The sequence below is a fragment of the Dermochelys coriacea genome, chromosome 6 (assembly GCF_009764565.3).
Source record: "Dermochelys coriacea isolate rDerCor1 chromosome 6, rDerCor1.pri.v4, whole genome shotgun sequence".
NCBI classification, from domain to species: domain Eukaryota; kingdom Metazoa; phylum Chordata; order Testudines; family Dermochelyidae; genus Dermochelys; species Dermochelys coriacea.
Genome location: NC_050073.1, coordinates 117,817,501 through 118,038,328, shown reverse-complemented (window position 1 = coordinate 118,038,328; position 220,828 = coordinate 117,817,501). Strand labels below are relative to the sequence as shown.

Genomic DNA, 220,828 nt, shown 5'->3' with positions numbered 1-220,828 from the left:
ATTTCAAATGTTGTGGATGAGCCTCTAACATTCTGTACTATTGCATAGTTGTTCAAAATGAACAACTTAACTGCTTCCACTTCGCCTTTGACTGGTTAATGTATGGTCGGGAAGCTGTGAAAAAGTAGGTAAGGCAGCCATTCAGTGCTTGAATATTAATTAGGAATTTGGGTTTTGCAGACTAAAAAACAGTTAAAAGAAAGAGGGTTTTTCTTCTTTTCCTTCTACTGTTTACCACTGGTTCTATCTCCTGCATGTATTGCTTTTCTAGTCTGCCTCTTAGGAGAGAGGTGTATCATTTGGTTAGACTCCCCAAACACCTGTTTTGGTAGATGTTTAAAGTTTTCTATCTGGATATTTTTTGTCTTTAAGGCTATTAAATGTTCAGTAGGGAACAATCTTGTAACAGCAGGGAGATGGACAAGATGATCTAGTAGGCCTTTCATTTACAGCTTTGAGTACAATTCCTTTTTCCTCCTTCGAAAACAATTCTTAAATATCTTTCATTGCCTTAAATAAATTTGGTGAAGACACAGCAATTATGGCTGGTATTAAAATAACTATTTAAGCAGTTTTGATACAGCTAATAATGATGCTTTACTTTCTGATTGTGCTAGCGGATTTTTTGGCAGGGTTATTCTTCCCTTCTCATCTCTCCCGCTCTCATCCCAAAACTATATACTTCATTTGGAAGGTATGTCAGGAGAGAAGATTTTGTCAAATTCTGCTTTTTTACATCAGTTGAAGCTCCATTTCAGTTGATAGAATTGCATTCCTCTTAACAACAGAATTTGGACCCCTTATGTAGCTGAGCTACCAACAAGAGCCACTGAAGAACAAGTAGGCACATTAGAAAACTGCTGCTGTGTTGCAAGATAGCTCTAGGAACTGAAGATTGAATTGGTGTAAATCTGAAAGATTGAAAATGTTATAGAAATGTGAATTTCCTAACAATTATATGAGGAGTACTAAATTTAAACATATGGTCACTTCTGAATATTGATGTATTGATACGTATGTTAATTTTTGCAAATCTAGCAACACCCAAACTTCCATGAGCCCTTACTTACTAGTCTCAATGTCTCCTTTAATTTAATTTTCCGAGGTTTCCTTGCTTCATACCGTTGGCCTGAAAATATGCTGGCTTTTTATTTTTAACTTTGACACTGGTGTGTTGGTACAATGGAAGATGTATATCAAATGTTGTGTTTTTCTTTGAGTATATGTCCCTGTGCATGCTCAACCGTGAGATGCGTGTGCATCTGCGTACTCTTGATCGGAGATTGTGAAGTAGTGCTTGTGGGCCTGCACCTGTGCAAAACAACACTTCATGCTCTGAATGAGGGGATAGAGGTGGGCCCTCAGTTCCTTCTCAATCACCTCCGGCTCAAGATGGAGTCTTTGCTGTTAAGTATTTCAGCTTTCCACCTTACTTTCACATCGTGAAAGTCTACTCTATTTATTTGTTTCTTGGCTATTTACTTTGTTTTATTTTATTTTGTTTGTGCTCTCTGGAGTGGGGGTTTCCCCCTTCTACTTCTGGAGCTCTGTGCCAGAGCACAATTTCTTATGCCTAAGACCCCAGGGTTTAAGAACTTGGTCTAGACCCTCTCCATTAGATAAGGAATCTAAGAGACTGGAATTACTGGGCAGATTGAGTTATTTGTCAGCTGCTCTTCAATTGTGTATAGTTAATTATCAGGCCTTGATGATGAAATGCAGCTTTACCACATATTCAAAATGTACACACTTTTATTGAACATCTACCACAAAATCAGACAGAGACCAGTCTCAGTCCATCATGGAGGGGCAGGCAGTTGGTTGCAATAACCTTCCACCAAACTGCCCTAAGATGCTGCTGACAGTGCTCCAAATTCATGGCCATGGTGGTGGTAGCGATGAGAAGGGCATTATGGCTCCAGTCCACAGGTCTTCTGAGGAAGTACAGTCCACAGTCAAGGATCTCTGCTTTGAAGGACCGAACCTCTTTAGTGAGCATACAGACTCCACTCTCCACATTCTCCAGGATTCCAGAGCTATGCTGTGGTTACTGAGAATCTACATGCGTCCGATGAAGTGAGCTGTAGCTCACGAAAGCTTATGCTCTAATATATTTGTTAGTCTCTAAGGTGCCACAAGTACTCCTTTTCTTTTTGCAAATACAGACTAACACGGCTGCTACTCTGATACATGCCTGGACCAAAGACTATTTATTTAGTAGGACTTAGTCTGCCCAAAGATCCATGCTATTCCAGTACCACCAGCAGTCCACCTTCCCTAGGCCTAAGGAGAAGGGGCAAGCAACAGAAGCAAGGACCGTCCACCACTTCTCAATCGGGCCCTCCTTCTATAAGGCAATTTTGATACCTTGGCTGAGGGCATCAAGCAACCCAGTTCACTGGATTCCCCATTGTGCAATTTCCCCCTTTGGAGATCGACTGCCCCACTACTTACCTGCCTGGAAACTCCTCACCTCTTACAAATGGATACTGGAAGCCATTAGAATGGGAAACTATCTACTTTCACACTCTCTCTCCATCCCTCTTCAAGGACCCCTCTCTTGAAAAAGTCATAAGGCAAGAGATCCTATCCCTCCCCCTTTTGACAGTAGAGCCGGTTCCAACAGAATTCATTGGGAAAGGATTCTATTCCAACTATTTCCTAATTCCCAAAAGAGACAGGGTGGAGACCAATCCTCGACCTCAGGAACTTAAAACTACTATGTTCTAGCACAACACTGCAGAATGGTGACATTAGCTACCCTTCTCTCATCCTTGGATCCAGAATACTGGTTTGTTGCCCTCTATGTATAAACTGACTACTTTCATGTAGCCATCCACCCATTGCACAAGTGCTTCCTGTGCTTTGTAATAGGAACAAACCCCTAGTGATGGAGAGTTCTTCCCTTTTGGGCTCTCCACGGCTCTGAGAGTGTTTTACAAAGCTACTTTCGTCAGTGGGGTGGAGGTGTCTCAGTATTCCCATATTTGGATGACTGGTTGATCAGGGATTTATCACAACAAGAGGTTCAGTCAGCTACAACCATGGCGTTAGCATTGTTCCAATCACTAGGACTTTGCATCAATCACAACAAATTTATAATAACTCCAGTACAAAGGACAAACTTCATAGGAACCATTTTGGACTTCACATCAGCAAGAGCCTACCTATCCTTGAGCAATGGTCTCAAGTTGCAGTGGGGGAAGTTTAGGTTGGATATTAGGAAAAACTATTTCAGTAGGAGGGTGGTGAAGCACTGGAATGGGTTACCTAGGGAGGTGGTGGAATCTCCATCCTTAGAGGTTTTTAAGGCCCGGCTTGACAAAGCCCTGGCTGGGATGAGTTAGTTGGTGGTGGTCCTGCTTTGAGCAGGGGGTTGGACTAGACCTCCTGAGGTCTCTTTCAACCCTAATCTTCTATGATTCTATCAAGGGAGAGATTTTCCACCCTCTCTGGCCTAATCTCTGCACTGTACTTAAACCCACAAACAACCAGGAGGGCTTTTCTTCAGCTTTTGGGTCACATGTCTGCCTCCACAATTGTGACTTCCTATGCTAGATTACTCCTTGGATGTCTCCAGATGGGGTATATACTGTTCTTAACCACAACAGACACAAACCCTCCAAATGGGTCATGGTGCCTCAAAGGTATTGAGTGCACTTATGTTGTGGAAGAACCCACAAAGGGTCGGTATAGCAACCCCATTCTTGCATCCCACATCATCACAGAGCCTCATAACAGACACGTCTTTGTTAGGATGGGGAGCTCACTTGCAGGGAAATACAGTTCAGGGCAAAAGGTCTGCAAGAATCACTGCTTCACATCAATATTCTGGAGCTGAAAACAGTTTGGTACGCTTGCCAATACATCCTCCATGCCATTCAAGCCACTCAGTCAGAGGAATGCTAGAGAACAGGACAGCAGTGCATTACGTTAACTGCCAAGGTGGAAGCAAGATCCCAGTCCTTAAGTGCAGAGTCACTAAGGCTCTGGAACTGGTGTTTTTCCCATTCAATAAACATATTCGCTGTCCTACCAGACTCAGATACAAGTGCAGGACTCCCCGAGCAGACACTTCTGGCAAGACCATGAATGGGAGCTCAAAGACTCTTTTGCAACATCTGCCAGACCTGCAGTCTACCACAAGTATATTTCTTTGCCACTCCAAACAACTAGAAAGGTCCCGTTTTGCTCCAGTGGAAGTTACGGTCTCAGTTTGCTGGGACATGTGCCGATAGCTCCAGGGCCTTGTGCCCTGCTTTATGTGTATCCATCGATTCCATTAATCCTCAAGACTCTTCTCAAGCTACGCAAAGAGGGGCAAAAGCTATTCTTGTAGCACCAGCCAGGCCAAGATGGGTGTGCTATTCAAATTTCATCCACTTCTCAGAGGTGGCACCCCTCCAACTTTCTACCACAGAGGACCTATTGACACAGAACTCGGGGTCCCTCATCCACCCCAACTCTTCCTCTGTGAACCTCAGGGTATGGCTCCTGAATGGCTCTAAACCATGGAATTAACTTGTTTAAATTGCAGTAAAATCAGTGTCTTTTGTCCAGTAGAAAGCCCAGGAACTGCCAGACTTACCTACGTGATCATTTTCATTCTTGCTGCTCTCTTCCATCTTCCCAAGCCTTAGACGTTCTGCCTTCCAAGATACTGGACTACCAAGTGGAATTAAAAGTGAGAGATATATCAATGACCTATTAGGGTACAGTTGTCTGATATCTCAGCTTTCCACTTACCCATTCATTGGCTCTTCCTTTTTTCCCACCCTGTCACAGACTGATTCCTCAAAGGTCTATACAATTTGTATTTTCCTGTCTGAAACCCAGCTCCCCAGTGGAACCTCACCCTGGTTCTTGATGCTCTGTGAGCCCTCTTCGAACTGATGGCCACCTGCTCTCTCCTCCACCTCTTCTTCAAAACTTCAGTCCTGGTCACCATTACTTCAAGAACAATGGGAGAGGTGGGGGCCCTCATGGCCAACCCACTACATATCACCTTTTATAGGGACAAAGTTTGTACTATGCCCTCATCTCCATTTTCTCCCTAAAGTCTCACTGGCGTATCACATTAACCAAAAGATTCACCTGCCTGCATTCTACCCAAATCAAGCCTTTGTTCAGTGGATGTTAGACACCCCATCAGCTCTGTTCACAGAATCCCACTGTGACAGACTCCTGAAGGAGACTTGCGGAATCTTAGGGAGCTGAGCCGTGACACTCAGCAGTGCTATCAAACAGTTGGGCTTATTAGTTGACCAGAACACAGCATACGATTATCACAGAGAAGTGAAAGGTTAAAGCATAGTCTATTTCGGGTAGCCAGAGCCCAGCCAGGCTGTAGTGAGTCCCATTGTTCAAACTCTGTCTCCCTCTCTGTCTGATCTCCTTTTGTCAGACTCCCAGCATGCCATTGACTGCTTCCCATAGCCAATGCTTAACTTACACCCCACCTCTTGCCCCCAGTCCTTTGTTCCTGAGCTAGGGAGATGCAGTTCAGTCGCCTTGATGAGAGGTAGGGAAGTCCATGTCTCTCTGGGTCGTTGGTTGCTAGGTGTCCATGTCTGTGTCCAGGCAATTGGATTTGCTATAGTCTTCTGAAGAGCTCCATTGATATGGGACCCAAGCCCCCAGACGGCTAGGCACTATTTATACTTATCTTAACCTACTCTGACAGCAAACTCCCTTTTCACCCGTAGTTAACAATGGAGCATATAGGGATAACTGAGGTACAGACAGGCTTCATAAAAATATTACAAAAAATTCCACTTTGTCACACCAATCCAGTACCATCAATTTCTATGCTGTTTTAAACTACTTTATTTCTAATCCCCAAGATGGGTACAGCCTGACCTAATTTGCTGTGATCCTACCAACTATGCCAGTTTATGGAACAAGGATAAAATGTTGTGGAATTTATATTTAATACCTTGTTACATCATAGAAGATTTTTTTTTCCTTAGAACAAACTTAGAGCTCTCTTTAAAAATACTAAATTTATAAAATCTCTCGGGATGTATTTGAAAAGAGCAAGACATATTTAAGTTAGAGATGGAAAAGATATTACCAATTATCTAATTCCTTTCTGCCAGGGCCATATTAATCACTGTCATAAGTGTAGGTAGATCTACACCATCCCAGTGAATGTTTCTGAATTTCCTGGGCGTAACTTTAGTTACAGGTCTAGTAGGTTTTAAAAGAAAAACAACCTAAGCTTTTGGTTTCCACGCTGTTCTCTCCCTTGCTAATGGCATTTGCTGTTACTGTGATCATATGGTATGTAAGTGTCTATCCAAGGGGAATACTGCAGGTTTGAATGAGCCGTATGTGTCACTTTACAGTAGCTCTGTTGCCTTTTACAGTCCAATTTTAAATGTGGCTTCTACCACTTACTGTGGAAAGTGTTCGGTTGCTTTTAAATTTGCTATTTTCTACATCTTTTTTGTTGTCTTTCGCCATTTTATTTTACTTCTCTCTGGATAGCTGATCACTACATTCTCAGTTTCTGCTCTCTATCTTCCCAAGCTGTTAATATATTTTGCAAGCATATAGTGCCTTCTGCTGAATGATTTGAAATGCCTTAATATCTATGGAAATAGAGGGTAATTTCCATTGTATAGGGAAGGAAGAACAAGGCCCAATTACAAGGTCTTGCAAAGTTTGTACCAGTACTAGGTTTAGAGCCCAGATTCCCTGACTACATGCTCATGTTATTTCCTTAAACTCGTCTTGTAATGCACCAAATGCTGTCAGTTTTTAAAGAACAGTATTTCCCTGCTGCTTCAATTAATTTAACTGTGGGAACTTAAGAGCTGTCCTAAACCAAATTACATATGTAACTGTGTTCTTCATCCTCACGCCCAAATACAAAAAGGATGCTAGGTTGTTCCCCGGGCAGTTTGCAGTCGTGGATGGGATGTGAGGGCTCAATTTTACTGCAGCATTCTGCAAACTCTGGGGGAGGAGTGGCAAATATAAATGGCAATATTACCTTCCCTACATTTTATTCCCAATAATATGCTATTCTCTAATGTAATGTTTATTAAATTATGAGAGAGGTATGGGAAGGTTAAGTAATCTGATTATTGGACCTTTTATGCAAAAGTAATTAATGGGTACAGGTGGGTCGGAAACAAAGAAAATAGGTTTCAGAGTAGCAGCCGTGTTAGTCTGTATTCGCAAAAAGAAAAGGAGTACTTGTGGCACTTAGAGAATAACCAAATTTACTGGAGCATAAGCTTTCGTGAGCTACAGCTCACTTCATCGGATGCATGTGTCGGATGCATACGATGAAGTGCGCTGTAGCTCATGAAAGCTTATGCTCATGCTCAAATAAATTGGTTAGTCTAAGGCTGCCCAAGTCCTCCTTTTCTTTTTGCGACATCCAGCCTACCACGGCTGCTACTCTGAAACCTGGCCTCGATAAAAATTAATGGCTGTATGAGGTTTTTCCTCCCTCATCAACTGCCTACCGCACTCGGGTAAGAGCAGTAAGGGGGGGCTGCGAAAAGATCTGGGCTCTCCTGAAGTGTGATCCGCTCTCTGGTCTCAGCGTAGCAGCCGGGGTAGTCTGTATTCGCAAAAAGAAAAGGCGGACTTGTGGCAACCTTAGAGACGAACACATTTATTAGAGCATAAGCTTCTCTACTCTGGTACTGCCTCTGGTACTGTCTCAATGTCTGGCCTTTAGCACCTCCCCTCTCTGTACTCCAGCCCCCCCTCGGTTGTAAGAGGGAGATGAGACTGACCAGCAACAGTCCCCCCGGCGGAGGGAGTCGGAGAAGGAAGTGGGGGCTCTTCCTAGAGCACGGGGCAGCTGTAAAAGGCGAACCGGGCACAGTTTCAGGCAGATTAACCCTGCCCCTGTGAGCTGCCGCAGCCACAGCGGTGCCGAGAAGGGGGACGCCGCCGACGCCGCCCACCAAGCCCCTCCGCCCTGCCCGCAGCCCAGCCCCCGGCCGGGGACAGAGGGGCCCGAGGAGACACGTCCCTTCCCGCTGTGTGGCGCTGGCAACAAAATTGGAGGCAAAGCCTCGAGCAAGCGGCTGCTCGGAGCCGTCTCCCTGCTGGGGAGCCCGGGGCTCCCGGGCACAGGCCAAGCCCCAGAAACCAGCCAAGGCCCGGGGGGGGGGAGTCGCCCGCCCTGGGGCTCGCAGGCACTGACCCGCCCCCCCCCAAAAAAACCCCAAAACAGCGGGGGGCAGGGGGAGAGTCTCCCCGGGCCTGAGTAGCCGGGGGCGGGGGGCTCTAGCCGAGTCCCGCTTCTCGGGGCTCCAGAGCGGGCCGGGGCCGCCCCCTTCTGCTCCTGCTGGCTGGGGCCTGCGGCCTCGCCCTGCGGAGAAACGCCCCCCCCTCCAGCACCCCTCCCCCCCCCGGGGGAGCTGCAAGCCCCGCCCCTGCGATGCAAGCCCCCCCCCAGCCCCTGCGGGCTCCCCCCTGGGGGGGCGCCGCGGGCCTCCCCCGCTCCCCAAGTGTGTGTGCGTTGGAGACCCTCCCCCTAGCAATGCCAGGCCTTGGTCCCACAGGGGGCGTGGGCAGGGAGGGAGCAGGGGGAACTGGGCTGAAGTGACCCCCCCCCCCCAGTCAAGTCTAAGGCCTGAGCCCCTTTGGCCTACAGCCCTTGGACCTTCCCTTTCCAACCCCCCCCCGCCCCCTTGAAAAAAAACAATTCCTGCCCCACATAAATCCCACTCCATCACCCCAGGTGGGATTTTCAAAGCTGCTTTAAATCACTTCTCAGCGGTGTCCTGTTTTCGTAAGTGCCCAGCAGCAGCACAGCTAGGGACAGGTAGCCGGACTCCTGTAGCGCGGACGCTTGCGACAGCAACTGACCGGCGGGGGGACCCCCGGCGCTGGAGTTAACCCACCTCACCGAGAGGCTAACGGAAGAATTCTCCTGTTGACCGAGTGGCAGCTACACTGGAGGTTAGGTTGACCTAGCTGCAAACGTTTTTCACAGCCCTGAGCGCCGTAGCTAAGTCGCTCTAATTTTTAAGTGTAGACCAGGCCTCAGGCACTTCGGAGCGTGAGCTCCACTGACTTCCAAAGGAGACTAGGCAATGTCTACACTGCCACTTCAGTGCTAAAACGGAAGTCGTTCAGGGGTGTGAAAAAACACCCCCCCTGAGCGACAAAAGTTTTAACCCTGTAAAGCGCCAGTATAGACAGTGCTTTATCTCCCAGCGATAAAGCTACCACCCCTCGTTTGGGGTGGGTTTTTTTTAATCGCCGGAAGAGCTCTCCGGCATCGATAAAGCGTGTCTATACTGCCCCCGTCACAGCGCTGCCGCACTGTAATGTGAGCAGTGTAGACATACCCTTAGTGCACCTAAGTGTGTAATAATTCACTTGAGAATGGGCCCTAGACTTCTAAAACACTTAAAGCCAAATTTCTAAAGGTATTCAGGTGCCTAAAGATGAAAATCCCACTAGAGGACTATCTACAATGCTGCTTATGCACCAAGGGAGTTAGGCACCTAGGTGGTTTGGAAAATCCCACAAGGCACCTAAATACCTTTACAAATCTTGGCCATAGGGTAACATTTTTAAAAGTGGCAAAGTGACTTAGGAGCAGAAGGCCATGGTTTTTTGAAAATATCACTCCAGATGCTTACTTGTTCTAAATTCTGTCTTGATCAAGAATTTCTGCAGAGTGTTTGTAGTCAAACATATGAGCTCATCAACAACATAAAACTGAAATGTAGCTTGGCTTTCTTCTGATCATGATTTGGTTTTTTAATTTGAAATATTTTGGTGTACTTAATAAAGTATCAACAAATATCTATATGGCAAATTCAACTCCCTGAGCATCTCTCATTTTAGAGAAGAGGTGACATGTTATAGAAAATGTAACAGGTCAGTTCAAGAAGAGTTTAAAATATTATAAATAAAAAAATTAGGTACAATTTACCTTTGTAGGTTTCTCTCATATCTCTGGTTCAGAGTAGCAGCCGTGTTAGTCTGTATTCGCAAAAAGAAAAGCAGTACTTGTGGCACCTTAGAGACTAACAAATTTATTAGAGCATAAGCTTTCGACGGCATCGATGAAGTGAGCTGTAGCTCACGAAAGCTTATGCTCTAATAAATTTGTTAGTCTCTAAGGTGCCACAAGTACTGCTTTTCTTTTTTCTCATATCTCTATCTTCCAATTATATCTGTTTTCATGTTAGAGTATCAGCACATTTTGGATGAGATAACACTAAAATGGAAAAAAAAACTTTGGAGAAGCAGACTTGACAATCTTTTTGGAGTTCTGAACTATTAAGCTTAGATGTTAAATGCACTATGTTACATTTACAGAAAGAAGAAAAGAACATGAAAAAGCTAAAGAGCATGATGCTGAGGTAAATCTTCAGTTTAAAAATCACTTAAACTTAGTAGAAAGAATACTAACTTAAAATTGAATGTCTTTTTGGTTGTACTGATCTGAACCAAAGCACAAAGGGGAATTAGGAACCCAACTCATTTGTGCCCTTGAAAATCTCCCCCTACACTGTGGAGAGGATTTATGGTCAAGTGTAGTACCTGAAATTAGTTTTTAACAAAAAGAAAAGGAGTACTTGTGGCACCTTAGAGACTAACAAATTTATTAGAGCATAAGCTTTCGTGAGCTACAGCTCACTTCATCGGATGCATTTGGTGGAAAAAACAGAGGAGAGATTTATATACACACACACAGAGAACATGAAACAATGGTTTATCATACACACTGTAAGGAGAGTGATCACTTAAGATAAGCCATCACCAACAGCAGGGGGGGAAGGAGGAAAACCTTTCATGGTGACAAGCAGGTAGGCTATTCCAGCAGTTAACAAGAATATCAGAGGAACAGTGGGGGGTGGGGTGGGGTGGGGTGGGTGGGGGGAGAAATACCATGGGGAAATAGTTTTACTTTGTGTAATGACTCATCCATTCCAGTCTCTATTCAAGCCAAACGAGAGCTGAGGAAGCGTTGTTCTAAGTCAGCCATAAAAATGTTGGCATACTGTGATGGCTTGTAGTCCATCTTTGTGTGGAATGTTGGTGTAGAGGGCTTCTACATCCATAGTGGCTAGGATGGTGTTTTTAGGAAGATCACCAATGGACTGTAGTTTCCTCAGGAAATCGGTGGTGTCTCGAAGATAGCTGGGAGTGCTGGTAACGAAGGGCCTGAGGAGGGAGTCTACATAGCCAGACAATCCTGCTGTCAGGGTGCCAATGCCCAACATTCCACACAAAGATGGACTACAAGCCGTCAGGAACAGTATCCCCGATACTGTCACGGCTAACCTGGTGGCAGAACTTTGTGACTTTGTCCTGACCCATAACTATTTCACATTTGGTGACAATGTATACCTTCAAATCAGCAGCACTGCGATGGGTACCCGCATGGCCCCACAGTATGCCAACATTTTTGTGGCTGACTTATAACAACGCTTCCTCAGCTCTCGTCCCCTCATGCCCCTCCTCACTGCGGTACATTGATGACATCTTCATCATCTGGACCCATGGAAAAGAAGCTCTTGAGGAATTCCACCATGATTTCAACAATTTCCATCCCACCATCAACCTCAGCCTGGACCAGTCCACACAAGAGAATCCACTTCCTGGACACTACGGTGCTAATAAGCGATGGTCACATAAACACCAACCCTATATCGGAAACCTACTGACCGCTATTTCCTACCTACATGCCTCTAGCTTTCATCCAGATCCTACCACTCGATCCATTGTCTACAGCCAAGTGCTACGATATAACCGCATTTGCTCCAACCCCTCAGACAGAGACAAACACCTACAAGATCTCTATCATGCATTCCTACAACTACAATACCCACCTGCTGAAGTGAAGAAACAGATTGACAGAGCCAGAAGAGTACCCAGAAGTCACCTACTACAGGACAGGCCCAAGAAAGAAAACAACAGAACGCCACTAGCCATCACCTTCAGCCCCCAACTAAAACCTCTCCAACGCATCATCAAGGATCTACAACCTATCCTGAAGGACGAGCCATCACTCTCTCAGATCTTGGGAGACAGACCAGTCCTTGCTTACAGACAGCCCCCCAATCTGAAGCAAATACTCACTAGTAACCACACACCACACAACAGAACCACTAACCCAGGAACCTATCCTTGCAACAAAGCCCGTTGCCAACTCTGTCCACATATCTATTCAGGGGATACCATCATAGGGCCTAATCACATCAGCCACACTATCAGAGGCTCGTTCACCTGCGCATCTACCAATGTGATATATGCCATCATGTGCCAGCAATGCCCCTCTGCCATGTACATTGGCCAAACTGGACAGTCTCTACGTAAAAGAATGAATGGACACAAATCAGACGTCAAGAATTATAACATTCAAAAACCAGTTGGAGAACACTTCAATCTCTCTGGTCACTCGATCACAGACCTAAGAGTGGCTATACTTCAACAAAAAAACTTCAAAACCAGACTCCAACGAGAGACTGCTGAATTGGAATTAATTTGCAAACTGGATACAATTAACTTAGGCTTGAATAGAGACTGGGAATGGATGAGTCATTACACAAGTAAAACTATTTCCCCATGGTATTTCTCCCTCCCACCCCACCCCCCACTGTTCCTCTGATTTTCTTGTTAACTGCTGGAATTAGCCTACCTTGTTTGTCACCATGAAAGGTTTTCCTCCTTCCCCCCCCTGCTGCTGGTGATGACTTATCTTAAGTGATCACTCTCCTTACAGTGTGTATGATAAACCCATTTTTTCATGTTCTCTGTGTGTGTGTGTATATAAATCTCTCCTCTGTTTTTTCCACCAAATGCATCCGATGAAGTGAGCTGTAGCTCACGAAAACTTATGCTCTAATAAATTTGTTAGTCTTTAAGGTGCCACAAGTACTCCTTTTCTTTTTGCGAATACAGACTAACATGGCTGCTACTCTGAAACCTGTAGTTTTTAACAATAACTGTTTCAAGATGACTGTGTCCTTTTAACTCTAAGACATATTTGAAACTAAAGTTGTTTTTGATTTAGTAAATTTGTAGCACACCTGCAGCTCACTTTTACATTCATAAAGTTCTGGCTAATCTTAATTTGTTAGAGAAAGTAGATATAGGCGAAGGGTACAATTATCCACCATTAGTAATTCCTCTCCTGCCTCACATCCCAAGGTGGGGGGATGTGAGGAGAGACTCATCTACCATGTATTTGTGGGCATTCCCATCCTTCACTACAGCCACATCCTCAGTCACTATTGATCTATTTTATCTTTATCATGAAGACAAAGCAATGTATTCACAAAAAAAAAAAAAAAGGAGTACTTTTGGCACCTTAGAGACTAACAAATTTATTTGAGCATAAACTTTCGTGAGCTACAGCTCACTTCATCGGATGCATGTAACTCACGAAAGCTTATGCTCAAATAAATTTGTTAGTCTCTAAGGTGCCAAAAGTACTCCTTTTCTTTTTGCGAATACAGACTAACACGGCTGTTACTCTGAAACAAAGCAATGTATGTATTCCAGAATTCAGTGCAGGGCGCAACCTTGGCTTGCAGAGCTATAATCTCCCTAAAGAGCAGCCACCGCCCTTCACCAACACCCATTTTTTACTAGCAGGCAGCACTGAAATCATTTTCACTAATATAGCAAGTTAAGATAATTCCCTATCCCAGACTACAGAACCCTGTCGTCAAACCTCCGAAGGGGTTTTTTTTGTTGTTTGGTATTTTTAAACAATATTGTTTTGGTCAACAGTCTGGGAAAAGCAAAATGACCCAGGGAGCGGAGGAGGGAAATCAAAGATATGTCAAGAAAAACAGTGACCTCCATAGGTTTGACAAATATAAGTCTAAATGGCAATTTACAAAACAGCACTGCAAATTAATCTTTTGAGAAATCTTTTTCATTACTACCAGTTTTCACAGTAACTACCGAGATGTCTTAGTTGCACTGATGCCTCTTATTTCTAAGCTAAAAATATTTTATAACATCTTTAGTTATGCGAGATGAAAAATATTGGAAGGGTACAGGAATTCTTTCTGCAAGAGGTGCAGCTGGGAGAACACTGGTTATCTAGAGGTAAGGGCATAAGCATGGGCTCTTGTCAACAGCTGCGCAGGATGTGTATTGCAGTTGGTTTTTTTTCACGTAAATTGCCTTGAAATGCTCAGCTGAAGTCGAGGTGCAGTATCATTTTAGCACAGACAAACTAAATTGTTTTGTCAGACCTCAAGCACATTGCATATGCAGAAGTCTGGCACTGTTTGCTCCACCTTATTTCAAGATGGTGGATAGCACGAGGCTTGATGCTGATACTGCTAGGAATTCCTACACTTGAAAGGGGGCGGGGAAGGAGGCAAAGGAAAGTGAAATTTCAATTAGTTTTGGAGAATTAAAAATTGGTACTGGATTACAAAGGATTAAAAGGTTTTTAAAGCAATGTCGTGAGTGGTTATAGAAGGCCTGAAAGTGAGCAACTAAAGAAGATTTCTAATACATCGCAACCATCTTCTCCTTCACCTTTCTCGCACTGCACCCTCCACCCCAAAGAGCTTTCCCTAAAAGATACAAACCCTGGCACTAGCCCAATCACTTAAAATTACTCCTCCTTTGTTCTGCCGAATTCAGGTGACCCCTCCATCAAGCAGTTATGGAAACTTGGGTTTCTGAATAAATGAATGCTTTTGCAGAAGGGGATCTACTTTCCTCAAATATTTGTCTTTTCATTGGAAAAAAACACAAAGGGTGGGGGAGCGGACAGTTTCTTTTTTGGGGTGGGAGAATGGTTTGAAAAGTAACATTTGCGGGGGGGGGGAGGGAATGTTTTCCAATCAACTCTAAAATTTAGTTAAAAATATGAATTTGCTTCAGGAGACCATAAGAAGAGCGTGGAGCACCTCACTAATGCTATTTCAGTGTGTGCACAGCCACATCAGCTACTGCAGGTCTTGCACAATACACTACCACCACAAGTCTTTGAGATGCTTATGCGGAGAGTACCGTATGCAAAACAAGTACGTATACTTTAAAAAAGTTAAAGAAGAAACTATTGGTGTTACATGTGCTGGACGCTATCTAGTCAGCAATATACATTGAAATAGATTGGGAGCTTGCAGTTTGTTTTGTAGAGAACCATTGTTTGTACAGTAAACGGTTGCACAACTGTATCTCAATTTTTAGAAATTGTCATTGATTTTCTGCACTTTGGAACTCTGGTTCCTGTGGCTGCTGAGGTAAATTGTTTAAGCCATAAATTGTCAGGAAAGGGTAATATTTAATAAGAAAGGAACCAATACAGAAGGCTAAAGCTGGAATGATTATGAAAAAAAGACTGAGCAGCATCTCTCTGCCTTTACGCTTCTAAAGAGTATTGGATTGAATACCAATAATTACTGGAATTTCAACTCAGTTCTTTAAGAGGACATGCCTGAAACTAAAGTTTGCACCAAATGGAATTTAGCAGCCAGATTGCTTAGTACAGTGGTTCTCAACCAGGGGTACACAAAAGCCTTCCAGGGGGCATATGAACTCATTTAGATTTTTACCTAATTTTACAACAGGCTGCATAAAAAGCACTAGCGGAGTTAGTACAAACTAAAATTTCATATACAATGATTTGTTTATATTGCTCTGTAAACAATACACTGAAATGTTAATACAATATTTATATTGCAATAGATTTTTTTCATAATTATATGGTAAAATGAGAAAGCAATTTTTAAATAGTGTGCTGTGACACTTTTGTATTTTTATGTCTGATTTTGTTAATTTTTAAGTGAGGTGAAACTTGAGGGTACACAAGACAAATCAGACTCTTGAAAGAGGTACAGTAGTTACTCCTGGTGGAATTCTGTGCCAAAAAAATTAAAAATTCTGCACACAGTATTTTAAAATTCTGCGTATTTTATTTGTAAAAATAATACAATACAATCACACCAGTTTCAATTATTTTTGGTCATTTATTTCAAAATACCTCTCAGCAAGTATGTCTAACAATACAACAAAAAAAATTCAGGAAATGTTTTTTGACAAGTAGATTCCTTACAAGGCATATTCATATAGAACTCTTCAGTAATAATTCATTTAAACCACAATACAGAACCATATTTCCCGCACCCCTTAGAAGCAGTGCAAAGGCTTGGGGGAGTCAGGGGTAATGGAGGAGCTGAGGGAGAGAGAAGTAAAGTACTGGTAAGGAGCCTGGGTGTGAACTTGAAGGGTTGTTGGGTAGGGGTGGGAAAAGTATGGAACAGGTTTTTGCGGGGTGGAAAGGGATTGTTAGGAAGCTTCCCCCATGCAGATCCTGGCTGACTCCTAGTTTCTCCTATTCGGTCAGTCACATCTGCCCATGTCCTATGTGTGTCTGTACCCTCACCCAGCCACTCCCCTGTCCTGTCTCTCTATACCTCTTCCCCCATCCCATGCGTCTCTGTACACCCACCTAACCACCCTGTGTCCCTGTACCTCCTCCCCGTCCCCTTATCTCTGTGACCCCACCCAGCCACTCTCCTGTCCCTATGTATTTCTGCACCTCCCTTCCCCCTGTGGCCATGCCTCCACTCCCATTCAGCCCCTGCCCCAGTCTGACCCCCTCAGAATTCCACACTGTCTGTCTCCCCATAGCTCCTGTCTCCTGACCTGGCATGACAAGCACTGCGAAGAAGGCAGCTCTTTCTCTTCCCCCTCTGGCAGGGAGCAGCAGCTTTGTTCTATTGCCACAGTGCCCTCTGGTGGGCAAAAGGCAGAACTACAGCAACATTTTGGCAGAAACTTTTTTCTGCACAAAAAATTAGAAATTGGAGGGGCTCATTAATTATGCATGCAGCATTGCAGAATTCCTCCAGGAGTAAGTAGTCTGAAAAGGGTGAGAGCCACTGGCTTAGTAGATACCTTTTTATTTATCAGTTAAAGTGAAAATAAAATGGAGACTGCCAGATCTTATTCACAGTAATACATCACAGTGGTTGTGTATAACTGAACAAAGCACAGAACATGTCTGTTTTCTACTCTGTTCAGAACAAGGCTATTTGATAATGAAATACCAATAAACTGTCATACTACTGCATTAACAATCAGATTCAAGAATTATATTCACTAATAAAATGATGTCAAAGAAACATTGTTTCCACCACCTTGAAAACACCAACATTTAATTTTCATAAATGCTCATGTTTTATCTCAGTGCTTATCAGCAGAAGATGTCATCTTGTGAGCACCTTATATATTCTACTGGCATTCCCTCAAAGGAGAAGTATGCTGGGTAGCCTAGTAGTATTGAAATAATAAGTCATGTATCATGTAATAAACATGAGATCAGGAGTAACCTTTGGATTACTTCTTTCCTGTGGGGGAAGTATGCAGTAGTAGTTCTGGGAGTGAATGCTGCTAATTAACATGCTCCTGTGCCACTCATGTAGGGGGGAAAAAAAAGTAGGCCAAAATCAACATTGGGATAAACTGGTAGAACTTTGAAATCAATGGAATTGTGCCAACTTGCATGTGTTTTTTTTTTTTTTTATAGCAGCTGTCTACCCTCATACCATAAAAGGCAAGTGCTACAGACTCTAGAACTATGGGGTCAAGAAGTCACTAAGTCCAGCCCCCTCTGCTGAGGGAGGCCCAAGTAAACCTAGACTATCAATGACAGGTGTTTATCCTACTTGTTTTTAAAAACTTTTAATGATGGGAATTCAACCACCTCTCTTGGAAGCCTATTCCAGAACTTAACTACCCTAATAGTTAGAAAGTTTTTTAATATCTAACCTAAATCTCCCTTGCTACAGATTAAGCCAATTATTTCTTGTCCTACCCTTCAGTAGACATGGAGAACAATCCATCACCATTCTCTTTATAACAGCCCTTAACGTATTTGAAGACTTATCAGGTCCCTGCTCAGTCTTCTTTTTTGAAAGACTAAACATGCCCAGTTTTTTTAATCTTTCGTCAGAAGTCAGGTATTCTAAACCTTGTATTATTTTTGTTACTCTCCTTTGGACTCTCTCCAATTTGTCCACATCTTCCCTGAAGTGTGATACCCAGAATTGGACACAGTACTCCAACTGAGGCCTCACCAGTGCAGAGTAGAGCAGGACAGTTACCTTCTGTATCTTACATAGAATCATAGAATATCAGGGTTGGAAGGGACCTCAGGAGATCATCTAGTCCAACCCCCTGCTCAAAGCAGGACCAATCCCCAATTTTTGCCCCAAATGGCCCCCTCAGGGATTGAACTCACAACCCTGGGTTTAGCAAGCTAATGCTCAAACCACACATACGACAGGCCTGTTAATAAAGCGAGCACGTTAGCCTTTTTTTGCAACTGTATCACAATATTAACTAATTCAGTTTTTTATCCAGTATAACTATGACAGCGAATCATTGACAACTACTCGTTGAGTATAGTCTTTCAACCAGTTGTGTAACCACGTTATAGTAAAATTTCATGTAGACAATGTTTTCCTAGTTTGCTTATGAGAATGGGATATGGAACTTTATCAAGAGCCTTATCTACTGCTCCCCACCATCTATTAGGCCAGTAATCTTATCAAAAAAGGAAATTAGGTTGGTTTGGCATGATTTGTACTTGACAAATCCATGCTGACTATTCCTTACAACTGTATTATCCTATGACAGCCATTTGCCCTGGGGAGCATAGGGGAAGACTGCTGGTTAGGGAAGGCGCTTGCTCTAGCCATTCTCAAATGGGCGAGAAGATGAGACAAGGAGATGATAAAGGCTTTCTCAGAATAAAAAGAAATAACTATTCACATGTCCCTAGCCGATGAGGTAATTAGTCACTAACTCTTATCTGTTTGTCAGCGACTTCAAGCAGCACTGAATGAGCAGGACTGTGCGGAAGATGAGAAGGAATGAGAGATGGCAACAATGTTAAGGCAGGACTCTAGCCATCTAGCCTATAAACCCTTGTTTGGAAAGAAAATGCATACAAAACTGAACAGTTTCCATTTATTGTACTTTGATTAAATAAAAAGATTTTGAAGACATTTTTGTATATATTTCTGTACAGCACTTTTTGCATTAAAATTAACAGTCGTAGTGGAAGAAACAAAAAAATGGTCCTCTCCCTCCCCTGCCCCTAATGTAGTGACCAGCATAACCAGTCTGCAGGCCTCTAGAAATGGTTGTATCAACATTATTCCATTGCACAGTAAAAAAGGACCTCAGAAATAGACTCTGTTCGCCAGCTGGCCATTACCAACTCTTGGTAGAGCCCATAATTGTTTCCCCAATGGTTTCCACGTGCCAAACGGTCTCTGAAACTCTGTTGTGAGCTGGTGGACACACCCACAACCTCCATTTGTAATCCAGCAAATGTTGGCACTGCATTAAAGCAAGGTTGGAATAGAATTATCTTTTGTTTAACGAGGTTGCCCAAGAAGTCCTGCTTTGGCAGCTAGAGCTTCATTCTGCTGAATATGATACTCCTGAAATCTCATGGATATCCTCTGCGTCATTTTTAAATATTTCTGTAGGCAGTGTTCTGAGCACGTCATCTACAGGAAAAAGGAGACACAGAAGGACCACAACAATGATTAAAGGAAAAACTGACTGAAGACAGTTTATGGTGGCATATGACTAGGTGAATACACTCGTGTCCTATGCTTATGATGCCTTTAGCCCCATGATCACTGCCCAGCCGGTTCCTGATGGGAAAAAAACGTCAAGTTTAGTTTTCAAGGAAAATATGAAAAGCTGAGTTTTCTTTTGACATTCATCCAATGGAAAACTACCCTAGAGAATCTTTTAAAAATTAAAGAAGTCATTATGTCTCCCTTATCCCTACGATCCTCTGAAATAAAATCTATAGTCTCCTACCTTATGGCAAAGGCCAATATTACATCAGTTGCTATTTCTTTAAAAATTCTGTTTGACCCACCTTCTGCCCATGGCAGCCAAACATGGCCTACTATATCCCCTGTTTATCCTAGGCTTCTATTGGGATCCCTCCAACTAAATGTATCTACCACTTATGGTGTGTACTCAGAGAACTTTTCCTAGGGTTGCTGAAATTATTCTTGTGATTCTGTGGCTCAGTTGGCTGGGATGGTAGTAAAAGTACTATGCCCATTCCATGTTCTGCACTGCATCACTTTTGCAAAATTGGTTTTACCAATCTACAGCACGTAGATTTCCAAAGCTACTCCTGGGGCAGTGTTGCAATGTTAGACAGCTAGCACGTCCCTACAGCCCACTGCTTCCCGCAGCTCCCATTGGCCGGGAACGACGAATCGCGGCCATTGGGAGCTGCGGGGGGGAGGGGGGACGCCGTGCCTGTGGACGGTCAACGTAAACAAAATGTCTCGCGGTCCACCTTTGGATTACCCTGATGGACAACATGCCGAAGGTTGCTGACCCCTGCATTATATGATGCTCCCAAACTAGCTGTCATTATCAAAAATGAACTGATAGTTACAGTGAAAGCATACCAAACTTAGAAACAAAGGGAACAGGACCAGTTTGCATCATTACCGATAAACTAGGAGTTGTTTTGATCATGTTTAGAATTTAGAAATGGGGAAAGAAGGTCTAAACTGTTGTTGTCATCTGGACATCAGCCACCTGGTAAAACCTGTTGAGCAGGAGTGAACTCTAGCTAAATAACTACAATGAGGGAGCCTGTAACAGTTCCAAACCATTGCTCCCAGAGGGTGTAGTATTCAGGGGATGGTACCTTGGGAAGGCTAGACTTGCACAAGGGGTTGCTGTGTGGAAAAGTGATCAAAGATGAATTTTAAAAAAATTGTGGCATTGCTCACAGGAGATTCCTGGAAGCTTTTGATTTTTACTTAATATGAAACTAAAACTTGAATAGGAATGTATGAATTGCCATACCAGATCAGACCAGTGGTTCATCTAATACAGTATCCTGTTTCCAATAGTGGCCAGTGCCAGATGCTTCACAAGAAGGTGCAAGAAACCCTGTAATGGACAATAACGTAATAAACTGTCCATAAAGAAAGTTTCTCCCTAATCCCCATCTGTTAATGATTAGCTCATGTCCTGCAGCATGGGGGTTCCTTTACAGAGTACAGAAGAAAAATGGCTAGCTACAGGTTGCTGTTTATATCCAAAAATCTTAAAAGACTCTACAGACACGATCCATCAGGATTCTCATCAGCAGAACTCCCATTAAGAAGTTTTATCCCTGAGTGGTAGCAGGATAAGGTACAAGTCTGACCTTCCCAAGGCACTGGATATCACACCACCCCTGCAGGCTATAAATGTTACCTCCAAAACATTTCAGTTAGTTCCTTTAATTGCACAGGAGGTGAACCACCCATACGGCTAAAACAATTCAAAAATGATTCATGCTTTAAAAGTGCCTCCAAAAATACACAAAAAAGATGGGAAGATGGGAAACACCCTCCAAAGAGGATGATACCAAACTCTGAGGGAAAGTGAGTGAGCATTCCAGGAGATTCTCTCTTCAGAGAAGTAGATTACAGGTGGGTAATTTTCCCTTCTCTAAAGAATTCTCATTCTTATAGAAAGAAAAGGAGTACTTGTGGCACCTTAGAGACTAACAAATTTATTAGAGCATAAGCTTTCGTGAGCTATAGCTCACTTCATCGAATGCATTTGGTGGAAAAAACATCCGATGAAGTGAGCTGTAGCTCACGAAAGCTTATGCTCTAATAAATTTGTTAGTCTCTAAGGTGCCACAAGTACTCCTTTTCTTTCTATAAGAATGAGAATTCTTTAGAGAAGGGAAAATTACCCTTTTCTTTTTGCGAATACAGAATAACACGGCTGCTACTCATTTTTATAGAGTAAGAGGCTCTAGGAATGCCCCAGAACAAAATATGTTGTTGCTGCTTGTTGCAGCATTACAAGGCCAATGCCAACACCGAAAACAGGGAGGCTATCTGCATATATGTGAAGAAAATAAGGAGGAAGATACTGCCCTCGAAGGTCTGATGTGCAATGTCCTGTAAAGTGCCTGGCATGCACTTAGTCCTGCAGCTACTAGCCTCAGGGGTCAACATTTTTCAAAAGCTGTGATGTGGGAGATCTATTGTTTGCATGCAAGGGAGCTAAGATGAAAGAGGGAGAATCCAATCAGAATGACATCTGCACAGAAACAGAACCACAAATATATCATTGTCTCTTCAGTTAACATTTCTCACCTGCAAGCTGCATACATATTGAAGAGCTATAAACTCTTGTAGGTTAGTTTTAACTAATTTTTGATCAGATCAAAACTTGCAAAGCTGCTTATCAAATTCAAACATCATCATACAGCATTTCCACAAAAGAGAAACCCAACACACACAATAAGGGCATACCTCTTCTGATTTAACCTCCCTGCTAGTGAAATCTTTCACACAATCCAGGAAACAGGTTTCTGTAAGTTTATTGTATGTCCCAAGAAACTCCTTGAACTGTAACAAATTGAACAGACATTCAATATTAAAAGAAAAGAAGACATTTTCAAACTTTTCCCATGTACAGTTTGCAATAGCTGCATGTACCATTCAGTGACATTAACAGAACAGACTACTCATTTAAAGTGACAAGTCACCAGAGGTAATTTAGTATCAATTCAATAACATCATTTGATGCTGACAGCTATTGTTCACCTAGATCAGATACTATTCCATGTCTGTTGATTTGCTGATGATTAAAATAATAAAATCTTTGCTACCTTAATACTGTTCCCAATTAATAAAAGAAGTTAAGATACAACTCAGGCAACATTTTACTTGGTAACTAACTGGGGGGGGAAAAGCTACATTTCATATATGCATGCTAATAACTTCCCTACCTTTGAAAATAAAATGCTTAAACCTCTTGAAACCTCATAAAACTCCATTGCTAAGCTTCAGTGTGTTAAGGTAATGCAAGCTTCTCAAAACCGTCATTTATTAATACAGTACAGCATCTTACCTGTTTGATCTGATCAGATTCTGATATTTGCCCAGCCATATTCTATTGGTCTGCAATCAGCCACCTAATTTTAAGATAACATTTGTGTCATAATTCACACCAAAACACATATACAAGAAATATAACATTTGAAGGCTGAATAAAACTCTGGCCCTTCTGTAAGCGTAGCCAGACATAACTGTGGTTGCAAAGAAACAAGAATAAGTGGCTACTGTGTCTTAAGTTCCCAGCATGATCTACATCTAACAAAATACTACAAGGACAGGCTTACATGTGATTTAAAGGAACAACTTCTGGTTAAATTTGGCTCAAATTTTACATCTTATAAAAATAAAGTTTTATAAAATCGAAAACCAATAGAAATGATGCTATGATTTGTAAAGTTCCAATAGAAATAGTTTGTTGGTTTTGGGTTTTTTTAGCAGCCTCCTGCAATGGCTATAACAGAAGAGTCTTGTTTTAATAATCTAATTTCTTACCTATTACAAATAACCCCTTAATGAGTGACATGATTCTCACTGACTGTATCCATTTAAATGGAAGCTATCAAGTTGAAATGTAGTCAGTTAAAAAAAATGTCCAACATAGGGTCAGATACCACACCTTTTCAAGTCCCCCTGCCAGTTTTTGTAATTACATTTTTCTATTTCAAATAGTAGAGAAGAGCAATATTAAAGAAAAATCCAAACAGGTGAAACACATTATAGGGAAAACAGCAAAACTAGCTACAAGAGCTGTCAGATACACAAAGTAAAACGGGGGGAGGGGCGGGGGGGGAGGAAGAGACCTCTAGTTACCTTTCAGTTATAGCAACACTTGGATAAAAGAAACAGCGCTCTATAGTATTCTAGATTGATTAAATTAATTCCACCCCCACCACTTCTTAGAAACCAGCTCATGTTTTTAAAACATTTATTGTTTTAGTCATTAGAAAAACAGTAAAACTACAAATGCTTGTGCCAGTGAATCTAGTGAGTTAAATATAAGGGATTATGAAGAAGAAATAAAAATAGCATTAAAAAAGAAATGAACAACAGGTGAGGAAAAGTGAAAGTATGAACACTAATGGAGTCTACGAAGAAAGAATTTAAGAAGGGACCTTCAAAGACAAAGAAATTCCTTATACAGTGTGGTAAACAAGTTAAGACTTGAGACTTTCTAGGAGAGAATAGTTTTGGTGTCTGCAATTCAAGAAGAATGTTGGTAAATTGGAGAGGGTTCACAGAAGAGCCACAAGAATCATTAAAGGATTAATAATGATTAATACATGCCTTGAAGTGGACTCAAGGAGCTCAACCTATTTAATTTAAAGAGAAAATTAAGAGGTGACTTGATCAGTCTCTAATACCTACATGGGGGACAAATATTTGACAATGGACTCTTCAATCCTGCAGAGAAAGGTATAACATGATCCACTGGCTGCAAGTTGAAGCTAGACAAATTGAGATTGGAAAACACAGTGCAGATTTTCAACAGTGAGGGTAATTAACCATTCAAACAGTTTACCAAGGGACATGGTAGATTCTCCATCACTGGCAACTTTTAAATCAAGATTGGATGTTTTTCTGAATATGCTCTTGGAATTATTTTAGGGAAGTTCTATGGCTGTGATCATCTAGTCTGGCTTCCTGTATAACACAATGGTCCTTTCTGGCCTTGGAATCGATGAATCTATATATACTGAAAGCTGTTGCCTTCCTTCCCCCAATTCATACATTGCCTGAGGCTCACTGCTATCCCTCGGTGAAATTAACATTAAAAATTGAAAAATCAAATGCAGTAACACTATAAGCAAATCACACACACGAAGTTCTCACTAAATCCTCTCCACTCACACCTCTTCTGACAGGGCTCAAGTAAACAGATGAACTTTGCAGCATGTCCTAAGATTAACAGACTCTGAGGTGGTCTATGCTTAAAAGTTTTGCCAACATAACTATGTTGGAAGGGATGGAATTTTTTTGCCACATAGTTGTGCCAGTAAAAGCCCTAGTGGAGATGCAGCTATACTAGGTGTTTTTTTACTGGTATAGCTTATTTTTGTTCCTGCTACAGTTGCATCTACACTAGAGGGGTTTTGCCCCTTTAAATTAGTGAAAGTGGCAAAACTTTAACTGCAGATGAGGCCTCTGGATCAGGCATATCAAGGCTGGTGTGGTGGTGGGAAGAAAGAAAAGGAAAGTGAATTACAGAGTCAAAGGCTCTCCACCGAGAACATCCTACCCCAGGCCTCCAACGTACAAATCTGAGAACTGTTAGCTCAAATGTCTGAGTAGATCTCAGCTGTCAATGTTGAGCATGGGAGAAGAAGCGCTCTCAGATACCAAGAAACCAAATCAAATGGCTCTATAGATTAGAACCTTGACTTGCACCTGAAAACAAATTAGAAGCTAGTACGAATGTAATATGTTCTCTATGTAAAACTTCACTAAGAAAGTGGACTGTGTTCTACATTAGCTTAAATCTGATCATTAGGTAAAGGTGTTTAAAAAAAATAATCTAAACTGGAGATGGCACACACAGATAGATGGCGACATCTGCATCAGATAGGAATGAGTGCAACTGCCTAGCCGAGCACAAGTTTAAAGAATGAAATATCTAAAAATCTATCATGGCATACCACCTAAAAGCTGGCTGCTTAACAATGAGCAATGCCAAACTGAGCTTTATTAAAAGCACATGCCTGGGGTGGAGGGTACAAGGTATATATTTGGAGCCACCTTCAGCCTAGTAAAGTCAGAACCAAGGTAGCTCATTATCAGGGAGTGTTAAAACCCCCCCGAGAAACAGAAAACTCCTGTGTCCCCACCAGGGCGCAAAAAGCTAATGGCCTCAACTCCTAGCACTGCCTCTTCCCCACATTTTGTATTCCGTTTATCTTTTTTATTTAATCAGACTTGATGGCCTGCCATTTTGTCACTTACTTAATGAGATTAGAACTGATGATTTAGTAAACTGAAGTTCCAGAAAACCTTTGCAGCTGTACTTGAGAAATAATTTTCCTTTAGAAGTTAACACAACAGCACTGTCTGACCGTAAATGTCTCTGAAGCACAAATCTGTTGCCCTTACTTTTATGCCTTCCATACCGTGGGCAGTACATTAATATGGCTCTACTGCATGTCTTCAGTGGCTATCACTGCTAGTTGGCCTTATACCTCCAAAATATACCGTCTGGTATATTAAGGTATGTTTACATTATCTGGTTCTAGTTCTTCACATCTGGTCTTTGAGACTAAAGGAAGAATAATAAAATAAGCCATTTCTGCCTGAATTTTAGAATCTGTCTGAAGTGTTAAATCACAGCAGTAATGGCTAAACTTCTTACGTGGCAGCTCAAAGCACTCAGAACATGTCAGGTACAACTCTTGTACTAGCCCAGCCTCAAGATGGTAGAGGACTGCTTTGGGCTAAACATGACTGAAAAACTAGGTGCTGTGTTTTTTTTAACATGAGTAACCTCAGGGGAAGGCAGATAGCCAATATATAAACAACTACACACAAGGCTGCATATGGTTAGACTACACAGCTGCATGCCCCAAGTGCCCTGGACAACCAGGGATGTGCAAATACCTAGGAAAATATCACTTGTTAAAATGCTACAGAGTTGCTATTAACATTTTCAATATATCAAAAGCCATTTTCAGTGTTTTTTTAAAGTAAGAACAAAAATAGTTGAGAGTTAAAAGTTTGTTACTGTTAAGTGTAAAAGCTTTCCTTCCCCTATGATCCCCTTTCCAAAGGTAACAGACCTTGAGCCTGTTAGATCCTAATGCCTGTACACATGGCATTCCCAGCCTCTCCAGCTTTGCTTTAGAAACTGAAAAAATGCTCTGAAGTTCCCTTCTGTGGGCTGCCACTCCCATTGCCATGGAAACAGCTGATCTCCAGGTAATCATAGCTTTAAGAAACCTGCTTTCTTTTTATAAAAACAGTGATTGGGTTAAAGCTTCCCAGCCAGAGCTGAGCCAATCACTTCTCTGTTTCCATGGCATGGGAGCAGCAGCAAGCACCACAGTTGTCAGAACTTCTCTAAAATTTCACAAGCGTGGGAATCCAATTTTCCCAGCTGAATATAGGGCCTTTAAGAGGCAATAGGCTCCTGAGCACAACTGTTCTGAGTAGTTTACTTTGCTGGAACATTTGATTCTCCTTACTGTCAGACTGAGACTGTGTGGCTAAAATCCCGGCAGTGCTGATCGATGTGAGCTATTATATGTGAAATGTGCAGAAATTTACAGTGTCATGAGGAGGCTAATTGTTCACCAAGATAATCAGCATCAGTGGCCATTACCTAATCTAGAGGTTTGAAATCACTGGGAGCTGGATGGACCCCCTAGTCTATTCTTCTGTATGAAGCCAAATAACAGTTTTATTGACAGACTATATAATCATGGCTTGTTATGAAGGTCCAGCATTTGAGCAAGCTCCAACTGTTACCTGAATTTATGTTACTCCTGGAACTACCACATAGGTCCAACAGTAACACTTCTGTAACGGGCCCACTGCAGGAGTGGAGAGGGTTCATTGTAAATGTATATATTTTTCATGGAGGGGAAGACTGGGGAGAAGAAGACTGTCAAATCACAGAAGTGTGTTAAAATTGGATAGTCTGGTAAGTAAGGATCATGCAGTTAAGAGTTGTCATGCTGGAGCTGAATTTAAGAACTTGTTTTTAATCGGTTGAGGTAGAGCTTCAGAAATGCTTTTATTGAACCTAATCAAAGTACAACTACACAGAAAACCACTAGGACAGAGAGTAATTCACACTAAAATTAAACCAAGGCTGTGATAACACAAGACCCAAGAAATTCTGTGTTAAATGTTGGTGTACTTTAGGACTTCCAACAGTAGGCCCAACTAACACATCAAAGAAACGGCTTTGGAGCTCCCTCTTGTGCTTGAGTCATGTCACATGTCATCTGTATCTTTGAATTACTTTGTATTGTTTTATTTCAAACTTTTGTCATGCTCTTAATGTAGTTACCATGCATAAAATATTTTTATTCTACATAATTCACAAATTATACTCAGACACTGCATGGATCATTAATTACAATCCAGTGCACAAGGTCAATGGGCCAGATTCAGCCCTGAAGTAAAGTCCATTAAGGAGCTGTGTGTGATTTCTTCCACTAAGTTCAACAAGTTCAGAGCTGAATTTGGCTTAGTGAGGCTGAATGTTAGAGATCTATTAGAAACATCTTGAACAAATTCTAAGCATATGCAATGTCGTTTAAAAAAATGAAACAGCTCCTCGACTTTTTCCCTTGGGTGGTCTCCAATGAAAGTACTGACCAGGCCTGACCCCACTTATCTGGTGATCTGATGAGGTCACAGCCCAAGGTGGAAAAGCTTCAGGTAAGGGAGATTTATCTTAATCCCTTCTTCCTGATATTTTACTGTGTCCTTCAGGTCTCACCTTCAACAATACATTCATTTCTTTGTGTTCACCGAGCCAAATTCCAGCCTGATACAAGTGGATAAAATGCCAATGAAACCCATTGTTTCATGTTCTCTGTGTGTGTGTGTGTGTGTGTGTATATAAATCTCTCCTCTGTTTTTTCCACCAAATGCATCCGATGAAGTGAGCTGTAGCTCACGAAAGCTTATGCTCTAATAAATTTGTTAGTCTCTAAGGTGCCACAAGTACTCCTTTTCTTTTTGCGAATACAGACTAACACGGCTGCTACTCTGAAATGAAGTCTGTGCAGACAGGTGAAAGGAGTCTGAATTTGGCCCATTTTTCCATCCCATTCCCAATTAGTTATTCCATACATTTATTATCTTTTGTGTGAAGTAGTTGTTCTGCCTGGAATTCCCTATTTGTCCTAGCTTTGAAATTGCATCCTTTCGTTTCTGAATCTCTTACCAGGGTAATATCAAATATATCAATCCCTTTTATGAATTTTGAAAGCCTGTCTCAGGTCGCCTTGAAGTCTCTTCTCTTGAATCAAGAATAAGTCCAACAGACTAACTTTTCCTCACAATTTACATTCTTCAGACAGACTATTTTTTGGTCCTGCTGAACCCTGCATCTCCTTCAAATGCAATAATATGCTTCCTGTTGCGGAGTAAAAAGTATCGATCAATGCAGACATCTTACACATTACTTTTTTGCTTCCGACCTTGAGCTGATTATATTAGTAATGTCTTTTTTATGCTCTCAGCTACCATAGAGCTAATACACTAGATGTCCAGATTTCTCCAGAAGGGATAAACAGATAGTGTGGTGTAGCCATAAAAACTATTCTGATATATGGCTGTATTGTGGAAAAAGCTGCTACATGGATGCATCTCCTCCATGTTTGTTGTAAATGAGTCTCATGAAAGTATGTTATGAACTGGTTACAAAAACAGTTGTAATTGTGGAGTGCCGAAACGAGAACTGTAAATAAGGCTTGTGAAGATGCAAAGAGGACTGATAACACAAATTATGAAAATCCATTCTTAAAGTATTGTATTGAGAACCATCATGGCCTAGTGGATAAAGCACAGGACTTGGGACTCAGAAGACCTGGGTTCTATTTTCAGCTCTGCCACGACATTGCTGGGTAGTCTTGGGCAAATCATTTTACATCCCTGTTTCCCTCAGTTTCCCTGTCTGTAAAACAGGGACAAAAATACTCTGACCTTTGTACTTTGAGATCTATGAATGAAAATCACAATGCAAGAGCTAGATATTAGTGAGAACAGCAGTATGAAGCCATAGCAGGGCCTGGTCAAGTAGAGATTTAATATCTGAGAAAGTCTATTGCTAGAGATATTTAAGGGCTGACATATTCTTCCTAAAATAGCCAATCTGTGAGCTCTTTGAATTACAATCTGAATGTTTTAGTTAGTGGAAGGAGACAGCAAATTTCTCAAATGGAAGAGAAAACATTTTCCTTCATTTTTATTACTTAGGTTGTTTTTACCCAATTCCCTAAAATTAAACACACGTTATCATAGATACAGACTCATAGACTTTAAGGTCATAAGGGATCATCATGATTATCTTCTAGTCTGATCTCCTTCACGTTGCAGGCCACAGACCCTCACCCACTCACTCCTGACATATAGAATGCTAAATGGAATTTTTTAGGAAATTATTAAAATGTACCATAAAAGTAAATAACCATGAGATAACTAGTGTATTTTGGAGAAGTTCTCTGGGCTGTAGTCATAAAGGAGGTCAGACTAGATGATCACAGTGGCCCCTTTTGGTCTTAGAGTACATGACCTTGATAGTAAATTATTACAAAGCTCTTACGCTTGTAAACCTATCTTGGGATATCACATTTATTTCCATGCTACTGGGAGAGCCTCAAAGCCCTGGTGCACCAAGGACCCTCCTATCCTTAGCCTCTGGAAAATAATAGTCTAGTCTCCACTGGGCTCTAATACTTTGGTCTAATGTTGAGTGTAGTGTGCGGGTGTTGTTGGCCTATGATATATAGCAGGTCAGGCTAAATGATGGAGTGGTGCCTTCTGGCCTTAAACTCTATGACCGTGACTACATTTACACCAATTCTTCAAAACGCTAAATCTATTTGAGGGTTTTAGATCACCCCTGTAGCACCTGCCACATAAAACTGCTACCCACAGCAAAGTTTCTCGTGGTCCCTATGGAGTCTTTGTTGCTTCTCCCTTTTCAGGCTGAAAATCTAATCTTCTCTGAAGGTTTCTGCCAGAGCCCGATCCCCTGGGCAGCCAGTCTGTTCCCTCGGTGACATGAGCCGTACACCCGGGCCGCAGCCACATTAGGGGAAGGAAGGTCACTGCTGGGAGTCCCAGCGGAGAGCCCGAGCCACCACCTGGTGCCAAGGACACGCGAGGAGGGGGCGATGGAGAGCGAGCCCGGCAGCGCCCTGAGCCTCCCCCAGGACCGACCTCCCTGCCCTGACATTGGCCCCCGGCAAGGGGGCAGCCCCACCGCCCCGGGGAAACTGAGGCACGGGCTCCCACCCCAGTCACACAGTCAGGGCCAAGGATGGAACCCAGGAGTCCTGACAGCCAGGCCCGCTCCCCTACTCACCCGCTCTGCGCCCAGCGCCTCTCAACACGTGGGAGAACCGGCAGCCTCAGCTCCTCCTTCCGCCCCGCAAATTCGCTACGTTTCCCGCCCGCCGCGTGGAGACGAATCGGCGCATAGGGATCCGCTGATAGATTTACCTTCGCCCGCGGAACAGGGTGGTGTAGCATTGTAAAGTGTCCCCCATGTCCCGGAAGTGCCTGGGGGCCCACACAGTGCGGCGGGGACCGCCATACCGGAACACGATGCTCCCGGAGTACAGAGCTGAACCACAGGCAGCTATTACAGCATTATAGCGGGGAACGGTTGGTTGTATCGCGTGCTTGTTCCACCCGGACAGTAAAGAACGGGGACCGCGCAGCAGGAGTGAATGACCTTCCCGTGGGAGGCAGCTTTACGCATGCGCCCTGGATATGCGGCGTCTCGCGCGCAAGACCGAATCTCTTCATCTTGATTCTGAGCTCCCGGGAGCCTGTCGGAGCCAGCGCATGCGCGGTGCTACCCGGGAAAGGATTGGGCAAGCTAGCGCCGCTGGGTTGGAAGCGGCGGGAGTCGGGGGGTGGGTAAGCTGGTGTTGTTACCATGGTAACTAGCAGTTCCGGTGGCTGCTGGGAAGGGGTTGAATGAGGGTGTGCTGTAGCTTCCAGGGAAAACGGGGCGAGGGCACCCTGCACCCCAAGGTGGGGGATCCCTGTACTCCTAGGGGTGCGGGGGAAGGAACCGTGCACCCTGTGCCCTGCCGGGCGGGCAGTGGGGGGTGGGGAGGGAGCCTCTGCCCTGCCCTGCGGGGCTGGGGGGCTGGGGGAGGGAGCCTGCGGTGGGGGAAGGGGGTGCTGCATCCCAATTCTTGACGTGTATGCTGCTCCCTATCCTCGCTATAGCACTGTTGCTGGCTAGGTGGGCGCTGCTTGGAACTGAAATACTGTGACGTTAGGCCCATGAGAACTATTCAGGGTAGATCGTCCCTGCCCCTCCTATGGTAAAACGATGAGGGCTGAGGGAGGAGGTGACTGATTGATTGTATATGTTGGTTTAGATCCTGGGATAATTTGCTGGCATCTGACTACCTTGTAAACCCCACTCCCTCCCTCCCCCGCCCCCGTGCTCTTAGTTCTTTAATCCTAGGTTATTATGATGTGGGTGCCCCTGTCCATAATCAGTTCATAAGCATTAATAAACTGCCCGCTTTTAGTTTGTTAATAATGTTATTAAACCCCATTAATAGGTTGGTTGTGAGTGTTGAAAACTGCATTGTGAGCTCTTCATGGAGGTGGAAAGTAATTCTAGTGTTAGCCAGGACTCTACGGCTAGCTTCACTGCCAGTGACGTGCTTATCCGCTCCACCAGCCTCCACGCAAAAGAAAAACCCACTGGCACTTGGACAGCACCTGCTGACTGCAGTAGAAAAAAAGTTAAAATTTCGGTAAAGAAGCTTCGTGAAGTGGCTTTTCCCTACCAGGCAGATGATGCAGCTTTGATTAAAGACAAAACAGCCTATATTCCTCCAGCATTGTCAGCAAACAAACCTCTGCCAAATAGATCAACTGTCGCTACCTCCAGCAGCGGTATGTGATCAAACCCCATTTCTTTGGGGTAATTTGTCTAGTCAGATCCTTTTTCTAGCATGTCATTTATGGATGTATTTATATTAGGAAAGTTGTCTGTAACGATTGATATGAATTGGTTATACTTTTTTTTGTTTCCTAATTGACCAGATGTCATTTAGCCAGTTTTGTGAAATACTACTTTGTTTTAACATGTTTTGTATAAAATATTTTAGAATGGTTTTCTAACTCTGTACAAAATGTCCCCAAACTTCACACACTTCTTAAATATTGCTCCAAATTCTGTGTAGTACATTTATTATGCTGATAAATTTGCCATTGGCTATTCATAATGATGAATTAGAAGGAAGGATATTCTGTGTCTTGTACCTTTTGGTCATTTTAGCCCTCTTTGTACCTACATGGGGATTGCAGGTCCTACTGTAGCACTGTACTGGAGGAAAGATCACAGGCTTTTTCATGCACTTGCAGCTTTCTCTATCTTTAAAATGACAGATTAATTTGCTCTGAGGGCTGGAACTGATAGATTTCCCAATGTACGATGACCATAACCTACTGAGATTAGGAAGAAATATGTATTGGCAGTTTAGAATAGAGAATACAGTCATGAAAAGATGTTAAATATTAAATGCTTTGTATGGATATTTCAAAAAAGGTAATTCCAGTGACCCCTCTGTTTTGGTTACATAATGATTGCATGTTTAGAGGGACACATTTAACTTGAAAGGTAGTCAGGTTTTTTTTTAAAACTGTGTTTAAAAAGAGTTTCAGATACAACAGCTGCCCCGACTCTTCTTGGTAATTACTGTGATTACAATATTAAAATGAGATTTTTACAGTTTAGCTTTTTTCTCTGGTGTTGCTTTGTGAAAGACCCACACAAACAGCTGAACCCACTTAACTACTTATACAGATGAAACAGTGAAACTGACAAATATACAAGTAAACTGAAAAAAACATAATATATTATTTCCTCTAATCTTTAAGTTCTAGTAATTTTTGGTGCATACTACAATAGTAAGTAAAGCATTTTCAGGTTCGAAATTGAATTTTTTTTTTAAGTTGATGACATCCGTTTAACAGTGTTTCTCCCTACATTTCAAGTATATCTTAAATGTCTGGCAGCTAAAGCTATATCTTATTCCCTATCATCTAGAAACTACAGTAATGGGTTCATTTAAAATAGTTAAAATTGACATATACTGTGCCATGAATTTATTGGGCTAGAATGTGCCTCTTGTCTCTTTAGAAAATAAAGTTTTCATTGTTGATCAAAGGATCACACAACTTTACAAGATGTTATCTTTGTAAAAGGGCATTAGAATGCATTACCCCATTAATTTATGTTGATTTCATACTGAATTTGATCCAGAGTTGTCACTGCATCATTTGCGATTCTCACTTTCAGCAAGTTCCTCTTGTGTGTTAAACAGGTTTATGTTGCATCTCGGACATTGTTCATTAATATGCCAGTTCCAGGTTGACACTCTGAGCTCATTTGTGCAATGAAGGTCATTTTGTTTAGTTTAGATTTTTAAAGGTACAGATATAGAAATGACTAAGATGTGGAACAGACTCGTTATACCTGTCACAAATGTGTAAACTACATATGCATAACTACAGGAAAGTCTCTTTTATTTTAGCGGTTCGAAGTATGTTGGCTGAAAGAAGTTCAGAACATCTGTTTTCAGTAGAAAATGATTTAGAACCCATGCTATTATCACAGAAGGTAAGAAGACTTACTGTTCTATTCCTGATCCTACAATCCTGAAGTGTATGCCAAACATCCATCTCAAAAGATTATATATACGATCCAAATTTTAGTAGAACAGCAAACTTCTTCTCTCTGAGAGGCTTATCTGACTTCAGCCCTATTCCTCCGAAGACTTCTGCATGTGCTGAACTTTTATGCACTGGAAGTATTGAAGTCAATGCACATGCATAAGTCTTTGCAAAATCAGAGCTTTTATGTTCTCTTATCTTATCTAGTATATAGTGATTATGCATGCATTGTTTTCTTATGTTCCCCCTATAGCAACTGTTTTTTCAAATTATAGTGTAATTATTCCTATGAAATTTCTGCTCCTTGAATAGCACAAATCAATATGATTTCCTGAAGACCTTTAATATTATGATTATAGTTTCTTTTGCTTCCTGTCATTGTTCATTTAAATAGACATTAGTTCATATCAGTCTATTAACATTTCTTTAATATTTCAGTGTGACCCTTTCTAGCTCAATTAGTTTCTCCTTTTATATTTGCTATATTTTCTGTAGTCTGTACTTGCTGAGATCTGTTTTTAGTGAATCCATTGTACATGGCCATGCATAAGGATAAAATTCTCCTGTCTTCTGTGCTGTGAAGGGACTGCAGATGGGTTTCTGTATGGCTCAGAGTAGATCCAGTGACAGATGAGTAGTGGCAAATAGGACCTGTAGCTATTAGCCTTACTCATAGGCTGAAGTAGTGACTGTAGAGCAGTGGTTTTCAACCTGTGGTCTGCAGACCCCTGGGGGTCTGCAGACTATGTCTAAGGAGTCTGTGAGAGGTGACTGTGAAAAGAAAGTTTCAGATCCCAGAAAAGGCATTACTTTTGATTGATCAGAAAAACTGATGTGAGTAGTCCCACCTACAGGTCAAAACCCAGAAGTATTGTCATTACCATAGAAGCCCACATTTAGTGCCCTTTCTCACTTTGTGTCAAATGCCGTGCCATGCACATGCAACGTTTATAGTTGAATTCTGTTCAGTCAGTTTTCAGTCTAAGACTTTAAGAGTACAGCAGTTTGAATTTCTAAAGGGGTCCATGCTTCCATATGAAAGTTTTTCGGGATCCGCAAATGAATAAAGGTTGAAAACCACTACTGTAGAGTACAGTTCTGCAAACCCACATCAAAGTTTAGGGTAATGTGGTGGATTTTTATCTCTCCATCCCAGCAGTAGAGCATGATTATTCAAGGTTTATCTCGGTGAAATAAATTCCATTATATGATCCAAGTCCTGGAATCACTTGCGTATATGCTTAACTTTATGTGCATGAGTAGTTATGATGAATTCATTGGGACTGCTTGCACATGTTAAAATAAGCACATATGTAATTTTTATCGCTATTAATGAGTTATTTGTTTAAAATCCTTTGGCTACCAATGTGCAAAATAAACACCTTAATATTGAGATTACTTCTTATTTTTAGTCTAAATGCATTACTGTCCAGAAAAATATCACAATCAATATTATTCTAGGTTAGCGGGTACAGAGAGTAGGGTCTCTGAATAGCAGCTTGTATTACTCCAATGTGGAGGTCTTTATGCCCACATGTTCAGCATTCATGTCTGTTTCTGAAACTTTTGGGTGCTGATACAAAATAAGACATACTTTACTGATTTATAATTGCATACTATATTTCTAATCACATCAGCCACACTATCAGAGGCTCGTTCACCTGCGCATCTACCAATGTGATGTATGCCATCATGTGCCAGCAATGCCCCTCTGCCATGTACATTGGTCAAACTGGACAGTCTCTACGTAAAAGAATAAATGGACACAAATCAGACGTCAAGAATTATAACATTCAAAAACCAGTTGGAGAACACTTCAATCTCTCCGGTCACTCGATTACAGACCTGAGGGTGGCTATCCTTCAACAAAAAAACTTCAAAACCAGACTCCAACGAGAGACTGCTGAATTGGAATTAATTTGCAAACTGGATACAATTAATTTAGGCTTGAATAGAGACTGGGAATGGATGAGTCATTACACAAAGTAAAACTATTTCCCCATGTTATTTCTCCCCCCCAACCCACCCCCCACTGTTCCTCTGATATTCTTGTTAACTGCTGGAAATAGCCTACCTTGCTTGTCACCATGAAAGGTTTTCCTCCTTTTCCCCCCCCTGCTGCTGGTGATGGCTCATCTGAAGTGATCGCTCTCCTTACAGTGTGTATGATAAAACCCATTGTTTCATGTTCTCTGTGTGTGTATATAAATCTCCCCTCTGTATTTTCCACCAAATGCATCCGATGAAGTGAGCTGTAGCTCACGAAAGCTTATGCTCAAATAGATTTGTTATTCTCTAAGGTGCCACAAGTACTCCTTTTCTTTTTGCGAATACAGACTAACACGGCTGCTACTCTGAAATCTATATTTCTTTTGTATTTTGATCTGTGTGTGTGTGTGTGTGTGTGTGTGTGTGTATGTATATAAAAATAATTTAAACATAAATTCTTCTTGATACATGTTGTTAATGTTTGTTTTTCCCCTCACACCTATCCCTAAAGGATTATTCTAAGGAAACTGCAGTAAAAGGAGTTTCTTTGCAAGTAATGGAAGATGGAAATAGACGAGAAGGTAAGACAAAATATCAGACTTCTATAACCATTGTTAAGAAAAAAGCTATTTTGGAAAATAGCTATAAAATGTTTGTTTCATATCTTTTCCTTCAGTATAAAAATTGTTAGTCAAGATGTTGCAGTTCATGAGTTTCATTAGTAAAATGAGGTTATCTTAAATCCTTCTTTTTTAACAGTGGGAGTTCTATTCTATTTCATTCTGTCCTTTACCATACGAGGTCATATACTGTGCTCATCCCTGTAGGATCTGAGCACCTTCCAATAGTGTATTAAACTGCATTGCCAGAAATCTTGGCAGCCTCCTAGTACTGAAGTGGTGCATGCCTTTTAATAGAATATTCAAGAGCTCGCGATTTTTGGTTTGAAGAGCTTGTTTGGTGACATTAGCATGAGGTCAGTTACTGCTGCAGTGAGAAAAGGAGTACTTGTGGCACCTTAGAGACTAACAAATTTATTAGAGCATAAGCTTTCGTGAGCTACAGCTCACTTCATCGGATGCAGTGAGTGTACATATTTTTGCAAGCAACCAATTTCTAGGAAAAGCTATATTTTTAAAAATGAGATTTGTTTGGAATCAGCTTTTTGAAAATGGGATTTGTATTTTAATTAAACTGGTCAGATTTGGCCCCTAAATTATGGGGTTTTTTAATTAATATTTATAAGACTTTAACAGCATTGGTAGCATTGCAGTTTCATCTTTTTTGATGATATTTCAAGTTTGGTTGATAAGGGTAATAGTGTGGATGTAATAGACTTCTGAAAGGCATTTGACTTGGTATTAAACAACATATTGATTAAGGAATTAGAACAATACAAAATCAACATATCCCATTAAATGGTTTAAAAACTGGCTAACTGATAGGGTCAAAACGTAATTGTAAACAGGGACTCATCATAGAGCAGATGTATTTCTAGTGAGGTCCTGCACATATTGGGTCTTGGCCAGTGTTTTCTCTAATTTTTTATGTCCACGTGCAGAATTAATTTTGTTATGTGCACCAATATGGAGGTGATGTGTGGCGGGGGCGAGGGGTTCAGAGTGTGCGAGGGGGTTGGGGCACTGGGTTAGGCTGTGTGGGGGGGATAAGGGCTCCGGCTGGGAGTGTGGGCTCTGGGGTGGGGCTGTGGATGAGGGGATTAGGGTGCGGGAGGGGGCTCAGGACGAGGGCAGAGGGTTGGGGTGTGGGGGTGATGGCTCTGGCTGGGGGTGGGGTTGGGAATGAGGGGTTCAGGGTGAAGGAGGAGGCTGAGGGCTGGGGCAGCGGGTGATGGCTCCAGCTGGGGGTGAAGGTTCTGGGGTGGGGCCGGGGATGAGGGGTTTGGGATTCAGGCTGCTCCGGGGCTACAACGGGGAGAGAGGACTCCCCCTAGCCCTCTCTCACCACAGCAGCTTGGGGCCGGGTCAGAGGTGCCTCTGCCCATCCACAGCAGCTCTGGCAGGGTGGGGCCAGGCCAGGCTGCGGGAGGGGCTTCTCTCCCTGGCAGCTCTGGTGGGCCGGGCTCGGGCAGGGGCTCCTCTCCCGGGCAGCTTGAGTGGGCCTGGGCTGGACCAGGTGAGGGTAGGGGCTTCTCTCCCCGGCAGCTCTGGCGGGCCCAGGACGGGATGGGGGGAGGGGCTCCTGTCCCTGTCAGCTCCAGTGGGTCTGGGCTGGGGAGGTGCTCCTCTCCCCGGCTGGGCCAGGGGAGGGGCTCCTCTCCCTGCCTGTGTGGCCCTTGAGAGCCTGCTGCACAACCACGCAGCTTACAGGAAACTTAGTTCTTGTCCCTACGCTATTTAACATTGTTTATCAATAAGCTGGAAGGAAACAATCATTACCCATAAAGTTTGTAGATGACAGAGATTGGGGAAGTGGTGAATAATGTGGCGGAGAGCTCACTGATATTGAGCTAACTGGATAAATATATGCTCTAGTTCAAACAGGAATTAATTCAGAGAATTCCTATAGCCAACCTATGTCAGAGGACAGACTAGATGATCACAATGGTCCATGCTAGCCTTACATTGTATGTATGAATTTTTTTTCAATTCTAAAAAAGCTATTTTAAAAAAAAGTTACAGTATTCATCTATAATTTTTGCAGCATTTTACTAGGTGATGGATCAAACATGAAAGGAGTTTATAACCAAGAAGTAAACTACATTTTTAAACTTTTTTAGCTTTAATAATCGGATGGTAAAATAGGCAAAGAAATCTGTTTTTTAATACTTCTCTCTCACTTTTTAATTTCATGTAATATGGAATATCTACAATAAAAAAAACAATGTTCTGTGTAAAATTGTTACCTATTAAAGACATAATTATATGCTCAGGGTTTAGCTGATCGCCATATTTGGGGTCGGGAAGGAATTTTCCTCCAGGACAGATTGGAAGAGGCCCTGGAGGTTTTTCGCCTTCCTCTGTAGCATGGGGCACGGGTCACTTGCTGGAGAATTCTCTGCTTCTTGAAGTCTTTAAACCACGATTTGAGGACTTCAATAGCTCAGACATAGGTGAGGTTTTTCGCAGTAGTGGGTGGGTGAGATTCTGTAGCCTGCATTGTGCAGGAGGTCAGACGAGATGATCATAATGGTCCCTTCTGACCTTAGTATCTATGAATCGTTTCTTCTCTGACCATTGGCAGTGGTTTTGCTTTCTGTGAGTTTTTTAATTAATATTTGTTGGGGGGGGAAAGAAATAATTGCAGTGCCACTCAGCCCTGCTCCTGGCCCCGCCCCCAGCTGCAGCCCAGGCTACTGGCCTCATCCCCGCCCCGAGCTTTGACCCCTGACTGTGACTTCTGCTCCCAGCCCTGCACCCAGCCTCGTCCTCCAGCTGCGGCTCTACTCCCAGCCCTGGACCCGCCCCCAGCCTTGGTCCCTGGACATGGCTCCATTCCAGCCCAGACCCAGCCCAGCTGCAGCCCCAGCCTTGGCTTCCTTACTCCTGACTGCCCCCCCGATCCTGGCCCTGGCTCCCATGGGGGGCAGGAGGGGAGACAAGGGTAAGGGGGGGTTGCAACTATGAAAAGTTTGGGGGCCACTGGGCTAGATGATCATAATAGTCTCTTCTGACCTGAAATCTATTTAAAAGAAGATTGTGTGTGTTTTTTCTCTATTTAGTTGTCAAACTTAAGAGAAAGTACTGCCCCTTTAAGGAATAGTGCAAAGGTTGGATTGTTGCTATGGGAACCTACTTACAACTAAACAAGTTGTTGTTTGTGAGAGATTCCTTCTGTTGGGAGTTTGGTGCCCTAGTGCAATTTGGAGGGGGGTAGGTTGTGTAATCTTAAACTGAAGCACCATGTGGTCAGGTAATGGTCTTGTAGTAAATTGCTAAAATGTTTACTTCACTTCATTTTATGATAAATTATTACTTTCCTCTAATAGTTTTTTTTCTTAATTTCTTTCAAAATGTGTTTGATTCTTTTAAGAGTTACTGCTATGAATTATATTGGGTTAAATAATGCTTTTGCCCCTCTCCTACATGCATCTAAAATAAATGTGTAAATCCTGAGGTTCCTTTTGAGAATACATCAGTTCTTGAACTTTTCTGTTTCCGTGATATTCCTGTGTATAGGGATAAATGTTAAATTATACAGATTATGACTGTTAGATACAGTTCTGTGGTGACCTAAAATCCTATTTTTGACATCTCCGACTTAAGGAATATTTCCAGCACACCTCTGAACAACATACTAACCCACAGAGACCTTCCTACCAAGACTACAAAAAGAAGGATTCTGGGTGGACTCCTCCTGAAAGTCGAAACAACAGACTGGACTTCTACATAGAGTGCTTCCACTGACGTGCAGGGGCTGAAATTGTGGAAAAGCAGCATCACTTGCCCCATAACCTCAACCGTGCAGAACACAATGCCATCCACAGCCTCAGAAACAACTCTGACATCATAATCAAAAAGGCTGACAAAGGAGGTGCTATCGTCATCATGAATAGGTCGGAATATGAACAAGAGGCTGCTAGGCAACTTTCCAACACCACTTTCTACAAGCCATTACCCTCTGATCCCACTGAGAGTTACCAAAAGAAACTACAGCATTTGCTCAAGAAACTCCCTGAAAAAGCACAAGAACAAATCTGCACAGACAAACCCCTGGAACCCCGACCTGGGGTATTCTATCTGCTACCCAAGATCCATAAACCTGGAAATCCTGGACGCCCCATCATCTCAGGCATTGGCGCCCTGACAGCAGAATTCATAGATACTAAGGTCAGAAGGGACCATTCTGATCATCTAGTCCGACCTCCTGCACAGCGCAGGCCACAGAATCTCACCCACCCACTCCTACGAAAAACCTCACCCATGTCTGAGCTATTGAAGTCCTCAAATCGTGGTTTAAAGATTTCAAGGAGCAGAGAAGCCTCCCTCAAGTGAGCCGTGCCCCATGCTACAGAGGAAGGCGAAAAACCTCCAGGGCCTCTCCAATCTGCCCTGGAGGAAAATTCCTTCCCGACCCCAAATATGGCGATCAGCTAAACCCTGAATTGTCTGGCTATGTAGACTCCCTCCTCAGGCCCTTCGTTACCAGCACTCCCAGCTATCTTTGAGACACCACTGACTTCCTGAGGAAACTACAATCCATTGGTGATCTTCCTGAAAACACCATCCTGGCCAATATGGATGTAGAAGCCCTCTATACCAACATTCCACACAAAGATGGACTACAAGCTGTCAGGAACAATATCCCCGATAATGTCACGGCAAACCTGGTGGCTGAACTTTGACTTTGTCTCTACCCATAACTATTTCACATTTGGGGACAATGTATACCTTCAAATCAGCGGCACTGCGATGGGTACCCGCATGGCCCCACAGTATGTCAACATTTTTATGGCTGACTTAAAACAACTTTTCCTCTGCTCTCGTCCCCTAATACTTCTACTCTGCTTGCGCTACATTGATGACATCTTCATCATCTGGACCCATGGAAAAGAAGCTCTTGAGGAATTCCACCATGATTTCAACAATTTCCATCCCCCATCAACCTCAGCCTGGACCAGTCCACACAAGAGATCCACTTCCTGGACACTACGGTGCTAATAAGCGATGGTCACATAAACACCACCCTATACCGGAAACGTACTGACCGCTATTCCTACCTACATGCCTCCAGCTTTCATCCAGACAACACCACACGATCCATTGTCTACAGCCAGGCTCTATGATACAACCGCATTCTCTCCAACCCCTCAAACAGAGACAAACACCTACAAGATCTCTATCAAGCATTCTTACAACTACAATACCCACCTGCTGAAGTGAAGAAACAGATTGACAGAGCCAGAAGAGTACCCAGAAGTCACCTACTACAGGACAGGCCCAACAAAGAAAATAACAGAACGCCACTAACCATCACCTTCAGCCCTCAACTAAAACCTCTCCAACGCATCATCAAGGATCTACAACCTATCCTGAAGGATGACCCATCACTCTCAAAGATCTTGGGAGACAGGCCAGTCTTTGCTTACAGACAGCCCCACAGCCTGAAGCAAATACTCACCAGCAACCACACAACAGAACCAGTAACCCAGGAACCTATCCTTGCAACAAAGCCCGTTGCCAACTGTTTCCACATATCTATTCAGGGGACACCATCATAGGGCCTAATCACATCAGCCACACTATCAGAGGCTCGTTCACCTGTGCATCTACCAGTGTGATATATGCCATGTACATTGGTCAAACTGGACAGTCTCTACGTAAAAGAATAAATGGACACAAATCAGACATCAAGAATTATAACATTCAAAAACCAGTTGGAGAACACTTCATTCTCTCTGGTCACTCGATTACAGACCTAAAAGTTGCAATTCTTCAACAAAACATCTTCAAAAACAGACTCCAATGAGAGACTGCTGAATTGGAATTAATTTGCAAACTGGATACAATTAACTTAGGCTTGAATAGAGACTGGGAGTGGATGGGTCATTACACAAAGTAAAACTATTTCCTCTTGTTTATTCCCCACGCCCCGCCCCCCACTGTTCCTCAGACGTTCTTGTCAGCTGCTGGAAATGGCCCACCTTGATTATCACTACAAAAGGTTCACCCCTGCTCTCCTGCTGGTAATAGCTCACCTTCAGTGATCACTCTCGTTACAGTGTGTATGGTAACACCCATTGTTTCATGTTCTCTATGTATATAAATCTGCCCACTGTATTTTCCACAGAATGCATCTGATGAAGTGAGCTATAGCTCACGAAAGCTTATGCTCAAATAAACTTGTTAGTCTCTAAGGTGCCACAAGTACTCCTTTTCTTTTTGTTAGATTCCTGTACCTTATACTGGTCGTATAAAAGTGAAACATTTAAAACTCACTGTTTCCATGTTGAAAAAATGAGTTTAAATTAATAAAATCTAAATATTTTTCCCAATTCTAATCTCTCATTTAAATCAGAGATGCCAATTTTTGAAGTATAGTTCTACTCTGTGGGCTGTAAAACAGCTATAAAAAAGGAGTATGCAGTGTAGTTGCAGCTGTGTTGGTCCCAGGATATTAGAGGCAAGGTGGGTGAGGTAATATCTTTTGTTGGACCAACTTTTGTTCGTGAGAGAAACAAGCTTTCAAGCCACAGAGAGCTGTACTTCAGGTCTGGGAAAGGTACTCCAAGCATCATAGCTTTTCAGAAGGCAGTCACTCTATATCTGCCCTATCAGTCCTCATCCTCAAAGGAAATCTGCACAACACTTTCAAAAGATGAGCTTAGGAGCTTAAATTCATTACTCTGCTAGAAACTGAAACTCACGGATGGAACAGAGACTGGATTTATGGCTTATTACAACAAGCTGTAACCCACTAAACCCCTCTTTTTGTCCTATGATTGCAGAGGTGTTAATGGGCCGCTCTATCTTGAATGGTCCCTTAGAATATGTTCTAACTACTTACGCTAAACAATCTGTTTCACCATGCGTTTAACTGAGATGCTCAGAGTTCCTTTCAGAGTACCAGCCGTGTTAGTCTGTATTCGCAAAAAGAAAAGGAGTACTTGTGGCACCTTAGAGACTGACAAATTTATTTGAGCATAAGCTTTCGTGAGCCACAGCTCACTTCATCGGATGCATTTCCTTTCCTACACCTGAAGAAGAGCTCTTTGTGACTCAAAGCTTGTCTCTCTCTCCAACAGAAGTTGGTCCAACAAAAGATATTACTTCACCGATCTTGTCTCTTTTTAGAAAGAAGATCCATAGTTGTACATGAACGATTTCCAGATTCTGTGTGCTCAGCTTACATGTATAAAGATGCTTTTCTGACTGCCAGCCTTGCAAACTCAGTCTGGAATATGAAAGTCAGTAATTCTTCCTGGATTGTTCACTGTCAGTGTGGGGCAAATTCTGACTTCAGTCACCCTTTGCAACCCCATTGCCCTCAGTGGAGTTGCACAGATTCACTGTTCTTTGATGACAAGGATAAATAGAAATGCATACACCCACACCCCTATTTCTAAACACTGAGGTTAGCAGATATAACTAAATACATACAAGGATTGGATTTGTAGAGTAAGAAAGGGCATGTTTAAACCTAGTCACTTTTCAGAACATTATTGAGGAGGAGAGACCCCATTGTGAATTACTAAATTTCACAAACTGATAAATAAGCAAACAAACAGTTAAAAATGAGCAAGGTTAATGCATTGCAAAATTTAATTTAGTCATTGCTTTTCAAGTGCAGTTTAACTTTATCTGATACTACTTAGTATATTAAGAAAAGATCCACCCTCTGTGCAGCCCTCAGGGTGGGGGTAAAGGAGGGCCGAGCCCTTCTTATCAAGGTGAAACATATGTGTTTTGTTAAATAATGTACAGTAGTATTGATAATGAGATCTTACTACAATTTCTGTTAAATCTTTGCTGAGAGGGAGGTAGAAGGCTACTCTGTTACATGTGCATTATAAAATGTGCAGATTAGCAATACGCATATTAGCAAGGTTGTATTATAACATAGTTTATCTATGGCAAGCAGTGCTGCTTACTCTGAATTTTCAAGATCCTTTACTAAGTAAACTTGGTGCAGCTTGCTTATGACTATTGGATTTGGAGTCCTCTGTGATGCACAATGGGGGAGAATCCTGATTAGGGGACCTTCTAGAGCATTTGATGGTGGGTGAAGGTTTTTGTTGCACTTGATAGCACAGGAAAAACTAATATTAATATTATTCAGTTTTAGTTCATTTTTGTTTATTAGAAAGTTTCAGTTAGTTTGTACAGTTTAAATGTATATGTCATGTGCTGCACACATTCAAAACTGTCATTATTTTGACAGCATTCTCAAATTCTTCACTGCTTTATGTGAGAGAAAATAAATTCAGTTATTCTCATAGTGCATTGGGTTGTCTTATCAATGACTATCTTTAAAATGCAGTAGTGAATGATACTCAGATTTTTTTAGCCCTATGTTAAATGATGCCTAATGTTTGTCTTTTCATAACATTTACACCCTGAAATAATGTGGCTTGTGTATTCAGCTGTGATGTACTTTATACCAAATTTCTACATGTTACTGAAATAACTTTGTTTTTACCTTTATAAAATGAGACCTGAAAATTAAATTTGACAAAGTGTATATTATATTCTTCTTTCACAGACGGCGATATATTTATTTCTCAGTACACTACTGGCGAGAGAGAAGCTTTGCGCGCTGTATTAAAACAGAGGTAAGTTTGAGCTGTGAATAATGTCTCAGCTGTTCAGTTTCTATTAAGATATGTGGTTCCTGGTTTTCTTGATCCCTCTTAGTAGCACTGATAAAAGGAAAATGGTTCTTTATTCTCCTCCATTAATATTCCGTTTATACTAGTGGAACTATTTTTTTCAGAACTCATTTTCTGGTTTGAAGTCTATCTGCCCTACAGTGTCTTTACTATTTTGTACAATTTTTTTTCTTTAATGCTTTCAAAAACCTTTTGGAATAATGCCTTAGTGATACAAAAAATGGGGCAGGAATTGTTCTGATTTATTTAGTGCCCAAAGCATGCTAGGCATTTTACAAAAAAAATAAGGAGATAAGGTCACTGCCACTAGCAGCCTTCAACTTGGACTGTTGCCTGGTTACAGACTGCTTGAATAAGGTCAAGTCTATACCACAGTCTAGAACTGCATATGTAATTGAACTAGGTGAGCCAGTGTGTAAACCCATAGTGTGTCATGGTTGCAGTAATATCATAGACAGACCATGCCCTTAATATTACAAACATTAACAAATGGTACCTCTGTAACAAATCTTTATTATCTTGTTGCAATAAAGATTTAAGTAAAATTCTTCAGTGTCAGCTGTGTAGTAGAAATGTGTAATTTTTCTTTAAAGGAAGTTTATTGTTGGAGAAGCCATAAATGCCTGTATGGGTGTGACCCAAGGACCTCTTGATGCCAACTGGCAAAGGGCACTGAGGTACATAAGGGTTACAGAAATCCCCTGGGTCTGATATCTACATACTGGTCCAGCAAAGAATGTCATGTAAGGTCTGTAATGAAAGTATCATACTGGAAATCATAATCATTGTGAGATGTATGTACAGAAAATATGTGAAGTTACGTATATATACTAAAAATTATGTTCTTTGGGTCTGTGAATTAAGACAGGTCCCCAAAAGATAATCCACATACTCCTGGCAGGGAGATGGGAAGAGATGCTTGTCTCATTTTGGCTGGTGATGTGCAAATTAAGTATTGTGTGGTTCTCAATGGATGCCCATTTACAGACCTAGCAAAATACCAATCAATAGATTGTGGAGGTTGCAGGAAAAAACAAAACCAGCAAGAGTTATCCTTTTTTGGAGTAGGATAATGAACTTCTGAAACTATATCTGGGTGCAGATGAACCCCCAAGTTATCCCTTCATTCTATGAGGACAAGTTGCCATTGGAGTCTATCTTATGAGAAGGGATTTCATCCAACCTGACAGAAAATGCTTGGAAAAAGACTATCTTGTAAGGGATAGGGAATGCCTTGTATATTAAGCTTAGTCTGTAGAAAGCATGTTATGATTCCGTTTTGTATGTAACCATTTGTTTCCTGTATTGAATCACTGTTCTTTGATAATAAATGTATTCTTGTTTTCACTATAAGTAAAGTATATCTAAGTGTTGTGTATTAAGTTAAAAGAAAAAGAGTACTTGTGGCATTTTAGAGACTAACAAATTTATTTGAGCATAAGCTTTCGTGAGCTACAGCTCACTTCATCGGATGCATTCAGTGGAAAATATAGTGGGGAGCTGTACGCATCCGATGAAGTGAGCTGTAGCTCACGAAAGCTTATGCTCAAATAAATTTGTTAGTCTCTAAGGTGCCACAGGTACTCCTTTTCTTTTTGTGAATACAGACTAACACGGCTGCTACTCGGAAACCATGTATTAAGTTGACTCTTACAACCTGATGTGTATTATTCCTTTGGAGGTAGCGAATCTAGGAGTTCTGTGAGTGTCCAGTTAAATGGGGTCGGAGCACTTCAGAGGAACATTTGGAAGGCTTGCGGGTTGGTGTGTATGAGTTGCTAACCTGTACAGAGAGAGTAAGGCCTGTGGAGGCCTGCAAGGCAGCTTGTGTTGCCAGAGGCTAGTGGTTTCAGGGAGCTGCTCCATAGCAGGCACAGACAAGACATCCTCATGCGAAGGGCAGGTGGTGGTGAGATCCCTCACAATCCTGGGTATCCCTGGAAAATCTCACAATGGCTAATAATGCTGAAGAAAGGCTAGTTTATGGGGAAGGAGGGAATGGGAATGTTATGCTCGATCAGGAATTGACAAGAATGCCATTCACAGGAAGATACGTTTTGTATTTATAGAACCCCAAACCCTCCTGTATTTAAGGAGGTGAAGGTACAGCTTTTAGAAAATGTATCTACGGAAAAGAAAAAGAGTGCTCAAGATACCAGGTCAGCACACAGCAATATAGATTCAGCTACAACCGTCGCGGCAGCCACAGCAGCTGCCATTGCTACAACAGCTCCACTTCTCAAAGTAAGACTTTTTTTGGTAAAATTAGTTCTCTATCAAGTTAAATAGTAGAAATAATAAATAAGTCTGAGGTGGCTAGTAGTGAAGTTCCCAATGTCTTTCATTTGTATTCTCTTCATATGTGCTCACAGTCATCTCAATGAACAGCATGGCTCATTGGGTGGGTAGGAGGGGATGACAAAATGATACAATACTTGGTGCGTTCAGTGAAGTCTGTTCTGTGTATTTGTAGGTGTGACCCAAGGGCCTCTTGATGCCAATGGCAGAAGGCACAGGGTACGCTGGGGTACAGGGATCTTCTGGATTTACCAGAAGGGGTCATGCAAGATCTCTACTGGAAGTCTTTGTCCCTCTTGTCATCTTAATTATTGTGAGATGTATATACAGAAAATATGTGACAAGTAAGTTGTGTGTCTCTCTATATATATATATAGACACACACACACACACACACACACATATACACACATAAAAGGTAGCGTGCCTTGAGACAGACACGAAAGACATCTCAGACATCCTGGTTGACAGTGCTGGGGAAAGGACTTGGAGTAAGCTATTCTGTAGGAGATAGGAGAATGTCTTGTGAGTGAAGCTGCGGTTCTAGAAAGCAGATTATGATTTTGTTTTATATGTAACCATTTGTTTCCAATATTCTTATGGTCAGTTGAGTCTCTGATCTTTGATAATAAACTTATTCTTGCTTTCACTGTAAATATATCTAAGTGCTGTATGTTAAGCAGATTAGTGATTCTGAGTTGGATCTTGTAAGCTGATGTGTGCTATACCCTTAGGAGAAGAGAATCTAAGAGTTTGGTGAATGTTCAGTGGATCAGTGGCTGGGTACTCCAGAGGGATGCTCTGCGGACTCATGAGTTGGTGTGTACCTGTTGCTAACCTGTACAGAGAGCATGATGCATGCGGAAGCCTGGAAGGCAGCTTGTTTTGCCAGAGGCTGTTGGAATCAGGGAGCTGATCCATAGCAGGCACAGACAAGATTCCCTCATGGTAAGGGCAGGTGGTAGTGAGGTGCCTCACAGCCCTGGGTACCCTGGGAAGTGTCACAGTCGATAGTGTGATGTTGTGCAGTACATAGTGAATAGGATGGGAGAAAGCCCATGTTTGATAGATTACACTGCTGTTTATAGATCCCTTTTGGTGTAGCTTTAACTTTTTGTCTATGGTGTAAATCTCCTTAATAAAAACTGGATGGCCAAAACTTTAGACAAAACACCGCATCTGTAATTCAAATGTGGCTGTGCCTGGTTGGTCAGTCTATCAATGATCAAGCCAGAAAGAAGGAACTTCCCCTAGCTTCTTATTGAGATGTAACTCTATTTTGCAGAATCCAAAAAAGAGAGGTCAGGTTTGTGTTAACTGGAGAGTACAATGATAAATGCGGTTTGATTCCGGTGTAATTTCTGTAAAATCAAGAGGCGGTTTTCATCTGGTATTTCAGAAAGAGACACTGATCAGTCTTCTTACTGCTCATTTAAAAAACCTGCAGCAGGCAGTCAACATAATGTGTATAGCAGTTTCCTGAAGATCAGAGTTCACACACAGGTATGCTCTAGATAGCATGGGAGAGAAGCAAGATGACTTTGGTGTTAAGGTACTGGATTGGGAGCTCAGGAGACGTAGGATCAATTCCCACCTCTGCCACAGGCTTCCTGTGTGCCCTTGGGCAAGTTACTAAATTTCTCTGTGCCTCAGTTCCTTATTTGTGAAAATAAGGATAGGACCTGTAGGGTTCATGTAGGGGCCAGGAGGCCTAGCAGGCAGGCCATGACTCAGTCTCTAGAGTCCTATGGCAGCGGGAGGGGGAGGTTTATCAGGCAATATGAAGCCCTGGCAACCAAGTCAATCTGTCTTTCTCTAGGTTGCCCCTGATCAGTCTAGGGTATAGGGAAGGATAGGGAAACCTGGGCCCACCCTTTCCACCAACTGTCAACCCAGGGCCTAAGTGGGGAGGAGTGGGAATTGTTTCTGTCCCCTCTAGCTGATACCCAGACCAGCCTACCCTGGGCCACTTCATACCCACCACTCGGTGTTCTCTTCAGTTTGGGGCATGGCCACAGCCCTCTGCTTCATTCCTCACAGAGGATTGTTCAAACAGTCTCAGCAATTCAGATAGTTTGTCAGACCTTCCCTGTCCTCCCTTTTCAGTGTCCTATGATTTTAGCCTTGTCAGGCAGAAGGGGAGAGAAAAAGGGGTCAGACCCCTTGCTGCCCATTTTGGTGTTACCCATGGTCTAGGTCCTTCCTCTGTGGATTCCCGTGTTCCAGAAGGTACTAACTGGCTTCCTTCCTGTAGATAGCCTCTCCTTCACTCTCTCCCCACTTGATTGCCACCGTCCCATTGTAAGCAGGTCTTCCATTTGGAGCATGCTCTGCAGCTGCTATGGGACAGGGCCTTCTTGGTCCAGTTCCATCACTGCTTTAGTCTTAAGGAGGGATCTGCAAACCCCTGCACAGTACCTCATAGGTGTTGTGAGGGTAAAATCAATAATGTTTGAGGTGCTTAGATATGGCAGTGATGGAGGGTCATATAAGCACATAAATACTTACTGGTTTTCTTACTTCTGATTTGTATATCTCTGGCCTCTAGGGAATCAGGTGTCTGTTGACTTTGCAGATCTTTATCTGCCCCTGAAATAATTTTGTCTTATTAGGCCTTACTGTCTGCCAGCAACCATTCTACACCTGCTGGGAGTGTAATTAAATCTCTTTTTTTGCCAGGGGAGCCTCTGAAATCAGGGCATGGTTTCAGAAACCAAGGCAAAAGAGGATACACAGGATCTCCCAGAAGAACAATGGGGACAGTAACACTATTTAATTCAATGTCATTTGGTGGTAATAGTGTTCCAACTTGTCTATGAATGTAGACTCCTGAGCAGCAAAACACTGGCATCTTGCACTTTTCCTGTACTGCCCAATCTGACATTCATAAATCTGCCTCTGTGATCCACGAGTGCCTGCATAACAATGGAGTGGTACTCTTCGTGGTTTATGTACTCGTGTGCTTCTTGAGGAGGACAAATTATGGGCACCTGAATGCCATCAGTGGCCCCCCCACAGACAGGAAACCCCATTCTCTCAAAGTCAGCAATTACCTTTGGAATATCTTTAATGCCAGCCACTTTGGGGTAACCCACATGCCTGTTTGCTTCAGTTACCTCTGCTACCCCTTTACTCACAGTCGACTTTCTAACTCCAAACTGTTTGCCAATGGACCTCTAGCAGTCTGGAGTAGCCAGGTTCCAGACAGCTATAGCAGCCCACTTCTGGACTGCCAAGAGTGACCTCAGATGTGTCTCTTTACACTGGGGGAGCGGGCAAGTTGCTCACAAAGCTCCAGAAATGTTGCTTTCTTCATGCAAAAGTTCTGGACCCACTGCTGGTCATCCCACGTCTGCATGATGTTGTGGTCCCAACAGTCTGTGGTTGTGGCCTTGCACCAGAAGCAGTGGTTTACATAGGGACATCAGCAGCAATGAGAATCATACTGAGCAGCAAGATTGAACAGGGATGGATTACAGTCTCACACGGATCCCCCCGCCAGGGCAGGGCCCTCTCTTATCTCCTCTTGTGTTCCAAGCAGCAGATCCTGGTCTCAGCTCCTTTGTCTACTGGGCACTGCTATGGGGTGGGTCAGAGCTCCTAATTGCTGTGCATTGTCTGTGCCACCCCCTCTCCCTGCGAGTTGGACAGGAAGCAACTGTGCAGCAGTCTTGGTCTGGAGCTGAGTGTGGGGTGAGGCAACCCCAATCCCTGATCTAGGCTGGGCTGGACAAACTGCAACGGATGATGAGACAGTAACCCTGTGAGCAGGTGTGGCCTCAGCAGGGAGGCGGAAGTGAGAATGCCTGCGTCTGCCTCCCTGCTGTTGGGAAAATGGCAACATTTGGAGCAGAGGGGGGAAAAGACTCGGCAGCTACGTATATCCCGTTAAATTCAAACACGCATGGCGCTGCTGTGAATATTGTTTTAGAAAAACAAACCCACAGTTTTCTCAGAGCGATAATTATATGCTATAGTTTTGGGGTTTTTTGCCAATGAGAGTTAACGTAAAGATTGGTTTAACATAAAAAGAAAGTCTGCAGCAATCTGATAATATTGGATACTGCCGATTTTAAAGGATGTTTTTGTTCATTTTATTTGGGTAAAATGTGGCTTGGCACTAATGAACACTACCTTTTTAATGCTGTATTTATCTTTGGAAAGGTTCTCTTGTGTTGTTAAATCATCCCAAATCAGGACTATTATTATTTGTATCTTTTGAAGAAAAGATAGATGCCAAAAAGTGTGTGATGTGATGGTGGGGGAGGGATATGGGAACAAACAGGAATGGCATTAATACCTGCTTCCTCTTGCCTCAGGTTTCAAACTCAAGAGTTTTAAAAATGTATAACTATACTTCTCTTTGAACTATATATAGAGTCTAATTTTTTTTCCCTCAGGTTCAAAGCGATTTGGAAGCAAAAGTTAACTCAGTTTCAGCATTACTCAGTAAACTCCAGGAGACAGACAAGCAGCTGCAACGCGTTGCAGAACAGCAAACAAATATAAAGACTCAACAACAGGAGAGATCCCGTTGTCATGACAGAGTCAACGAACTTGAAAAACAGATGAATGTGTTCATGGAACAGCGGATTCTGCATCTTGAAAAGTTACAACAGCAACAAATACATATTCAGGTACCTGCATAGAAATATAGAGCTTCTTGCTGTTTCTCTGCCTCTGTGTCTTGGCGTTAGTTATACTGAAGTTTGTTGTTAAATTTCTTTAATTGAGTAAAGCTGCAACAGTACTTTCACATGTATGAGAATGTTATTGTGCCCATATGTCTATGCCAGGGGGATTAGTTTGGTGGCTTTTTACCTGTCTAAGCAGTTAAAATTGCAGAGGAGAATGTTTCAGAGTAGCAGCCGTGTTAGTCTGTATTCGCAAAAAGAAAAGGAGTACTTGTGGCACCTTAGAGACTAACAAATTTATTAGAGCATAAGCTTTCGTGAGCTACAGAAAGCTTATGCTCTAATAAATTTGTTAGTCTCTAAGGTGCCACAAGTACTCCTTTTCTTAGAGGAGAATGTGTGGTATAGGACAGAGAGGTTTTACGACCTAGTTCCAGAGAGGGAGGATGATCCAGTGGTTAGCCTAGACCTGGAGAATGGGATTCAAATTCCTGCTCTGCCACAGACTTCTTGTTTGACCTTGAGCAAGTCACTTGGCTTCTCTGTTTTAGTTCTTCATCTGTAAAATGGGGATAACAACACTTCCCTACCTCACAGGGGTGTTGTGAAGATAAATGCATTAGATTGTGAGGCCATTGTCATGGGAACAAGTACCATAGATTGTTTGGGATGCTTTCAACTTAATAACAGTGCTGTCAGGCATGTGTGTATGTGATTGTAGCATAGATAGACATACCTCAGCTAGCTTTAATCTGCAGTGGATCTGCATCAGTGTGCATTTCAGTGACGACTAGCCCCATGAGTAATTACCCACAGTTCTGGATGGTTTGAACAGCCTCCACTGAAGCGTGTGCTGCCATAGCTTCACTGTTTCACTACCCGGGCTAGCTAGATTAAAGCTAAATTGGGTATGTCTACCTGAGCTGCAATCACACTCTGTGATTGCAGTATAGACATACCCTAAGAATTTTGGGAAAAAATCCCTCTTATCCTACTGAGTGTGTTTTTTGGGAACCAGCTAGAATGGGAATGCTTATTCCTCCCTGTTTTTTTTTTTTTTTTTTTTTTTTGAGGGGGGGAGAGATTCCTATAAGTCAGTTTTGTTTTATTCTACCTTTCAAAACAATGAGAAGTATTAGTTTTCTTAGCCCTCTGCCTATCCACCAGATTCCAGTTAGTACAATTATATTACATATTTGCTTGTTCAAATTGTTTGTTTGTTTGTTTGTTAAATAGCTATAATTCCTTTCTTTTCTTTTTTTTAAATTAACTTTGTACCTTTTGTCTTTTAGTCTCATCTCATTAGCTCTGCAATCAACACAGGTGGTTTCCAACCAGTTAATATACCATCTTCCAATTTGGTGGCAAAGCATTCGACAAACCCAGAGCTACAGCAACCGCTTACCAGCCAAGTCTCTTCATGTCATAGGAATTTATTCTCTACCAACTCTGTGCCCACGCAAGGTGAATAGTTCAATTAATTTAGATATTCAGTTTTATTTCTTAATCTTGCTTTTGTAAATTTAGGACCACATATTACTAAGGAATAACAAATATTTTTGCACAACTGATATTATCTTCATTAATACAATGCGTAATACATAAACTAAAAACCACATTTATATCAAATTAAAGTGAGATTTTTGGGGTTTAGTGGATACTTATGCTCACCCAACTGATTATATTTGAGAGGCCCAAGACTGTTCTATAAAAGAGAGTGAATGTAGAAACTTGTACACTGCCCGATCATGCTGTACCTTGCCCTGGACTCTTGCTAGGGTTTGTCTGCCCAGGGTGTGACATCTCCCAGGATACAATCTGGACTGTGGAATCACTTTGCTCCCTTAACTCTTCAGCCTAGGTCTTCTCTTACACTGCTATGCTAGTGAAAAGTAGCCCCTGCAGGCTTTGCTTTCACGCAGCCATCAGCATGTAAGGCACACCCAGCTAAGTAACATGAATGTTCTCCTAGCCACTCATGAACTGTAAGCAGGGAGACACCTGCAAATCCCCTTAGCCTTGCACCACAGAAATGTGCGTCTTACACTGCTCAAGACTGCCTTGGACAGAGCAAGCTTATAAGTCCATCATTAAGTTAATTAACTATAGAAAGAAAGATTTTAAGTGATTATAAGTGATACAGGCATAAGGTCAGAATTGGTTATAAAGAGAAATGAAATGGTAAATTTGCAATATAATTCCTAAACTTTACCAAGTTAAGTAAAATTTGAAGCAAACAGCTTTTCTCGCCCCTCTGGATGTTGCTGGCAGTTCACAGTTCTTCGTACACAGCTTGGATACCCTCCCCAGTTGGGACCAATCTCCCCAGTTCAAAGTCTTTCAAGCAATCTTATTTCATTAGAGGTGGGGAAAGAGAGAGGTAATGCCATTGTCTCTTATTTTATATCCTCCTCCTCTCCTTGAGGAGCAAACCCCCGCCCCCCTGCTGTACTCCCTCCCCCCGCTGGGGTATAGACAGAGCAGTCTCCTATTATGTGAGATTCAAAGCGTGTCTCAGATGAATTGTATATTTCGTGCTCGCACCTTCTGTGTACAAGACATTTGAGATTACATGCAAGAACTTTATTTCTGAGGAGCTGGTCTGTGGGCGTTTCCCAGACTCCCAAAATGCTGAGTAACAAAGTAAACATAGCAAAATCTCATAACTCCATATTCAATGATGATACACACATGCTAACATGATGATAATGTTCAGTAGCTCATGAGTTTTCAAGTGATACCTCACAAGGCATACTTTGCACAAAATATATAACCATATAAAAATGGTAAATAAGGCGGTTACAGGGGGTTATTTTGAGGTACAGTGTATCACACTGGGGCTGGAAAGTGTAATTTCCAGCTTGGGTAGACACACCTGCGCTGGCTCTGGTTGACCTAGCGTGTTAAAAATACAAGTGTAGCTGTGGCAGCATGAGCTGAGGGAGGGGCTAGCCATCCCGAGTAAGATCTGTCCGAGCCTCAGGTATGGACGTAGGTGCCTAGCCCTTGCTGCTGCTCATGCCGCAGCAGCTGCATTTCTGTTTTTAGCGTGGATCCCAGCTGCATCAGAGCTAGCATGGGGTGTCTACTCGAGCTGGGAACACCACCTTCCAGGTCCAGTGCAGACATACGCCACTTACTTTTCTCAATACCAAAGTTACTACCTGTTTTTAAAAAAAATTTCTTACTAATGGAAATTTTTTATATTTCTGTGGCGATTTTTTTAAACTTCTGTTTGCTTTTGAAGAGTTTTTGAAAAGGAAACTAATCTTATAACTTCAGATTTAAAAATAAAATGTTCATTTTTTTTTTCCTGAATTTAAGCGTTTTCAAGTCAATTTGGAAATTACGGCGTTCGTACACAGAAATCGCCTCTGAAGACACCGGCTCCTCGGAGATATGCTCCTGTACCTGTATCAAAAGACATGAAAGTTTCACAGAAAATTTCAAAGAAAGAGAGACCTATAGCAGAAAAGGAAAATGTGCCCAAATTAGCATATGGAAGTGTTGAGGGTAAGAGTCAGAGGAATGTTCAGAAATAGCCTTCCTTTGTCCCTTCACTGATTCGGGCATGGCCAGTGGCTATTATTGCCTGTATCATCTTCATGTTCTCTGAAGACAGTCCTTATTGGATTACCTGAATCTAGGTATACACATTCAAAAGTTCTAAAAATGTTTGGTGAAGGGTTAGTGCTGGCAGTAAATGAACGACTCCTGGAGTTCAAGGCAGTACTGTTAATGAACACTCTAGATGAGCTTCCCCACCATCTTGCCATTGCACTTTGACCCTAACATTAAATATCCAAGTAACTAATGAAGGGTTGTTCTCAAGCTGGAGTCAGGTGTTGAGTGGAGTCTGTTCTGTGTCCAAAAGTATTTAATAATTTCATGTTCAACTTGAAGGATGAAGTGGTGAGTGTGGTATTTAACGGCCTTATACGTTACTCCTTACTCAGGCAGAACTAGTGACTTCTGAGTAAGGAATATTGAAGGGAGCCCAAAACATGCATGATGCACACCTTAAAGGTCTTTCAGACACTTGAGAAGATAGGATTAAAGTGCAGTTCAGCCTTCATTACAGTGGTAGAATGAGCTTAAATGAAATGCAGTAAAGTCAAGTATAAGGTGGTTTGTGTAGGAATGCGGTATCATACCCACAAATATTGAATATGGGAGTACTGGCTAAGTCAGAAGAGTTACAATGGTAGATAAATTGAACACTGTCACAAACGGCAGATGGTATACTGGATTGCATTAATAAAAACAAGAATATGCTGAACAAAGGAAGTGTTTAACTGCCCTACTTGGTACTGACTTGGCAGCCCAGAATTCAGTTTTCAGCACCATATTTAAAAAGCACAAAGATCAGGTTAAGTTTGAGTGACCTTTGAGGACATCTTAAAAAATCCAGCCCTTGCACTCTTACCCTGTGGACAAAATGCTTGTCTGTCACTTGGTTACCTCCTGCTTAGATTACTGAAACCTTCTCCTCTCTGATCCTCAGATTTCCCTGTTGCTCCTCTCCAGTCCATACAGAATGGCCCTGGTTAAAATAATCTTTCTTGCCCGCTGCTTGGACCATGTCACTCCATCTTTGAATCCTTTTCCTGGCTTCTTATCTTCAGTATCAGAATGAATATTCTCATCATTCATCCCTGACTGCATCTCTGTTCTCATTGTTTACTATTTTCTTACATGTGCTCAGTGTTCCACCAGTTAATTCCACTTCCCCTCTCCCTTTCTGCACTTTTCCATTCCCTATCCTGGTGTACTAGGCATCTATATTTCTCTTCAGGTCTCTCAGATCACTTCTGGAGAGCATCAAAAAGTAACCCACATCAACAAAAATGCACTCACTATAAAATGAAATTAAAAAATTCCCAAATGGTCCAAGACAAAATGTTTCTCTGAGTCTGGTTGTTGTGGCATTGGCAGTGTTAGTGGTGGTTGTCCTACTGTTTAGACTTATAAGACACTCAAATTTTAGGGTCTGGAGACATTCTGAGGGTTTGTTTACAATACAAAGGCTTTGCTGAAATAGCTATACTAGGAAAATGACTCTTGCCAGTATAAGTTGTATTGACATGGGTGTTTATGCCATCATGTTTGTCAGGGGTTTGATTTTCATTTATTCATTTAACACTCGTAACTGACATAGCTGTGCCAGCAAAACTTTGTAGTATAGACTTGGCCTGAGGGCCCCATCTCTAAATATACCCATATTAAATAAAATACACTTATTCACTGGTCTCATGAAAACTGTTTGTTTCCTTTGCCATGTGTTGTATAGTTTCCAATCTTAGTTTGTTCTTGTTTGTTATTCCTCTCATCTCACTGTTGCATAGGAGTCATAAATAAAATAACAAGTATACCTGAATGTTTTTTAGGCATAGCATGTTCTTTGGTGCTGTAAAAGTGCATTAGTGATGATCTTTGTAGATTCATGGAGGAAGGGTGATGTCCCAGAGGACTCAAGAAAGGCAAATATAGTACCTATATTAGAAAAGGGGGGAAACAAAGAGGAGCCAGGGAATAAGAGATCAGTCAGCCTAACTTTAATGCCTGGAAAGATACTGTAACAAATGTTTAAGCAATCATTTTGGGAGTATCTAGCGGATAATAGGGTGATAAGTAACTTATTACAGCCAACAAGGATTTGTCGACAATAAATCATGCCAAACCAACCTAATTTCCTTCTTTGACAGGGTTACTGACCTAATGGATGGGGATAAGTACTAGACACGATATAGTCTGATTTTAGCAAGGCTTTTGACACCGTCCCACATAACATTCTCATAAGCAAACAGGGGAAATGGGTTCTAGGTGAAATTACTATAAGGTGCGGGTCCAACTGGTTGAAAAACCATACTGAAAGAGTAGCTTGGTTCACTGTCAAACTGGGAGAACATAACTACTAGGATCTCCCCCTCCGGCATCTGTCCTTAGGGCCGGTACTATTCAATATTTTCATTGATAACTTTGGATAATGAAATGGAGAGTACACTTACAAAATTTGTAGATGATACCAAGCTCGGAGGTGTTGCAAGCATTTTGGAGGACAGGATTAGAATTTAAAAGGACATTGTTAAATTGGAGAATTGGACTGAAATCAACAAGATTAATTCAATAAAGACAAGTGGAAAGTACTACAGTTAGGAATTAAAAATCAAACACTCAACTATAAAATGAAGAATAATTAGCTAGGCAATAGGATTGCTGAAAAGGATATAGGGTTATAGAGGATCAGAAATTGAATATGAGCAACAGCATGATGCAGTTGTGAAAAAGACCACTATTCTGGGGTATATTAACAGGAGTGTCCTAACAGGAAGAAATTGTTCCACCTTACTCGATGCTGGTGAGGCCTCAGCTGTAGTACTGTGTCCAGTTCTGGTTTCCACTATTAATTTTGGAGAGAGTCAAGAGGAGAGCAACAAAAATTATAAAAGGTTTAGAAAACCTGACCTATAAGGAAAGATTAAAAAAACTGAGCCTGTTTAGTCTTGAGAAAAGAAGACTGACTGGGGACCTGATAGCAGTCTTCAAGTATGTCAAGGGCTGTTATAAAGAGAATGGTGAGCTGTTGTTCTCCACGTCCACTGAAGGTAGGACAAGAAGTAATGGGCTTAATGCAAGAAATGTGGTTTAGGTTAGGTATTAGAAAAAACCTTCTATCTTTAAGGATTGTTAAGTACTAGAATAGGTTACCACAGAAGGTTGTAGAATTCTGATAACTGGAGGTTTCGAAAAACAGTTTGGGCAAACACCTGTCAGGGATGATCTAGGTATACTTGACTCTGCCTCATCATGGGGGAGAGAAAGGGGGCTGGACTAGATGACCTCTCAAGGTCCCTTCCAGCGCTATGTTTCTATGATTTTTAAAACCAAATTGATAAATAGTTTTCATTGCAATATTCTCATAAATCTAGTTAAATATTGTATACTGGTTATTTTTTTAAATTAATGAAATATTTATTTCTTGAAATGAAAATAAGCCACTTAAATATATTAAATATGCTTAATAATGTTGTTTATGTTTTTCCTACTGTAGGTGGAGGGAGACTTCTGGAGCAGATTCTGAATTCTCAAGAAACTCCATTGAGACAAACTGAGTCTTCTGAGAAGTCATCATTAAACAATACCAAAATGGCCTGGCGTTCTGAGAGACAATGGTAAGTAAATGTGACTGAATCAGAAGTTCATACGGACTTTTTATTTTTAATATGACTTGGGTATGTGCCAGACAGTGGTTCTCAACCAGGGGTACGTGTACCCCTGGGGTTATTCAGAGGTCTTCCGGGGATACTTAACTCATCTAGGTAAATGTTTCTCTGGGGGTTGCAGGACAGGTTTATGGGATTGCAAGCACAGGGCCAGCATTAGGGGGTGGCAAGCAAGGCAATTGCCCAGGATCTCACACCAGAGGGGGCCCTGTGAAGCTAAGTTATGTGCTTCAGCCCTAGGTGGTGGGCCTTCGGCTTCAGACAAGGCTCATAAGTGAAAAACGAGCTAATGTATCACACTGAGTGTAAGTACAATATTTATAATCCATATCTATTTATTTTGTAATTATATGGTAAAAATGAGAAAGGCAGCAATTTTTCAATAATAGTGTGCTGTGACACTTGTATTTTTATGTCTGATTTTGTAAGCAAGTAGTTTTTCAGCGAGGTGAAACTTGGGGTACACAAGACAAATCACACACCTGAAAGGGGTACAGTAGTCTCAGAAGGTTGAGAACCACTCTATTATAGGTAGGAGATGCACTAGAGCAGTGGTTCTCAACCTGTTTACCATTGTAGGCTGCATATGCAGCTCTCTGTGTTATGTGGGCCACATCCATGCAATATATATACTACCTGTATGGCTCTGAGGATGTCACATGGGCCACAACTGTGTACTGATTGGGCCACGGGTTGAGAACCACTGCATTAGAGAGATTGGGTCTGAGTCTTGGGTCTGACCAAGATGTGCTTGGTGCAGGACCCAAAAAGGGGAAGCAAAGGTGGCTTTATACTACCATTGCGCTTCCAGGATCCCAGGGCTGCTAAGGGCTTGTTTTTACAACAGCATGAGGAACCTTAGGATAGCTGTAAGTAATGATGGCTGGTAACCGTTCTCTGAAAGGGCTCACTGGAGCACAACAGTACTGTGGGTGATCTCCCTTCTTCTTCGTATATTCCCTGTGTTGTAGAGGGCTGGACGGTAGTGTCTTAGAGCCAGTTACATTGGCAGTGTTCCAATGGGGAGTTGCCCATGCCAATGGAATTCTCCGTTTTCCAGTTAGGGTAGCTTTTGGCCACTTTGCATGAAGGTATTTTATCAGAAACTGCTATCTGGTTCATATACTGTCTTAAAAATAATGTATGGATATTCTTTTAAACTGCATCTAGAAGGAAAATGTAACTATTAGTGTAGTCAGTTTCTAAGCCTCAGAACAGGTCAGGAAATTTTATCCTTCCTGTCTGAAGAACCCTCCGCCAGATTACCCTTTTGTTGTCATGATTTCACTACATTTTTACATATTAAACTGATGGCTTGAACATGTCATCTGGGGGGGAAAGCACTTTGCACCATATTCTCATTTAATTAACAGTGGAATTATACCTTAAATTCAGATTGAAATAATTGAAGTAACATTGGAAAATTGAGAAACTTTTCATTTTGGAAATTAATTAATCACTGCTATTTTTCTATCTCAATTCTGATACTGTAAATACTGTAACTATTAAACAAAGGAAGCAATATAATTGGCCAAGGCCTCTGGGAGAAGAAGCAATTTCCTTTCTGTGTAAAGGTTTGATACTTGTGCAAAATTCAAATCCATGTTAAAATTCTCAAAATAGAAGCTAGTTGTTTCTAAAGTCAGTCAAGAAGCTGTGAGATTTTAGTAATATGTAATCTTCTCAGCAGGCCTGCTTCCCTGCAAACTGACTCAATCCCTGCCTTTGAAGGTCCCCTCCAAGATTACAATTCAATTAATAAAACAGTGAAGAAAGCAGAAGATGTGCTTCAAGATCTTGGCCAGCTGAAAAGAGAAATGCATGGCATGCTACAGGTAAAGTGAGTGACCATATTGTTGGAATGATTAATCATTTCAGTAAGAAAAATAAGCAAATGTAAGCAGAATTATGATATCTGGTACCAACAAAGATTTGGCCTTGCTTCCAACTCTCCAAACAGAAGTATGTTTACGTACTGTAATTGGCTGAAAATTGTAACCTGCTGGTCTGAAAAGGGTTCTGGGTCTGGGATATAATTTATCTCCCAGTAAACATACGTTTGTATCTGGATTATAAAGCCACTATGTTACTTTACCAAAGCAGTAACTTTAAAAATCCAGTCTGCACAGTAATAGTATTAGTAAATCAGCTTTAATCTACCTCATTAAAAATCAAAACATTTTAAAAACTTTGAAGAAAAAGTTCTATTCTTCAAAGTTTTTAAAATATTTTGATTTTTAAATGCTGCTTTCCTCTCTTCTCTCCCCCAGTACTCTAGCTACAGACCTGATTGTGCCATTCTCATTTTGGAGAGAAAAGTCTTTGGTTTATTGCATTTCTTAAATGTGGGGGATGATTTTAAACCAGTCCTTTTCCCACCTTGTCAGCTGTTTATTACAGTAAAATAGTCCAATTTCCAAAGTGCTACCTGGGGCGCTGTTATTTGCATGTTTCTTCTGCTGCTGAGCTAGTCCCTTTTACTGAAATGGGTCTCTGCTGGCAGCAGTGAAGATTAGTCACTGGATTTTAAAAATGAAAGCGCTTTAGCTATTTATGTATAGTTAATATTTTATTTATGAAACCTAGATGAAACAATTTAGTGGCTGTACAGAGCTAAGATGTCTTAAATGGAAAAAAATATCTAGTGCTATATCTATAGTGCTACGGCTTTGGAGCTACATCAGTATCGGAAGGTCTGAGCTAATGGTGACAGCATTATCTGTGGAACAGAGTAGACTAACTCTACTCTCGCAGTACTTTAGAAATATTGGAGCACTTGCTTTAAAAGGACCAAAGAGGAGAAAGGGATGGCAGGTTAAACAAGGGCAAGGGGTGAAAGAATCTCCTCTATTTAGTTAGTGGAAGAAGCAAAGACACACACAGATACCCTTCAGGCTTCCTCTGTGTAGTGTTTGTAGCAAATCAGCTTAACAGTTTAGAAAGAAGAGAATTTTAGCAGAGGTGTAGTTGAGGTAGTTGGGGGGAGTGGGGAATAGGCAGTGTTGAGAAGCCGGTGGTAGGTAGATTTGGAGGAAAAGAAGAGTTTGGGCTCAAACATGATTCCAGCTTAGAAAATGTAGACAAATAGAAAGTCTGAGACAAGAAAGCATGGTCCCGTAGTTAGGGCACAACCCTAGGACTTGGGAGACCCAGGTTCAATTCTCCGCTTTGCCACAGACAGGCTGACCTTGGGAAAATCACTTTGCCTTTCTGTGCCTCAGTTCCCCATTTATAAAATGGGAATAAATAGCTCTCCTCTACTTAATGGGGGTGTTGTGAAGATAAAGACATTAAATATTGTGAGGTGCTCAGATACGCTGGTAATGGGGGCCACATAAGTACCATAGACAGATAGGTGAGATGAAGGAAATGGAGTTGTGCTTGAGGATGCTCCTCTTGTCCAAGAGAAGCATGCTGAGACATCATGCAACCTATTTTACCTAGACTTTTTATTCCCCTAACTTTTAAATACTAAATTTAATTCTGATAGATACTTATGGTTGAAGTTTCAAAGGACCTTTTTCTGTCTTTTTTTTTTTTTTTTTTTTCCCCCTCCAGGAAGCAAAGGCATGGAAATCAGACATGAATGATTTTGTTAAGGTATAGTGGGAATTTTTAAATTTAATTTATAGAAACTTTGTTTCTTCCTTTATCTTCATCTTTTTCAAAAGGTGTCTGTTGCATTCAGAGCAAGTAGCCCAAAGTATGATTTGAGTAGTTCTGTGACTTTTGATATTCTGTTTTAATGAAATATACTTGGGAAAACAGATTATAAATGCTGCCCCCCAACTCTATATCAGGCAGACTGCTAAGGTGATAACTGTTTTGTGCTTTGTGTATATAAATACATCAAAGCTAAATTCCTGATGTTGCACCTTTTCACTAGTTTCAGATGTTTTATTGAGCACATATTTTAACCTTGGCTTTTGTTCTTAAATTAAAATTTACATAAAGGTGATAGATAATTTGTAGTATACCCATTTCTCCCCAAGCAGTATCAAGCCCCATTTACTGAACCATTGGTCTCTCTTTTGTGTTGTCAAGCAAGAGACTTCCAATCTGTCTTCCAAGCAATCGTCATGTTCCCCACTCATTCAGTTCTTCTTGTAGCTCTGCAAATATGCCAAGATTGTGCACCCTGTGCTTGCAATGGTCATGACAGTAGTACAGAACTGTGCAGGATTCATGCTTCTGTCTGAGATGGCGGACAGCAAGGAGGGCCACATGGGTTTGAGGGATTTTTGAAAAAAAGACATGAAAATTATTAGATATAAATAACATTATGGGGTGGAGACAGTTGTAAACTGGGAAGTTGACTCCATGCTCCCAGTCACCTCTACACAATTCATTTTGACCCCATGATGCATTGCCAAAACTTCCCAAAAGACAGTGTGTTGGACAGTGGCGAGTTGCAAAGTGGGATAACTACCCATGGTGCACTGTGCTCTGCACCAATACAAACACTGCTGGTGAGTATGTTACTCTGTGGGAATTCTACGCATCTGCAGATGCGCAGAATTCCTCTGTCTTGCATAATTTTGTATTTTTCCGCATAAAAAGCATTTTGCTTAAGTGCTGCGGTTCCGCCTTTTGCCCACCAGAGGCCGCTATGGTGCCAGAACAGCCAACTACGTTCATGCCCACTGTTCTAGCACCACAACGACCTCTTGTGGGCAAAAGGCAGAACTGCAGCACTTCTTAAGCAAAATGTATTTTATGCGGGAAAATACAAAATTCTATGCCCAATGCTGCAGAATTCCCCCAGGAGTAGAAGTTCATCACAGTACCCTACCCACAGAGCCAGGTTAGGACAGAGTGGTGCACACAGGGCTGCTAGGTTCACAGACTGGGGTTCAGAATAGCTAGTGGGGGGGATAAACTGGAGCATGAGCTCAGGAGCTAGTGGGGTGACAACGTTGAGCCTGTGGTGGGGAAGGGAGGCTGCAGAGAGCCATGAGGACAGGGGAAGACATGCCTGACTGAATGGGAGAAGCTTGGGATCAGCCAGGGTCTGTATGTGGGAGGCTTCCCAACACCCTAACAATCCCCCCCCCCCACCTGCAAGTAAAACCCCACCCACTTCCAACACCATACAGGGTTCACTCCGAGGCTCCTTCCCTCTCCCTCAACTCCCCTGTCATCCCGGACTCCCCCAAGCCTTTGCACTGCTTCTGACAGGTGCAGGAAATGCAGTTCTGTGTTGTAATTTAAATGAATTACACAACATTCTGTATTAATATGCTTAGTAAGGAATCCATTGGTCAAAAAAAAATTACCAGAATCTTTTTTTTTTTGTCTGTATTGTTACAGACATACATGCTGAGAGAGTCTTTGAAATAAATTACCAAAATAATTGAAACTGGCATGATTATTGTGTTATTATGAAAAATAAAATATGCAGAATTTTCAAATATTGTATGCAGAATTTTTGTTTGTTTTGGCACTGAATTACCCCAGGAGTATTATGTGCACCACTGATACAAGGAGCCAAGTATGCAGACGCACAAGCGATGTATTAACTGCCGCAGCTAGATGCCAACATAACTTGAGTCAACATAAGTTTCTAGTGCCTGGGGCACTTTAGCTGGTCATTAGCATGTCCAGAAGAGCATTGTTATCTGCCTGCGTCTCTTCCCCACCTCTTTTCTTGGAGATCAAACGTCATCTTTTGTGTAGTTCCAGACAAGAGTATGAGGCCCATAATTGCTCCAATCTCTGTGTTCTTGTGCGTTGGTGTCCTTTGTGTTCATACTTAGTGGTTTAATTACTAATTTTCTTTTCAACTTGGTGAAATGTTTTGCAAACTAAATGGCTTTTAATATTTTTTCAGTATTTCTTATAAAGAAGTAAACATCAGTGGCATATAGTGCTATTGAGTCATGTAGTGCTATGTTACCTGGTGTTCCTTAGGACAGATTGATTTCAGTGGGAGTTATGTGCCTTTATCTGGAGGCAGAATTTAATCCCTATTCTTTTAAAATTAATTATGCTTTAATGCTGTTGTACAGAGAGATTAACATGTGATTTCTACTCTTTAGATTTAATGGTTTCATCTTTTTCACATGCTATATTGCTTTCATATTTTATCAGCATTGTGCCTCAGACGTGGTATATTATACTTCAGTGTTTGACAAGTTTCAGATCTCCTTCCATTTGTTTAACTATAGGCCCTACCATTGCAAGACACCGATCTCTCTTTTTAGAAAAATGATTTAGTATGTTAAAATAATAATTGTTTTTCTTAAATTTTAGCCGACAAACCCTGTTGTTGCACCTAGTTTTGCTGAATGTCCTCAGGTCTCCAAGCCATCTATTCTTCAGACAGTTAAAGTACCAAAATCCGTGTTGAAGGATGCTGAAAGGATTTTAAGAGGTGTACAAAACAACAAAAAAGTCCTTGAAGAAAATTTGGAAGCCATTATTCGTGCAAAAGATGGAGATGCCATATATACTTTTATTAATGCTTTGACTACGAACAGGTGGGAATTTCATTTAATCTTCTATGCTGCTACCCACTCTACTCTACTCATATTACTAGTTAAAAAGTATGGACCTGGTTTAGAGCAGAAGTGAAGGCAGCTATACAAAATAAAATAATATATGGAAAAAAGGGGAAGTTGATAGTAATGAATATAAATCAGAAGCTAGGGATTGTAGAAAATTCATAAAGGAAGCAAAGGGACATATATTATCTGTGTTATATTATCATATAACATCTGTGGCCGGCAGAGTTCAGGAAAATAAAGGGGTTAAATACACAAGGGGGAAAAAAATGCCAGCAATGGCATTAGTCCACAACTAAATGGAAATAGTAGAATGAGGAATAATAATGTAGAAAAGATAGAAGTGTTTTGTGACAGGATCCCTGGGGAGCAGCCTCGGACTTTGGGACCACTGTGCCCCCTTAACTCTCTTCAGCCTGGGCTGTCTCTCACAATGCTTTGCTAGTGACAAGCAGCAAGCCCCTCCAGGCCCTGTTATCAGTCAGTGCAACAGCATGTGGAGCCCTACACCCCTCTAGGTTGCATGAATGCTCCCAGAGCCACTCGTGAATCACACAGAGAAAGGCACCAGCCAAATCCCGCCCAGCTCCCAGCACTGTACCTCAGGAATATACCATCTTGCACTGCTCAAGACGAGCAGTTGAAATTTATTAATTGGTTCACCACTTCATGAATGGAAAGTGGATATATACTACCCTTTGCAAACCTGAGCAGATTTACCACATACTTCGGGCAAACTCACTGATAAAGATAAACAGTATAACAAATTTATTGACTACAAAAGATAGATTTTAAGTGATTATAAGTGATAGACAAAAAATCAGAGTGGTTACCAAAATAAAATAAAATATATAAGCATGCTGTCTAAACTCTCAACCCTATTAGACTGGGCAACATCTAGATTAAGCAGTTTTTCTCACCCCACTGGATACTGCAGTGCATAGTACACAGGTTTCGCCCTTGAAACCTGGGCCAGTCCCCTCTGCTGGAGTCTTCAGAGTGTCCTTGTTGTTGTTTCCAGCATAGTTGGGAGAAGGAGAAAGACCAAGCGTGGGGCTACTGTGTTTTGTTTTATACTCTTAGTCCATGTGCCTGGAGAGCACAAGTCCAGGCATGTCTGGTGGGCATTGCTGAGTCCCCAGGCAGGGTTGAGCAATTCCTCTGGTGTGACCTTATGCAGGTAAGTCATTGAATTGTAGCTCCCTTGCTGGACAATGGCTGTTAATGGTTGTTTGACACCCGCCGGGTGTTCGTTACTTTCCTTGGCATTGTCTGTGGAGAGCTAGTATCTGGGTGCTTCCCAAACCCACAGCATATTTTAGTGACAGCCATACAACACAATTCTCATAACTTCATATGCATTAATGATATACATATTTAGATAGAACAGTGACTTTCAGCAAATCATACCCTTTCCCCAAATACTTCACATGGCCTGCTTTATATGCAATCACAATTGTATATAAATGAGGAATATGGGGGTTACAGGACGCTCCCCCAAGGTATAGAATGTCACATGTTCAATCTGTATTTGGGAAAAAACAGATGACGTAGTCGTATATAATGATGATGGCAACACTCTTTGTATTCTGCTGGTATCTTGGAAGGATGTTAAACAGCAGCTACTGAAGTGAGACATTTTAAAATCGGCAAATCCAGATAACTTGCATCCAAGAGTTTTAAAGGAGCTGACTGAGGAACTCACTGGATTGCTAATGTTGATTTTCTGCAAGTCTTGGATCACTGGGGAAGTTCCAGAAGACTGGAAGAAAGCTTATGTAGTGATGATATTTTAAAAGGCTAAGAGGGATGACTCTTTTAATTATAGGCTTGTCATTCTGAGGTTAACCCTAGGCAAGATAATACAGTGTCTGATACAGGATATGATTAATAAAGAATTAAAGGAAGATGATATAATTAATGACATTCAACATGGGTTTATGGAAACTAGATCCTGTCAAAGTAACTTGATATATATTTTTGATGAGATTACAATTTGGTTGATAAAGATAATAGTGTTGATGTAATATACTTAGAATTCTGTAAGGCATTTGACTTGTAAGGCTGACATTTTGATTATTAAAAACTGGAAAGCTATAAAATTAACATGGCATACATTAAGTGGATTAAAAACTGGCTAACTGATAAGTCTCAAAATGTACTTGTAAATGGGGTAATCATCATACAGCTGTATGGTTCTAATGGGGTCCTGCAGGGATCAGTTCTTGGTCCTACATATTTAACATTTTTATCAGTGAAAACATAAACGCTAATAAAATGTGCAGACAACATAAAAATTGGGGGAGTGGTAAATAGCGAAAATGTCACTGATATAGGGTGATCTGGATAACTTGGAATGCTGGCCTTAAGCAAACAATATGTGTTTTAATATGGCTTAACTTAAATGTATACGTCTAGGAAAAATGTAGGATGGTGGACTCTATTCTGGGAGGCAGTGACTCTAAAAAAGATTTTGGGGTCAGGGTGCATAATTAGCTGAACGTGAACTCCCAGGGTGATGCTGTGGCCAAAAGGAGCTAATGCAATCCTTGGATGCATAAACGGGAATCTTGAGTAGGAATACCGAGGCTATTTTACCTCTGCTTGTGGCACTGGTGTAACTGCTGCTGGAATATTGTGTCCAGTTCTGGTGCCCACAATTCAAGAAAGATATTGAAAAATTGGAGAGGGCTCAGAGAAGAGCCATGAGAATGATTAAAGGATTAGAAGACATGCCTTATAGTGATAGCCTAAAAGAGCTCAATTTATTTATCTTAACAAAGAGAAGCCACACACAGCTCTTCTCCTCCTGAAGAGTTCTGTGTGGCTTGAAAGCTTGTCTCTCTCACCAGCAGAAGTTGGTCCAATAAAAGATATTACCTCAGCCTTGTCTCTGTAATATCCTGGGACCAACACGGCCACAACACCACTGCATACCGTTCTCATCTAGAAGACTCTTCATCAGTTTAACACCTGTAACTTTTTAGGAATATTCAGATTATAGCAGGCTTTGGCTTTTAAATTTGTTTTTGCTCTATCAGCAGTATAAAATATTTTTATTTCATTAAACACATCCCCTTGCTTCATTACTTAGTCTTCCTGGAAATATGCTCCTTCTTTCATTTCTAAGTACGTATAGCCATTCTCTAGTATGATGCAGTTTTGTTCTTGCCTGTTCAAATGTGACAAATGATGAAATTTCAGGGGTTCTTTTGGTCAGTCCAGGTGAATTTAAGTTTCTTATCAGCATCACAATTTCAGTTTTCCTTACGTAGGCAGGATGGGGCAAGTTTTGAGTTTCTGCTTTTCCTTCTAGAATCTCTTAGCTTATTTTTTCCAGTCAAACTAAGTCTTTTAACTAAGGGAGGGTTAAAAATGCGTTGAGAAATTTAGAGAAGTTTTTGGAAGGAAAACTGATACTTGTTCCTTTTCTGGCATGGCAGTGCAGCTTGTCCTAGCTGGGTTTTAGGCCAAGCCTCCAAACCACAGGGTCCCTGTGCTTTCTGAGGTAGTAAAAACTCACGACTATGAGAGCTTACTTCAGGGCAGACTGTCAGAAACAGGGCAGACACCCCAAACTGGTGGTGTGTTCTGTAATTAGTTTCACAAGCCCAGAAACAAATTTGAACTTCTGGATCACTATAATGGAGTCACATACAGTCCGTTAGGCCCTCCAGTCGATGATAAATGGTCACTTATGCCAAAGACCACAAAATATTCAGGTTGCTCCCAGTCCCAAGAGACCATTCGCTTACCCCAGATCAATTTGTAAAGACCACACCGAAGACCATGCTTGTAGCCAATCTTATAGTAAATTGACTAAAGATTTATTAGTGAGGAAAAAGAAATGAGTTAAAGCAAGCAAGGATATACACACAAGTGAGTTAACATCTGTGTTTCCTAAAGATGACAGAGATGTAGTGATCTGTCCATTCAAAATGTCTTTCAGGGTGGACTCGGTGGTAACCCTTGGAGATCTCTGCCTTTTAGTGTCTCTGGCCTTGTGAGAGTTTAAACAGCAAAGAGATTAACATTTTTCTTGCTGTTTTATCTGTTACATTTAGCCTTCCAGTCCATGAGATGAGCTCCTTTATAGGTAGTATTTCCAAGGTCTGATAAGGCCATTCACCAATCCTTTGTATTGTGATGTTCCTTAATCGCCGGTTTAAACTTGAGAGGCATCCTGAATGGCCGGGGGGATGGGAGATGATTCCCGTGCCACGCCTCACAAGTTCAGAGCAAATATTTTTGAAGTTACAAAGCAAAAGTTACAAATTTCCTTATAGCATGGAAAGCAGACATTACAAATGAGATTAATGCATGCAACAACTTGCTTACAATCATGTCGTAGAGTCTAAACACGGAATACATTCTTATAATACCTATTTTGAACAAAACTAACATACAGGTGAGTTGGTTTGGTTTCCAGCTATAGTTTGTCAGTTCTTAGCTAACACCTGCGGTCTTGGCTATAGCTGGCACTTGTTTTACCAGTGTCACACCAAGAGGCAAAGGTTTTCTGTTAATCTTTCCCCTCTCTTCTCCACGGGATTTAAAAAGAGGTCTAGGTCAACTGAACCAAATGTCATAAGCTCAGCATGAAAAGCTTTTCAGGGGGTTGTTTTGTAGAGCACACTTAAGGCCTTAACTTCATGTTTCATATGATACTAGTAAAGTAGATCAGATTGTCTCCAGACCAGCCAGGGTTTAAACATTTGTCTGATTGTTTTTGTTATTGTTACTCCTTGTAGTAGGTTCACAATGTCAAGGTCCTGTTGGGGCTCATTCAGTCAATATATGTCTAAAATTGTTGCCAGCCTTTGTGCAGATAGTACAATGATGTGCACCAGCATAACAACCCAGGTATATTTATTTTCTGTTCAGATTAGCAAAGCTATCACAGAGAATACTCCGCATGCTTTCTCAGTGCACTATTGCTTGCTCTCTGTCTTGTGACATGAATCTGATTTTGACCATTTGTGTTACAGAACCTGTTTCCATGTTGTGAGCAACCAATCTTTCTCACACCTTGGTTTTTTTAGGATGTCTCTATAGTTTTTGTTCCAGATATTTTATCAGTTGCTTACATAAAATTATATTTGCAAAATATATTTTGGTGGTAATTGAACTCTCATCTCTTTGCTGTCTTGAATAAAACTAGTCTCTCTTTTGTAAAGATTTGCTGGTAATGGGAATCCATAATAATTCCTTTTTGGAAAAAAAGACTTACCTGTCTTTTAAATACTCATCTGCTCACTCTCCCCCACCAAATTGGGAGTATGTTTTTCATTCTCTTTTGCTTTTCACCTTTTGTTCAAAAAAGGAACATATGAGGCAATAGGGGCTGCTATACCATCTCATGAGAGTAAGTGCATGGCACCTGCTTGTGAGGCATGTTAATGGTGCTAGGGTATAGAACTGTGGGAGTTTCCAACAATGATGTACTAGAAGCACAGGTGCAGGTGTGGAAAAGTAGTATGAATACATCCAGTATCTTCAGAGATCAAGAATTGTAGGTAAGTAATAATCTTATTTTCCCAGTGCTTTTTAAAGCCTCCCTCAGAACAGGTCACTACATTCTCAGGAACTAACTCATCACAGTTTGAGAAACATTGACCTAACATAGCTCTTTCTTCTTTGTGTTTCAGAAATGTACTGGAGGAGATTCGTATCAGAAAGACGGTAGATGAGTGGATTAAAGCAATCAGTGTGGAAATTCAGGTATGACTGGAAGAAAATATATAAGTTAAAGTTTCTCACATTGTAAGACACAATTATGGTTTTTTAAAATGTAGACTTTTAAGAAATATTGTTCACTCTCAATATGAAAACATCAGGAGACTATAAGGCCAATTTGTAGCTTAACAACAAAATATTCACAACTATTTTAAAACTTGTTTAGCTTATTAAAAATCACTACATCACAGTTACTGTTTAACATAAAAAGCAAACCATTTGTCAGAACTTCAAAGTTGTCCCCAGCCTCTCCTGATAGACTGGAAGATAAAATCTCGTTTGACTATGTTTCCATTTTATCTTTAGGCAGAAATGGCAAAAAGTGATTATGAACAAACACAATATAATCAAAAAGATCCAAAGACTCCATGGATCAAGAGAACACAGAATACCAGGGATATGAAGACCAACAAAGAAATTAGAGCAAAAACTCAAAAAACCCAAGGATCCTTAACAAAGAAGTATTTATCTGCTGCTAAGCCTTCTCAGAAGCAGTCAGAGGATAATTTTAGAAGGCAGAGCTTGAGAAGTTATTCAGTTTCTGAAACTTTGCTGAAGACAGAAGGAAGAGCAGAGGTAAAGGGTTTTGTTTATTATATGGAGTTCCTTCTGGTAATGACGGTCCTACTTCAGTTTCCAGAAGAGAACTGAATTGGAACTGTCAGTGTCCTGCTTTATGATTGACAGTAATTAAAATGTTCACATGTAAGGCAAATATTCCTCTACACACAGTGCTAGTTGGGTAGCATCTGGAATACTGCACATTTAATTCTGGACAATTATGCTATAAGGCACAGGATTTGTAGGGTTTGTTTAAACGGTTGTTTGAATGTACATTACTTCATATATAATTAATATTACCATAAATGCAAATTTAAAATAAAATGGCTCCCTCCTTTGGGTTTCTATTGTGAGGACTGGCTTTATTTTTATGCTTGTAGAGTACATAGCTAATTGGCACTTAATAAATAATACGTAACAGGGTATAAAAAGGTAAAGTTGATTGTGTACTTGATGCTGATTGATGCAAAAGTTGTTATGCATAATGACAACTAATTTATCAGATTACCTAGGAAGTGTCAGGGTTCCTTCCCCACTCTGAACTGTAGGGTACAGATGTGGGGACCCGCATGAAAGACCCCCTAAGCTTATTCTTACCATCTTAGGTTAAAAACTTCCCCAAGGTACAAACTTTGCCTTAGCCTGGAACAGTATGCTGCCACCACCAAGCGTGTTAAACAAAGAACAGGGAAAGAGACCATTTGGAGACGTCTTTTTCCCCAAAATATCCCCCCAAGCCCTACACCCCCTTTCCTGGGGAAGGCTTGATAATAATCCTCACCAATTTGTACAGGTGAACACAGACCCAAACCCTTGGATCTTAAGAACAATGAAAAATCAATCGGGTTCTTAAAAGAAGAATTTTAATTAAAGAAAAGGTAAAAGAATCACCTCTGTAAAATCAGGATGGAAAATACTTTACAGGGTATTCAGATTCAAAATACAGAGGCTCCCCCTCTGGGCAAAACCTTAAAGTTACAGAAAACAGGAATAAACCTCCCTCTTAACACGGGGAAAATTCACATAAAACAAAAGATAAACTAATCCGCCTTGCCTGGTTTATCTATACTGGTTGCAATATTGTAGACTTGGATTAGGATGGTTTGGAGAAGATGGATTTCTTTCTGGCCTCTCTCAAGAGAGAACAAACATATAAAGAAAGAGCACAAAAAAAAGCCTTTCCCCCTCCAAGATTTGAAAGTACCTTGTTCCCTTATTGGTCCTTTGGGTCAGGTGCTAGCTAGGTTAGCTGAGCTTCTTAACCCCTTACAGGTAAAAGGATGTTGCCTCTGGCCAGGAGGGATTTTATAGCACTGTATACAGAAAGATGGTTACTCTTCCCTTTGTATTTATGACAGGAAGTAAAAACAAAACAAAAGAAAGCCAAGATTTACAGTTCATCTAACACTGTTTCATTTCTGTATTTTATTTGTCCATAATACTTCACAAAATGTAAAACTGCTGGAAAAAAATGTGTAGCAATAATTACACATTTAGTTCTTCACATATGGAGAATTTAGAAATGACTTTTCTTTTGTGCAGGGACCTCTGAAAGCAAGTGCAGTGGAACAGAATGAAGAGTATCTGTCCCAGGTATATGGGAAACCAATTTACCAGGGCCACCGCAGCAAGCTTAAAAAAGCACCATATCTCAGGTTCAACTCTCCATCTCCCAAATCCAAACCTCAAAGACCAAAAGTTATAGAGTGTGTTAGGGGTAAGTAATCCTTTGATATAAATGTTTAAATTATAAACAGGTGTGTCAGTCATCACTTCCCATTAGGTGCTTTCTTTCAGGTTTTTCTTTTCAAATTCCTTATAGCAGATTCAGTTGCTTGTTTACAGCAGGCACACTCTTCAAGTTAAGCTTTAGTGTTTGTGATAACCGTTCTCTTTTTCCCCTCATTATTTGAGAGCCAACCTTTCTGAAATTCATCCCCAGTACATGTTGTAAAATCAACAAGTTATATTACTACTGGCATAGCTATGATATTCATGCTTGTAATGGAAATTCATCTTCAGCCTTCTGCTTATAGTCTCTCTTCTTAACATGCACGTAATACTCTGAAAGTATTTTTTTTTGTTACTGTATCAAACTTTAGATCCCATCTCTTTCAAAACTCTCATTTTTTATGACAGATTAGCGATCCATGATCAGTTCAATATACGCTTTCACTGTGTTTTAAGAAATATATAGTTGAATTATTACACTTGTCATATCTCCATAGTTAGAGTTGCATTAAAAATGGGGTTTACAATTCTGTTTTTCTATACATGTAGGTAGCCTTTAAGTGTGAAATCATAGAACTAGAAGGGACCTCAAGAGGTCATCTAGTCCAGTCCCCTGCACTCATGGCAGGACTAAGTATTATCTAGACCATCCCTGTCTAATCTGCTCTTAAAAATATCGAATGATGGAGATTCCACAACCTCCCTAGGCAATTTATTCCAATACTTAACCACCCTGACAGGAAGTTTTTCCTAACGTCCAACCTAAACCTTCCTTGCTGCAATTTAAGCCGATTGCTTCTTGTCCTGTCCTCTGAGGTTAAGAAAAACAATTTTTCTTCCTCCTTCTTGTAACAACCTTTTATGTACTTGAAAACTGTTGTGTCCCCTCTCAGTCTTCTCTTTTCCAGACTAAACAAACCCAATTTCTTCAATCCTCCCTCATAGGTCATGTTTTCTTAAAAAAAAATTGTCGCTCTTCTCTGGACTCTCTCCACTTTGTCCACATCCTTTCTGAAATGTGGTGCCTAGGACTGGACACAATACTCCCGATGAGGCGCGGAGTAGAGTGGAAGAATTACTTCTCATGTCTTGCTTACAGCACTTCTGCTAATACATCCTAGAATGATGTTCGTGTTGCACTGTTGACTCAAATTTAGCTTGTGATCCACTATGACCCCCAGATCCCTTTCTGCAGTACTCCTTCCTAGGCTGTCTTTTCTTATTTTGTATGTGCGCAACTGATTGATTGTTCTTTCTTAAGTGGAGTACTTTGCATTTGTGCTTCTTGAATTTCATCCTATTTACTTCAGACCATTTCTCCAGTTTGTCCAAATCATTTTGAAATTTAATCCTATCCTCCAAAGCCCTTGCAACCCTTCCAGCTTGGTACTGTCCACAAACTTTATAAGTGTACTCTCTGTGGCATTATCTAAATCATTGATGAAGATATTGAACAGAACCGGACCCAGAACTGATCCCTACAGGACCCCACTCGTTATGCCCTTCCAGCATGACTGTGAACCACTGATAACTACTCTCTGGGAATGGTTTTCCAACCAGTTATGTACTTCCTTATAGTACAGGGGTGGCCAACCTGTGGCTCCGGAGCCACATGCGGCTCTTCAGAAGTTAACATGGCTCCTTGTATAGGCACCGACTCCAGGGCTGGAGCTTTAGGCACCAGCTTTCCAGTGTGCCAGGGGGTGCTCACTGCTCAACCTCTGGCTCTGCCAAGGGCCCTGCCCCCACTCCACCCCTTCCCGCCCCCTCTCCTGAGCCTGCAGTGCCCTTGCCCCTTTTCCCTCTCTCCCCTGCTCCTCCCGCATGCCACAAAACAGCTGATCAGGAGGTGCGGGGAGGTTCTGATCAGTGGGACCGCCGGTGGGTGGGAGGTGCTGGGAGCAGAGCGGGGGAGCTGATGGGGGGCTGCTGACATATTACTGTGGCTCTTTGGCAGTGTACATTGTTAAATTCTGGCTCCTTCTCAGGATCAGGTTGGCCACTCCTGTTATAGTAGCTCCATTTAGGTTGCATTTCCCTAGTTTGTTTATGAGAAGGTCATACGAGACAGTATCAAAAGCTTTACTAAAGTCATGATATACCATGTTTACCGCTTCCCTCCATCTACAAGACTTGTTACCCTGTCAAAGAAAGCTATCCGGTTGGTTTGATGTGATTTGTTTTTGACAAATCCATGCTGACTGTTACTTATCACCTTATTATCTTCTAGATGTTTGGAAATTGATTGCATAATTATTTGCTCTGTTATCTTTCTGGGTACAGAAGTTAAGCTGACTGGTCTATAATTTTCCTGGTTGTCCCTTTTCCCTTTTTATAGATTGGCACTCTTATTTGCCCTTTTCCAGTCTTCTGTTATCTCTCCTGTCTTCCATGACTTTTCAAATATAATCACTAATGGCTCAGATATCTCCTCAGTCAGCTCCTTGAGTATTCTAGGATGCATTTCAACAGTCCCTGGGGACGTGAAGACATCTAATTTGTCCAAGTAATTTTTAACTGTTTTTTCCCTATTTTAGCCTCTTCTGATCCTATCCTACCTCATTTTCACTGCAATTCACTGTGTTAGACATCCAGTCACCACCAACCTTCTTGGTGAAAACCGAAACAAAGACATCATTAAAGCACCTCTGCCATTTCCACATTTTCTGTTGTTATTCCCCCCGCCCCATTGAGTAACGGACCTACTCTGTCCTTGGTCTTCCTCTTGCTTCTAATTATTTGTAGAATGTTTTCTTGTTACCCTTTATGTCTTTAGCTAGTTTGATCTCGCACATAGTGTTAGTTCTTATGCCATTTGAAATGTCTGTGTGGTTTGTATGTGTTATCTTTTCATTTCTACATTAAAATGTTTGAAGTTGTTGCTGAAATTTGTCTGTGGCAGTCAAACTTTTTTAATCAGCTGGTTACTTTTAAAAAACATTGTCTCATTTCACAAATACTTTCAGAGAGGTGAATCCTGAGCAGATCTGCTATGAGGACTAACTTTTAGGATTATGGGTAGGATTAACTTTTGCCATTATTCTTCATAACTTTAAAGTTTTCCATTAGCAAAACCTGGGGACTGTTCTCCCTCAAAGAAACTCATAAAGAATTGCCCTCTATCAAAATGGTTGCTATTCCCCATTATTCTTAATACAACTGAAGCTACTGGAGACCTCTGTTTTTGTATAGTCTGTGCAGGCGGAAGTTTAGCAGATATGGGCATCCCCCTGAATCATTCCCAGTGAAAGTGACACTAAGTTGCCCTTTAAGGTGTGTGGAGGCAGAGGGGATTTCACTGGGAGGATCCAGAAACAATGGGAATCTGAGAAGCAGGAAGGAAACCTAGGAGAGTTGGAAGGGAATGTGGTGTGCAGAAGGGGGAAAATGAGGACACGTGTAGCGGACATGTAGGGGAATGTAGGAGGAAGCCAGAGAAATAGGAGAAGAAGTGGGGAAGAATATGAAGAGTAGGAAAGGGAGAGCAAGCATAAGGAGGAGTATAGAAGACAAGACACGATGGGAGACTCTGGAGGGAGAATGTGAATTACCAAATGATTATATTAACTTCTCTCAATGTAAATGTGTGGATATTCAATGTGCTGAAAATAGTGCTGAAAATAGTGTGCAAAAGGGAAGACTGATTTGGAGTCTGGTGTGATTGGAAGGAGTAACTGGTTAGGGTGCTGGGAGGCAGTTAAAGGCTAGAGTGTGTGGTTTGTGGCAAACCTGATTTGAGGTAGGGATAAAGCGTGTATCTGGGGGTGGAAGAGTAGAGAGTACACATCATTAATTGTTTTAACATTTCATTTATTTGCTTATGTGACTTGTCAAGGTGGGTTTTATAGAAACCATATCTGTTTAGTAACAGAGCTTTTTGTGTATTAACCACAGTGAGAGTCAATATGCCATACTCTGTATAAACAGAGATTGACTGGATGAAGATGGGTAATTCTGACACTGTTTTTTTAAAGCAAAAATAGATCAGTTTAGGAAATAAGTCACTGTGCTTTAAATGTCATATGGTAATTATGATTAACAATTTAGTGGTTATCAGAGTAGTAATGACTTGTTGTGACAGGATCCCTGGGGTGCAACCTGGACTGTGGGACTGCTGAGCCCTTTGTCCCACCAACCTGGTGTAATAAAACTATAGTAAAATAATGTAGTTATCCTGTAGTTGGAACTCTGTGCAAGTTACATTGATCTCTCTGTATCTGGTTAATAAATAAAGTAAGACGTGTTTATTTTCTCTTTAGGGGAAAAAGGGGGAAGAAGATGGGAATATACTGTGTCATTTCATGAGAATTTACCGTAAATAGTTTCCATAGAGTTAATCTAGTCCTAAGCTTTCCAACCGAGGTTTTAGCCTGAGGTAGGATGGTACTTGACTGGTACTTAAAATACCTAATTTTATTACCCGTCTTTGCCACAGACTTCTTGTGTTGACCTTGGGCAAGTTGCTTAAATCCTCTGTGCTTCAGTTCCTTGTTAGTAAAATGGGTGAAATAATACTTTCCAATAGGTAATGGGAATAATTTGTTCATGTTTTTCTGAGGTGCTGATATACTACATTGATTGAGACTATATAGTGGTATAGACTAGATACGTGTAGACTGTTATCAAGTGACCCTTTAACTTTCTCTTTGTTAAGCTAAATAGATTGAGCTCTTTGAGTCTATCACTATAAGGCATGTTTTCTAATCACTTTAATCTTTCTTGTGGCTGTTCTCTGACCGCTGTCCAATTTATCAACATCCTTTTTGATTCCCGATCCTGGAGATTACATACCATGTTACACAGACCGCAGAAGCGTTGAAAGTAGTTAGCCTTATTGTTGATAGTCAAGAAAATCTAATTTTATTAAAGTGACTCCTCTTCACTAATAGCATACATCAGTTGTGTTAAATTTAGTGTTGCAATAAGGATGCTGCTAGTTAAGGCTGAAATGGACATTTTGAGATGCTCTTTTCAGTCATTTGTAACTTGCTCAACAGTTTTCCTTTGCAACTAAACTTCCATGAATAATGCTTGATATCAGTGCAAGAATTCTCCTAGGAAGTTGGGGGGTGGAGAAATCCATCTATTCTTGGGTAATCTGAGTGCGTGAAGGAGGTTTTTTCTTTTGTTTTTTTTAAAGAATAATTTTTTTGTGCTTGAATAATTGTAACTCAAAAAGAACTTAAGTTTTAAATGCATCCTGTTTTACATGTACGTTTCATCAAAAATCCAGTTTCTGCTAAATTTGAGTGATTTTTTTTTCTTTTCAAGAGAAAGGAATAGTTAAAAGTACTTGAAAATCTAGTTCAGAGAATGTACCAAGAAATTCAGATTGCTCTGTTTGCTGCTCAGTCCTAATTGTTATTTACCACTCTGCCAATCTTTGTGTCATTGCAAATATTTATCATCAGTGGTTTTATGTGCTCTTTTGGATCATCAATGAAAATTTTTAATAAGGTTGGGCCTGCTACTTATTCTTGTGGAACCCACTAGGAAACTCCCCAATTTGAGGATGTTTCCTCATTGACAACTAATTTTTGAGATCTGTCAGTTAGCCACTTCTTAATCCATTTAATGTGTGGTTTATTGTTATTGTATACTGCTACTTTTTTAATATTGGTGTGGATCTAGAGCAACTTCAGTTCATTAATTATCCTGGATTCACACTAGTATAATTGAGAGCAGAATTTCTCCCTTAAATCATAAAGAGTATACATATCAATAACATTTTAGATTATTGTTTAGTGTGGTCAGGCTAGTGTTGCTATGTGAGAACAATAAGAATGGCCATACTGGGGCAGACCATTGGTTTGTCTAGCCCCACTATCCTGCCGTCCGAGAGGTGGCCAGTGCCAAGTGCATCAGAGCGAATGAAGAGAACAGGGCAATTATTGTGCGATCCATCCCCTGTTGTCCAGTCCCAGCTTCTGGCAGAACCTTATCTGTGTTTAAATTCTCAAGTTTAATGTGGAATAACGTACACTTTTTGCACAGAATGTATATTGCATAGGAAGTTTTATGTATGCGCAGCAAAAAATACAGTACTCAATATATGTTCCACTCTACTTGATTTTTAGATGTTGTTAAATAGGGTTAGTTTGTGAATACATTTTCAAAGCTGGATTGACAAATCCGTTTTCCCATGTTGATGATGTGTTTATATTTATGAGTGGGAAGTTTTCACAGTTTGTCCTGCTGCAGTGGTTGAAAAAGCTCAGGATGGACAGTTAAGAAGCAAGACACAAACCCCAAATTGGTGGTGAGCTCTGTACTTAGATTTCATCAATCAAGTATCTAGTGTAAATGTCTCAGACACTATAACATTCTTTTCAGAGTAGCAGCCGTGTTAGTCTGTATTCGCAAAAAGAAAAGGAGTACTTGTGGCACCTTAGAGACTAACAAATTTATTAGAGCATAAGCTTTCGTGAGCTACAGCTCACTTCATCGGATGCATTTGGTGGAAAAAACAGAGGAGAGATTTATATACACACACACAGAGAACATGAAACAATGGGTTTATCATACACACTGTAAGGAGAGTGATCACTTAAGATAAGCCATCACCAACAGCAGGGGGGGGAAGGAGGAAAACCTTTCATGGTGACAAGCAGGTAGGCTAATTCCAGCAGTTAACAAGAATATCAGAGGAACAGTGGGGGGTGGGGTGGGAGGGAGAAATACTATGGGGAAATAGTTTTACTTTGTGTAATGACTCATCCATTCCCAGTCTCTATTCAAGCCTAAGTTAATTGTATCCAGTTTGCAAATTAATTCCAATTCAGCAGTCTCTCGTTGGAGTCTGTTTTTGAAGCTTTTTTGTTGAAGTATAGCCACTCTTAGGTCTGTGATCGAGTGACCAGAGAGATTGAAGTGTTCTCCAACTGATTTTTGAATGTTATAATTCTTGACGTCTGATTTGTGTCCATTCATTCTTTTACGTAGAGACTGTCCAGTTTGGCCAATGTACATGGCAGAGGGGCATTGCTGGCACATGATGGCATATATCACATTGGTAGATGCGCAGGTGAACGAGCCTCTGATAGTGTGGCTGATGTGATTAGGCCCTATGATGGTATCCCCTGAATAGATATGTGGACAGAGTTGACAACGGGCTTTGTTGCAAGGATAGGTTCCTGGGTTAGTGGTTCTGTTGTGTGGTGTGTGGTTGCTGGTGAGTATTTGCTTCAGATTGGGGGGCTGTCTGTAAGCAAGGACTGGTCTGTCTCCCAAGATCTGAGAGAGCGATGGCTCGTCCTTCAGGATAGGTTGTAGATCCTTGATGATGCGTTGGAGGGGTTTTAGTTGGGGGCTGAAGGTGATGGCTAGTGGCGTTCTGTTGTTTTCTTTGTTGGGCCTGTCCTGTAGTAGGTGACTTCTGGGTACTCTTCTGGCTCTGTCAATCTGTTTCTTCACTTCCTACAACTACAGTACCCACCTGCTGAAGTGAAGAAACAGATTGACAGAGCCAGAAGAGTACCCAGAAGTCACCTACTACAGGACAGGCCCAACAAAGAAAACAACAGAACGCCACTAGCCATCACCTTCAGCCCCCAACTAAAACCCCTCCAACGCATCATCAAGGATCTACAACCTATCCTGAAGGACGAGCCATCGCTCTCTCAGATCTTGGGAGACAGACCAGTCCTTGCTTACAGACAGCCCCCCAATCTGAAGCAAATACTCACCAGCAACCACACACCACACAACAGAACCACTAACCCAGGAACCTATCCTTGCAACAAAGCCCGTTGTCAACTCTGTCCACATATCTATTCAGGGGATACCATCATAGGGCCTAATCACATCAGCCACACTATCAGAGGCTCGTTCACCTGCGCATCTACCAATGTGATATATGCCATCATGTGCCAGCAATGCCCCTCTGCCATGTACATTGGCCAAACTGGACAGTCTCTACGTAAAAGAATGAATGGACACAAATCAGACGTCAAGAATTATAACATTCAAAAACCAGTTGGAGAACACTTCAATCTCTCTGGTCACTCGATCACAGACCTAAGAGTGGCTATACTTCAACAAAAAAGCTTCAAAAACAGACTCCAACGAGAGACTGCTGAATTGGAATTAATTTGCAAACTGGATACAATTAACTTAGGCTTGAATAGAGACTGGGAATGGATGAGTCATTACACAAAGTAAAACTATTTCCCCATGGTATTTCTCCCACCCCCCCCCCCCCCCCCACTGTTCCTCTGATATTCTTGTTAACTGCTGGAATTAGCCTACCTTGCTTGTCACCATGAAAGGTTTTCCTCCTTTCTCCCCCCCCCGCTGCTGGTGATGGCTTATCTTAAGTGATCACTCTCCTTACAGTGTGTATGATAAACCCATTGTTTCATGTTCTCTGTGTGTGTGTATATAAATCTCTCCTCTGTTTTTTCCACCAAATGCATCCGATGAAGTGAGCTGTAGCTCACGAAAGCTTATGCTCTAATAAATTTGTTAGTCTCTAAGGTGCCACAAGTACTCCTTTTCTTATAACATTCTTAACATTGAGTCAGAGAGGGTCCCCTTGGGTACTCCTGTCTATCTTGTCACCTAGGCAAGGTGACCTTTGTGATAGATGTTCCCTTACACCAAAAATCACAATAATAATTAGGGTACACCAAATCCCAAAGGACCAGTCACTTACCCCAGGTCAGTTGCACCTTAGCTCTCACACCAAAGACAACATATGTAGCCAGTCCTATAGTAAACTATTAAAAGATTTATTAACTAGGAAAAGGAAATAAGAAAGTTATTTAGAAGGTTAAAGTAGGTAAACATATATGCAAACAAGTGAGTCATTCTTAATTTTGAAAAGGTAATAGAATCTTCTATAATAAACAAGCGCTATATGTCTTTTAGGGCTAATTCATGCCAAGCACTGGCGATCTTTTGCTTATGCTTAGTAATCCTTGCTCCTCAGGGACCAAGCAACATAAAAGATACAGGATGTGTCTACACATACAGTGCTGCAATGGAGAACTTCTCTTGTCGATGTAGGTACTCAATTTCCCCGGGTAGTTATGTAGATGGAAGAAGCCCTCCCATTGACTTAGCACTGTCTACACTGGGCATTAAATCAGTATAACTATGTTGCTCAGCGAAGTGGATTTTCCATACCCTGAGCGACGTAGTTATACTGACATAAGTTGGTAGGGTAGACCAAGCCACAGTTCCTCCTTGTGGAGACTTTTATTCCTTTTCCCCTTCTGCTTCGATTTGCAAATTCAGGTGTTGGGAAGAATTCCTTTGCATGGAGGCCAGGAAAGCAATTCTGATGTTCCACAATGTTTAGTTTGGTGTTGATGGGTTTTCTTTTGTTGGGCAAAATATAACACCTGTTGGGAACTAGTATTTTACACTCGTTAATGCTTCTCTCCTGTCTGATGATTTACAGTCGAAGAAAAGCACTTAAATATTACCTTATAACATAGCATACAGGTATTATAAGTGGAGGTTAATACATGCAGCAATTTAAATGCCTTTCATAAAGTCTAAACACTAAACACATTTTTGTAACTCTCATAACTATTTTAACCGTATTAACACAGAGATGAGCCACACTGGTTCCAGCTATATATTTGTTAGTGTTCAGTGAGGCCTAGGGGCATTGGCATGTGCTGCCAGGGTCAGTCTGTAGTTCATTGGATAATAAAGCCAGCAATGTATAGTATACACCTGTTGTTTCTTTTTCTAATTGGTCTTAGGCATTTTATGTTGTGATTTATTTTCAGTCAATGTTAGAGGTAGTTTCTACTTAAGCTTTTTCGTTACATGTTATTTAAATGGAAGGAGAGATGCTTTCTTTGAGTAAATACAGGGTTGTATATAGAATTTCCCTTATTCCTTAGGGTGTTTCACATACAGCCCTATATTTACTTTTCTCTCTTTCATAAATCCTTGAAGGTCAACCTACTCTGTTTCAATAGCAGTTTCAGTTATCTGATCACTTGGTTTGAGTGCTGTGCAAAATAAAAATAGAAGAAAATTCATTGGCAGGGAGGGGTGCCATAAAACGGGTATTTTTGGTGGGGGAAGTTGTGAGTTTGGTGTATCTTTACAGAATTTCTTTCTGCTGTCAGTATTGAGGAATATAATGTATTCATCACTTTCAACATTTTTTATTTATTAGAACAATGGCTGGTCATACCGTCTCTGTTTTTAAAGCGGTTATACATAGTTGTCACAATCAAACAATTTGTATTACATCAGCTTTATACTAGTATATGACATCGTGTGAATGCATGTGAGAGATGTATAATTTAGTTGATTCTCATTTCAGGTATTAAGGTAAGGTCAGCAAGAACACAAACCAACTCTTTCACACAGAAAGTAATAATCAGTCCTAAGAGGCAGCGGCCACTTTCTGCACCCCTTAAAGAAAGCCAGTATCTGTTCAGCCCTAGCAGAGAAATGCCTGATGTCTCCGGTCCACTTGAAGGCCATCTAATTCCTATGGCTATTCCATTAGGTAAGAACAACCAAAAACCTAATGAGTTGTATGGGCCAGATTCATCCCTGCTGCTTCTGAGAGAAGCATCTCTTATCTCTCTCTATTGGTGATGGCTTCTGTGCCCATGGAGATTTACAGCTGCCCTTCCTTTGGGGACCCTGGTATGGTGGAGCAGTTTTAAATTCTGATGGGACTCCATAGAAGCTTAACATGCAGAGGCTGTGGTGGGAATCTGTGAATCCTCTGGTTCTTTTAGCCAGGCCCACTTCTAGCCAGCACCACTCACACCTTGTGCTGCCCCTTTGATGACATCCTGGCAAAGGAGAGAGTGCTGGCATTTTGCACTGCAGCAGCCTCCTTCCTGGTACTCTTCCCATCACTGAAACTCTGTTGGCTCTACAGGAGGAGCCAGTGTTGATCAGAGAATGAATTCTGGGCCCTGGAATTTAGTCTGCATGACAGAGAGTAGATATAAATTGATCATTTCTGCCCAGCAGTTTCAATAATATTGTCCCAAGTTGATTAGAGCATATTGATCATCACTGAGATAGTTTCCTCTTGAGAGTAGATATCATCTGAGTACTGTTACTATATAGACAGAGGTTAATATTAAGCTGACACCTAAAGATAATAAATATACAAAAAAGAGGGGTTGCAGTCAGAGCTCACAGGATGTTATAACCTGAATCATATCTTGACTAACTGGCCTACTAGTTCCAGATAGAAGGAGGCAGGGGGAGACTGTGTAATGTAGGTATTGATTTTATATAGCCCATATCCTGTAGATCAAAGAACAAAAATGTCTGTCCGTTACGATGACTCAAGCTTTTGAGTAGTACAGGTGACTGCAGTTGTTGTTTCATAACACTAGGTGGCACTGTAGTCAATTGAACTACTAGAAAACAATTAGGAAAATCCTCAAGCATCTAGGATTAAAAAAATTAATATGAAAAAATGCATAAAAATTTAAATGTAACTGATAAGGCACTAGATTTTGACCAGTGGGGAAGAAAATTAATCTGATTTTTATAAAATTCACAAAAATGTTCGGATTTAAATTAAGTTTAACTTTATTCTGTTTAATCAATAAATTAAAGATTTTTATGTTTCTTGACTAACTTTCTTTAGGTCAAACGCAAATTAATGGCATCTCACCACAGTCTGCTGGAGTCATTATAGGTAAACCACACCCTGTTACAATGATCGCCTCTGTTCTTCAAGCTCCTCCAAAACCACAACCTAAGCTAAAGAAACCCAACATAGCAGTAATAGAGATGAGATCAGAAAAAAAGGACCCTCCTAAACTCACTGTGCAGGTATGAAGCAAGAACAACAACTGCTTTACTTATTAATATTTTCTAAAGATTGTTCGTATTCAAGGACAGGGCAGGCCCATTACTCAATGGGGGGCAGGGGAGAGACAATAACAGAAAATGTGGAAATGGTGGATTCAGTTTTCACCAAAAAGGTCAGTAGCGATATAACATCTAACACAGTGAATACCAGTGAAAATGAGGTAGGATCTGAGGCTAAAATAGGGGAAGAACAAGTTAAAAATTACTTAGACAAGTTAAAAAGAAAAGGAGGACTTGTGGCACCTTAGAGACTAACAAATTTATTTGAGCATAAGCTTTTGTGAGCTACGGCTCACTTCATTGGATGTCTTCAAGTCATACATCCTAGAATACTCAAGGAGCTGACTGAGGAGATATCTGAGCGATTAGCAATTATCTTCAAAAACTCATGGAAGACTGGAGAGATTCCAGAGCATGGGAAGAGAGCAAAGATAATGCCAATCTATAAAAAGGAGAATAAGGACAACCCGGGGAATTACGACCAGTGGGGGGAAAAAATCTAACTAGCTTCAAGACTGAGCTTGATAAGTTTATGGAGGGGATGATATGATGAGACTGCCTGCAGGACAGCTAGCAGCAAATATCTCCAAAGGCCAGTGATGGGACACTAGATGGGGAGGGTTCTGAGTTACTACAGAGAATTCTTTCCCAAATGTCTGGCTGGTAGGTTTTGGCCATGTGCTCAGGGTCTAACTGAATGCCATATTTGGAGTTGGGAAGGAATTTTCCCCTGGGTCAGATTGGCAGGGACACCATTGGGTTTTCACCTTCCTGTGCAGCGTGGGGCGCGGGTCACTTGCAAGTTTAAACTAATGTAAATGCTGGATTCTCTGTAGCTTGAAGTCTTTAAATCATGATTTGAGGACTTCAGTACTCAGCCAGATGTTAGGGATCTATTATAGAAGTGGGTGGGTGAGGTTCTGTGGCCTGCAGCGGGTCAGACTAGGTGATCATAATGGTCCCTTCTGACCTTAAAATCTATGAATCTGAGACCAGTCAGCTTAACTTCAAAAAGAAAAGGAGTACTTGTGGCACCTTAGAGACTAACAAATTTATTAGAGCATAAGCTTTCGTGAGCTACAGCTCACTTCATCGGATGCATCCGATGAAGTGAGCTGTAGCTCACGAAAGCTTATGCTCTAATAAATTTGTTAGTCTCTAAGGTGCCACAAGTACTCCTTTTCTTTTTGCGAATACAGACTAACACGGCTGCTACTCTGAAAGCTTAACTTCAGTAATCAAAAAGATAATGGAGCAAATAAGCAATCAGTTTGCAAACACTTAGAAGATAATAAGGTGATAAGTAACAGTCAACATGGATTTGTCCAGAACAAATCGAGTCACACCAGCCTAAAAGCTTTCTTTGACAGGGTAACAAGGCTTGTGGATAGGTGGGAAGCAGTTGATGTGATATATCTTGACTTTAGTAAGGGTTTTGATACTATCTCACATCACCTTCTCATAAACAAACTAGGGAAATGTAGCCTAAATGGTTCTACTGTAAGATGGGTGCATAACTGGTTGGAAAACCATTTCCAGAGAATACATATCAGTGGTTCACAGTCAAGCTGTGGAGTCCCACAGGGATTGGTCCTGGGTCCAGTTTTGTTCAATATCTTCATAAATGATTTAGATAATGGCATAGAGAGTACACTTGTAAAGTTTGTGGAGGGGTTACCAGTGCATTAGAGTATAGGTTTAAAATTCAAAATGATCTAGATAAACTGGAGAAATGGCCTAAAGTAAATAGGATGAAATTCAGTAAGGACAAAGTCAAAGTACTTCTTTTAAGAAGAACAATCACACACATACAAAATGGAAAATCACTGCCTAGGAAGGAATCTGGGAGTTGTAGTGGATCACAAGCTAAATACGAATGAACTGTGTAACACTGTTGCCAAAAAGCAAACATCATTCTGGGATGTATTAGCAGGAATGTTGTAAGCAAGACACAAGAAATAGTTCTTCCACTCTACTCTGCGCTGATAAGGCCTCAGTGGTGTATTGTGTCCAATTCTGGGCGCCACGTTTCAGGAAAGACTTGGACAAATTGGAGAAAGTCCAGAGGAGCAAAAATGATTAAAGGTCTAGAAAACATGACCTATGAGGAAAGATTTTAAAAAATGGGTTTGTTTAGTCTGGGGAAGAATACACGGACATGATATCCGTGGGGACATAATAGTTTTCAAATACATAAAAGGTTGTTACGAGGAGGATAGGACAAGAAGCAATGGGCTTACATTGCAGTAAGGGAGGTTTAGGCTGAAGGTTAGGAAAAATTTTCTAACTGTCAGGGTAGTTAAGGACTGAAACAAATTGTGAAATCTCTGTCATTGGAGGTTTTTAAGAAAAGTTAGACAAACACCAGTCAGGAATGGTCTAGTTCAGGGGTTCTCAAATTGGGGGTCGGGACCTGTCAGGGGGTCGCAAGGTTATTACATGGAGGGTCGCGAGTTGTCAGCCTCCACCCCAAACCCCACTTTGCCTCCAGCATTTATAATGGTGTTAAATATATAAAAAAGTGTTTTTAATTTTTAAGGGAGGGTTGCACTGAGAGGCTTGCTATGTGAAAGGGGTCACCAGTACAAAAGTTTGAGAACCACTGGTCTAGTTAATACTTAATCTTACCTTGAGTGCAGGGGACTGGACTAGAGGATCGATTATGTTCTTTTCCAGTCCTACACTTCTGTGATTCTATGTGAATGATTTGGTATTGGTGGATGCCTTTTCTCTTAATGTTAACACCATATGGTATAGTGTAAACAAACAAAAAATCAGTCATCCTGTGCAAATTGTTTTGAATTTTTTTACAATTATTTTTATTATTTAACCGGAATAGAGTTGTTTGGAAAAAGAACATATGCATCCGATGAAGTGAGCTGTAGCTCACGAAAGCTTATGCTCTAATAAATTTGTTAGTCTCTAAGGTGCCACAAGTGCTCCTTTTCTTTTTGCGAATACAGACTAACACGGCTGCTACTCTGAAACCTATAATCCTTGTGGTGAGGAGAAAACAGCCCTGTGATTTTTTTTTTTTAGAGGGAGACTTCCATGCTGGAGCAAACTTGAAAAGGAGAGTTTAATTTATTTAAAACAATAGCAATTTTACTTGGCTGAATGCTTTGCCATTTAAAATCTTTGTTTAAATATGAGTTTCCTTGTAACACAGTTTCCCTTCAGACCAGTCAACCACTGAAGTCCTAATTCCATGTTTGTGATATTAGTCTGTTGTCTTGGAAATGGAAAAGAATGTTTTATCAAAAATTCAGTATTTTGTGTTCATTGGAGAATCAAACTGAAGCAGAAGATATGCTGTCAGTATTCCCCCTCTCTCCCCTCCCCCCTTTAAATATAACTACTTTTGAATAATAGAAGTCAGAAATTAAAAAAAAAATCCCAGATAGAACATGTAGTCCATCCCCCTGCCAGTGCACTACTTTTCTCATCAACACACTTTTTTGGTAGTGCTTTGTTCAGTTTAGTTTTAAATATTCCAAGTGATGAGGCTTTTGTCAAAGATTTAAACTAGTACTTAATTTCCTTTTGATGCATTTGTGTACCTATTGAAAAATCTTTGTCACTGCAAAGAACATAACCACTCTAATTCTTCTTCTAACTGTTTTTTGTACAAAGATTGTACATCTATTACGATGTGTCTATTACAAAATTAATAGTTACTGCTTATTACTTAAAAGTACACTTAACTACACAGTTGTTTATAAGGCAACATAAATGACCCATTAATCAATCAATCACAGAATTCTGAATAATTGATGTGAATTGGGGTGGTGTATTTATTATGTAAAATTACCATACATGTATTTGGCAATTAAAACATACAAGATGTCAAGGTCCCAGGGTATTAACAATCTATTATAGATAACAAAACTGAAGACCTCAAATGAAATGGAGAGCAGTAAAAGTAAGATAACAGGGAAAAAAAGGAGAAGGAAGTACTCTTGGGGGAATGTTCTTAGTTTATTTATTATGTTAAATCTGTCTTTAAAATCCAGCCCTGATCAGGTGCAGGCATGACAATGGGGAGCCATTCCATGTTGTTATGAAAAGATTGAACAGAGGAAAATTTAATTAATACAGACTTAGATTTTGGACTTGTGGTGTTTTCCATTTTAGGTATTACCAAATGTAGATATTGACAGTCTTTCAAATGACAGCGTGAGTATAAACCAGACTCCTACAAGCTCTGAAGCAGCACTTCCTCCTGTTAGCAGTCTGATTCAGGTATTGGTCTAAATGCCTAAAAATTGGTGTTAGTTTGATAAGTAGATATTAATACATTAATGTTCAATTACTATCAAATGATCTAATGTAGTATTCCTTCTTTGTTAAAGAAAGTAGGCCCACTAGTAAACAGAAAAGAGAACTAAATTGCGACTTCTAAGATGGGTGGGTTTTTATTTATTTATTTTAAACAAAATCTTTAACAGGGTGTAGATAGTTAATTTCCTTCCATCCCTGAGTAAGGGGTGGTGCGTAGCTGTGCCTACCCCAGGAACAGCATAGGGAAAGACTCTTGCGGAGGGGAGGAGGAAGTAATCTGCTGTTGGCCCATACCAGTAGCACATTGCTTCTCCATCCATGCAGGCTCAGCTGTATTAGCTGGAACGTGGAAGAGAGAAGACTTCATCCACTCCTTTCCCCCTTTATGTCCATTCCCTGTACGCCTGCCTTGGGTGGGGAATAGTGGCCCTGTGGATCGTCTCGCCACCCTGCACACAGACTGACAATACAAGGTAGCTGTGCAAGGGAGTAAGGAGGTGCCTTGTGCTCCCTTACACAACAACACAGGCAAGCCACTAACTACTCAGTGAGATGCTATGGCCTGTATTGTGCAGGTCAGTCTAGATGATCGTAATGGCCCCTTCTGGCCTTCAGATCTATGAATCATGATTTTGCCCATATCACTTTTCAGGAGTTGTCATAGAGCATTTAGGAAATAATAAAGATTGTGTGTGACTTCCAGGCAGAAAACTATTTAAAGAATGTTAAGGTTGCAAACTGAAGCATATGGTTACAAGATCACATATTGTTTCTTCCACAGGACCTCTGCCTCATTCAGTGCACAGGCTGAACTATGTGAACTGAATGAGGCAACTTTCAATATATCTTTTTTTCCTTAGCTGTTCAGCATGTGTGTGTCTGCTTCATTCACTGCACACCAACCAGCCTCCTCACTGCATGAGGTGATGTTCCTGCAGACCCCTGCCTCATTCACTGCATAACTCGTTCATCATTCCGCTGAACTCTCATTCTTATTCTGCCACTGAATGAGGCAGTGTTCTGCCCCCCACCCCTCCAAAGAGCTTGTGATCATGTAATTAAAAACTAGTTTGTAATGCTTATGCACAAGGAAGTAGAGTTAAGGTTGCTTTGGGGAACCTTAATTTAGGTATTTCCAGATTGAGTGATTCACTTAGCAGTCATTTGTCCCTCTCTTTTGTATTTTTTAAAAAAAAAAGTTTGATAGTTATAACAATAATGTTGTCCTGAGATTCTGAAGCAGAGATATTCTATTAAATCCTACAGCCAAGTCCAAGGAGTGCTAGCATTGATTTTATTGAATTGCTTAATGGATACCATCCAGTCCTCTTCCTGGTCTATAGAGAAATCCCTCCATCTGTTAGGATAAAACATTTTTGCATGGTGGTTGTTTAAGATCTAATTAGTGTGCAACAAGATGGTCACTGTAGCTTGATCATATTCTCAGTATAAAGTTATTTTCCATTTATACCTTTTAATTTAAGATGTGTATGTTTTTGTCTACCTTTTATAAGGGTCCAGAGCAAACTCAGTATGAGGAGGAAGATATAAAGTTCCCAGGAACTAATTTTGTGGATGTTACTGATGTTATTCAGGTAATTACATCCCAAAGATGTCCTTACCTTTGACTTTTATATTCAATTCTGTTCGGTTCCTCAATATGAAATGAAGCATTAAAAATTTTACTTTACACAAAATATGCATCTTGTTTAGTTTAGCTTTATGTGAGATTGAAAGGGGTAGTTTTAAATGGTTGGATGCCAAGGAATTGGTTTTAAATGACTACAAACATTTGGTTTAGAGAAACAAGAAATGGTAGGCCAGCTATTACTTACTGGTTTCAGAGTAGCAGCCGTGTTAGTCTGTATTCGCAAAAAGAAAAGGAGTACTTGTGGCACCTTAGAGACTAACAAATTTATTTGAGCATAAACTTTCATGAGCTACAGCTCGCTTCATCGGATGCATTCCGTGGAAAATACAGTGGGGAGATTTATATACATAGAGAACATGAAACAGTGGGTGTTACCTTACACACTGTAACCAGAGTGATCACTTAAGGTGAGCTATTGCCAGCAGGAGAGCGGGGAAAAAACCTTTTGTAGTGATAATCAAGGTGGGCCATTTCCAGCAGTTGACAAGAACGTCTGAGGAACAGTAGGGGGTGGAGGGGGGAATAAACATGGGGAAATAGTTTACTTTGTGTAATGACCCATCCACTCCCAATCTCTATTCAAGCCTAAATTAATTGTATCCAGTTTGCAAATTAATTCCAATTCAGCAGTCTCTCGTTGGAGTCTGTTTTTGAAGGTTTTTTGTTGAAGAATTGCAACTTTTAGGTCTGTAATTGAGTGACCAAAGAGATTGAAGTGTTCTCCAACTGGTTTTTGAATATTCTAATTCTTGATGTCTGATTTGTGTCCATTTATTCTTTTATGTAGAGACTGTCCAGTTTGACCAATGTACATGGCAGAGGGGCATTGCTGGCACATGATGGCACATATCACATTGGTAGATGCACAGGTGAACGAGCCTCTGATAGTGTGGCTGATGTGATTAGGCCCTATGATGGTGTCTCCTGAATAGATGTGTGGACAGAGTTGGCAACGGGCTTTGTTGTAAGGATAGGTTCCTGGGTTAGTGGTTCTGTTGTGTGGTTGCTGGTGAGTATTTGCTTCAGGCTGGGGGGCTGTCTGTAAGCAAGGACTGGCCTATCTCCCAAGATCTGTGAGAGTGATGGGTCATCCCAGGATTCTGGGTGGACTCCTCCTGAAGGTCGAAACAGCAGCCTGGATTTCTACATAGACTGCTTCCGCCGACGTGCACGAGCTGAAATTGTGGAAAAGCAGCATCGCTTACCCCATAACCTCAGCCATGCAGAACACAGTGCCATCCACAGCCTCAGAAACAACTCTGACATCATAATCAAAAAGGCTGACAAAGGAGGTGCTGTCGTCATCATGAATAGGTCGGAGTATGAACAAGAGGCAACTAGGCAGCTCTCCAACACCACTTTCTACAAGCCATTACCCTCTGATCCCACTGAGAGTTACCAAAAGAAACTACAGCATTTTCTCAAGAAACTCCCTGAAAAAGCACAAGAACAAATCCGCACAGACACACCCCTGGAGCCCCGACCTGGGGTATTCTATCTGCTACCCAAGATCCATAAACCTGGAAATCCTGGACGCCCCATCATCTCAGGCATTGGCACCCTGACAGCAGGATTGTCTGGCTATGTAGACTCCCTCCTCAGGCCCTTCGTTACCAGCACTCCCAGCTATCTTCGAGACACCACCGATTTCCTGAGGAAACTACAGTCCATTGGTGATCTTCCTAAAAACACCATCCTCGCCACTATGGATGTAGAAGCACTCTACACCAACATTCCACACAAAGATGGACTACAAGCCGTCAGGAACAGTATCCCCGATAATGTCACGGCTAACCTGGTGGCTGAACTTTGTGACTTTGTCCTGACCCATAACTATTTCACATTTGGTGACAATGTATACCTTCAAATCAGCGGCACTGCGATGGGTACCCGCATGGCCCCACAGTATGCCAACATTTTTATGGCTGACTTAGAACAACGCTTCCTCAGCTCTCGTCCCCTAATGCCCCTACTCTACTTGCGCTACATTGATGACATCTTCATCATCTGGACCCATGGAAAAGAAGCTCTTGAGGAATTCCACCATGATTTCAACAATTTCCATCCCACCATCAACTTCAGCCTGGACCAGTCCACACAAGAGATCCACTTCCTGGACACTACGGTGCTAATAAGCGATGGTTACATAAACACCACCCTGTATCGGAAACCTACTGACCGCTATTCCTACCTACATGCCTCTAGCTTTCATCCAGATCATACCACTCGATCTATTGTCTACAGCCAAGCGCTACGATATAACCGCATTTGCTCCAACTCCTCAGACAGAGACAAACACCTACAAGATCTCTATCATGCATTCCTACAACTACAATACCCACCTGCTGAAGTGAAGAAACAGATTGACAGAGCCAGAAGAGTACCCAGAAGTCACCTACTACAGGACAGGCCCAACAAAGAAAACAACAGAACGCCACTAGCCATCACCTTCAGCCCCCAACTAAAACCTCTCCAATGCATCATCAAGGATCTACAACCTATCCTGAAGGACGAGCCATCACTCTCACAGGTCTTGGGAGACAGACCAGTCCTTACTTACAGACAGCCCCCCAATCTGAAGCAAATACTCACCAGCAACCACACACCACACAACAGAACCACTAACCCAGGAACCTATCCTTTCAACAAAGCCCGTTGCCAACTCTGTCCACATATCTATTCAGGGGATACCATCATAGGGCCTAATCACATCAGCCACACTATCAGAGGCTCGTTCACCTGCGCATCTACCAATGTGATATATGCCATCATGTGCCAGCAATGCCCCTCTGCCATGTACATTGGCCAAACTGGACAGTCTCTACGTAAAAGAATAAATGGACACAAATCAGACGTCAAGAATTATAACATTCAAAAACCAGTTGGAGAACTCTTCAATCTCTCTGGTCACTCGATCACAGACCTAAGAGTGGCTATACTTCAACAAAAAAGCTTCAAAACCAGACTCCAACGAGAGACTGCTGAATTGGAATTAATTTGCAAACTGGATACAATTAACTTAGGCTTGAATAGAGACTGGGAATGGATGAGTCATTACACAAAGTAAAACTATTTCCCCATGGTATTTCTCCCTCCCACCCCACCCCCCACTGTTCCTCTGATATTCTTGTTAACTGCTGGAATTAGCCTACCTTGCTTGTCACCATGAAAGGTTTTCATCCTTCCCCCCCCTGCTGCTGGTGATGGCTTATCTTAAGTGATCACTCTCCTTACAGTGTGTATGATAAACCCATTGTTTCATGTTCTCTGTGTTGTATATAAATCTCCCCTCTGTTTTTTCCACCAAATGCATCCGATGAAGTGAGCTGTAGCTCACGAAAGCTTATGCTCAAATAAATTTGTTAGTCTCTAAGGTGCCACAAGTACTCCTTTTCTTTTTGCGAATACAGACTAACATGGCTGCTACTCTGAAACCTGTAGAGATGGGTAGGGTGAGTTGTGGAGTGCTTGCTGTCTAAGCAGAGTATCAGGGGTTGCATGTGAGGGGGTGCTCACTTCAGTCTTTTATATCTTTCTCCTTATTTTCATGAACTGAAAGGAAAAATACATCTCTTTCATTCTTGTTTAGATTCAGGTTGGTTGCTATATCATTTTTCATTGGCTTTGTGCCTTTGTGGTTGGCCTAGGTGACTCTTTTTCAGATCCTGAATATGCAGCCTGTTAATGAATATACGACATTCCTGCCATAAAAAAGAACAAAGGCCATTGAGGAATAGATTCAGATAACTTTTAAAGTTTTAACTCTTTTATTCAGTCCATTTTTTGAGATTTTATTTTTATTTATTTTTCTTATAGTAAGACAGGAAATGAAATTCAAAAAGTCCAAGCACTCCTGTTCTTTTATGTAAGAGTTTTTAGTTTTCAAAACAGTCTTAAAATTAAATAACTTTTAGAAAGTCTTTTGGCAAAATGGTTGACTCTACACGACAGTTTTTGGAATGATGATTTTCTTGTCTTCTGCATTGGATGAAGGTTTGCTCACTCCCATAATTCCCCATTAATATAAATATTCTATACTTAAATGGCTTCTTATTTAATAATTAGTCAATCATCAAATGGACTTACTATATTTGTACATTAAACATTTTACTAGTTATATAACAATACTATCAGGCTTGCCTTTACAAAATATTTGCAAATATACATATTGAAAGCAGCATATACAATCTTAAGTATATGAGAAACAACGAAGATTTTTACTTCTAAGTGTTGACATGAGTTACTTGGAAGTAACCGGTATCTTCTGTAAAACATTTCCCACCATTAATATTCTTCAAATGTAAAGAATAAAAGACTTCAGTGTGTTTACAAAAGAAATCAGTTTCAGTAAGGATAGTTCTAGAATTCTTTGTGTGGGTTAAACATAGCTTTTTCTTTGAAAAGAAGAGGCAGGAGGGGTTAGTATAGGCCCACTGTACCTCTAGATTTATTGCTCTGATAACACAACCCTGCATTCTTTTTGCAATCAGATTTATTCCTAAAAATGTTCACAAGGTTTGTTTCTGCTTGATAAAAGAAAAGGAGTACTTGTGGCACCTTAGAGACTAACAAATTTATTAGAGCATAAGCTTTCGTGAGCTACAGCTCACTTCATCGGATGCATTTAAATGCATGTAAATGCATCCGATGAAGTGAGCTGTAGCTCACGAAAGCTTATGCTCTAATAAATTTGTTAGTCTCTAAGGTGCCACAAGTACTCCTTTTCTTTTTGCGAATACAGACTAACACGGCTGCTACTCTGATTTCTGCTTGATGTGAGTGTGCTTGTCCTTGGGAGATAGAAGCGGAAACCTTCTGGAATTTCTTTGATTAGCTTTAACATTTTGTAACATAATTAGCTAAACATGTATATTATTATATTTCCAAACATCCTGGCAATAACATTTTTTGTAGCTATATCTTAATATTCAGTAAAGGTGCAAACAAGTTTGTAACAACTTTTTTAAAAGTTACAATATTTTTATTAATATAATTTTTGGATCATTACTGAGGACTTTCTTCTACATTTACTAACAACTTAAAAATATTATATCTACTTGTTGAACAATCTTATTCTTCACTATTGGAATAAATACATAATTTGTTAATAGGTAAAGGACCTTTGACAAACAAAAGGAAGAGAGTTAACTTAATTTTAAGAATTGGGTTTTAATTGTACATGCCTAGACTCCTTAGAAATAAAGACATGCCGTCGAAGAACAGCACTTCAGAGTCAATAGTGGTACTAGAATTCGAGACCTACCTGTATGTGCACTTATTGGAGAATAGCAATGAAGTAAGTTAATATCAAGTAATCAGACAGAGCATATATCATTTTGTGATGTTACAGCCCTTGAAAATGAATTGCATATATTGTGTTCTTATTACCAAATGGATTTTGGAAATAAAAGTAAGAAAAACTGTCAGTAATACCCTGTAAATATATGAACATGCAAATAACCTTATTGACAGCCAGTCAGAGCTCCCTTTGTGACCAGTATGATAAATTCACTTCAGAAATATGTGTATTAAATGTACAGTATATCTAAGAATATGTTCCAGTTCTGTCAAAACTATGCAAATGACTCTTTAAAATAATGACCAGAACTTCTCTAAAAGAACTACTAATACATCTACTTGGGCAGTTTTTTTTCTATTTGCACAAATGCTTATTCTTTAAAAACGAACAGGGAAAGTACTTAAGAAATCAATTTAAGAAATAACAGTAAAAAGAACCTAGCAGCATCTAAATTCTTTAAACGTTAATATGAGTTCTCCATTTTTCATATTTCTCCAGGATTGCTTTTATTTTTTGTTCTTGGCAATGGCATGCATTTTAACCACAAAACAAAATAGTGTTTCGATGGCAACACATGTTTGGCTCATGACCATATATATAGTGTTCTTAAAGATGTGCAAGACAAACATAACGTGGAACCATAAAATCAGGTCTCCGGAGCGACGGAAATATTTAAGACATCAAAAGCATCCTCTTTTATAGTAATAGCTTTGCTTTGAATGTGCATGGAGATATGTCCATAAAATGTTATGCAGGAAAACTGGCCTTTTTCCCCCATGAAAAGTACAATCTGTTAGAAGTTAAGAAGATAAGTATTTGTCAAAAAACTTCCTGTTTTTTCAATTTCATGTGGAAAGGATTTTTTGGTACTTTGGTCCATGAGTTTTCTCTGAGTATAGTACTTCTCTCTGATTTCTTGTGGTAGAAGATAGGTCCAGAAGATACTTAAGATGTTAAAATGCTAATTTTAATTAGCTACTCTGTCATTGGATAATGCAGCAGTTCCCAAATTTTTGAAAGTTGAGTCCCCTTAGAGGAAGATGAAATGTGTTGTACCCCCATTGCTGTCCTGCCATGTCATGTTAAAGGCCTACCTGCGGTAATGTATAACCCTTCTGCATTTGCCCTCTGATCTCTTGGTGCAACTTGCACTTTGGGGAAATACTAGGATAGACCTTCAAGTTACACCCTGTCTTTTTGTTTATGCTTTGGAGGGCAGTGAAATAATTAACTATGTTGACAATCAATGTATCCTCATTAGCATCAGAGTTAGCACCCATTGAAATAAATGGGACAATTCACACCCTAGAGCTGTTGTTTCAGGCTCTCATTTTGAAGATTTCTTCTCAACAGTAATAGTTAGAGACTATGTACACAGAAAAGTTTTAACAGTGTTACCAGTATAGCCATCCCATCCATGTGGATACTATTATTCTGCAGTCTGTTGTCAACCCCAATTCTGATGCATATGATCTATTCCCTTCTTGTACGTAGTTTTGAGGGGCAGTTCAACACTGTAGTACACAGCCAGATGTTGGCCACAGGTAGCATCTTACTTGATGTCCTTGGAAAAGAATCAAAGTACTCAGATTTTTCAGAGCAGTCAGACTGGTTAGACCTGAAGTCAGACCAGTCTTTCCTAAATGGGACTTACCACTGGTGTTGAAAGCACCCTTTTAAATCATTTACATGGATCCTCACCTTTCTACAGATCTATCAAAACCTATTTCTTGGTTGCTATCACAACTTCTAGGTGAGTCTTTAAGTTGGCAGCTTTATCTATGCATAAATCTCATTAAGTCATTCATAATGACAAAGTGGTATGAAGGAACTCATAATCTTTCTCGTCAAAAGTGAACCCATCTTTTTTTTGTCACATAGGGGGGTTATCCTCCCTCACTCCATCCAAAGCCACAGCAGCTTGCAGAAAAGCTGTGGGATAATATGGATGCTTTTGGAGTACTAAGATATATATTGAGTGCACTGATTCAACAAGAAGATTGGCTTCCTTGTTCATCTCCTTTCATCTGAAGTGACAAGGGCTCCAGCTATCCAAATTATATCTGGCTAGATGGATCAGATTTTGCATTGTCAAGGCGTACAAGGCATCAGGTTGAACCTGTTTTGACAGAATCAAAATACGCTCTACAAGATCTATGGTGTCTTTAGGCGCTTTCTGCCCATGTTCTTCCCCTGAGGAGATCTGCTGGGCAGCAACATGGTCCTTTATTAACCCTTTTATTAGACACTATAAGGTGGACTTTATATCCTCTGCAGAAGCGTCCTTCAAAAGGAAGGTGCTTCATGCATTGATCCAGAAGTCACTTTCCGTTTTGGCAATTGATGGGAAAAGCTGTTCCTTCACTTCTTATTCTACGTCTTCATCCCTCCCTAGTCCTGTTCTCTCCTCCTGTGACAGTATTGTGGGAGACATAGGGTTGTAGAATGGGAAATTTCTTACCTGATTATATCCTTCATAATAGTAGCAGCATCCACAGTTGTTCTTCAAGTGATTGCTACATGCACCGGTGCCAGAAGTTTTTCCCCTAGCAGTACCTGCAGGGGGGAGCGCCCCCCGCAACCTCTGGAGTGGCACCTGCCTGGTGTGGTATAAGGGGAGCTGCGTACTCACCCCAACCTCAGTTCCTTCTTGCCGGCAGTGAAGGTGCGTCGGAACAGCTCTAATCCAGCTTTGCTGCAGCTTGTCCCCAGAACTGTTCATTCGTTCATTCGTTCAGTGTTAGTACCTGGAATTAGTTAGCTGTTTAATTAGTTTAATTAGTCAGTGAACCCGGGCCGGTGCATGCCCTGCACCCTGTAGTTTAAGTCATGCGGCTCTTGTAGGCATTCTGTGCCAAGAAGTGATCCGCACGAAGACTGTTCGCGCTGCTTGGGAGAAACCCATATCAGCGAAAGATGCAAGATTTGCAAGTCGTTTAAGCCTTGGTCCACAAAAGAAAGGGACATTAGGCTCCGGGCCATCCTGATGGAGTCGGTGCTGACCCTGACCCCGGCACACCTCTCCAAACTGGTACCTGGCACCGTGGCATCGGTACGCAGCGACCCTCCATTGCCATCAACCAGTCGGGGCACGCCAAGAGGGCCAGGAAGACCCTCTCTTAGCAGTAGCACCGATGGAAGTCTGGGACAGGGGCTAGGCCCATGTCGACCGGTCCTCGATCCCCACTGGGTCCCAGGCCTCTGACTCACGTTGAGCGTAGTAGCCCAGCCCCTTCAGAACAGGCCTCTCCGGATGTCCGGATGCTGTCCACGCTTGAAGCTCTCCAGGCAGCACGGGATGTTATGTCCATGCTGGTGCCTGGAGCGCTGCCGATGGCAGCCCTGCACTCCAGAGGCAAGCCGCCACTGGGATCTCCGCAGTCGCCTCAGGCCCAGTACCGGTCTCGATTGAGGGAACGTTCCCCACACCAATCACTGCCCAGCGATCGCTCAGAGCAGAGTCCCGGTGGATCGCCCTCGACACCAACCAGACTGTCTGGCTTTGTTCCGTCCAGCTGGGACTCACGGCACCACTCGTCCTCAAGGAGCAAATATCGGCAGGACCGCAGCGGGCGTCGCCATCAGTCCTCATCTCGGAGAGGGTACTGCAGTCGATTGTGGCATGGTCGTCAACACCGTTCCCGCTCGGACTCCCACTCCAAGTCTCCGCCAAAACAATGCAGCGCCGGGCGTCGATCGCTGGCATTTCACTGTTGCGGGTCCGCCCGTCGAGGCTGTTCACAGAGCAGCTGTTACCGTCGGTATCAGTCCTCCATGTTGAGATTGCGGTCCCATGACCGTCGTAGATCCCAGCACCGCCGCTCCTCCTGGTCCAGAAACAGCAGTAGATTTTACGCCATCCATAGCCATTCATAGCCGTCCTTCGATGGGCCAAGCCAGCCAACCTGAACAGCCAGCCCCGCTGGTGCCACAGCAGATGCAGTGGCACCGAGCATTGTGGCTGGTCCAATGGTACCAGTGGGCACTGTGGCCTCCGGTGGGAGCTCGCTCGGTGGCTGGAGCTTTGGAGGCACCGTCGGCCTCCCTCTCCAGACCCTCGAGAAGGGAGGTGGTGAGACGTGCGTCCTCAGCACTGTGCCCAGAGTCCAACCAGGTGGTGGACCCTCCGGTGCTGGCCAACACCCAGAGCACTGCACCGGCCTCTTCGCCCCTCCCGGAGGAGGCGATTGCGTCCCTACCCCCCTCCATCCCGCAGGAGGACTTCAGGGCCAACCAAGAACTCTTAAAGAGGGTGGCAACAAGCCTCCACTTCCAGGCAGAGGAGATGGAGGAGCCCTCAGACTCCTTGTTTAACATGTTGTCCTCATCGGCTCTACGTGGGGTGGCCTTGCCTCTCCATGAAGGGGTGGCTAAGATTTCAAATGCCCTGTGGCAAACACTGGCCTCATTGACCCCCATCTCTAAAAAGGCGGAACGCAAGTACTTTGTACCCTCTAAGGGGAATGAGTATTTGTATACTCACCTGGCGCCCAACTGCCTGGTGGTCGAGTTGGTCAACCACAGGAAACAGCAGAGTCAGCCAGCCCCGACCCCAAAGAACAAAAACTCTCGGAGACTGGACTCTTTCGGAAGGAAAAATGTATTCATCTTGGAGCTTCCAGTTACGAGTGGCAAACCATCAGGCTCTCCTGGGCCGGTACGAATTCAATCTGTGGGGCTCCCTGCCCAAGTTTAAGGACTCCCTCCAGGAGCGCAATAGGATGGAGTTCCAGGTGCTAGTGGAGGAAGGGGCAGCGGCTGCTAGGACGTCCCTGCAGGCAGCCTCGGATGCTGCGGATACAGCCGCACAATCAATGGCCTCCACGGTGTCCATGAGACGGGCGTCATGGCTCCTGCTCTCTGGGCTGTCTAGCAAGGCGCAGTCTTCCATGCAGGATCTCCTGTTTGACGGGAAAGATCTGTTTGCAGAGGAAACAGATACAAGGCTGCATGGTATGAAGGAATCCTGCATGACCTTCCAGACTCGGGACCTCTATGTCCCGGCTCTGGCAAAACCTAAGTTCAAGTTGCAGCAGACTCCCGCCCAGGCTGCCCTTCCGAAGTATGAGACCACCCATAAGAAGCAGCAGGATTATAAGAGATGCCCTCAGAGGCAGTCTTGGCCTGCCCCCCAGCCTGGATCCTCCAAGGGCAATCAGGCGGGGAAAAGGGATTTTTGACGGGACACTTGGGGGCACCCCACCAGTCCTCATCAGGGATCCACCCCCAATAAAGCTTCCCTTCTCCAACCAGTTGTGTGCTTTCCTCCCAGAATGGTCGCAGCTAACCTCGGACTGATGGGTCCTCAACACCATCTTCCGGGGTTACACCCTCCAGTTTACTTCCTCCCCACCCAGCCATCCCCCACCCCCGTCCCCCTTGGGGGATCCCTCTCATGAAGCTCTGCTCGAGCAGGAGGTGGGCCGGCTCCTAGGTCTAGGAGCGATAGAGGCGGTGCCTGAGGAGTTCACAGGCAAGGAGTATTGCTCCCATTATTTCCTTATCCCGAAGGCCAAAGCGGGGCTGAGGCCCATCCTGAGGTCTGAACCCAGTACATGGTGAAGCTCAAGTTCTGCATGGTCTCCCTGGTCTTCATCATCCCCTTCCTGAATCCCGGGGACTGGTACGCTGCCCTCGATCTACAGGACGCGTACTTCCACATCCACATATTCAAGGGGCACAGACGCTTCCTCTGTTTTGTGGTGGGACAGAATCACTAACAATTCACAGTTCTACCATTTGGTCTGTCCACTGCTCCCAGGGTGTTTACAAAATGCATGTCGGTGGTAGCGGCCTACCTCAGATGGCAGGGGGTCCAGATATTTCCCTATCTGGACGATTGGCTTTGTCAAGGACAGCTCCCGGTCACAGGTGAGGGATCATGTGGCTCTCCTCCTGTCCACGTGCACCACCTTGGGCCTGTTGGTAAACAACACCAAGTCCACGTTAGTCCCGGTCCAACGCGTAGAGTTTATCAGGGCGCTCCTGGAGGCAGTGTCGGCCAGGGCCTCTCTCCCGCCAGCAGATTTGAGACCCTGAAAGGTCTCATCGACTCAGTCACAAGATTCCCAGTGACAACAGCCAGGGTTTGCCTACAACTCTTGGGTCATATGTCAGCGTGCATGTACGTGGTTCGTTACGCCAGGCTCAGGATGCGGCCCCTCCAGCTCTAGTTGGCCTTGAAGTTCTCCCAGGCCACGGACAGGATGGACAAGGTCCTCACTGTGCCGGACTCTGTGATCACCTCCCTACGGTGGTGGTCCGCCCCAAACAACATGCTCCAAGGGATCCCATTCAGGGACAGGGCCCCATCATTGGAGCTGGTGTCCGATGCATCGGACCTGGGTTGGGGGGACCATGTGGGGAACTTTCAGACCCAAGGCCTGTGATTGGCTCAAGACCTGACCTTACATATAAACATCAAGGAGCTCAGGGCGGTGCGGCTGGTGTGTATGGCCTTCCGCTTGCACCTGGAGGGCAAGGTAGTCAGGATCCTCACAGACAACACGGCCTCAATGTTCTTTATCAACAGGCAAGGCGGGGCTCGATCCTCTGACCTCTGCCACGAAGCCTTCAGGCTATGGGACTTCTGTATAGCCCACGACATCCACCTGAAGGCCTTCCACCTACCGGGTGCCCGGAACGAGAGGGCAGATCGCTTGAGCAGGGACTTTTCCTCGCAACACGAGTGGTCCCTCCACTCAGAAGTGGCGCACCGAAGGTGGGGAACTCCCCAGATAGACCTGTTCACGACTCAGCAGAACCGGCGATGCCTCCAGTTCTGCTCCGGGGGGGCCTGGGGAGGGGCATTCTCTCCGACGCCTTTCTCCTATCCTGGTCAGCCCAGCTTCTCTACGCCCTTACTCCGTTCTCTCTAATAAGCAGGGTCCTGGAGAAGATAAAGACGGACAAGGCCCGGGTCCTCCTAATTGCCCCAGCGTGGCCCAGGCAGCATTGGTACTGGACCCTCACGGGCCTGGCGGTAGCTCCGCAGTGGCCGTTGCTGCTCCACCCGGACCTGCTCTCTCAGGGCCAGAGCTGCCTCCTCCAACCCAACCTGGCAGCTCTTCACCTCGCGGTGTGGCTGCTCAGTGGTTAGGTGGAGAGGAAAGGACATGCTCAGAGCAGGTTCAGCACGTCCTCCTTGAAAGTAGACGGCCCTCCACTCGCCGCGCTTATTTGGCGAAGTGGTCCCGGTTTTCTAGGTGGGCAGTGGACCAGGGTGTCTCCCTGGTGACCGCCCCGATCCAGCTTATCCTTGATTACCTGCTTCACCTGAGGGCCCAGGGCCTAATGCCTTGTCAGTCAAGGTGCATCTGGCAGCCATATCGGCCTTCCATCCGCTGGTGCAAGGGCACACGGTATTTTCCCATGCTATGACTGGTCGATTCCTTAAGGGTTTGGACTGTCTTTTTCCATATTCTTGTGGGATATGGCGGGACCTAAACCTGGTGTTAGCTCGTCTCATGGGGTCCCTGTTTGAATCACTGGCCACTTGCTCCTGGTCTCACCTCTCATGGAAGGTGTCCTTCCTGGTTGCAGTCACGTCGGCCAGCGAGTCTCGGAGCTCAGGGCCCTGACCTCCAAGCCACCGTACACGGTCTTTCATAAAGACAAGGTCCAGCTCCGCCCACACCCCGCATTCCTCCCGAAGGTGGTCTCCGCCTACCACATGGATCAGGACTTTTTTCTACCAGTCCTCTGCTCAAAGCCTCACACATCTAGTGAGGAGTGCTGTCTCCATACGCTTGACATGAGGCGTAGCTCTGGATTTTTACCTCGAGCGGACCAAGCCATTCAGAAGGTCCTCGCAACTGTTCGTTGCCTCGGCTGCACGCGTGAGGGGCCAGCCGATTTCCACTCGGCGGCTTTCCAATCGGATCACTTCGTGCATCCGTTCTTGTTATGAGCTGGCGGGTGTCCCCCCGCCACCCATTGTGAGGGCACACTTGACTCGGGTGCAGGCATCGTCAGCTGCCTTCATGGCCTACGTCCACATCCAGGACAATTGTAGGGCCTCCACATGGTCTTCGATTCACACGTTCACCTTGCACTATGCGATCATCCCCCAAACCAGGGATGACGCCGGGTTCGGCAGGGCTCTCCTCCATCATGGGAACTTGTGAATTCCTACCCACCTCCAACAGATGTAGCTTGGAATCGCCTATTGTGGAATACACATGAGCAACCACTCGAAGAAGAAAAGACAGTTACCTTTTCCATAACTGGCGATCTTCGAGATATGTTGCTCCTGTCTATTCCACATCCACCCTTCTTCCCCTCAGTCGGAGTTGTTTGGCAAGAAGAAACTGAGGGTGGGGAGAGCACACAGCTCTCCTTATACCATGCCAGGCAGGTGCCACTCCAGGGGTTGTGGGGGGCACTCCCTCCTACAGGTACTGCTAGGGGAAAAACTTCCAGCACCGGTGCACATGGCGAGCACACACACCTATTGTGGAATAGACATAAGCAACATGTCTCTAAGATCAACAGTTAAAGAAAAGGTGACTTTCTTTTCTGCCTTCCCTGAATGGCTGCTTATTCAAAGGACAAAATATAATTTTTGTACCTACAGTATGTGGGCCAGTTAGCCTATTGTACATAGTTTACTAGTTGGCATTGAAGTTATTCTTACTAATCATATTCTACTTGTTTTTACGCAACTTTGGAATCAACGGTCTGGTAACAAGCTGGAGCAGAGGGTGTGACCAGCAGAAATGTTGAAACAGGATGTTTCACCATTGTCAGAACATTCCCCTCCTCTAAATGAAATTTTAGCAAAATCAACAAGATTTTGCAAAGGATTTTGGTATAGATGGAACTGCATTTTCCCATGAAAAATGTTTCCATCTACGTTTTTCTGACTAGCTGTACTCATCAGGACGAGTTTTTCAAAGAGGACGTCTAATGCAGCCAAAGCCTACACCAAGAAAGCCTTTGAAAATCAACAGTGTCAAAAAATAAATTCATGATTAAGTTATTGGAGAACTTTGATAAGAGATTATTAATATATTTTTCAATTATAAAACAAAATTCTCATATTTTACCTGATTATTTCTGCCATTTTTTATTTCTATAACATTATGTGAATACTTTTGAGCTCTAAATAGAGAGGGCGTCAACTTGATACTTTGAAAAGTAGAATGATTAATATTCCAACTAGATCTAAAACAACTTCTAATTTGTCATTTTTTTTGATTGGTTGTCATGATAGATATTTTCAAAGGTCCCTTAGGAGGTGAAATGCAGAATTAACTACATATCATTCAGGACAAGATTGGAAGATGTCATAGGTTTAATAGGTTTAGTCTGTATAATTAAATACTGAACATAATTTTTGTATTTAATTTTCAGTGAAGATTATGTATTATCCCAAAATGAGTATAATATATACTTCCCTGTTCAGATTGGTATACTAATAAAAATATATTTTAAAATCTTATGTATATGATTTGGAAATGTAGAATAACCACTGAAGTTTTAGCCAGAAGCTATTAATTGCATGTGAGATTTATTGCATATACTTAGTTTATTTAATCCAGATGTCTGCATTTTAAACACTTTAGAAAAGATTATATTAAATGGGAGACATCAAAGAAAATGTATAAGAGTTAATGTAGTCAGTAGAAAGAACATACATAATGAAACACCAGACAGAGGAATTCGTACATTCACTTGTGAGAATGAATTATGGCTATGAATGCATATATCCCAATAGAACGAATTGCTTATCAACTCACAAGTCCTCCACAACTCACAAGTAATTTTAAGATGATATGACACCCTTATTTGAGTTTAAATGTAATACATTATTTTTAAATCGTTATTGAATTTTTTGGGTAAGATTTCTATTTGGTGCAATCCAAATGTGAATATCATGTTCATATGTCTGTTTTGTAAGTTATGCATTATTTAAGAAAATGCCTTTTTTAAAACCCAGAACGTTCTCTCCCCCCCCGCCCCCCATTCACAGCAAAAATGTTTTTTGCTCTAGTACCCAGTATGGAGCTTTATTACCTTTTTCAAATTTAAAATATTTGAAAATTAGTGGAGCAGAAGACTGGGAGAGAAACTTTAATATCAGAGTGGAAGTGCTTGCTTCCTTTTCCCTCTTAGCCTGAGCTCTGGGACCCTTCACCTCAGAGATTCCTAGACCGAGCCCTAGCCCAAGCCTGGAAGTCTACCCTGCAATGCAACAGGCTTGCAGCCCAAGCCCTGCAAGCCCGAGTCAGCTGGCAACAGCTGTGGGTTTTTTGTTGCAGTGTAGACATAATCTTACGGTCCTGCAGGTCTTACTCATGTGAGTAATTTTTACTAGAGAGATAAGATGTACTAGAATATATTTTGTATTGGACCAACTTCTGTTGGTGAGAGAGACAAACTTTCAAGCTTACACAGAGTTGTTCTTCAGGACTGGGAAACGTACTCAGGCGATGTCTACACTAAAGAGCTTACGGCGGCACAGCTGTACCAATGCAGCTGCATTGCTGTAAGTTCTCCCTTGTAGCCACTCTATGCTGGCGGGAGAGAGCTCTTCCATTGACATAATTAAACCATCCCCAACGAGTGGCAGCAACTATGTCGGCGGGAGTGCATCTCCTGCTGATACAGTGCTGTCCACACCGGTGCTTCTGTCGGTGTAACTTTTGTTGCTCAGGGGGTGTTTTTTTCACACCCCTGAGCGACATAAGTTATACCGAAAAAAGTGCTAGTGTAGACGTAGCCTCAGAATGTCACAGCTAAATTCAAGGTGGAACAGATCGTTTAGCATAAATAGTCAGCACATATTTCAAGGAGCCATTCACAGTGAAGTGATCCGTTAATACCCCTCCAGTGATAGGGAGGAAAGGAGCAGGGTGAGCAGCTGGGGGTCTTGTTAGTGGGTTATAGATTGTTGTAATAAGCCATAAATCCAGTATCTCTATTCAGTCCATGATTTTTAGTGTCTAGCAAAGCTGTGAATTAAAGCTCCCAGGCTCATCTTTTGAAAGTGTTGTGCAGGTTTCCTTTGAGAATGAGGGCTGAGAGGTAAGATATAGAGTGATCGCTTTGTGAAAAGTTTCAGAGTAGCAGCCGTGTTAATCTGTATTCGCAAAAAGAAAAGGAGTACTTGTGGCACCTTAGAGACTAACAAATTTATTAGAGCATAAGCTTGAAGTGAGCTGTAGCTCATGAAAGCTTATGCTCTAATAAATTTGTTAGTCTCTAAGGTGCCACAAGTACTCCTTTTCTTTTTGTGAAAAGTGTTCACCTCTGGATGATTCTTACTGTTTGGATAAGTAAAAAATTTTATATGCTAAACGAAGGTTGCAGGATCTGGTCCTTCTCGGTGCCTCTGTTAAGTGTGGTATGATATTGTGATTGGCCATGGTTATGTGTACAGGCTTGTGCAAAAAAAGAAACAAAAAACAAAAGGGGTAGAGGATCAGAAAATTAAGCTTTTTAGTCTTACATTTCATTGCTTAGAAATCCCTTCTAACTCTTCAGCAAATAAATGTAGTGAAAAAAATAAATGTGCATATCGAAATTACCATTAAGCTTCCAAGGTAACGACACAGCTGTTAGAGCTATAGTTTACCTGCTGGTGTGCTCAGTAAATTCACATTTTGGTCCGTATCTTCACAGCCAGATGGTACTGAAACTTATTTTAAATTAAAGTGTACATTCTGCAGAAAATAGATATCCATGGAAAGATTGAAAATCTGTGCTATGGGACAGCATTTCTGAGATGCATATTACAAGTGACTTCAGTTATAATTGCAGGGTTGCTGAAGCCATATTAATCCCGCAATATTAGAGAGACAAGGTGGCTAAGGTAAAATCTTTTATTGGACCTACTTCCGCTGGTGAAAAAGGCAAGCTTTCGAACTTACACAGAGCTCTTCATCAGGTCTGGGAAAGGTTCTTGAGTGCCACAGCTAAATACAAAGTGGAACAGATAAGGAGTTAACACATGTTGTAAGAGATTATTCAAGATGCAGCTAGCACTCCTAGGACAGAAGGAGATTAGTGGCTTACAGATTGCTGTAATGAGCTCTAAATCCAGTGTCTTTAGTAAATTCATAATTTTTGGTATGTAACAGAATTATGAATCTAGTTCCCAGGCTCATCTTTTGAAGGTGTTGTGCAGGTTTCTATAGAGGACTGTGTGATCAGATATGAAATGATCACTTTGTGAAAAGTGTTTACTCACAGGTGATTGGTTGTTTTTGTCTTTTGTCATTTTTCTGTGTGAGTTCATTTGAGTGTGTAGTGATTGTCTGGTTTTGCCCACACAGTTGTTGGGGCATTTAGTGCACTGGATGAGGTACACCACGTGTTGATAGGTGTGTGTAGGACCCCTGAATCTTGAAAGTTGTGTTGTGGGCAGTATTGATCATCACAGCAGTGGAGATATGTCTGCAAGTTTTGCATCTGTTGTTCTGACAGGGTCTGGTGCTGCTTTGAGTTGGTGTGTCCTGGTCTGTGGGGAAGTTGCTTCTGATGATGAGCTTGGTAAGGTGGGAGGGTTGTTTGAAAGCCAGAAGAGGGGGTTCAGGAAAGATTTATTTCAGAATATGGTCCCCATCAAGCATCAGTCGTAGTTTAACAATACCCTGCATGGGTTCCAGTTTGGGATGGTAGGTGACAACAACGGGTGTTTGGTCATTGGATTTGTCTTTCCTGTATTGAAACAGGTTCTCTCGGGGCATTTGGTTGGCCCATTCCATGATGCGATCTACTTCTTTGGTAGTGTGTCCTTGTTTGAGTGAAGGCAGTTTTAGAAGTGTTGAGGTATGTATCCCAGACATTCTCCTTGGAGCATATTCTGTGTTATCTGAGTGCCTGGCTGTAGATAAAAGATTTCTTAGTGTGTTTGGGGTTGTTAGTAGATCTGTGAAGGTAGGAATGGTGATCCGTGGGTTTCTTTTATATAGTTGTCTGTAGAGTTCCATTGCTGAAGTTGACGGTGGTGTTCAGGAAGTTGATACTGGTGTGGGTGTGTTCTAGAGGGAGGTTGTTGGATAGGTGGTGGAGCCATAACAGATGGAAAACCTGCAGATCAATCTCCATATGAACAATACTCCCCACAGCACACCTTTCAAGATCCATGGGTCCTACGCATTCCTATCGCGTGTGGTATACCTCATCCAGTGCACTAAATGCCCTATGTCAAGCTGTCTAGAGTGGCTCACAAGCATGAGTCAACCTCAGGGCAGACTGTTAAGGAACAGGGCACAAAACCCAAACTGGTGGTGTGTTCTATCCTTAGATTTCACTAATCAAAGTATCAAGTGTGAACTCCTCAAGCACTACAACAGCCTTAACATGGAGTTACAGATGGTCCCATTGGGTACTCTGGTCTATCTTGCCACTTAGGCAAGCCTGCCTTTGTAGTAGATGGTCACTTACACCAATAATCACAGCAATATTCAGATTACTCTCAGTCCCAAAGGACCAATCACTTACCCCAGGTCAATTGTACCTTAGATCTTTCACCAAAGACAAGACTTGTAGCCAGTCCTATATTAAACTAACTAAAGGTTTATTAACTAGGAAAAAGAAATGAAAGTTATTTACAAGGTTAAAGCAGGCAAACGTACACACACAAATGAGTTACATTCTTAGATTTCAAAAAGTAATAGATGCTATTGTAATGTGCAAGCTCTGTATGCCCTTTAGGGCTAACCCAAGATAAGTAGCTTGGTGATGCCTTTCTTATGCTTAGAAATGTTGCCCTCTCCAAATTCCAAGCAGCACAGTGATGCAGTTCTTTCTGGTCAGGGATTTTTATTTCCTTCCCCCAGAGTTCAAACTGATGGAACAACTGTTTTGCTCCTGTCTCCTCTTTGTGTATGGGGAGGGGGAAGGCGGGCAATCAAGAAAGTCTTTGTCCTTTGATGTTTCACAATCATTTTGTTTCAATGGACCCGCCTGTGTGAAGGACCAGTACTTACATTAATTAATGTTTCTTTCCTGTCTGGTGAGTTACACAGTTAACAGAGGTTCACAATGAAAACACCCAATGTAACTTTATACCATGGGCTAGGGAATTTATAAGTGAGATCAATACATGCAGCATCCTACAAGTGTTTCATCAAGTCTAAACACTATACACATTCTTATCAACTTAATGTCTATTTTAACTACACTCACACACAGATGAGCCAGACTGGTTCCCAGCTATACTTTTGTCAGTGCTCAGTGAGGCCTAGTGGCCTTGGCATGAGCTGGCACCTGGTCTGTCATGTCACACCCTAATAACAATTATGTGGGTGAAACCAGACAATCTCTATGCTCTCGTGTGAACTCACACAGAAAAACGATAAAAGAGAAAAACACCGATCACCCATGGGTGAAGACTTTTCACAAAATGATCACTTCATATCTGACCTCGCACAACACCTTCAGAAGACACACAAGAAATTAAAATTAATATCTCTTTTAGACACTAAAAATCATGGACTTAATAAAAGACATTGGATTTATGGGTCATTACAACAATCTGTAACCCATTAATTCTCCTTTTATCCTATGATTGTAGAGCTGTGAACTGCCCGCTTCATCTTGATTAGCCTCTGGCAACATGTGTTTACTCCTTGTCTGTACCACCTTGTGTTTAGCTGTGACACTCTGAGTACCTTTCCTAGACCTAAAGAAGAGCTCTGTGTAACCTCAAAAGCTTGTCTCTTTCACCAACAGAAGTTGGTTCAATAAAAGATACTACCTCACCCATCCTTTCTTCAGTTACAATGTTGCAAGTACATTTTCTAGGTGTTGCAGTTATCCTTTATCTTCCTGCCTCCTGTACCACAGGCAGGAGAGCCAAATCCTGTTTTAATAACTTCTGTACCACTATAACTACACAGATTTATGGGTTGGTAGGCTTGAAATATTGTATATTAACTGCAAAATGGTAAAAGGAAAGCATGTGCATAGTATGTTATAACAGAACTGTAACTATTTTCTAAAGCAAAAATACTGAAGGTTGTCTCTTTGCTTTTATTGTAACTAGGATCAGGAGGAGGAGGATGGAATCCCAGAATTGTCTGAACCAATCCTGGAATTTAATAGACAAACTGAAGTTGTTTCTCCAAAATATAACGGCCCTCCGTTTCCCCCAACTGCTCCTGCTTCTCAACAGCCAGCTGATATTCTGGATGAAATCATTGAAAGGAGGGAAACTTTAGAAAATAGGTTGATTAGCTGGTGAGTTTCCTGTCAGGGTGAAGGTAATAAAATAGCAGCTGTTAACGTAGTAGGAAGAAATACATAATCAACGCAAGTATTTTTTTTAAACTATTTCCCTTTGTCTTATTAAGTTTTCCCAATATATTGAGAGTGCTGTAAATTTGGCTGTCTCAGAGCCAGCTGGTAGAAATACAAAAGTTTTGTTTTGTCAGGGTGGAACAAGAAGTAATGGCTCGAATTATTAGTGAGATGTACCCTGTCCAGAAGGAAAGAATGCCCAGTGTGAATTCATCAGACAGCGAAGAGAGTGAGGCTGTGACCTCTGACATTGGTAAGTAGGAATTGTAGTTGGGCTCAGTTGCTTTCCAGCCTGAAAGCAGATGGACCAAAGGCTATCCATCTCAAATTTGGGCTAAAAGATATTTTAACAGCTTGGTTAGGGAGTTTTAACTGGCTACTATAAGATGTGTTAAACTTACAAAACTGATAAACTAATGCACAGAAAAGATGTGTGTTTGTGCACATGTGAAGGTGAAGAAAGGGGTCATCAGGGCAATACAAGCAAATTACCCTGGTTAATTGATAAAGAACATTCCACAAATGGGCCAGCTTTGGAAACCAAATTCTGGTAAACCTCCTTCCATGCAAATCAAAGTGCAGCTGTACATTGTACTTTTGCTAGACTACAAGGGTGACTGTCTTTATCTCTCTTGTGAAAAAATGGCATATCAGATAAATGCCTGCCTTATAAACATAAGAGAGAAACATAGGGACTCCCACAGTCTCACCTCAGCCCTTACACTGACTCCCTCTGTGGCCTTTGACAAGTCGTCTGCCTTGGTTTCCCCATCTGTAAAATAGGAATAATACTTCCTCACAAGAGTGCTTGAGAGTTCATTAATGTATGTAAAGTTCTTTGAAGATGCAAATTGCTAAGCATATTGTTATATCTTTGCAGTATAATATATTGCATATCAAGAAGTAAAATTTGAATTTGGGTTTTGTGTGTGTCCTTTTTAGTTGAGGCAGCAGGTGGTGGAGGATTTCAGCTCTTTGTCAGTGCTGGTGTGCCAGTGAACTCAGAAATGATTAATCATTTTGTAAATGAAGCTCTTACTGAGACTATTGCCGTGATGCTGGGTGAGAGGGAAGCTCAGAAAGCAGTTCCTGCTGCAAATGTTCTTCAAAGCACAGCAGTCTTGCCGGTAAGAGTCATTTTTTTTTATCTTTGTTTCCAGTTGTAGTTATGAGTGTGTTAGGATTCATTTTTTTAATCCCAGATTTTGGTTATGTGCAATCTGAAGACATTGAAAAGCGATTCTGAATCAGAACAAGCATGTTGTGGCTTCTTGGTTACAGTAAGTCCCAATATGTCCCAGTAAGTAACAAGATTTAAACCAATTTCATTTTTCAAAACTTGAGTTCTTTTGCAGTTTGCTACATTTATTTTTTAGAATCCTGTGCACATAAAATTGGTCTCTGAAGGAGGGGAATAGTAATATTGGATTTCATGTTGTTGGATAATAGTTATGCTCTTTCCAGTGCAAGGTTGCAAGATTGATAGACATTTTGGCTCAAGTGTCTTGTTATATTTGATCCTGTGCACTAGAAGGCATTCTTTAATATCTGTAAAGATAAGTGGTCTTCATGCATCTTCAGTCTTGGGTTTCATCCTCAGGCATGAGATTCAGAACCTGACTATAGAGCTAAAAGAATGTAGATACTTTATTTGTACTTTTCCCCTGCTTGTTAGGTTGATTCTCCTTGACTATGTTTTGAATTACAGTAGTCTTCAGCAAATATTCAAAGAGTTAAATTTACCTTTTAACATGGAAGAATTTTCTCCTTCCTTTAATAATCAAATGACCACTGCCTGTTATCAGCCTAGGGCAGCATTTTAAAAATATTTTTGATAATGAGAAGATTCTAAGCTATAATCCAGAATTCTGTGTTGGGTAAGATCTTCAGTTTGATTTTTGTAGGGACCCTGCATGGACAATCTATTACATAAAGGTTTAATGAAAATGGGCCAGATTCTTGGATCCACTGTGTCCCCTTTGTGCCTCTCTGGTATCACAACTTCTGTTGGTGAAAGAGAGAAGCTTTCAAGCTGCACAGAGCTCTTCTTCAGGTCTTCTGACCAGAATCATAGAATCATAGAATATCAGGGTTGGAAGGGACCCCAGAAGGTCATCTAGTCCAACCCCCTGCTCAAAGCAGGACCAAGTCCCAGTTAAATCATCCCAGCCAGGGCTTTGTCAAGCCTGACCTTAAAAACCTCTAAGGAAGGAGATTCTACCACCTCCCTAGGTAACGCATTCCAGTGTTTCACCACCCTCTTAGTGAAAAAGTTTTTCCTAATATCCAATCTAAACCTCCCCCATTGCAACTTGAGACCATTACTCCTCGTTCTGTCATCTGCTACCATTGAGAACAGTCTAGAGCCATCCTCTTTGAAACCCCCTTTCAGGAAGAAAAGCTCCGTGTAATCTCTGATGCTTCTCTGTCACTCTCTTCCCCAACAACACTTGGTCCAATATAAAAGACATTACCTCACCTGCCCTGTCTCTCTAATATCCTGGGACCAACACAGCTACAGCAACACTGCATAAAAAGGAAATAGAATAAGAAGCAAGTAGCTCTGGAAATATCTGCACTGATGTGCCAAGGATATCAGGACATTGATGCAGAGGTGAATCTAAATGCACAATTTCTTCACTGAAGCAGAACCAGTTCAATGTACTATTGGAGATAGTGCTGATGGATCTGGTTAATGGGCAGTAAATGCCATTGACTCCAATTGTGCAAACATTGGGTGGCTCTTTATGTTTCAGGGAAGGAAAACATATTTGTGGATAGGCTTATCATACAGTTATCAATCTCCATGAGTGCTCTATGGATGAGGGAGTAGAGGACCAAACTTTCCTTGTGTTCCACGTTCCAGGATGTGTAGAACTTCAGTTATACTCTTTCAAGATTTCCTCTGGTGGCAGCAATTCTAAACAAATTTAGGGGAGACAAGGTTGCATGGAGAGCATAGTTATTTATTGGTAGAGACAAATTTGGTTCCTCTTTTGGTTGAGAGAGAAATGATTAATTCCAACAGACTGCAGATTGAAACATTTGATCATACTGAATGAAGGCATCTTGTTATATCTTGAGTCTGGATTTCTGACTTCTAACACTGTGGAGACTAATTAAGTTATCTTCAGATAAGGTTTTTCAAGTGCCCTTGCTTGCTAGGAAGAGTTCCAGGAGGTCATATTTAAATGGAAAGAACACTCAGTGTTACTGGACTTTCAGTGATATATCTTTTTCCTCTGTTATTTTTTCAGGAGTCTGTGGTGTCTACTCCATTGGCTACACCACCTCATACACCACTTCCTGAAAAAGAACCGTCTCCAGTAAAAACTCCGGTTTCTTCTCTGTCTGTGACGGAAATCGGTGGAGATGTTGGTGAACAAGAACAAATGACAGAAACAGGTAATGAAAATGGTGTTTAAACTTGAGATATTGAACAAGTGTCCTGACATCTATTGACTTGAATTTATGGTGTGGAATATTTTCTTCCGCAAAGATATGATCTCTGAGAATAACCACTGTTGGGTCTATGTTTCCACTGAGAGAGCGGGGGGAATTCACGTAGTTTAAAAGGTTTGAACTAATTTATTTAAAAATATATGCTTTTTTGTCTTCCATTGGGCATCAGTTGTGCCCTGACCAGACAGAATTTTCATTGGTATTGTCTCTGGGCGTCATCCCTTTTCCTCTCACCATATGAGAGAAATAGCTGACCTTTGCTTTGTTATCTATGCCTAATGTTAATAAATCCATGTTTAAGCACCCCAAATAAATTGGCTTGGCTTTCAGAAGTGCTGAGCACCCACATCACACTGAAGTCAATGGGAACTATAGGCAATTGTCTAATCATTTATTTAAATTAGTTTAGTCCTCACAACTATCGGAATGTTTCAGGTAAAATATGAAAGTCTTATGAAACAAAATAATGACCTTACATGAGGATTACTTGCTGTTTTACTTGCCAGTCTGAATTTTGTGATTGATTTCAATATGCATAGGATTTGACATTCCAGCTGCCACTACTCCTATTGGCACACCTGCTGCTACTCCAGTTGATACACCTCCTAGAGTAACTACTCCAAGCCCTCCTGTATCAGAACATGGCTCTGATGGAGCAAGAATGGGAAGCCCAAAGCCTCCAAATCCATGGGGTGATGCAGAACTTCCTCTGGATGAGGAAAAACCCAGTCCTTTGAATGAAGAAACTCTCCATTCAAGAGCTGTGTGAGTTATAACAATTGATATATTATCTAATTTCTCTTCCAAGTAATTTTGCCTGTTTTTCCTGTATAGTAAATAACTTTAGGGAAATACTGTATGTATATATCATGAAGTGTTGGGATAAACAGTTCAGTAAATAGAATCAGAGGCTGATTTGTATAACAGGTATAAAAAAATCAGGACCTCCTTCAGATTTTATCAGTACTCGTTTGTAATCGTATTTGACAAGATATTTAGCAAGCTGGTTCTTATCACAACTACTCATAACAGATTTTGCTCTGTTGTTATCTTTTTACCAAATGGGGAACTATTTTTGCAGCTGTCTTAATGGAAGTAACTTCTTTATGACAAAACACAATAAGCAAATTTTTAGTTAGATAACTAGAGCTCATTTTAAGGTTATTTTTAAGTTTTTATTCAGATCAGTCCATGAAATACTGTGTTCCTTCTTTTAATAAAAGCTTTGTAAATTAGAATTTCTTTATAGTGTTGAGTTTAAGATATAGTGCAGTGTATTTTGCTGCATTAACAATATATTTTCTTACATTTTAGTGTAATGTCTGTGGCTAAAGATGAAGAACCAGAGATGTTGATTTTACCTTCTCCTGAACCAATTAGACCCTGTGAGTCACTTCCTTATGAACCAAGGGTTCCATCTCCTGTGCATACTCCCAGTTCTGGCCCATCAACACATGAAAGCAGCCTAACTGTCACGGAAACAGAAACTGCAGACAAGCCTATCTCAGAAGGCGAGGTCTTATTTAGCTATGGACAGTTGGTGGCTGCAAGAGGTAATTTAACTTCCTAGAATCAGTTTAGTTTAGGGTTGGTTTAAACATGTTTTTCTTTTCTGTTCATGTGAGAGTTACTCTCACAATTTAATAGAAGAGCATTCAATTTCATATTTTTTCTGGTAAGCCTACAGTGAGAGTGTACTGTGTCTGTACTCCTTAACTTCCTGTTCAAGTTTCTAGTCACATGTAAGATACTTCATCATTTTTTCTCATCTCAGAATGAAATACATATTTGCTTATGAATTGTAAATAAATGAAAGAAAATAATTAAACTAAATAACTTAATCTTACTGACATAAGAACTTGTTTAGTTTATTCTAGGGGGTCTCTGAAGAAAATTTTTGGTGGCCTCAGAGTGTGGCCACAACTCTTGCTGGTGGCCACTCTGGCAATTTTTCCTAAAATAACTTAATTAACGTTAGGAAAAACAAATAAATATGTGCATTTACATGTCCAAATCATTGTAATTTATTTATGTAGGGTTTTATTGCAGAATCAATAATAAAAATAATGTACAGTTGTCTATTTTTAACTGAACCTAAACAGAATAGAAACAAATTATGTGCTTTGTGTGTTGTCTTTTTAAGATTTACTAGCTAGTAAGTCTGTTTCTGTGAAAAGTGATATTTGTATGTTTGTTAACACGGCTTTGCCCCCCTTAATCACTGCCCAGGAGGCTCTGGCAGCACAAAAAGCCCCTCATGGCTGCATGGCTGCAATTTTGAAATGCTGGATTATTCTGTTTTGCGTAAGTATCAGGAACAAATTGTAATGAAAGCACATTTTTTACATTTCACAAGTGTCAGAATGTTTTTGTTGTTGACTGAAAATCTGCTCTTATGAGAGAGACATTTGATAGATAGAAATTTGTAACCTTATTAAAGCATTGTGCTGCAAACAAGGAAAAATATGGCATTAACTTGCTGTCATAAAAATGGATATTTTCTGCTTGTAACTTTTAAAAAACCCACAATTTTTATTTTCAGCCTTAGCAGAAGGAGGACTGTCTCTTCCAAACCTCGGTGAAAGTTTAACTAGCACGCTACATGATGCAAATGAAATGGTAAGGAAAAAGTTCAGTAGGAAATTGAATTTAGCATAATACATTACCTGCAGAAGTTTATTAGATAAGATGTTCTCTAATAAACTTATCCACTTATTTAAACTTCATGTACACAAAGAAATGGACTGATGAGCTATAAAATATTGAAGAGAATTCAAACATCCAAAGAGAAAATATACAGTTCATACAAATTAATGAATAAGGCAGTTACACATGAGAAGCACCCACTATAGTTTAGAGAGACCTTTCTAAGAGATCTCTTTTCCTGCTAATTTGCTTGGAAAATTTTCATCATTGGCTTAAAAGTGGAATCACTCAAACATTTAATCTAATCTGTAATACATGCTTAACACTCAAACAGTTTATATGAAATACAATATTATTTATCCAAATTTCATTTTTTCCCACTTAAATGATGCATTAAGCAAAATGGTAGAGCATTATTATTCCCCATGTCACATGATACTTCTCATGGCATGTAACTTACTGAAATTAAAAATAGTTTATATTATTCACTTTTGACTCTAGTTAAAATATTTATTCAAAAGGAGTTTCGTACTTAAAGAATGGAAGACTTTGCCTTTATCTTTTCTGAGTAGAAACATGGTTTAGAAGTGAATTTTCTGGCACAATTCCTATTTCTGTTACAGGTCACCCCTAATAATTTATTGCACTCTTCTTTTAAAAAAGAAAAGGAAAAAAAAGAGCAAAGCATGTTTTTTGATACATCTGAGCACAAGTCCCAGAAGCATTTAGAAAACAGTGACTTTTGGGGATCTGTCTGCATGTACTGTCACTCTGATCTCAATTCCTTTCTTTAGGCTCACTTCTGTGCTCTATATTTTTAATCTGTTCATATGTATTATATAGTTTATAATTGGTTGGGAGGGCGGGGTGGAAAGGGCTTGCATGTGTGTGTGAGAGAGAGAATCTATTTGTTCAATCTGATAGTGAAGACGAGGTACAATTTTTCACACTTGGGATTGAAGCCTTCCCATCCTGGACCACTTGCCTGACTAATGAAAAAAGGTTAAAGCCATTATGATAGACCACTAAAGCTGTTCGAAATCTTCCTTGTGAACTAAATGTTCATATCCGTAAGGGAAGATGTGCACAGCCCCTGTGGCCGCTGTTCTTTGTATATTTCTAGGATTTGCATCACCAAGTGGTGCACTCCCAAGACTGGTTCTGCAGAGGCAGTTTTCAGGTCCTTCCGTCCGTCCGTCCGTTCTTTGTTTGTTTGTTTGTTTATCTCTTTAGATAGAAAGAAAGAAAGAAAGACATGTTCCAGTAAAAAGTTTTACACGCTCATACCTCACATCTCTGAAACTAGAAACTTCAAAGTTGTTTTGTGCTATGACTTAAGTCTCTTTCAGGCATAAAAAGCAAATCAAGTTTGAAGAAAATCTGTCTAGTAGACCTCAAAGTTGTGAACATCCAAAGGCTGCATTTCACTGCATCTGTATTTTGGGGGTATTTTGGGGTCCTCTTAAAGCTAAACTGTCTAGAGCATTGGGTGCATGCTAAACTGTTCAGGTTTTGAGGCACCTTTTAATTTCTTTTAGGCTTAAATTCTTACGTGTATTAATGAAGTTTTAAGATGCTTTAGCTGACTCCTGCCTCAGCTAAACTCCTTTGGCTGCCCCTTGCCTTAGTCCATTGGCTTGTAAGCTCTCCAAGCCAAAAAGCTGACCATTTTTTAAACAAATTTGCTGAAAATTCTATTGCCCATGTCTGCTCTGCTCTGCTGGGAATGAAGAGTTTGTATGGAGACAGTTGTCCTCTTAAGCTTGGGTGAACCAAAAAAAACCAAACAAAAAAACAAGAAATATTTTCATGTCAGTGTTCAGCCACATGAAATTGCTGAAGATTAGTTTCAGAGTAGCAGCCGTGTTGGTCTGTATTTGCAAAAAGAAAAGGAGTACTTGTGGCACCTTAGAGACTAACAAGTTTATTAGAGCATAAGCTTTCACCTAATCACATCAGCCACACTATCAGAGGCTTGTTCACCTGCGCATCTACCAATGTGATATATGCCATCATGTGCCAGCAATGCCCCTCTGCCATGTACATTGGCCAAACTGGACAGTCTCTACGTAAAAGAATGAATGGACACAAATCAGACGTCAAGAATTATAACATTCAAAAACCAGTTGGAGAACACTTCAATCTCTCTGGTCACTCGATTACAGACCTAAGAGTAGCTATCCTTCAACAAAAAAGCTTCAAAAACAGACTCCAAGGAGAGACTGCTGAATTGGAATTAATTTGCAAACTGGATACAATTAACTTAGGCTTGAATAGAGACTGGGAATGGATGAGTCATTACACAAAGTAAAACTATTTCCCCATGTTTCAGAGTAGCAGCCGTGTTAGTCTGTATTCGCAAAAAGAAAAGGAGTACTTGTGGCACCTTAGAGACTAACACATTTATTAGAGCATAAGCTTTCGTGAGCTACAGCTCACTTCGTCGGATGCATTTGGTGGAAAAAACAGAGGGGAGATTTATATACACACACACAGAGAACATGAAACAATGGGTTTATCGTACACACTGTAAGGAGAGTGATCTCTTAAGGTAAGCCATCACCAGCAGCAGAGGGGGGAAAGGAGGAAAACCTTTCAGGGTGACAAGCAAGGTAGGTTAATTCCAGCAGTTAACAAGAATATCTGAGGAACAGTGGGGGGTGGGGTGGGGGGGAGAAATAACATGGGGAAATAACACATTTATTTCTCCCCCCACCCCACCCCCCACTGTTCCTCAGATATTCTTGTTAACTGCTGGAATTAACCTACCTTGCTTTTCACCCTGAAAGGTTTTCCTCCTTTCCCCCCTCTGCTGCTGGTGATGGCTTATCTTAAGTGATCACTCTCCTTACAGTGTGTACGATAAACCCATTGTTTCATGTTCTCTGTGTGTGTGTATATAAATCTCCCCTCTGTTTTTTCCACCAAATGCATCTGATGAAGTGAGCTGTAGCTCACGAAAGCTTATGCTCTAATAAATTTGTTAGTCTCTAAGGTGCCACAAGTACTCCTTTTCTTTTTACTGAAGATTAATGATTCAGGAATCTAAACATATCTTTTTGCATTCTTAGCCTTTTGGCTAAGAACAAATGTAGTCAAATATTTGGATGCTAATATCTAAACTGTATTGTTAAATTTATTAATCCTGTTTGGGTTATTACTGACTAAGTTCTCTATGTATTTTAAACCAACATTTGTACTTTTGGATAATTTAAGCACTATACCCAGATGTACAGACACTCTTTTCTTAACCTATGTATTATATAATTTTAACATTAGCCTTAATAATAATTTCAATACCAGATTCTGCATCTGGGCTATATTATGCATTTGCTGGGGGAATAGGACTTTAAGGTCTAATAGGTCTTTTCTGGGTCTCAGACTGTTAAGGTCCTGTGTATCAAAACTCTTAATATATTGATTGTGCCCTTCTTTTGCTAAAGAGAGGAAGCTGTGCTGCCAGTCTCCCTGTTATGAAGCATTTGTACATTTTTTTTAAAAACATTTTTAATATTGGTAACTGTAGTAAAAGATGGAGATGCTTTATAAAAATAATGTACAGTTAACTCTACACTAAGGATGATCTGAATACTAAAAAGTTTTTATTATTTTGGTTTAGGATTACGATCCTCCCAGTGAAGGACAGGTCATGAGAAGACCCCATAGGGGATACCACAGAGATCCAGTTCTCTCTCTTTTTGCTAAACTAAATCAGGCATCGGTTGCTTTACAAGAAGTAATTTACCACTCTGAGGTATCTTATTTCCTTTTCATTACTATTGGGAATTAAAGCAAAGGTACTGGGCATTCTGAAACGATATTTTTTGATACAAAGAAGGTAAAAAATCTGAAGTTCCTTTTGCTTATGGAAAAACAAAAAGTTTTATCCAACCTCTTGCCCCTAGAAAGAAATTCTTCTGTAGAGAATGCTGATTCTTTTGCTGGGTCTACTCCAGGCTTCTAAGTACTTAAAATTCTCTTCTATTTATAAACAATATTTTTGCTCTATGTCATATATACCAGTCTTCACTATGTGAACATTTAGAAGTATTCCAACAATGTCTGGCCATGCTTTATCTGGCCATTTTGAAAGGGCAAAAAGTTTATGGCAGTCACAACCAGATGAATGGTTTGGGAGAGATCTAGGGAATAGATGGTGACAAAAGATTTCATGCACTTAATTAAGTCTCACTTTCTTTTGTGCTGACCGGAAGAACAACCACAAAAATTCTAGATTTCAGAGTAGCAGCCGTGTTAGTCTGTATTCGCAAAAAGAAAAGGAGTACTTGTGGCACCTTAGAGACTAACAAATTTATTAGAGCATAAGCTTTCGTGAGCTACAGCTCACTTCATCGGATGCATTACATGCATTAGTCTCTAAGGTGCCACAAGTACTCCTTTTCTTTTAACAAAAATTCTGTTTACCTAAAGGCTGTTTGAAAAACATACTTATCAGCCTATATTAAAAGAGTTTAGACCAGTAATATTTCTGTAATGCAGTTAGGTATTTTCAATTCAAAAGTCTGCAGCCAATTGACAGCTTTGTGTAAGTAAAAATATGAATGAACTGATTGCACAGTCCTGGCTGGGCTTAGAAGGATATTCAGACAGAGAACTTGGGAGGACACTGCCACATAACTCATGGAATACCTGTATTTAGGTCAATGTCTTGCTTTTTTTGACTTTCCTGGAACATATCCCATTTCTTCCTTCTGTCTTGCTTAGCCTGAACTGTCCTAATCTTTATTTTGTTTGCTTAATGAGATTAGAAGATGAACTATTTGAAGAGCTTTCTATAGCATTAACTCTCACTCCAGCTGTAATCTTAGTGACACTTTCTTGTCAGCATTGGCAATTACAAATGCAGCTCTAATTGCTTTTCTTTGTCTGTCCCATACTCTGTCCTCAGCCTGTTCACACAATGTTCTAACAAATGCCTTTACAGATTCTAGAGTAGCAGCCCTGTTAGTCTGTATCCGCAAAATGAAAAGGAGTACTTGTGGCACCTTAGAGACTAACAAATTTATTTGAGCATAAGCTTTCATGAGCTACAGCTCACTTCATCAGATGCATGTGTCCAGATGCATCCAATGAAGTGAGCTGTAGCTCATGAAACCTTATGCTCAAATAAATTTATTAGTCTGTAAGGTGCCACAAGTACTCCTTTTCTTTTTACAGATTCTGGCAATGCTAGCGCAAGCATACCTTCTTGCATATGAGATTGTCTCTAGAAACAAAATACTCATCACACTGCTTTAGCACAAGATCATAATTATTTTCCTGGTCCTTCATATACAGAAATCTCATGAATACATTGCTTGTTTCCCATTGAATGGAGGAGAGTTAACTGGTTTCATTATCCAGCTTGATTGAAGCTTGGAACCTGGAGAAACATTCAGGCCATATCAAAGTCTCGCTGAAGATGAACCTTTTAATTTGGCATAGTGCAACAGCACAGACTTGCCACCTTTTAAGTACTACAAATGTCACATTGTTAGACAACTCTTGATGGTTATATCATAGAGATGAGCATAATAAATAATAGAGCAGGACACAGATTATCCAGAAGTTCTTGGAATGTATTGGAGACAATTTTTTTAGTTCAGAAGGTGGAGAAAGCTACTTGGGAGAGCTGTTCCAGATTTGATTTTGACAAATAGGGAGGAACTGGTTGAGAATTTGAAAGTGGAAGGCACCTTAGGTGAAAGTGATCATGAAATGGTAATAGCTCACCTTACCTGATCACTCTCGTTACAGTGTGTATGGTAACACCCATTGTTTTGTGTTCTCTGTGTATACAAAATCTCCCCACTGTATTTTCCACTGCATACAACTGATGAAGTGAGCTGTAGCTCACGAAAGCTTATGCTCAAATAAATTTGTTCGTCTCTAAGGTGCCACAAGTACTCCTTTTCTTTTTATGAAATGGTAAAGTTCATGATTCTAAGGAATGATAGGATGGAAAACAGCACAGTAAAGATAATGGATTTCAAGAAGGCAGACTTTAATAAACACAGGGAGTTAGTAGATAATATCCCAGGAGAAGCAAGTCTAAGGGGGAAAACAGTTCAAGAGAGTTGGCAGTTTTTCAAAGAGACATTATTAAGGGCAAAAGAACAAACTATCCCACTGCATAGGAAAGATAGGAAATATAGCAGGAGACCACCCTAGCTTTAGCTGGAGATCTTCAATGATCTGAAACTCAAAAAAGAGTCCTACAAAAAGTGGAAACTAGATCAAATTACAAAGGAAGAATATAAACAAACAACACAAGTATGTAGGGACAAAACTAGAAAAGCCAAGGCACAAAACAAGATTAAACTAGCTAGAGACATAAAGGATACATAGAACAACAATACACTCTTCAAATACCCTGTAAGCAAGAGGAAGACCAAGGACAAGGTAGGCCCATTACTAAATGTGGGGGAGGGATGAACAATAACAGAAAATGTGAAAATGGCAGAAGTGTTAAATGACTTTTTTGTTTGTTTTCACCAAAAATGTGAGTAGCAATTGGACATCTAACACAGTGAATGCCAGTGAAAATGAGGTCGGATCAGAGGCTAAAATAGGGAAAGAACAAGTTAAAAATTACTTAGCTAAGTTAGATGTCTTCAAATCACCAGGGCCTGATGAAATACATCCTAGAATACTCAAGGAGCTGATTGAGGAAATATCTGAGCCATTAGTGATTATCTTTGAAAAGTCATGGAAGATGGGAGAGATTCCAGAGGATTGGAAAAGGGCAAATAAAGTACCCCTCTATAAAAAGGGTAATAAAGACAGCTTTGGGGAATTACAGACCAGTCAGCTTAACTTCAGTACTTGGAAAGATAAATGGAACAAATAATTAAGCAATCAATTTGCAAACACCTAAAAGATAAAAGGTGGCAAGTAACAGCATGACAGGTTTCAGAGTAGCAGCCGTGTTAGTCTGTATTCGCAAAAAGAAAAGGAGTACTTGTGGCACCTTAAAGACTAACAAATTATTTGAGCATTGGCTTTCGTGAGCTACAGCTCACTTCATCGGATGCATTCGGTGGAAATTCAGTTTTCCACCGAATGCATCCGATGAAGTAAGCTGTAGCTCACGAAAGCTTATGCTCAAATAAATTTGTAAGTAACAGCATGGATATGCCAAGAACAAATTGTGTCAAACCAACCTAATAGCTTTCTTTGATATGGTAACAAGCCTTGTGGAGAGGGGGGAACCTGTAGATGTGGTATATCTTGACTTTAGTAACTCTTTTGGTATGGTCTCACATGATCTTCTCATAAACAAATTAAGGAAACGGAGGTACTATAAGGTTGGTGCATAACTAGTTGGAAAACCGTTCCCAGAGAGTACTTATCAGTGATTCAAAATCAAGCTGGAAGAGCATATCGAGTGGAGTCCCACAGGGATCGGTCCTGGGTCCAGTTTTATTCAGTATCTTCATCAATGATTTAGATAGTGGCATAGATGGTACACTTGTAAAGTTTGTGGATGTACCAAGCTGGGAGGGTTGCAAGTGCTTTGGAGGATAGGACTAAAATTCAAAATGATCTGGACAAACTGGAGAAATGGTCTGAAATAAACAGGATAAAATTCAATAAGGACAAATGCAAAGAGTTTATAGATTCATAGATACTAAGGTCAGAAGGGACCATTCTGATCATCTAGTCTGACCTCCTGCACAATGCAGGCCACAGAATCTCACCTAGCCACTCCTACAAAAAACCTCACCTATGTCTGAGCTATTGAAGTCCTCAAATCGTGGTTTAAAGACTTCAAGGAGCAGAGAATCCTCCCTCAAGTTCCTTCCTAAGTGGAGTAATCAGTTGCACACATACAAAATGGGAAATTACTGTCTAGGAAGGAGTACTGCGTAAAGGGATCTGGGGGTCATAGTGGCCCATAAGCTAAATATCCGTCAACAGTGTAACACTGTTGCAGTAAAAGCGAACATAATTTTGGGATGTATTGCAGGAGTGTTGTAAGTAAGACACAAGAAGTAATTCTTCCGCTCTACTGATTAGGCCTTAGCTGGAGTATTGTGATCAGTTCTGGGCACCACATTTCAGGAACGATGTGGACAAATTAGAGAGAGTCCAGAGAAGAGCAACAAAAATGATTAAATGATCATTGAGGGAAGATTGAAACAATTGGGGTTTTTTAGGCTGGAGAAGAGAAGACTTGGCGGGGGGGGACATAACAGTTTTCAAGTACATAAAAGGTTGTTACAAGGAGAAGGGAGAAAAATTATTGTCTTTATTTATTCTCCTTAAGCTCTGAGGATAGGACAAGAAGCAACAGGCTTCAATTGCAGCAAGGGAGGTTTAGGTTGAAGGTTAAGAAAAATTTCCTAACTGTCAGGGTGGTTAAGCACTGGAATAAATTGCTCAGGGAGGTTGTGGAATCTCCATCATTGGAGATTTTTAAGAGCAGGTTAGACAAACACCTGTGAGGATGGTCTGGATAATACTAGGCCTGGCATGAGTGCAGGGGACTGGACTAGATGACCTCTTGAGGTCCCTTCCAGTTCTATGATTCTATGATAGTAACTTTTTGAAGATTCTCTTCTTTAAAACAATATATCTCAGCTCCTCTGGCAAACCAACAACAAAAGAAATAATCTCTCCATTGCTCGATTCAGTCTAATGGTAAAGGTAGGTCTTACATTCCACCCTGTGGTCATGTGTGTCTTTCGGGTTGCGGTCTTCTTTATACAGCACTGGAAGTATAAAGCTATGTACATGTATGTTAAAGAATATTATATTTAAACGGTATTACATGGTTTGAAAGATATCTGTTGTGATTCACTGAATGTGTTACTCTGTTTTCTCTAGGACTCTGATAATAGTGTTGGAGAACTTAGTGAAGGACAAAGACCTAGACTGACTAGAGCAGCAGAAAGTATTCTAATGGGACATTCAGTTTATACAGACCAGGCTGCTGGCCTGGTTACTGAACAGAGACCCCACCATGTACCATCACCAGGAGAGTGTGACAGGGTTACAGGTATAAGCTAAAACATGATCTTTCCTCTATTATCTACTGGAGACCACGATGGGATGGAAAATGTTTCAGAAAGTAGTGTGGACAAACTGGAACTGTGTTGAGCACATTTTTGGTATCTGGCGTTGAACACCACCTAGTATGAAGAAGGGTCTTGCATGCTGTCTCTGCTAGGTGTTGAAAACTGCCTTTTCCTATATTAGTGGTTAAAATATTTTCAAACCTATTGTAGGGGAGAGGGTTCTTGATATTTTTTGCCAATAGTTGATGATTTTTCTAGTGAAGCTACACTTGCTGTTTCTCCCACATCTCCTACTGGGAGAAAATAAGCTCATGTCCTCCTCTCTGAAACCTTTCATAGGAGGAGGGGTTAGATGGAGGGAAGTTAGTGATCTAGTTGTTCCTTATGAATTGTTATATGTCTGTTTTCCATTTATGCTGGCAGTGGCCTTAACTGATTCTATTTGGTTTCCAGTTTTTCCATCTCCAGTAACTAAAAAACAAAGCACCTCTCTTTACTTCAGTCTGGATTGTGTCTTTCCCAGCTTCGCTGGGTGGAGTTTGAATGCTTTGGCATGTCTCAAGCAGCATCTTCAATCTTGGTGGTAACATGTGGCATTCACTAAAGGATTATACAGTATTAAATAGAATAGTGCCAAATAACCCTTTACTTACACAAAACCTAGCTGTCATGTGTCTTCTGTTCTTTAAGGGTGAATTTAGTTACCATGAATGCTAGATTAACAAACAGTCCTTGCAGCTAACATCTATAAAACAGGTATAGTACTGACAGTGCAAGCTTTTACATGCTGCTTGCCCCCTCTCTCTTTCTGATACTTGTATGGCCCCCATCACCATAGTACCTGATCACTTAGTCTTTTAATGTATTGTATCCTCAAACATTCCTGTGAGATAGCGCTGTTCTGTCATTCCCATATGTTTTGCAGATGTGGTGCTGAGGATCAGAGACCAAGTGGCTTGTCCAAGATCATGCAGGAAGTGTGGCAGAGCTGGGAATTGAGCCCAAGTCTCTGTAGTCCCAAACCAGCACCTTAGCCACTGGCCCATCCTTCTTCATCTCCTTCTACTTAAGCTTGCATAGGTTTAACTAAAGATGCATTTTATTAAACAGATTTAAACTGGGGCAAGTTTGCGCATAGACATTTCTATTTCAGTCAAATCTGGTTTATTTTGAAAACCAGATTAGGCTAAACTGATAAACAATTCTGAAACCAAAATAAGAGTGTCTACACAAAAACTTGCACGGATTCAGCTAAATCAGTGATTATACTAGTGCAAGCTTGGGTGTAGACAAGATCAGTAACTCTAGAGATGAGAAGGTAATTCAGTTTACATGTTGATTTAAACTTTGACACCTCTGATGAAACTGTCAGAAGAGGAGCAACTGTTACCTTTTGGGATAGTGATTTTGTATTGTGGACATTTGTCCAGTAGGAAATGGACAGAGGTGCCAACTCAATTCACACATTTCATGTAATCATTATCAGCTAAGAGCTTTTGGTCACTGATGACTTGGAACAGATTTGAATTGATGTTCTCTAGGATGAATTGATCCCTTAAGACAGCCATTTTGTTGTCTGTCTCTGAATCCCTTCTATTTCTGCTATGTCATTTTTGATTAAAGTGGATACCATTCCAGATGGGGATGTACTATCGTTTTAGATAATATTTCCAGTATTATTTTTACATCTCTTTCTTTAATACATTGTAACTTTCTGTTTGCATTTTGACAGCCACTGAACATTGAGCAAAAATATAATCTCTTCCAGGAAAAAATGAAACTCTTGATAATCACCTTTGAATTGTTGCCACTTTTCAGCTAATTCCTCGGTATACCTAATGTGTTGTGTGAATGGATCCATCCGTTAGTCTGTCAACAGCTAGAGTTAAATGCCATTTTTCTTACAATCTCAGTGCCTATGGTGTAGTCTACAAGAGTTATATTTAACAGTAAAACTAAATAACCATTACATCACCTGGCTATAAAGGGTCAAAAATTTCCAGGCATAACGCTACATGTTCATATTGAAAGATGTGAATTGTCAATCATATCCTCTTACAATAGGTATTCAACTTGTACATCAAAATGAGTCACTCGCTTGTTATTGATATATCTGAAATTACTGTAGATCATAGAAATATATCTTCAGTCTTGTGACCTGATTTTATTTGTATAATAAAACTTGATGTCTATTCCAAGAGTTTAGAAATTATAGTGTTGCCTACTTGACTCACCATTATATAATTAAAGGTCTATCAGCATTTCCATTATATATCTCTGTATTCAGTGCTTAAGAATTTGGCTATAAAAATTAGCCACAGGCTGAAATATGTCATACAAAATTTCAGCCCAAGCGTAATACTTTACACTAATTAGGTTTCAGACTAGTGTTTTAGTTTTGATGAGATAACTGTGATCTACAAAGTTAGTTCATGAACTGTAAGCATACTTTTCATAAAGATGTTTCATGTACATACGGGCTGTACAACTGTGATAAACTGTGTGGATTACATAGCAAATTACTTTTTTTTTTTTTTCAATTACTGTTCTTAGGTTGCTGTTCATTCACACAGTAAAAATGAAACACTTTAATGAAGAAGCTTTTCCAATCTCTCTTTCCATTAAAAGAAATAAAGCTCATTAAGTACATAGTGACTTGATGAACTGTAGCCACTCAGGAGCCACCATTAAGATCTACCCATGTTAGAAATCTACAGATCATAAAATTGTTTCCCTCATTTCCATTGAGATTTTTTCTTTCTCCTTTCAGCAAGGAATTTTAAAAGGATATTGTTAATTAGCTTCTGCCTAAAATGTTAACAGCTTTAAAATTATTTTATGCTGATGGAAAGCCTGGGGGGTTCTAAATGCCAGTTAAAAAAAACCTCACATTGAACAATTTAAAAAACCCCTTACTACCCCATAACACTGTACAGAGAGCAATGATTTTGGTACATACACAAGGAAATGGCTTGTTAATCTGAGTTCTGTTGAAAACATGAGTGAGTAGAGAGAGACTCATTCGCTTCATTATGGAATGTCCCATTGATGAGCCTAGATACAAATACGGGGTAGTTTGGAGACCGTGGCTCTAATTTGGATTTACCAGGGATTCTTTTTCCCCATTGATGTTTGTATATGTTTTATAATCTCAGCAGAACTTCTTGGAGATGCTGCAGATGTTAATCATGGTCCAATGAGCATGGCTGAATTGGAGTCTCAACCACTCTTAAACCCCGCTCCTCAAACAGCACAAGCAAATGACAAACTAACATCCCTATCAGAAGATCTTCTAGAGGTAAAATATGCATAGCATTTGTGCATTGCTTGTAAATGGTTAGGAACTCTGTTGCCATTCAAAGCAGCTAGATAAAAAGAGCACATGCAGAAGGAATATTTACCTGTTAAATAGTTCAGGAGACTCTTCCAGACCACAGGTCAGCCAATGAGACCTCATCCTCCTGCAGTGATATGTTGGCCCCCCCTATGCTAAACCTGTGGTAGCCTAGCACTCAGATAAGGTGATGGATACCTAAGATAGGTAGATAGTATCTTAGAGCTTGTACTAATTAGTTGGCTCCAGTAAGTGTTTCTTCTCTGGGCTCATCAGTCACTGCAAATGGGTTTCTCAAGTGACAGGGACTAACTTTGAATCTTGTTTGACATTGAGCATTTAGCAAAGAATATCTGTGGGCGTCCACCTGAAGTGGATGTCTTAGCTCTAAGCAATAAAGCAGGGATTTTACAAGAACCAGTTATTCCTTACCTTTCCTTCTTTTAGCATTGGGGGCAAGATATCACTACTGCTTTTCCTCCGTGTCCTCTGGAGAGACTCTCTGCTGACTTAAGTGTATGAGCCTGAGCTGCAGCCAAAATCCGGGAAATTCTATTATTATTTTTAAAAGTTATAGTGCAGTAGCATCCAAAGGCCCCAAGCAGAATTGGGCCCCAAATATATATGGAGACATGGCCCCAAGAAGTCTCAGTGAATGTTTTATTTAACTGTTACATGAACAATGTAATAAACTGGATTTAGCATTTTACTCAGATAATCCTTAAACTCTATACGTCTTCATGTCTCTCTACAATCTACTTCCCCCTGTTCTCTGCATTTCTTTTGGACAGTCTGTTTATCTAACAGGATGGCTCTGTGCCACAGTCCCCGTCCCTGCCCCAAAGAACTTACTATAAAAATAGACAAACAACATATGAAGGGCATTGGTAGAGGTGATGTAACTTTGTATATACATTGCATTTTTTGTTATAAGAGTGAACTATCCTGATCTGTCTGTCCTTGAGCCTAGCCATTAACTGATTTATGTAAGTGTTATGGCAGAGATGGGCCTTGAGGAGGATTCCAGGAAGTGGTCTTAAAGACTACTTCACTCTATACAGGGCTCTCAATTTAGAGGAAGCAGCTGAATTTTTTTCTCCAAGACTCTTCAATTCCTGTAAACAGGAGAAAGAGGAAGTTCTTGGTTGCAGAAGAATGAGATAAGGGAACCTCTGACAAGTTGTTCCTGTCATATCCTTTGATTAAAAATTGAAGGCCCCCATGTCTTCAGCTGTAAATGGTGCCTGCTCATCTCTACTGACTACATGGGAATCACATCAGAGAATAGCTTGCCATGCTGTTTGTTGTCAAAGAAAATAAATGGTTACAAAAGGCAAATTAGGGTTGAATTCTTTTAAAATTGAAATGGAGACCAAGAACTTATGAATCTTTTAACAATTCTGAGTGCTAAGTAAATGGTTCTTAAAACTGCATTTGTTTTTACTGTATTTAAGAAAAAAACTCCAGAATTATAACGTGATTTTAATAACTGATATACAGAAGCAGAGCCAAAAGGTTGTGCAGGTTGAACCAGTACGATCCCGAGTCATTCATGTGAGAAATAAATCTGAAGTAACACAGCAGCAAGGTAAATCCATGTCTTTAAGCATCTATTCTGATATTAAAGTACAGGCACTGAAATCTACCACTCTGTTTTCTTCATACGCTTTTACTGTAAATTTCTATATTTGATACCTATTTTTATCACAACTGAATCCAAACAGTATCCAGGTGTCTATATACGTATATAGGTGTCTGCGTAAACAGTACTGATCCAGTTTGGGTGAGCAAGGTATTGTTGGAATCGCTTAGTTCTATAGATTAATAATCAGAACTTTTTGGATCAAATATTTTTCTTTCTTTAATGTTTCTTAGCCAATCGCTTTACAATGTGCAAATGGTTTTAGTTTACTGAACTGTGTTAGTCCCAGTCTCCACCAAAAATGTTGTTATAGCAGCAGAGCATATGCTGTTGCTCAAGAGAGGATGAAGCAAAGTTAAGGTCAGGGGAAGATGAGAACAGAGCAGTACCAGTTACGCCTGTTCTGAGATAGGGTGCCAGCTAGTATATATAATAAATGATTCTTTCCCAATATAAAGTGCTATATCATCTGTGGATAAATGTGCTATATAAGAGATAATTTTGATTATGATTGACAAAAGTATTATATAGAGTGTATTTCAGATATACTATGGGTCAACCTGATATTTAGCTAACATGATCCGGGCAGATTATTGCTATATTCTTTCCGAGATAAATAATTAAATGTGTTTTACAACTGGATTAGACATAAAAATAAGGCAAAACCAAACATTAAATGCAAACGCTTTTGTACATGCAAGTTTTAAGGGTTCACAGTTAAATTTGGCATTCATGTTGATTTTTTTTTAAATTTAACTTTGCTGTAGCAATGTTAATTAAGACACATAGCAATTATAATAATAATGGTAAGAATAGTGATTGAAAATATTCTTATGTGCAATATGTCTGAAGTTAATGTTGCTGTAGATACCTTAATTTCTGCATTCATTATTTTTAAAATTTTGACTGAAATCTCAACACTGTATTAACAAATACCTTTTGCATTTAATATTTACAAATGTGTAATCAAGTTATGCAACTTACTAAGCTATTTGCCTCAATGATTTATTTACAGAAGTTTGAAACTGCCTCTGTAAATCATCCTCTTTGAAGAGCCCTATGCCTACAATTAACCTCATCATACTCATGGGAGGTTACATCCATAACAGTGGGCTTAAAAAAAATAAAAGGAGTACTTGTGGCACCTTAGAGACTAACAAATTTATTTGAGCATAAGCTTTTGTGAGCTACAGCTCACTTTCATCGGATGCATTCAGTGGGAATGCATCCGATGAAAGTGAGCTATAGCTCACAAAAGCTTATGCTCAAATAAATTTGTTAGTCTCTAAGGTGCCACAAGTACTCCTTTTCTTTTTGCAAATACAGACTAACACGGCTGCTCCTCTGAAACCTTAAAAAAATAGTGATGAACGATCTAAAACATTGCTACTATGCATACATGATAGGAAAGCTCATCAAATCTGCGTGTTTGGGCTTTTGAGAAATGTGCTGTGCATGTGAGCATTCTGTCCTAAGTGATTATTTAGCAAAGTATGCATTGGAGGTTTAAGCACACATTCGACTTTAAGGCTGCTAAATAGGGACTTTTTTTTTAGCCCTTTCCATTTAAAAAATGCAGGAAAACTAAAGGAGTAAAACCCATTTTGAATCTAGAAAAGGAAGGTACAGCTAGTGTATTTTTCCTAAATTTTCACAAAATTCAAAATGTCTTAAGGATTTTGCTCACATTTAAAAAAAAAAAAAAAAATCACCTTTTGACCAGAGACCAAATGGAAAGTCTCAATGTGAGAGTCTCAGTATGTGAATTTTGCAGTAAGTTATGGATGAGCACATAAAAATGGAGGAGGGGAGTTGTCTGGCATTCTTTCTTCTCCAAGCTCCTCCCTGCAACCACAGCCATCCGTTCTTTCTGCTCTCATGTCCCCAAATCAGACAACAGGCCCACTGGTCCTCTAGCAGTGGTAGAAGTCTCTTCAAATTGAGTCCTTAGGTGAGGGAGCAGAAGGAAGGGACACTTCTGTTCTCTCTCTCTCTCTCTCTCTCTCTCTGTCACGGTGTTTTTTTGTATTTCTGCTTCTGCTCCAAATATTAGTAAAGTAGCATTCTCAGCCCTTGCTTTTCCCCAGGAAGTTGATGAAGGCTGGAAACAGGAAATACAGTTTAAGTCCTAATTTTTTCTTTTAAAATTCAAAATAAAATATTTTGCTGTGTGAAATTTTTTTTTAATATAGTTGGACAGAACAAAGGGCATGCCCCCGCACCAAGTATATCTGTGTTCCTATATGTACGTTTGACCACAAGATGGCAGAAGTCAGTTTTCTTTAGGAAGAAAAAAAGTTAGTTATAATTTAAATATTATTCTGTGTATGCATATTTAATAATCCAATGAAATTCAAAAGGGGTTACAAACTTAAACTGTTTGTCACCTTAAAGCTGAAGCTTTGTAGAGATCAGCTTTATTGTTCCGAATCATCGTATTCAATGCAGCAGTTATGTATAAAGGATCCAAATTGGCGCGAATCTTTGGAAAGGGGAAATGAAGACTAGGAAAGCTATAAACATATATGGGTTTAAATAAATACAGCATTTAAAAACCAAGCACAGCTGCTACTTTATAGGTGAACACATCCTGCTTATTAAATGTCCGAGTTAAGTGAATGCCTTTGCCAGAATTAGGAGGAACAATGATTTTTTGCATAAACATGTAGGAACATCGGAGTTGCAGTTATTTTTGTATATCTTCTAGGAAGAGTGTGTGGGTTTTTAGCAGAACTCAGGAAAATCATAGCCCTGAAGCAGCTGAGGTTGGCTGAGGAGAAGAAAGAAAACAGTTGGGACTTACATTTTTTTCATGAAAAGCTTTTTGTTTTATTTAATAGATAGACACATGAGAGATTTGATTCTTCTCTGGATTTTTATAATGTATTTCTAATAGAGCCTTCTTTTATTGTTTAAGAATCTTTTGCAGTCCACATGGAGCATGTGTTTTCTTTAGCTAGAGAAACTATGTAAAAATTGATAGGTTTCTTCTAATGAAAGTTGAAGTTCAGTAGGGCTATTACAAAGCTACAAAGTCAAGTCTGAAAGAATAATGCCTCCTGGAAGTTATAGCTGAAAATAAAACTTGAATGTATCATTAATTTGAAATATGTATGTTCTCTAGACATTATGGAGACAGTGGTTGGAAAAAATACACACACTTTATGTACATCAGTTAATCTTTCTATCATTATCTACAGATGTTTCCATAAATGTAATATGTTAATATGTATTTTCACAAGCCACAACAGTTACTTCCAGAATATAAGAATATTTAAGACTTCCTTTAACAGAACCCCGAATTCTTAAATTGAATTAAATCCTGGAACAGGTGTCATGCTTGGATGTAATTATTTTAATCTTTATCACTTATAGCTGAAGAACAAGCGTTAGATGCATCAGCATTTTAAATATTTTCTATAGCAGAAGTTCTCAAAATGTGGCCCACAAACTGCATTTTGGTGGTCGGTGGAGGACTTTTCTCATGATGGTAACTCCTCCTCCTCCCTAATTCCAGCTAGTAAATTGTATTCATCGCTGTAAATATATGGAAAAATAATATTGGGAAAGTATGTAATTGCTGTGATTGCCACATGGATGTTATGCACTTTTAAATGGGAATAGGTGGTCTGTGCAGTGGTGAAGTGGAGGACAAGTGGCCCTCAAGACAGTCTATGAATTGCTTACATAACCCCTGTTCCACAAAGAGTATGGGATCTTTCTTTCCTCAGGCTTGAATTTCATATTATTTCACAAAATTTATTTCTGTATTGACTATGATGAATGTAACTTAGTTTTGTTACTTTACTGTCATCTCTTCATTAGCCAGAAATTCCTCTGAGTTAGTTTTTCCAAGAACTACTGTGGTATGTGGCAAATCCCTAACATAAATTAGTACGAAGGGAGATTAGGATAAAGACTAGAATTATTCCTTTTTTATTTTCCTTAGATCTGGAACTGCTTTGGTCAAACTCCGTACAACTATTTCTCTGAAAGTTTAGATTTTCTTTTAATGTCCTGCTCTTTCTTTTTTGGGCTGGATTTCACTGGAGAGTTTCACTAAAGAGTTCTATAGTCACCCTGAAAAATAGTCCAATGAAGCAGGACAGGGTTGTTCTTTCACGCTGTAGAAGTAAGACTAAGAAAACTTTTATTTCTACCTTTCAACATGGGCTATCGGAATAGTTCAATAATCCACACCACATTTTCAGTTTCTTGTTCTCTAGGTGACTATTTGCTGAGACACAACACTGGAAGTTGAAGTCATGACATTGACTAGCTACAATTAAGGCAGTTTGTAGCCAAATTTATTTTGAATAGAACTTCACATAATTTTTCTTGTTATCCCTGCTCCATTCTGTTCTGTATAAGTTCTTATACTGTGCCCATCACAGTGATATCAGGATGCTTATCAGCAATATACAGCTAGTATTTCTCCAACTTGTGATCTCCTTCACAGATCACATATTATGGTGGAGATTTTAAATGTAAATACGTCAGGAAACACAAAGCTGATTCCCCAAGCAACTATAATAAAACTCTGCCCCTTTGCCCACAGGTAGTCATTTGTTTAACATTAGGTGGTGTAAAAGCATAAAAGTTACTATGTGGTTGAGTTACAGTTGCTTTGGGAACAATAACTTTGAATTTCCTGACTTTTGTACATTTAAAATGTCAGTCAGAGCATGGCATTAACATTGTATTATTCCATTCAGTTGCTTGGCTTACTTTTCAGGCATGAGAATAACTTGTGCTCCCTCACATATTAATTTGAATGTGGAATAACTGAAATACACATTGATATGTATTCTGCTGATAGGAAGTGGGAGGAAAAGGATGAGCAGCAATGACTGCAGTGGGCAGGTAAGGCCTTGTAGGTCCCTCCTCTGGGCCCCAGCTTGGGAAAGAAGCTCCCACCAACTGTCATCCCCCTCCCACAGGAGATTAAGCAGCAGGCACTGCCAGTGACTGCAAGAAGCATGTGAGGTCATTTGGGTTCCCATCCTAGGGAGTCCCACTACCTTCAGACACTTCCATGTGGGCAAATCGCCCTTGTGTGAAACTTGTATAATAATTTTGATGTTTTAGAAAATCTGAGTATTTTTAAAAATGAATTCCAAGTCATCAAATGTTGAATTTAAAAAAAAAAAAACCTCACTTATTCAAATGCAAAGGAAGCATCTGAAAAATATGAGCAATAGAAGAACATGCAGCCCTGCATTCCCCTACCCTCACATGTTTTGATAGTTCAAAATCAGCCAAAAATTGACCAAACTTTCCAAAAATTGTCTTGCTGAAAAAACAAGCATAAAGAACTGTCAGCTCAGGGTGATATTCTTAGAAAACGTAAAATTGCTTTAAAACAGTATAGGTGCTCTCAGGGCCAGTGCCCTCTCAACCATAACTGATATGTTGTTAGCACAACACTTAGTGTTCACACTGCTGCCCCAAGAACCTCAGAAATAATTTTAATATCTACAGGATAAACTGGAAGTGTCTTTAAAAGGGGTCGGAGAAGGAGCTTTTGTAACATCACAGTATCTCACATCATAAACTACAGTGCAATGATATTGAGAAGGCTTTTTCTTAAAATACTGGGGTGAGTGTTATGGATGATTCCTGGCATTCTGCAAGCCATTGCTGTGGGAGTTGGGACAAATAAATCATTGACGTTGGCAGCCACCCCCCATACTCTTTCCCATACTTCCTGGGCATGTATTTTTCTGGGATGTATTTTCAAACAGTATGGGGATGTGCATGTATCTCTCTTATTTTTTCCCTAGTAAAGTAGGTTTTTCATTTAAAGTAACTTCAGGTAGCACATTTCCATGCCTGTTTGGTTGACCCTTCATTTACCAAATTTCTTAAGGATTAGATAGTTCTCACAACAGCCCTGCTTCATTTCTTATACTCAGAGACTTCTCTGCCTCAGTCTGTTTTCCTGGTATTTTTTCTTAAGCCCTGTGTATCCAGAAGAGAGACTCCAGTACGAACATAGATTATTGGGATGGCTAAAGAATGCACAGCTGCAATCTGACTTATTTTGGACAATCTTCCACTTTTGTTGTAGTTTATGTCCCTAAATATGCATGGGTCAGGGAACTTTCAAGCAGGATTCTAATTAAGTGAATAGTTGTCTACATCTCACTGCACTTATGTACTTTGATATATTTAGTTGGAAGGTTCTGGATAAGAACAAAGTAGTATTATTGCTCCCTCTGGCACTCCTTGTCCTACCAGGCACTGTGCACATGAGGCAACAGAGCAAGCAAATCCCTGTCCCTAGTAACTTGGAGCTAGTTCCAAATGTGTAATTAAGGTTACCATACATACTGAAAAGACCATTTTTATTTATTTTGGGGGGAGCCATTTTTAAGGGGCTTATTTCTACTTGGATCAATGATACCTTACTTTTATCTTCTCCTTCCACCTGTCTCCTCTTCACCCCCAGAGGAGTTGAGTGGTCCAGATGGAATTTTACTCTGCTTCTTTTTGGACCTCAGCTCATCCCTCTTTGAGAGTTTGAGCACCCCAAGTGGCTCTCTGCCTGCAGAACTTTTGAGCTCCTTGTACTTTGAGTAAGTGTTGGATGACTCACAAAGGCACTTGTGCACCACAGGTGGGACTTGATCCTGCAGCTTCTTGGCCCCACAGTGAATGCCAGATAAACTCTTGGGTCTTCTGAATACTAACCTCGCTCTCCTCTAGTCAGTTCAAAATTTGTTTGCCAAAATCATCTTTCTCACAGCGTATGTGGGATTCTTAAATATGCTAGTATCTGACTAAAGCAGCTTTGTGGTGGTGTTGTGATTTGCATGCACTTTTGGAGACTTACAGTAATTGGTGTTGCCTTCATTGTAAAGGGGGGGGAACAAAACACAAAACCCTAGATGGGCACTGATCCCACTGGCACTGATCCTGAGTAATTCTGAATAAAAGCAGATGGTAGCAAGCTGGAGCGGCTGACCTGCTTTCCCCTTTCACGCATACATTGCTTACATAAATGGGGGACACAAAAAATTAATTGGCTTGGGCAAGCCACTTACCGGACAGAGACTCCCCATGTATTTAATGCTTACATCAGCCTGGGAGTTGTTTCCAGTTACTTTTCCGTACAGAGAACAACTTTCTCACAATATCGCTTCCAGCTCTGTGCCCATGGTTTTGTAAAAGAGACTTGACATGCATCAAATAAAATAAACTGCCTTTAACTGTTCTTTGGCCTGTGTTACTCAAAAGGTCAGGCTAGAGGATCATAATGGTCCCTTCTGGGCTTAATTCTCATTTATACTAAGGTTTCTTTACACCATTCTGACCTTTACACCAATTTTATGGCCCCCTTATAATGGCAGGGCATTATACTCGTAGGGCTGGATTCTCATTTAACCATGTCACTATTCCTTTGGGTTACTAAAAAAAGTAGAATGAAAAGTAAATTGGGATTCTTGATTGGTATACCAGTTAGCTACAAGAGGGTGTGCGTTAATAGTTTCTTGGCACACGCTGTGCATGTGTTGTGAGGCACAAAGTTGTCCAAATGAGATGTGCATCAGCATTCTACAGAGTGCATGTCCTCACTTGATTTATTGCTATGAGAGTATTTAAAACTAGTTTAGTTTAAAATCAAGTTTTAGGGAAAATTATTATTTAGAAACAAACATTTATATTGGAATAGTACCCAAAGGCCCCAGTGTGTACATTGTGTGTGTACAGACACACACACACACACAGCCCTCAAGAGCTTGCAAACCTTCAGCTATGAAGAGATGGTTCATGGTAGCGTGATAAGGGAAAACGGTGGGGAAAGTCTTTTTTTCGCCATTTTGCATGTGTTCATTGTTTGTTCTGGGTTGTATGGGAAAGCAGTTGATCTTTATAGTTCAGCAGCTAGAGAAACTCCAATATCTAGCAGTGACATGAGCTACTTCTGCTTTCCTCTCCAGTGCATCTGTGGCTGTCCCTAGAGAGAGAAAGCTGGGTATCTTTTAACTTTACTCTACTTAAGGCAGCCCCCAAACAACTCCCAAATCAAAGTGAAAACTCTAAAGGAGTCCAGCTGGCTGTAAGTGAGATGGGTTGGTGGGATAGAAGGGGCATGACCAGGTATGTTGTTACAGGTAGCATAACCTGAATGATGGGGGACAGCTGCATTCTGGCTGCCTTTGCAGCTAAAACCTATAATATTTACTTTTACAATGGGGGAAGTATATTTACATATTATGCCTCCCTAACTCATTGAACATAATTGGCTTTTTAAAAAACTTCTTGGTGACAAGGTTCCGTCCCTGCACTGGTGGTAATTGGTGCACAGCTCTGACATGACTAGAAAGACTAAAACTAGCCGATTGGGACATGTATTTGAACAATTGGCTTCATAGACATATTTGAACTTACCTGTGCCAGGGTATTCTGTTGTAAAATGGCTAAACTTAAAGATGTGCTTGCTGTGCCCATACACTGCAGTTACTGTTTTATCTGTGGATTTATTTATTTATTGGCCTCGCTTCCCCGAGATTAGGCAGCATTCCCATTTCATGCTGTGTGCGGAGCTTAGGTTTTCTGTAGCATATTTGACATTTGAATGTCGAATGCACCAGACCATCACAACAAATTGTTACAAAGACTAACTCGTATGCAAAAACACTTGCGTCTCTTCCCTGCTCCCGTTTGTCACATTTCTCAAAACTCTCTGCTCCTGGTAAATTTTCATGTAAGGTAACAATGTAAAGTGAATGTTATCCAGGATATCTTTCAAGTTAAGGGAACTATATAATTCAGGCTGTAGCTCTGTCCATTGGCAATTTCTGTTGTTGTCAATAAAATAGTTTGCCAACTCTTCCTTCTCCCTAAAAATACTATAAGAACTGATAGCTAAAGAGCATAGCAGGCATGTGTGAGCTGTTGCTCGTTTCCCAATGTACAAATAGGATTAAATTTTGTATCAATGTCTGATCACGCATGCACTTGCAAAAACTGATTATGCATTTTTTCTCTTCAATAAGATTGGAATTTTGAAAACACATTATAAGAAAATAATTTTCATCTCAAACACATATTAGGTCAAAACTGCCTTTTGCTGTACTCATTAACAAGTAGAAAATATTATATTAAGTGGTGAAGAGGGCTTAAACCCTGAAGCTTTGTCCACTACTATGTTCTGTTACTTATGAATTCTATCATTTAGAAGAAAATAATTAGGAGTTCATATGGAAAAAGCTAATAGACAATAATCTGTTGTCACTTAGGGCACTGTTCTGTTTTTGTTTTTTAATCTTTAATCATGGTGTATTGCTTTAAATCAGCAGCAGCTCTTCTGCATAGTTTTAAACAGGCCAGATAGCTACTGAGGATGTTACAAAATAGCTTTCCAGTTCTGTAAAATGCAAATTTTCCAGACTTTGGCTAGGGAAAGGTCTGGCTGTCCTTTGTGTATGCCATTACTTTGGCATCCTATCAATTTTTCTTCTTTGACATCAGACAGGCTTGTGGACTACGTACAAAATAATAAATCATAAACTGTATATAGATAATAAAATTAATATTGCACAGGTCATACAGAGTCTGTTAGATTTCTGACTCAGGACCACAAAATCAAGGCATTTCAAACTTAATGTTAAAAATGTGGACTGGCCTGGTGACTTCCATCTTAACTCAAGTTGTTACAGATAGGTCATAATATCGGGGTCTAATATTGTTATCTGATCTTATGTACTGTACATATTACCAGACAAGATGGAGTTGCATTACTTTAAGGGCTGCGTGACAGCTTCAGTTTCTGTTTCTAACTCAGGATGTCCATGGCGTATTACGTTTAAGTAAAAAGCTTGGTATTTTTGGACAGATTTCCATTATTTTAAGCTGTGCTTTTATACTCACAATGCCATAATTGTAGGTCTCTCTGAGTTTGTGCTGTTGAACGCATTGCATTCAAGAAGTTCATTAACAGAGTTGTGCAAAATTATAACTAGAAACCAAGAAGGATGTAGATGTAGTGCTTCATAGAAGGCTTGAGTAGCCAACTTTAATTTGTGTGATGATTTTAAAACATGAGTTAAATCTAATAAAATGGTCATGAAACATTTTTGAGTTTTTACTGTGGTGCCATACAGCCCACCTTCACCCTCCTGGTCTCAACCCTCATCAGCCCTGACCCCCACCCTGTAAATTGGAACACATACCCCTCCCCCATTTCAATTCCTGGGGAAAACACTGAATGGAAGCACTTGTGGAGCAGAGCAGACTTCTTCTCAGCTCTCATCAATGATTCCTAAGGTAGACTAAGTAGCAATGTTGATTTTTCCTTAGGAGTATACCATTTTGGATTCAAAGGATAGCTGCCGGGCAGAGTCTTCAGGGTCAATGCTTTAAAATATGCAGTAGGGAAAAATTGTGGGGACCTTTTTAGTCTGAGTCTAGTTTTGCAGGAGGTCTTTACAGGTCTGACTTATTGTGCATTCTCAATAAGTCATTTGTAATCAAAAAACCTTTGCATATGTCACTTTTATATTTCCTGTAATAAAACTGCAAAAGCAATTAAGATTTTGGACTATAATATTTTGCAAGCTTGTTGCTAAAAGTGAAGTTTTATGAGTTATGACCTATAGAAATAGCCAGTTTATTTTTATTTTAGAATTATAAATTTCTCCAAAACCAGCTTTTTATAATAGATATGACTGTTACACAGTACCATAATCAGTCAGGGTACTCTTTAGATAAAGTTAAGGAAATCTGCACAAAACTGGAAAGCATTTTTTATATGAGTGTATGTACTTATCTGGCATGTGATTAATGGATTTTGTCCATTTAAAAAAAATTATTAAAGATTGCCACACTAATATTGTATATTTCAGAGCTAGTCATTATGGATCTGCCATGGTTTTCTGAAATTTACAAAGCGTTCTGTGGTCTTAACATTCTGCAGGAAACATTAAAATAATATATTCCTTCATTGTCATATAACTTTTTCCTGTTTAAGTAGATGTTGGAAAGCAGAAGTTCTATAAATGAATTTTATGAAAGACTTTGGAGGAAGAGGGGCCTGTAAACTAGACTGAAATTAATGAATATACGAATTAGAAATCAAAACTTTATGTTTAGTCTGAGGAGAAACAATTCCTTAAGCCATAACCACATGGCTGTTTCTTGTTTGTATCAACTCTGGTTGATGGTTATTGTCTTCTGTTAATTCTCTAGGGTAGCGGCCTGACTTTGTTGAATGAGCCAATTGTTTTCCTTTGTGTTGCCCATCAAGCAAGTCCCCATCTGGTTTGTATCAGACTGTTTTCACAGCCAACAACTGCTGCCTTTTCTATATCCTGACACTTAAGGGCCTCATGCTATCAAAGCATTACTGTGATAGCCTGTCTGGCTGGGTCTATACAGCTGTGCCTTGCAGCTTGAAACTATTACCCAAGTAATGGTAACTTAGAACTTGAACTGGCTCTTTATTCCCATTGGTGTCGTGTGTACAGTGAACAGAATACATTTTTGTTGAACTCTGTATTCAACAAAAATTCTTTAAAGCTTTTCTTTAGTTTTTGTCATGGTCTAATTTTTATTTTGTAACAGCTTCCTGTATCTGAGAGATCACTGTGTATTCTTTTCAAAAGCTAATGTATATGAAATGAGTAATGTTTAGTGATAGCATAGCTGTCCTCACTTAATTTTGTTTAAATTCATTTGCTATGGTATACCTTACATTAAAACCTGATAAGTGAAAATAAAACAAGCAAAAGCTTCTTAACTAGGATTTTCTTTATCAGATTTAGAATAGATTTCCTGTTGAGATAAGGGCCTTTTTTGCTCAACAAACATAGCTCATGTGAACAATGTCATCAACTTTAGCTAGTACTGAATCCATCTCACTTTTAATTTTTTTTAAATTGCCATCTAAGAACGGAACAGTACAGAATATTGAATTCTGCAATAGTAGATTGATTTTGTATCTTTAATAAAAGAGGGAAGGATCAGACCCCTTGTGCTGTAATTTGTGCAATAAAACTATTATTTGTATTACATACGCACTCAGAGGCTCCAGCCACTATGAGGGCCCTACTGTGCTAAGTGCTGTACAAACACATAGTAAGAGACAGTCCCCACCCCCAAAGAGTTTACAGTCTAAATAAACAAGACAGGCAGGGGGTATGAAAAAGGGAATAGTATTGTCTTTGTTTTATAGATTCAGCACTGAGGAACGCAGAGATTAATTCACTTGCCCAAGGTCACACTGTGAGTCTTTGTCAGAGTCAGGAATGCAACCCAAATTTTCTGAATCCCAGTTCGCCTTAAATAAGATATTTTTTTCTCGCTCACACACTCATGCACACAGGCCCATGGTTTGAAAACATCCTCTGGAATCGATTCTCTCCCCTGTACATACTTATGTATATTTATATACGGGAGAGAATTGATTTAAAACCATATATAGATAGTTCTATAGAATATATGTATATGTGTGTGTGTATATATGTATATGTATGTATATATATATATGGATGGATAGATGGTAGTGGTATCAAGTGATGTATTTAAGCATCAGTAGATTTATACAGTTTCTAAATTATTAAATTCTATGGCTATTAGTCAATTTTATACTAATGAGAATTTTTGCTAATCATTTTCCTCCCTTCTCTTCAGACTGGCTGTGAATATTTTGCAATGGGGAGTGTTTGCCATATTCTGCATACATAGTTAGTAAAGTTTTACATTTTGCTACAATAAATATATATAACACGGCTGCTACTCTGAAACCTGAAATATATGCCTATGTCCGCATTTATATATTTATTTCTATTTTTAGTTAAATTTACAATGTGAGTTACATAGATACAACCCCTACACATTCAGAAGTGAAGAAACTCCTTAAAGATTACCTGAATATAACTTATGAAATTGTGTGTGTGTAAATATAAAATACAGAGAGAGAGAGAGAGAGAGAGGAAGAAAATTGATTCCAGATGATGATTTAAACCCTAGTAATGCAAGTACATCTCAATCAATGCCATATAATTATTTTTTTAGTAACAAAATGGAAATGTCTTATTTTCCCTAACTTAAAACTATTCCTTGTGTTATGCCACTTGACTATTTAGGTTGCGTGTTGTATGGTAAGCAGATGGCACACCAGTATAACTAAATTAGATCTCAATTCTCTGATTACTCACTACGTAAAGTTAAGTATAAAATGTTTGTAGGGTCAGGGCCATAGTTGCCATTTTTGTGAACGCTTCCTGTATTATGCAAGTTTTTTTGAATTTTAGGGATATTCCAAGTGTAGCTTTCTAGATAATATTTTTGTCTTTGGCGCTGCTACTTGCTGGCATACATGAAATGAGACAGTTGGAGTCAGCATCATTTTAAAGCATTGGAGTCTATATGATATCATCACCAAGTATGCAGGGCTTGAAAAATCCACTCTCACAGTTTTCCTTTGTGAGCTTAAGCCACCAATTTCACCAGAATTTAAGCTTTTTTTTTTTTTTAAATGAAAAAGCTGTATACCTTTAGCCTTCAAGGACAATTTCCCAAATAAGAACAGAGTATAAATCAATACAGTGTTTCCTTCCTGAATATGTAGCCAGACAGCTTTGCTGCTCACAGTTTTTCACAGAGTAGCTACTGTTATTAGCAAGTTTTGTCAGTTTTGCTGCTGCTATTCAGAAATCTGAGAACAATAGTGAAACTGTCAAGTCCTGTCCATTTCACAGTGTTGCCTCTCAGAGCAGCCAGAAGACTTGGAGACATGGGCATAGATTTTAGTTGAGAAAATGTATGTAAGAGGAAGTTTAAAGAGATACTTCAGTGTACTAAAAGATAGAAGAACTTCAGGTAGTGGTATCAAGTGATGTATTTAAGCAACAGTAGATTTATACAGTTTCTAAATTATTAAATTCTATGGCTATTAGTCAATTTTGTACTAATGAGAATTTTTGCTAGTCATTTTCTTCCCTTCTCTTCAGACTGGCTGTGAATATTTTGCAAAGGGGAGTGTTTGCCATTTTCTGGCATACATAGTTAGTAAAGTTTACATTTTGCAAAGCTCTCAAATTATACAAGATAAGGATGGCAGATTTGCCAGCAAACCTTTCTGTGCCTCTGCTCCTAGGCTACTGTCTAAGATGCTGTAAAGGCAGGATTACTTCCTGTCTTTCCATTAGGTGATTTCTTCAAATCAAAGCTTTAGGGGATCTTTGGCAGAGCAGCAGAAGGGAGCTTACATTGCAAATGCCTGCGGTACAGTTGACCTATAAATAGATGGTTCACATTTTTCTACCTTTTTTTATTGGTACTTACTAGTAAAGGTTCCTGCAGTGGGTTTTCAAACGTGATAAACAGAAATATGGAGTCACCTCTTTAAAATATCCTAGATTTGCTAATTGCAAATAATTTCTTTTAAGTTACAGTTTAAGATGTCTGGTTGGAATGTGCAAACACAGAGTTGATGTCTATCTTGCGCCATAGTACATGCTATGGGGTGTGTACTGCAAAGCACAACAAATTGTTGCACTCTAACTGCCCCATGTAGATGCTGCTGGTGTGAGTTATAAGATGCTTAGTGATGGTTAACGTAGTTCTCTTTTCAGCAGCAGGACTAAGTTAACACAAACTAGGTACCATGTAGTTCGCACCAGCAGCATCTACGCTGGGCAGTTAGAGCACTGCATGCTAGTGCTGCAGTTCTCACCTTTGCAGTCTGAACTATGGGGCTGTGTAGACAAGCCCACAGGCTTTTAACCGCTATGGTTTGCTGTCTAACAAATGTTCTTAAAGGCGGTCATTTTGGCAAGAGTTTGTCAACTTAAGAATTAGAAGTGTTTGTTCTGGGAATATTTATCAAAGAATATAGCACTCAAATTAAATGAAACTAAAGTTCTCAGAAAAATTGTGACCTAAAGGGTCTTTTCGTTCAAGATCTAGTTGTTTGCTTTTTTCAGAGAAAAACATTTACTCAATATTTCAGACAAGTGTACTGTCTTGGAGTAAAAAGAAAAGGAGTACTTGTGGCACTTTAGAGACTAACAAATTTATTTGAGCATAAGCTTTCATGAGCTACAGCTTACTTCATCGGATGTGCCACAAGTACTCCTTTTCTTTTTGCGAATACAGACTAACACGGCTGCTACTCTGAACCCTGTCTTGGAGTAGTGTATGCATTAAAATTATGTAATTACATTGCAGATGTGGATATCTTAAAATGGTGAGTATTTGTAGTTGAAATACTTTAGTCTGATTCTTGGCAAAATACTTCCACATGGAAATTTTTATAATTTTGGAAGCGTCAACCTAAAGTATTTAAAAACAATACATGGATTATGTGAGTATTCAAGTATTAAAAATGTTAGTACTCGGGCTCTGGCCATTTACACAAACTTATGTTAATTAATATACAGAATCTTATTTTTAGTGCATTTGATACACATTTGGATTTTTTCTGGTTTGTTTTACAAAGTTAGTTACGTGTGAAAAGTGACTGTTAGACAACCCTGGTGACTGAAGTTATCTGTCCAAAGAACAGGACGGCTTGGACAGCTGGAGTACAAGCTTCCTAATGCACAAACCTCCATACTAACCTAGATGTGGATCCTATTTAAGGGTCAGAGGGTAGTGTCGTCTGCATGCCCACAAAATTCTTACCTCCTCTCTGTTGAGACACCTGTTTAGATTTTGTGCAGTCATTGTGAAAAGGTTCACTTGTGCTGTGTTTCCAAATTTATTCCTTAAACTTCTTCTTGATGCCAGTATTATAATGCTTTTATTGAAATATGATCCACCAACAACTTTGAAGCATTAGTGCCTTTCTGTATAAGACTGGTTCTGACTAGAGGATATGTAGCATCCATCAACTGAAAAATTATCCAGTAAAAGAAAATATTTTTGAATTATTTTTGCCACTTAATTAAGATAACACTTCTAGCACACTAAACACCAATCTTCAGAAAAACAATGAGTGAAATCCTGGCCCCGTTTAAGTCGATGAGAGTTTTGACATTGTTTTTGGTGAGACCACAATTTCACCCAGTGTCTTTAAATATTATTAAGAGGCTGGCTTGTGTTCTATTACGCTTGCTCCCAGAATCTTGCCCTCTTAAATTCATAGGAGAATGTTTGAGTCCTAATGAAAATGAGGGATTAATAGTGCTGAATGACACATGACATTTTGTAAGCAGGTGAGTGCATGCTTCCCACGGAGTTCTACACAAACATATTCAGTCTTGACCTGCAACACACTGAACCTGTTTCATAAGCAGACACTGCCAGTCACAGTGAATTGTGTGGTGGCTTAGTAATATGGAGAGTTGTGTGCTAAAGCCAGTGCAGGAGCCACCAAACTACAGATAATTTTCATGATGCAAGCCAGGCTAGATTGAGCAAAAGTTCTTAGAGGGCAAAGGACAACACATTAACCGACGGCACTATATAGCCTTTATTGAGATAATTTCTTTATTTCTTCAGATACTTCATTGGTGCCAGATTTTATGTTAAATGGGTGTACTGCAAGAGTCTGAATGCATTTGAAACGCACTTTGATTTGTCAGTTCAGTTTCAGTTATTCTCCTGATACTCTCTGTAATGGGGGGGGGGGGAGCAACTGTTAAAGCTTAAAAATATGTTTTGACTGTGAGATTATACCTGCTATCTCATTATTAAAATACCAGTGCTCTAATCTCTGGCACTGTCAGGATTTAGATACGCTAGAGGGAGTATTATTAAAATTAATAGGTAAAGACAAAAAGAAACGGAGAACTTGTGGCACCTTAGAGACTAACAAATTTATTAGAGCATAAGCTTTCGTGAGCTACAGCTCACTTCATCGGATGCATCCGATGAAGTGAGCTGTAGCTCACGAAAGCTTATGCTCTAATAAATTTGTTAGTCTCTAAGGTGCCACAAGTTCTCCGTTTCTTTTTGCGAATACAGACTAACACGGCTGCTACTCTGAAACCTAGGTAAAGACAGGAAGTCTCTCTGGTGCCAGCACTATTGCTATGTTGTAGTGAATGTGCATATCTGCATAAGCAGGGATGTGCTGACCAATTTCAGTAATACTGGTGTTGAGTGGTAATTCCCACAACTAATAATCTGGATGTATGCATGTTTAATACTTGCTGCTTTCACTTTAAATTCTGACATTAAATGTGTGCTTTAGACCCCAAAACAGTATCAGAAATAACCATTGGAACTAAACATTTCAGATATTTTTATAACATACTTTAATATCAGTTTCCCCTTTAATCTAACTGTCAAACTTTGAAGAAAATGAAAAAAAGATGCAGGTAGGGGAAATATTTTAAAAAAATTATTTTTGCTGAATTAAAAAAAAAATCCAGAGGGACACTAATATTAAGCATCCCTCAGAGTTCATGACAGTAAAGTTTTGCCAACTAGCATTCTCAACTAACATTTTTCTGATTCTTATAACTCCACAAGCTCTTTATCAAAGTTGTCTGTCTGTAGTGGAGCCAGACAGTTACTGTCCAGTTGACCAGGCTCCTCCTGCTCGACACCTGCCAACTTTAGTAGAACCAGGCAGCATAAGTAGTAACTTCACCTGCTATTTTTCATATATTCGAAATAACTTATATTTTTAGTAGCTCTTTTCAGGTATTTGAAGCCAAATCTCTCTTCCCCCTCCCCCAACAGGTGTGAGCCAAGTCTCCTTTTTTCTGTTTCTTCTGCTTCTTATTTATTGTACATTGAGGTAGCACCTAGTGAGTGAAGCTTCATTAGGACATTTCCTTGTAGTCCCCCCTTTTTTTGCCTCCTAGGAAAATAGCAGAGACAGGAAAGAAACACCACTCAAAATGACGAGATGCTCTGTTTGCAAGACCTTGTTCATTTCCAGCCACTTCTTCAGGGGACAAGTTACATGTTGTTTTTCGAGTGCTTGCTCCTGCTCATTCCATTGTAGTTGTGTGTGCTCAACACATGCACCGGTGCCAGAAGTTTTTCCCTCAGTGGTATCTGTAGGAGACCGACTCTGGCACCCTCTGGAATGGCAAATGTACGCACCAGTATAAGGGGCGCCACCAGCTCCCCCCTCCCTCAGTTCCTTTTTACCACCAACGGTGCTGTAACATCTCCTTGCCTGGGCAAGGTTTCCTTCTCAACTATGCCTACTTGAGAATTCCCTTGTATATAGTTCTTAGACAGTTTGAGTAGTGTATTAGTTCCCCTAAGTGTATAAGTTAGGAATAGTTAGTTTCCTACAGGACTTAGCCTAGGGATGGAGCATGCCCCAGTCCCTGGACTTTAAGCCTTACGACCGCTGCAAAAAACTTATGCCACTCAGTGATCCCCATCAAAGCTGTCTTAAGTGTTTGCGGAGACCCACATGAGCGACAAGTGTCGCATTTGTAAGAGTTCAAGCACCAAACCAAAAAGGAGCGGGACATTAGACTAAGAGTGCTCCTTATAGAGTTGGCCCTCACACCGGCCCCTGAACCGGCTAGATCAAACTCCGCTCTAAGCACTGCAGCTTCGGAGCGGAGCGCACCGACGGCACTGGCCTCCAACCGGTGCCGATCCCCATTCCCGGTACTGGCTAAAAAGCAGAAAAGGGCCAGGAGAGGGCGTTCCCCTACGTCCCATAAAGGGAAGGAGAGAGCCGGAGGAGAGCAAAGACTCACACAAGGCAGCTCTTTCCCTCCGGACGGTGGCCAGGCTTCAGCACCTATTGAGCCCTCTTCATGACCCACATGTCACCCCGGAAAGTGACAGAGGCACTCGGCACCTGGCAGTGCCATCCACACCGGAGGCCTTTCAGGCCACTAAGGACATGTTGTCCCTTCCAGTGCCAGCCAGTGAGGTGCCCCATTCGAGGGGTAAACCTGATCTGTGACCTTTCTAGCAGTCCCCATCAGTGTGGCACTACTCCCCAAAGGAGGGAGTGCCCCGCCAGCGCGCACCAGAGCAGTGCCACCAGCTTACTTGTCAGAGTTCCCGGTGTTATTCCCCGGACTCCAGACAGTGTTTCCCGGGATCCCAGCATCGTTCGTTGGCTGTCTGCTGCAGACCTGTGGAGGCATGCCGCCTGTCTCCGGAGTCCCAGCACTAGTCCCTGGAGTGGTGGGATCGATCTCCAAGCTCTCAGCTCTGCTCCAGAGAGTCCAGACACTGGTCCCCAGAGTCCCATTACTGGTTCACTGGTATGGATCCCCACAGGCAAGGCATCGTTCCTCCCGATCCATGGAGTGGCACAGCTCTCAAAGCGTGGGGTACCGTTGCTGATCCACCAAACAACAACGCGATGTCTATCACCGGAGGCACGGCACTGGGAGCAGTCTTCCTGGTACAGGTCACCGGTGGAGACCCACGGAGAGGGCCAACGGGATTGGGATACATAGGCGGCATCGGCACCATCCTGGTGTCTCCCTCAGGCTCAGAGAGTGAGGAGGAAGATCTACTGGCAGGACAGGGCCACCCACCGGGGTCATCGACATTCCCATCAGGACCACCAGTGCCCACATGGTGCCAAGGTCAATGCCTGGCTCCCTGGCAGCTATGGAACCCTGGGGGGTTTCCCCAACCATCACAAGGTTGGTCTCAGTGGCATCAGTCTCAGGGGCATCTGAGAAGCGGTCGGCGACTATCTCCTAACCATCCCTGGACTCGGAAGCAGAGTCAGACCAAGGTCCCCAGGGTCAATCAGCCCCAGCTGGGATCCCCTGGCGGAGGCCACAGAGGTGGCAGACCCACCATTATCCGCCTCCTCATCCTCTTCGCCTGATGAGGTGATAGCGGGACCTTCCCACATGGTCCCCCAGGATGATACAAAAGCCCACCAGGAGCTTCTTAAGAGGGTGGCTTCGAACCTGGGGTTAGAGTCCGAGGAGTTGGCAGAACCCTCTGACTCCACAGCCCCCTCCAGGATGGCATTGCCAGTCCATGAGGGAATGGTAAAGCTGAGCAAAGCCTTGTGGCAAACTCCCTCCTCCCTGCCCCCCATTTCCAAGAGGAAGGAGAGAAAGTATTTCATCCCTGCTAAAGGATTTGAATACCTATATACACACCCCGCTCCTAGCTCACTGGTGGTATTGGCGGCCAATGAGCATGATAGTGTTAGAGCGCTTATTCCTTCACTCCCGCACTTCCCTGGTCCTTCTTGCATGAACAGAGAGCAACAATACCCAAAGTCCGAAGGTGCAAACAATTTGATGTTTATTGGGTGAACTTCCAGCAAGCTTAAATCCAAGTTTCTTTTTCCTTATTTTCGAATCCCAACTTACTTCCTCTTTGCCCCTAAATTATATAGTAATATTCTTAGCTATACCTTAACCAATCATTCTACTAAAATTTACCTAACCAATCCTAACATATTGTAACATGATTAGCTAACCAGTTATATCCCACCACCTTAATTAGTTTACACCCAGCAAAATTAATTATACAGCAGACAGAAACAATCACAGAACCAGACAGAGACCATGCAAATAAACAATAGCAAAGTGGGAACTATAATGACAAAACAATACAGAAGCGAGAATTTCACAACTACATCTATAAAGACATAAGGGTTTCCCAGCTGTCTATTGATAAGTGAGTTCTTACCAGACAGAAAACTATCAAACTAAACTTCCTTTTACATCTTCTAGTCTCTTCCCTTTCTCTGGAGGTGATAGGTCGGATCACCTTCCTAACAGCCCCATATTGACTAGTTTGGAATGTGAGGAGGTGACGGTCGCTTCCCAGCTTATGGCTGCCTCTGCCACTTAGCCAAAGGCATTGGCCTAAGAACAGGGCTTCAGACTGTCACAGTGCGAGAAGGCCCTTACACAGATTCTTTCTTGTATACCTCTATTACTAGCTAAATGATAAACATATACCTACATTCTTAAAGTATAGGCCTTTACAGGCAGGCCTGAATATCTATATCCTAACAGTCAGGGCAATTGGGATTGACCCCTAAGAATAAGGAGGCAAAGAGGCTTGATCTCTTTGGCAGAAAAATGTATTCAGTGCCCAGCTTCCAGTTAAGAGTGGCCAACCATCAGGCCCCACTTGTCTGCTACGACTTTAACATTTGACAGTCCATGGCCAAGTTTGCAGACTCGCTGCCAGAGGAGCCCAGGAAAGAGTTCCTGGCTATTCTGGATGAGAGCAGAGCTGTGGCCAGGGTAGCCCTCCAAGCGGCCTCAGATGTGGTGGACTTCACGGTTTGGACCATGGCTTCGGCCATTTCCATGTGGCCTGTGTCTTGGCTGCAGTTGTCGGGCCTGTCAGTGGAGGTTCAACTATTCATCCAGGACCTCCCTTTTGACAGCCTGGCACTATTCACGGAACAAACAGAAAGGAGGTTACATGGCCTGAAAGACTCTAGGGCTACCGTGTGCTCGCTGGGCCTCTACACACCGGCTCCCATGAAAAAGCAGTTCAAACCATCGCATTCCCACAGGTTTGGGAACCAATCCCAGACAGAGCCCTTCCATAGAAAGGGTAGGAGCTACAAGCGCTGGCAAGGCCAACAGCTGGCACCCTCAGCTCCCTCGAGCTCTACCCGCTGTCAGCAGGGTAATAAGCAGTATTTTGAGGGTGCGCTCGAGCCTGTGTCCTAGATCCAGCACCCCTGCTTTTCTCTAACTGTCTGTCTCCCTTCCTCCCTGCTAGGGCTTCTGTAACATTGGACCAATGGTTCCTCAGCACAGTAGCAGGGAAGTACACCCTCCAGTTTCTACCCCTCCAACCCCCCCGTCCCTCTTCAGGTACTCTTCTCACGAGCATCTGCTCCCTCAGGTGGTGCAGGGCTTTATGCGAGTGGGAGCAGTGGAGGAAGTCCCTCTGCACTTGAGGGGGAAACGATTTTACTCACATTATTTTTTGATCCCAAAGGCCAAAGTGTGGGCTACAGCCCATTCTCGACCTACGGAGCCTCAACAAGTATCTTAAGAAGTTGAAATTCTTCATGGTCTCCCTGGCCTCGATCATTCCTTCCCTGGATCCAGGAGACTGGTACACTGCCCTCGACCTGAAAGATGCTTACTTTCACATATCGATCTTTCACGGACACAGAAGTTTCCTATGTTTCATAGTTGGGACCACGCACTAGCAATTCGCAGTGCTCCCCTTTGGCCTAGTGACAGCACCAAGGATATTTACGAAGTGCATGGCGGTGGTGGCCTACCTCAGACGTCGGGGTATTCATACCTCAATGACTGGCTCATCAAGGGCTGCTCCAAGGTACAGGTCCAGTGCAACATTGAGATGTTGCAAGCCACTTGTCAAGCTCTAGGCCTGTTGATAAACTAACAAAAATCCACATTGGTTCCGGTTCAAAGAATAGTTTATCGGAGCGGTGCTCGACTCTGCCAGAGCCTACATGCCAGAGGCCAGGTTCAGAGCAATGTCAGATCTGATTGCCAAAGTCATGGCCCACCCGATCACCACATATGTAGTTTGGCACGCGAGACTCAGACTACGGCCCCTCCAGATGTGGCTGGCGTTGGTCTACTTCCTGGCTAGGTATCACCTGGACAAGCTCCTTACAATCCCGCCACAGATACTTACTTCCCTGCAATGGTGATCTGACCCTGGTTTTGGAAGGTGTGCCATTTGCAAGCCCACGGTCTCCCTGATATCGGATGGGTTTCACCTCTGATGTGGAACGCATCTCAGTACAGTGCGAATGCAGAGGCTATGGTCGGGAGAGGAGCTTATGCTTCACATAAACATCAGGGAGCTTAGAGCCACCCTTCTAGTTTGTGTGGTGTTCCCTCTCCACCTTTCCAGTCAGGTAGTACAGTTGTTGACGGACAACACGGCCTCCATGTTCTATGTCAGCAGGCCGGGGGAGCTCGGTCATCGGCTCTGTGCCAGGAAGCCCTTCACCTGTGGGGTTTCTGCATCCAACATGCGATCCACGCTAGAAGCCTTACACCTCCCCAGTGTCCGGAACACGCTAGTCGTGGTCCCTCCACTTGGACGTTGTCAGGATGCTCTTCCAGAAGTGGGGGAAAACTCCTGGCACCGGTGCATGTGGCAAGCACAAACACCTATGATGAAATGGACATGAACAACACATCTTGAAGAACATTTGAAGAACAACAGTTACAAAAGGTAAGTCTTTTTCCTTTTGTATGTGAGGGAAGTTCAAGATGAACTGCACTGACTTTTATTATTTGATAAGTTCTTTATAAATCATTGGAAGCACTTTTCTGAGACCAACAGAAAGGGGTGAGGCCAAGCCAGATGAGTTACTAGGCAAAGAGTTCAATTCCCTCTACATCCACCACAGACGAAGGCAACCCAGATTTAAAGGACTAGTAGAGATGTTAGTCACAGAAATGAAATATTTGTGTAGCAAATTCTCCATTTTCATTTCTAGATGCAATAGAATTATTTGCTTCTGGAGCTGCTTTCTAATTGTCCTTCTTCTTTACTGATCTTTTACCCTATATTATTTCTGATTTTGAAGAATGTTTTTTTCTTTCTTTCTTGTTCCTTTCAGCATTGTTTGTCATTAGTGGGAACATCAACTGTTTGGGAAAAACCACTGAACCTTGAACTCAGACTTGTTTGAATGAAGGAAGAACTCATTTTCAAATATTTTCCCTTAGAAATTGTTAGCTTGTAAGCTGTTGCCTCCCTTTTTGTTACTGACTTGGGATCTGAAACTTTTTTCTTTTTACAAATATTTATAGTTTGCATTTAAACTACAGTTTACACCAAAAAATATGAAAGGAAAACAAAGAATAGGTTACACCAAGTGAAACTGAAGCTTCTAAGTTTAGGTCAAAGCCATTTGTAACTCATGCTTACACAGTGTACTTTGTAGCCCCTCTAGTCCACTTATGGAAGTTAATTTGTGGCTACAGCCTTTGAACTAAGGAGTCTGGATTCTTTACTCAACAAGTAGAGGCTCAGACTTTTAGATCCAGAGGTCACAGGTTCAAATCCCTGCAGATGACAATCTGTTTGCAAAATAACTGAATGTTTTAACCATAAATTCCTCCTTTTCAATTGTAACTCAGCCCAAGCTCACTCGATGTTTGGCCCAAGTTTGCTGAAGGACTTCTGGGTTTATAACAAAATCAGTCAAGTTTTGCACAAGTTTTTCAGTTATGAAAATAGAAGTGTGAGCATTTGAAGAGCAACTTTCCCTAGTTATGGTGTTTTTATTGTTTGTATTCCAGTAGGAAACAGAGGTCCCTGTCAAGATAAGAGCCCCTCTCAAATGTACTTGTGTACGCGCGCGCGCGCGCACACACACACACACACACAATGTGAAAAGACAGTCCCTGCTCCAAACAGCAAAGGTATATGGAAATCCTGGCCTCACCTCCAGCAGTGTGAAATAATCAGGAAGGGAGAATAGTAGGAATCAGGAAGAGAGAATTTGATCCCATTAAATTCTTCATGGTGTCACAGATGTCTGATAAATGTGTACACTTTGAATGTAAATTCCAAAGCTATGTGGATATGGGGAAAGCAGTGGACGTGATATACCTTGACTTTAGCAAAGCTTTTAATACGGTCGCTCACAGTATTCTTGCCAGCAAGTTAAAGAGGTATGGATTGGATGAATGGACTATAAGGTGGACAGAAAGCTGGCTAGATCGTCGGGTTCAGTGGGTAGTGATCAACAACTCAATGTCTAGTTGGCAGCCGGTATGAAGCAGAGTGCCCTGGGGTTGGTCGTGGAGCTGTTTTTGTTCAACATCTTCATTAATTATCTGGATGATAGGATGGATTGCACCCTCAGCAAGTTTGCAGATGACACTAAGCTGGGGGAGAGGTAGATATGATGGAAGGTAGGGATAGAGTCCAGAGTGACCTAGACAAATTGGAGGATTGGGCCAAAAGAAATCTGACGAGGTTCAACAAGGACAAGTGCAGAGTCCTGCACTTAGGATGGAAGAATCCCATGCACTGCTACAGGCTGGGGACCAACTGGCTAAGCAGCAGTTCTGCAGAAAAGGACCTGGGGATTACCATGGACAGGAAGCTGGATATGAGTCAACAGTGTGCCCTTTTTGCCAAGAAGGCTAATGGCATATTGGGCTTCATTAGCAGGAGCATTGCCAGCAGATCGAGGGAAGTGATTATTCCCCCTCTATTTGGAGTATTGTGTCCAGTTTTGGTCCCCCCATTAGAGAAAGGATGTGGACAAATTGGAGAGAGAGTCCAGCAGAGGGCAACAAAAATGATTAGGGGGCTGGGGTACATGACTTATGAGGAGAGGCTGAGAGAAGCGGGTTTATTAGTCTTCAGAAGCTGAGGGAAATGGGTTTATTTAGTCTTCAGAAGAGAAGAGTGAGGGCAGGATTTGATAGGAGCCTTCAACTACCTGAAGGGGAGTTCCAAAGAGGATGGAGCTAGGCTGTTCTCAGTGGTGGCAGATGACAGAACAAGGAGCAATGGTCTCAAGTTGCAGTGGGGGAGGTCTAGGTTGGATATTAGGAAACTCTATTTCACTAGGAGGATGGTGAAGCACTGGAATGGGTTACCTCGGGAGGTGGTGGAATCCATCTTTAGAGGTTTTTAAGGCTCGTCTTGACAAAGCCTTGGCTGGGATGATTTAGTTGGTGTTGGTCCTGCTTTGATCAGGGGTTTGGATTAGGTGACCACCTGAGTTCTCTTCCAACTCTAATCTTCTATGATTCTATAATCTAGGTCCCATTCCTATCGTCATTCAGGGGGAATTCCCATCTAAATCAGCAAGAGTTCATAGTGAATAAAGACTGCAAGATTAGCCCCCCATAGCTTGCTTTCTTTTTTTACATGTGATGTTTATTAAAAAATATTCTTCTCAAGCAGTGGAGAGTAACTTCATTTGGTCTGATGGAATTATTTAAGAAACTGTTGATAACCACTCAGTTTATGCATTTCATTCTCATTATTGGATGTAAGAATTAGAATATTGTACTGTATTGTATTGTATTGTATTGTAAGTGTAGCATCTTGAGACCATATGATTAATTCTTCTCTTCTACACTATGGTTCCAACTCTGTAAGTGTTTAAATTCCAGGAACATTGAATTATGTAGTCAGTATATGGAAGTACAGATAGACATAAAGCTAAATTGAAAATATTGCTACTTATAATTAGCAACATAAGCGACTAACCACTGTAGGATATGTTCTCTTTTCAATTTTGCATGCAAACTGCTTGGATCAAGATGAGACTGTTTCTCATCTTATGTTTTAGTCCAGCAATTCTGGGATAAGTTTGATTTTATGGAACAGAATCCTTCTTGTGTTTCCATACTTGGTAGCTCTTCACTTCTACCAGATATTAAAATGAGTGTTTTTACAACACAGATTCTCAGGGAGACATGGATCGGACACATATTGAGCCCAATATGTACCTCACATTGTTATTTAAAGGTAAGAGCTACAGGTGAAGTGTTCTGCTACCTATAGCTATTAAGTCACATTCTTTGAGTTCATTTGGCTTTCTTTTCCTTAACAGTTACTATCCTAAAAAGACCTAACAACATACATGCTCTCTCTTCTTGTTAAAGATCTTCGTAAATATAACCCAGATGTAAAGCTTCGTTGTGCACAAAAAAAAAGGCAATGGGGGATGGGGGGAAGCCAAAAGCAAAAGATTTTAAAAAGTCACTTCCCTTTAGGAGGTTTATAACATGTTGAATTAAAGAGCTGCAGGTGTTGTATTCAGAGCACTGGGGATAGCACTTGATAATGCCATGTGAGGGATGTTATTTGTTGAGACAGGACAGTGTTTAAACTTTGAAGTCAGTATTAAACAAAGTGAAGCAGCTGGAATCTGGCATGCGAAGAAACAAGTCATTCATATGAACTATTGCTATTAAGGGAACAAGAGGTACTGTATTGGAGTGGTTTTTATAGATGCGTGAAAGTTTACTCTCGGACTTAGCTGTTTTACTTTTGCATTAAATTATACGTTTGTAAAGCAAGCATCCAAGCTTGGGTGGATGAGCGGTTGGTTGGAATGTTTTGCAACAAACATGAAGGGAGTGATAGAAATTGTTTTTGTATCTGTAGGGTATTAGTTTGTACCCCAGTCCTTCAAACTATTCCATGAGTGGACCCCTATATATTGCAGGTTTCCACAGGTCCATCCACCTTTAGAGATCCAGTTGCAGGAATGAGGCCCATGGTTTGAGTTTCTCATTTAAGAGAATTCTTGATTTAAAATGCCAGTCTTACTAACTGTCCCTGGAAGAACAGCACTGGACTAAAAGGATAAAGCATATGTTTTTATTTGGCTTTAAAAAATGAGATTTGTTTAGTTTTTCCTTTTGCCAAATAGAAAAAAATGATTTAAAACTTTTTTCTTTGTTCCTAATGTTGACATATGGTGTTAGTAACCAAACTGTTAGTAACTTCAATCTGTTTGATTCCTGTTCGAATTGGCACAAGTTCCTGATGCACAGTATGCTCTATATGAAGTGTGTATGTGCAAATACATCTCACGCAGAAAAATGTTTATAACTAGTCATGGATTGAAATAGGTAATTTTCATGTTTCGTTCAGTTAGAATCTTGAAATTTAGTACGGAACATTAATTTGTCATAGACTGCTGAGTATAAGGGAAAAAACTCCCAAATCTGAAAACTGACCTTTCCGTCACAGGGTCATTAAAATGTTGTCAGTCATTATTATTGAATTTCAACCAATCAAAGGCTCTTACATGGATGTTAACGGTATCAATTTTCAAAAATTATGTTAATGTATTCTGTGAGATGGTGATGATGACTGGAGAAATGAAGGACATCTGAGGTCACTGGTTCTTCTTCTTGGGTTTTAACAAGGAAAATGTCTATAAATATGTTTAAGTAGGTGTTTATAAAACTAAATGGAGTACTTCCAGAACTTCTTAACAGGCAAAAGCTGCCGAACTTGTGATAAGAATAATGCTTAGTTATCTGATTTACTGTGTTTTTATGGAAAAAGTGAAATTCTCCATTCAATTTTTATATCCTATACTATACACCACTACTAGTTGCATATTTATGAATGAAAGATGTTTAAGATGAAAGCCTCTATGTATTGATCATAAGCTGTTATCTTCTGATAAAATAATAAAACAAATGCCACGTCATTACAATAGGAGCTTGCCAAAGATTTTATGCAGGCACAAATACTGATAACTAGATCCAGCCAAAAAGGCAGATAAAGTTGTTAGTGAGTGTATATGTTTGTATGTATTTGCAGATATATAAGCACACAAGCATATGTGCTCTGTGTGTGTGTATTTGTGTGTTTACATATAGGTGTGGGTGTGTACGCACGCATATGAGTTGTTTATATAATGTATGCACCATGCACATTAGAGGTCAGATTTAGAAAGAGTTGACAATAATAAAACACAGATGAGGGTAACTTAATAGTTGTGCTTTTAGGCCAACATAGACTTAGAATACCAACAGCCTTGGAAACTTGCAGTCATGAAGCAAGATCTCAAACTTTCCTGAAATAGGATAGCTACAACCCTTCATGTTTAAAATATTGAAAGTATAGATAACACATTTTTGTACATGTCTAATGTATACAGTAGAAAACATTTTAAAATTATGTCTTGAAAATAAATCATTGTTCTTTATATATGGCACATTTTAAATGGCTCTTTAAAAAAAATGGAAGATAGTGAAATAGCTGAGAATATTTCTGTTGACCCATTAGAATGTATTATTCTATTGATTTCTGTATGTACTTTTCACGTTTTATATCAAACATAAAATTGGACTCTAGTATGTCTGCAAAACATATTACAGCATATGTTAGGAAGAACTTAGACTGGTATGGTCTTTCAGCACCCCAGCTTCAAACACTTGGCAGCTTAGATGAAGTTATTGCAAACCCTTGCATCAGGGAATATTCTTTTTTAACAAACCTGAAAACAGCTGTTGAAACAATGACATCATGGAATAGTGGCATGGCTGTGGAAATTATTAACAAAGTCAAGCTTTGAAAGCATTAAATAATATAGGTAGAGTATACAAAGGTTTGCTTTAGTGTTTATTGATGATTCACAAAGTTTCCTTAGGCATCACACTTTCACATTTTAAGTCCATACTAGCTTAGTTTCTGACCAACTGAACATTCACACTTTTCAGTTCCCATTTTTCATAACCAGTTTCTTTTTTTAAGGAGCCCTAGTTGCATAGAAAGCCCTTGTGAGCCCTTTCTGAAAAAATAACTTAATATATAATATATATGATGTGTGCAACTTTTTAGCATTTCCAAAAGTGTCCTTTTAAACAGTCTTCAGAAGATGTACAACTTATTGCATGTACTCACTGTGGGTTAGGTTTGCTCAGGGCTTATGCCAGTGTAAAGCTTGGCAGCTGTACTTTGCAGAGGAAAGACAGCAGGGGAATGAGGCTGTTTGTGCAAAGTCTCATGGTGGGGGTGGATGCAATGGAGGATCAGTGCCTGAAGAGTGAATTGGATTGGAAAGGGAGTGTCACCATAGCAGTCAGGTAAATTGCTGACTTAATAGGAACTCTGACAAAGAGATAGCAGTGGTATCTCTGCCTTCCTTCTACAGGGGCCCGTCTTCCTGAGGTGCAAAAAGTTTAGCTGGCAAAGGTTGCTCCCTGTATTGGATTTACCGAGTTTGGCCATAAATGTGTTTGACCTCCTTGGAAGTTGGCAGCTACTATAGACCGAAAAGCACTAGATGAAATTTTATATTAGCAGTGGTTTTTATTCCATCACTGATCAGTTTAATTAGCAATTTAAGTATGTTTTGGCACATTCAAGTGAAAGCAGGGTATTGCTGCATTGTCATAATAGATAAGCCTGACAAATATTTTATGGGTGGAATTGAGAGAATGGAGTTTTAATTGCCGAGGCTGTCGGAGAACAAGGGAAGATCACTAATGTACTGTGTCATGTTAGTAGAAAAACAAACTCCGCCAAGAATTTCACTGTCACACTCACCAAAACAAATATATTTTCAGTTCACCTGTAGGATGTTTGTTTGTTTGTTTGTTACTGAACCCTTTATTTTACAAAGTGACATTGAGTTCACAAAATGCTATGTAAGTAATGAAGCTTATGGTAGCTTGACAGTATTGATTGACTGCAGGAGGGTGGTTCCTCCCTGCCCTAGATTTTAACTTTTGACTAATGAGTGAGGAAGGCCTTTGTCCTCATGTTTAAATCTGTGCTGCAGTTGCTGAAAAGCTGATAGATGTAAATTGAATTTACTCAGTAACTGGTTTCTTCCTACACTCCAAAGACTAAATATGTGTTCAAAGAATTTATTTTAGAAGCTCATTCCATAGTATATTAATCAGATTAATTTGCCACTTGTTTCTTTTTTTCCGCAGTGGTGAGATGATGGTCTTGAAATTCCCATGTCCCTTATTTGTAATTTTAAACCAATAGAAAAATAGAGTTCAGAAATAGCTTTTACAAATGACTACTGTGGGGATTCCCCCTCGCCCTCCCCGAAGTCCTGTTTATTTGGGATAGCTGTAGTGTGGACAACAATTAAATCTGTAATACTGTGTATTTTTCTCTCTGATACTGAAAGTGATTAATTTGAGGTCCTGAATTGTGTGCCATTAATTGCCGCCACCTCCCATCTTGCAGAAGATACCAAACAATTAGTTGTATGGCGCCAAAGAACAGTGAAAGCTAGACGATATCTAAGGGCAGAGAGACCCATCTTCCAGTCGTTCAGTATTTTTTTGCCTCCTCTCCTGGAAGCATGGAGTTAACGGTTTGAATCCAGATCCTCCTTTCCCTCTAGCACCTACTTAATGAGGTTAGGCAAGAAGACGGGTGACTCTGAGAAGAGGGACCAAAACAGGAAGAACCCAGCTAAGAAAGCTTAGACTTAGCATCACATGATGACTGTGCACCAATTGTGCATGCTACCAGTCCTGAAAAGAGTCTTGGGGAGCTTGCTCCAAGGGATCCTCCCGCCAACTCTGCACACTCCCACTGGGTGAAGGATTGTCTGAGAGAACACTTCACGGGGCCCAGCACCAATTGTCAATATCCTTCCGTTTGGAGGAATAATGGCTCTCACTCCAGTGAATCTCTCTGTACCTATAGTGGATTTGACTGTGGCCAGCTAGCCTTTGGGTGGTTTAATTCTGATGCTGATTTAGAGTCCAGTTCTGCTTCCACTGCATGTTATCACTCTTCTTGTAGACTGATTCATTGCCTGCTCCATCTTCTGCTGCCCCATTCTGTTTTCTTCCCACAGCTCAATGTAAGCAGCACCCTTACCTTTTGCCTACTCTTTATTCTCTCCTGTTCCCTGGTGTCTGGGCACAGGTTTTTTCTCCCTCTCCAGCTTTTCAGCACTGCAGTGGCTTTCCCTGCTGCTCAGCACAGTAGTGCAGCTATACACTCTTTGGGGCTTGCTTCCCATAGTGGTCTCCCACTGTTGTAGCATGGCCACTGGTGCAGCACCAACTTGACTGCTGCCTGGGATTTCACTCTGAGAGTATTTACACTTCCTGGGGTCAGAGGGTTGAGATCACAACAGAGGAAAACTCAAGCTGTTGCTTCACCCTACCAGGTAGACATAGATAGTGGAGGCACACTGAGCTGGTAGAGTTGTCCAGGCCTCCTTTTACGTAAGCCACCTCCTGTCAGACAACTTGTTACACCTACTCTTCGGCTGGAATCTTCCATTGGATGGAAGAAAAGAGGGATGAATGACAAGAGGCTAAAGTAGGGCTTGTTCATCCAATCAGAGAAGGGGATGCTGGAAGGATGGTTTCCCTACAAGGGCAGAGTTAAGGCAGTGTTTGGTCTGTAATGTAGGGTATTTGAGATTGTGATAGAGTGCATCTACTGTTAGTTACTTTAACTTTCGTTTCCTTGCTTTTTTAAATTGTGTGTCAGATATGCTGGGTGTCGCAACTTGAATTGTTTCATAAGGCTTTTGGTATGTTACTACATAAGAAGATACAGATTTTTATATTTCTCACACACGTGCACACCCCTCTCCCCCATATCTGTATGTGTGCAGTGCCTTATAAAGAAATGTAGTGGCTGAAATAAGACCACGCTGGGAAATATGAGACAGAGATGTAGCTGGCTGTGTAACACATCCAGCATATGTTTTGCCATATGTCTATCCTTGACGTAAGAGTATGTATCCTTATATCCATAAGATGATGCAAGAAGGTGATGGCTTTAGTACATTTGAAATTGCTATATTTGGAGTGTAAAATAATGTAATTATTCTGTCTTTTATTTTAGGAGAGGAAACTGTACTGCATTTAAGTTCACTGACTTCTCCAGCGAAGATGTCAGTGATGCTGCCTTCCATGAATATAGATGACCAGATGCAAAGTATCAGTATGGTACATGGGGATTCGGACTCTTCAGGAACAGATGCATTTTAAAACATGGGGTTTTTATTAACAGTCATGTATCTGAAAATTTTCTAGGGAAGTATTTTGTCTAGCTAGTTTATAATCCATATATTTTTGGCATGAAATCTCTCAGTACTGTTTATTTTCTACTTACTGTCTTTTGTAATTTTGTATTAATCAGAATGTGAATATATAAAATATTTTAAACAAAAATAAAAGAATATAATTTTTCATCATTACTGGGATTAAATGGGATTTCTTGACAGATCTTGTGAAAGAAACAGGCTAAACCACAACACAAAAAAAAGGGAAACACAGCTTTGGAGAGGAAGAACACATAAATGACTCTGCCATAAATTGAATGTGCTAATTAGTTGGTATATAGAGGCCATTGTAACAGAATGGATTTTCAGTTATTGAAAAGGGAATTTTGGAAGTAAAATATATTTGAAAACCAAATACTGAAAGAAGATTATTTTCTTAAATATGTTGAGCAGTTTTGATTCACTCCTAAAACTCTCCTAACAAACAATAAGGCAACACAGACATAATTGCCATCTTTGTGGTTTTACTAGATGTATTTCTTCTTGCAAGAGTTATTATATTTTTTCAATATTTTGGCATGCAAGTTTCTTTAGAATTGTTTCTCATTCTTGAACGGTGACTGTATGAGAGATGATATGGAAATCTTTAAAAGATTAAAGAATACAAATAAAACAAATGCAAATTATATGACAAGAAACATCTTAACTAGTCACAGTCCTCAAAAAAATCCAGTATTCTCCCTTTAAAAATAACAACTACCATTAATAGTCATATATGCAAACATATCACCATCACCCTCTGGAGAGATTATTCAGTTTGTTTACTGAGCAACGACAGTGTGTTCAGTGCTGTACAAAATATAGAGGAAGTTGTGATCCTTGCCCAAGGGCGCTTCTAATCTAAATATAATAATTTGGATGCATAATGCTTCAAATACAGGTATCAGCAGATGGATTTTTATGCCTTTGCTCCATTCTTTATCCTATCTGTGCCTGCAATGTGATAACCCTGAAAAGTCTGGGATATCGCAGCTCTTTCAAGGCACCACGGATGTCAGGGAGCATCTCAAGTGGCGAGGAAACAATCCCTTCCTTTTTTGGTGGTTTGTATGTACCTCACTGTGACTTAAAGGCATATAACAGCTTCCACTCCATCCTTTAATCGCTTGCAGATACTGTGCTGCCATGAACAATTCCTGTTTGCAGTGTAACTGTAGCCATGTCGGTCCCAGGATATTAGAGAGACAAGATGGGTGAGGTAATATCTTTATTGGACCCACTTCTATTGGTGAGAGAGACAAACTTTCGAGCAAAAGAGAGCTCTCCTTCAAGTCTGGGAAAGGTACTCCCAGTGTCACGGCAACATGCAAGGCGGAACCGTTTCTGTCAATCACATTTTAGATCAAGATATGGTATGTAGCTACATGTTCTGTTTTGATACTGTTGACCATGAGGTTCTGTTGACATGGCTTCAATCCCTTGCAAGAATAAATAGAAATTACTGAGCCATCAAGCTCAGAAAAAAAGAAAAGGAGTTCTTGTGGCACCTTAGAGACTAACAAATTTATTTGAGCATTAGTTAGTCTCTAAGGTGCCACAAATACTCCTTTTCTTTTTTGCGAATACAGACTAACACGGCTGCTACTCTGAATCAAGCTCAGAGGTATCCCAGAAGGTTCTGCTCCAGGGGTTCGCTCACTGGGGTACTACAGACAGTGCCAGGTTTACTGTGGCACTGAGCCCACACTGAGAAGGAGCTCCACTGCCTGGACTGTGTCCCCACTCCCCCCTTTTCCCTGTGCTCCACCTTGAGGCCCTGCCCTCACTTGGCCTCTTCTCCACTGAGGTCCCACCACTGCTCATTCCTCTCTGCCCCTTTCCCCCATGCGGGTGGCAGGCAGGGCTTGGGGGAAAGAGGTCGGCTGGGGTCTCAGGGTGAAGCATGGGTGGGGCCTCAGGGTGGAACACAGACAGGGATTCAAGGGGAAGAAGCTAAGCGGGGGCACGGCCTTGGGATGGAGCAGGGGATGGGGCCATGGTCCAGGCACCGGAGCCCACAAAAGATTAATTCAGCCCTGACTACAGAGTGCTGTTTTTTTATTCTTTCTGTCATACCTGTAAGTGGGGATACTAACGAAGGCAAGGAAGTGCTCTGGGCATTTTTCTGGGTCTTGCAAGTGGGATTTGGTTCTCAATGTTTTGAGAAGCACATAGGCCAGCGGTGCTGCTCGGAGAGGGGGTTGGGAGGGGTTCATGGCTGAGGGATGTGCAGATTTGGCGCATCCCTACTGCAGACTCCACAGATCCTGTGGCGTCCCAAATAGAATTCCTGAAGTAGGGTGGGATGCAATGGTGCCACACACTTTCTTTCCTCTCAAAGGTGAATATTCCTTTCGTTCATGGTACAGCAAACCCAAGGAGATGTGATTTGCACTTCTCTGTGCTAATGGGGGAGAAGCTGGTATACGCCATCATTTTATGAATGAGCATTTAGATCATTTTATGAATGAGCATTTAGGAAAGTGTGTATAAGAATTTGGGAACTAGCTAGTAGCTAGATTTGTTTTTTTGTTTTTGTTTTCATTCTGACCATCTTTGAAAAGGAAAAATTACCGACTTACTTCCTTGAATTTAGCCTCGTACATGAGATGCCTGTAACTTTCTCTCCTCAAGTTTAAAATGGAAAGCGTATGTTCTGTGAGCCAGCCAAGCTGTGATAAGGAATTCATCTTCGTGTATCAAAGTTCCATTTCTTTCTACAGCTCTTTGACTGTAAATGCATGTTTCTCCTAGTCATTTGCAAAACTGAAATAGCATGATTTGCAAGACTGCTGTATGGATTTCTTCCAGGCAAGTCCTTGGAGTATGTCATCAAAGTAACAGCATCAAATAGCATTTCATTCAGCGGAAGTATAAAAGTGCCAGTTCAGTGTAGCTGTATTTTGCAGGTTTCAGAGTAGCAGCCATGTTAGTCTGCATTCGCAAAAAGAAAAGGAGTACTTGTGGCACCTTAGAGACTAACAAATTTATTAGAGCATAAGGTTTCGTGAGCATGCGTCCGATGAAGTGAGCTGTAGCTCACGAAAGCTTATGCTCTAATAAATTTATTAGTCTCTAAGGTGCCACAAGTACTCCTTTTCTTTTTGTATTTTGCAGTTAATTCTCAAAGTGCTTGGTTCATTCCTTGGTTTAAGTTAACTTGTGGTGGAACTTGCTTGATTTTTGTGACTGTACTTCCTGTTTTGAAGAGAGATGTTCATGTACTCGGGTTGCAGCCTCCAAAAGTGGAAAGTTGAAGTGTCTAAAGTGTCTGTTTCAGCAAGTCATCCTGTTCTGACTTTGATAAGTATAATGAGGCAACTTACATTCAGAATCTGGTCATTGCGATCCAATTTTCGGGGGAGGAGGGAGTCATACTTCAGAAACAGTGCCAAATAAACAAAATAAGAAACAGAGGCTGTCTCCACAAAAGGATTCCGCAGGAGTGTACAAGCTTCCTGACGCCAAGATGGGAACCATAGTCCCACTCTTGTATTTTGCTCCGTTTGGACAGAACCCTGCAGGCTCATTAAGCTCCACTGAAGTCAGTGGCAAGTAGCCAGTTTCAGTTTTGGGGCATAAAATGGCTGTTACTGACCTGAGACAAATGCAAAGAACTGTACTTCATCATCCTGTTCCCAGTCCCCTAATTATCCAGTTCCCTTATGCTCTGTTTTTCAGTATATAAAGCAATCAGAAAAAAGAAAAGGAGTACTTGTGGCACCTTAGAGACTAACAAATTTATTAGAGCATAAGCTTTCATGAGCTACAGCTCAATGCATCCGATGAAGTGAGCTGTAGCTCACGAAAGCTTATGCTCTAATAAATTTGTTAGTCTCTAAGGTGCCACAAGTACTCGTTTCCTTTTTGCGAATACAGACTAACACGGCTGCTACTCTGAAAGCAATCAGAATATCACATCTACTCATGCCCTGTTCCTGTTTTGAATTTGAGAAATCGGGCTATTTTGCAGCTCATGTTGCTCATCTTTATAGCTAACTGGGGAAAAGTGGTTGAAATGCATTAATAACAATATACAGCAGCTTCCTAGAGTTCTGAAACCCTTTCCGTATTAATACACAAACGTTATACGGGTATCATTTAGGCCCTGATCCTGCAGAGATTTATGCACGTGCTTAATCTTAACCTCTTGAGTTAAATGAGACCACTCCATATGTCTAAGATTAAATATGCATGTAAAACTTTTTGTAGGATCAGAGTCTTACTCTACTGCTAGCACCTTAGAGACTAACAAATTTATTAGAGCATAAGCTTTCGTGAGCTACAGCTCACTTCATCGGATGCATTTGGTGGAAAAAACAGAGGAGAGATTTATATACACACACACACAGAGAACATGAAACAATGGGTTTATCATACACACTGTAAGGAGAGTGATCACTTAAGATAAGCCATCACCAACAGCAGGGGGGGGAAGGAGGAAAACCTTTCATGGTGACAAGCAGGTAGGCTAATTCCAGCAGTTAACAAGAATATCAGAGGAACAGTGGGGGGTGGGGTAGGAGGGAGAAATACCATGGGGAAATAGTTTTACTTTGTGTAATGACTCATCCATTCCCAGTCTCTATTCAAGCCTAAGTTAATTGTATCCAGTTTGCAAATTAATTCCAATTCAGCAGTCTCTCGTTGGAGTCTGTTTTTGAAGCTTTTTTGTTGAAGTATAGCCACTCTTAGGTCTGTGATCGAGTGACCAGAGAGATTGAAGTGTTCTCCAACTGGTTTTGAATGTTATAATTCTTGATGTCTGATTTGTGTCCATTCATTCTTTTACGTAGAGACTGTCCAGTTTGGCCAATGTACATGGCAGAGGGGCATTGCTGGCACATGATGGCATATATCACATTGGTAGATGCGCAGGTGAAGGAGCCTCTGATAGTGTGGCTGATGTGATTAGGCCCTATGATGGTATCCCCTGAATAGATATGTGGACAGAGTTGGCAACGGGCTTTGTTGCAAGGATAGGTTCCTGGGTTAGTGGTTCTGTTGTGTGGTGTGTGGTTGCTGGTGAGTATTTGCTTCAGATTGGGGGGCTGTCTGTAAGCAAGGACTGGTCTGTCTCCCAAGATCTGAGAGAGCGATGGCTCGTCCTTCAGGATAGGTTGTAGATCCTTGATGATGCGTTGGAGGGGTTTTAGTTGGGGGCTGAAGGTGATGGCTAGTGGCGTTCTGTTGTTTTCTTTGTTGGGCCTGTCCTGTAGTAGGTGACTTCTGGGTACTCTTCTGGCTCTGTCAATCTGTTTCTTCACTTCAGCAGGTGGGTATTGTAGTTGTAGGAATGCATGATAGAGATCTTGTAGGTGTTTGTCTTTGTCTGAGGGGTTGGAGCAAATGCGGTTATATCGTAGCGCTTGGCTGTAGACAATGGATCGAGTGGTATGATCTGGATGAAAGCTAGAGGCATGTAGGTAGGAATAGCGGTCAGTAGGTTTCCGATATAGGGTGGTGTTTATGTGACCATCGCTTATTAGCACCGTAGTGTCCAGGAAGTGGATCTCTTGTGTGGACTGGTCCAGGCTGAGGTTGATGGTGGGATGGAAATTGTTGAAATCATGGTGGAATTCCTCAAGAGCTTCTTTTCCATGGGTCCAGATGATGAAGATGTCATCAATGTAGCGCAAGTAGAGTAGGGGCATTAGGGGACGAGAGCTGAGGAAGCGTTGTTCTAAGTCAGCCATAAAAATGTTGGCATACTGTGGGGCCATGCGGGTACCCATCGCAGTGCCGCTGATTTGAAGGTATACGTTGTCACCAAATGTGAAATAGTTATGGGTCAGGACAAAGTCACAAAGTTCTGCCACCAGGTTAGCCGTGACAGTATCGGGGATACTGTTCCTGACGGCTTGTAGTCCATCTTTGTGTGGAATGTTGGTGTAGAGGGCTTCTACATCCATAGTGGCTAGGATGGTGTTTTTAGGAAGATCACCAATGGACTGTAGTTTCCTCAGGAAATCGGTGGTGTCTCGAAGATAGCTGGACAGTCTCTACGTAAAAGAATGAATGGACACAAATCAGACATCAAGAATTATAACATTCAAAAACCAGTTGGAGAACACTTCAATCTCTCTGGTCACTCGATCACAGACCTAAGAGTGGCTATACTTCAACAAAAAGCTTCAAAAACAGACTCCAACGAGAGACTGCTGAATTGGAATTAATTTGCAAACTGGATACAATTAACTTAGGCTTGAATAGAGACTGGGAATGGATGAGTCATTACACAAAGTAAAACTATTTCCCCATGGTATTTCTCCCTCCCACCCCACCCCCCACTGTTCCTCTGATATTCTTGTTAACTGCTGGAATTAGCCTACCTGCTTGTCACCATGAAAGGTTTTCCTCCTTCCCCCCCCTGCTGTTGGTGATGGCTTATCTTAAGTGATCACTCTCCTTACAGTGTGTATGATAAACCCATATTTTCATGTTCTCTGTGTGTGTGTATATAAATCTCTCCTCTGTTTTTTCCACCAAATGCATCCGATGAAGTGAGCTGTAGCTCACGAAAGCTTATGCTCTAATAAATTTGTTAGTCTCTAAGGTGCCACAAGTACTCCTTTTCTTTTTGCGAATACAGACTAACACGGCTGCTACTCTGAAACTTACTCTACTGCTGAAATGCAGACGCCCCGGGGTGAAACTGGCAGCTGTTACGCTGCAGCACTGTATGCAACACTTGAAGCAGAAGGTGAAGACTATTGCAGCCAACTGAATTTGCAGGACGTGAGATCTCAAATCCCACCTCTGAGTTCATCCTTTATTATGTAAGTCTAATAAAGTTTTCTTCTGTCTGTAAATAAAAAACACAACACTGCTTATGCACGGTTCCACATAATGCTGTATTATATTAGTGGTGGGCGCATCTATTTGCAGTATGTGCTCTGGTTCAACGTGTCTTCCACTTAATTCTTATTTTAATTACATTTAATTTAATTTAATTCTGTTCTTACGCATTTTGTCTCATTCGTAATTTGTTACACTTTCAAACTAGCATCTTTCCATTTAGCCTTTGATGTGTTTTTGTTCTTTTGCTCTCCTGATTAGCTCTACAAATGTAATGAACTTGTTTTCTAGACCAATGGCGTAGTTTGGTTTTTGCTGCTAATCTTTTACTATTGAACATTGTCCATTTAGAACAATATTGGTCGTCCAAAGTAGAATGCATCATTTACACAATGATGAAGGAAAATCTAAATTAATGGGAATTCTGGCTATTATCTGGTGCAGGGGAAGCTTTTTGGGTAGGCTAGGGAGAATATGGGGGAAATTCCAAAAAGGTGTGTTGCATGTGAAAGGGCAAGTTCTTTATGGCTTCCGTGCCAGGAAAGCACTGGCCCCATTTTCCTTGAACTCTCTCATTAGTGATGAAAGTAAGGGAATTGCAATAGAAGCTATTCTCTAAATCCCCTTGAAAAAGTGTTTAAAGATGTGATCCTGCCTCTGCCCAATGGGTTAATAATGGACTAATAATGCCATAGGGTCCAGTCCTGCAATGAGAACATTGTAGATGCACACTTTTGTGCCCACGTGGAACCCCTGCAAATTTCGTTTTATACAAGTTCCTAGACTGTGCTCGTCAACATAGTATCTGAGCCCCTTCCAGTAGTATATTAAGCAAGATGACTACACATCTGTCATGTGGTGGGGTTCTCTCATCCTCTCCTGGGGGAGTGTGTGCAGTGCAATGGTCTGTTTTGGAATTTGTATGTGTGTGTGTATTTATGTTAGAGAAGGCAAAGAAATGCACAATGCACTTGGAGAGGAAGGTGGTGGGGTTTGTGATGGTCCTTAGGTCCTGTGAGAGTTCATTCCATAGTCTTGGGCTGGTCCCCAAGAAAGCTCTACCTCTTGCACAGGTGAGCTTTACCCTTGCTAGAGACAATTCCATTGTGCCAGAGGAGCAAAAATGTCAACCGCTGTCTTTATCCCGCAGCTTTAGTTGATCTTTTAGAGACCTTAGGTCCACGCCACTGAGCACCTTGAAGAGAAGGACCAAGACCTAGAACTTGATTCGACTGAGTGGGGTTCTGCCTGTGCAGTTTTCATTGCAAGATCAGGGCTCTTGTTGGCAAAAATAGAAAAAAAAATGGTGCAATGCAAAAGTCAGAATCATCTGAAGAGTCAAGAGGGTCTATTTTCTTCAGACTCAGGCACAAGCACTGGAGCTGCTACAGCTCTCACTGAAACAAGTCAAGTAAACCTCCCGCTCGCAGAGGAAAGAAGTAAAATATGCTGCTTTCTGTGTCAACGTTGGGATTTGTTTCCCTGATCTTCTGTCTGTCTGTCTGTCTCGGCATGCTGACTTCTTACTGTAATCTGACCATTTCCACCCACGTTAGTACCTAGATTTTTTTTTTAACTTAGTTGCAGACTCTTATCACCTGGATGGCTGACTCTTCGAATGCTGTGTAAAAAGATAGCCAGCCTTATTAATGACATGAAGCCTATTTTTGATGAGTTGGCATATGGGAACTACTACTTGCAATGATGGGAAGTCTGAAGCAATGGGGGAATGCATTGGGTGCCTAGAATCCTGTCATGTTTTTCATTCTTTTGACAGTCTTGAAAATTGTCTTCACTGTTCCTGTGTGACTTGCTCCTGGGGAAGGTCATTCAGTGCCCTACATCTGTCACATCAATATAGTCTTAATTTATGCAACAGAGTTGCTTCTCTTCCCCTGGAAGGCTGTGCTTTGTGTCTTTATTCAGAACCTGTAGCAAAATAAGCAGCACCAGTTAGCTGCTCAAACACACAGTATTTTAAGTGAAACCAAGCCACTGTTTAAACAATGGTTACGTTGGTTAATCCTTATTGTTTAATGTAGTTTTTTTCATGGGAGATGTGAGATGAATACCATATTTTTATTACTTGTATTATGATAGCACTCAGGAATCCCCATCATTAATCAGGGTCCCATAGTGCTAGGTGCTGCACAAACACACAACAAAGAGATGAGCCCTGTCCCAATGAGTGTACAGTCTCAGTAAATAAGGTTAAGTTTTGAGATTCCTGCTTCTCAGACCAGTGTTCTGACCTCTATGCCTTGCCTCTCAACATGAAATCCCTCTTTGTCTTTAACCGTGGATTTCTTTCATGTTATTTTTCAGGTTTTTGGGGGACAGTGTCTAGAATAATAATCAAAGATGCCATCTCAACAAGAAATCTCTTCACTTTTGAGGTAGTTGCACCTTTCCGGTTCCCAAATTAGATTGTAAGCTTTTCAGTGCTGTCTTGTACTGGATCTCTGTACAGCACCCAGCACAATGGGGTTCTGATCCTGCAAGGCTCCTTTCCTGCTTTTACTAGTTAGAAAAATGCATGCTGTCAGCTATGGGCTTAGTAGTCACGGAGGAGAGAGGGTGACTACAATGCAAAGCCACAAGAGGAAAGCGTGGGCAAAAGAAAGAACCTTCGAGTCTGGTAGCTTGAGTGTGATACCTACCTCTCTCTCACTGCGTACGGTTTAGGAACAGACTTGTGTGCATTTGCTGTATTGTCTTTGTCCACTTTAGATAAAGATCTTTGGAACCAGGATTTATGTTTTCCTTTGTCTTCACAGGGCCAGCTATGTAGATAGTGTCCAATAAATAATAGGAAATAACCATTCAACCCAGATCATTTTTGTTCTTAACTTAACTCATGTCTTCCTGCTTTCTCCCATAACCCTGACCCAGTCTTCTTGAAAACCCATCTGACTGGGCCTTTAACCCCATTCCAAGAATTTTAAGAACTCTCGCTCCTCTCAGCCATTCTCCAGTCTCTCTCGTATGAAAGGACAACCCCCACATGATATACTCTGAATTTTCTTGAGGATTATCTAAACAGTGCCACATGATACATTTCTCTCTACCACTTACAAATGGAAAAGCATAAATCATACATCACTACAAATAAATACAACTGGCAGATGTTATTTCTTTCTGTCTAGGGCAACACAAGTTCTTTAATCTGCCGCCTCCTGTAAACATGTCTGCTTGAGAGAGTGAAACTATTATAATATATACACAATGGTGTTCTGCTACTTTTTGTTGCAAACTATAATAGGAATTATATGCCAGAGACATTTAATGTAACGTGACCACATGAATGCCTTACTGATTTTGTTTCTCTTAGCCAACTTGGCTATAAAACCAGAAAGCATTCCTCTTCTAAGGAAATGAACAGCCCTCCAAGAAGAGGAAAATTCTAACTGTGAAATCCTGGCGCAGCTTAATGCTAGGAACTTGTGACTTTCTTTCAAGCATAATGTTTTATAGTTAAGGAGTTGTGAGACATTAGTCTTACTCTGTTATGAAAATATTCTTTGTAAATTAGAGGAATGGTAACAGCTTGTCTTTAAAGAAAATAACACCCAGAGTTAATGCCTTTTTGGAGCAACAGAATGCTCCAAAGATTTGAAATGGTCTCAGTTAAATGCTATCTGGGTTCATTTAAAATGATCATGTTTACTTGAAGGTAAATTGGTACTCAGCCTTGCCAACATTTTGCTGTAGTTAGAAGATCAGGACTATTGTTTGGTCAAATATAATTGCAGGAATTAATTCTGAGAATATTACGCTCCAGAATGTGTGAGAGAGCCCAAAGGAGGAAATCTCCTATTCTGGAGGGAAAAAGCCACGTATAACACTTGATCAATATCAAACATTGATACAAATATCCTGGGGGAAGTCAGCAATGGTACTACCCAACAGATCTGGGGACAGCATAGTGAGTTAACAAGACTGCAAGTATGAAAGAAAGCATAGACAGTGGATCCCATTTCTCTACTTTTCTAAGGAAGCTGGTGGTTATAGAATTTCATGATGGCATCACTAGCTCTAGAGCATTTTAGTAAACTGGCTTAATCTATAGAACTTCTGTCTTTGTCTAAGACCTTGTCTACACTACGAAATTAGGTCGAATTTATAGAAATCTGTTTTGTAGAAAGCGTTTTTATACAGTCGATCGTGTGTGTCCCCACACAAATGCTCTAAGTGCATATAGTCAGCGGAGTGCGTCCACAGTACCGAGACAACCGTCGACTTCCGGAGCGTTGCACTGTGGGTAGCTATCCCATAGCTATCCGCAGTCTCCGCTGCCCATTTGAATTCTGGGTAGAAATCCCAATGCCTGATGGGGCTAAAACATTGTCACGGGTGGTTCTGGGTACATGTCGTCAGGCCCCCCTTCTCTCCCTCCGTGAAATCAAGGGCAGACAATCACTTCACGCCTTTTTTCCTGGGTTACCCGTGCAGACGCCATACAACGGCAAGCATGGAGCCCACTTAACTTACCGTCACTGTATGTCTCCTGGGTGCTGGCAGACGTGGTACTGCATTGCTACACAGCAGCAGCTTATTGCCTTTTGGCAGCAGACAGTACAGTATGACTGGTAGCCGTCGTCGACATAGTCCAGGGTGCTCTTTTAACCGACCTCGATGAGGTCGGGGCGCCTGGGCAAACATGAGAGTGACTCAGCCAGGTCATTTCCCTTTTAAGTTTCATTTCATGGTGATTCAGTCCTACCGGCAGTCCTAGTGCACTGTCTTTTAATGAGCAGCCAGGAGACAACGATGACCAGCAGTCATACTGCACCGTCTTCTGCTGAGCATGCAGGAGATGACGATGGCTAGCGGCCGTACTGCAAAGTCTGCTGCCAGCAAGATGTATAAAGATAGATGAAGAGGATCAAAACAAGAAATAGAACAGATTTGTTTTGTATTCATTTTCTCCTCCCTCCCTTCCTCCGTTCTTCCATGAAATCAACAGCCTGCTAAACCCAGTTTTGGGTTCTATCCTTGAGGTTTTGAGTTCTATCCTTGAGGGGGCCATTCTGTTTCTCGCAAAGCCACCCCCTTTGTTGATTTTAATTCCCTGTAAGCCAACCCTGTAAGTCATGTTGTCGGTCGCCCCTCCCTCCGTCAGAGCAATGGCAAACAATCGTTTCGCGCCCTTTTCCCTGGATTGCCCAAGCAGGAGCAGACGCCATAGCACAGCAAGCATGGAGCCCGTTCAGCTCGCTTCAGCAGTTATGACCATTGTAAATACCTCGCACGTTATTATGCAGTTTATGCAGAACCAGCACCTGAAAAACCAGGCAAGGAGGCGACAGAAGCGCGGTGATGAGGACATGAATACACTTTTCTCTAAAACCGCGTTCCCCTGCAATTTGGAGATCATGATATTAATGGGGCAGGCTTATGCCGTGGAACACCGATTCTGGGCCCGGGAAACAAGCACAGACTGGTGAGACCACATAGTGTTGCTGGTCTGGGATGATTCCCAGTAGCTCCGAAACTTTCGCGTGCGTAAGGGCACTTTCATGGAATTTTGTGACTTGCTTTCCCCTGCCCTGAAACGCAAGAATACCAAGATGAGAGCAGCCCTCACAGTCGACAAGCAAGTGGCAATAGCCCTGTGGAAGCTTGCAATGCAAGACAGCTACCTGTCAGTTGGTAATCAATTTGGAGTGGGCAGATCTACTGTGGAGGTTGCTGTGATGCAAGTAGCCAACACAATCATTGAGCTGCTGCTATCAAAGATAGTGACTCTGGGAAATGTGCAGCTCATACTAGATGGCTTTGCTGCAATGGGACTCCCTAACTGTGGTGGGGCTATAGGCAGAACGCATATCCCTATCTTGGGACCGGACCACCAGGGCAGCCAGTACATAAACCACAAGGGGTACTTTTCAATGGTGCTGCAAGCACTGGTGGATCACAAGGTATATTTCACCAACATCAACGTGGGATGGCCGGGAAAGATTCATGATGCTCGCATCTTCAGGAACTCTGGTCTGTTTAAACGGCTGCAGGAAAAGATTTACTTCCCAGACTAGAAAATAACTGTTTGGGATGTTGAAATGCCTATAGTTATCCTTGTGGACCCAGCCTACCCCTTAATGCCCTGAATCATGAAGCTGTACACAGGCACCCTGGACAGTAGTCAGGAGCTGTTCAACATAGGCTGAGCAAGTGCAGAATGGTGGTAGAGTGTGCATTTGGATGTTTAAAGGGTCACTGGCGCAGTTTACTGACTCGCTCAGACCTCAGCAAAACCAATATTCCCATTGTTATTGCTGCTTGCTGTGTGCTCCACAATCTCTGTGAGAGTAAGGGGGAGACGTTTATGGCAGGGTGGGAGGTTGATGCAAATTGTATGGCCGCTGAATACATGCAGCCAGACACCAGGGCGGTTAGAAGAGCACAGCAGGAAGAGCTGCGCATCAGAGAAGCTTTGAAAACCAGTTTCATGATTGGCCAGGGTACTGTGTGACACTTCTGTTTGTTTCTCCTTGATGAAAACCCACCCCCTTCGTTGCCTCTAAACTCCCTGTAAGCCACCCGCCCTCCCCCCTTCGATAACAGCTTGCTTGCAAAGGAAATAAAGTCACTATCATTTAAAAACATGTATTCTTTATTAATTGATTATAAAAATAGAGATTTCAGAGTAGCAGCCGTGTTAGTCTGTATTCGCAAAAAGAAAAGGAGTACTTGTGGCACCTTAGAGACTAACAAATTTATTAGAGCATAAGCTTTCGTGAGCTACAGCTCCCAAATGCATCCGATGAAGTGAGCTGTAGCTCACGAAAGCTTATGCTCTAATAAATTTGTTAGTCTCTAAGGTGCCACAAGTACTCCTTTTCTTTTTAAAAATAGAGAGAGAACTCACAAGGTAGCCTGGGTGGGATGTGGAAGGAGGGTAGGAAAAGGCCACTTTAAAACTTGTTGAATGCCAGCCTTCTGTTGCTTGGGCTGTCCACTGGGGTGGAGTGGTTGGGTGCCCGGAGCCTTCCACCGCCCCACGTTCTTGGGCATCTGGATGAGGAGGCTATGAAACTTGGGGAGGAGGGAGGGTGGTCAAGCAGGGGCTGCAGTGTCAGTCTATGATCCTGCTGCCATTCATGAACCTCCACCAGACGCCGGAGCATGTCCGTTTGATCCAGCAGTAGCCCCAGCATTGCCTCATGCCTCCTCTGATTTTCCTGCCGCCACCTCTCCTCACGTTCATCGGCCACCGTCCTGTACTCTGCTATTGTGTCCCTTCACACATTCTGCTGAGCTCTGTCAGTGCCGGACGACTGCAGGAGCTCAGAGAACGTCATCGCGCGTCTGTTTTTTTCGCCGCCTTATCTGAGATAGCCTTTGGGACAGAGGAGGGAGGCTTGAAACATTTGCAGCTGTTGGAGGAAAAAAAGGGAGTGAAGTATTTAAAAAGATACATTTTACAGAACAATGGCTATACTCTTTCACGGTGAACAGCACTATTCACATTACATAGCACATGTGATTTTGGTACAAGGTCGCATTTTGCATCTTATGTTGAGTGCCTGCAGCTTTGGTGTTAGAGATCACACACGCAGGGCCGAGCAACAGAATTCGGCTTGCAGGCGGCCATGGTAAGCCATCGTCTTTCAGTTTCTGCAACCTTCATAACAGAGCCCCCCTCCTTTCCCATACCAAGCAAAACCCGTTGAGTTGGCCATTTAGTGCTGCGGTTTTCCTGTTAACGTGCAGCAGCAGAAACCAAACTAACCCCCTTCCCCCCCATCCAATTCTCTGATATGATTGCTTTTCCCCTCCCCCCATCACATGGCTGGTATCAGGGAAGATCCCTGCTCGCCAAATGCGAACAGCTCAGCGCCAATGATCCCCCCACCCTGGCCGCGCATGGCTAACTGCGGGGAGGATGATTTCTTTTCAGCCACAGGCAAACAACCCAGTAGGAATAGGCACCTCTGAATGTCCCCTTAATCAAATTCCCCTGTTTCAACCAGGTTACCATGAATGATATCACTCTCCTGAGGATAACAGAGAGATAAAGAACGGATGTTGCTTGAATGCCAGCAAACACCGGGACCATACACTGCCAGGCTTTATCATGCAATGATACCAGATTACTTGCTACTAGCATGGCGTGGTAAAGTGTCCTATCATGGAGGACAGAATAAGGCTGCTCTCCCCAGAAACCTTCTGCAAAGGCTTTTAGAGTACCTCCAAGAGAACTTCATGGAGATGTCCCTGGAAATTTCCGCTCCAATCCCAGACATGTTAACAGACTTTTCCAGTAGCAGTACTGGCCACGAATGCATCCCAAGTCCTCAGGGCTACTTAATCATTAAAAAACGTTTGCTTTTATAACATGTATTATTTTTAAAAAGGTACACTCACGAGAGATCCCTTCTCCGGCTTCGTTGGGTTGGGAGGGTATTTGTCAGGGTGATAAAGATCCTGGCTGTCGGGGAGAACGGTGTGCTGTGTGCTCTCCCCAAGCTTGTCATTGTCCTTCTCATCTTACCCATTGCAAACTCCTCAGCCATGGCGGAGAGTACCCCATCATTGGAGTCCATGGACAGGGATGGAGTAGTGGTGGCGGTCCTCCCTAGAATTGCATGCAGCTCAGCGTAGAAGTGGCATGTCTGGGGCTCTGTCCCGGAGTGTCCGTTTGATTCTTTGGTTTTCTGGTGCGCTTGTCTGAGCTCATTAAGTTTCACTCGGCACTGTGTTGCGTCCCTGATGTAGCCTCTGTCCCTCATGGCCTCTGAGATTTTTTAAAATGTTTTGGTATTTCTTCTTTTGGAATGTAGTTCTGATAGCACGGATTCCTCTCCCCATACAGCGCTCAGATCCAGTACCTCCCGTTCGGTCCATGCTAGAGCTCTTTTTCAATTCTGGGACTGCCTGGTTACCTGTGCTGATGAGCTTGCCTGGCCAAACAGGAAATGAGATTCAAAAGTTCCCAGGGCTTTTCCTATACATCTGGCCAGTGCATCCGAGTTCAGAGTGCTGTCCAGAGCAGTCACAATGGTGCATTGTGGGATAGCTCCCAGAGGCCAATACCTTCGAATTGTGTTCACACTAGCTCTAATTTGAAACAGCAATGTTGATTTCAGCACTAATCCCCTCATTGGGGAGGAGTACAGAAATGGGTTTTAAGAGCCCTTTATGTCGAAAAAATGGCTTCGTTGCGTGGACGGGTGCAGGATTAATTCAGATTTAACACTGCTAAATCCGACATAATCTCGTAGTGTAGACCAGGCCTAAGAGTTTGAAGGAGTGGTGGTAGCTAAGATATGAATCTGTGTGGCAGTTAACTTTTATTATCATCTATTATTTCTTACTATAGCACCTGGGAGTCGTAGTCATGGACTAGGACCTCATTGTGCTAAGCACTGTATGGCTCTCTTGAAGAGGAAGGTCAGTAGATCCGTTGTTCCAAGAGTGGAGTTGTGTGCATCCTTGGAAAATTGATTTTTGTAAAATTTATTCCTGTTTCAAATAAAGACTATGCATTGGGAGTAAAATTTACTATTACAGGATGAAGTGAGCTGTAGCTCACGAAAGCTTATGCTCTAATAAATTTGTTAGTCTCTAAGGTGCCACAAGAACTCCTTTTCTTTTTGCGAATACAGACGAACACGGCTGCTACTCTGAAACCTGTCAAATGACTTTAGTGACTCATACAATACATCTACAAAAATATGGTGTGCGCCTGACAGGTCTCTGCTACATGACTCTCTTATCATAGAATCATAAAAATGGAGAGCTGGAAGGGACCTTGAGAGGTCATCAAGTCCAGCCCCGTGTGCAGGCAGGACCAAGTAAAACTACACCATCCCTGATGGGAGAGTTTTAAGAACAGGTTGGATAAACACCTATGATGGGGTTCCACAACCTGTCTTGGAAGCCTATTCCAGACCTTAACTACCCGTCTGGTTAGAAAGATTTTCCTAATATCTAACCTAAATCTCCCTTGCTGCAGATTAAGCCCATTACTACCTGTCCTACCTTCAGTGAACATGGAGAACAATTAATCACCTTCCTCTTTATAACAGCCTTTCTAACATTTGAAGACTATTATCAGGTCCCCCGTTTTCTTTTTTCAAGACTAAACATGCCCTTTTTAAAAAACCTTTCCTCAGAGGTCAGGTTTTCTAAACCTCTTATCAGTTTTGTTGCTCTCTGGACTCCCTAGTTGATCCACATCTTTTGTAAAGGGTAGTACGTAGAATTGGATCCTCAAAAACCATCTTTCTCACTGTGATGCTCTGGCAGTTGTGGTCCACTAAGGCACTTGTCCATGTAAGTGAGGGATCTGACTGCACTGGTGCAACCGAATGGGAAAAAATTGTATGTGTTGGGGAGGGGAGAGGACAAAGGAGGGAGCATGTTAGTTTTGAAGCTGCATTCAGGGGGACATAAAGAGGATAGTGAAAAGTTAGGGTCAGGGAAACATGTCTTCCCAGCCGGGTGGCCAGAGACTTGGTACCCACTCCCGACCTGCCACCCCTTTTGTCTGGATCTGTTGACCATAAGGACTTGCCTTAAAGGTCTTTTTTTCCTGATGGGGAGTGGGTAGAAGGATGCTTGTGCGAATTGAAGGGAGAGAATTTTATTATGGTGGGCTGCAATGTTCTTTTTGTGGGTATTGTTCCAACTTTTGGGCCAGTTCCTCAGCTAGTGTAAAACTGTGTAGCTCCACTGATTCTGATGGCACTATACCCATGTACGCCAGTTGAGGATCTGTCCCGTTGCTATTTTTTAAGCGCTCTCGGCACTTTGCAATAACTACGTCACTTCTAATCAATGTATTTTGTATACAGATCATTGTTACTTACAATATGTAAATAGCGGAGAAGAGTTTCTTGATGGTTCTTATTCTAACAGTTGTACCAAACACCTTTTGGTTCGTTAGATAACAAGTCTGGGTGATTTGAGTTGAACCAAGACAATGTGGCCATTTAAATTAACTAAATTCGTGGCATCTTATTAAATTTTATTTTAGAAATATTTGGTGATTTGTAATGTTTTGTTTTGAAAGTTCACAAATAACCATTCCAAGGTCTAGTGCCAACCCTTTGAGTTTAGGGTTTTTTCATGTGTGACAGGATAATCGGTTCAAAATGGGGACATGCTGCTGAGAAATGATGCTATCTAGGGTCAAGTAGAACATCTGTTACTGAAGAATGCCATGTAGAAAAATCAGTTCTAAACAAAGATAGGCCAGTTTGGGCAGGATATGAAGGAGGCTTGCAAAGCTGAGAAAATTATTCTCATGACAGCTGTCAAACAAAATAAGTTGAAATTGCATCATGGCCATATTGCTCTTAAATGAAAGCAGTGAAGATTAAACTCCATTTCTGTAATATGCAGGAAGCAATTGGGGAAACTTAACTATTAGATAATATTTAGTGGTATAAAAACATGCAACTCTTGTTCTTATAAGAATGTGCATTTGATAAACTGCGAGCCACTGTTAAAAACCAAAAGAACAAATCCCACAATGAGTTTATTTTTGTGAATATTTTTTTTATTAATTTTCAAAACGAAAGAGAAAAATATAAAAAGGTTTAACAACTTACAGTTTATATATGATACCAAATACTGCACATTTCACAGGATATCCAATAAAATTATACAAGAGCTTATTAAACAGATCAGTCAGGTGCAATTTCAGAAATTTTGAAGCATAAGTATGAAGTAACTCATAGATTTTTGGTCTTCAGTTTATCCAACTGTTGTTTGTATAGCTATTTCTTTAACTTGCTAAAATCATTACCTTGTTAGGAAAGGAAATAATGGGGTTTTATTACAATTATTGTTTGATGTAACAGGAATAATCAATAGTAAATAACTTAAGTTAATACTTATATAGCAAATAAAAGAAAAAACTTTCAAGAAAAGCAAATTCAGATTTTGACATATCCTGTGTTATGCAACAAAATAATTGCAAAGTGATAATGTCATTGAATCAGTTTTACATGTTTTAAAGTCAAGATGTATTGAATCAGTGATCTCGGACATAGTTCTGAACAATGTAGAGGGATAAAAGAAATTCCAGGTGTGGGTGTAAAACATAGCTTTTGTGAGGTGTGTGTGTGTGTGTGACTCACGTGCATGAGCACACACATACCCAACTATGTTAAAAGATTATTATTAAGGGTAAGATAAGTGGAGTTTGCTCACTTCTCATTTTGGAAATATGAAATTTAAGTTTAGGTTCGTTTACCCACTTTTTTTTTTAACCACTACATCAGTGGTTGCCAAGTCAAGCATTACAAAGTTAGAAACTGTCAGAATTAAGGTTGCCTATGCAACCTCAATTCATCCCTTGTGTGTGTGTGTGTACGTTAGTTATGAGTCTTTAATTACATGATCACATACGGTTTTCTTCTAGCTGCCTCCTTGGAAATGACTGAACCATTTTGGCTGAAATTAAAAACTTTTTTTTTTCAACCTGGGGCAGACGCTCAGCATGGAAAATTTCAGCCAGAACAGTCCATTTTGCAAGAGTATAAGCAACTGAAAACAGGGTCTTTCATAGGGAAGTGTCAAGCAACCTTTATCACAGGTGGCATTAAAATATTTGTGGTGTAATGTGTGTTTAGGCTTCAATTCAACAAGGTGCTTTAAGCACCTGCCCAAATTTAAGCATGTGAGAGTGCTGCACTGAGGTCAGTGGGGATCACTCATGTGATTCAGTTTCGGCATGTATTTAAGTTCCTCGAATGCATCGGATGAGCACCTTAGGAGGAATCCATTTATTTCCTCTTTCCCACTCAGATCCCAAATAGTAACAACTGAAACACAAAGGAAGTTAGAAATTGAGTACATAAAGCAGCTGAGTGTACAAATAACTTGGAAAATCTTAAATCATCAGATCTTAAATCTTGCTGATGTTAAATATGATAAATCTTTCTCCTTTGGGCAAACTAACGCATGCAGTATTTCAACAGTCAGACCACGTGCTCAGACGCGTATACGTATTACGCATTGTATTTTAGGATAGCTAATGTATTTAGTATTTTGGAATTTTTGTTATTTCTGATCAGATAAAGGACTATGATTTTATCTGTCTTCATTAAAACTTATAGGTGTTTTTTAATGTAGGGGATTTCACTAAGTCAAGAAATGTTTATCTCAGTGTTACTGTTTCAAAGCTGAGCTAGCATGGGATTCTCATGTTGTAATGGAAGTGAAAAAAAGGTGTTTTTCCCCCCACCCTCTCTTCTACTGTCATTCTCCAAGGAAATTGTTCCAGATGGTGGACAGTTTGGTGATTGGGAATTGTCTTTTTGTTGTCAACCTTATGGACCAGAGCGCCTGGATTGGTTTGGAAGCCTCCATGTTAGCAAATCAGTCAGAGGAGAGAAACGCACATGTGATGTGTTTTTTCTGCTTGGGTTTTGGCCTGTCTCTCTCTCGCTGGGGATTCTGAGGTACCTATAGGGTCTGGAGCTCTGATCTGCAAACCTGTGTCCTTCCAGAAGGGTTAATCTAACAGTGAACCATTGGTGGTTCTTCAAGTGATGTCCCTGTGGTTGCTCCACCATCATGTTCCCCCCCCTTCCCCGCAACATTGGGGATGACTTTAAACAATTTCAAGACCTCTCGCCAGCTCCTTGGACTCTCACTAGAAGAAGTGCAGGAAACACAACACAAGCTTCTCAACATTCTATACACACCGACCTCTAAAATCACCCTTCGCATGAATGATGCCACCAGGGAACCTGTTACACAGATTTGGCAGAACACAGCAACTATTCCACCATCTTGTAAGAGGTCTGACAAAAAATATTATGTGCCATCAAAGGGCACAGAGTTCCTTTTTTCCCATCCCACACCAAATTCTTTGATTGTGGATGCGGTTAATGAATGGGGCAGACAACAATTCCCTAAAAATACACCCTATAACAAGGACTGGAAGAGGTTTGACCTCTTTGACCGCAAGGCTTATTCTTCAGCGACTTTCCATCTTCGAATCCCCAACTATGAAGCACTACTTGCAAAACACAACCACTCAAATTATGTAAAATTAACAGACTTTATTGAATTTCTCCCTGAGGAGAACAAAGAACAATTTAGATCCATCACCTCTGAGGGACAACTGATTGCCAGGATGGCTTTGCAGGCTGCCTTGGACTCCACAGACACAGCAGTACGGTCTGCAGCTACTGTGACAGTCATGAGGAGAGCTTCTTGGTTGCATCTCTCTGGCTTTCCAAGAGAGGTTCAATCGATGGTTGAAGATCTTCCATTCAGCAGACCCAAACTCTTTGTGGCCAAAACTGATGAGTCCTTTCATACTCTGAGACTCAAAGGCAACTCTGAAATCTCTGGATATTTATACTCCTAGGAACAAAAGAAGACAGAGCAAATATTGTAACCCACAATGGTTCTGATCTACCCAGCCAAACAGGCAACATGAATCTCAGGGCTGTAAACAGAGGCCCTCAAGGAGATGACAGCCTCCATCACAAGCTGCCACGTCCCACCAACCATCCTCCAGACAGAAAGTTTTATGTGTTGGTTGAGGGCCCGAGAACGCCACATTTTTCAATGCTGGAACTGACTCCCATCTCTTCAGACAGTCTTATCCCCTACTACCCAGACTGGAAGTCCATCACAACAGACAGATAGGTATTGGAGATAATCAAGGCTGGATACACCATCCCATTTACTTTCACCTCCCCTTCCCACCTTCCCTCCCCATCCCTCTTCAGGGACCCCTCAGAACATCTACTGCAACAAGAGGTAGCCCATTTCGTACATCTAGGAGCAATAGAACCGATTCCACCAAAATACAGAGGGAAGGGCTTCTAGTCAGTTATTTTCTGATGCAGGAAAAAAAGGGGGCTAGAGACCCATTCTTGATCTCCGATTTCTCAACAAGTTCAAGAAAACCCAACATTTCAAGATGGTTGCACTAGCCACAATAATTGCAGCATTAGAAAGAGAGGACTGGTTCTTGGCCCTTGACCTCCAGGATGCATATTTTCATGTAACCATCCATCCCTCACACTGGAGAGTTCTCCAGTGCGCAATAGGCCCACATAATTTCCAATACAAAGTCCTTCCTTTTGGCCTATCCACTGCCCTTCAAGTTTTTTGGAAGATCCTTGCCATTGTGGCTGCACATGTATGCAGAAAAGGAATTATGATATTCCCGTACTTGGACAATTGTCTGCTCAAAGCACCAGCACAACACGTAGCACAAGATGCCACAGAACAAACTCACTCTTTACAAGGTTAAGCCTCCAAATAAATGCACAAAAGTCCACACTGACACCAGTGCAAGAAATAGAGTTAATTGGAGCCTTCCTCAATTCTCTCGAGATGACGGCCTTTCTACCACAACAATAATTCCTCACCTTAACCACCCTGATTTCTAAAGTACAAATCAGCCCACAAGTCACTGCCAGAACATGCCTACAACTACTAGGCCACATGTCCTCCACAACATACGTTAAAAGAAAAGGAGTACTTGTGGCACCTTAGAGACTAACAAATTTATTTGAGCATAAGCTTTCGTGAGCTACAGCCCACTTCATCGGATGCATTCAGTGGAAAATACAGTGGGGAGATTTATATACATAGAGAACATGAAACAATGGGTGTTACCATACACACTGTAACCAGAGTGATCACTTAAGGTGAGCTATTACCAGCAGGAGGGGGGGAGGGGAACCTTTTGTAGTGATAATCAAGGTGGGCCATTTCCAGCAGTTGACAAGGATAGGTTCCTGGGTTAGTGGTTCTGTTGTGTGGTGTGTGGTTGCTGGTGAGTATTTGCTTCAGGTTGGGGGGCTATCTGTAAGCAAGGTATGCCCACTACAGATGCTTCCGCTTTTGCCTTGTCTTCTATCTCAGGACGCAGGTCACGTTCTTCATCCAGATCCCCAAAGACTCCATCTCAAAGCTTGGTTACTCCATGACTTGAGGGACCTGAAATAATGTGTCCCAAGGAAGTACAAAACATTTTATTACACAGTCGCAGAACAGCCACGCACACCTACTATCTGCACAAATGGAAACAATTCAATGCATGCTGCCAACAAAAACAAATATCAGTCATCTCAGCCTCTTTACCCCTAATACTGGCATACTGGACTAAAAAGATGGGCCTTTCCATGAGCTCAATTAGAGTGCATCTCTCTGCTATCACAGCGTTTCACAACAAAGTAGATGAATTATCCATATTCGCTCACCCACTCAGCAAAAGGTTCCTCAGAGGCCTCAGCAACTTCTATCCTGAAGTCAGAAAACCTATCCCACCATGGGACCTCAACGTAGTCCTTCGAATCTTCCATTTGAACCCATGGTGACATGCTCTTTTTTTCATCTTTCTATGAAAGTAGCCATTCCTCGTGGCGATTACATCTGCCAGACGGGTCAGAGAATTGGGCGCTCTCATGGCAGACCCACCATACACAATCTCTTTCAAAGATAAAGTTTCCCTGAGGCCGTATCCTAAGATTTTGCCCAAAATCGCCACCTCATTTTACCTCAATCAACCTATCTACCTCCTGACATTCTATCCTAAACCCCACGAGGATAGCCCACCTTGGATGTACGCAGGACAATAGCCTTCTACATAGAACAAAAGCATTCCGTAAGTCTCCAAAACCGTTCATCTCAATCACTGAATGATCCAAAGGGAACGCCATATCTACACAGAGGCTCTCCAAATGGATTTCAGATTGCATAAAACTCTATAGCATTCCTCAAATGTCCCCAATATGGAAATCTGTAAGACTGCAACCTGGGCCTGAGCCCAGACATTTACTCAACTTTACGCTTTAGAACAACAGGCAACCTCCACTACCCTGTTCGGACTCACTGTACTCTCATCTGCTCTGACTTCAATGCCGTAGCCACCGCCTCCTACTAATAGGCACTGCTCTGAAGTCACCTAAAATGGAGCCACCCACAGGGACATCACTCAAAGACAAAGAGAACCTTACTCACCTTGTGCAGTAATGTAGGTTCTTTGAGATGTGTGCTAGATAAATAACAGTAGCATGGATTTGTCAAGAATAAATCAAGTCAAACCAACCTGATAGCTTTCTGTGGCAGGGTAACAAGCCTTGTGGATGGGGGGAAGCAGAAGATTTGGTATATTTTGACTTTAGTAAGGCTTTTGATACTTTCTCGCATGACCTTCTCATAAACAAACTAGGGAAATACACCCTAGATGGAGCTATTATAAGGTGGGTACATAACTGGTTGGAAAATCATTCCCAGAGAGTAGTTATTAGTGGTTCACAGTCATGCTGGAAGGGCATAACGAGTGGGGATTGGTTCTGGGTCCGGTTCTGTTCAATATCTTCATCAAAGATTTAGATAATGGCATGAGAGTACACTTATAACGTTTGCGAATGATACCAGTCTGGGAGGGGTTGCAAGTGCTTTGAAAGATGGGATTAAAATTCAAAATGATCTGGACAAACTGGAGAAATGGTTTGAAGTAAATAGGATGAAAGTCAATAAGGACAAATGCAAAGTACTCCACTTAGGAAGGAACAATCAGTTGTACACATAGAAAATGGGAAATTTTAGAGTAGCAGACATGTTAGTCTGTATTCACAAAAAGAAAAGGAAAAATGACTGCCTGGGAAGGAGTAATGCAGTGTTATGGAATAAGTGCAGTCCCTCAGATTTTTTTCCTCTTTGGGAGGACTCCTAGGTGCAACCCTGTGTATTCCATGATTCCAGGACCACACAATTTACCACCTAATTCATCCATTGCTGTGGATTTGTGCTACAGACTCTCATCTTTAATTAAAAAAAAAATTTGTAGCCTTCATGGTTTCAGAGAAAATATGAACCAGTGCACTGTTGTCTTCCTAAGCTTGCTGAGAGCCTGAAATAATATCTTGGTGGAGTCTGACCTGCCTCATTCATCTCCCTCAGAGCCCTCTGGATTCCGTGATTCCACAGTCTTGGAATTCGGCTTTTTCCTGTCTGCCACATAATTCAGCATTTTTTATCATGGAGTTCACTGTCTCAATGTAGCCAGGTGCCTGGCTTCTTGTTTTCTGTCCCTCGCCCTGCTGGAATATGCCTACGGCTGCCTCTCGAGCTTTACAAAAAAGGGAATTAATTGGATTAAAATACCTACTTCCTGCATTGTTCCACTAAGCCAGGTGGCAGGGAGCCAGAGCTGGAGCCTGGTTTGCAGTCAGGGAGTGGGAGGAGCTAGAAGTGTAGGCTGGCCAGCTGGGCTGGCTGGAGAATGGAGTAGCAAGGCTTAGGAAGCCAAGAAGATGAGTCTCTGAGGCTGGCTATAAGCTCCCGCTTTCCCTCAGACACATTGGGGGCAGGAAGGAAGTTCTGATCTGGGCCTTTTGGACGACGTTGCAACTGCCGAGGTCTGTGGCACTCAACCACTTGGAGAGCACCAAAAAAATACCTATAGTCAAATAGCATTCTCAATTAAAATAGGCATCAGTGAATTTTACATCGAGTGTTTTCAGCTCTGAGCCACAACTGAGAGTGAGTTTGAGGGTAGAGGATTGGTCATGAATCGTATTCCACAGAGATGCAATGAATTAACATTGCCGTGGGATTTAAGGGTTCTTGCCACAGAAGTTAGTTCTTGTTTCTCTTGGTCTAGAAGGTTTGACTGGGGCATCCTTTTACCCTGGCAATCCCCAGTTGTCTGAGCAGCCCTTGGAGGAGCTCAGAGCAGCCAGCATTAGCACCAGAGCAACCCTGAGCAATCCTCTGCTTTACATTAGGGTCTGGTCCAGCCAGGACCAGTCCTAGAGAAAATGACGCCCCAGACAAAGAGCATCTTTGGCGTCTCCCCTCCCGTTGCTAAACTTTTGAATACCTTATTATTGCATTTATAGCCCATTTCACAACTTCGATGCACGATTTGCATGCATGATTCATCCTTACAATTTAAGACAATACATTTGCATGCTAAATTCTGAAAATCTATATTTATTCATGCCAGATATAAGCAAATAAAAAGATTTGTTTCCTCTAAGCGTATAGAAACTTTTTAATTTTAAGAATAACTGAAACGAACTAACATCAAGGAATTGAACTAGGCATCAACAAGGGGTGGATCAATATTAAATAGTGTTACAGTAGGTGACAGCCTTAGAATGTTAACCCTAGTCCTTTCGTTCAGAAGGTCGCTTTTCTCGCCTTTGCCCTCGCGACCTGAAGCACAGCGCCAGAGAGATCCAAAGACTGACCAATGGCATTTTCAAGGGATAAAATAGCAGGCGATGTCAGTATCTTGCTGGCCATCATCGATCAAAGATGTGTCTTAATGAGCCTGAGCTTCAAAAAGCTGCACTCGCCACCCCCAAACTGTGACCAGCAGTGTGACAGAATCCTCAAAGCTATCCCCATGTTAGGAAAAGTATCCTTCAGCTCTGCATCATGAATGAGTCGGAGAATTTGGAGTGGAGAGTGCTTCCTGTGTGGCAAAATGTGACTGATATTGTCCAATTCGACATAGAGGTCTTTATCATTGACGTTCAAACATTCCCCATGTTTCAGCAACAGGTAAAGGTCTGTACAATTGTTCAAGAGTGTGTTTCTGTCTGCCAGTGACTTACTAAGGTCATACAAAAGAACCCCCAGGGCTTTTCATGGTGCTTCATTTGTCCAAACCTTTCTTCGATGAACATTCAAGCAGTGTCAATGAGTAAGCAAAAAAACTCCCTCCTGAATTTTTCTTCTGAGCTTCCCATCGCCTCATCTTTGCTCTTATAACCAAACTGTCTCCTCTTCTGATGAATGAGTTTCCTTGAAGACAGGCTCAACTCCGAAGTTTTCCATCATTTCATTGGCAGCAGTGATGGCATCTTCAAATATGTTGCCTCTGTAGCAGAAGCACCAAGTTTGTAATCTGCTGGAGGGTGATCCCCTCTTCGGCTCCGCCTAGGGTCCGCCCCCACTCCACCTCTTTCGCCAAAGCTCCACCCCCACCCTGCTTCTTCCCACCCCTGCCCATCCCCTTCCCCTCTACTTACTGCCCCTGCCCTGCCCAGTTCCACCCCTCCCCCAAGCACGCTGTGCCCTTGCTCTTCCCCTCCCACCCAGTGCCTCCTGACACCATGAAATAGCTGATCTGTGGCAGGTGGTAGGTACTGGGAGGGAGTGGGAGGTTCTGGTAGGAGGGCTGCCGGTGGGTGCTCAGCACCATCATTTTTTCCCCTGGGTGCTCCAGCCCCAGGGTACCTATAGAGTTGGTGCCTATGCTCTGTAGGCCACAACGAAATCAAGGCAGCTTCTCATGAAAGTGGTAGCAGTTGTGATGTTCATCGACTGAGTTTGTAAAGTCTTGCTTACAATGTTTACTTGGAACAGGATATCATGCCAAACCACAACTGAGATCAGAAATTTGGTCAGTGATCATGTAAACCAGATTTTTCTTTGTCATTGCTCTGCTTTTCATGTGAGCCACATTCTTCTTTATCATCAGTAATGTTTGTAAGTAATGCACATTGGAAAACATAATCCCAACTATACGTATAAAATGATGGTGTCTAAATTAGCTGTTAGGACTCAAGAAAGAGATCTTGGAGTCATTGTGGATAGTTCTCTGAAAACATCCATGCAATGTGCAGCGGCAGTCAAAAAAACAAACAGAACGTTGGTAATCATTAAGAAAGGGGTAGATAAGACAGAAAATATCACATTGCCTCTATATAAATCTATGGTACACTCACACCTTGAATACTGCATGCAGATGTGGTCACCACATCTGAAAAAAGATATATTGGAACTAGGGGTCACCAAATGAAATTAATAGGCAGTAGGTTTAAAACAAAAAAAAGGAAGTATATTTTCACACAACACACAGTCAACCTGTGGAACTCCTTGCCAGAGGATGTTGTGAAGGCCAAGACTATAACAGGGTTCAAAAAATAACTAGATAAATTAATGGAGGATAGGTCCATCAATAACTATTAGCCAGGCTGGGCAGGGATGGTATCTCTAGCCTCTGTTTGCCAGAAGGTAGGAATGGGTGACAGAGGATGGATCACTTGAAGATTACCTGTTCTATTCATTCCTTCTAGGGCACCTCGTATTGGCCACTGTCAGAAGACAGAATACTGGGCTAAATGGACCTTTGGTCTGACCCAGTATGGCTGTTATTATGGTCTTATCACTCTTCTTTACGCCGCCAGGAAAACAATGATTCTCCGTCACTTTCCTCACATTTCCATTCCTTATCTTCAGGTAAATCTGCTAATTTCTTAGTAATAGTACTTCCATCATTTACACTTCCCTCCTCAATTTCTTCTGCACTGGGACGATTGCTACTGCCTAAAGCCTGGTTTATGTTGTTCTATTTCAGATATTCTCCCATCAAATTTGCCCCCTGCTGCAAACTAGATTGCAGTTGAGCTTTTTGCTTCCTATACTGAGCTCCTGAAGGCTTCTTCGGGGGCATCTTTTATTTTCTATGTGGGAAAACAGACAGTATTAGGGAGAGCAAAAGTCTGTGTTCCGCAGTCTTAGGAAGTCATCAGACATTACATGTTAAGCATGGCAAAAGAAGTAAGTGTTTCTTTTATATTATTGCATAGGTAGGATTTTGATAGATATTTCTGGCATCTCATTAAATATGTCCTTTATTAGTCACTACTTGCACTCTTCAAGGCTTAAAACACAAGTACACTTTCACAATTACACAATAAAGCAAGGTTCACAATATCACAACTGGGCTCACTTTGTTCTTATAGCTCACTGACTGACTGGCGACACCCCGACCCCTATATGCCCTTGAGGGCATGGCTGACAACATTTTAGGAAGTTCAAGGAAAATGTAGTTTTCAAAGTCTGGAAGGCTCCACTAGATTCTACAAAGGTCCAGAATGTTCTAGGAGGTTAGTGAAAAATGAATTCACCTGTGGAATACCTGAAACATTTTACTTCAAACATTCTATTTTCCCTTTTGTCGTTAACAACAACAGCAACACCCTGCCCCCCAAGCTTGGCACCCCAGGCGGTTGCCTGGGTTGCCTGCCCCTAAATCTGGCCCTGGGCCCAGCAGACAGCACCAGGATCACAGGTGGGAGGCACAAAAGGCGGTTAAAGCCACTTGTATCTCCACCCATTAGCAGTGCTGACAGCAGTGTGACAACCCAAGAAAAGGCATGTGAGATCAGGTCTACAGTACAACAAAAACGGAACAATCTCTGGCTTAATGCATTGGAGACTCTGTGTGTGTGTGTGTGTGTGTGTGTGTGTGTGTGTGTAAAATACATAATATGTGTTTAAATGCTTCAGTGATTGAGGGCTTTACAAATGCCAATGGTCCTGATCCTTATCCCAGTAAAGCAAGCCATCAACTTCTGTGGACTTTGGATCAGGCCCATAGACTTCAGTGGAGCAGCCTTGGAGCTGAAGATAGCTTGCTAGATCATTTTCCTCCCCATGCACTCATATGCTTGCAGTCAACAAAACGCCATTGTTCGAACAGCTAAGGAACGGCTCTCCTGATAAACACAACCTGATACATTTAATATTGAGGGTTACATGAAAAATTGCGTCAATTGTATTCTGAGGAAGGTTGCTGTTTCTATGAAGTATATTTTCAAAAAAGAGCAATTTTCTAATTATTATATTAATATTTCTCAACACCAAATTGCAAATGTGAAAGATACTATAATAAATTAGGATTAATGAGATCCTGAAATCTATTGTTTATAAAACGCAGACTTAAGACAGCACTTCACTGCCATTATCTGATGTCACCTGGTTACTTATGTGCTAGAACAATTATTTAGTATGCAGAGACTCAGAACTGGATTGTCATGGTTTTCCTAATAATTTCATGAGGCTGGCACTGTGGTTTTGATTAATGCATCCTCTTAATTCTAACAGTGTGTTACCCTAATAAATCACCAGATTGCATTCCCTTTGCTCATGTAGTACAGCCATGCACTACAGAGGGCCATGTTTCTGATGATTTATGGTTCAAACAAATGTCACCAGCAGAAAGGAAATACTGAGCATGGTCAGGTCAGATTTCCACACCAGTTTTGGTATGCCTTGGGCTGTATTCAGCCGATTCCAGCCTGTTGGATTGATGATGTCCAGATTTATTTTTGAACCTATTTTTTTTTTCTTGCGTGTGATTATTCCATTGATGACTGACATCTAGTCCAGGGGACTGGACGAGATGACCTCTCCATGTCCCTTCCAGTCCTGCAATTCTATGATTACAGCTAACGTAAATCAACCTTGAAGTCACCAGAGTTTTGCTGCTTCGCACCAGCTGAGGATCAGGCCCTCCATGTTAATCCCTTTTGTTTTCTGTATTCTGTCCGTTGTTCTGCAATCTCACCGCGCCTCTGGCTGCAGCCTACTTACTCCATGTCCACATGCCGCAAGCTGCCTTCAAGGATTGCTCCTTCCCTGAGGAGTTTGTAGGATCAGCTGCACATGGACTATTCTTGTGGTCAGACCAGGGCAGGTGACCCCTGTGGCCGGTGATGACTTTGTGTAAATAAGATGAACTGTTGAGCATCAACCTGGTTCTTAAAAGCAACTGTTGGGGGGATTTGAACTGAGGGGCAGTGTCGTCTTCTCAGAGCACTGCCAATAAGGAGTTTACTTCAATGCAGGGTTCCCAGATGCTGTCCCAATTAAGACCTGGTCCAGGCTATGAAAGTGCCTTGTGGTGGGTCTCCCTCCTTACTGATGATCAAGTAACATCCCAATGGCAATGGCAGCAGCAGCTTCTATGGGGAAGGATGACTGTATTATTAGCTGTCTTGAACGCAAATTAGCAAATAGAAACAGAGAGGAAAAGCAGAAACCATGTGACCAGCCAACCTTCTGTGGACCACCAAGCCAGCATCACACAAACCACCCCTGATTCAGAAAACACTGTTTGAGAACGGCTAGCTTAATGCATCAACAAAGCCAATTGCCAGTGTATTGTCTTTGTCATGGGATTACCAGAAGAAGAGTGGATACCCGTAGCCAAATAGCACTGACGTGCAAACTTCGTACAAAGACTGTTTTAATTGTTTTACAGTTTAACTTAATAGTATCAAGACAGAGCTATTGCTTGTAGGATTAGCCCCCAGCTTCACTGGTTAGAAGCTCAGGAATTCAACTAGGCTCTAGTCTAGTTTTAATATAAGGAAAAAAACACGTCTGCTATGATAAAATCTGTGTAGGCCACATCTCTCCTGCTGATGCATAGGTTCTTGTTGGTATGTTTTTTTCATTCCCTTTAGAATACTGTGATGCTCTTTTTGCTGGTCTCCCTGCATGCAGCCTTACCAGACCACATGTGGTACTAAATAAATGCTTTGATTCTTTCTTGGACTTTATTCCAACAAGCACATAACTCCAGTCCTGGTTCTTTTACATTACTTGTCAGTCCTATACTGTTGTTCCATTTTATAAGTGTTTCTCTTGACTTGTAAATTTCATTAGACTCTTACCAGTAGCTCTAGCTGTCTTACAGATCTGGTCACTGTATTGAAGTGCCCGTGCACCAGCTAAGGTCATCTGGCACTGGGCTAGTTGTATCATCAATACCTAAATGTGTCTGCCTTAAGTGCTATTCTTTCAGCAACTTAGCACCCTCACTTTGGCTTTCTTCAGGGCAGGGAACATATTTTAGTCTCTTTGTAAAGCATCAGGTAAATTTACAGCACTATATAAATGATTAACTAGCCAGGAGATGTCAGAGATGTTGCTGAAAGCCAAGGCCTGAATTGTTTTCTCTTGTTCCATTTGTTGTCTTGGCACTGCAGCTTGAATCAACTGCGCTGGGGCTGATCCTCTGTTCCTGCCTCTGTTGTCATGTTCGACTGTCCTCTTGAAATACGGGTCTATCCCGCTGTGTCTGGTACATCGTAGTAGCTCTAAGCTGCATTTTACCCAATATACTTGTTACATTCAGCAGCAATGAAGCAGTTGAACGGTTGCACGTCTTTTGTTAAGTGCACCGAGTTGGTTTAGCATGTGAGATGCTATCTAAATTGCAACCCCTGCTGCGGTTCCATCATGTGTGAAAGCCAGCAAAAAAAAACCAAAACCATTTTCTTTTTTATCTTGGTGTACACCTGGATCCCCCACTCCACTAACAGTGGCTAACTGGACAAGAGTTTGGTTGTCCTTAGCTAATGTTAGTTACTGGTCATGTCAGTTAGTTCACTCTTCACCCCTGTAGAACAATGCAACGGAGACTGGTTAAATAAATTCAGTGGAATAACCAGGGATTGAAAGTAAGACAGTACAGGCCGGTACAGCGTACCGGTAAAAGGTGGCCACCAGTACCGGCCCGTACCACCTTACTTAAAAGCACTGCTGCGGCAGCACTGTAAGAACCCTGTTTAAAGCGCCGCATCTTTAAACGGGGGGGTGGGGAGAGAAGCAGCTACCATGGGGACGGTGATTTAAAAGGGCCCGGGGCTTTGGCCGCTGCTATAGTAACAGCGGCCGGAGCCCCAGGCCCTTTAAATCACCACTGGAACCCCAGGCGGCGCGGGCCAGGCAGCGTGGAAGGGTTGTCTGGGGGATGCTGACCTCCCTAGCCCCGCCCCCTCCACCTGAGGCTCCACCCCTTCCAGGGGGCCCAGAGCCAGCCCCCATACTGGTAAATTTTAAATGTTACTTTCACCCCTGGGAATAACCCTAGGGAAGCCAATCTCTGTCGCTATGTATCTTTCACAAGGGAAAACGGGAAGGCTGGGAGTAATTTTTCAGAACACCCACTAATGCATCTGCTGCGAGTGACTTTAAAAAAAAAAAAAAAGGAGGGGGGTTATTTGGGGTGGGCTCTTCCAAAGCATTTAGCATTGGCCTCACTCTGCTCCTACTAAAGACCATGCTAGATCTCTGATTGACTTCAGTGGGAGCAGAGTTAAGCCAACACTGCGCCCTTTCAAAAAATCCCACACTAGAGCTGTTGTAGTCAAGGCAAAATGTTTCCCAGTTTTTAATTGTTCACTTTGCTCAACACTATTCAATAAACATATGGCTGAAAGAGACACAGAACACTTGTTGCATGATTGAAACCAGATTGATTTTGCTGGAACAAATTTTTTTGTGGCCATGCTTGACTGGAAGCCAGTGGGTGACAGAACCCTTGCAAGAAGTGGATGTTAATGGTTGAGATGTGCAGACAAGATTGCTACTGAGTAATAGTGTGTGTTCTGTAGCATTTAACAGCAACACTTTAAAATGCAAACTTCCTCCAGTCGGACACAGCTGAATGAGCAGAGTAAAGTGCGAGAGCAAAAGATTAAACTCTATCTGCCTTTCCCTAAGTGTTGGTCGTTTTGAGAATGTTTATCAGGAGAGGCCACATGAGACTATCACTTTCATATGTGCCTGATATCTCATCCTATTTTAAACTGAACTCTTTTTCTCATGGCATGTTTCTAACAAGTATAGTTTAACAGCAGGCTCTTATATCATTTTATACAGTCACAACATTTTAATTTAAAAACAGCTCTAAGAAAACCAACCTCTCCAAAGATCAGTTTTCCAATGGGCCCTCCGGGCGGTGGGAACTGTTGCTGGAAATTGGTTTAAGGTGTCGCATCTTTTTGGGAAGTAAATTTTAGAGTTTAGCAACTCCACCCCATAGACGCTGGTTTCTTTCTAGCTGAAAAACGTGGATGGCACTTCACAAGGCAGGTTCATGAAATGAACAAACTGTAACTTTAGCACCCTTGTGACCAAGATGAAGCCTGCTCTGTAGGTAGCTCTGGCCAAGAGAAGGCGTGTGCTGGAGTGCATCAGGGAAAGTCTCTTCTGCCCCAGGGGCACCTGTTCTAAATCCCCTAGAGTGAACACACATGCACCGAGAGAGTACAATGGATATGTGCCTCCCCAAACAGACATGTGTGGTCCCGCCCGTGCTCTGCCCCCAGGCCACCTCCTGCTTCCCGCTGGCGCTCTGCGGCTCTCATGGCAGGAGCCCCAGGCTAGGGCGGGCCTGTGGCCAGGGACTCCGGGTGGCCTGAGCCAGTGCTTGCACCACCCACCGGGGGTTCAGAGGGGAAGAGCACACTGCCTGCCCTCCCTCCTGGGGCTGGGTGCCGTGCTGCCTGCCCGCTCAGCACTCTGGGGCTGGGTTGAGGGGGCCGCGCCACCTGGAACTCCGGGGCTGGGGGCTGGTGGCCATAGATGGGGGGAGATCTCTGGGCTCTGGTGGGGGAAGGGGGATGGGACCTCAGGCACAAGGGCCAGGCCAGGGGCTAGCCTACCTGAGCCCATGGCTCACCCTCTATCCATGGCTGCAGCCCTTCTGTCTGGAGCTCCAGACACACACACCCAGTTGTTCTCCCTTCTCTTCCTGCTCCCTCTCCCCCAACAGCAGTTCCTCCTTCTTGAACAATCAGCACTTCCCTCCTCAGGAAAAAGATTCAAAGGGGCCATGCTCTCTAAACCCCAAAGGGGTTACAGCACTGTTATGCCTTTAATTCAGGGGCTCGTTCACTTGCACATCTACCAATGTGATATGTGCCAGCAATGCCCCTCTGCCATGTACATTAGCCAAACCGGACAGTCTCTGCGCAAAAGAATAAATGGACACAAATCTGACATCAGGAATTATAACATTCAAAAACCAGTAGGAGAACACTTCAACCTCCCTGGTCACTCAATTACAGACCCAAAAGTGGCAATTCTTCAACAAAAAAAGTCAAAAACAGACTCCAATGTGAAACTGCAGAACTGGAATTAATTTGCAAATGGGACACCATCAAATTAGGCCTGAATAAAAACTGGGAGTGGTTGGGTTATTACAAAACCAAAACCTAAACCTAATTTCCCTCGACTGTTACTCACACCTTCTTGTCAACTGTTTGAAATGGGCCGCTCTCATTACCACTACAAAAGTTATTTTTCCTCCCTGGGTATCCTGCTGTTAATTGAATTGTCTCGTTAGACTGACCTCACACTTTGGTAAGGCAACTCCCATCTTTTCATGTATTTATACCTTCTCCTGTATTTTCCACTTCATCTGATGAAGTGGGTTCTAGCCCATGAAAGCTTATGTCCAAATAAATTTGTTAGACTCTAAGGTGCCACAAGGACTCCTCGTTGTTTTTTTTCAATAAAGGATGTTTGCATGGGAAAGTGAAAGTGTAGAGGTGAAAGTTGTTTGCTCAGTCCAATTGTCCTTGTGGCTTAAATTTACCATTCCAACAAGCCAACGTTTTCAGGATGCATCGCACTTAGATGGTCCTGGTCCCATGCGTGAAAAGCTGTGTGGAATACATTCTGTGGTTACCTTTCAGTAGTCATTTCACAAACAAGAGAAATGGGGCATCGCTAACCTCCAGCAATCAAAAATCAGGCCCCAAAAATCATGAGACGGGTTTTGAAATCATAAGATTTTTTTAAAATCTTAACTTTGGGGTTCTTTTTATTTGTCTTCTGGTGTCTCACGGGGTCCATTCACTGTGAGGGGCAGGTCCCCTGGCCGCTCTGGGGATTAGCTCCTTCCAGGTCTAGGGCCCGCTTCTGCTGCTCTCTGCATGCCCTACTGCAACTCTCCCTCTGTCTGCGACTCTTGGTGCTCCTTCTTTGTGACTTGGCCCTCCAGCCAGGTCACTAGCCATGCTCCCCCTTCTGTGGTATCAAAGTCTTTTTCTTATGGATGGGCTTTGGCAGTCTTCCCATTAACTGCCCAGCTGGTGCCACTCCCCCAGTGGCTGGCAGGGGAACCCAGACCTACCCTCTGCTCCAGATTCCAGGCCTGGGGACCCTCTAGTCAGCAGCCATGATCTGTTCCCTCCTAACCCTTGCCGCCTTTCCCTGAGCCTCTTCCATTCCTTCTGGCTCTCCCCACTTCTCTGGGTTTGCCAGCCTCACAATTCCCTCCCCCCAGGGAGTAACTGTGGGCTACTTCCCTGCAGCCCCTTCTGCTATCAGCCTCCTGCCTTCACAGACCAGACCAGCTCCTTCCTTTTCAGATGGGCTCCCTCATTATTCAGTCGGGGATTACTTAAGCCACCTGATTCCCTTCAGCTGTGGCCTGAGTGGTTAATTGGCCCCCTTCTTAGCCTACATCAACTCTTTCAGAACAAATGTGGGGTGAACACCCCATCACATGGTGTCGTAACCTTTACGGGCCAAGCTTTTCTCTGCAACCATGAGGACTAGAAACTTACTTTTTAAATAACAAATGCTGATACTTTCTCGTGATCATATGAACCCGGGAGCTGAAGCTTTAAGAAGACCACCAAATATTGCAATATTCATGATACAATCCCAACAGTTGGCAACATTGAATGATTCAGATTATCTTCTTCCTTTGTTAGAGCAGCTTGGAAATGGCTTGCTATATCTACAGTAGCTGTACAAAATGCTGGGAGAAGTTGGAAACCACCTGATTTAACAATGTCCCTTCAATAGTTATAGGCCCCAGGATTTACCAAAATCTAATGCCGTGTTTCTGGGTGCTTCAGAAATGGTGTAAAAATGCCATCAGATTTTTAAACCGTTTTCATCTGAAAAAATCTCAGGTGGTAGCAACTGTAGAAAATTCTTTAAACGTTATTTTAAACCGGCCTGTGTTCCTTTAAGCATCTATGCTAATGACTCAGCTCTCCTCCCATTGATGTCAATGACAAAACTTCCTCTGATTCCAATGAGAGCCTTGTTAGGCTCTAATTGCAGAACTATGTAGTATGAGGCATATCAAAACACCTGACAATTCTCCCCAGCAACATCTCCCACCAGCGGCTAGCCCCCTGACTGCACACGCTCACGCAGTAGTAAGGTTTTTGCTGCTTTAAAGAGCCAATACACTGAGCCTGCTAGCTTCATGCGGGCGGATGCACCCGCCCTCCCATTAGCGCACACCCCTTTGGCTGGTCGTGAATGTAAACCATGTTTAGTAACAAATGGTCACAGGGCTAAGTGCTACTATGGGTCAGGAATAAAGCTAGACAGGGTTACACGCAAGCGAAAGTAAAACGAAAAAAAAAAATTCTCTATTTCTTCCTGTTTTCAAACTCTAGCCCTTTGTATATGGGCTGCTACATTCCTTGCTGTAAAATGCCTCTAAAAGCAAGCCCTGCCTTCTTCCGACTGCTTAGTGGCTAGGAAAATGCCCTACCTGTGCCTCCACAGCGTGGATCAACATTTGTAGAAATAATGACAAAAGGGAAGGTTTTCAAAAGAAATTAAGTAATTTGGTAGCCTAAATTCCATTTTCAAAAGTGGCCTAGACACACAAAAGCCCAAGTCTCATGGACTTTCAGTGAGACTTGGGATTCTAGTGCGTAAGTCACTTTCACTTTTAAAAATGGGACATAAGCCCCTAAATCACCTAGATTTGGGTAACATTTTCAAAGGCACTTATATGACTAGGGATCTATGTCCCATTTTCAAACATGCCTCAGGCATTAGGATTTCAAGTCTCATTGCAAGTCAGTGAGATTTGGGCTTCCAAGTCACTTTGAAAATGGGACATAGACCCCAGGTAGACACTGTTGAAAATGTTACCCACAGACTGTCAAGAAAGAGGAAAACAACTAAACACAAAGAGGTGAAAAATAAAAGTTGTGAAACCTGATTGGGTGGCAGGATTGTCTTCTGGTACACAGCGTTGTTGATTGGGCTCATAACTTCCTAGAGAAATGCTCTTGCATTTTTTATTTATTTATTTATTTTATTCTGCAGACAGAAATCTTCTCATGGACCCATTCTTTGCCTTTCACATATCACCATCCTTCCCCATCCTCTCCCCTCCCCCACCTCTAAAATATCCACCTTCTTAACTCTAACTTTTCATGCTCATGTGGATCACTCAAAGTCTGTGATGGTTCGTGGGCCACTGCTTGAGAACCATTGGCTTGAAGGGTCCGGTGGTAGTTTGCTGCCTTCAAAGCAGCCCTTCCATTTAAAAGAGTTTTGGATCCCTCCCTCCCTCTTTCTGCAACTGGTCACGTAAATCTTGACTCCTGCTCTGAAAAACCTTGCTACTAGGTCCCCTGTCTCTACTCCTCCTCGGCCTGAATCGGAAGACAAATAGCTCTCCCTGCTTCAATTGCTAAATAAAATGCTTTTCAATGCAATATACTCAAAAAGCCTCAATTATACATTCAAACCAAAGATCAATCACCAATGTCATGAGACAAATTAGCATTTGATTATATTGACTGCAATTAAAAAATAATGAAGCTGTACAAGACATCCCACTTGCTGCAAATGTCTTTAGATGGCAAAATTTCTCCTTGCCATTGGGTTTTATGAATAGTCCCTAATGCTGCAATTGGGTCTAAAATCAGAAGTCTCTATCTCAGGCACAAAATTTTCCCCCTTTTTTTTCTCTCCTGCTCCTTCTTGCCCACATGCTTTGTGGGGATGAAGCACAGGATGGTAGGAGTAGCTTTCAATGCAGTGTATGTGTGGCACGTTCTCATCAAAACAGGGTGGAGAGACATGTTGTTTAATGGGCTACGCACAGGGACTGTTGAACTCTTCTGAGATACCCCCTGCGGCCTTGGGCCAGTCGTTGAACTGCTAGCTGTCAGGCTTCCCTCTCTGTGACAGTGCTCGCCTGCCTCATGGGAGCTCTGTGAGAAGGGGACCGTTGAGGTGCGTGGAGCCTGGAAAGTGCTGTGTAAGTGCTGACCGTGCCTGGGACACAAATGAAGATGGCCCCCCAATAGGCCTTGTGCTGCCTGCATACCCCTGCTGCTGGCTCCCTCTTCCCTGTGTGAGGCCTCTCCCTCTGTGGCCTTCGCTCTCATAATCTGCCTCCCCAAGTTGTTCCCAGCCTGAGAGAGAGGAAAGACAGGAGGGAGGTGGGTTGTGTTGAGGTGGCAGGGAGGAGTCATTCAGGGCTGGGCTGACTGGCTCCTCCCCTAAGCTGGACTCCTTCCCTTTTAGAATCATAGAAGATTAGGGTTGGAAGAGATCTCAGGAGGTCATCTAGTCCAGCCCCAACTTCAGTGCTCTCCAGGGAACTTATCAGTCCACAGTATGCATCCAGCAGCTAAGGTTTGGCCAGTGGAGAAGGGGGAAGGCTGATGCTCTAAGCTGGATCTTCCCCTGCAGTAACTGGTCTGAGGAGATGCACAGTGAAAAGCACTGTTGTATCACAGTGTGAAGTGGACCCCTCAGTTGTTGTGGCCAGGTATGGCATTGTCTGGGCCTCCAGACTGTATGTGCTGCTGTACCCAACTGTGATGGAACGACCCCATGATAGAGTCTGTGTTTGTTGTATATCGCTTCAGGTCAAACGTTTAACGTTCCTATTTTTAACACAGATGCTGCAGATTGCCCAGTGAGTTTGGGTTGAGAGGATTTTTGAGGGAACAGTCACTGACCATCCCATATAGCGTGCATATAAGGAGACAGTTGCAAGCTATTTATTAGTGGTGTCCTACCCATAAGAGAGCGTGAGCTGTAGAGGATCTGACAGGTGTTTGAGGGGCTGTAACAAGGAAGCAGGGGGCATGGGTCAACGTTTACGTTGCACTCCCCATCAGTACCCGGCCTGGGCTGGGAACGCTAATGATCCAACCAGCATACCAAATTGATGATGATTCTTGATCACGTGCCACCTGATGTATGTTGCGCATATGCTAAGAAGAAGACGAGGAAGGCATTTGCCTGCACATCTGGTAAGAATATCCTGCTAGCTGGATGATAATTTTGGTAGTTCTTCAGTTCTTCACAAATGGGAACGAGAAAGTCTCAAGGCTGTGTATTTGATCTCAGATTCCCTGGGATGGTATCTGTGAGCTGAAGGGCTGTAGTTGTACCAAACATCTGATGCTTTTGTTCTGGGGGCAGCAAAAGCTGCTCCATTGTGGGTCACTGGAACAACCCTTGAGTTGGTATAACCAGGTTCTGGGTGTGATTCTGGAGAGCCCGGGGTACCTTGGCTCAGAAAGCACAGCACCAAGGTCTGGTGCATGGAATGGTTTCACTTCTCAAACATCTTGGGAGAGGCGAATGTGCCTGCAGTGTAAAGTAGGAAGCTCTCCTTTCCCCACAGCATAGCCAAGTGTGTCACTGATGTCTGTTTAGCAGAGTGGGTCAGGAAAAGGGGAGTGTTGTTCATGGGAAATTTCAAAAGAAATGAAAAGTTTCCATTTTGTTCAACGCTTTCCGTGAATTTCTTGGGTTTTTCCAATGGAAAATTTGCTCAACTAAATTTTAACTGTCTCCCTCTTCCCCCCAGATTTAGAGAAATTTCATTTCATTTCGGTGGGATATAGGTATAACTACATCCCTACGTATACCTATATCCCACCAAAATGAAATCAGAGAGAGGTTGGTCTGTCTGTCTCCTGGGCAACCATAACTATAGGTGTCGCCTCCACACACACACACATTTTTAATACTTTGCACTTTGCAGGGTCCATCATGAAAGAGGACATATCTTTTTACTCCCATTTCGTAGCTGGGAAAACTAAAGCAAGTTGTAAGTGACTTGCTCAAGGTCATGCAATAAGTCAGTGTCAGAATCTGGAATAGAAACCTTATCTTCTGATGTGCATTCCTGTTCTAACCAGTCAGCCAGACTGCCTCTCCCACTGGATTATATTTGTAATTTATAATTTACTGCTGCAATGGGATGAGTTGACTCACCGTGGGATATTACTTATTCTGTTGTGAGCCACAGAATCATTCATAACCTTTTTTCATTTCTTGGCACAGTTACCTGAGCATAGGCAGTGCCTGTCCATAAGACCACAAGTGCCCCGCTTTGTTTGGTCATCTAAATACTATCTAACACAATCTTACCATCTGCTTGTGCATAAGGGACTCAACTGTTGTTCCTTTTACTGTAGCAAGAGTGAAATGTGGCTTTCCTTGATGCGGTTACTTGGTCTCCCTGTCAGATGTATTATTAAAGACACTTCTGCAGGTAAACTCATTAAGCAGCTAGTGCTCTAGCTCGTGTTCTTTAGTCCCTGTTGCATTTAAAATAGAACCTTTTAATTTGAATTAATTCTTAATTCAGTTCTGTATCCCTTCATGCCCTTCCCCATAAACATCTATTCTCCATGCTCTTCGGAATGAAACGCGGCTGGAGGATTCTTTGATCCATTTAAATGGAGAAGTGTGCTGGTGAAAGTGGTCTAGCTTTGGCTGCTGCTGCTGCAGAATTTTACTGCCTCTTTGTGACCAGAATGTGTAATAATAAAAAGAGGTCATGGGTCTCTCTCTGGCTATGCCCTGTACTTACCAAATGGATTTAACACATGAAATAATCAGGGCAATAGCTCACTACTGTATTGGTCCCAGGGCTTTCTTAGGGGATACTATATTTTCACCTGACTTCGCAGTTTTGTGCCTGGAACCCCCCAGGCAACAGGAGGCCAGTGGGGCCAGATTTAGCAAAGTGAAAAAAAAAATCAGGATTTTCTTTCTCCTTTGATTTCGAAGGAATACTTCTTGGGCCTGATCTGCCCCCACTGCAATAAACCCCAAAGTCCTCAGTGGTGCAGAACTGGGCCTTTTGCTCTTTGGCCAGAGAGTGGGGCAGATGGATTGAGTGGAGTGGGAGAATGGGAATCTGGGTTTGGGCAGTCAGACCGATATCTAATGGATAAATGCACTCAGTGCTTCAGAGGAGCCTGTTGGAAATAAAATGAAATAAATAAAGGCGGAAGGTCTGCTCCTGTAGCAAACCAGCACCCACAGCCTGGAGTTCCAGCGTACTGCAACAGGAGCAAAATTCCTTTTCTGCACAGATCGCTACTCCCTTAAACTCTTCTGTATTGTTGGAAGATCAGGGATTCAGGAAGTTTGTTATAAATAAAATCTGGAAATGCTGCCTGTTCTTGTCTTCTCTCTGCATTTTGGGACCAACATCTAATTGTCCCCATATTGCTTTATAAAAACCCATTCCGTCCTAGTTTGTCGTCATTATTTATGTGTTGCTTGGTAGACAAATAACATGGCAAGGGGCGTGATTCTGATCTAACTCAGATAACCCTGTTCACTGCAGTGGAGTTACTCCTGATTTACAGCTTTGCAACCATACTCCCCCCAGAACCCATTGCTTTGCCTTCAGGCATTGGTCCATGTGGATTCCACTTCTGGGGCAAATACACCCCATGTATGCAGATCATGAGTCAAAACATCTTGAGGAAACCCAGTCAATGTACGGTGAGTACCCATTCTTTGCTTTCCAGAGAAGCCAATCCTGCAAAGTGCTAAGCTCACCCTTGCTAGGGGCTGAGTGCCCTCAATGCCATCTGAAGCCAAGAGCAGCCATTGAGTTGCCTGAATTCACATAATAAACGTATTCACTTTTTGAAAATGGCTCTTAATGTGTCGTTAATTATTTACAAGCCTTAATACTTAAGGCAACAAGTCCCCGAGGCTAAAAGGACATTAAAATTCCATTTGCTGCTCACCAGGCCTGACTAATAAAATAATGTCCAACAAACACGTCAATTAGCCGCCTATTTGCTACTGCTTTTGCTAAGCTAATGACAGCTGGAATGAAGAATTTGAAGCCAGAGCTGTTCCTCCAGCCTGCTCCATGGGTGCCAGGCATAAAAAGTAAGTCATGTGTACCAAATGCAGTGTAAGCTTCTTCATTATTCATGTGTGTCAAACAGACAAGGAGCATTTCAATGCCCGCAGTCACTCTATGGTAATTTGTTTTATATAAGCAGATATAATCTGGTCATTAATACACATAATTCCGAGTGAGCTGACGGTAATGAATCTGGAGTGTATTATTCCACTGCCTTGCTTCCTTGGTAAATAAGGGCCAGTGTTAATAAGTACCAATATACTGTAGCCAGTGGCACCCAGGAGAATTGTAGGGTTCATGGTGGAATTAAGGTATTTAGCTTTGTTCTTTGCCTTTTGTCCTAAAGTTTGGAATATGATGAAAAACCACCCAATTTGGACTCTCATTTCTTCAGGACAGATTTTTTTTCTTGACTGTGAACTCTGGCTAAAAACCTCTAATGATGCATCAATCACTGGTTAGGACAGAAAGCTCCAGATTTCTCTCCAGAACTGCTGCCAGCTCTGCTGAGCTAGGTTGGGCTCATAAGCTTTTTTCCTTTCCTCTCTTCTCTCCCTTTTCTTTAATAACTGAGCTTTTTTTTATGGTATGACAGCCCTTCCCCTCCACCCCCCAAAAGCGTGTGAGCGTTTGGCTGTGAAAGGGTGTGAATGATACATGTCGTTTGTTAACTAGTTTGGAGTGTAAGTTAGCTGCACAAAAAGGGCAGATCTATGCCACTCTTGAGCCCTACATGATTTTCAAGGCAGTGGGAGTCCAAACTCCTAAATGCCTGATGCCATCAAAATAGTAATTATAAAATCAGCAAAGGTATAGGAGGGTTTTATAATTTTTTTACATTACAGGAGTGCCTAGAGGCCCAACCAGTACCAGGACCCCATTGTGCTGGAGGCTGCACTTAGTGGGGCAGTCCCAAAGAGCTTACAGCATAATCAGAAAAGGCAGACAGAAAGTGGGAGGGAAAATGGAGGCACAGAGCAGGCAGTGACCCACCCAAGATTACTCAGCAATAGAGCAGAGCTCTCTTGATTCCTTCTCCAGTGCCTTATCCACTAGACCACCCTGCCTCTTCGAGGTGGGTGACACAGACAGTAGGGCATTGGGACCGAGATGGTGACTCTGTCACTGATTTCTGCTGCTGACCCGTTATGTGGCCTTAAGCTCATCCCCCCCTTGGCGCCTATCTCAATTTACCCAGCAGTACAATGAGTCTGGCTAAGACTAACCTACCTCCCTGGGCTAGCTGTGTAGGAAGCATTCTGAGATCCCCAGGGAGAGGGTGTGCTCCTACAGGGGCAAAGTACCGGGGTTATTTTTTATTGTTTCTAAGCAGGGTTTGCAATAAATGAAGAGGTAAAAAAATAGACTGTCAATGTACTTGAGCATGTCAGGCTCTGAGCTGATTCAGGGCTGCTGCGAAGCTGGTAGAATGCCTGACTTTTTACAGCTCCATTGTCAGGGTGCTGAGCCCAGGATTCCCAGGGGTCTGGCTGAGAGGTGGCTTTCTCGCACACTTACCAGTCTCCTCCTGACGTATATGCTTATTCAGGCTGCAAAAGTTAGATTGCACATCCAGCAACACCAGCATGGACTCCTAACCAAGCTTAATCTCCTAGAATCTAGTAGGCGAGCTCTGTTGCTCTTTCTATTATTATTATGATTATGTATATATATAGATCTTTGCTGTACTGGTTCATTAATTCTGGAGCTCCAAGTTGCTAATTTCATTTATAGCGGTACCAGTGTACCCTTTAACATGCATATCAGGTCTCATGTTGTCAGGATAAGAACATAAGAACGGCCATACTGGGTCAGACCAAAGGTCCATCTAGCCCAGTATCCTGTCTTCTGACAGTGGCCAATGCCAGGTGCCCCAGAGGGAATGAACAGAACAGGTAATCATCAAGTGATCCATCCCGTTGCCCATTCCCAGCTTCTGGCAAACAGAGGCTAGGGATACCATCCCTGCCCATCCTGGCTAATAGCCATTGATGGACCTATCCTCCATGAAAATTGTCATCTATAATATTCTGAGGCTGTTTTAGTACCGGCAGCTTGAGACCCCCACCATATTTCACTCAGATTGAAGTCCCCCATGATCACTCAGTTTTTTCCCCCCTGCATATTATAGATAAGTGTTCTGAAGTGAGCTGTAGCTCATGAAAGCTTATGCTCAAATAAATTTGTTAGTCTCTAAGGTGCCACAAGTACTCCTTTTCTTTTTGTTCTGACTATGCAAGTAATCCCTTTTAAATCAGTGTCAAAGTTAAGCGCATGCCTAGGTGCTTTGAGGAACTGGGGATTCTAAAAACAAGGAGTGGCCAAATGGCCATCAGTTTTGCATATTTTGTTTCCCTTTAGCCTTTATTGCACCAAGCTGACTATTAAATCACCCTTCCCCACTGTTTAAACTGAGCGAGTAGAAATGAGCCACTGTTGCGGCTGTGGTTTGAAATAAGTCCAATTAATTTCCATGTCTTTAGTGTTAATATATGCATTAGACATGATACCTTGCTACATATTGGCTTATTCGCTCATGGAAAAAGCTCGTCTCAGAGTTTTCCTTTTAATTAAAATGGGGATTTTGCTGCTTTTTAGATATGTTCCTCCAGGAAACCACCCACTGAGCTGCAGCATCTCAGTCCCAGAGGGTGGTGGTACTGTTTTTTTTTAATTGCATATAACAATTAGTGTCATAACAAATTCATATTTATTCTGCTAATTTAAGGGCCACGAAAAACTCCATTTTGTTCTCAGGAGAGACAGATAAACAAACAGAGCAGTAGCCAAACACACAGATGCACTTCTTGCAAATCTGCATAGTAATTACTATTTATAGTCAATTCCCTTGTTGATTACGCCTATACAAAGGATGCGGCAAACAGTCTACATAGGATTCATGGCCAGATTCATTAGCAGAATCAAGTAATCCTGCAATGTACAATTCTTATGCTGGTTGCTTAAAACTAGATAAAAAGAAAGAGAGGAAACCAACTGTGGGGCATAATTTGATACCCGTGTCTTCTAGAAAGTACTATAATTATTGCAGCTATGCCTAGCAGAGCCAGTTGAGGGTGAGATTTCGTTGACCAGGTGCTGCGTATACACATCGTAAGAGAGTTCTGAAGAGTTTACAGTCTCTGGAGTCAACAGAAGGATTATTACTGACATTATATAGATGGGAAATTGAGTAACGGAGAGATTAAGGCCCAAATCCTCAAAGGTATTGAGGTGCCTAACTCCAACTGAAATTAATGAGTTAGGTGCCTAAATACCTTGGGATCTGAGCCTAAGTGATTTACCCTCTCATATGCAGAGGCTGTGCGATAGCCAGGAACTCAATCTAGAGCTCCTGAGTCCCAGTCTAGTGCCTTAACAGTAAGACACACCTTCCTCATTTAGTAACCATTGATAATGGGTGTGGTGTTTTATGAGAGACAGCAGTCAAGACAGTCTTTACCCCTATAATCTAGTACCGAAGAATTCAGTTCAGAATTGCTACGTTTGTAGATTTCTCTAAAGAAATAAGCTCCTGCCACCTCAGGACACCTTGTAACATTGCACTGGCAGGGCACAATTCAATGTGATGGTGTTTTAGGGCCGTGACCTATTGTGATATCTGTGCCAAAACATCATTGCATCATGACATAATTCACAGGGCCAGAAAACCATTCTGGGACCCAAGAATGGCCCACAGACACTAGGATTGCAAATATTGAGACAGGTGCCAGCCCTGCTACCACTGGGTGTGATCTAACACAGCTGAGTGTGGTGGTTCTGTGGCTGCTCTGTGAAAACTGCAGTGGTGTTAGTTAGCTCTAAAGGAAGAGTTCATTGATTTTCAGTTTTGTCTCCTCTTTCCTTGACTGGGAAGAATCTATGCGAAGCTGTTGAAGCAAGCAGTATGAAGACACATGGTTTTATGATTCAGCCTCTAGACAGACCCAGAAGATCTGGGCTTAATTACTAGTTCTTCTACAGTTTTCCCGTGTCACCTTGGGAAATTACTTGGGGTTTACTTGGGACCCTCCCACCTCGCAGTATCCCAGAGCCTGGGTTCCAGCCCAAACCTGAACATCTACACCGCAATTAAATAGCCCCATAGCCAAAGCCCTGTGAGCCTAAGTCAGCTGGCAGGGGACAACTGTGGGATTTTAACTGCAGAGTAGACATAACCTCAGTCTCTCTGTGCCTCAGTTTCCCAGCTGTTATAAGAAGATATATTTCCTTTCTCCCATCCACATATTTTGTGAGAGTGTCTAGAGCTTGTGATGGGAGTTTCTTTGTTTGCAACAGTGCAAGTGTGAATAAAAAAAAGCCAGTTGACATTCCTGGAAGCTGTGTGGATGGAGATTTGTCCTGCGGGGCTGCCCAGGGAGGACGAGGGGTACATCTCACCTACGCAGCTGCAGTAGTCTTCTGGCTTTCAGTCTGAGCACTGGCTGACTTTTTCCTAAACAGGCTGCCTGGCTTTAGGCGCTTGTAAGGAAATGGCTTGTTTCTCTGAGAGGCTATGAGGGCTTTAAGATTGGTGCACGAAAGCAGGTGTGATGGATGCAGAGTGAGCTTGATTTCATGGCGCTCCTCCTGCTGATGTGGCCAGAGGCAAGCGCCCGTTGGCTCACCTGCCCTTCTGTTCCTCAAAGTGAATACCTCCTTATGGATGCCATCGCAATTGGTTTGGGATCTTTCTGTCCCCCACCCCCGGATGATTCTGGCAGCAATTTCATACTTAAAGCCCTGCCATGCTGCTCTTCCTTGCAAGACCATTGTGTGGCTGTTTGTAATCTGCATTTGATTTTCAATCAGGTTAATTTGGGTTTCCTCCAGGCTGTTGTTCTCTATCAATAACTTCTATGCTAATGCACTCACATCCTGCTGCTATAGTGTTAGATGATCGAGTAACATTTCCTCAGACTCCCAGACATTGGTCAGCCAGCTTATTTCACGTTTCTTGTTCTCCTGGAATGAGGCCGGCCTTTTATTTCATGACTTCATTTTTCCTCCAGCAATCCTCCTGACGAGGCTTTGCCAAAGCTAGTACTAAAGGAGAGGGCTCAACTCCAGGTGCTTCTATGGAATCGGTTTCTTGTGGGAGAGAAGTGCAGAGCTCACATTTGACCAGGTGTCCAAGTGCTTTTTTTTTTTTTTTAAAGACTGCTAGCTTGTTCTCCAGAATCTCAGTTTTCATTAGAGAAAGTCTCAAGCCCTTGTAACTGTGCAGAAAACAATTAAAATGTGACACGAGCACAAACCAGTATAATAATGTCTGCCTGAGTTTGCAGAGAGCCTGAAACAATAGCTCTGAAAGGTGTGACCTCCTTCATCTCAATCAACAGGTTCCTCTACCCTCAGACCAGTGGGGGCCAGCCAGCTTTCTCATTGGCTCCAGGGTCTCTCTGTCTGCTGCTGGCTGTCTGCAGACTAGTTACACCCTCATTTCACATTTTCATGATAGTTAGCCCATAGGTTGGCAAACCTATAGAGATATTAATGAGAGCTGAGGTTCTGGTGTCATCACATGGCTCAGCTGGGATCCTAGATATGAGCCTATGATGGAATTGAACACCAGTGGGGGCAACCAAGCTTGAGGAGCCCGGCAGAGCCTTCACGATCGTACTTTGAACATCTGCAAAATATGTTGTGAGCTGTGTCTCTTTTTAGCATCTCAAGTGAATGAATCCTGGACGGGGTCCACCAATTTGACAGAAACATGGTTTCTCAGCTCCCCATTTGCAATGTGGCCTATTTAATGATCGTGTGTATGGATTAGGGAGAAGCTGAAGCTACGACATTCAGAGCCAGGTCCAGATTTTGAATGTCCCACTATTGGGGCATGTTTGGATCTGGTGTTTTGGCTCACTGGCAAATGGGCTATTTGCAAAACTGGGCTGTAGGTTTAGCTTCCAACTCCCACCCCTTTCCAAACAGAAAAGAAGTTCAGGAGGTAGAGAACTTGGTTGTTTTGGTTCCGGCCCATCTAATATGGATTAAACACATGCTTAAATGCTTTGCTGAAGGGGGAGGGGCTTGAGCATGCATGTAAAGTTAAGTGCTTCGCTGTTTAATTAGGGCCTTTGGCTTTATAAGTCAATTCTAACACATTAGTCTCTCAACAGCTGGTGCAGATCATGCAGCACTGGCTGGATGCACTCATGGCGAGACACTCCTCTGACACAGCTAGCTGCTGCATTCTGCACCAGTTCTAGCTTTTGAATGAGGTGATGAAAAGGACAAAAAAGGATGTCCCAATACTGCTGAGTGTCTGACTCAAATGGACACCAGTCCCTGGCCATTCCACTCCCATACCGAGAGCGGGAAGCTTGCTCTTCTCAACCCAATCTCACTGATGCTCCAAATGCCCTCTCTGGTTTATGCCCTGTGCTTAGCACAGAGAAGAGAGCTGCGTAGCTTTGTGCTGCTTCGTTTATTAATGGCACACGTGCGTGAATGATTCATGGGATAGAATCATAGAAATGCAGGGCTAGAAGGGACCGTGAGAGGCCATTTAGAGCAGACACCCCATGCTGAGGCAGGACCAAGTAAATGTAAACCTTCCCTGACAGGTGTTTGTCCAACCGGTGCTTAAAAGCCTCCAAAGACAGGAATTCCACAACCTCCCTAGGTAACCCCAAGCCCGCACAATTCCCTGAGAGATGTGGCATCCCACAATACATTGTGGCTGCCCCACAATGCAAAGCAACAATTTCCCATAAAGCAGTGTGCCTCATGGTGGCATGGAGGACACTGGGATGCCTATCCACAGTGCAACATGTTTCCACCAATACAACTTCGAGGTCTCGTGGACACAACACAGCTGCATGAGTGACTGAGTGTGAACTAGGGTGACCAGATGTCCCAATTTTATCGGGACAGTCCAGATTTTCAGGTCTTTTTCTTATATAGGCTCCTATTACCCCCCACCCCATCCTGATTTTTCACATTTGCTGTCTGATCACCCTAGTGTGAACCCAATCTGTTGAAATAGGTTTTTTCTGTGGCACTTTGCTGACCGAACGTTTTCTGGTATAACATTTTTGTGTAGGCAAGGCCTAACTGTATAGAAGCACAAGTCCACGAGCTGTAACAAGCCAAAGAAAATCTATCTCATGAAGGGACCTCATTTGGATTGCAGTTGAAAATACAATAAAGCCTGTAAATCACCATTGGATTGGACTCCATTGATTGTAATGTTCATCCAGTAATGAGCATCAATAACTTCAGAAAGTTCCACCTCCAAACTGTTTTCAATGAAAATGAGACTCATTCACTTCAGTGAAGTTACTCTGGATTTACATGGGGCGGAAGGAAAGTGCAGCTGCTTTTCCTGGTAAAGTATCTATTCAACCCAGCCCTTGATGGAAGTAAATGGAAAACTAAAACACGAACAAGAGACTCTAAATGAAACTCATTAGGCTCAGTGGTTACAGTTGGAATCTGAGAGCCACTTGGAGGTAATCATGTAAAAACCAGAAGTGTCTGAGAGTGATTTCAGCCAACTGCAGCTGCTCCAAAATGGTTACCGGACACTATATTTTCCTTTAAAGAAAAATGAGTTTTCAGACTGGGGAGGAAGACAAAGGAAATAATAAACCAGCAGTGTGACCAGCTAAACTGGCATGGGCTGAAAATGAGCATGACTAAGGCCGAGTTCATGTGGGTCAGTAGAGGTGCCATAGACAAATTGGACATATAGATTAATGGAGTGAGACTAAACCAGACTGATCCATTCAAGTACCTTGCCAGCTGGGTCACGGAAGACAGCGAGCTTGAATGTGAGATACTTCCAGATTGGGGAGTATGGAATAGCATCTCAGGGGTTAGACAAGCATCAGCCACTGAGACTAAAACCCCAACTGTATAGAACAATGGTGCACCCTGCAATGCTGTATGGTGCTGAAGCATGAGCAATAAAAAGATGACAGGTTCAATGCCTACAGCTGTTTTGAGATGAGACATCTGTGTGCCACAAGAGGAGTTGCATGGAGAGAGAGATTTCAACATGGAAGTGTTAGGATGGAAGTTAAAGTTCATGATGTGGCTGACAAAATCCAGGAAATGTGACCTGTCTGGTGTGGACACATATAGAGGATGAATGAAGAGGACCTGGCAAAGACAGCCTGGCAGGAGAGGGTGGAAGGAAAGAGAAGCCAAGGAAGGGATGGATGGATTGCATCAAAGAAGATGGTAAGTAGGTTGACCTTAGTGCTACCTCAGACAGATGGAGATGGTGGACGCTTGCATGACAACCTGACTATAGTGGATGGGATAAAGGGAAGAAGGAGATTGGAAGAGGGAAAGTTACTATTTAAAAATGTGAAGGTTGGAGAACCATTCTCCTAACAAGGTAGCTACGACATTTCCTCTGCCATATCCTGTTCTGCTTTGCATTCAGTGAATCCAGGTGGATGAACCTGGATTGGCTACAGGGCCTGCTGTCACTTTGAATCAGCTGGCGGCAATGTTCCCAGGGAAGGCTGCCAGCTCCTGCTGCTTCTGCCATGAGGGAGGGGATTGTATTTGCAGTACTTGCCTTCTTTGATATTTAGTAAACTCCCCTGCACTGCATGGCCACTAGAGGTTATTTCTGTAAAGATTCTCCTGTATCCACACCTGGTTCTAATAAAACAGTACAAAGAAACTTCCTTGTTTCTATTTCCTGAATCAACAGCACGGACATGAGATCCGGATAAGCTTGGGCCTGATAATTTTCTGCAATTTAAATGCCATTTCTTTTCCAAGCAGGAAATGCTCTGTCTGTTTGTAAACAGTTGGTTTAATAGGACATCAATTCTTAGTCCCAAGCAGTATCTTCATTAAAATAGTTAAGGTTCTATTGTCATTTAAACCAATGCTAATGAAATATTACACGTTTTAAAAAATTCCCTAAACAGTAGGAGCTCAGGGAATTCAGTTAGCATTGCAAGACAGTTTGCAGTTGGGTTTCAAAATCAGCCTTTACTCTGCCCAGATATCACAGCCCAGTTTTTACCTATGTGTAGGGGACCCTATCCAATTGCGCTATGTCTGTGCTGATGAGCAGTGTGGTCTTTAGCTGTGTATACTGATAGGCCCTGCCTCCGTTCTTCCAGCTTATATAGGGTAGAGAGAGGTCTCTACTAATTATCCAAAGGGGGTCAGCATAGATCCTGGGAACACCTGGCCTCCATGCTGGAAGGACTCCCAAATTTGTCAGTAGCTGATGCAACAGAGCGGGGAGGGAGGGAACAGGAGATGAGCAGGGTACATGCCCATGTGACCTGGTGACTGCCTTGGCGGGGACGGGAACCAAGCAGTTGCATGCTGCCTACTGTTCAATGAGGCTCCCTCATCATGTGTGAGATGGCCACCATCTTGGCTGACACACCAGGGAACCTCCTGAGGTAAAAGCGTGAGCTGCTGCAGCTTGAGCTAAAGAGCCACTCTTCTCTAGCTGGGGCTGTAACAGCCTCGTGGCATCTGCAGATTGGGCAGCGAGGGGGACCTGCCACAGGCTCTTATCCGTGGTTATGTATGCTACAGGGCAGTCCCTTCTTCAGCTGCTTCTCCCCTGTGCCGGGATTGCTGTGAGCACAGCTCCAACGGCCTGCCTGCATCTTCCTTTCTGCAGGGGTATATTTAAAGTTGCTACAAAGCAGATGTCTCTTGGGGCTTTATTCTCCCTGCAGGATACGTGTAGCAACCATTGAAATCAGTGGGGGTTACCCCACTTGCTGTGGGGGAGAGGTGGAGAGAAGAAGGACCCTCGAGTGCAGGGCTACAAAGACTTGCTGGTGGGGCTGCCCTCCCTTCCTCACAAAGGGCTTATTGCAAAGGTCTTGTGTGCATTACAGGTTGGGGTTGCACCTTACAGACCTAACTGGCACTGAAGGAGCTGTTGGAATCCCAATGAAATTGAAGGGCTCAACCAGTCCCCAGTTGACTTTTCTCTCCATAAACCCTTGCACAAAATCAGCATGATGGGCAGGTGTTTAACACACGACCAGCTCTGGAAGAGCAGCAGGGGAGTTGCAGGTCAAGACTTGGGTGCATTGGAGCAGAGAGGAGCTTGCACAGAGCCTGCCTATGGTATGTATAGCAGGTGGTTGTTCCCTCACTTCATGAACATTCAGCTCACCAACAAAGATTTAAACTGTGGGCCAGCATGGGAGCACAGTTTAGCAGCATTGCACTTTGGGTCTCATTTTTAGGGAGGCAGAACTCTACGAGCAGAATGTAATGGGCGTGTGTCCCTCCCATTTGCCTTCACAATCACCCCAATTGTGTAGGAAACAGGTGGATAGTTGCCTATGACAACTAATCATTTGCACACATTTAACTCATTTGCAAGCAAACTGTTGGTAACTGCAAGCAGTTTCTGGTCCCCAGATGATCCTCTCTCTTTTAAAAATGTAGCTATCAGACTGGGATGGTTTTTATTTTCTGTGTACTGTATCTTTTAGTGGGGCAGCATGGGATGAATCACTTGGTGATTGCCTTGGATCACTTGATGATTATCTGTTCTGTTCATTCCCTCTGGACCACCTAGCATTGGCCGCTGTCAGAGACAGAATACTGGGCTTAGATGGACCATGGGTCTGACCCAGCATGGCCATTCTTATGTTAAGTTTCTAAGCACTCTCCCAGTGGTCAGTCTTCAGTAGTCATCTTGTTGGAGTACAGCCCATCAGAAGGGGTATTCACACTGTACTCTCTTATAGAGACTTGATTTTTGTGCTTTTTTGTTTTGTTGATCTCTTAAGTTTACCTTCTGGCAGAGCAGTTTTTAATGATCTGTTTGCCCAATGCAGGGCGCAAAGACTAGCTTTTATCGGTGTCAGTTTAGCTCTTTGTAAATTGAAGACACACACATGTGCCTACACATACACAGCCATATTTGAGCGTACACACACAGAGAGAGTGTTATCTATGCATCATCCTTTGCGTGCATCTGGAAATGTGGAAAATTGTTAAGTGCTATTTGTTGAGCATTGATGGTGTGCTTAGCATGGCACAGAATTCAGAGGACACATTCCTTTGCTTTTGGAGATTACAATGTAAGGCCTGACTTCTAGAAATGTAGTTTTTCTCTACTTCTCTGAGGATGGGGTTTGTCAAAGGTTATGCTCAAGTAGCTGGGTATTCTAAAGAAAATGTAGAACCATGTACAAAAGCCCTCACCCATCCCTCAGAGTCACTGCCTGTGCTCCTTAGTTCTCATGCGGTTGGTCTTGCTACCAGTTCATCAGCAAGGGTTGCGTGATGGAAATTGTAATTGGGTCTACTTTGTATTAATAGGGAGCGGTTATTATTTGTTCGTATCACAATAACACCTAGAGGCCCTATCCATAGCCATGGCCCCATTTGCTAGACACTGTACAAAACCCATAGTGTGAGAGAGTCCCTGCCTTGGAGAGCTTTACAATCTATATAGATAAACTGGCAAGAAATGAGAGGGAAAACACCAGGCATGGAGAGGTGAATGACATGCCTAAACTCACACCAGCAGATTATGATAAAGGCAGGATTAGAACCCAGGTCTCTTGACTACTATCTAGGTCTCTAGACCACCTCACAGCAATGAGGTGGAAGGTCCAAGCCCTGGGACTGAGAGACAGGAATTCCTGGGCTCTACTTCTGGCTTCAGCAATGATTTGCTTTGTGGCCTCGGGCAAGTCACATAGGCTCAGATCCTGAAAGGTATTTAGGTGCCTAATTCCCATTGATTTCAATAGGAGTGAGGTTTGAGGATCTGGGCCTTAATCTCTCTGCCTCAGTTTACCTGTAAGATAGGGATAACAACACCTACCTAACTCACAGGGGGTACTGTCAAAAGAAAAGGAGTACTTGTGGCACCTTAGAGACTAACAAATTTATTTGAGCATAAGCTTTCGTGAGCTACAGCTCACTTCATTGGATGCATTTTGGTGGAAAATACAGTGGGGAGATTTATATACACACACAGAGACATGAAACAATGGGTTTTATCATACACACTGTAAGGAGAGTGATCACTTAAGATGAGCCATCATCAGCAAGGGGGGGGGGGGAAGAAGGAAACACCTTCATGGTGACAAGCAAGGTAGGCCATTTCCAGCAGTTAACAGAACGTCTGAGGAACGTGGGGGGGAGAAATAACATGGGGAAATAGTTTTACTTTGTGTAATGACTCATCCATTCCCCAGTCTCTATTCAAGCCTAAGTTAATTGTATCCAGTTTGCAAATTAATTCCAATTCAGCAGTCTCTCGTTGGAGTCTGGTTTTGAAGTTTTTTTGTTGAAGGATAGCCACCCTCAGGTCTGTATCGAGTGACTGGAGAGACTGAAGTGTTTCTCTGACTGGTTTTTTGAATGTTATAATTCTTGACGTCTGATTTGTGTCCATTTATTCTTTTACGTAGAGACTGTCCAGTTTGACCAATGTACATGGCAGAGGGGCATTGCTGGCACATGATGGCATATATCACATTGGTAGATGTGCAGGTGAACGAGCCTCTGATAGTGTGGCTGATGTGATTAGGCCCTATGATGGTGTCCCCTGAATAGATATGTGGACAGAGTTGGCAACGGGCTTTGTTGCAAGGATAGGTTCCTGGGTTAGTGGTTCTGTTGTGTGGTGTGTGTGTTACTGTGAGTATTTGCTTCAGGTTGAGGGGCTGTCTGTAAGCAAGGACTGGCCTGTCTCCCAAGATCTGTGAGGTGTGATGGGTCGTCCTTCAGGATAGGTTGTAGATCCTGATGATGCGTTGGAGCGGTTTTAGTTGGGGGCTGAAGGTGATGGCTAGTGGCGTTCTGTATTTTCTTTGTTGGGCCTGTCCAGTAGTAGGGTGACTTCTGGGTACTCTTCTGGCTCTGTCAATCTGATTCTTCACTTCAGCAGGTGGGTATTGTAGTTGTAAGAATGCTTGATAGAGATCTTGTAGGTGTTTGTCTCTGTCTGAGGGGTTGGAGCAAATGCGGGTACTGTGTGATTAAATTAGGTACAAGTGTATAGGTTCTGATTCTTATTTATACTAAGGCTCTTTTACATTGCTACAGCAATGTAAAGGGGCCTTAGAATGAATGAGAGTCAGTCCCTGTCCATCACAATGTAAGATCCAGATCAGAACAGTTCAATGGGACTTAAGCATGTGCTTCAGTGCTCTGCTGAATAGAGAAGTTTAGAGATAGAAGGTGGCTGAAACAAACTAGGGGCAGATGGGGAGGAAAGACAGAGCACCAAAATATTAACAAGGCTCCGCACATATCCAGTCTGTTCCCCGCTTTTCTTTTGGTCTAATCAAATCACTCACAATAAAGTCTTCCCTGTGTATTTCTTTGGAATGCTGATAAATAAAATAGCACAGCTGACATATTTAAAATGGTATTTTCCCTTTCAGGCTATTTTTAGAATTGACTTGAAAACTGTGTATCCATTATTTTCACTCTTGGCTGCATTATAACGGTGTTACAGTCCTTCGATAGGGAACCTTTTGTAGTTTTCGTGCCCTCAGTGGAGGGAGTTTGATTTAGGCTCAGCTGCCATGCCCCACCTCAGTCTATTTAGCACCATCAGAAATGTTGCAATGTTGGGCTGCTGTTAAAGAAATGGTTTCATGGATATCAGTTACAAACCCATGTTAATTCTTCTGCTGCCGAAGGCAGCTTCCCTGTCCCTGACC

General features: G+C 41.8%; 3 protein-coding genes and 1 long non-coding RNA gene across 10 annotated transcripts; 3 read left to right on the top strand and 1 right to left on the bottom strand.

Annotated features, from left to right (window-relative positions):
• Window positions 1-5,495: 5,495 nt before the first annotated feature.
• On the top strand, window positions 5,496-18,977 carry TOMM20L (translocase of outer mitochondrial membrane 20 like). Its single transcript, XM_038406111.2, has 6 exons — window positions 5,496-5,521; window positions 8,915-8,931; window positions 10,306-10,349; window positions 13,971-14,052; window positions 14,845-14,987; window positions 18,793-18,977. Exons 1-6 carry the CDS (start codon window positions 5,496-5,498, stop codon window positions 18,844-18,846), a joined length of 366 nt encoding a protein of 121 aa, XP_038262039.2. The 3' UTR covers window positions 18,847-18,977.
• A 132-nt stretch (window positions 18,978-19,109) lies between these two features.
• On the bottom strand, window positions 19,110-31,251 carry TIMM9 (translocase of inner mitochondrial membrane 9). Of its 2 annotated transcripts, XM_043516010.1 has the most exons (5): window positions 30,898-30,970; window positions 27,321-27,385; window positions 22,882-22,945; window positions 22,281-22,376; window positions 19,110-19,487 (listed from the first exon to the last, which is right to left on the bottom strand). In XM_043516010.1, the coding sequence occupies exons 3-5, from the start codon at window positions 22,918-22,920 to the stop codon at window positions 19,353-19,355; spliced, it is 270 nt and encodes an 89-aa protein (XP_043371945.1). In that variant the 5' UTR covers window positions 22,921-22,945; window positions 27,321-27,385; window positions 30,898-30,970; the 3' UTR covers window positions 19,110-19,352. The 2 variants fall into 2 exon arrangements, with proteins under 2 accessions (XP_043371945.1, XP_038261060.1); XM_038405132.2 differs by lacking the exon at window positions 27,321-27,385 and having other exon boundaries at window positions 30,898-31,251.
• On the top strand, window positions 31,205-165,106 carry KIAA0586 (KIAA0586 ortholog). Of its 6 annotated transcripts, none has more exons than XM_043516007.1 (34): window positions 31,205-31,479; window positions 32,120-32,462; window positions 32,906-32,913; window positions 34,105-34,188; window positions 36,754-36,811; window positions 45,393-45,462; window positions 47,589-47,763; window positions 52,218-52,454; window positions 53,744-53,915; window positions 55,776-55,964; window positions 59,503-59,623; window positions 61,365-61,509; window positions 63,233-63,274; window positions 65,927-66,153; window positions 71,826-71,898; window positions 72,220-72,489; window positions 74,017-74,191; window positions 84,494-84,682; window positions 85,793-85,980; window positions 90,154-90,261; window positions 91,815-91,895; window positions 112,246-112,439; window positions 112,634-112,752; window positions 113,442-113,626; window positions 115,757-115,904; window positions 116,501-116,726; window positions 117,276-117,514; window positions 118,504-118,580; window positions 122,227-122,361; window positions 127,437-127,608; window positions 130,783-130,925; window positions 132,462-132,549; window positions 158,857-158,922; window positions 164,755-165,106. In XM_043516007.1, the coding sequence occupies exons 2-34, from the start codon at window positions 32,159-32,161 to the stop codon at window positions 164,898-164,900; spliced, it is 4,854 nt and encodes a 1,617-aa protein (XP_043371942.1). In that variant the 5' UTR covers window positions 31,205-31,479; window positions 32,120-32,158; the 3' UTR covers window positions 164,901-165,106. The 6 variants fall into 6 exon arrangements, with proteins under 6 accessions (XP_043371942.1, XP_043371941.1, XP_038261046.1 ...); XM_043516006.1 differs by having other exon boundaries at window positions 61,362-61,509; XM_043516005.1 differs by having other exon boundaries at window positions 31,465-31,574; window positions 36,742-36,811; window positions 61,362-61,509.
• Window positions 165,107-171,566: 6,460 nt separating this feature from the next.
• Window positions 171,567-173,036, top strand: LOC122460606. Its single transcript, XR_006282025.1, has 2 exons — window positions 171,567-171,732; window positions 172,920-173,036. It is a non-coding gene; the product is annotated as an uncharacterized LOC122460606 (long non-coding RNA).
• Window positions 173,037-220,828: the final 47,792 nt, after the last annotated feature.

Coding starts and splice junctions, on each gene's coding strand:
- TIMM9 (XM_038405132.2), bottom strand. CDS start 22,920: ATGGCTGGGCAAATATCAGAATCTGATCAGATCAAACAG. Junction 22,377..22,881: donor AATCTGATCAGATCAAACAG/GTAAGATGCTGT, acceptor AATTTGTTACAG/TTCAAGGAGTTTCTTGGGAC. Junction 19,488..22,280: donor GGGAGGTTAAATCAGAAGAG/GTATGCCCTTAT, acceptor TTTTTCCTGTAG/ATGACGTGCTCAGAACACTG.
- TOMM20L (XM_038406111.2), top strand. CDS start 5,496: ATGCAGTTCAGTCGCCTTGATGAGAG. Junction 10,350..13,970: donor CTAAAGAGCATGATGCTGAG/GTAAATCTTCAG, acceptor TAACATCTTTAG/TTATGCGAGATGAAAAATAT. Junction 14,053..14,844: donor AGAACACTGGTTATCTAGAG/GTAAGGGCATAA, acceptor AATTTGCTTCAG/GAGACCATAAGAAGAGCGTG.
- KIAA0586 (XM_043516005.1), top strand. CDS start 32,159: ATGGAGGTGGAAAGTAATTCTAGTGTTAGCCAGGACTCTACGGCTAGC. Junction 53,916..55,775: donor CAACTCTGTGCCCACGCAAG/GTGAATAGTTCA, acceptor CCTGAATTTAAG/CGTTTTCAAGTCAATTTGGA. Junction 116,727..117,275: donor ACTCTCCATTCAAGAGCTGT/GTGAGTTATAAC, acceptor CTTACATTTTAG/TGTAATGTCTGTGGCTAAAG.